This window comes from Ostrinia furnacalis, unplaced genomic scaffold (genome assembly GCF_004193835.3).
Source record: "Ostrinia furnacalis isolate ACB-3 unplaced genomic scaffold, ASM419383v2 OfSCF4318, whole genome shotgun sequence".
Lineage (NCBI taxonomy): Eukaryota > Metazoa > Arthropoda > Insecta > Lepidoptera > Crambidae > Ostrinia > Ostrinia furnacalis.
In genome coordinates, this window is record NW_021134557.1 from 416,252 (window position 1) to 629,383 (window position 213,132).

The following is a 213,132-nucleotide window of genomic DNA, read 5'->3' on the forward strand; positions in this document are numbered from 1 at the left end:
ATTTCTACAAATTATGTATCATCATCATGCAGTCATTGAAATATCAAGATTGGATAAGTTGGACAGCCCCATCAACTTTATGATACATATTTATTTATTAGGGCCGATTTTTTAATCTCTACCCAACATGAATTCAAAGATTAAAGTTGTTTTTTTAGTTAAGATCAAAAAACCGACTCGATTTTTATTGTCTAGTAGTTAAAAACCTGATTAGTAATCACAGAAAACTTGTGGACAATGTAACATCATTTTTACTGAGATTTTGTGTCAATTTCCACATAGTGAGTGTTACATTGCCTTCAGGATTGCTGAATGGAGCTTTACTGTAGGCCCAATCAGAGTGAATTCCAATTATTAACAATATTATACGTTACTTGTAATGACAATGATCGCAGTTGCAATGTCAGCTTGTCGTGGGGACTGCAGACCCGGGCGGTCCCGGCAGCCGGTCAAAGGCAGGGGCTGACCAAACGACGGACTATTCAGTTCTGTTAACCTAAATAAATATGGACCCTTCATTACTTCTGACTATTGCAAGATACAAAATTAGTACCTACTGATAAAAGCACGCTTGTGAGCATGTGTGATAAAACTTATCTGCAGCTTTTGCTTAAGCTGGTCGCGAATTGAAGGCGCTTTATTCACCATTTTGAGAGAAATGTTGACATTTACAAGATTAGACCGTAGTTTCGGAAAAATAATTCTCTTTAGTCGTAGAAGACTTCAATTTTCGTTTCGTTGTCTAAACAACTGAAATTTCGCTGGTTTCCGAATCTTTGTGCTTATTGGATGTTTCTAATACTAATTAATTCAGTCGAGCCAGCTCGGCAAATGTAGAAATTTAACAAAATTGCCCGTCGCATGTGCCAGCCCTTACATCTATGAGTACAGGTAATTTAAGGCAGAAAATGTTTTAAAACGTATCCCGATACTTATATTATATGATGTACGAGGGCGGCACTGAAAATTTCGGGAATCAAGGAAGTGAAACAAAATTACTATTTAAAAATGTATTTATTGCTTTTTAAAGTATTCTCCGCGAAATTAGACACATTTTTCCATACACGAAACCAATCATTGAAGCAACCATTCCATTCGGAAGTTTGGGTCTCCAAAATGGCCGTTTTGTAGGCGTCCACAGCTTCTTCAGGTGATGAAAATCTCTGACCACGCAATTTATTCTTTATTTTAGGGAAAGTATAGAAATCATTAGGGCTTAGGTCGGGGCTGTACGGCGGATGGTCCAATAATTCTATGGTTTCTTGCTCTAAAAACTCTTTTGTTCTGTGCGCGGTGTGAGAACTCGCATTGTCGTGATGGAGGATGATGCGGCGGTTGCAGTTCTCTTTACGGAGTTCAGAAACGACCTGTGGCAAACAAATGCTAGCATACCATTCTGCATTAACCGTTCTTTGTCCCCCAAGAGGAATAGTCGCAACATGGCCGGTTTTGGAGACAAACGTGGCCACCATTTTTTTTGCAACACTCCGTGAACGAACAATTTTTGTTGGCTTTAACTCATTTTCGAACACCCAAACTCGTGACTGGTTTTTTGTTTCGGGTTCGTACGCGTATATCCATGATTCGTCACCTGATACGATGTTGTATACAGCATTTGAGGATCCTGCATGTAATCTCCCGAGAGTTCTGACGCACCAAGTAACGCGAGCCGCTTTTTGCTCTTCACAGAGCGAATGCGGTATCCATCGGGAAAACAACTTTTTTACACCTAATTGTTCATGCAAGATTATTTGTATTTGACTCATGCCAATGTCTAAAGTTGCCTGAATTTCGCGGTATATCACATGTCGATCTTCTTCAATCAGCTTACGCACAGCATCAACGTTTTCTTAGGTGACTGCAGTTTTTGGACGACCTTGACGGGGATCATCACTGAGCTTGACACGTCCACGTTGAAATTCAGCAAACCAGCGATAAATTGTGGTTTTGGATGGGGCTTCATTACCAAATGCAGAAATCATCCGGTCAACACACTGTTTTTGTGTTAAACCACTTCAAAAGTCATAATAAATCATCGCTCTTGAATTTTCTCGAGTCAATTCCATTTTCTCAACGACTAAACAAGTTTGACAAGACCTTGTGATACGACCGAGAATCTTTTTTTAAATAAATAAATGGTATACGATTTTTAAAACCCTGGAGTTTGCAATTAAATCGATTTTAATATGACAGGAACAGTGGAAATATTCCATTCCCGATACTTTTAGTGCAGCCCTCGTATATGTATATTGTTCAAACACGCATGAAAGGCACATGACCATACATTATGTAAATAGTGATAAAAATATGCATTTATGAAATGTAGATATTTTATGATATTGCCTTCAAAGACGCACTGAGAGTATCTGATGGCTTATTGTTCTCCTGCCCACCAGTGGGACACAGTGGACCCCTCGGTGGGTCCTCCAAGACAGGATCGATTTCAAAAAACATCAAACACCAAGCAATATAAAACACGAAATATTGATAAACACACACTTAGAAGAAATATCTGAGAATATATTGACTTTTAATGCATCGACGTGAAAGTAATGTACCAATTTGCGAGCACTACTATTTCTTGAGTAACCAAGTGACCACGAGATAAACGAGAATTGATTACTTCAAAATATATATTTTCTAATATTCAAATCGAAGAATTATTGAAAAAGTTGCAAACGTTTGTAAAGGTCCTAACATCTATGCCATAGATTCTATGGAATATCTATTGTAAAAAGTTAAAATGGACATGTGGTTTAGAGTGAACTTGCCCGAGTTACTTCAGGCCCCGAAAACTAATCTCACGAAATATTCTTCTCAACATATGTATTAACTATAATATTTTATATACACAATTCACTTTATATTATCAATACAGCTTACCAGGGAACTAGTGTGAGTGGAACTAGCGAGCACAGTCTACAGGATCTAACCTAAACGTGATTAGAATGTAGTTATTGTATGTTATTATATTGCGTTTCAAAATTATGCGGAAGCGGCCTACAATCACATCAGTCTTAAATCATTAGTAGGTAGAAAGAAAGGTACACGTTGGAATAATGAACATAATAAAATAGATTGTGCATTATTATTTTCAACAACAGATGATTGTAAACATATATGCAAAGAATGCACTTCGTCACACCACCTAGTATGTCATATTACCCTACCTTAATGGATTTAATTTTCAAAAGTATTAATTTTCGGCTACGTCTTTATTCCCAAGGGTAGGTAAAATATAATAGTTCCATCTACAAATGAAATAAGGTGAGTATGTATGCCACTCCGCGTTGGTTGCACAGCCTAAAGGGGCACCTGTCATCGACAAAAACTTCACCCTAAATAAGTTAAAAATATTTTATAACGCATATGAGACAACACCAAGATATATATAGAATACAATATTATTTCAAAATATTTTATCATTTTACGCTTCAAAACTACTTAAATCAAAGGCTCGAAATAACGTCGTTTATAAAAATATATCTTCGCCAATATAATTATAAATTTCTTTTTTTATATATACTTTATTGCGATCAATTTGTATCAAGTTTGTAGTCAAAGAACATTTATTGAGAAACTTATAAATTGGACAGGCATGAAACTTTATTCAGAGTTTACTTCATATACTATACTACTATAAATATAAATAATCTACTTTATTAATGTGCTATGAGTGACATCAGTATTGGACAATATCTACGAAGAATACAAAAATCCATACTTGCACCATGAATTCGTAATGCCTTTGCATTTACAGAAGAGTCCAATGATATCGTATCTTAATGCCAACATACTGCAATATATCCAATAATAAACAATATGTACAGTCAGCGTCGTCGAAGCGCCTAAGATAACCAAAATTATCTGATATTCAATATTTCATAATAATTATAAATGTAACCAGCATTCATATTTTTGAACACCCTGACAGCTCATATAAAATTGAGAACAGTGTTGCTAACATACTCGTATATTGACTACTTTGGGTGCTTCAAACAATATGCTTACTTTGACTGTTTACATTTATATGAAACTAGCTGACCCGGCGAACTTCGTACCGCCTTAGCGTAGAGATTTTCTTAATATTTTTTTCCGTAAGAACCATCCTTGGACTTCCACAAACATTTAAAAAAAAGAATTATCGAAATCGGTTCAGCCGTTCACACGTGATGCCGTGACAACGCGAAACGGGTTTCATTTTTATATATATAGAAGATATCAGATCATTTTGGTTATCTTACGCCCGATTTCAATAATCGATCTTTCGTCAAATCCAGATTGAAATATGACAGTTAATGTCATATTTCAATCTGGATTGGTGTTACCTGCTTTCCAATAATGTATCCACGACTAGAGATTGCAATCTGCGCTGGCAATCTATCTATGGGAGGGTCAGATCAGAAAACGGATAGACCCTCTATGTGAAAATGACAGTTTTGTGGTTTCCTATATCCTATCCGCCGATTTTGACGTTTGCTTTGATAGGTGTTGTCATCCAAATTTGCAATCCTAAACATTTCTAGGATTTGTTACAAAAAATATCTATTTTCTTCCAAATATGGAAGAATATTACTGTACTATAGGACATTTTGTGAAAGATGACGTCGGCGAATTGTTCTCACGCTCCAGGAGCAGTGATAGCAGTGATTTGGAGGACCTCATGATCATCAAATGATCATGTCGAGTTCGCGCTCGGAATTTCTGTAGGTAGGTACCTACCTACCTACGTGATTGTATAATTAATAATTAGAAGATCCGCAGGCATACACACACAGCCCACAGAATTGCTAAAATCAAGTGGCAGCAGGCGAGGCACATAGCTCGCAGAGTTGATGGCCGCTGTGGCAGAAAAGTTTTCAAGCGGTGACCACAGGCCGGAAGACGTAGTGTGAGCAAGAAGCCCATTATGAGGACCGCCGATCTGGTGAAGGTCGCGGGAAGTGCCTAGATGCGGGCAACGCAGGACCGGGGTAATCATTGGGGGAGGCTTTTGTCCAGAAGTTGACGTCATTTGGCTGATACGAACCAAGTAGGTACTATGTGCTTTGATAACTAGGTAATTATAGAGTTTTTCTAATTTCAGAACATTTGGAGTTTGGGAACGAACTCTATCTGCAGAATTATGAGAATTGAAGAAGTTCCTTCAGAAAGGTGCCAGCTGGGGACTATTATTGTGGAAAGGTGGCCTGAAGACATTGCTCAAAGGACAGACCTGACAAATAATTATTTTAGAAAGGTTTTGATAAATAAAACATTTTTCCATATACTTAAAGGTTTCTTTTATTAATATTAAGTTTCTTCACCGTTATTATCACTGTTATCACCACCAAATGGTACTTCAAAGCTGCTGGCCGCGCTTCCCAGCAAACTTATGATACACTCAAAAGTTCCGTTTCGAGGCAATGTTTCGAGGTATAAATATTCACCAGCTCCGCCACCAGTCTGTAATGAAAAGTTGAGGGTAAAATAAATATATTACAGCACTAACTATGCTTCAACAGGTTATTCATAAAACTCACCAATTCCTTGTCCATTGCAATATTTTATTTAATTTAGAATTATTTTACAATATTTATCGACTTCACTTTGACGTTGACTGATGGATGAAAACAAAACTGACAATTTTAATTTTTTGAAGGAAAACGCAAAGACATTATATTCTGTGAAGCCTTCAGTTTTTATACAATTAATTTAAAATAAGTACTATCTTCGACGTATTTTCATTTTTTGCTGTTTAAATAGTTTAATATCTTTATATTTTGACCTATTTTATTTTATTTCGCCTGTCCACAGCGCATAATTTAATTAAGTTTATACGAGTAAAACGTAATTTGCGTAGAACTGAACTTCCGAGAGGGAAAAGATTGCCGGGTTATCCGAGCAGAACAAAGGATTGCGGCTCTTGAGATACATTATTGGAAAGCAGATAGGAGACCAATCTACAGATTGGTTTCTTAGATTAAGATTTGAAGATTGCTAAAATCTGTGGATTGAAGATCGAATATTGAAATCGGGCGTTAGACGCTTCGGTCAATCTGACGCTGACTGTACGTACATAATACATACAAATGCAACTGAAACTGCGTGTACGTAACACTACACCAAAGAAGAAAGTTATTTTACGATACAACCTAACTAATAATTTTCTTATAGCATTCTTAATGATATATGACAATTAATGAAGAGAAGATTTAATTAATTGAATAAACAATTAAAATGTTGACTGACTAAAATCGTACGTTAATAATATACGAGGTGTGTTCAAAAAGTAAGGTGACTTCAAATTTCGCGGGAAACGTACTTTCGATTATCGATTTTTTTGTTTTGTTATATTGGTACACTCTTCCCGAACATCTGTACCAAGTTTCAAGTGTATAGCATTTTTTGTTTGGTTGTGAGAGCCGTAAAGGTTATAAGTGTTTTGCGTGCTCGGCGATTTTTTGCTATCGAAAAATATGGATCAAAGAATTTGCATNGAACACACCTCGTACACATAAATTTTCATAGACAAAGTAAATTTAACTTCTAATCGCATTACTAATACAATAATATGAATATTACAAAAAATATATTATCTGAACTTAGGGAATATGCATTATTTCTGAAAACTGCGACCATTCTTTCTCAACTTTTTTAATCTAACTAGATATTGGAAAAATACTTAGGTATGTTTACTATTACCAAACGAATGAATGCATATTCCCCATAAGTTTATCAAATAGACGCTAACTAAGAAGCATGAGTACACAACACAAAGTGAAACTCCACAGTAAACAGACAGTAGACGACGAAAATCACAAGGACCGTTTATTTATACTGTAGTCACTAGCCAAGCGCAAAGTCTAGATGCGAACTAATCTTTATCCCTTAGCAAAATACAGTACTCGTCCGTTTAAAATACACATCGGAAACATACCAGCCGGGCTAGGATGCGATTTAAGACGACAAATGTATGAGCTTATCGTGACACGCATCCTAGGCCTACAGCGGGGTTTGCAGGCGTTCTACGGTGTCACTGCCTCCTACCCACCGACCAATGGACCACAGGTAAGGTCTTGGCAAGTATCGATGCGGAATCTACAAACAATACATTTTCGAACTATGTTTCCTTCGCAAATCAAGTATTTTGGCGTACATATTAGCAAACAAGACCAGTAGTAAAATTTTAGTGGTTCAGATTGAAATTATTGTTTTTTTTTTGTATAACATCTGTTGACACTTTAAAAGGACAGTACTGTAACGAAATATATTTAGAAAATGCGTTGAGTGTCTCACAGCCACGTTGACACTTATTATAGACGACCGGGGCGCTGACAGTAGCTTATACGAAGGCATCAGTCGCTTAGCAATATGACTACTAACTTCATAGAAATACAGATAGGAAAAAATTGCGAAAACAGACGCTTTGGATTGGTTTATTTATATATTTATTGCATCCTATTTAAGAAATCTACCTGTGATCTTAACATTAACAATTTAGAATATATATTATACTACCCGAAGTTGGGTTGATAACATATTGCCAAATACAATATAAAGGCATATCGATTGCAGTTTCACACACCATGTTATATTGTCGCAACAACAGAAGGCATGATACGGCAAAATATTGCTACAGTGAGTTTCGTAATAAATTTCAATATACACAGTTACACACAATATTAATACAATTTACACTGGTTAATATACGCTATTACGACACCTACAAACGACGCTACACGACATATGGGACAAATGGGGGATTTATACCTTACGTGTCAAATGGGGTAGATTACGCACCTATAACATTAACAATATTAGCGCGAAGTCTCAAACAAATTCTCACATTATACAAAGTTATTCGGAAAGGACAGCATTCCTTCAATACTGAAATACGAAATTACCACATCCTGGCCACAGTGAAGTTAGAGGGAGCTATATGAACCGAGATATTTCAAAACTCTTTTTACTTCTTTCATATGTCCCAAAATATTTGACATTAAAAGATTGGAATGCGTTTATCAGAATCTAATTGAGAATTTGTCTCAGATTTCGCATCTTGAGTTAAACATAAATATATTATGTATTCGTTTATATACAATTTATGATCATTATATCGCCACAATAAATTAAACTTTATGTTGGAATATCTATATATATTTACATTAATAAATCAAAGGACGAAGGGCGTGACGTCAGCCTATAAGTTTGTTTTGTTTACCGAAGGTGAATCGTTTTATTTTAGCCTTGTTTTTCACAGGACTCTCATTTAGTTTTTGTGATAGTGACCTCAGATACTGTTTCAAAACTTTATTAAATAGATAGAATAGTGAATGTTTCCTTTCAAATAAGAGCATTGTAGTACTCTATCATTAGAGGCTATCAAAATATCATTACATTAACAAGTAATATTATATTGAATTAAATCAAATATATCAAATTATACATATCTTCTTCGATTAGATATTTGATTATAAGCACAAATTACTACACAATATGCTCACGTGCGAATAATAAACAAGTCAACGCCCTATAACAGACTTATCCTATAAGTAGATACATTTAATATCAACCCTTCTCTGTCCTTATAAGCACAATCCGCGCGGTATCGTCCGGCATGAACATTTTTATTGGCTCGTGAAGTTCAAGCCAAAAATGTGCCAGCCATTTACACGTATCAGGCGTCAATCATCGACTTTATAAGATTGACACCTAAAACTCAAACATCCTGCACCGCAGTTTGAATTAAACGACTGGCGCGTTATTGACTCAATAGTATTGAAATGGAAAAATATGCGTGCCGACATCCCCTTCACCAAAATGTTGCTCGGTCCATAGTGCCAGTGTTACGTTTCCTTCTATCGAATCACAAGGATAGAAAGAGACAAGCAGAGCTTCACTATTGATCTCAACTATGAAGGGGCCAATACGTATATTAGGAGGAAAAATATGTTTACAACAGACATATAGTCTGGTCCGTGAGCACGTAGAATTTTGTCCAATGACCCCTAGCTACCCATCCTTATCGCTCGCGCGTAATTATGTTGCTATCGCGTTCGCACACTCACTGCGGGTGCCAGTCGCAAAGTCGCGACAGCAATATAATTACGCGCGAGCGATAAGGATGGGTAGCTAGGGGTCATTGGACAAAATTCTACGTGCTCACGGACCGGGCTTTAGAAGTAATGACCGTATGTATAGAACTTCAACAGCAATTGTCCTGTCAAATGAAACCGTTCGTTCACACCGAACACGCGGAGAAGTGCTAGGCGGCGCGGGCGGCGCGCGCCGGGCCTCAGTGGTGGAACGCGAGGATGAGGATGATGCAAATGATGATGGCCACCACGATCGCGATGTACACCTTTTTCTTCCTCAGCTTGTTCTGCGAATAATTATCATTCAACCATAAAACTGTCCGTCCATACTACTGTCAAAGAACCTACTAGTACCTTTTTAAATAAATAAAATAAACAAAATTTTTGATGTGCTGTTAACTGCATCTCACTTAAGAGCGTTTACGCCGTTTGGCGCAAAAACAGTACTTTTTCAACCCGTTACAATCATTAACCAGTTACATTACAAATATGTTATAGGCATAAATAATTAGCCAATTTCGTCGTCTAAATAGTTGAGAAAATATTTAAGAATTCTATCAAGATAAGTCCACAGAGGTTTTCAAATTTCCACTTTAGCGTCAGTTTACAAGCTGAATTTTTTATAAAAATACTGTAATAACGATATAACAAACATTTATATCCTATAGCATAGGTCCTTAGGCAAATAGTTAGTTGAGAAAATTCTTAGATTTAAGCATTTTACAATAAGAAATCACAAATTCAAAGAACGTGAAATACCCAAAAATCAAAGTGATTTTTACACCATTATTCTTCTTTAATTCAACATAAAAATTGCTTAAGATAATAAAATAACATCTTCTTTAAAATTTTTACTTTGAAACGATATGTAATTCATTGTTATTGTTTTGCTATAAACATTTGAAAACTATTAAAAAACGCCGCGCGCGAATCATTTCCAATGATGCCCCTTGAAACGCCGCGCTTCGCGTAAACGCTCTTAACATCAGATGAGATTGCAGTAAAATATCAATACTAAATTTTTATCCATCCATTATGTACTTTAAATTAAAACATCATTGGCCCTGTAGGGCACGGCAATTAGGAGGGAGGAGGACCACCTACAAAACTGCCTTGTTCTGCATAAAAAAATTGTAACAAACTGACCGTACTTAAACGAACTAAAGTCGCTGACATAGCCCGACGGATTAGCAAGCTGAAGTGGCAATGGACAGGGCACATATTACGCAGAACTGACGGCCGATGGGGCAGCAAGGTTCTGGAGTGGAGGCCGCGTACCGGAAAACGCAGCGTGGGACGTCCACCCACAAGGTGGACCGACGACATCATAAAGGTAGCAGGAAGGCGCTGGACGCAGGCCGCTACCAATCGATCAACATGGAAAACACTGGGGGAGGCCTATGTTCACCAGTGGACGTCCTAAGGCTGAATGAAGTGTTCGCGATTGAAAAATCCGCCAGATGGCGGGACCTGGATGCAGGGTCTGACTGCTGCGTGATTGGTGGATTTTGACAATGTCAATGTCATGTCAAAAATAACCAATCATGCAGCATTTGGAGTTTTGGACCTCGCGTCTACGTATTGCCATCTGGCGGATTTTCAACCGACTTAAAAAAAAGGAGGAGGTTCTCAATTTGACCCGTATGTTTTTTTTTTTTTCTATGTTTGTTACGCGATAACTCCGCCAATTATGAACCGATTTGAACAAATCTTTTTTCGGCGTATAGGTAATACCTCAAGGGTGGTCCCATTTAAATTTAATAATAAAAAAAACAACCCCCAAGGGTGGAAAATTGGGGATGAACTTTTTTATACGCAATATCTCCGCCGATTATGAACCAATTTGAACGATTATTTTTTTGTTGAATAGGTATTATTTGATATTTGTGTTCACGCATTTGAAGTCGGTTTTTTTTTAAGTTATAATTATTGCGCGAAAGCCCTGATTGGTGATGATGATGTTGATGAAACTGACCTTGTAAGTGGCCGCCTGGCGGAGCTCCTGCGTGGCGGCCTCGACGTCCTGCGAGGCGTACTCCACGCACGACTCGATGGAGTCCACCACAGCGCCCTGGTCGTGGATGATCTGGCCCAGCTCCTTGAAGATCTGGTTCACGTCTTTGATGTCGCTCTGGAGATAACACATGAAATTAAGCCAGAGGACCCGACGGATTTCCAGCAGTCCTGCGTAACTGCGTAATAAATGTTTCTTTCTTTCTTTCTTTCTAACTGTGCGCCGGAGTTGTCTCCTATTCTAACACGCCTGTATCGACTCTCACTTGAGACTGGACTAGTCTCTAAATCATGGAAGCTTGCAAACGTACAACCCGTACCTAAAAAGGGCAGTCGTGCTGACCCAAAAAATTACAGAACAGACCAGAATGTTTTGATGCCTCTATTCTTGTTTTTAGCAAACAGATCATGAAACGGAATGATATCAGCAGCAACTGCCCTGCTACCGGACTTGTAATCTCCTTTCTCCGCTTGCATCTCCGTAAGCAGGGGAGCGTCAAAAACGCAGAGTGGGACGTCCACTTACAAGGTGGACCGACGACCTGATAAAGATAGCAGGGAGGCGCTGGATGCAGGCTACCAACCGTGCGATGTTGCTGCTGAAATGATGATGATGATGAAATATAAACTATTCTATTCTACACTGGTCATCATAAAAAACGACCCACCCGCGACAAGCACTTTCAAACGTATGCATCCCCACTTCCCACCAATATTACTATTAGTCCAGTCATTTAAGCTTAAATTAGGTAAGAATATCGGAATTAGAGATACCCAGCTGTAAGTCTGTAAATACTTGTATATTGACACCCTAAAAGTTGTCTCAAAACCTACATATGGTAGGGTGTAAGCAACTATTAAATTTTAAGGTCAAAGGTCACAAAAATCGGTTTTTTGCGCTTTTTTTGGAAATATCTCATTTCCTATGGGTTTTTTGCTATTTGTATTTATTATCAATATTGTAGAATACTAAATTCTCTACAAATTTTGTTTTGAATTTTTTTTTATACGGTGAACCGTTTTCGAGATAGAGGGCGGAGAGCGCGCGGTCACTGCATCACTTCAGGTCAACTTAAGCGGTTTAGGTTTTTCATACAAAAGGATTTTCCCGCTAATTCCCGTGGGAATTTCGGTAATTACTTGTTGTAAATAAGCTTTAAGTTTACTAAGGTACCTACATGCCAAATTTCAAGCGTCTAACTTCCGTTAAGCGTTTAGATTTTTCATACAAAAGGATTTTCCCGCACCCCTCCACTTTGGTATAGAAGGCTCATTTTTGCAACAGTGGTTCTTTGGGTGCTCCTGAGTGGATTTCCGTCGGTAGACATCGGGAGCCCCCCCTGTGGTAGCAGGGGGAGGGGGGGCAAGTTTCCTTCCGCCGCGCTTCACTTTAAGGCCCATATCTTCAAAACTATGGGTATTAGGGCAAGTGTGGTATCATTTTCGGATAATTAAAGGATGGCGAATTCATTTCTAGAACAAACTTTTTGCCTTTTTATACAAAAAAATTGAAATATTGAGTAAACTTCACAAAAACCAAAAAGTGATTTTTTAAATAAACGTCGTTTACTTTTAAACCACTGGAGATAATCTAATAAAAAAAATATGACCTGAAAGCTACATTTATCAGGATTATAAAAATATAACATTGTATGGTACTTTTCTCGCAAAAAGTAGGTGAAAAAAAAATTTTTCTTCAGGACACAGCGGGCGAATTTTATTGCGCATCGGAAAAAAATATTTATTTTATCCATGAATTCATACTATTTGGTTCGTAAGCAAGCAAGAATTATTATTTCAGAATTTATTTAGAGTTGCTGGCACATCAATCTACAATAATTTGTATTTTTTCGTCAATTGATTTTGAACTCTATGTGTGAGACATAAGGTTGAAAATAGCTTAAATACATTTAAATATTGAAAATATCATAAGAAGAAAGCACTTTAATTTGTCTAAATGTCTTAATGATTATTATTATTTTAATTAACACTTATTTCTACATACTATTGTACCAGTGATTTAACGGAAAGATAAGTGTGAGGAAAATGAGGTTTCACAATCATAGTACGGGAGATATGTTTAGCACAAAGGTTACGGCTGTGACCGTTTTAGTTGTTTTTTTCAGATAGCACCAGCTTCTGCACTAGGTACTTCTTGCACTTACATCTCACCATTTCCAGGCAAGCCTCGGCAGCTACGGGCAAACCGGTCCATGTAGGCTCCATCTTGCTATTGGCTCTGGTCCACCCCCAACCAGTCGGGTAAAGGGAAGACTCGAGTCGGTTGCTTGCACCTGATCCTATACGCGAACCCCTTGGATTGATCTAATAAGTAAGTGGATAGATCTTGAACAAGGGACGACTAGTAGCTCAAAGATGCAGTAGCGGTCGCTACTAACCATGATGGTTTGATGATTGACTTCGAAGTTTATCAGGCCGCAACAATAAACTTTGAAGATCTCTAGGTTTTTGAACTTCTGCAATTCTTCATCTCTCTCAAGTAGATTGCAAGCAGTTAGCTCTGTAGCTTTTGACAGGTTTTTCTCATCCATACTTTTATTCGAGAAATTTAATAAAATGGGGCTTCATGAGACTGGCACAATTATGAAAACTGAATTTCTAGGACGAAAAATAAGGACATCAAGCAAGAATCCCAAATATTCATTAGTAATGACATTGTTATTGTAAAATGTATGGATATTAGATAACAAACCCGTCTTAGTAGCATCCAATTTTACATCAGGAGAGGATTTTTTCCTCATCAAGAGATGTAATAAAAATCTACTAGTGCCTACCGTATAAGCTATTTTAAAATGATTTGCAATTTAAATCAGATTTATTACTTAAAGTTCCTTCGCCTTTTAAGAGTATTAAAAATATATGTTTCTAAATATTTTATTGTTTTTTAGGTTTTTAACTTCAAAACCTGATACCGTCACTTTCGTGCAGTAAATTAATTTAAGCCTGAGCGTCACGATCGTGCTGGGTCCCCCCACGCAGAGGGGGGCGAGGGGGATTTTTAAAATTATTTTTTTGGAGTACCTTATACAATAATAAAACATGTTATGTAGTCAAAAATGTTAATTTTAAAAAATCTGAAATCCGGCCTGAAAGGGCTATAGTAGATTTATTTACTTAGAAGTGACGTCCCGCGACATTTCAACTCAAATAATACTGTAATTATTCGATTATGAAAAAAAACGTGTCGAATGCTTTTTTACTATCTGTCTGACGGACTAAATGCAATTTCGATTTCATTACCCAGTCCACATCCCTATAGAGGAGTGTTTTCATCTCCCGACCAGACAATACCACAACATTGAGCGACTTACTGCGCAATTTCTATATAACCAAGTCCACATCCCTATAGAGGAGTGTTTTCATCTCCCGAGCAGACAATACCACAACATCGAGCGACTTACTGCTTATCGCGAACGGGTCGCCGATATTGATGGATTGCGCCTTCACCTTTTTGACGTCGTCTTTCGTCTTCTGCGCCGCCGTCCGCTGCGTCGTCTGCGGAGCGGACATACAAACGCGTTTTATTATAAGTGATTGATTAGTACTGTTAATTATGAAAAATCTAAAACGTTAAAATAGCGGTATCGTTATAACCAATGATCTGCTGTCATAGTGACATTAACGTAGTGTCAATGTCACGCGAGAATCAAACGTCAGAATAGAGGGACGCGCGGAGACGACTCCGCGCGCTTTTGTGCTAAATGATGAATTGTATTTAAAATAAGGCAATATAGTGTGAAAGTTGAGTATTCAGTGTTTTATTTGTGAGAATAGATCGACCGGCCTTTAATAGTACATTGGTTCCCAAACTTATTTGAGACTCGCACCCTTTCGACCATACAAAAAATTCCGCGCTCCACGTCAAGTCAAGATTATTTATTGGTCGTATCAAGCAGTCTGGAATACATTCTTTCAGCGGTCGCCGCCCACTTTGGGAACCAATGGATTAGTACATCGCCTCTAGATGATCACACATTTACAGATAGCATAAGTGATCGCTTTAAAAACCTAAAGATAGGAGTGCGTATTTAATTTAATTTCCTTTATTCTAAAACAGAAGCATCATAGGCCTAATTACATTCAGTAACAACGCCGCCTCCTCGTACACGTCACATTCGCATCACGGGTCAGCGTGTTGATCTAATCGATAGGTTACAATAATAGATGGTAAGATAACATAACTCATAAACCAAACTGTTAATATTTTATGGCAACTATCATTGCAGCCCTGCAGCAAAAAATCTGGATATAATCAAATTAATAATAAACATGACATATACAATACATTATCCAGTTGAAGTAAGGCGATATTGTTACTAAATGTGACTTTTTTCTAAAAATACACTCAACGATTAATGCTTCATTGTTGTTTGTTGCTTCACATCTTTAATTAAAATCGTGTAATAATTTGTATTATACAAAATATACCGAGAAGTTTATCTAGCAAGCACCTAGACTTACCTCCGACTCCGAAACTACTTTTTTGAATCACTTCCCATACACTATAGAGACTAAGTTTCCTTATGGTGCTCAAGAACGCGTCTACTTGATTTAATGTACAGTTCTGTTTTAATAAAAACGTAGTAAATTATCGTAATTATCAAGCCAGCATGACATTCCGATTTCATGGAGTATTTGTATTAAATTATTTCATAAACGGACTTGCTACCCGTCAAGGAAACCAGATAGTCGATCGAATTTCCTTTAATACATAATGGGGAATTATAAAAAGATCGACAAAAAATAACTTAGCGACTGATGATGGCATACTGTTTTAATAAATTGAGCGGTATGAATTTGAGTAAGCGAAAAATTAACTTAACGAACAACGAATATTGATTATAGCCTGACCAGGAACATAAAAACCCTGGCATAGAGGCGCTTCAATTGCATTTGATAGTGCAACACTGAGTACAGTCGTACCTGTGTTAAATTAATAGGCTAAATTTATGTATCAGGATTCAGGATTAGAAAGAAAGAAAGAAAGAAAGATACATTTATTACATGAGGAAAAGAAAAAAAGAAAGATAAGATAAAGAAAATAAAGAGAGAAGAAATAAAGAAAGAAAGAAAGAAAGATACATTTATTACATTTATACAGGATTACGGGCTAATTTGATATTTTCATAAATGAACGAAAAATATTATTAAAGGTAACCTGGTTTAAACAAATTAAATGAAACCATCAATCGAGCTAGTAGGATTTATTTTATTATTCATCAATAAACAAATTCAAAATTTGAATATTCAACTGCAATGTCTGCTCATGAACGCTTCAAACTCGGTAGGGTAAGTGCGTTAGTTTTCGTCCAATTATCGGAGTTGCCAACTTTGTGATGCGAAATGAATATCTTAAAATACCCTTACTCATATGTATCATATGTCATTTTAGTCCTTATATAGTCTACTTTACGTTAATATTATATTACAATAAGTAAATACCACGGGTTTTATTATAAAAAATATTTTATGCAAAAGAGGCGATTTCACTAGTTTTCGTCCAAAAAAATCAGTTTTCGTCCTAGTGTACGCTAGTTTTCGACCACTATGTAGAAAAAAGGGTGCAGTTGAATTATTAACTTAAAATCAATTCTACAATACAGTAACTATGGATTGTGATATATCATTTGAAAGGTAATTTTGTTAGCTTTCAAATGATATCAAAAAGATTTAAATAAGTTTCTTACCTAAATTTAGGAAAATATTGCAATAGGTCGAAGGACAAATGGACGAAAACTAATCNACTTCTTTCCCAATTCCATAAAATTCAAAACTTAGAAAGTGACAAAAAACTTTAAAATAGGTAGTTGAAACAGACTACAGCTAATTTTCATAGTGGACTGTACTAGACGATAAACATGTCAGTCAATTTGACAACCTTTGTCGGAAACATTATTCAATGAAAATATTGTCCGAACCCTTAGTATTTCTCTTCGACAAATACTTTAACACATTGTGAACCACTTTTCTTTCACGACTATAAAAAGATTTTAGCAATTTAATTCACAAAATCAATTGCACACATTTAAAATAAAGTTTGTTTACACTTTGACAACAATAAACTGACATGCAAGGTGACATGTCAATGAAGTTTTCAGTTACTGTTGCCATTAAAAGAAATTAGTACCATTAGTTTTCCGCAACATGGCGAGGGTTTTTATGTTCCTGGTCAGGCTATAATAATCAAATGCAGAACGAGCTTACAAAAAGTGGGTTATGTTTAATCCATTTTAGATATTAAAATTCTGTCTCATGCCTATCAATGTTCCATACAATTAATGATATTACTTTTTGTAGTTGACTGAAGTGACTTATTTTGTTTTGTTATTTCGATTTATGTAAATGCATATTATTATTACTTGTTTCATTTCATTACCTACCCTTAAATTTTAATAATTACTTGGCTAATATAATAGTGTTTCTTCAAATATCATTTTTAATGTGAGCTCATAATACTTTGTTATGTATTATTTTTCAGTGGTATGTATTGTAGTATTTTTCAGTGGTTTTTGTATTAGAAACACTTCATTTAAGATAAAATGCCGCTCAGTATAAAAAAAAATTGCCAAATATTGAAAATAATGCAGGACGTAACGTTGGCGCTCAAACAAATATTAGGTCGCTCAAATATTAAGAAGCATCTCATTGTGTATTTTAAGTACCTCAAATTAATGTTTGTTAGTTGCTGTTCTGTTGATTTCTCATCTTTCGCAGTCAGTCGCTCACTTAGTAATACTATAACCTAAATTAATTATTTCTGACACTTAAAACTTTAATTTACAGTCACTCGTTTTAATACTACCCTTATAAGGTTGCAGGCGTTCCTGCAACACCAAATTGCATCGCCTGCCTTTTTTAACTAATCAAGCTTTTCAAAATCTCTAATAATTCTTTATTCAATGGGTGATAGTGGACTGACTGCTCACGTACATCAAGTAATAATGCAGTGCTAGTCAGCGCATTGATATAGGAAACCAGACCATATAAATACACACTTACATAGCAGGAAACAAAGATATACATATTAATTTACTTGATAAATTAGTTATAAAATTACGGATATATCTCATACTTTGGTTATTTATTCCAGTTTCCAGTGGGCACAAAAGTGATATTCCTTCTTAAAAAACGGGAAAATCTCATTTTATAAATAAAAAGGGCATATTTCCATGACTATTTTACAGTAGGATAGAACGCGCCCGCGTCACTATTTCACCGTCTAAAGAAGTGACATCTGTCATTATTATGTTGAGAGCAATGAGTTGCGGTCAATTGGCCGCAATGACAAATATTATAACGTTTAGATTCTATTTTACGAGTTAACATTAGGCTTGTTAGATTCAGGGCTGATTTTTAATCAAAGGATTTATGTGAAATTATTTCCCATACAGGAAGTGTCAATATGCCAAACTTATTGTGCAGATAAAAAATATCCGGCGATTAAAAAGTCAGTCCTAAGACCAATAATTTTAGCTTATTAAACTATACTGGTCATCACAAAAATCGGCCAACCTTACGTTTTACAGGAAAACTCGTTTCTACTGACACAATCATGGTGCCCCAATAATATTGGTGTTATTTGAAAGCCCGATAAATATCCTTAAAGAAAAACACATTTAATTTCTTAATAAACGATTAACATATACAATAAATGTGACTTGAAAAAAGACCTCACTTTGGGCTCACCTCCGGGATCAATTAGACCAATTTTTATGGTTATAAAACAAAATAATGATCTCACGTGTCTTCTTTAACAGATTGATAGCGATGAATCCCAACTTAACAGTTTTATAGCCATAAAAGGTGGCTTAAGCGTAACTACCTATTTTTTGAAGAAGTGACTCTGGATTCTTCTACAGACACATTTTTGGGGTAAAAATCTTTCCTTTAATGAAATGAAGTTTAGAACTAGGCTTTTAAATGGTGCCAATATTAGTGGGAAGTGGGGATGCATAAGTTTGAAAGTGCTTGTCGCGGGTGGGTCGATTTTTGTGATGACCAGTGTATTTCTATAGACTGGTGTTATCAACTCGCTTATTATTTTGAAGCTAGTCCCATAGGCAAATAAGAAAAGAAGCGGCGCAAAAATAACAGAATACACAGTTAGATCCTACTGACCTCACTGCTTATTGTAGGGTCCAGGTAGGTGCAATATCGATGTACTTTAGAATATTGTTAAAACTCCCCATTTATTTTATTCGAATATAGCGTGTTTTAAGTGCATACGTACTGATACCGGGCGGTGTAATGGCGCATAAAAATAAAAGTTCTTATCGGGACCGTAGCCGTTGGTTCATTATTCTGATTGCTTTATAAATTAATACTTTATGTAATAGACATTGTATATGGAAATGGAAATGAAAACTTGTTGTTATCCAATGTATAGCTTCTTTTTTATCATCAGGTCATCTCCAATTTAGCAGAGACAAAATGAAGGACTTTGCCTACACTCCCCCACACTAGGCATAAAATTTATGGAGGCCTGATGTTCGCATATTCTCCCTGTCGCTTCTTACATCATCATTATTTCTTTAGCGTTTTATTATTTCTTCTATTTCTAACCTGTGCTCAGTATGAGTGTCACTTCAGTTTAAGATGTGACTGGGAGGCGTTGTAAGACTAATCTTTACCATATCAGGCACCTGGAGGGCGTTGTAAGGCTACACCCTACAGCGTTAGGCACCCGGAAGGCGTTGTGAGACATAACCCTATCGCGTCAGGCACCTGGAAGGCGTTGTGAGACATAACCCTACCGCGTCAGGCACCTGGAAGGCGTTGTAAGACTTAACCCTATCGCGTCAGGCACCTGGAAGGCGTTGTAAGACTTAACCCTATCGCGTCAGGCACCTGGGAGGCGATGTAAGACTTAACCCTATCACGTCAGGCACCTGGAAGGCGTTGAAAGACATAACCCTATCGCGTCAGGCACCTGGAAGGCGTTGAAAGACTTAACCCTATCGCGTCAGGCACCTGGAAGGCGTTGTAAGACTTAACCCTATCGCGTCAGGCACCTGGAAGGCGTTGTAAGACTTAACCCTATCGCGTCAGGCACCTGGAAGGCGTTGTAAGACTTAACCCTATCGCGTCAGGCACTTGGAAAGGCGTTGTAAGACTTAACCCTATCGCGTCAGGCACCTGGAAGGCGTTGTAAGACATAATCCTATAGCTTCAGGGAAGGAGGCGTTGTAAGACTTAGAGTAGGCGCACACCGTTGATTTTTAGTTGGCCGATAGTTGTGCCCGATTTTAAATTGTTTGAAGAATCGGCCAAATCGAATCGGCGTAGTGTGCGCACTCCCATACATGCCCATACTGATCAACTGCCCGACTAAACTATCGGCCGACGAAAAATCAACGGTGTGCGCCTACTCTTAATCCTATCGCGTCAGGCACCTGGCAGGCGTTGTAAGATTTAACCCTATCGCGTCAGGCACCTGGCAGGCGTTGTAAGACTTAACCCTACCGCGTCAGGAACCTGGTAGGTGTTGTAAGACTTAACCCTATCGCGTCAGGCACTTGAAAGGCGTTGTAAGACAACCCTATCGCGTCAGGCACCTGGAAGGCGTTGTTAGACTTAACCCTATCGCGTCAACACCTGGTAGGTGTCGCGTTAGGCACCTGGAAGGCGTTGTAAGACTTAACCCTATCGCGTCAGGTACCTGGAAGGCGTTGTTAGACTTAACCCTATCGCGTCAACACCTGGTAGGTGTCGCGTTAGGCACCTGGAAGGCGTTGTAAGACTTAACCCTATCGCGTCAGGTACCTGGAAGGCGTTGTTAGACTTAACCCTATCGCGTCAACACCTGGTAGGTGTCGCGTCAGGCACCTGGAAGGCGTTGTAAGACTTAACCCTATCGCATCAGGCACCTGGCAGGCGTTGTAAGACTTAACCCTATCGCGTCAGGCACCTGGAAGGCGTTGAGCGTGGCCATGTACTCGTCGCTGAGGCGCTCGCGCGTGAGCCGGGACGCGGCGCCGTCCGCCGGCATCCGCATCAGCTCCATCAGCATCGCCGACGTGTCCTTCACCAGCTTCTGCGTGTAGTTCTGGATCTGGCGCCTGCAACGCGGACGGCACACGGTTAGAAGAATAAGGTACCTTTTGGCAACCTTTGCCAGTTGCTGGTGGTAAAAGAGGAAGACTGAGGCCCTAATTATGATGATGATGTCATAAAGTTGCAATTAGCTTATCCATATCCCAGCACAATTTTAACCCTAACACTGTTTTTTTAACTTACAACGAAGAAACTCTTGGTCTGCACCTCACTTGATGAAATGTAAATTTTAGGAAGGTGGAAGTGACTGTATCTATGGAAACTTGTTTGTCAGAACTTAGTTAACTATAACTTAGTCACAGGATTAGCATGGAAGCATGCGTCAAATAAATCAGATATTCATCGTTAAACTTTATCAGTAGGTATATAAAACTGGTCTCTTAACGCAACATGCTTTCAGTTGTCGTCATTTTTACCTCTTTATGCCCCGTTTAGGAATCGAACTCAGGAAAGGTTTAAATAACTAGACAAGCAAGTTTTATCTACTAGAATACACACACATCACAATAACAACAAAACATTAACTACGTATAGCTTTAAATAGAGCAGAGCCAGAAAACATTAATGGTACGAAAGTAAAAATGCCACACAGTTACAAAATAAAGAGCTTTGTTTATTACACTTAAATAAGCCATCAAACATTTACGTTCAGCAGTATTCGAACCTGGTAGCATTCAACCAAGCAATCGTCGATGAGACAACACTAATCACAACAAGTAACGAGCTATCGCAACATAAATTCAAAACATTCGCTGAGTGCTGCTAATTGCTAGTATGAACGAAATCAAGCGTAATAGAGCTGTATGCTTTCCTAACTAAATAAAATTTACAATCATTTGATAGTAACTCCTGAAGATACCGGGTTTTCCCAGTTTAAGTCGCTAAATCATCATCATCATAACATCGAGGTTATAATCATCACTATCCTGGAACTAGGCAGCCTTTAGTGTCCTAGTTTTCGAACAATACCTGCGTCAAACATCGTACCGTATTGATTTACCAATTACAACCGGGAGGTGGGGATATTTCCATGAATCACACAAAATACCGATAGATTCATTGATTTTGTATCAGGAATGCTCGCGCTTTTCAATAAATGTTTTGTCCGTTGCGGATTTGAACCGCTCTATAACAAATATTCGAACATTCTGCTACAAAATTCACTTGATTTAAGTACTTGAATTATCTGAAAAGTACGAAGAGGTGCGGCAAAAGTACCACGCAGCAATTGCGTCATAGTTTACAAACAACAAGGAATATCGCAAACATAAAAATGCAAAACAAAGAAAGATCTCGCAAGCGCCAGTTATGTTTACGCTAAACACGGGCTCCGCTTCGTCCAACAATCGCCACAAAAGCTGGTGTTTCCAAACATGCGCCACTAAACTACTTAACTAAAGAATCAAAGAAAAACTACAGTCGGAGTTCGCAAATGCAGACCAATAATTATCCGAAAACAAAGCGAATTCAATTAACAGTAAACATAATAATACCTCCAAAATAATTAAATTTACGGTAAAATCGACTGTAGTTTTTCCTTTTAAAAAGGGTAGGTAAACTGAAATTAAGTAAATAAGTTTTCTAAAAACATTAATGCTTTAACTCAACTCTAGCAGGTATTTAATACAAAGTTCGATTCCCCAACGAGGCTTGCATTATGTAGGAGCCAACTTGCACTTGCATAAATTAATAATGAATTACCATTTACATATTAGGATAAGGTCGAGAATGTATGAAAGTGACAGGATAACTTAGAATATAGAGAGATGTTAAGGATAGACACATGTGCAGATGTTAAACTTAAGTATAACTTAAGTATAATGTATACTACACTCGCGAGCAAAAGTATGGAATCACTTACATGAAGTTGTTTCCACGCGAACTTGTGTACTAACGAATTTGTTACGAACAAAAAAAGTGGCAACATTTTAAAGATTAAACTTTTATCTTTAAATTGATACCAAATTCATTTAAATCACACCAGTATTTAAAAAGATATCGCGGCTAATGTGAAGAAGTAACGAAAAAGACATCTATGAACTGTTTGATACGTCGCGAGTTGCGGCCTATTTACCCCTTATAAAAGCACGCGTTTTCGGATTTTTGCTTTCACACGTTGATTCATACACATCTCCGCTTCTTTTGACACTTTACCTGGGATTCTACATCTTCAGAAGCAGCACAAATCGTTGCACTATTGCAAGAAGGACTCAGCCAGCGAGCTGTCGCACGTCAGCGCCACATAAGCCAGTCCTGGGTTTCGAAAATTTTAAGACGCTTTCGGGAGACTGGTGGCTTTATCTCGAGACCAAGTTCTGAACAGCGCCGGCGCACATCGCAGAGGGAAGACCGTTTTTTCATGTCAACCTCTCTATGAAATCGTCATTTGACTGGAATCGACGTCCAGTAAGAGCTCAGAAATGTTCGTAGGATAGCTGTTAGCGAGTAGACAGTTTGTCTAAGACATAAGCAATAGAATTTAACTCCAAAAAGGCCTGCCACAGGCTCGAAACTGACGGCAGGTCACCGATAAGCACGCTTTCAATTTGCTCGTACACATCTCGATGTTAAGTCGAGCAAGCCACCCCCATAAGCCACTGTTTCAGCGAACCAGCACTGCACAAATCGCTCCTCAGGCCGCCTATAAACCCGACCTCTTCGACTGCTGCCCTGCAAACACAGTTTGCATTCATCGGAGAACAGAACTCGCCTCCATTACTCGCCTTCCCATCGAGATGTGTACGAGCAAATTGAAAGGGTGCTTATCGGTGACCTGCCGTCAGTTTCGAGCCTGTGGCAGGCCTTTTTGGAGTCAAATTCTATTGCTTATGTCTTAGACAAACTGTCTACTCGCTAACAGCTATCCTACGAACATTTCTGAGCTCTTACTGGACGTCGATTCCAGTCAAATGACGATTTCATAGAGAGGTTGACATGAAAAAACGGTCTTCCCTCTGCGATGTGCGCCGGCGCTGTTCAGAACTTGGTCTCGGGATAAAGCCACCAGTCTCCCGAAAGCGTCTTAAAACTTTCGAAACCCAGGACTGGCTTATGTGGCGCTGACGTGCGACAGCCCGCTGGCTGAGCCCTTCTTGCAATAGTGCAACGATTTGTGCTGCTTCTGAAGGTGTAGAATCCCAGGTAAAGTGTCAAAAGAAGCGGAGATGTGTATGAATCAACGTGTGAAAGCAAAAATCCGAAAACGCGTGCTTTTATAGGGGGTAAATAGGCCGCAACTCGCGACGTATCAAACAGTTCATACATGTCTTTTTCGTTACTTCTTCACATCAGCCGGGATATCTTTTTAAATACTGGTGTGATTTAAATGAATTTGGTATCAATTTAAAGATAAAAGTTTAATCTTTAAAATGGTGCCACTTTTTTTGTTCCTAACAAATTCGTTAGTACACAAGTTCGCGTGGAAACAACTTCATGTAAGTGATTCCATAGTTTTGCTCGCGAGTGTACATATTTTATTCATCATAATATTAAATGGGTGTCACAGCAAGTAAAATAATTACAAAGTATTTTAAGTTGTAATTATTTTTAATCTGAAATCATGTAACGCAAGGGTTGTTCCAAGCCGAACGATTGGAAAATTCCTCGCGCTCCCAACACGGCCTTCGAGTTAGTTTAATGAAACTCCCAATCCAGTCCAGTATATCGACCTAGACAGAGTTATTTTTACTTGTTTAATTTCTCCACGAGCTTTGGACACAGTAGAGAACTGTCCTCACAGACGTTGCAAATTATTAGACTTAAATTTTTTAAGCCGTATAAAGTCTCCGTGTCTCGCTGATACAGACTGACGTCAGAACTTTAGAGGCGTCTGGTAATGTTATCAGACCGAAGGCTTATCGTGCCCCCGAAGCACAGAATCATGTCGCTCATACCAGCAATACGCATCAAGTGAGACGGCGGATGATCCAAAAATACGAGCAACTTAGCAGAGAGCACTCTTGCTGTACTGCTTAACTGCTTAATTAACTCTTTCATTATGTAGAGCGTTATCAAGAAGATTACAAGCCACGACATAGGTGACTAAAACTAAAAAGACTTTCTGGATTGACCTGTCTGTATCAAAAGTAAATAAAGGGGAAAAGAAAGTTTATTATTCTACCAAAACACCGTCCGTTTTAAGTGTAACAAGGTCTTAAAAGGCGTGATATCCCAGATCCCACCAGCCTCTATGAGTTAAGTAGTCTACAATATTAATGTAGGTTACGTGTCGCCGCTTAAATCGATCCACTCCAGAGATAGCTTTTCAGTCGCAATAAATGCAAGCTTTATGGGGAGCTTCGGAAATACACATCAAACGACTGCTTGCAGCTTTCAGGAACGCAGCGACGGTCGTTGGTTGTAAATTTATGGAAATGCTTTGTATGTTAGTGAGGACTAGTCAAAGGGATTCCTCGCAGTGTGAAGCTTTGTACATTTTGTCCCAAATATTTTGAGGGTACTAGCATAGAGGAGCCAACTCCATTCTCGTTGATTCCACTGCCATTTCTTGCTACAGCGATGCAGCAAGTAGGTATCTAATCTAAATATATAAAGGGAGAAACTGACTGACTGACTGACAGATCAACGCACAGCCTAAACGGCTAAACGTAGGCACTTGAAATTGGGAAGGGACGTAGCTTAGGTACCTTAGAGGTGCACTAAGAAAGGAATTCCCGAAATTCCCACGGGAACGGGAATTAGCGGGAAAATCCTCTTGTATGAAAAATCTAAACCGCTTAAGTTAGACGCTTGAAATTTGTCACCTTTGTAAACTTAAAGCTTAGTTACAACAGGAATTGCAAAATTCCCATGGGAACGGGAGTTAGCGAGAAAAAATGTTTGTATGAAAAAATCTAAACCGCGTAAGATAGATGAAGGGGGTAAAACGGGATCCACGCGTACGAAGTCGCGGGCGGCCGCTAGTTAATTATAAACGCAGTTACGCAATAACAACACTCGTAATAACAATCGCTCTAGCTGCGATAAAGTACATATAACTCGTCTGTAGGCTAACTATGTCACAAAGTTTTCCTGGTTACACACATAAAATTTTCACAGAACCACAATGAATGTATGTGTTTATTTTAGACCTATTTGTGTGTAATAATATATTTATAACTGTTTCTTAAACGAAATTAACGATTCAGAAAAGAATTTTTTTTTTTATTCTATCTGCGATCAGCCATCAGCCTTTATCAGATTAGATGAATTAGCATTAATGACAGTTTAGGTTCTGCACATCCCATGATGTGTCACCTCGTTTCTTTACAATAACTCTTCAGATCGATGCTATTCGCTTTCTCCTGAGCCTGAATGTAGAGTTCTCAGAATTCAGAAGGGATGCAGCAAGTACATTTTCATGACGCTGAAGCCTCTGTTGGTAAGCCCTACAGGACTTATCTACAACCTCTTTGACGTTTGGTATCTCCAGGTATTCATGCACTTCAGTGGACTTTGTAAACCAAGGTGCACAACTCAAGATTTTCAGCACTTTGTTTTGGAAACGTTGGAGTATTTCCACATTTGATTGGCTGGCCGACCCCCAGAGCTCGATGCCATATGTCCACACGGGTCTTAGGATGCATTTGTAAATCAGCAGTTTGTTCTCTAGGCTTAGCAGTCACCTCCTGCCTAGTATCCATTGCATATCACGAAGTTGTCTGTTAATTTGCTCCCTTTTGTTCTTGATGTGTTCACGCCAGGTGAGTCTTCTATCTATGTGCATGCCTAGGTATTTCACGGTTTGTTTATGTGGCATAGCGTTTCCGTTGAGTTTTACCGTTGGACAATCTCCTCTTCTCAGGGCGAAGGTAATATGGATAGATTTTAGAAAAGAAAATATAAAAGAAGGCTCTTTCCTTGCACAAAGGAGGGCATCGCTGGCATCGCTATCTAGCGAGGAATGCAGCTAGCCTAGCATCCTCGCCTCTTTGCCTCGCAGACGCGCTTTTATTTATTGAAGAAACAGAAAATTTATTTCAAGTTTAATACAATGTTTGTGTTCAAATAGTTGTTTTCTGTTTAATATAAAAAGGCAACAAATAAAATTCCCAATTAGGTGAATTGAGAATTTTGTAATTATGTTTTCTATTAAGTTACGCGATTTGGACGGAAATATGGACCCAATTTTAATTAGTAGGTAGAATAAATCTGTTTAGTCTATATTAATACCTACCTAAGTAATCTACAACTCTAAATATACCTATATAACTCAAAGGTGACTCACTGACTGACTGACATAGTGATCTATCACCGCACAGCCCAAACCACTAGACAAATCGGGCTGAAATTTGGCATGCAGGTAGATGTTATGACGTAGGCATCCGCTAAGAAAGGATTTTACGAAACTCCACCCCTAAGGGTAAAACGGAATCCACGCGTACGAAGTCGCGGGCGGCCGCTAGTATAATAATACAATTAGTAGTTTGGTTGATAAACTACTGACTGGTCCGTTTTGAAAAAATATTTATGTCGATAGGCCATTTATTTAGGTAGGCAAAACCGTTACGCTACGATCAATACGAGCAGAGTATCAAGGAAAAAATTTAGGAAAATGTGAAAATTTTTTTTTCACGCGTTACGGTGTCACGGTCACAGCTAGTCAGATGTGATGTGACCAAAAGGAACGCTTCGATAAATTTCATAGTGACAGCTAATGGATGCATCAGGAGCGGTAAATGCAGTGGTGTAGCCCAGGGATGTTATGGATATCCGTAACCGAAACTATCGGACATCCGAACTAAATAGATACCCGTAACCGTAACCGAAACCGATTGAAAAGTTTCGGATAGTTTCGGATAAAGGCGGATCCTAAATCTTATATTTTTTTAATATTTTCTACTTGTCTGGCATTTCCTGGCATCGTCTGATATTCGCCCCTGTTTTACCATTCTCATAGGTGGCTTTACGGGTCGCGCAGCATCTTGCTATTTGAATTTTACATTTTTTTTAAATGTATCCGAAACTTTCGGATAATCCGAAATGATTTCGTATCCGTAACCGTAACCGAAACCGGCATAATATTATTGTAATATCCATAACCGTATCCATAACCGAAACTTCATATCCATAACATCCCTGGTGTAGTCAGCCTCCCCTCGCCCCCCTCCCCCCACTGTGGTTGACAGCCATTAGAGAAGCGCTTTCAAAGTGCATAGGCTCCCACATTTAATTATATGCCTTTTTTGTTCACCACTACAAAAACATTGTGGCTGTATTTTTTAATAGAACTTACTGTCAGCTACCAAAGTAATTTCACTATGATTACTTTGATAACAATAATGAAGCTGGTATATACCAGTATTAGCTTTCCGCCCGCGGCTTCGCCCGCGTGGAATTTTGTCTGTCACAGAAAAACTTAATCGCGCGCGTCCCTGTTTCAAAAACCGGGATAAAAACTATCCTATGTCCTTTCTCAGGACTTAAACTATCTCCCTGCCAAATTTCATCGAAATCGGTTTAGTGGTTTAGGCGTGAAAGCGAGACAGACAGAGTTACTTTCGCATTTATAATATTAGTATAGATAGTGAATCGCGTCACTAGAACGGTCTCTGATACACTCAGCATCAAAATGGTAACACCTTAGATAAGAAAAAAGTTAATTCATGCTATACATTAACGCGTAAATAACGATCTAGGAAACCCTTGGCAGTGTTTCAATGTAAGCGCAATTCGTGTCCATCGTCCAATACATTATCATGGACCATATTTAAATAAATTTAGCACTTGGACAGCATAATGACCTTTTTAGATTTAGGGTGAACAGTTGATTATACCGCCGCGCAATGCTCCGAGCGAGCTCATTACTGTTATCAGCTGATAAGTATTATTAATCCGTAATACCTTATTATGGCGTTTATCCATTATTTCGACAAATAACTACTAGCCAAAATATATCAGAAAAACGTAATATTTACGGTGGAATTAAATTGATGAATTTTATGCATCAATATATCAATGTATCGTAATAATAACCTTGCTTGACTTTTCCAAATGAAACTTTTCTATTAGTTGGTCAGTATAATTGTTCCTAAATAAATAAGAATTATAACCTTGTGGTTAGTTACAAAGGAAAGCTAACCAATTCTACATCCAAGGATGAAACAGAAATTAATTTGGCAGGAAAATAATAATTTAATCATTTTAATAGACAGTGACGTGAAAAAAATGTACTAGCAAATATAACACATACAGGCATTTAACTCCGAAAACCTAGCATTAATGTAGCTTCATTCCACATTGAATCATAAGATATTTTCATACATGCAGTGCCTTTTGATAGGTAGTGTTTTACATTTAAGAAAATTAATAATAAACATTAAGAAATTTTGGTTTGAAGTGTATAAGTTCCTAATCCTACCCTGGAATCAGTTGAATGTCCATTATACATAAAATATATAGATATTTCTCATTAAGATGGGTTTGGATTATGAAAGTATTTAATCAATAAATACTTACAGCTGGTTCCTGAGCTCATGCGAGTCCTGTGGCGTCTGAAGCTGGTTAACCATCTTCGACATTGACGAGACTGCAACAAACATTTATTATATTAATAGTTCAAACAATAAGACATAATCAGAGATGTTGAAGTAGTACTAGAAAGTGTGTATTCTTGTAAGTATAAAATAGATGGTAACAAAAAAAAACATTTGTGTAAGAAAATTTTTGGATTTAAGAATTTCTATCTTGGAGCTTGATGTCCTCAATATGTAAGTTTGTACTTAATTAGACCAGCTGACAGATGAAAACATTCAAGTTGGATGTCTCAGATAAACAGAAAATTACTCAAAACACAATGGTGTGTACACAAAGCATTTTTCTTTGAATCTATGCCAGATAGAGGTGATAAGCAAAATGATAAAATATGAAATATCTTCAAGACGCAAAATAATACATGAATGTTCCTGGTGGGTGCCATACCATTTTGAGATATCTTCTTGATATTGCTCGCGATGGTCGAAGACAGTCGCTGGAAGTTGTCGCTGGCTTCTTCCTGCACCACACCGCCCTGGTACGACGTCTCCATACTGTCTCCTGCCTTTAAATTACCTCCAATTAAAATCAGAACACTAACAACGTGACGCACTGATGCAACTACTACGTAAACACTCCGATACTAACCTGTAATCAACTTATCCCACAAAGAATTTATTAGATTTGTGACGCACGATGATTCCGTTAAAGCTGGGAAAACAATGCAATGTTTTTGTCGTATGGTTTAATTTGGCAGGGGCAGAAAGTTTAAAACACACCGTTTGAAAGAAGAACACTTTTTCACGCAATAAAATAAAAATTGTAAATATGCTTTGAATAAATCTTTCTAGCACTGCTGATTCACCTCCCAAACGAAAAGTAACAAAATTGACAATTGACAACTCAAGATGCAGTTGTTCAGTGACAGATACATTCTTTATGTTGGTATTACGGGAAACTTATGACATAACTAGTGATGCTGCTCAAGTATTTTAGAGCAGTGATTTTTATAAATTTCTTAAATTTTGTTGTATTTAACGTTAAAACGTGATCTTTATAAAACTTATTGCACTTTGCGGTATTAACTATTGAGTTTAGGATTTTCTCAATCGAACATAAATGAACTTTTGGTTCTTCTTTTCTTATTTACATTATGACTAGATAAGTTATTTGATGTGTATCCGAACGTACTTTTGACTTTGATGACGTCACCTGTCTAAAACCTATACAAATTAAATAAACATGATTTAACCCTTGATTCGTAGGCACTTCGGTGCCTTTTTGATTTAGCCATATACTTCTTTGTCTATGGTATATACCAACCGTCATAGTGCGCAATACGTCGGTGTTCACCAGGGTTGCCCAGCGTAATATGCTAAAATCCCCAAATGCATTAATTTATTTTAATGAGACATTGTCGAACTTTAAGTTTCATATTAATAAAACAATTTTTTGTTTGGTTGTTCAACGTGGTAATAATACCCACAAGCAGTAGATTTATGTAACCGGGCAGTGTGTCTAATTCAGGTATTGTATAAAATAACTAGGGAATGTTTAAAATGCCTGGAGCGTCTAGGAAATTACTATAAAATATTATGAATATTCTTTTTCACTAGCTTTTGCCCGCGGCTTCACCCGCGTGAAGTTTAGTTTGTCATAGATCGTCATAAATTGTAGCCTATGATGTTAATCTGGGTCATAATACCTAAACAATAATACTGTAAAGTTTCAACAAAATCCGTTCAGTAGTTTTTGCATGAAAGAGTAACAAACATCCAGACATCCAGACATCATGACATCCAAACTTTCGCATTTATAATATTAATAAGTAGGATTCCATTTTAAATGTATTTGGACCTGAACCTCCATTTTTAACTGACTTCAACCTGGAATCCTCAACCAGAAAGGAGCACTTATCTTAGCTAAACATAACACAATGGGTATTTCGCCGAAACAGTACATTTTCTGTGTCCAGGCAGGCGAACACATGTTTTTTTATATCTATCTTTATAAAACTATTTTTATGGGAAAGTTCATCAAAAGTTTTATTTGTTTTTGCTATTACAATAGCAGAAACTACAAATAATGCCGTAGAAAAACTTAATCAAAAGTCGTTTTTCTAATTTCCTTGTTATGTCCATTACTGTTGTTTGGCAAAATTAAGGCTTATAATAACAAATTGAAGCGTAATTTAATTCTAATAGCACTCTCTTTACATTTGAGAAACGTTTGGCTATCGGAAAATAAAAACTTTTAATGTCAAATACTTATAGGAAGAAAATAAAGTGAAGTTAAAAGTTCTTGTCCAGGTCAAAAGTATAATTTCCCTGGGTCTTCGTTTCGACCATTGTTGTAACGAAACGAAAAAACTTAGAATGTAACGCACTGCACCACTACACTCGGCCATTTCGTCCCAAGAGGCCATTGAGGCAGGACAGTACGTCGTTGATCAGTTTCGCGAAAAATCGCATAAATAAGTCCCTCCTTGGGTTTTTGTTTACTAAAAAGTCAATTTCTTTGGACGGTTTTTTGCAACTAAACAATGGATTAATTTTATTGTTTATTTACACAAATGTAGTGTCTGTAGGGGTAAACCCATGATTTAAATAGTAAATGCATAGGGTAAATAGGTTTTTGTCTGTGGTGTCTTTTAGGCATAAATCTAATTTCTTTGGTCCTAATTTCCTTGTTTTCCGTGGCATAAAATGACCTAGGAAATTATAAAAGACCATTAATAATTCGGCGTAAAGTCAAATTTTGAGTATTTCTTTATTGGAATAAGTTTAAAATTTACATTTTAAGAAATAGGTATCAGAATAGATATAGAAAAACTTGTTTTTAACTTTTAACTCAATCTACTGCATTTATCTTCCTTAGTTGTGTAAAAAGGTCGTAATGGTATAATATTCATTGGCATGTTTGCTTGCGAAAGTACACAAAAATGGACCGAACAAAAAAAAAAGCAAACCACAGAAGAAAACTTAGAGAAAAAATTATTTATAATAATTTCCTTGGCTACCAAAAATTTATGACCTCATAACTTTGTTTCTAAAACGAATTATGACACCCCTTCTAGATATATTAGCTTAGTTTTTACTACTTAATGCAATGGGAAACTAAAAATAGTTAAAAACAAAAATAAAATTCGTGCCAAGGAAATTAGGCAAAATTGACCATTTTTGGCGAAATACCCCAATGCTGTTAATATTGTTTTGACAGACTTTAATGAGTTGGTGGTTGCTAGCAAGTCGGATTTAATTAGAACAAGCCCTACTACCAACTAAGCCCAGCGGCTTTCACCTCATTGCTGCATTGGGAATCGAACACGAGACCTCTGGATGAGTTAGGTGGTCTTACCACTAGATCAGAGACGATTAACTTTACTGAATTTAAATTGTAATATAGCATCACAATCAATTAAAGTAAATTTCTCATTTTCCTGGGTTACTGCCTGGCCGATCATCTCCACTTTCCCTGTTATCATCTTTTACACACATTGCCGGCTGCGCATTCGGTATTCGGTTTACCTAGGTAATATACAATTAAAATGCTTAAAACGTTCAGGTGATGTATGAAATATTATTCATTTTATACTTTACCTAGGTATTGTATACTATACAGTACCGAATGTGTAGAATACCGGATTTGTAAATAAATGTATTATAAAATTACTTACAATTACGTATAATTACAGACTTAATAAATTCCTGTTTTGAGTAATGAATAATAATTGTAAGAAATCAATCAAGAATAGCTGAAATTATGTGATGTTAAATATCGTATTTTTGTTCATATTCCCTTATTGAACGTTGTTCACTTTCAGTTTTTTAGCTTTCTGTAATTATTTCCTGTTAAAAAAAAATACACGTGAAACAATTATTTCGATACGTCAATTAGTTTCCAACATATTGAATTTTAAAGGTGCGGGCGACGGCCGGGCCACGCTCTATGCACGTGACGTCATCATTTAGGAACTGGCTCAAAATTTGTATGTGTGGAATCTTGCATATTGAATTAGGTCCACTTCCGGACAACCGATTGAGATGAAATTTCGCATAGGTACATCATGTTATCAGATGACCATGCTATATTATGATAACATGGAGCTGATCTGGTGATGGAGCAGAGCCCCGATTACGGTAATTTTTAACGTCAACAATCCAGACACGCTTCTCGATTCTGCGATACGATTGGTCGTTCAACAGCGTACGTCAGCTGTTTTGACCAATCGTATCGCAGAATCAGAAACGCGTCTGGATTGTAGACGTTATAAAAGTTACCGTAATCGGGGCTCTGGAAGGTGGCCACAGGACCTCCAGTTTAAAATGTTCGAGTCTGGGCTCGTTCGCTTAGTATTTGAATTCCTCATACAATTTTAATTAAATACCCCACACAACACACTGTGACACAACAACAGAACACAAAACACTACGGGAGATACCTGCAACTGCTATAGCGACTGAGCGGACCAAATTAAAGTAAGTCACACGGGGTCACGTCGGCCCTTTCACGAACTGTCTGCGTCTGCGCTTCGTGAAGCCCACACTCGGCCTCTCACCAAACGGCTAGTGTACCTTTTGTACTCGCCTCTCTGCCTGGTAAAAGCTGGAAAGCTCTTAAAACTACCAGCGCGCGTCCCTTAAAAAAATGGGGTCACGTGACCGTTGGCGGGACTCGATATTATTTATAAGTATGCGAACTTTGAATGCTTATAAAATCATAACTATATATATATATATCCTTGGTATTTTTGAATGAAATAAAAACAAGTGTATTTGTATATGTAAAAGCTTAACTGTAACAAAGATTTCAAGTGATTTTGCACACATTGTAACATTCTCAATTGGAGCTCTCCCCACATGCCCTTATCAGCTTCACTCTCCCCGAAGCTTGGGGAATTCTCCAAAGATTGGCAACCCTTGTTCACTGTACACTTTGTATGTGTGATAATGTGTGTTTGTGTTTACCTGTGTGTATTTGTCTTCGTGTCCCTGTATCCTCGATTATCCTCTGAAATTTATTCAGAATTTTAATGGCCTTCGCATAGTAAGGTCGCGAATATTCATGACTGAATAAATCGGGATCCCTACAAATTATTTGGTCAATTGAAAGTGAAAATGAGTTGAATTCTGTTTAGTTGCATTTTCTTTCTGTAAGGCTGTTTATTGCAAAGTGAGGAAAAGTCTGACCCGTTATCTACTCCTAAAGTGTAGATCGATATGAGTGGCTGAAGTGGAGGATGCACTAAAGTCGTTACGAAGGTGAGTAGCGCGGACCCTCGCGGGTACATAGAGCTATTTTATCTATGTATACGTTAGACTGGGGCGATTTGATTCATTCTGTCACTTGCCTCCGTAGAAGCAGAGCACCCGTCTGCAATGGACCCATCCCTCTTCTTGCAATATTCGCCGCCCACCGGCCTCCCCCAGGAGTCCAAGCTGGCCACCTACATGGTATGTAAATTAGCCATATTTTGCTTATTTTTTTTTTAAATATTTGGATCGTTTTTTACAACTTAATTTTATTTTCTAGAATCGGTCTACGTCGACCCCGACGCGGTCCCTGAATCAGGCCCTGGGCAAGCTCAGCCTGGAATCATCTCCAACTTCTATCAAGAAGGTATTTCTTTTGAAATTATTTAATTTTGAATAGTTTGCACACAACAAATTTTATTAAATAGCTTTTTACAATTTCATATAATTTAACTAACACTAATTTGAATTACCCTCTTATAGTAAATATTAAGAATTCAAAGTAGTTTTTAAAGATAAGGATTTATTATTAATTGTGTTGTAAAAGGCACACAACAAGACACAGTGGTGTTACAAAAGGCACATAGTCCTGAAGTATACAATTTAAAACTTTTACTATTTTGTCTACCAGTTGAACAATGGAGCTCCACCACCGGTCATGCCGCAGCAAGTGCTGATTGGGGAGTTCGTTCCCATCAACTACTACAGCCCGACCAACATTCTGCCCGACTCTCCTGAGAGCTCGCCTCCGACTCCGATGGCTCCCATGGCCACCATGCCGGCAAACCCACAAGTTCACCAGGTATTCATTCAAAAACTTTTACGTAGAGTTTTATTGTCTTTGTAATTTAAAATGTACATTTAATTGTATCCGCTTGTCCTCAGGAGAACGTTGGTGGCACCACTTACTTCTACTCCACCAACGACAGCCTGAACACCACCGGCTGTCTCAGTTCTTCTGCTTCACTTGGTACGTATCATTTAGTTTCTTTTCTCTTTGAAGCAAATTAATTTTGATTACCATTGAATACCAATATGCAATGCAATTTAAATACAATACAGTTTGAAAAAATATTGGGTTATTCTGTCAAAAACTTATTAACATTTTACAATAGATAAAAATTGGGGGCAAGTTTATGAAAACTACACCCAAAAACAAAAAGCTGAAGGCGTGTTACAGTTTTTCACTGCAATACATTTTAGTGTTAAACTGCCTAGTTTATAAAGTGTTCAGACAAAAGTGTTTTACTTTTGTCAATGTATTTATTTACATACATACATGCGCATACATATCAATTTAAACCAGACAACACACCAGTAGTCATATTCTAGAAACTAGGATTTGTACACATTATTTAATAATATGGTTTTAAGAAAGGCATAATCTAAATATACAGGGTGTCCCAGAATGGGTGAATCAAACTGCTAGGGGAGGTAGCTCTACTAATGTACTATCCCTAAAAAATATGAAAAAAAATATAACGCATAAGGACACAATTTTTTTTTTTTAAAAAGTGATAATAAAGTATCTGGCTATAATTGCTGCGTTTGGAGTTTATTTGTACTATTTTCTTACTAATATAATATTAATTGTACATAATCGCTTCGTTTATCTGTAAAACAACTTTTAAAAATAATGACTGGATTTCGAGTTTAGAGCAATTTATTTAAAAAAAATATATAAAGAAATTTATATTAAGAACTTAAATATACACATTACACTTCTAAAGTCAATAAAGCCATAAACTTCTGTCTAATACAAGACCATTCATTTTATAAATTAGAAAATCATGTTACGACTAATTACATAATTAGTCCTTTTCCCGGTGGCTAAAAACTTGACAAAACTATTATCTAGCGCTCCAAATGCTCTATACCTCATCATCATCATCTTCTCAGCCATAGGACATCCACTGCAGAACATAGGCCTCCCCCAATGCTTTCCGTGTTGCCCGGTTACCAACCGGGCTCTACACCTATAGTCTGGTCCATGAGCACGTAGAATTTTGTCCAATGACCCCTAGCTACCCATCCTTATCGCTCGCGCGTAATTATGTTGCTATTGCGCTCGCACACTCACTGCGGGTGCCAGTCGCACAGTCGCGACAGCGATATAATTACGCGCGAGCGATAAGGATGGGTAGCTAGGGGTCATTGGACAAAATTCTACGTGCTCACGAACCGGGGTTTAAACGGCAACAATACAACATGTTGGTTGTCCCCAGTGGGGGCAGAGGCCTGTATGGGCCCCGTGGGCTCGGCTGCCGCGTCGCCCTACGCCTCGCAGCTGTACTGCGCCGGGACCCCCACCCACATGGGTCATATGACGCCCGCCAAGCCAGGTGAGTCCCTCACACACTCACACCTCACACACAACCTGAATCCATCACACACACACGAATTAAAACTGAAACAAGTATGGAAGAGTTCGAACTTCGAAGATCAATCGGTGTTTTTGCTACTCAAACAACATGACAAATAAGTCCGATCAACGAGGAGATTCGTTGTATGGAGACTTCCGAATAATTCCTCTGCCTATGAAACTTGGCACGTGATGAAAATAGGTAATACAGATTATAGATATACAATAATCCAATAACTTTTATAACGGGACGTTTAGTATTTTCACCTAAACATGATGCGTTATTATTGCTACCCACGTGACGTATAAAATTTTACACTATAACTTGTACTGCAAAATTGCTCTGCTGATGTCAATATTAACCTTACGGGGGTAGTAATAGGAACATATATTTTTTGGTAAAAATAACCAAATTTCCCATAATAAAAGTTGTTGGATCATTGTATATCTATATACCTATTTTCATCATGTGCCAAGTTTCAAAGTCAGAGGAATTATTCGGGTTACAAAAGCTACGTTGATCGGACTAAATGTGAATAATTCTTTGCAGCCGGCTTTCGTAAGTTCGGGAACGTAAAGTGTTATGACAATATATCTCCTGAATCCCTCGCTCGTGCAGCCGCTACCATTCCGAGCATTGTGCGCGCTAGGCGCAAGTTGCAGGAAAAAGCCGCGCAGGCCGAGCGCGAAGCAATGGCGAACAATACACCCGCTGAGTAAAATGTATTATTGTGCTTTTGTAACGGTTTCCGCATATAATCGTGTGTAATCTTAGGAAACCCAATACGGAGCAATACACTATATACCGAAAGGAACATTTTATTTACCGCCCACGATCTCTCTGCTCTGCGGAACGATTCTGATATCTGTACACTCATTCTCATCTTTCTCATTCTGAAAAGTAAAGCCTGGTCCGTGAGCACGTAGAATCCCGTCCACCCATCCTTATCGCTCGCACGTAATTATGTTGCTGTCGCGCTCGCACACTCACTGCGGGCGCGCGTCGCACAGTCGCGACAGCAATATAATTACGCGCGAGCGATAAGGATGGGTAGCTTGGGGTCATTGGACGGAATTCTACGTGCTCACGGACCAGGCTTTAGACATAATATTGAGTAGTCGAGATACAATCGTCTTGCAGAGTGGGAACTCTTGTTTTATTCTCTACGGGCTGTCCAGCAGAACTTAACATCATCGTAAGTATACACTTAATCTGATAACCTAATAACGGAATACATCTTTAACAATGTCTTTGGCTAATATTCATAATATACCTAACTAAATATCTAATGGGGCTCCTCCAGGTTATTGAAAAAGATTCATATACATTCACAGATAAAAACCTTGTTGAGTGAGAACATATTATTTATGGGACTACGGATTTGCTTCCGCTTAGTTTACACAATCTAAAAAATTGAATTACTTAAACTAAACTAAAGAATAATTCCCAATAATATATTAGACTCGTATTTTTTATTTTCTTTCATAATTAAATGATAACAGTGCTACATCGAGTTGCAATGGCGCGTTACGTCACGCCTATGTACAATTTTTACTTAGAAGTGACGTCACGCGACATTTCAACTCAATATAATACTGTAATTATTCGATTATGGAAAAAAATAAAAAATACGTGTTCAATATTTGTCTGTCTGGTGGACTAAATAGAATTTAGATTTCATTACCCAGTCATCATCCCAATTATAAATACGTCGTGGAATACATCACTCGTACTACAAAATGCATAAAACAGGTCAATTGCGATCTTTCGGTTGGGTTACCGTTACGCATTTACGGTTAGCCGAATTTGGCGTATGCGCAGATATGGTTTGCAATTTTTTTAGAACTTTTTGTGATAGAAGTGACAGAAATAAATAATACGAAACACTGAGCAGGAAAAAACTAATGATTTGAATACATTGCGCAAGTAATCGTTTAGTCCTATAAGAAAATAAGGTAAAGTTTAGTAAGTGCAAAAGTGTGACGCCACAAAAACAGCTGTCAAATACGTAGAAAGTACTAGAGACATAATTTTTGTTCTAATTTCGCTTGGATATCTTCAAAATCCAGACATCTGCCTAAATTATAAGCACCACCATTTACTTAGTGCAGTTTCTGCCTCTATTTATTTTTTTCTGCCAAACGACTAAAGTTGGTGGTTTGCGTTTTCCGTCATGAATAACAGGTTAAGTAGTAAAATGAAACGGATGATTGTGAGAAATAAAATGACTAGGTAATCGTACAGTCTATATCAGTGGTTCCCAAAGTTGTCTGGGCTCAACTCATCTAATACAAGTTCCCAAACTCGGGACCCACTTATAGGAAATTTAACCAATATACTTACCTAAATAATAAAGGAAAATAAAGGACCCACCACTGGGTCGCGATCCATAGTTTGGGAAACCCTGGTCTAGATGCAATGGACGTTTGCTAGTGGAGGCTCTAATTAGCAATAATAACTACTTAACACGCCATTAGCAGTATTTTACTAAAACAATAGAAGCTATGGCAGAATATGAAAGGGACTGACAGAAGATAGCTTCACGACTAGTTTCATCATTAACATGGTAAAATGCATTACCAACTTTCGATTGTTTTCATATTATTATGAAAAAAATTGCTGAGCGATTTTGCATTGCTTTCAAAATGATGAAATAGTTAATTGCAACCAAAGTTCTGGCCTATTATTTAACTAAAACTTTAAAAAAGTTTTTAGTAGGTTTTTGTTAGAGCGAATATATTTCAAATAAGTATATTCTATTTCTACTAAACAATAAACTTTAAATAAACTATACCATAAAACCGTGAAACACTGGCCCTACCTAATTCTAATACCGAAAGTATAAAATTGAATATGAAACGTAGACTTCCATAGAAGGCACAATATTATTACAATACAGGGTGTATTTTTATACTTGATAAAACAAAAAGATTTGTTGTACAGCCAATATCAAATTAAAAAAAATAAATGCAACAACCAATATTTTTTTGTACTTTACAAAAAATTAACCAATCGTAATATAATCACGACAGTTTAATTTTCCTCCGGGACAAACTTGGCCTTCACTGGTTGGGTTTTTATTGGCGGTCAAGCTGTAGATCCTGCCCACACAGGAGTTGCAGCGGTGGGAGCGAGAGGTGGGAATAATCCCGTAAAATAAAATCACGAATGACAAGGCAGTGGTCGTAGGTTCCCGAATTCTGTCATAGTAATGGTATTCCAAATAGTGTGTAACTACACACATATTTTATTAAAAAATAATAAGATCTGAAGCTATTTTATATAAATTTACGTAATTGAGTAAAATAAAATTGAGTCAATCTAAATTACCCACATTTTGGTCACTTAATAAAAACCCAAATGTTATTATCCCAAGAAAAATCTGCGCTGTTAGGGGTGTTTTTGAGTCAAATCATATAAAATCGTGCGCTCGCGCAAATCATGTTTTTCTACGTTTATTCTGTTTAAAACCGCAAAGGCCTGAATTCCAATTCATATTTGTCCATACCAAAGTAAACAACGCCAACGCTTCTCTTGTTTTAACTTGGAGGAGTTGTAAGTTGTAACTTTTACTTTACTGCTAATGCGACTGTCCTATGTAGCGTTGCTGTTGACGAATTAGTTATTTTATGTCTTGCCATTGCCCTAAGACTCGTAGTCACAAATCTAGTTTTTTAGAATTTCAACTGTAACTGTTATTAAAAATTACTAATATTCCCATAACCCCTCCATTTAAACTAACTAACAACTAATTAACTATTCTTGTGTTGAGTACAATTGCCTATAAAATCTGTATAAAATGGTATAATAGTCTGGTCCGTGAGCACGTAGAATTTTGTCCAATGACCCCAAGCTACCCATCCTTATTGCTCGCGCGTAATTATGTTGCTATCGCGCTCGCACACTCACTGCGGGTGCCAGTCGCACAGTCGCGACAGCAATATAATTACGCGCGAGCGATAAGGATGGGTAGCTAGGGGTCATTGGACAAAATTCTACGTGCTCACGGACCGGGCTTTAGTTTTGTTCAAATAACTTGCGAGGCCAGCGTTGCGTAAAACGGAGTACGAGACTTATAGGATTTATGATTCATAACAAAATTGTTAAACTATAATATTCTTTCATCAGTACATTGCAGACAGTCTAGAGCTGCCATCTCAAAGAGATTTCCATAACTTATTTTCCATATTTCAAAAAAAGCCTCGTCGCTCAAATTGAAAAGGTTTTTCAATTTAATAAACTGCGCATCATATCTGGAAGCTTCTGAACAGGTCACCGCTAGACGTCCTCTATGGCGAACCTGGGAAATCGATCCAGCGCGCGCAGCTAGGGTTGCCAGGCGTCCGGCTTTTTAGGGACTGGTCCGGCCAAATATTGCTTGTCCGGCCTGTCCGGCTTTTGTTAAGATTTTTATTTGGTTGCCGCGCGAGGCAAAAGTCGAGCCACAGAATCATATGAAGCGCACGCAGCAGGATGTTGGTTAGCAACCGATAGTGATAGTACTCACTCATGAGCTGACACTAATTTCACCCCCCCCCCCCTGTCACATGTCCGGCTTTTAGGGTAAAATGTCAAGCCAAATTAAGCACAAAGTCCGGCTTTTGTGATTTTGGACCTGGCAACCCTACGCGCAGCACGTATGAATAGTGCGTCTCCTTCGGTTGCATAGCGCCGTTGCACCTGCACCGAGGTTCGGAGGGGTCTGGATTTGGCGGGGGTTTGGTGGAGTTGAGGGGAGGGGCGGGGGATGCTGGCGATTGGCGTTGCTGCGCGAATACATGTGATAATAGATATCAAATCTGTTTTGGGATGTTGAATATTTTATTGAGTTGTCACTTGTAATGACTTGACTGGCCTTATCCCGGGCTAGGTGGGAAAGAATGACGCAAATAACAGGGCGTGATTAGGAAGGTAATTAACTTGGCTCGTTAGTCATTAATGACGATTATTAGTCATTAATGATTGTGTAGTCGATCTTTTATAGTTTGGAGAATCTTTTATACCTACTCTGGTCGTCAATTTTATTTGGAGACACAAAGACTGGATATAAAAGTTAGTTAGCGCTACTTAATTACCTCCGATTAACTAGATTTGCAACTTATTGCACAAGGAAAAAATATATAATTTCCTTTGATTTTTTGGTTAAATTATTATTGGTTATATTGGTGATCAGGTCAGGTGGTCTGAATAGATACCGGAGTTGCTTGATCGGAAGGGCATAATAAGTAAAAAGTTAAATAAGTAATACCTGCTTTTGATGAACAAACGAGAACTAATACCTACATAATATTGCGATAAGGAAAAAATGTTTTTCCACTGTAATCTTGTGAGTGTTGAAGTGTTGATAAAACAAAACAATAAACTCACAATAACATAACGTGAATGCACATTTAAAGAAATGCATAATACCAAAGTAGGTACCAGTAAATTATTCCGTCCAGCTGTTGATCAGTTAGTTCAACCAATGTCTTGGAAATTTTTGCTTAGGGGGGACCATGCTTGAGGATAATAAACAAAGAAAAGGGGTGGGGGGACCTCCTGCTGCCGGTTTGTAGACAAAACTCTACAGGTTGGTGTTAAGAAGGCCACGTTCACACCTAAAAGCCTGAGTGACGAAACACCTTTACGTATTTCATTTTTTATTCTAGCTAGCATGATTATTTGAATACGTTCAAAATTCAAATTCACAAAATTGATTGTTATCAAATTTTATGTTATCAAAATTAACTTTCTGTTAACAAAATTAGTAGATAAACCAGGTTTTTTTTTCAGTTATAATTTGTTTTATTTGTTTATTTTATTTATTAGGACAACCATCTAGACAAACACGCATACATGGAATTACTATAACTAAAAGTGCGTAGAGTTGTCTTGTTGTCTAATTTGTTAACTAAAATTACTTTCAAATCTTAGTATTTCCTAGTCGTCGATTTTACAAAAGAACCTTAAAAAATAATTATGCTTTGGTCCTCCGTTTGCTACTGTCTCTTACCGCTACTACTAAAGATATAGGGAGACGTGATAGCAAATAAATAAAATCGTCTGTCGCCAAGTGAAAGCATGGTATTAGTCGGCAATTTTATAGGCATAATTTACAAAAAGTATTTAATAAACAATCATAAATTGGTCCTTCGTTCGTACTGCCGCCTATCACTCTGACAAAAGATTTAAGGAAGCGAGATAGCGACCAAACTAAGTCGTTTGTTGCCAAGTGAAAACATGGCTTTATTCCAAGCCAGCAACAAGTTGGTTGCTACGCCAAAAGACAACAGCCAACCAACTACAATTACCTTCAGATTTATCCTTAACATCAAATCTAAGCGAAGCAGTTATAGTTCCCCTCCCAGACATGGTATTGATTGGCGGCCATTTTGTGTTAATATCGCTGAACAAATCAACACAGCTATCAATATAAAGCAAGTCTAGATTTCCCCTTACGGGGCGGGGCTTACCTGTACAGACTGCTCAGATAAAATCAATGCAAGTTATCAGATAAAACAAAATCGCACCTGCCTCTTGATGTTACGGTGCATAATGCAGCGAACGGCCGCCACCAACGCATCCCCCCTACTCAGTGCAAATCAAATAATTAGCGGGTCCGCGCAGTAATGGTCTTCACCGTCATGTATTGAAGACGTGTTAGATGATTTACCGACATTGTTTTAGGTGTTAATAGAAATGAAGACTTCCTTACTTAATCCCCCAACAAAATGTAGCGAATGAAGAAATAAAAGATAGCAGAACTTTTAAGGAGGCTATACTATCTAATCTAAAAATTATTGCTAAATTGTCTTGCAGACCATGTTTCCATCTTCATCATCATCAAAAAGCCACTCTGTGAACACAGGCTTGTTTCAATATTAAGAAACATGTTCCATTTCAAACTAAAGTTTTATTTTGTTCAAGTTAAGTCCAATTAAAAAATATGCTGATTAAATTTGAAAATAAATAACTTGGAAAAATCGAACTGCCTAAGGCGGAAAGTGAACCCACGACCTTTCGCTTGCCTGGCGACTGCTCTTCCGACTACTTAGACATTGTTCAATTCCCGCCTTAGGCAGTTCGATTTTTTTAAGTTATTTATTTTCAAATTAGTTTGAGATGCAACTCTTAACGCTAAAAATTAAATAACTATGTTGATTAAAGACTAGAGAAGTGATTATTACAATTAGGCAATAGTTTATCGAAAACAAAAGTGCCTACTTGGTAACAAGGCTGAAATAATATCTGTTGCTACCTCGCTGAAGCTTATTCTGAGAATTCGCCCGGGCCCGGGCCCACCTCGACTCATTCGTCTCACGATATGATCGATACAGCCAGACTGATAGAATACCCTTCAGGAAAATAAGGACAAATTAAGATAAAAATAGCCAAGGCGTAGGCGAATTGGGCATCTTTCATAGACTCTGTACAAGTTTCACATGAAATAAAAAACGATAATTTAATGATGACACCTGATTAATGATTATGGCGAATTCGGGTATATCCCCAAGCCCCAATGCCCCCAATACTGGCTGGACCTGCGCAACAAATTAGAGAAGTCCAATTAAAAAGGATTAATAGTTAAGCCCTACTTAAGTGCTATCTGAAGTTCGGAAGAAGAGAGTTGGGGTGATAATAAAAACTATACAAGTGGGTGATTCGAATTTTTGCTCGAGCTATCATAATAATATGATAACGATAAAAACTTTTTATTTGAATCCTTAATTAATTATTCAATACTAAGCTAGACGCCGCTGTCGCCATATGATAAATTAAAACAAAACATAGCTCTATAAATAGACGACCGGCGGTAATCAATACATCCATCATGGCGCTACAATTTTTTTTCTGTAATGGTAAGAAAACCAACGAGGTCCGTGTTTCCAGTTTTGCAAAATCCCTTTAGACTGGAAACTTGAAACGGCTGAGCGAAAATCTCAAATCGAAGTTGCGTCGCAGTTTGAAAGAATGGTGGCAAAATGTATTAAAAAATCCTTATATGCGTAAGAATTAACTAATGTAGCATTGTAGCCTGATGATTATATCAATACATATATATATTTTAATCTGACTCTCGGGACTTAAAAGTCAAACTCTTTGGCCACATTTTGAACTTAACTACTTGTCGTAATGTAGAAAACCATTGTTCAATAAATCAATACAGTATTAAACTGCTTCCCCACGTTTAAATTATTTAGTTGCATTGACGTTGTAAGGGAAATACGCAGGTGGTGTCCACCCACCAGCCCGTTGCACTTGCCCCCCTTCTACGCCGACTATATTATTCAGAACTGGATTGGGCTAATAGTAAATGGAAAATACTGGCTAGACCTACATAATGTACTCTACTAATCTATGTCTTGCGACCCACTGCGCTCGCCACCCCACTCATATCAAATTATGCACGTCTATTGATTGGGATAATTTTAAACAGAAACTGCTAGAATCTAGACCTATTGTAATCTATAATCCACGTCTTGCGGCCCGCTGCAAACGCCTCCGTACCCCTTTAATAAATTATGCAGATCTATTGATTGGACTGTTTCTAAATAGGAACTGTTGGAACAACTTAAATCTACAATGACGTTTTACAGCTCACTGACTCCTGTCTTCACCCACTCTTATTAAATTTTTCAGATCTATTGATTTCATTGTTTTATTAAATTAGGCAGACACATTGATTGGACTGATTCTAAATAGAAATTACTATAGCAACAACTTAATCTAGAATGACGTCATAAATTAGATAACTTGATCGTAGAAATCTCTTACCTGCCTAGTTAGGCATAAAAAATCACAGCTGAAAATTATTTCTGTATGTCCTGTTCACAGAACGGAAACCTCCTTCTATTTTTCTATGTTCTGTGGTCCTGTTCTCAGAACTAGCCCGGGAATTTACCTGTGACCTAGATGTCCTAGAATCGTTAAAATCAATACAGCGAATAGCGCTGCAGTAGTCTTTTAATATATCAAACTATAACTATACTGCTGTAGTTACAAAAGATGAAGTTACCATAAGACTAGGCGCAAACCACCAATTTTTAGTTGGCCTATAGTTGTGCCCGATTTTAATTTGTATGAAGAATCGGTGTAATGTGCGCACTTCCATACATGCCCATACTGATCAACTGCCCGACTACACTATCGGCCGACGAAAAATCGATGGTCTGCGTCTAGGCTAATTGGATTTATTTAAGAGGCCATGGCAACAAATATCAATAAGTAGTAATTAGAAGTTTAAAAGAGTGCTTTTAAATGTTGCATCTATCAAGTTAACCCGCTAAGTGCATACACGAGCCCGCGAGGCCCCTAATCGGCCTGGCCGTCCAATTACTGACAATCCTCGCTTCGGCAAATTGATAGCAGCGGAGTGCAAATTGGCGCTGCAACGTTTCGATCCCCTCCACAATCCTTAATTGAGTTGTCTAGGCTCTCAATGGGCTCGTAATTAACATCGAAGTCTACTTTACTCGATTCGGACAGTGATTCTAAAAGCTTTTAAAATTAAACGTATTGTCTGCTTTGTGCACTGCTTTTACAAGCAGGCAACAATCTATCAATTAACTGTTATGTCAACATCAATAATTCAGGAATCATAAATTTTCTTGTGATAGGTTACTATGTTAGCGCTCTATGTCGTACCTAATTCGTCATTACATTTTAATAAAATGATAAAAATTTAATAACGTCCCTTATTCAGAACAGTCGCAAATGCAAACATTTTTGAAGTCTGCGTAATGCATGCGTCCAAATAATTAATCCCGTCAAAGGACCCCAACTAAGGGAAGCTTTGCAAAATAAACAGGTAGTGTCCAATTCATTTTCGGACAGTGATTACCACCCCAGCTCTCCCTGGCTTCAGACCCTCGGTAGGGAGATATGCATTCTATCAAATTGTACATAGGTCGCCTGACTCGCCTGTTATTGATTTTCGGACATTAATTACCACCCCTAAGCCCCTCGATAGGGGATGATTTGATGCGTCTCGTTATACGTAGGTCGAATCTCTCATTTTGCAGACAGGTACAGTGGACAAACACATAATTTGCTTGTCTCTTACAAGCATTTTTAATCCTTCAGGTTCAGAATGTCCAATTCCCAAAATGTCCAACGGTTTCAAAATGGGCTAGGACTTATTTATTTAACAAACCCATCATAATACTAGATTGGACATTTTGGGAATTGGACGTTTCGGGAATTGGACATTTTGGGAATTGGACATTTTGAAACCGTTGGTAATTTTGGGAATTGGACATTCTGACCCTGAAGGTTTTTACCTATTTTCCCAAAAATAATAAAAAATTGGAATGGCAATCCCACCGTATTGAAAACCAAGATGATTTGTATATCAGATATCGTTTCATCATTTTTCATTCATCTATGTTAAAATCAAAAAAGTCCTTGGCAGCATAATAATATTTTCGGTACCATCTCTGACGTAGGTCTCATCAACTTCGCTGAAGTGTGAAAGTTTCTGTAAAAACTCTAGTCTAACTCTAAAGTTAGGTTTTTTTTTTTCAGAATTTTGATAAAATGGCTATTAGCTTTGTTTATGGCTTTGTCAAGAAAATAATGATTTCTTTATAAAACTACCTGCACAACTGTCAGGCATTGTGCAAGCCGGTGTGTCTGAGATTTTGACGTGACATTCTTTGTACACCGTACACTTAAACCTCGTTTGGTCTCCAGGAAGTGTACATTATGATTTGGTATCCAATTATTCCCTCGTACGCAACCCTCTTCCTGTCCCCGACTGGGTGGTATGGGAGGCTATACTACCTCCATAATACGCCTCCGGAAGTACGCTTATTCGTCCAAGGAAGTACGTCTATGTCTAACACAGACTACGAGACAGGAAGTTATCGAATAAACTGACAATTTTGTTACACGGTTATTGATTTGTGGAAATAAATGAATTTTCATGAAAAGTCATTGGGGGAGGCCTATGTTCGTCCTGTGGCTGAAATGATGATGATGATCAATTGTAGTTGACACTGAACCGCATAATAATATGATGAAAAGCTAAAGATTGTGGCGACAATGCCCAATGCCCATATTGGCGATCGCTGCGCCCCCTCGCGAGTGCCGCTCGCAAACAAACGGCTTGAGCACGTTCCTATAAGCTCTGAGATTCATGCCCTGATTTAAAGAATCTATACTTCTATACTAATATTATAAATGCGAAAGTAACTCTGTCTGTCTGTCTGTCACGCTTTCACACCTAAACCACTGAAGCGATTTTGATGAAATTTGGCATAGAGATAATTTGAGTCCCGAGAAAGGACATAGGATAGTTTTTATTCCGATTTTTGTAACAGGGACGCGCGCGATAAGATTTTTCTGTGATAGACAAAATTCCACGCGGGCGAAGCCGCGGGCGGAAAGCTAGTTTGATATAATTTAAAAGTGTGTGATTTTAGCTAACCAGGCGGAATTAAAACATCAACCAAATACGATAAGGCGCTGTTTTGGAAATTCTTATAGAATTCTAGACATTTGAAACAATCCTACAAAGAAAGTATGTTGTCTTTACGTCCGGCGTCAGATTTATACCTAAATCATTATTATTCAGTACATTGTCGAATTACAAAGCAATAATCAACCCTCAAAGACTAATTGGGAACGGACTGCCAATTTTTTGCAACCCCATCCTCCCGTTACGCGAGACCCGTCGCTCCCGTTGCAACCAGGACGGCTCGACTCGCGTATTGCGCACTAATCACCCTCCATTTCATTTTCATCTTTGGACGGGGTTGTGTACGCGTTTGTTCCGTACACGGCACCACGTCAAATGTTGATTTAAAAGTTATGCAGAAGCACTGTCTTATACTTAATCTAATGCGTGAGCGCACTTGGCGCTAGGATACCTCTACATTTATGCATGGATACTGAATCTTTTAATAACAATCTACGCCTCTGTGCTTTTGAATTTGATTGAGAAAGTATAGGTGAACTACCTTAATGATAAGCGAAAGAATATCAAGTCGATCCGACATGAAACAGTTCGCGCTACGGAAAGCTCGTCAAGCTATTTTCTGCCACCGAGTCGCATATGACGTAAAAAAATAAAATTAATCTGAGTGATACAATTAGTAGTTAAGCACTTACTGTATCCTGAGACCGTGCCAAAATTGTAACAGCTTGTATCCAAAACCACAAGAAACCGAAAAATAAAATGTAAACACAGTTAAATACTTTTGGGATGATCTTAGACAACAGGTCCATATCTCGGTCTGAGTAAAACTGCGATCACCTGAAAGAAAATCGTATCCGAGTTAAAATATTACAAGTAAAGGCATAGTCACATCATGACATGCCTGCGAACTGCGAACTCGACCATTTGCATGCCATGAGATACGCCTTGTGTGTGCCATACGCCTTAAAACTGCATAAATACATAGGACTGCCGCGACATTGGTAGGAGTCCAAAAAGTACCTTTCATTTATGTTTTCTGCTGAATCAATGTTAATTAATCACTTTGTCTTATAGGGAAAAAAGTCGCAGATTCTGCCACGATGAAGTAGCTAATAAGTTTTTGGAAACAAAGTCGCGAGTGTCCGCCTTTGTGTTCCAATAAATACGATTATTTATTATAATATCATGTAGGTAGGTCGCGCTGCTAGTGGGTTAGAATAACAAATTTTTATTAGCATAGGTTTGCGCGATATTGAGTCCTGGGGTGACATGACTGTGATCAATCTGTTTATATTTCATTGTCTGCCGGGGTGAAGTCAAAGTCAAGTTTATAGTACTTAGGTATATTTTTATTGTTTTCAATTCTTCCAAATACATTATCTTTCAACCTATCAGTTGTTCAGGCGTTCTACATTTTCATCCTACTAATATTATAAAAGCGAAAGTTTGGATGTCTGGATGTTTGTTACTCTTTCACGCAAAAACTACTGAACGGATTTTGATGAAACTTTACAGTATTATTGTTTGTAACCCAGATTAACATATAGGGTATAATTTATGACGATCTGTCACAAACTAAATTTCACGCGGGTGAAGCCGCGGGCAAAAGCTAGTCTGTAACATTAACCAGTTGTTGTTATTTTATTACGTGTCATCCGGTATACAGAAGTCCTTAGTTCGGTTACTGGGTCAACCTGATTGTCCAAAATATATGTCAAACTAATAGATTTCGGTCCTCCAGTTGTTCAAAATCCAGGTTTATAAACTTCTGTGTTACGTAAGGTATGTTACTAGTGAAAAGAAAGTTACTTCTTTAAAGCTTCTTGCAGACACATCCAACTCATCGCCGTGAAAATTTAATAAGCTCTCAAGCACAATAAATACCGCGGGTTAACAGCTTTGGAATGCAAACTTCTCAGATCCTTTGAAAGCTCTTGCCTGAAGGCTTTGTCTGAAAGCTTTGTCGTCAGATGACGTAATTTAATTAAATACCTCCGCAACGACTTATTACGAAGTTGTATGTGAAGCATGTTGGATCCATTCCGAGAAAGAATTTGGAAAAAATAATTTCTCTTGGTCTTTTACTGGATTGCCTTCCTAGCAGTAATTTATAATCGCTCATTGATTCCTGAAATATAAGGTATAGTTTGCTCGCATTACTTTCCTCGCTCATTGGATCGTGTTATCGATGAAATATAAATGTATGCAGGGAATTGCATATTCCATGTTTTTTTTTTTACAGCTGCATAGATGCCGCCCTGCGTATCGAAAAATTGACTTTTTCGTTTTACCCAAAAGTCATTTGCTGTATTTGGGATGTCTGCTGCTCACTGCGGCTCTCAAAGGCTTAATGCGAGTGCTTACGCATATTCATGATGTCCAATGAGAACTTTATCACTTGTCTATCAAGTTAGAAACACTAAAAATGTTTAAGAGACAAACTTCAGTGATAATTATATGCTTTCAAAATTGTGAAAACTATGATAAAAACTTGCACGTGAGCAGACGATGCTCTAAATGCAAAAATATTTAGAACTTTGTGTCTTTCCTTAACGTGCACCAACTAACAGCCTGGTGATTACATAGTCAGGTGCATATGACTGCCTCTAGTCCCATAATAGGTACAAGCACAAATCATCGTTTATAAAGTATACAGCACCTGCTTGATGACACGTTATGTAACTTATCATCTTCCTGAACCGTTTTGTATGATGACATCTCATTCGCATCGTTGACACCGGTCAATTTGTTAACAGCCTATGTGCCTGCTATTACCTACCTAAAATATAGAATTAGGCTTTGTGGAATTACGCTGTAATGATACGTTACATTGTCACGACATTATAGGAGCTGGTGGTTATAGGGGTGGACGTTTTTATGTCATGTGAAATGATTACACAACACAAACTAGTGCGAGGTTTATGCAACTGCACTGACTAGTAGTTTGGGATGAGTTGCAATTACACCCTTTGTTGCCCTACTATTACTGGAAAGTCTGGAAACTGTGTCAAAGGTTGCTGTAAAGCAAAGTGCAGCAAAAGTTTTGTATCTGGCATCACATATCTCTTTGCAACTTGATTTCTACACTTATTTATAGTTATGTTATGCCTATTCAATATCTAGGTCTGCGAACCATTTAACTATTAGGTTCAAACAGACAGTAATAGACCAGGCGTTCGCAATTGACGTCATTTAACCAATCGAGTCGTCAGGGGATTGGTGTCAAGAGCCCGCTCGCTGCAACGTGACCAGGCAATCACGCCTCATCAATGCATTAACAGCTGCAAACCTCAGTCAATTGCAGTATGAATCCACGACGCGTTTACTATTACGGCGGCTTAAAGGTCAACAGTGTTGGGCGTCTTCCACTGCGTATTTTAGGTCTTTGATGCAGTCCCAAGTTCTAACACTTTAATGGATGCACTGAACGGTTGCATCCTGTTTTTGTTCATGTAAATCTTGATGGACAAGAAAAACTGCAACATCCTGCGAACAACAAGCATACGATTGGTCCCCTTTGTCAGATGGTTATTCTCAGAAGTACTTCAAAGTGCACCGCTTATTGGCGCACAAATGAAGCGGTGTACAACAATCAAACATTGGCCTACTCCTGTGAAGGAAAAGATTGACTATAATGTTCATACTAACATACGAGTTAATCTGAACAATTTAAATTTAACTTTTGATAAACTTCATGATTTTGAGACCCATTTTATAATTGAGGTGGTGGATACCTCACTTGAACAAATATATTTTTATTTTACTGATGTTATGTGATTTTACGGTTTTCATTTCGGTTAACTTCAAATAGTTATTATTTTAATTTTAAGTATGCCTCGATTTGAGGACCATTTGATTTTGACGTCTGACTCCAACAACTTGGATAAAATATAAGCTCCGAACTCTTCCATTTGTTACAAAAAATTTCACTTGCCAGTTTCTACTGCCGCAAACTATATTCACTATTTACCTAGTGCCTAAACCAAATGCTGCTGGTCATAGTTCTTCATACCAATGTGAATGTCTTTTGTCCTGACAGGTCTGGCCGCGTCCTTCTACCAGCCGGAGACCATTCGCAACGAGATTTACGAACGCAATGAAGATGTGTTTTTGCAGACTGACCTGCGCCAATACCCAGGTATCATTACAATCTGACCGGACTTCGATATTGGAATGCCATCAATCAATTTCATATCATAATAATTTAGAATGTAGAAAACCGGTTCCGTCTATGAGTGATTACATAATGATGCTGGCTCCTGGTGCAATAATCAAGGTCGATCGCTGCAGGCACCTAACTTTACACAAACAAACAGGTGGTCGGTCCACAGTGACTTCTTCGACTCCATTCCTGATCGGCACGAGCTAAAAGAATAAGAGAGAGAAAGTTAAGGTGGTAATGAGTCGGGAAACTGCGTCCTTATCCGCATCGCTGGACTAAGTCACTGACGCTATCTGCCTCTCCAGATGGTAGGTAACCTTACACAAAAACACGTGGTCGGTCCACAGTGACTTGGACTCCATTCCTGCTCATCATCATCATCATTTCAGCCACAGGTCGTCCACTGCTGAACATAGGCGTCCCCCAATGACTTCCACATCGCACAGTTAGTAGCGGCCTGCATCCAGCGCCTTCCTGCTATTTTTATCAGGTCGTCGGTCCACCTTGTGGGTGGACGTCCCACGTTGCGTTTTCCGGTACGTGGCCTCCACTCCAGAACCTTGCTGCCCCATCGGCCATCAGTTCTGCGTACTATGTGCCCTGCCCATTGCCACTTCAGCTTGCTAATCCGTCGGGCTATGTCAGTGACTTTAGTTCGTTTACGGATCTCCTCATTCCTGCTCGGCACGAGCTAAAAGAATAAGAGAGAGAAAGTTAGGGTGGTAATGAGTCGGGAACCTGCGTCCTTATCCGCATCGCTGGACTAAGTCACTGACGCTATCTGCCTTCCCAAATGGTAACCTTACACAAAAACAGGTGGTCGGTCCACAGTGACTTCTTCGACTCCATTCCTTATCGGCACAAGCTAAAAGAGTAAGAGAGAGAGAGACTTAGGGTGGTCATGTGCCAGGAACTTGCGTCTTTACCCGCATCGCTTGGCCAAAATCACTGACGAACTGACGATATGTATTCCAAGTGACCTTACACAACAACAGGTGGTCGGTCCACAGTGACTTCTTCGAATCCATTCCAGATCAGCACGAGCTAAAAGAGTAAGAGAGAGAGAGGGTGGTAATGACACTGACGAACTGAAGATATGTATTCCCAGTGACCTTACACAACAACAGGTGGTCGGTCCACAGTGACTTCTTCGAATCCATTCCAGATCAGCACGAGCTAAAAGAGTAAGAGAGAGAGAGGGTGGTAATGAGTCGGGAACCTGCGTGTTCGCTGATCGCTGACAAAAATCACTGATGCCATCTCCCTCCCCAGATTTGCCCGAGAACGTGGAGATGTATTCTGATCTGACGCCCCTGGAGAGCGCGGCGCCTCACTCCATGGCGACCAGCTTCCGCGCGGCGCACCGCCACAGCGGCGACCACTATGCCATCCGCCGCCTCCATAACTACAACAGCGTCGGCAACAAACGCCTGGACGCCTGGAAACAAATCGACCACCCCAATGTGGTCCGTCTCCACGACTGCTTCACCACCAAGGCGTTCGGCGATCATTGTAAGTCGGACTCATTTGACACCTCTATGTCACAGTTACATTATTCCTTTCAGAAAAAAATCATTTTTGCTGCACTTCCACCAAAGCTTTGCGGAGGCGTGGCCAGAGTGTCCTCGCACCGCATAGCTTGGTCGAAGTGTAACATACTTTCACAGCATGCACGGGTCATCTCCAATGCGAATGCCGCCATCTTGTACAGCTGCCTGCAATCACCGGTCGACTTGTTTAAGGTGTAACACATTGCTCCGGGGCATGCAGGCGTGTTATATGTACGCCCCTTCGCCATGTGAAAATACCTTAAATCTACTCTTCGTGACATACAATCAAAATTTTTATTGAACCTACCAGCTGATTTTAAATTAATACATGTTTTATCCTCACATAGATGCATATCAAAATTATTTCAAAGATCATTCATTAGTTACATTTTTTAATCACGTCACATGTAGAAACCAAAGAAATTATACAATCCAATTACAACATTAAGAAGTCGTACTATGTTTGGTCAAAGTTACCGCAAATAGTAACAGTCTGTAAAGTTTTTTCGAAGTTGTGGAAAGTTAATTACACAGGCTTCTCCCAGAATAACGCGACTTGAAAGTTGACGTCAAGAAGTCAAGTCAAGCAAATATATTCAGAAACCCTCACTTCAAGGCTCTACCTTATAAAAATAGCCATGGAAGCCGTTTCAGACTTTGGTCCTTTAATCTGAAAAGTTTAGCAGCCATGTAATATGCCAAATGGAGGACTGTCGCAATTCAGCTTGTTGCTAACAAACCCCTTTTCATTTGTATGCCCATTGCAAAAACTAACCCTGTTTGTAGCTGCATAAAATATTTTGTCATTTAATTTGTATGCCCATCACAAAAACTTGAAATAATGTATCTTAGTCTTCAAACATACATATATTAGGGTGGTCCTTATTTTTCGACTTTTGAATTATCCCCGGGGCACTTTCTCATTCGATTATATACCTCTAAATATGAAATTAGCTTTCTTTATTATTTTTTTGGTTAAGATTTAGAGGTCGCTACCAGCTGTCAAAATATTTACAAAAAGCTTTGAAGATCTTAAATCATGGTTTCATAAATGTTTTATTTAAGTGTTTATATCACATTTTACGTGCAAATGAACATCGCATAGATAGAATAGACAATCGCTTCTTGTCCCCTTCTCCCCTCAACCCCTCTTCTGTACCGACCATGGTACCGACGCGTCAAGATACAAACAAGTCAACTCTTATATCTTAAAAATAATTGATTCAAATAATGTACATTGTACATATTATCTTAGTTCATAGCAACAACAATAATTTTGTAATATTTTTATTTGGCTTTGGCTAAAAATAAATAAATCTAACAAATACAGATTTTGTGTTTTTACTTAAAATTCAAACCTTGGTAGCGACCCCTAAATGTCTTTTAAAAATTAAAAAAATAATAATGAAAGACTTTCATATGGTATATATTCAAATTACGTGGTGCCCCGCAAAATATAAGAAAAAAATTTTTTTTCGTAGGAATAAGGACCACCCTAACATATATACAGTGAATTTGACGCACAGGGGCGAAAACAATCGACTTACAAATTGATATCGACTTTGTAATGTCGGTTTTAAATAAAAAATGCGTCCTTTTTTCATGTACGCTCTTATGGATGCAATATTTGTCTTTAACAACTTCATTCGGATTTGCTCGTGTGTTACTTTCTGTTTATTGTGAATGGTTCGCACGAAGCTTGTGAGATTTCTATTGATTTCTGCCTGTAAAACCTATATTGCAAGGTAATTAAATGTGTACTTACTGATTGATAAATCGTAATGGCGACAGTCTTAACGTGTTTTAATCTACATTTGGTCCGTTTCTGATAGCTTTGTGGACGCACTAGCATAAAAGTGTTGTCTTAAAACAGAGGGGAACAGACATACGCGTAATTTCTGATTATAAAACCACAGCTTCCTGCGAATTGGCCGCGGGCCCACCTTGAATATCGCGTCAAGCTCATTTGACTGTCATAAGTTGGACCCCATTTTGAGGTGCAGCTCGAGCGAATACGATTGCATATTTGAATACTGCGTCGGATGATCATTATGGAACATATTGGCAGCGGTCAAATCGGGTAATATTGACGTCTCGTTGTGATTTCATTTCATTTCATTTCATTCTATTCTGAGATCATACTCGCATAATGCATGCACCGAAGTTTTAGATTTCAACCTTACATTATTGACGAGCATGGGCCTTCCTACAAAAAGTTTAAAACTTGTTTAAACTGACATTTACTATGGAAATGTCATTTTAACCGGTATTCAACGCGATTAACTTTTTTGGGTTAGGCCTCATAAGTTTAACTAGTATTCTCCCATAGAATGTTCTTTTTTTCTTTATAATGTATTGTAAATAAAACGATTTTGTAATCTCGTCATTTAGTTGAGTCTATGAGATATACTTTTATCTTTCATAGGTATGTGTGTGTTCGTATGTTATTGTTAGTGAATGTATTGGTGTTCGTTAGTGAACTCTAGTCTATACAAAGACCTTTTGATTTTCGTTTTTATATACTAATATATACTTATATCATGATGGTTGTATTTTTATTTATATGAAAGCAGTAAATAGTAGACACTATACTCTAGCTTTTCAGCAATGTAGCTGTAGCATCTTCATAAAAATTACAGAACACACCACTGTGATCCTACCTACTTGATACTGAATTGCTATGAATAGTATGCGTGACCACGGACAATATCTTCGCTATATGTAGCTTAACGTGTATGCTGCTGACTTATGACAATATATCGCACTTTTTGTTACTCTTACGGCGATCAAAATTTTTGGCACGCCAAGCTTGTATCCACGTTCCACGTATAGTTTACGAGCCGCAAGAGTTTTATTGTCGTTTAAGTAACTAGAGGTGTTTGACTTTAACGTTATTACCCTTGTCAGTAGACACGGGTGATGCGAGCTCGTAGGGCTGTGGGCGACTGACAATACCGGTACTATTCACGTTTATAGGGGCGAGTCAAATAATGGACCCAATACTTATTTAAAGTAATTTGTGATCAAACTTTTTGATCTGACGAAGCTCAGTTATGATATTTGTATGATTTAACTCAAATAATGGCAATTTTTTTCAATAAGTTTTTATAAAACGAGCTAATGTTTTGTCCTTTCAATTAGGTCAAAAAGGGATTTTATTTCTTTGAAGGTTACAAAATTGAAGTACAAAATTTTACCGCAATATAACTCACTCATTTCAAAGGAGCTGAAATAACAACCGAGAGTTTTCGATCGACGAATCGAATCATTTAAACTAACAGTGGTGTTGGGCTCGTGATTTGGCTCGCCCTATCCGTTGTTCTAAGCTGCGTGTTTCCCATCAGCCATGATCCTGGTGTACGACTACCACCCGGGCTGCGGCAACCTGATGAGCAAGTACCTGGCCACGGGCGGCCAGGGCTCCTCGGCGGAGGCCAACGGGGCCTACCACGACCCATTCTCGTCCGACCCGGATGCACCGAGGCCGTATACCCACCAGGTATGCCCCATCACCATCATTATCATTTTACAGCAGTGATCCAGGATGTACCTAACTAGTAAAAGTTTTATTGGAAGTAGGGCACCAATGAAGGCTTAGGTGTGCCGTGTGGCGATGGAACCAGCGAATATTTTAGTGTAACTAACTGACCTGAAAAATGGTACCAGTGTAGGTTTCACTGGGGCAATGTAACCTAAGCTGTGATGTTTAGTTGGACCGATGTAACCAGCTAAGGTTTAGGTAGGGCTATGGCACCGCGAGGGTTATGTAATGTTAGAGGCTGGTAGATCTATTCTCATAAATAAAACACTGGATACTTAACTTTCATATTTACTTCGTACGCGTGGATCCCGTTTTACCCCTTTAGGGGTGGAGTTTCGTAAAATCCTTTCTTAGCGGATGCCTACGTCATTAACATCTACCTGCATGCCAAATTTCAGCCCGATCCGTCCAGTGGTTTGGGCTGTGCGTTATCAATCACATCACTATGTCAGTCAATCAGTCAGTCACCTTTGAGTTATATGTATTTAGATTGCCTCATTTTTAAATACAATTCATCACTTAGCACAAAAGCGCGGGGAGTCGTCCCCGCGCGTTCTAATCTGACGTTTCTATGTCACTAATCACTATGACAACAGCTCATTGGCTATAAATAACGATACTATCCATTCGCTTTAAGTTTGCCGCAGGCGATATGACGTCACTTGAAGAGAAGCGTCTATAACTTTATCAAACTATACTTATTTATTTATTATTTATTATTATTGATAAAAAGTTAAAAACTGTGTATTTGGGTAAAATAAGACACACTAATCGCGGTTGGAGGAGAGGACGCACATACCAGGGACCGGCAAACTTAGCGCGAACGGGTAGTACCGTTATTTGACGTTTTAGATTGTTCACGATGAGCAGTATGTATAAATGTGTTCGTGTGTTCTGAAGCCCGTTCCCCCTTGTAGAAGAACGCGATGCTCCGCGCCGTGGCGTGCGGCGCCCTGCTACCGGAGGCGGTGCTGTGGAGCCTGCTGGTGCAACTCACGGCTGCCCTCCGCGCCATCCACTCCGCTGGGCTGGCCTGCAGGTACCTAGCCCTATCCACAGAACAATATACTTGGTACAATTGGGATGATGACTGGGTAGTGAAAGCGAAATTCTATTTAGTCCGTCAGTCTGACGTGTATGGATAATTTTTGTATAATTGTTCCATAAACTTTGAATTTATGACGAATTTCAATATCTAACACTACTAAAGCCCGACCAGGAACATAAAAACCCTCGCCATGTTGCGGAAAACTAATGGTACTAATTTCTTTTAATGGCAACAGTAACTGAAAACTTCATTGACATGTCATCTTGCATGTCAGTCTATTGCTGTCAAAGTGTAAACAAACTTTATTTTAAATGTGCGCAATTGATTTTGTGAATTAAATTGCTAAAATCTTTTTATAGTCGTGAAAGAAAAGTGGTTCACAATGTGTTAAAGTATTTGTCGAAGAGAAATACTAAGGGTTCGGACAATATTTTCATTGAATAGTGTTTCCGACAAAGGTTGTCAAATTGACTGACATGTTTATCGTATAGTACAGTCCACTATGAAAATTAGCTGTGGTTTGTTTCAACTACCTATTTCAAAATTTTTTTGTCACTTTCTAAGTGTTGAATTTTATGGAATTGGGAAAGAAGTACCGAGTTTGAAGCGTTCATGAGCAGACATTGCAGTTGAATATTCAAGTTCTGAATTTGATTATTGATGAATAATAAAATAAATCCTACTAGCTCGATTGATGGTTTCATTTAATTTATTTAAACCAGGTTACCTATAATAAGGGGGGGGGGGGGGGGGGGGGTAAGGCAAAAGGGTAAAAATTAAACAATATAACTATAATTTATGTATTAAGTTACTGTCAAAAGACCAAACTTTAGCATACAAAAGCTTTCATACTGATATCATCCTTGGTTATTTTTAAATAAATTGTTAAAGTCGTAAGAGCCTTAATATACCGAAGTAGGGGGCACTTACCTTAGAGGTAAGATAACGGGACTATTCCCACCTCTCGTTCCCACCACTGCAACTCCTGTGTAGCTAGGATCTACAGCTTGACCGCCACAAAAACCCAACCAATGAAGGTCAAGTTTGTCCCGGGGGAAAGTTAAACTGTCATTGGACCCGCAACGAAATTAATCAGAAGAACATAGGAGGAGTTCGAAATTAAGGTTCGACTTCCCTCCATTGCATAGAGGTAAGATAGCCAGTTCCTCCGTGGTGGAGGATTCCGGGTGAAGCTCGCTTCCACCTTCGGCCTGATCATCACTTACCATCAGGTGAAATACAGGCCAAGAGCTTCCTCGTTGTGGATAAAAAAATAAAGTTTTTGACAAAAGTGTCATTTACATGAGGCATATGCCTCACGCATCAAGCATACGTATGCGTAATATGTCATATTATGCCGACATTATGAAGTGGTGTTCACCATAACTCCTGCCATTATTACTTTGTGACTACCCACGACAGTAGGTACATAAGTATTAACAAAACGATGAAATCTTATTCCAAATAGAAATAAGGTAAATATCCGCTGTTGTGTAAGGTCCAGCAAGAAGACCTGACGATCTTCATCATCATTAATTAATTATGAGAATTAATTAAACGTCCACTGCCGAAAATAGGTCTCCCCCAATGATTTCTAAATTGACTGGTTGCTAGCAGCCTGTATCCAACGCCTTCCTGCTTGTACCTTACTTATTCCAATAGAAATAGGGTAAAATGTCCACTGTTTTGTCAAGCCCAGCAAGAAGACCTGACGATCTTCATCACCATTATTATCTCAGCCACAGGACGTCCACCGTCGAACATAGGCCTCTCGCAATGATTTCCAAATTGACTGAATAATAGCAGCTAGTATCTAACGCATTCATGCTACCTTAGTTATTCCAATAGAAATAAAATAAGGTAAAATCTCCGCTGTTGAGTCAAGCCCAGCAAGAAGGCCTGACGATTTTCTCGCCATTATTATCTCAGCTACAGGACGTCCACCACCGATCATAGGCCTCTCCCATTGATTTCCAAATTGATATTTTGCTAGCAGCCTGTATCTATCGCCTTCCTGCTACCTTACTTATTCCAATTCAAATAGGGTAAAATGTCCGCTGTTGTGTCAACTCCATTAAGAAGACCTGGCAATAGGGATGTTTCCTGGGTCATAAAGCAAGAGTTTTAATTAGTCCGTCAGTTAACTTATCAAAAAATACTCTACACGTATTTTTCACTTTTTCACTAATGAAAATTTAAAGAGATAAAGCGCGCCAAAGTTCATAAGAAGAGGCCCGTGACGTCAATGCGTGCATAAAAGTGCCGCACGTTGTGACGTTGTGCGGAACTTCAACGCACCATAACTATGTAATTATTTGTTAGATTGACAAATAAAAATATATGTGTCCAATATTTTTTGATATTAAACATGACGGACTAAAAAAAATTTTTTAAGAAACTAGCCTATTGTCATCATCATCATTATCTCAGCACAGGACGTCCACTGCCGAAAGTAGGTCTCCCTCAATAATTTCCAAATTGACTGGTTGCTAGCAGCCTGTATCCAACGCCTTCATGCTACCTTACTTATTCCAATAGAAGCCCGGCTGACGATCTTATTCCTATAGACCTAGTTGCACGATGCGCGAAGTTGATCGAACACAAGCGCGATTACGCGCACGGAAGTATGGGCGACGTACGGCGAAACAAACTGTACTGCGTGTTGACACTGTCTGATTCGATCAAGTTCACGGATAGTGTAACAATCTCTATCGGTTTTCTACAGGATACACTTCGGAGTATGTGCGAAAGAATTATACGAACTAATTCCATCATCGGGGAACCAGACGCAGGTTAGCGTACCATCCCTATATTGTTGACATTCCACCTGCTCGCACTAAGCGTTTCGATGACTCTTTTATAATGCGAACAGCTAGGGACTGGAATTCGCTGCCTGCTGCTGTCTTTCCCGAAGACTATAATCCGGGCCTTTTAAGGCGAGAGTGAATAGGCACTTACAGGGCAGATATTTTTTTTTTTTATGCTAGCCAAGGCAGGTAAGTATTTGACCGCAATCGCACCTGGTGTTAAGTGAGATGCAGTCTAGGATGGTACATATGTACCATCCTGCATCCCACTTAACATGTGCGATTGTGGTCAAATACCGGCCTTGTTATGCATAAAAAGAACTGCGGCATAAACTGTCCTCTGCGTCAGGCCCAGCAAGAAGACCTGACGGCGCTGGGCCGGCTAGCGCTGGCGCTCGCGTGCCGGACGGTGCACTGCGACAACTTGCCGGCATCAATGGACCTCGTGTCGCGCACCTACTCCGCGGACCTCAAGAACCTGATACTGTAAGTGTGGCCCTGGCATGCCGCGCAGGGCCGGATTTAGAGTTTTAGCTGCTGTTGTTCTTAGCACTCGTTTTAGCCAAATATACAGGGTGTTAGGTAAATCGGTATATGAGCCGACACTAGCCCATGTTAACATGTGCATATAAATGGTATGGTGAAGTCAGAAAATTGATATCATAATTTTAATTATTTTAATTTTCATACAAATCGGATTTTATAAAATTTATTTAGTATGAAAATTTTATAAAATTCAAATGATGATATCAAATTTCTGACTTCACCATACCATTTATATGCCCATGTTAACATGGGTTAGTGTCGGCTCATATACCCATTTACCAAACACCCTGTATAAACACTTTACCTTTACGCTTTGCTAATTTTGTTGCCTCTTTTTTTACTAACATCGAAACTCATTAACATTTGTAAAGACAGTAATGATTAATGAATAACAATGCTATTTATACAGCTGATTTTTAATGACTGTAATATGTTCTACCTATTACATGAACAACTTTCGCTATAGGATCAGTAGTGAAATAGAAAAAAAACTGCTTTTTCATAAATTTTCATCTCATATCATTTAGACTGTAGATAGAGCACAATTTTTTTTTGAATTTAGTTTAGTGACGTAGTAAAAATGTTTATGATAAAATTGGTGAGTAAAACGTTTTAAACTTTGGTGCAGTCATTAAAAATTCAGCCCGTATAATTTAGAGTTTGCATTTTTTTGTATTGGCAAACAATATTTTTCAATTGCCCTTGTGTGGACGTGAAGTGCTGTACCTTTTGCCCCTAAATCCGGCCCTGCAAGCTGAGATGACGCCTCGATCTAGCTGCGGCGAACGATTTATGATTGGTTTTTTTCGCGATCAACAGCCAGCGGTTGCGGGTTCTATTCCCGTACGGGCCGAATGTAAGAACGCATTTTTTTACCCGTTATTGGTACAGGCTGGAGACGACTATACCACAATAAATAAAAACAATTCATGTACTCGTTCGTATGAGTATTAAAAATATCAAGCACTTTGACTTTGACTTATTGCAAGAATAATATTTTTGTACAAAAATAGTTTTTTGTTACCACCAAATACAAATTAAGGTAAAACCAACTTAAAATAATTACTTGTCATTATTGTATGTTGCGTGGCTGCCAGCCAGGGTGGCATTACATTCACCACCATTATAAAATATTGTATGGTCAAATTTAATGAAATGATACCTATGGTATGCATAATGCAATATTTTAGTTATTCAAATTAATCGCTCTGTGGTTCCTATGCTTTTAACATAAGCAATAATATGCATTTTGTTACATCACAACGTAATCGAACTCAAAAATAAAATAATGTTTTCTTTTTAACTTATCGTATTTAAACAGCATAGTGTAAATTTTCGACCTTTGATTAAAGTAGATATTTGTGTGGCTTTTATTTGTTCTAGCAAAGTAGGAGCTACCAACATCAAATAAATAATGTGAAATTTATTGTCGTATTGCCGTCTTTGGCCTGTATTTTATGTATCTCGGGTGATTCTTAAATGTGGCAAGTCAAAAGCCGATCTAGTCACGCATGTGGAAAGCTATGTAAAAATATATGTTCTTATTACATATATGTATATAAAATGGTGTTTTCTTTTAATAGGCATAAATTAAATTAAAAAAACCCGCAATATCCTGTTGTAACTAAGCTTTAAGTTTACTAAGTTACTTGCATGCCAAATTTCAAGCGTCTAACTTAAGCGGTTTAGATTTTTCATACAAAAGGATTTTCCCGCTAATTCCCGTTCCCGTGGGAATTTCGGAAATTCCATTCTTAGTGCACCTCTACGGTACCTAAGCTACGCCCGATCGATCGATGGATCCAGCTTTACCCCCTTAGGGGTGGAGTTTCGTAAAATCCTTTCTTAGCGGATGCCTACGACATAACATCTACCTGCATGCCAAATTTCAGCTCGATCCGTCCAGTGGTTTGGGCTGTGCGTTGATAGATCACTAATCTATATATATAAAAGAAAGTCGTGTTAGTTACTCCACTTATAACTCAAGAACGGCTGAACCGATTTAGCTGAAAATTGTCAGGGAGGTAGTTTAGAGCCAGGGGAAGGACATAGGATACTTTTTATCCCGTTCGACAGCATTCCCGTGTGACTCGACATGAAACGTCAGTCACTATAAAACGTGGTATAACAAAAAAGAATCAGACTTGGAATAACAAAACGCAAATGACAGCTATGTAATTGACGTATAATGACAGCTATGTAACATGACGTATGGATGACAATGCCATTAAGGCGGAACAAAGTTCGCCGGGTCAGCTAGTTCACTATGTCAGTCAGTCAGTCAGTCACCTTTGAGTTATACAGTGTGAGTCACGTTAAAGTGTACATATGAAAATAGATGAAACTAGACCTATTTTTATCGACAAAAAAGAGGTCAAAAAATTTTTGAGATTTTTTTTTTAATTTATTATAGAATTTTTTATCTTCCAATTACTTATTGTAAAGAAAACGTAATAACTTTTAAACTAAGCGGTATATCCTAATAAAATAAAAACAGAAATAATGCTCAATAACAGGCGATACTAAAAAAATACATAAAATACACAAAAAAGGCCAACAAATAATAAAAAATGACACATTTTGAAAAAAATCTGCTTTTAAATTCGTGTTTTTTTGGTTATTTGATAAATTTCTCCAAAAAATGCCCCTATAACCAGTGGTTTTTATTACTTTGTATTATTCTCTATCGTATTACCTTCGTATAACCAAAAATCGCATGTCTCTATCCCTATCACAACGTTTGCAATGATCGTTTGAACTAAGCCTCTCCGGGCGCGCCATTTAACGCTTCGTTAATAACGAAACTGAAAATGGCTCTAGATTTGTAATTTTGATAAAGACAAGTTAGATTTCAAATAAAAACAAAAGATTTCGAAGTAAAATAAGCATTTTAGTTAAAATTAAAATTGTCTCTACCTGTAGCAGAGAATAATGTTGTGGCAGGCCTTTGTTCAAACGATCATAGCAAATGTTGTGACAGGGCTAGAGACATGCGATTTTTAGTTTTACAAAGATAATACGATAGAGAATAATACAAAGTAATAAAAACCACCTATTATTGGGGCATTTTTTGGAGAAATTTATCAAATAACCAAAAAAACACGAATTTTGAAGCAGATTTTTTTCAAAAAGTGTCATTTTTTATTATTTGTTGGCCTTTTTTGTGTATTTTATGTATTTTTTTAGTATCGCCTATTATTTAGAATTATTTCTGTTTTTATTTTATCAGGATATACCGCTTAGTTTAAAAGTTATTACGTTTTCTTTACAATAAGTAATTCGAAGATAAAAAATTATATAAAAAAATAAAAAAAAATCTCAAAAAATTTTTGACCTCTTTTTTGTCGATAAAAATAGGTCTAGTTTCATCTATTTTCATATGTACACTTTAACGTGACTCACACTGTATATATTTAGATGCCCAATTAATTCTACTTTAAAAATACGTTTTTGGGAAATACATAATATCTTATGTACTATCAGTTATATGAGGTTGCATGGACAGGAAACTGGAAAAACGAAACAGAAAACACCGATATGTATTGTAGACAGCATGCAGTTGGCTTCGATGTATTCTAAGACATTGATCGGCCAGTGTGCTTCTGTCTGGGCGACTCTGCTTGCACCGCGAACTTAGAATGTTTGTTGTGTACAGGTACCTGCTTTCTACGACACCGACGCGCCGCTCCGTCACCGATCTTATGCCGATGATTGGCGCAAGGTTCTATACTCAGGTATGTTCATATCCTCGCTACTGTGTACTTGCTTCTTTCCGAATGCTTTCATCTGCCATCAACTTCTCTATTGACTCAGCAAGCCATATTAAGGTAGCATGTTGGGTCAGTCAGCTGAACTTTGGCAAAGCAAACTTGTTAGTATTGTGTTGTCATGCTTGATAATGTCTTGTGTTGTGTTGTGTCATACAAACTTTATGTTACTCATGTGATGTTTGCAACCCTCCATGATTTCAAACATACTCAAATTTTTTCTTCGCACTCAAGGAACTAATGCAGGTATCCAAAGTGTTTTAACTGTTTTATATGTTATTAAATTAAACATAGCTAAGTAAATTATGTGCCTTTCGCTGGTAATATTGTACGTAAAACGTTAAATTATTCTTGCAAGGATTATTTGCGTCGAACGTGCCACTGATCGGTGGGCTTTAGTTGTTTTGTATAAGCATGCGCGAAGTTGTAAATTTGAGCAATAGATGGCGCTGCAAGTCGTTCAGCTCGCGGTGTCTAATTGTCTTATGTCGTAAGCGCAGCTTATTTGTTTCGTAGGTGGAGGCGCTCGAACGTCGCGCGGACGCATTCGAGGAACAGCTGGCTCGCGAAATAGACAACGGTCGCCTCCTCCGCATCCTTATCAAGCTCGGCGTAATCAACGAGCGTCCAGAGTGAGTTTCGTCATCACAAATCGTTGCTGCAACGCGATAAATGCCATAATCGTGTGGCCTGCAATGATACACTAATTCGGCATTAGGTTATCGTAGATTTGACAATATTACGTATTGAGAATAAAGAAAACTTTGTTATATTTGTGTAGTCTATTTATAAAATTGTGTGCTCATGCGTACCAAAGAGTACCTACGATTGGATAATAAACATAATAACCAATAAATCCAAGGCACAGCTTCCCTAAATATACTTAGTTCTAGCCCTTAAAACTCAATTTTTAAGGGGAATATGCATGTTTTATTTATATTCTTACATTTCTCTGGTCTTGATCATCAAATCATCAAGTGCTTTTCTTTCTCAAAAAATCACTAAACCCTAAGATACAGATATTTGTAATTTCTCGTCACCGTACAGGTGCGGGCATGTCTGACGTCACGCTCAGCTGATTCCATGCAACGTTTAAACTTGTTATTAGTTCGAGTTTAGTACTTTTTGAATAGATCGAATAAGATTTAAAAAGTTTTTAACAATTAACTTGCCACACAAAACCTAACGCAATGAGGGCTATCGTTTTAGCGCTCACCAGTTAGCGCCACTGTAGAGTAAGGTCCTGTCACTTGCTAGTAGCAAAGACAGTGGCACCAACTGGTGAGCGCGAAAGTGGTAGGAGGACTATCGTATTTGCACTCATCAAGATGGCGCCACTGTAGAGTAAGGTCCTGTCAATCGCCAGGGGTGCCAACTGTTAAGTATAAAAACGATAGCCCTCATTAACGATTATATTAACCAACTGATTACACACACCATTTAACGTTATTATCTTTTCGCGCAGGCTGAACATGGACGCGTCGTGGTCCGAGACAGGCGATCGGTACATGCTCAAACTGTTCCGGGACTACCTGTTCCATGCGGTGACCGAAGATGGCCGACCCTGGATCGACCAAGCCCACCTCGCCCACTGCCTCAACCAGTTGGATGGGGGCACCAACGCGAAGGTAATGTCGCCCTTCTGCACCTGGACATAAGGTCTACTCCACGACGGCCGGCCCTGGATCGACCAAGCAATCCTTGCGCACTGCCTCAACCAGTTGGATGGGGGCACCAACGCGAAGGTAATGTCGCCCTTCCGCACCTGGACATAAGGTCTACTCCACGACGGCCGGCCCTGGATCGACCAAGCCCTCCTCGCCCACTGCCTTAACCAGTTGGATGGGACACCAACGCGAAGGTAATGTCGCCCTTCTGCACCTGGACATAAGGTCTACTCCACGACGGCCGACCCTGGATCGACCAAGCAATCCTTGCGCACTGCCTCAACCAGTTGGATGGGGGCACCAATGCGAAGGTAATGTCGCCCTTCTGCACCTGGACATAAGGTCTACTCCACGACGGCCGGCCCTGGATCGACCAAGCCCACCTCGCCCACTGCCTTAACCAGTTGGATGGGACACCAACGCGAAGGTAATGTCGCCCTTCTGCACCTGGATATAAGGTCTACTCCAGGACGGCCGGCCCTGGATCGACCAAGCAATCCTCGCGCACTGCCTTAACCAGTTGGGCTGCCCCAACCACCAGAATTGGGCTTTGCGACGTTAAAGTAACGTAAGTGGGCTGTAATGTAAATAAGATCTTTTATTTTTCTTATGCACGGAATAGACAACCAGTGAATTGTATAAACAATACGGGTAAGACCTACATATATTCATCAGTGTAGCATTTGACGTCATTTCCAGGTTTAGAATAATTTTATCCTTTTTGCGTGTAAACTACAATGTAGTCGTAGGTCAAGTCAAGCGTGACATTCAGATTGCTCCGGCAGAGGTCAACTAATGCGTCAGCGAGACAAATACTAAATATTCACGATTGCAGCACCGATGTGGTCCATAACATCAACATATGAAATGTCCATTGAAATGGCTGAATGCAGAAAATCTTTCCGTTGTAAATATTTATAAGAGTGGCTGATAGATGTTGAGCTCTCCAAACGTGATGTATTATCAAACGCATTCATTTGTTTCGCATCACGCGCTATCCATGCGCAGGAGCACGTGCTAACAAAGGAAAATTTTCTATTAAAACTAATAGACAAGAGCCCTCCTTTTCCACGTTATACAGAGATTATTGATTTTTTTAAGTTGAATGGAGGGTGTTTTTTGTTACGTCAAATGTAAGCGAGACTTTAGATTTGTATGCTTGTTCGTCACCTTAGTGTCGGTTTTCGCTTGCACTAGGTACTGTAAGAAACCTGCCAACATAACAGTGCAAGAAACAGTGCTGCTAACATTTAAATAAATATGACGTTTGCTAAATAATAAGGTTTTGCTTGTTTATTTTTCTATCCCATCAGTGCAATGCAATGATGACATTGACCAATTGACAATAGTTTTTTTTATTTAATAGAAATAATAATGGCAGGTTGAACCAACAAGAAGGTTTTAGTTTATCAATCATAATAATCTTCTTGACAAGATAAATCGTCAAACAACTTTGATCTGAATAATTTTGAACTTTACTGACCAACAGTTAAAGATTATTTTCTCTAACTCGAGATCATTCTGTAACATAGTTTCAAAAGGTAATAATATGTGCTTGCGATTCGTTGAAGGAATCAATTTGAAAACTGACGAACCTTTTCATTCCGTGACTGTACATAGCTATAAGTGTTAAAACAAAGTGTTCGGTTTGTCAGGTGGAGCTGATGTCTCGGGACGAGCAAAGTGTCCTGGTGGTGTCGTACGCGGAGCTGAAGCATTGCCTGGAGCAGGCCTTCGACGAGGTGATGTTAGCGGCGGGGGCGCCGCCCTAGGCCTGCCCTACAGCCCTTGAACGTTCTACGACCTCTTTCTAACCCAAATGATCCCGTGCACCTCGATACCGTAAGCTACTGTAGTTGCCGTTTGATTACTACCACACACTAAATGGGTTGAAATTTTGCTGTTAAAATAAATCATAATTATGAGCGGGGACTCCATTTTGGTTTCGTTAGTACGAGGCGATCTCTTTAATGGGAGATCGACAAGGTTATGAATGAGATGGAAACAATAACTAACATTTGCTGCTGGTTGTTACAGCGAACGAACAAACACCACGCTCTACTATTGGCCTAATAACAAAAGTTCATCGCTCGTTGAACACTAGTTTAAATCAACGAAGAGAGTTGAGTGTCTCGGAAAATGCCCCGAGCAGTTTGGAATGAAGTGGTCAGTCTCGTATGATGCTTGTGACGTAGGCTCGGTGGTATTTGAGTTGGATATAGGCGAGTAACGGTGCCCGAAATGAGATAAAATTCGACAGTCGACAAAATATCAATGTTGCCGTTTCAACCCATTTTTACCCAGATTTTAGGGGAACATTCACGTAATAGTTTCTTCAATGTGTGTATTAGTTAAGGTTCAATTTAATAAGATGAATGTTTGTATCGTTTGCCGCCCGCCTTCCTGTGACGTCGGTGAAAGTGACTGATCTCATCTGTGCTGTCAATTTAATCGGCGTCAGGGTAGGCAGGGTTTACTAATAATCGATTAAATGTAATTCCCCGTAGTTCCCCTTGTTGCCCCGCCAGTGTCTCGGTTACGTCAGGAATGACCAAATTTAATCATTTGTGGTTTGAAAGATGGTGTCAGTTGAGACAGTCAAGATTACACCTAGATGTACACAATATTATTCACCTTAGCATAGACAATTTGATGCAAGCCATGCGAAACATGCGTTTAATATTATATTCACTTAGCAGTTAAGGGGTGGCCACGCGAACCTGAATAAAATGAGGCAACTTGTTTGCCGGTACTCATAAACAACCAAAGACAAAATATCTGTAACAGATCTCAACGTGATTTGTTTGGATATTGTTTTCGGATCGCGCAGCTGCCCTTCAAGAATATGTTTTTTTAATAATGTACGCACACGCGTCTAAAGATTTGTTGTCTATAAGAGGACTGTGGCGATGTAACCAGCTCACCAGTCCGAAGTTACTTATCTGTAATAGTAATAACATGAGTTTTCAATAAGTATACTTTGTTCCTCAGTGTCACATTTCATTTTAATACGTGTCGATTACTGTCTCGTAGAACGATCATGGGCTAAGAAAGAGGCGTTAGAATTAACAACGTCAGTGGCGCACTGACATGTGTCATGATCACGGTCGGGAACCGCTATTTGCGCGTTTTAGGAATATATAGGATAACCGAGGATGCGTTGGATCTGGGTTGAGTCGACCCGTGAGTTGCATCTAATCGCAGCCGCCACGCTTATGGACCAGGGCTGCGGATTCGAGCCACAAGTCACACGTGTCGGCCTGCGAACGGCGTCATGCAACAGCGGACTCGGAACAATTCGGCAAGAGCCCCGAGGAGTTTTGTAATGGATAGGGTAGCAGAGTAAATACAGCGAAGAGTAGCTGGGTCCTATTCCACAAACGTTACACCATGTTATCTTCCATCTGCCACAGAGAATCATGCCAGTAAATGATTACTTGTGGCGGTTCCGATACCGCCGTGGGACGCTTGTGGCGTAGACTCGGGGACATTTGAGTTTGTTGCGCAAGCGGCAGTATCCGATCGTGGTCAAATTTGGAACACTTGTAATTGATTGTGTTAATATTGTACCTTTATACCGTCGTCGTAACTCCCAACAGTTTGAGTGTCGTTGCGACGTGATCTCCGCTAAGGTTTGATGGGCCTGATCTCTTCAAGAGTGTTGAAGAACTTTAATTTACTGCCCGTTTATCCGTCTCTGGGTTTTGAGCAAACTTGGGAGTTAGAAAGTATCCGATATAGTTATATTCCTAGCTGTAACTAGGGTGTTCTTTTGAAACAAATTATTTCATTCGATTGATTTATGTTATAATATGATTTTCATGTGTGGGATTGAGGATAGGACGGAATTTAGTGTGCTAGCCCACTTATGTTTTTGAGAGAAGTTCGTTCGAGTCTAAATAGTCATCATAAACAAGTGTTGGAATTTGTACAAACGACACGAACGAAAAGAGCCACTTACATGGATAAGCCATGGAGATCTTTAGTGGACTATTGTTCCCAGAGATTGGTTAGCACTGTGAATGCTGTCTATGGTCTGTTACAACATCAGTGTATCGTACCGCCTGTGAGCCACAAACATTCCAAACTAACACAAATAATGCGAGCGAACTGTGAACATGGCCGACGACTACGTAGTACGGTCAGGAACAAGCGACTGTTTGGGTGGCAGAAAGCGCTTGGCTCATAACTCTATTGAGGGAAAATCAGCATTTGTTGGGACTACAAGTATGCTTGTTCCTGACAGCACAATAACGCAGTTGCTATGGTTATAAATTGTTATGTCGAATCATTGCTCAAGGTGTGAAAAAAGCATGTTTTGACCGAGAAGATATTATTATCACGTCTACTTATTTTTCTGTTACGAACGATTTGACCCGAACAAAAGCCAACATCTTAATACTTTTATGTATTTCAAATATTACATAACCTGTAATCACTTCTTGTCGTCAGCGATGTTTGTATAATTTATTAGCAACGACGATGTTGACACTGGTTTGAATACTGATATTTTTAAGTACCTACAACAAATATAATACAACACGTACATAGTACGTATTAAAAACACGATTCCCTCACATAATACATTTTACATTCGTGAAAAGTTACATTTATTGAAACCAAAGATCAAAACATTCCATGTCTTATTTGATGCATTAGCTGTGTTGTGATCTTGATGCAGATAAGTCGTTACGCTATTTTATTAATTCTTCTCGGTCAAAACCAGTCTTTATCTGTGCATTCTGCAAACATGCGCCACCGGAGTGAATATCATTGGAAAGAAACTACATTATCATTGGCAGTGTCAAGATTTATCATAAAGATGTGCAAAATATGTTTGCGATTTCGCACCTTGAGCCATCGTGTTACGGCTGAATTTGCAAGCATATCTGCCCATGAATACTAGAAAAGCGTTCGGCCGGTGTGCAGATTACCATTGAGTTGATGATCAACATAACACATAACCCTCGTTAGAGCTCTCGCCTCAGCTTCTGACAAATAAGAGACCGAGTCGAGACCCAACTCACAGTCTACAGAAAGAGGAGCTGTTTGCATTGCAGCATACCGTAAAAGAAAAGTTTTCAAACTTTTATCAACTTAGCCTGGTGCTCCTTATTGTTTCGCGTAGTCTCTGGTTGAAGCGCGATGTGACGAGGGCCTTACGGTTTGGTCTCGTAGATCTGAATTATTAGACTAGGCGCAGACCACCGATTTTTAGTTGGCCGATAGTTTGCCCAATTTTAATTTGTATGAAGAATCGGCTAAATCAAATCGGTGTAATGTGTGCACTTCCATACATGGCCATACTGATCATCGGCCGACGAAAAATCGATGGTCTTCGCCTAGACTTAGTATGTATCGAGAATGTCAAAGTCAAAATTGTTAATAATAATTATGTACTGCTAACCTACCATTGTTCCGTTTAATCACATTATCTTGCCAATTACATGTTTTAATTGTTTATGTTAAACTGGGCCCTTATAGGTCAGGTCTTTAACAATATAGTTGATTTGTTTACGATATTTGTCCACGAAGCCTTTACAATTATTTGCAAATTGTAAAATCGGTATCCTTTAATTTGCTGTTAAGTAATTACGTAAGTTTCTGCAATCTTGCAATATATTAAAATAACTATAGTTACCTGTTAACATATTTTAAGTTGATCATTATGTTTATTTATAATCTTTCAAGCGTATTTTTCAATGTTTATTTACACGGGCAAGTTCATAAGAAATGTCTTGAGTTTATTTTTTTACAATAAAAGTGTCTATATTTATTTTGATAGTAGGGTAAACCAGAGAGTGATTGCCCACTGTTAGTGATTGCCCGCTTTAAGAATAATATTGTCAGGTGCTGACTTTGAATCACTCTAGTTAGATTTGAATTTACTAAGTAGATGGCTCCGAGATCAATGTACAGTAGATTTAAAATGTACAATAGGAAACACTAAAAAAAAAACAGTTATGGCAGATTTTGTCAAGACGGGTGAAAATGTTACTCAAACAGGTTAAGACTTTAACAATTTTATTAAGGAATTACTTGCTTAGAGGTAAATTCTTTTTTGTAAGTTATTTAATATTCAACTAATGGTGTATAGTCATGATGAAATTATATGTGTTTTCTCCATTATCAATGAAAATATCTGATAAAATTTGATTTCTAACGGTCATTTTAACGGTGGGTAATAACTGTACGTAAATCTGCATATTTTTAGTTATTGCCAACCATCATTTCAGTTATTGCCATATGTTAATGTATAGTTATTGCCCATGGCAATTATTATTAGAGTGTTGCCACCATGCAGTAGCAGTGTTTAAATTGCTCATTGCTAGACTTGTTTTGCAATTTACAGGCATAAGTATTGAAATGGCATTTAATGTTTCATTTCCAGTATGCCAAAGACACCAAAAGTTCAATATAGCAAAGAAAATTTCCAAAAAGCAATCGAAGCTGTACAAATGTATTCAACAATTTATTTAAAAGATAAATTGAGGAAAAATATGGTTTGGCTTGAAAAAATTGATAAAAATTCAAACGCAAATACAAAAAATGAAAATCCTACGTTAAATCTACTAGTGAAAAAGTTATTTGTAAGGAATTAGTTACAACTTTTGGGAAGAATAACCAACAGCTAATTGAACATTCTGAGCAAACACTTGAACTGTGATATCAAAGAAGATAAAAAAATAAATACATATAAAATTTTCATTTTTGTGTCATCTTTATTTTGAAGTAAATGATTCTGTCTCTACTGATTCTGACTCATCAACATCAGCTCAAGAAATATTTGATAATATAGTTAATAAAGCAAAAGGTAATTTATTTTGAAATTTTGAAGACTGTACTACTAGAATTTAAGTTTAATGTTTTGTTTTGTTTATTTAAAGCCTATTTTGTCCTTTTAAAATTGATTATTTTGTTTTAAGATAATGGGCAATTACTGTGCTTTGATGTGGGCAATTAGTGTAAGTAGTGGGCAATGACTGTACTTTTTGGAGGATTTTAAATTTATTTCAATATTTTCTAAGTTATGTAAGTTTTAACTAAAAACTGTTAATATTCTGTTTAACAGTTTATTGGGTTATAAGAAAAAAGTTATAAATGGTCGACAATTAAAATACTTTCTTTAATTTTGCATGTCAAAGTGTTTGAAATCTTTAAGTGGGCAATAGCTATACGGTTTACCCTATATCAGTTTTAGTTATGTGTAATTTCTACATGCATTCATAAACACATCATCATTGTTTTGAAGAAAAAGTCAGAAGAACTTACGAGTATAAAAATGTAAGGGCGTATTCACACCTTTCCTTTTAATTATGAAACGTGGCAGTTTTGGTGGTTCATAAGCTACAATAACCTTCGTAGATCACAAGCGATACAAGAAGTCGACTACGACCGCTCGGTGTGAACACGCGCCGATCCGCGCAGGTCTTAGTTTGGCCCAGAAGGCCAGCATTGTCTATTTGGTAATTCCATGTTACCCTATTGACTAATAACGTTTTTAGTTAAGAGTAACTTTATTTTATATTTATTTCTAATGTAATAACTGGTTTATCAAATAAAATGGCGAGCAGTGGTTGCCGCTGGTGATTCCAAATTCCGACCTATGTAGCAATGGTCACTGATGTACCACCAATATTAAGGTGGAAATATATTACTTGATAAGTATATGTAAAATTTTTGTCTAATAAAATTAAAAATTAAATTGTTCGTTTTTATTTAACCTCTTCCCCATTACTAAACTAAGCACCTATTATATTGAACAACATTTTCTTAGGAGGAGATAGGATGAGAAGCGGTATTTTAGTAAGAGTTAGGGCCATTAGCCAGTGGCGTAGCGTGCCATACGGGCCCTGTATGAAAATTTGTTGGGGGCCCCATCTAAGAAAGGTCTATAAATCATAGGAGATTGATTTTACTATTTGTGTAGGCTTTATTAATAAGTGTGTAGGTAAAAACCTAATAATTTACATATCCAAAAAATCTAAGAATTTTTGTAGGTACACAAATTTAAAGTGAGCACTAAAACGTAATGAACGCTAATTAATAATGTTAGATCATTTCTAAGTTCTATTGGTTCTAAGAAAGAGAAGAAGGCAAAAGGCATTGGGAAAAAATATCAGTAGACGTCCCGCCAGATGGCGCTCCTGGGTATTTCGCCGAAACAGTAAATTTTCTGTGTCCAGGCTGGCGAACACATGTTTTTTTATATTTATCTGTATAAAACTATTTTTATGGGAAAGTTCATTAAAAGTTTTATTTGTTTTTGCTATTACAATAGCAGAAACTACAAATAAAACCGTAGAAAAACTTAATCAAAAGTCGTTTTTCTAATTTCCTTGTTTTGTCCATTACTGTTGTTTGCCAAAATGAAGGCACATTATAACAAATTGAAGCGTAATTTAATTCTAGTAGCACTCTCTTTACATTTGAGAAACGTTTGGCTATCGAAAAATAAAAACTTTAAGTGTCAAATACTTATAGGAAGAAAATAAAGTGAAGTTAAGTTCTTGTCCAGGTCAAAAGTATAATTTCCCTGGGTCTTCTTTTCGACCATTGTAGTAACGAAATGAAAAAACTTAGAATGTAACGCACTGCACCGTTACAACTCGGCCATTTCGTCCCAAGATACCATCAAGGCAGGACAGTACATCGTTGATCAGTTTCGCGACAAATCGCGTAAGTAGGTCCCTCCTTGGGTTTTTGTTTACTAAAAAGTCAATTTCTTTGGGCAGTTTTTTGCAGCTAAACAATGGATTAATTTTAATGTTTATTTACACAAATGTAGTGTCTGTAGGGGTTAACCCATAATTTAAATAGTAAATGGATAGGGTAAATAGGTTTTTGTTTGTGGTGTCTTTTAGGCATAAATCTAATTTCTTTGGCCCTAATTTCCTTGTTTTCCGTGGCTTAAAATGGCCTAGGAAATTATAAAAGACCCTTTTTAATTAGGCGTAAAGTCAAATTTTTAGTATTTCTTTATTGGAATAAGTTTAAAATTTACATTTTAAGAAATGGGTATCAGAATAGATATAGCACAACTTGTTTTTAACTCTTAACTCAATCTACTGCATTTATCTTCCTTAGTTGTGTGAAAACGTTATAATGATATTAATATTCATTGGTATGTTTGCTTGCGAAGGTACACTAAAATGGGTCGAATTAAAAAAAAGCAAACCACATAGGAAAACTTAGAGAAAACAATATTTATAATAATTTCCTTGGCTACCAAAAATTCATGACCTCATAACTTTGTTTCTAAAACGAATTATGACACCCCTTTTAGATACATTGGCTTAGTTTTTGCTTCTTAATGCAATGGGAAAATAAAAATAGTTAAAAACAAAAAAAAATTTCGTGCCAAGGAAATTAGGCAAAATCGACCATTTTTGGCGAAATACCCTCCTATAAATTCAATTTATTCAAGACTTGTTGAATGAAGACAATGAAGTAATGAAGTCAGTTTTTACAAAAACTTCAAATAAACCGTAGACAGAGAAAACTATTCTCTTTATTTCAATTTCCATTCCTAATAAACCTACTTCAAAAAGCATAATTCCGCTTTCAGTCTTGGACGTAGGGCCGACCGTGTGGGCGAAATAAATAGTGTAATGTAATGTATGCAGTAGATATCACTGTGACAAAACAGTGACAAGGTAACAAATATCACATGATTGTAGAATGTATTTTCACTAAAACTTTTATTTGTTAGGTTGGTATCAATCTTTCCTTCATTCACCATACAAAAACAACGGATGAATGAATGGCTCAGCCGCTCAGTATCTCACTCACTCCCACTCCTATAAAAAGGCGACCTCCCTCCTCAGTCCTCAGCGCAGACCGCATTTTGTCATTTCGTTCATTTGAGTCGGAAATGTCAGACAGACAGATCCTCAGTCCGTGCAGCAACAAGTCGCGAGTCCGAATTATTTCGTTTACATAGGTTTTGCTTAGACTCTCATGCAGCTTCTTCTTGTTTTCGTGTGGCCTGCATAAAGGCATATTTTGTCACGTTGGGTTGTTCAAACGGAAGTACAATGAGGCCGAGCGGCTACAATGGAGCGAGAGATAGGCTCATAGATGAAGCAGAACAACTTATATCGTACATCGAAAGGGGGACGGCAGTGTTCAAGTTCTTCCCTCGCAAAAGACCTGAACGAGGGACTTTGCTGGTTCAACGAGAGACGCACCAGGTCATCTGGCTGCGGCCAGGAAATAACTCGAGGCACATGTACGATTTCTTTCTGGACATCAAATATGTAAAAGAAGTGCGCCAGGGGAAGAATTCCAAAGTCTTCGAGCGGTGGCCTGAGGAGACCAAGCGGCTGGAGAACTCCAAATGCTTCACGATTTATTTTGGAACGGAATTCAAACTCCACTCGGCGTCGTTCGCTGGTAAGTTCTTATATTTGGTAAACATTCCTATTTTTACACCCATGTAACTCTAAATCATACTCGGCTGTTTGTATGTTTACATAGATGAGAAATTGCAGTATACATAGGGCATTGTGTGGGCAGATGAAGTATTGATTTCTAGCAATTTGTCCTTGCTAAAAGAACACAGGTGTATTGGCTAGCCTCCCACTCTGATTTATTTTTCTCAGAATTGGTACAGACTACAGAGTACTGCTTTGTATCCTCTGACTGTGTATGACAATTTCAAACTACAATAGGTGGCTTTCTACGCTCAAAAATAAATGTACCTACTGAATTGCCTTATATGAGTGAGAAAGACTGTAACATTTATTAATTTAATTTTAAATGACTTGTGTTATTTCCCTTGTTCACATACAAACATTTAAACCATTTAAAAAAAAAGTAGTACGCAACTGATGCTACAAGGCTTGAGGCTATCACAAAAAACTAAAGGCCTCAATAATTGATGTCTTAGCAGCATCCAGAATTAATTTTATCCCTAACTACAATTATTGATGTAGTCGTATTGAAGGTTAGCCCTTAAGGGGCTCTTTACATATGGCAACTGCTGAGAAGAAATGCTGGAACAAACTCCGTCACCACTAGTGGCCATATAATGAACTGACCGTGCATCCTTGTCATTAACGTAATCCTAAACCTATTACATAAGGGTATTTTTAAACATATCTTAAAATTATTAAGATTGTGTATTTGTTAAATGTGGTAGAAAATACTTTTATTACTCATATTCACAAGTATTACGATTTGAAATAAGGTGAATTAAAATTAGCTTGGAACTTGATGGAAGCCTCATGTTATTTAGATAGAAAACTTGAACCTTGTACCTACTTCCATTCTGTTTCTGCACATGCTTACTCCATTCATGGGACGGAAGCCCTTTTTAAGTCATCCTCCTTTATGTTTGTTAAAACTCAATTGCTCAAACATTATGGTATAAAATTATGTACCTACCTACATAAAAAAAAAGTTCAATACTACAATAAGACATTTTTATCCACATTATTTATTATGGAAATAAACTGCAACATTCATAAAACATAATCAAACCAAATAAGTAACACATTTGCCTTAATTTCACTGCTAGTTAGCACAGGTTATGTTGATTTAGACTATAACTAGCTGACCCGGCGAACTTTGTTCCGCCTTAATGGCAATAAATAAGCAGACTTTTTTTTTAATTTCAAACGGGATAAAAAGTATCCTATGTCCTTCTCCTGGCTCTAAACTACCTCCCTGACAATTTTCAGCTAAATCGGTTCAGCCGTTCTTGAGTTATAAGTGGAGTAACTAACACGACTTTCTTTTATATATATAGATATAAAATACAGACGATAGCACATCAAGGTAATCACTGTCTTATTAACCAATTGTAATGTGTCTTGCAACAAAAATGTAGAGTCCGATGTGCCATCAACTGTACTTGGAAAAAAAGCCAAGGGTGTAAGTTACTCTAAAATTAATAAATAATTAACATTTCTTGATATGCGGTACGAAATGTGTCCTTGTGACGTGCACTGAGTCTACAGAATGTAATGCTTAATTTATGTAAAAAGTATTGAGTCTGTTCAATTATGTATAATAATTTTATATAGGAAGATTTGATCTATGCATTCTCAATGGACAATCAATGGTTCAATACTGTCAAGTCTTAAAGGTATATTTTAAGCTTTTTGAGAAACTTAAACTTAACTCTCCAATAAATGGATTTAGCATTTGACAACGTAGTTATAATAATGGGTTGTCTTCTTCTTCTTCTTCGTCGCTACACTCTTGCCAGAGTGTTAGTGTTGTGGTCGTCACACCCGGTCCGGTGACAAGCCTCACAACCCATCGCCATTCCTCCCGCACTGCAGCCTTTCTTGTGCACTCGTGGAGTGGACCATTGAGGAGTGTGGTTTTGACCTGGTCAGTCCAGCGCACGGCGACCTGCCGCGCGCTCTTGTGCCCTCAACCTTCCCCTGCACGACAAGTCGTTCAACAAATGGGTTATTTATACATGATAATGGGTACATATTTTACGGATGGATAGTCATTCTTATATTGCCAGTATGAAAGCTCTTTCTGAAATCAAATATCATTGCTGCAGCACCAACAGACAAAGAGTGCGACGCGTGGGTCAAAGGCGTGCGGTTCCTCGTGGAGGAAGCCAACACCGTGCCCTACCCGCTGCAAATAGAACGTTGGTTGAGGAAAGAGTTCTATATAATCGAGAACTCACACGAAAAGTAAGTAATGAATTATACATCAAGTCCACGCGAAAATATTCCGTAACCTTCAGACTAACATTCAGCTGGACACATTGATTATTGAAAGTTATGTTACATGTTTATTGGTGTCTGAGGAGGGCGGAATTTTATTTATTTACTTTCATTTAACGGTTTCTGACCAAATATAATAATAAAAACAGAAACTAAGCCTAGGCGCAGACCACCGATTTTTAGTTGGCCGATAGTTGGGTCGGGCTGTTGATTAGTATCGAGATATATTAAAGTGCGCCGATTTGGTATCGGCCGATTCTTCATACCTTACAAATTAGAATCGGGCCCAACTATCGACCTATGGAATTACGCAAATAAAGAAATTTGATTTGATTTGATTTGATTTGACCAACTAAAAGTCGGTGGTCTGCGCCTAGGCTAAACCTAGAAAAATAATGTAGGTATGCATTGAAATTTAGGTGCACTGTTATTAATTAATAAAGCTAATAATACCTTAAAAGACACTTCTTTAAAACGACTGTTTTCTTTTAGGGTTTCCCTCAAGGAAGTCAAGGCATTCCTGCCAAAAATCAATTGTAAGATATCCACCAGCAAACTCCGAGACATATTTCAAGAAGTCGACACGGCGAAGAAAGGCGAAATAGGATTCGACGATTTCGCACTTTTGTACCACAAACTAATATTCGACAAGAGCGTAAGTCTATTGGCATCTTAATACATATTACTATTACTTTATCGACGTGATATTATCAGAAATCTTTGTTTAATGGTTCTTGATACATTTCAATGTGCATGTAGTAACATGAACGTAGTAGTAAAGTACCTTAATGAAAAAGGGCTACTATAAAGTCGATGATTATTTAAAAAATAAAAATGTTTGGGATGCATTACTTGCATAAATATTTATAACTTTGTACATTTGAAAGCCTGTAAACCTTTGAAAAAGAGGCTGACAATAGTGACTGAGTTTCTTGCGCTGCTTCTTCTCAGCACTGGCCCATTTATTTATTGTCCTGAAGCAGTGGTAGGGTTAATACTGGGACGTGTAAAAGTGCTTTTTAAGCCTATTTACAGAAATAAATGAGTTTTACTGAGTTTTTTTTACTGAGTACGTAACGTTAGAATGTTCCACGAGCAGTTATAAGAGACCGTTTGTTCAGGCGAATTGGTCTGATTTTTTTTCGGATGGACTGTTGATAGGCGTGAGGGGTTTCCTCAGATTCACCGGACAATCGGTGAGCGCTCTCAACCTCAAAATGTAAGCAACGAGCCTAAGGGCGCTCCCGAATGAGGCTCCTCGGCCTAGGGCGTTGCTAGGGGACGGTAACCTAGCAGGTTTGGGGAGAGAAGCGGCCGGGCACGATAGTTCGGTTGGTGTGGGGTGGTGCTAGTTTTCGCGAGTGTTGGGCGGAACGAATTGGTCAGAATTACAATAAATTTTCTTACTAGAAGAAATATAGTGTATTTTTATTAAACCTTTTTTAATTCTTCACGTAAAATAGGCATGCCAAAGCTAGTTTATTGAAAGAAACTGTAGTAGATTCTAAGCTACAAAACTCATGCAATTTTTCTTTTCCCCCAACAGAATGTGAACGAGATATTCGATCAGCACATGGATTACTGTAGAGAGAACAAGGATATCGTCACTTTGAAAAACTTCAAAAGATTCTTGCTCGTCGAGCAGCAAGACCCGCTGGGCGACGACCACCAGGGGTCCTCGCAGTTCATTCGCAACTACCTACGGGACCCGCAGAGGGACATCTCCGAGCCCTACTTCAAGTTGGAAGAGGTAAGTGTTTTCCCCCAACTCAACTTGGATTAGGGTGAAAATGCATATTCTAACCAGTCACTCTGGATTAGCGTTGAACATGATTTTTCGACTCATTTAACATTCTGAATATTAATATTAACCCAATGGAAATTTCTCATAGACTAGATTTTCAAAGGCGCCACAATGACAGGACGCGCTAAGGGCGTCCTTTGTATTCACATTTTCAGCTTCTTGATATAAATATTTGAGCGTCTAGTGAAATGGAAAATCCTTTTCAAGTTTGTGTCGCGATATATTATTATGCTACAACACGTAGAGCTTTTGTCGTAGGCAAAATCACAAATTCCAATAGTCAAAGTAATTTCTTAAGCTCCAATGTATATTAATACTTTGGGGTATTAAGCTCTATGAGAATTTGATTTTATCATTTCAAATTCCAAACTCTAAATGCCGAAGAAGAACTGTCTAAGCCATACTCAAATCGATTATCTTACTTATTGCTATCGGGACTATTCCCACCTCTCGTTCCCACCACTGCAACTCCTGTGTAGTCAGGATCTACAGCTTGACCGCCACAAAAACCCAACCAATGAAGGTCAAGTTTGTCCCGAGGGAAAGGTAAACTGTCATCGGACCCGCAACGAAATTAATCAGAAGAACATAGGAGGAGTTCGAAAATTACTTATTGCTATCGAGAACAATACGTCATGATTGATTATATTTTGGCTGAGTCAATGTTACGTTATTTAAAGTGGTATGTTTGGTTGTGCAGTTCATCGAGATGCTGTTCTCGAAGCAGAACACCATTTTGGACAGCGCGCACGACCGCGTCACCCAGGACATGACGCAGCCTCTCTCGCACTACTGGATCTCGTCGTCGCACAACACGTAAGTCGCCCCACAAAACGTAAAGATATTTATTTACATAAACATGTGTGAAAACATATTACAAAGCAACATGATTTGGTCTTACAGTTTTAACAGGTAAAGTCACCCCACTAAACGTAAAGTCACCCCACAAAACGTAGTCACCCCACAAAACGTAAAGTCACCCCATCCATCTACATCATTATCAGCAGTCATAGGTAAAGGTATAAGCGCTCATATAGTGTCTTAATGCTTAAGAAAAGTTCTGGAAAATTTTCCTTTGTTATCTGTTGACGCGTTTATCAAAATAGATATCCTTTAAGGACACAACACCCACTCAAGATATTGTGTTTCAGCACATTTTTCCACTGTTATTTTCATATTTATAGAAAACCTAATTAGCGGGATCCTTTGTCTTTTGTCTTTGGATTTTTCCCGACAGGATGTCAGCACATTATTCCAGTATTATTTTCATATTCATAGAAAACCCAATTAGCGGGATCCTTTGTCTTTGGATTTTTCCCGACAGGATGTCTCGCCTACGCGTCTCCACAGTTCTAGGTACGTCAACGCCTATTGTTTTGTTGCGAGGACAAAGAAATGGGATCAAATGATTTTCTCGCTAATTATTTCTCGGTAGTAGGATCAATACATACGAAACGGCGCTATATGATTTTTTGTATTCAGATACCTGACCGGCGACCAGTTCTCGAGTGTGTCGTCGCTCGAAGCGTACGTCCGCTGCCTGCGAGCGGGTTGCCGCTGCATCGAGCTGGACTGCTGGGACGGGCCCGACGGCATGCCGTTCATCTACCACGGCCACACGCTCACCACCAAGATCCGCTTCATGGACGTGCTGCGCACCATCAAGGAGCACGCGTTCGTCACGTCGGACTACCCGCTCGTGCTGTCCATCGAGGACAACTGCTCGCTGCCGCAGCAGAGGAAGATGGCGCTGGCCTTCAAGGAGGTGTTCGGCAGCATGCTGCTGGTGGCGCCGCACGACCGAAACGAGACGCGTCTGCCCTCGCCGCACGACCTGCGCCGCAAGATCCTGCTCAAGCACAAGAAGCTGCCCGAGGGCGCCGAGGAGAGCGCGCTGCCGGTGCACCAGGACGACGGCAAGGACCTGGACCTGCGCAACACCATCAAGAACGGCATCCTGCTGCTGGAGGACCCGGTGGACAAGGACTGGAACCCGCACGCGTTCGTGCTGACGGAGAACAAGCTGTACTACACGCAGCACTACAGCACGCAGGCCGACACCGACCTGGACAGCGACGGCGAGGCGGAGGCCGTGCGGAGCGTGACCGTTCCGCAGGACGAGCTGCACTTCGGCGAGCGCTGGTTCCACGGGCGGCTGGCGGGCAACCGCGAGGAGGCCGAGGCTTTGCTGCGAGCGCACGCCGCGCTGGGCGACGGCACCTTCTTAGTGCGCGAAAGCGTCACCTTCGTCGGTGACTACTGCCTGTCCTTCTGGCGCCAGGGCAAGGTGAACCACTGCCGCATCAAGCTGCGCCACGACCGCGGCCTCGTCAAGTACTACCTCATCGAGTCCGTCTGCTTCGACAGCCTGTACAGTCTCATCACGCATTACCGCCAGAATCCGCTGCGGAGTCAGGTCAGATGGTTTGTTTATTAGTGGGTGAAGGCTTTGCATCTGTGCTCACTGACCTGTCTCACACCTACTAACCTTAATTTTAATCTTGGGCAACACATTAGGGACTTCATCTTTGCTGGAACTAAATTAGAAGGCAGTGTTTGTTGAATTAAAAATATCCGCTTTAATGTAATGTGATACAATCTTCATCTGGATGTCTTTCGGGATAAGCAACCTTCATTTAAGCGCAAAATCCTACTGTTGCATGCCGTGACAACCTATAATTATGACAGCACCTATATGTTAGTTGTTGTTAAAATCACATTCCCTAAACATTCTCTAATATGGTCGAGTGAAGCGATGACTAGTTCACACTAATCAATCACAAACGAATACCTATCGAATATTAAAATTTAAGACCTAATACAATTACTCTCGATTCGATTCCCAGTTAGGTAACTTTGTATGTGGACTTTTCTTAAAGGCGATTTTTCATAATACACTCCTTAACTTAAATAATCACAATTACTCTCTTTGAATCACTGTCTTTGAAACGTCACGCACTTTTGCAACGGAATGCAGTTGATTTTAAATACTTTTTCTTTCTTGATGACGATCGGTCAAAAGAGAGATGCAGCTGACCTTCCCCGCCCTTTAGTCTCGTATGTCTGAGAGGACCTGGACATGAGCTCCCCTGGCTTACCTGGAAATCTTTAAATAGACTTCGGACGCAGGTTGGCCGTAGTAAGGACAATCTGTTTTGATGGGGATTCTTGGATGGCTCAAACTTGGAGTGTAAGTGTGGTTGTGTTCCCCGGTCGATGAAGCATCTGATGTCGTGCCCTGCGTGCCCAAACAACTGCACACAGGAAGATTTAATGAATGCTGCTGACAACGCCTCCCTTGTAGCGGAGTTTTGGGCTGACACTGTATAGGTTTGTTGTCGACAAGAAGATTCTTTATGAGGTATAAAGTTAAGCAGTTTAAAATACCTATGTCAGGACTAGCCAACCTTCTTTGGTCAGGTTTATTGGCAGGAATCTTGGACAAACAGGAGATACAGTGGTGGGAGCGAAAGGTAGGTGTTAACCCTGAAAGTCAACCCAAGAAACTCAATTCTAATGTTAGTGTAATACCACAATCCTATTGAGATGTTACTTCTCATTGCCAAGGTCAACATTACCATAGATTCGAGGAAAAAGCAAGCAACAATGCATTGCTATCGACAGTTTCATTTGCATTCCACTGCACGCTTATCTGAAAATCAGGCCGGGATCAATACAAAACATGACAATAGGTGCTTAGAAAATCAAAGAATGTACGTATATTCTAGACTAGATCAACACAGTCATGTTAATTCATGAAGATCGCCGATAGCAAACAAGTATACTTTGTTGCGCATTGATGCTTACGTATTCCCATTTATTTCGTAAACATTATTCGCAACATTCGTATCCAGATAAAATAAATTGGTCCGAACTATCATTTGAACGTACGTTTAAATTACAATAGTTAATATGTGTTGACCGCACTGTTTTGAAAATTTCTGTTACAAACTAATAACTATATAAATTGTTAACTAAAAACTAAATTCTATCCTCATTTAGGGCCAGTTTCGCTACGTGCTGATATAGTCCCTAATATTTTATTAGGAACTTTCAATGTCTTTCATATAAACTACTATATCTTATTTACCCAGGAATCAATGATGACCTGCTAACGTTATTTTGATTTGAATATGTATCAAGAACGTGTGACTGGCCCTTAGGGTGCTATTCCGGAGCTACACGCTTCGTGCACGTGCTATCTGCAGGTCACTTCGGAACAGCACCTCTGTCACTGAATGATGTATTGTGAATGTGACTAACACGCAACTCGTGCTTGCGCACTAACACACTAACAGGGTATGGTGGCTTGACGCTGTGTACTGTCGTTCAGGTTCAAGACGAAGATGCCTTCCAGGAGTTCCTGATCACGCTGAAGGAGCCGGTGCCGCAGCCCAACAAGCACGAGGGCATGGACTGGTGGCACCCGACGGTGTCCCGCACACAGGCCGAGGAGCTCCTACGCCGGGCCAAAAGCGACGGCGCCTTCCTCGTGCGCCCCAGCGAGAAGGAACAGGGATCTTTCGCGATCAGCTTCAGGTCAGTTGTTTTTTTATCCACAACGAGGAAGCTCTTGGCCTGTATCTCACCTGATGGTAAGTGACGATCAGGCCGAAGGTGGAAGCGAGCTTCACCCGGAATCCTCAACCACGAAGGAACTGGCTATCTTACCTCTAGCTGCCGAAACACAATAATGCTGTTAACATTGTTGTTATGGCGACAGACTTAGGTAAGATGGTGGTAGCTATCCAGGCGGACTTAGAACAAGCCCTACCACCAACCAAACCGAACAGAAAAATCTGCCCCCACTGGGAATCGAACCCGGGACCTCTGCGTCTGAAGCAGGTGGTCTTACCACTAGACCACAGAGGCGGTTGTTGGCTGGAAAAGATCCCTTCGTAGACATAAGACCGCCTGATATGTGCTGTTACGCTGCCAGTTTTGTCTGGTGTACATTGAAGATATTTGCAAACCTTATTTAAACCTTAGAGTAAATAAACTCCTTTATTTTCATTTCATAGTGTACAAATGGCGGTTCCAATACCTGTAAGCGTTCTCTACTAGTCAACCGTTTGACAAATAAAGAATAGTCTTATGTTATACATGATGTAAGGAATAACAAATAATATGTCATATGCAAGTCAGATGAAGTTGACTCCAAAGTAGTTACAGCTCACATTATTATTACAATATTTTTTTCCTAGCACAAAAACTTGTATTATTTCCTAGTTCCTAAGCTATCTGTCCTACTGTAAGAGGTATATAACTGCGACAATGTACTGTATGTATTGTGCTTACACAACGCTATGCTAATATCTAGATAAGCGCTAGCAAAGTTAAAAGCTTCATGTTGAAACGAACTTAGTATTCGAGCTCGCGAATTAGTACTCATACTCGTACCTAGACATGCATTTGAAGCATGGCGGGTTGCAAAACACGGGGGCTTTATCGTACCAGAATACATCAATAAATTTTCACGCGAACGCAAAATATGTGTTGACAGTGACGCAAAATATGTGTGACTGTTACGCAAGTAGGTGCTACTTCATTTGACGATTTATTACTGCCTCGCTGTACGGCTATGTTTTTGCATTGCTATTTTGGACATACACGAATTAATATTGGTTCGACGAAAGGGAAATTAATTCAATTTATAATTTGAAAATACTTCAACCAATCAAAAGTAAATTAAAAATAATTTTCCATGGTTGCTGGATAAATTTATTTCTCTGAAAAGCTCTGTTCATTGATCATTTGCGTCATGCGAGTTTGTGATCCTCTTTAAGATTGTTTACTAGTAAGCTGGCGAATGCTTGGCCGTTGTGCTGTGTTCTGCTTTCTACACCAGAGTCGTTGCGGGTTCGTGAGCTTTGTTTTTATTTGGATATGTTTATTTGTTGTCGCTACCAGCTGTGCGTAGTTCAGATGCAAATGTGTTGCAAGCCAATTTATCCATTAAGAGCGTCTGTCCCAAGACGAGCGCGACAAGACGTGAGCACGCGGGGTGCAATCTTGGCAGATTATCCAGTTTGTCCCGCAATCGGCAAATTGCTGGGTTCTGGGGCCGATTTCCGGCGCTCGCTAACTACTTACTTGCTCTAGAATAATCAGCGCTGTACACTGCGACTACTGTTCAACCTACCTGGGACCTCACTTAGACGAGTTCAATGATTCACTGGCTGTGCGATCGTTTAGTGATTTGTTTAAGCAACAAAAGCGAATGAATGGTTTGCTTTGAATCTGCTGACTTGCATAATATAGAAGAGATTAATTACTGCCATGGTAGCAATACCTGGCTTTGGACAGGGTTTAAAAGTAAATTACGAGTTAATTTAATATGCTACATGACTCTACAATTTATTGTTTCGTATCAACTTACTGCTGAGTGCTGAGCAAGTATCTCACACCCAGAGATTTTTTTAAGAATATTTTTTGGTAATTATTCCCGTTAACCCCTCGCTTTGTTACGAGTGGGTTCACTCCCCCATAATAGTCGTGCGGCGGTAGAGTTTGTACCAGCGTTCCTCGGATCTCGAGGCGACTAGTCCTTTCACCGTACGCGTACGGCTATCGTCGTTTAGCTGCTGATTTCCACAATGACCAAAATTATGTTTGGCGGACGCGGCTTGGGTCCCAACAGCCGAGGCCTAGGGAAGAGTACTCGCTGAAAATCAACGTCGGGACATTTAACTTATGTCCCGAGTATCGCTGAGCGGGCGCCTTTTTGGCTCGGGATTATGCTGGCCCGGCTGGATTATTATATTTACTGTTCTTTTTTTTCTTCTTTTTACACTTGTAATTGCCATTGCTTGGCTCGCTCGTGCCAAATAAAGATTTTATTATTATTTGTACGCTTTGGAGCTCACGGGTCAAAAGTGTCCCGGTCCTTTATAAGACTTGCGTGGGGATACAAATCCAACCCATAGAGGCCGTATTATTAAAGATATTGATTAGCTCCAGGTATAACGAATGACCCACACCGTTCGGCGCCGCCCAAGTGAGACGGTCAAATGAAAGTCAAAAAGATCTGTTTAATCGAAAGCAATTAAGAATGAAAAGGTGATCTTCCAATAGAAGCTTGCCTTGTGCTGAAATAGTGATTTGGAAGATTTTATTTCATCTCTCTTCTTACACAATGACTAAAGCTTATTCGGGCAGTCAATTTAATTCCATAGCGAATTATCGCCGAAAGATGTGTGTGGCTTAATTGATGAAGCCTCCGCGTTAAGAGGGTTAGGTTACTCGGTTTCAGTAACTTTAAATTTGATATTTGATACACTTATGATTTGTAAGGCAAATTGCTATAGATACTATGTTTGTTTTATACTTGATGTGTCTAATTTTAGTATGGCCCCGCACACATATGCGGTACGGGCAAATACGCGTAAAAATTATACCCACACCGTTCGGCGCCGCCCAAGTGAGACGGTCAAATGAAAGTCAAAAAGATCTGTTTAATCGAAAGCAATTAAGAATGAAAAGGTGATCTTCCAATAGAAGCTTGCCTTGTGCTGAAATAGTGATTTGGAAGATTTTATTTCATCTCTCTTCTTACACAATGACTAAAGCTTATTCGGGCAGTCAATTTAATTCCATAGCGAATTATCGCCGAAAGATGTGTGTGGCTTAATTGATGAAGCCTCCGCGTTAAGAGGGTTAGGTTACTCGGTTTCAGTAACTTTAAATTTGATATTTGATACACTTATGATTTGTAAGGCAAATTGCTATAGATACTATGTTTGTTTTATACTTGATGTGTCTAATTTTAGTATGGCCCCGCACACATATGCGGTACGGGCAAATACGCGTAAAAATTATGCTACTTTATACTAGGCACCGTTAATATTGTTAGTAGGGAATTTAGTGCAAGAACCCCTCCACTTTGGTATAGAAGGCTCATTTTTGCAACAGTGGTTCTTTGGGTGCTCCTGAGTGGATTTCCGTCGGTAGACATCGGGAGCCCCCCCTGTGGTAGCAGGGGGAGGGGGGGCAAGTTTCCTTCCGCCGCGCTTCACTTTAAGGCCCATATCTTCAAAACTATGGGTATTAGGGCAAGTGTGGTATCATTTTCGGATAATTAAAGGATGGCGAATTCATTTCTAGAACAAACTTTTTGCCTTTTTATACAAAAAAATTGAAATATTGAGTAAACTTCACAAAAACCAAAAAGTGATTTTTTAAATAAACGTCGTTTACTTTTAAACCACTGGAGATAATCTAATAAAAAAAATATGACCTGAAAGCTACATTTATCAGGATTATAAAAATATAACATTGTATGGTACTTTTCTCGCAAAAAGTAGGTGAAAAAAAAATTTTTCTTCAGGACACAGCGGGCGAATTTTATTGCGCATCGGAAAAAAATATTTATTTTATCCATGAATTCATACTATTTGGTTCNCGGGGGAGCCTCCCCCGGGTCAGGCGGCTCGTTCATCTTGACGACTAAATAGTTTTAAAGACTTACCAATATACAGCAATTATACACTAACTACACAATATATAAATAATCAAGTAAATATAAACACTAATTACACCTCTTCTGATCACTACAACAGATAAATTTTAATTTTAAAGCTAAGAGAAACAAAAACGCGCCCGACCAGTTTAACGTTTCCCGCGCTTTTTCTGTGCGAAAATTAGTGAACAAGAAAAAAGGGGTATTATAACATTTGTTAAGTAGATGGTTGCTTACACTAAACATTAAAAACTACATTTTCGATTTTTAAACTACCAGTTGATTCCGGGAGGTAAGTAAGGTATTTATTTGTATTTCAATAGTTCGTTTAACGTTGACAAATTGAAAGCTAACTCAATTATTAGGAATATCGAAGTGTTTTAAAAGAGGTTTTAGGAATTATTGGATAATAGTGTCAACCACCCAAACATACTACGTGATACTACTTCCTTCTCGTGTATTTGTTTGCAAACTATTACTATAATAATAACGTACTAAACATAACTACATAATTATACGTGGATATCTGTTATTGTCTTACTTCTATAGTATTAAGAGTTACATTTTTCTATCATAACGAAATAAACGCGACACATGACAAGACAACCCTAGCGCGACGGCCGAGCGCTGAGAGGTACATACGTGAGTTTACCTTTTGTTATATTTTGTGGCAATGCGGAGACGCGGTTAGGGTGAGTGTAACTTAATGATTGTTTGTATTGAACATAATAATACATAATATGATGCTAATACCCAGTTTCTGGCCTGGGGGGGGGGGATAAGTCATACCCNTGCACTAAATTCCCTACTATGTGGGCTGTAACTGTTCAATTGTCAAACTTCATAAGCGTATGACGAGGCTCCAGAAATGCTTTAATGGGGCACAATCAGTAAAGCAAAACCAGACAGTAGATCTTATGAGTAATCAGTTGAGTTAAACTCTATCTGGTGATTACCGGGGGGCTGGTGGGAACTTTCGGTGAGATTATTCCCGGTTGGCCGGGAAGGCGGGTTCGAACCCCGTCTTAGTTGGACTGTTGTGTGAACCCACACGTAACAAGAGTTTTTAGCTTACGCCGAGGGGTTCAATTATAACTATTAGGGTGGATTCGACCAAATAAAAGTAAATATTAATCTCAGAATAAATTGTCAGTTTTGACATATTTCCCATACTGAAACTGTCATTGTGCCAGTTATACCAGAAGTTATTCTTGGATAGAGAATAAGTGGTCGAATGGGGCCTAGTAATGTAAAGGTGACAGAGTTTCTTCGCTAAGGGAGGGTGTTTTTGAGAAGTCCAACGACAAGTGTCACGTCATATGTCTCCTCCCGTGCCGCTGCCATAGAGAAGAACTACACTGAACTGTCCTTTATTTGACACTGACAGGTGGGCCACCGTCAATAGCGGATCGCTAGTTCCGACTTTTGCCACAGTGGAAAACATGTAGTTGAACGAAGATGGTGGCGCCCTTCTGTCAATGTCGTCGGTGGGACATTTCAGTGTAGTTCATCTTTACCTCAAGCACTGACAGTTACGCGCTAGACCTGCCCCCTTAGACAAAACGCACTTATTGATCGAATCGAAAATCGAATCCGTCAAAACTCCATACAAAAAAGGGGCTTTTCGACCACTTTTCGACTGGTTTGCGATTATAATTTGCACTTTGTCTAGACCAGGGTTGGCGAACCAATGGCACACGTGCCAATGATGGCACGCGACATAATATTTTGGGCACGCCACCAATCACAAATTCAGTAATTCAATAGTAAATAATGTGTTTTGATTATGAGCTATCGTATTTGCCGTCATCAGTTAGTGCCACTGTAGAGTAAGGTCGTGTCACTCACCAGTGGTGCCACTTGATAGCATTAGGTGTTAATTTAATGGCACGTGTCTATGACTACTTCAAATATTTTTTAAATAGTGGCACGTTCAAACTTAAAGGTTCGCCATTCCTGGTCTAGACCCACTGTAATAAAGAATTTGTAAGTAAGTGGTTCTCCAGCGATCCCCTGCCTTGTTCCAGGTCAGACAAGGAGATCAAGCACTGCCGCATCCGGCAGGAGGGCCGCCTCTACGCCATCGGCACGGTCAAGTTCGAGAGCCTCGTGGAGCTCGTCAGCTACTACGAGAATCACCCGCTCTATAAGAAGGTGAAACTGTGTCATCCCATAAGCGAGAAAGTGGTTAAGAGGATCATCAGTGTAAGCCCACTTTTTTTAACGCAGGATTCTAACCAATCAGGGACCAAATATTTGTACTTTAAAAAGCATGCGGCGATAACTGAACGATGGCCTAAGGCAGCGGTTCCCGAAAGGTGGTCCGCGGAACCCTGGGGTTCCGTGGAAAGGCCGCAAGGGTTCCGTAAAAAATATTATCCCACGTTTCGTGACCGACGTTGTTCGCTCGCACCGACTTGTTTACGCACAAGGGAGGGGCAGGGCGTGCGGGCGGAGTAGTACGGGGGTTCCGCTAGGAAAAGTATAATCAATTAGGGTTTCTTGGCAAAAAAAAATTGGGAAACCCTGGCCTAAGGTGTCGCAATGGCCGACTGAAATCCGAGGAACGCAGCAGCGTCCGTTCTGGCGGGATTCGAACCATCGAATCGCCGCGGGACTATCGTGGAGAACCCACTCGTAACACTTATTGAGCTTAGTACGAGGGGTTAACAGGACTATTAGTGAAATCACCAATATTCTGATTAACTTTTGTAAATAATTACATAAATAATATGTTGACACCTCGCATTCGCAAATATAATGTACATTGAATGATGTTCCCAGGAACCCGACGACGGCTCCGTGTACGGCACCCCCGGCTACATGGATCCCTCCTCCTTCGTGTCTAAGGTAAACTTAATTATTGCCTCCTATCACATAAAAAAAAAAAAAAAAAAAAAACGTATTTAATACTTAGATTGGAAAAAAAAATTCTTATGAAATGAACATATCCAGCCTCTCGCCCATATAGCGCCCGTGTGCAATCATTAACTGCTAGGTTCCCTTTAGTCTTTTTAGCACTACCAGTGCCCCTGGGCGAGATTTCTATGGCGCCCCCTGACAGCCCGTCGAAATCGGCATTAAAATCGCAAATAATGATGTAGTTCCTGGTTTTTTGGTGACTTCGCAAAGCGTCACCAAAACTAAAGTTATTGTCAGTCCATCTTCTGTTATCATTATACTGTTGGCAACAAAACGAATTTTTCGCACAATTTTGGGAATTCACAAGTCTACTTACTTGCCTCGGTCTATAAGCGAAAAGATATAAAAGGGCGCGGGCCGGGGCGCCTGATGCGATGTACAAGTACGCCTCGGTCCTTGAGCAGGAAAATATAAGGGGCTGCAGGTCGGGGCTCCTGATTTGCATTAACAAGTACTCCTAGGTCAATGAGAGAGAATATACAGGGTGTTAGGTAAATGGGTATATGAGCCGACACTAGCCCATGTTAACATAGTCATATAAATGGTATGGTGAAGTCAGAAAATTGATATCTTCATTTTAATTATTTTATTTTTCATACAAATCGGATTTTATAAAATTTATTTAGTATGAAAATTAAAAAAATTAAAATGATGATATCAAATTTCTGACTTCACCATACCATTTATATGCCCATGTTAACATGGGCTAGTGTCGGCTCATATACCCATTTACCTAACACCCTGTATAAAGACCCTTCAAGCATCATCAGACTCGAAGTGAGGGCCACTCGAAAGCGGCCACCACAAACCGGCAAACGTAGTGTAGGAAGCCACTACTCGATCCGACCATCTGGTGCAGGTTGTGGGAAACGCCTGAATGTAGAAATCCGTGGGAGAGCCCTTTGCCCAATAGGACTTCATTAGGTTAAAGCGATCTTTATATATCTCTTTCTTCCTTTCCTTTACTCTCCTGTATATGGTCAAAAACCGATCGAAACCCATTAAAATTACTTCTAATCTATACTAATATTATAAAGCTCAAAAGTTTGTTTGGTTGAACTCGCTAATCTCAAGAACTACTGGTCTGGCTTGATGTTTTTTTGTATTGGATAGCCTATTTATCGAGGAAGGCTTTAGGCTATATAACATCACCCTACAGCCAAAAAGGGCAGAGCAGTAAAGAAGAATGTTGCAAAAACGGGAAATATTATTCAAACAATTTTCACGCGTACAAAGTCACAGCATTTCTAGCTTTATCCTTCAACGTTATGATACACAAAATAATACAAGTGTCCCCTTTGCTAATAAATTTGTCAATTTTAAATGTGTTGTTCCAATAATTGCAACAATTATTTATTAAAAGAGAGTACCTCTCAACTGATCCCTGCTCATAGTCAAACCAATTAACTTAAATGATAAGGTAAGTACATATAATAATTATCTTTGTTACTTCACGGACATAGGTCGGAGACAAAACTATCACCTCGGGTACTGCGATTGCGAATCGTGGCAGCCGAGTCACCCTGCGGTAACTACTTAGCCGTTTATTAAAGTAGAAGATAGTTCTAGCCATTTTAATCGAGATTTTCCACATTACACAGCATTTTTAAAGATGTAATTTGTCGTAAACAAATGACTAATAGCGCTGCTACCCCTTTCAAGCAAGCTGTATATCCTTGTGTCAGCCCCTCACCGCAATACCAATAGCCCAGCGGGTCCGGAATCGAACTAGCGTTCCCCGAAAGTGGTTAGTCCGATGCCGACACCACTGGGCTATGGTCGCTTTAGTTGGATAGTTTGGGAACTTCAATTAGTTAGTTTCAAACAAATTGAAATAGTTTTGTAATATGAAAATGTTCCCGCTCCATCTGTACTGTAGTGCCATCACACATTATCATTTACAATATTCGCGTATTGTTCTAGATCATTCTTATTTGCAAGTTATTTGCATCCAAATATTTACGCGCTAAAATATTATAATTGAATAAAAACAATGTGTGTTATCCGTTACATCTAACGGTGGCCAAGTAAACAATAATTTCGGTAAACAATAGTTATGTTGACAACATGAATCAATAATGTCGTACTTTTTATGACGTCACAACAATATTTATGTCAATTTATAAATAGACTATTGTGACGTCACTCATTTTAAATAAAAATAGGCAATTTCGCTCATATATTACTGAAATGTGTGCAATGCTTCTTTTAATTAATCGTGACTGCTGTCATCGCCCATATTAGCATCCATCTGCCTTACTTAGAGTGACGAGTCCCAGAATAGACGGGGCAGCAGCAAAAAAATGTGTGCATCTCTAACATTCATCTATCCACCTCGAAGTTATCTACATTGGTAGCTGCACGTCTATGTACAGTCGACATCATTGACATTATTCACATAGTCCATTTTGATTTTACAAAATATAACCTTTCCGCTATCTCAGATTTCAAAATTGTTGCTATTTCAGTAATCTGCCCCCAAGAAACCTTGAAAGTGACACCCATATTGATTTTCCAAAAAAGTCTACTTCCGGTATCTTAGATTGGAGGAGTGATGCTATATTAAGAATCAGCGCTCCAAGAAACCTCAAAAACGAGACCAATATTCGTTTTTCTAAAGAAAACCTATTTCCGATAATAGATTTCAAAATTGGTGCCTTTTAAATAATTATCCTCCACGATACCTAGAAAATGACACCCATATTGTTTTTCCAGAAAAAAAATACGTTTTCCCAACCTTAGATTTCAAAAGTGATGCTATATTATGAATCAACATCCTAGGAAACCATGAAAATGACACCCATGTTGATTTCCCAAAAAATAACATTTCTAGTATCTAAGATTTTAAAATTGATGATATTTTGTAATCATCCCCCCATGAAACTTCGAAAATGGCACCCATTTTGTTTTTGTAATACAAAACTATTTTCTGCTATATTAGATTTCAAAATAGATGCGATATTAAGAATCAGCGCCCCAAGAAATCTCGAAAATAACACCCATATTCATTTTCCAAAATAGAACCCATTTTCGGCACAAAGGATTTCAAAACAGACATTATATTCGTGATCATCACCCTAAGATTACCCGAAAATGACACCCATGTAGTTTTTTCAAAAAACATCCCTTTGCAACCCTTAGATTTCATTATGGCTCACGTAGTAACATTGTGAACCCCATTTTTAGTCATAAAAACATTGAGATTGCTACTTGTTGATTCGTTTCAAATACTTAACAGAAGTAAACTATGTTTTCACACCGTATTTATGAATCACCCTATGTACAGTGAAAACTATATTTCCTACGCACCGGGCGCACCAGGAAGTATTCACCGGCTAATCCTTTGAGTTTCTCTTACGTGTTGACGCTTTATGCAAATTTAAAATATTTCAGAGGACATTGACTTATTGTGCAATTTCACCCAAAATATAATGATTGACATCGACTTATCACAGAGGTAAACTTAAGATTTTTCACCAAGTTATACATGCCTAGTCTACAATAAGAGCACTGAATCCAAAAACAACGACAATACTTGTTTGATTAGCTAAAATTTTCCAGAAGGTACCAAAAACTTATGCGTAATAACCCGATTTCAAATATTCGTATTTAGGGCCAGATTAAATATTTATGTTGTTGACAAGACTGAGTAGTTAAATTAATCTTATATAAAAGAAAAAACGTCTTTCGAGAGTGATCTCGTATTTATTTATAGAACCAAGGTCACATTTTGAACTGATATCGGCTTTAATGCATAAATGATAAATCGGTACTCGTTTTTCTGGAATTTTCCTATAATGTCTTCTTGCACGTAGGCCACACGAGCACACGAGGTAGGAGAACAATCGACTTGTCAACAGGCTACATGACTATACACCTATGGTTCCATCGGTGACAGATAACTTAGATCTATAGGTAGATTCATAAAATAGTTAATATCATTAGAATATTTTCTAGTCAATTTCTATTTGGCGTAGTTATTAGTTTAAACGGGATGTGGATTTTATATTTAAATATTGCATTCTATAGTTTTGTTTCATAGACCTAGAATACGTAGCAGCTTATCATTTTCATGTACATGTTTTATCCGTAGTGCCATAGCTAGGCTGGACTCCCATCTTGTAGACCAATATTTTTAAATAATTCCACAAATTAAAGCTGACGCGAGTGTGTTGAATAAATTTGCCTAAAGTTCCTGTTTGATATACGAATGGTGTTAATATTTTTTGGCTAGTATCTATTTATAGACAAACGCACTTAAGGTCTGGCTGAGCGCGGGATGCAAGGTGTAGGCCGCACCAAGGGTATGCTGATGTGATGTGCAAGGCCGCACGTGCTGTTTGTTTTTAAGCTCGTCCATTATGGGTGCGGGCAATACCTATCTACTTACATAAAGAGGGTGCTCAGACTCCCAGGCTCAGTGCCACTCGGAACGCGCACCGGAGTGCCTGCGATATATAGCCGACCATATAATATACAAAAGTGCATAAATAAATAGCATTTCAAATCCTCATATAAAGTGTCTGTCCGCCATCCATTTCCTGTACACGAAGCTAGTGCCGGATAGAGCTTTCTTTATTGTTGACAAAAATTACCTTAAATAGCCATTAAAATTAAAAAATTGTGCGTAATACTCTGATGCATTCCCTTGCATAAGAGCGGCTTAACTTTTCAAGGTGCAACTAAAGTGAAATTGCATTCATCTCAACCGCGTAATACATTGCATATAGCAAAAATGGCACCAAGAATAGCATATCGCATCAACGTGTCGGTCTGCTGGTGGCCATTCCGCGGCACCTACCAGTACACTTTCAAAGTGTTTCTACGATTCAACAACGAAGAAGTTGATACCAGTGCGACTCGAATCATTACAATCAAAATTTGTCCAATTTTGGGGGAATTTAACATCACCGTGTGGCAACATGTGCTGTGCTACAAAAAAGAGGAATAAAAGTAGGATTTGGACATTTAACATTTGTATAATAAGTATAAAAAAGTAAAATAATTCGTATATGATGCCAAAAAATCTTTCCACCCATTTTTCCGTCCATAACAAGTTGCTGTTTTAATAAATTCAGGAAAAAAGGTGAGTCATTTTAATAATATTTACTAGTCCAAAGATAAGACGTAAATTAAATTGTAACAACAATGCTATAAAAGTACAATTGAAAAGGATTCTTCTAGAACTTCGTTTATTTTTTATTAAATATTTTTTAAATCGTGTGTACAGTTTAAGATGAAAATGTGAGGGGTAGTTTTTTGCGAACACTTGACCAAAGGGAGATGACGCCCAGCGTAACTTCGCCGCGCATGGGCCACGATCTCGTGCCCGCGGCGTCACGATGGTGACCACGACAACAAGGTGACGCGTGCTTCCCACTCGCGTCGGCTTCGTATTATCTGGTCCGAGGTATTGCGGGCGCGATGGAGCGATTTAGCGTAAGCCTTCCAATCTTTGGTATGCTTCAATAGATGTTCTTATAACTAGACCTAGACTAACTCTAGGATAGATTTTTCTGAACTGGACTTTGGACTACTTCCTTACATGTATATTTTGCTCACTGCCAAAAAAGCTTAGTACTTATTTTTTCTTTTTCAGTATTTTTTATTCATTTTCAACCGACTTCAAAAAAGGAGGAGGTTCTCAATTCGACCCGTATGTTTTTTTTTTCTATGTTTGTTACGCGATAACTCCGCCAATTATGAACCGATTTGAACAAATCTTTTTTCGGCGTATAGGTAATACCTCAAGGGTGGTCCCATTTAAATTTAATAATAGAAAAAACAACCCCCAAGGGTGGAAAATTGGGGATAAACTTTTTTATACGCAATATCTCCGCCGATTATAAATCAATTTGAACGATTATTTTTTTGTTGAATAGGTATTATCAAAAGGGTGGTTTCATGCGAATTTGCAGAAAATATTTCACCCCCAAGGGTGGAAAATTGGGGATGAACTTTTATATACGCAATATTTTGAATTTTTAGTTTTTTTTTGTGTTAACGCATTTGAAGTCGGTTTTATTTTTTTTTAAAGTTATTCAGTATTTTTTTACTATTTAATTTTTTTTTTCATTTTATTTATTTTTATTTTTTTTTACTTCCTTTAGGTACAATTACTTTTGTTTTTTTTTTAATAAATAATGCTTCTGGTCCAAACCAAATGTTGGTTCTATGTTTTGTCACAAATTAGTAGTGCTTATTAGCCCCACCTTTCCCATCTTATCGCATAAGTGCATAAATGTTGTGTCTACAGTTTTCTGTGTTTATAATAAAAGAATGCGTTTGTCCCGGCTTCAGGTGACGGTGAAGGCTCTGTACGACTACCGCGCGCGGCAGGACGACGAGCTGTCGTTCGCCAAGCACGCAATCATCACCAACGTGGACAAGCCCGATGAAGGCTGGTGGCGCGGCGACTACGGCGGCAAGAAGCACCACTGGTTCCCCGCCAACTACGTCGAGGAGATCGAAGTCCCGCAAGCTACGGAGATCGCAGTTAGTATGCTTGCGTATTGGCAGCCCTACTAACACACTGTGAACGGCACATAACGTAGAAGCGAACGCAATACTCTCACGTGACGCACCCATGTTTAATTTCCACTCGACTTATCCGAATACAAAAGAGGTTCTACGTTTGTATCTTTTTGTCCATATGCCTCATGAATGTAAAACGATTAAGTTGATTAAACAACAAGAAAACTTGTTTGTTCAGATATTATTATTTAAAATATGTTTTGGCTCGTTAAATCGAATGCAAGTGACTTGTGATAACTTCGTTTAAGTGTGTAAGTGAGTTTAATCTCACATACGAAGAATCATTGTCATAGCATATTCCTTATCCTGTAAGTGTGGCAGCAGTAGTAGTTTATTATCATATTTCTCTGTGTGTACTGTACTCGGTAACTGAGCGATTACGTCATTTAATTCTAAATCTTTCCAGATGTTTCTGCAACAAACTGTCCAATAAAATGTTAGTATGGACAATTGATTCGCCCTTCGGTTGTGTACTTGTGATTCAGTATATTCTAAGGAGCTTCTATGCGTTTCGTTCACAAACCCACATATTTAAGTAACTACTAACACTCAATAGTCTACATACAGCTCTTAAGGAAGGCACCTCTAATGCTGGGCGCATTGCATTATAGGAACTTTCAGAGTTCCTTTGCCACACGAATTGTTTCAAATGTTGCGAGTTTGTGCACCGGTTGATTGGTGTGATTCACATTACTTTAGTGGAAATATACTGCTTATTATTTGCTGTGCGGCGTGAAATTTGAAGATGTTTGTGTAAATAAACTTAAACCATGGCTTTTCTTCAACAATGGCTTAAAAGTGCGATCGAAGCGCAAGTCATTGTGTTTGTGTGCGTGACGCATACATATTATATTGTTATGCAGCTTTGTGTGTGACCAAATACTTCGGAATCTGGTAGAGTTATATGGACTCATGGGTAATTTAAATTTATTCTACGCAGCCGAAGCCGAAGTTGAAATGATACTTGATGTTTACATGTGCTCATCAATGTTTGTCATGCAGTTTGCTCATAAGTTGACACATGTTCGTTGCTACCTTAGGCCGTCTACTTCTGGACAATGGCCTTCCGGATTTCCACAACGCTTGGTCCTGTCATATAAATGCGTGACACATCAATGTGTCGTTCTTTGCTTTGATAATTTGTGTGGTGATGGTGTCGGACTCTATGGGCTGTCGTAGGTATTTATCAATAATTCAATATACACAATTGTGTGTGCCGACTCCTGTTCCATCTAGGAATCGAACCACTATACAATGCTGAATGAATTCATTATTTTATATGCAGTTATGATTACGCGTTCGGTTCTGTGGCACTTTGACATCGATTTGACATCAATTGAACACAAAAGCCATTTCAAATGTAACTTATCTGCATACTGAGACTCTGTAATTGGCTAAAGTTATGTATTGAACTCTTCTGTAACATATAAATTGTTGCTGTTGAATTTCCAAATAAATTATTACTTAGAGCGAGGTCTATGGTATACCAATGAAAATCACCATGTTCATACTCACACAAAAGTGTAAAGTTAGACTAACACTTTATATGCCAAGAGTTGGGTTAGCAAAAAGCGGACTTGTGCTACTAACATTCGAATTCTTTATTAGTACTTTATTGGCACTTATGCACGTCCCGAATATCTCTGCCTCTCGCTTCGGGACAACACATTGGCTGGCGATGACAAGTGGCGGGAGAAAGAGTAACCTTAGTATACTACAAGTTTGCTCGTTTGCAGACGAGCGATACAGCTGCGTTGGGTGCCTTGCAGCAAGGCGAGCTGGACGTGATGGGCGCGGTCGTGGAGCTGGTGGTGGGAGAGGAGACGGGCAAGCCGCGCTGGGTGGTGCGCGTGCAGAGCCCCGCCATGGTCTCACCTTTCGACATGGCCGCGCCCACCAGGGAAATCGCTTTGGAGGTCAGTTACACTTCATGGCACACGCACACACACCCCTCCCTTAGGCCCTTTTCACACGTCCCGGTTGCCGACTAACCGGCGCCGGGTATCCGGTGGTGAAGTGTATGGACATGGTACGTAGCTTTCACATGTTCCGGCGTAATTAATCCGGCATGCCCATACACTTCACCACCGGGTACCCGGCGCCGGTTAGCCGGCAACCGGAACGTGTGAAGAGGGCCTTACGGCCGGTTCACACATGACTCCGTTTTACTGTTCCGTTTTATCGTGTACGTTTTTTGTTCGTCGATGGCGTATGTAGTTGTATGAGCGACTTCACACATGACACGATATTCTGTACCTATACAGTAAAAAATATCGTTCCGTAAAAAAATTACATTCCGTTTTTTCATCGAATACGACGGAACAGTAAAAATATACGGATAGAATTTTAACGGACGTCCATACTTGTAGAATAGCGGCGGTATACTGCGAGTTTTCTGTTCACACATCGGATCCAGTAATGACGGATCCGTTGAACGTTATACGGTGCCTATGTGTGAACAGAGCATAAAGGACAATGACCAAAAATGTATGGAGTGTGGTCCAAATGTCCACCACTAACGAGACCTATGTAGTAAAATAGTCTACTAAATACTGATTCATTATAACCAAACCGCAATCAAAAAATATGCTGTCAGTAAAAAGTTATGACTGAATGAAAAGTCATGTTTTTTACCTTTTCATCCGAAAAATGTTCTTGATATCATTGTATCCATTGCACATTTTGGACTAATCTACGCATGTTATGTCATGTCGTATGTGGCGCGGGGTTATAGATGAATTTTATTAAATATTATACTAGCTGTGCCTACGACTTTGTACGCGTAAAAATAGTTTGAATAATATTTCCCATTTTTACAACATTTGTCTTTACTGCTCCGCCCCTATTGGTTTTAAGGTGATGTTATTTATCCTAAAACCATCCTTGATAAATGGGCTATCCATAAAAAAAAAGAATTTTTCAAATCGAACCGGTAGTTCCTGAGATTAGCGTGTAAACTACTACAATTTTTGAAACAGTCATAACTTTTTACTGACAACTTATTTTTTTTTGGTCCCATACTGAAAGTTAATCTCTATTTAATGGACTATAAGTCAATATAGGTCTCATTAGTGGTGGACATTTGGACCACTTTTGGTCATTGTCCTTTATGACGTATCCGTTAAAAACGTACCAGTAAAACGGACTCCCATGTGTGAACGGGCCGTTATGGAACTTGATCGAATGAGATCGAAACACGCATGTTGCTGGCAGTTTGGCCAGCAATCCTTTTTTGATAATTGTTTATGGTTTTTTACTTTTTTTTTAATATTGTTTTTTGGGTTTTTGAAGTTGCCTTTTTGTACGCTCTCGTGTTCTAATGTATTGAGCAATATACCTACTGTTCTGGCCCTTTTTTGGTGTTTCCTTGCTTCTAGCACACCTATAATCACCACCGGCAGGCCTATCCATCTAATACAGTCCACTCCATCGTTTTTAACAACGCAGTTCGGTTTGTCGCCAATACTTCCGTGCGCGTTTAACTGCGCCATCACATTTGCCGCAGTTAATGGGTATTCGCTCACCTAGGGAAGGGGCAGGGGCGGCCCCCCTCTCCCGGAAATGGTACTTCCTTCATACCTACCTTATATTGCATCTAAGTGTCATATGTGCGGGACAGGGGCTCATCGCCTCATAGGGTCCCGACTGCAATAACCCACTGTCCCATAGGTTTTCGGAAAGTGGATGCTAATCATCTCACACATTTTACCTCCCCTTGGCAACCCTTCATGATAAGAACCATTTGTGGGATATTTCACAAGCATTCGCTTCGATCGCGATATGTTACCATATCATTTCATCAGTGTCATTTCTTTTGTACCAGTCTACTAACTAAAATTGCTAAAATCGAGTGGCAGTGGGCGGGGCACATATGTAGCTCGTAGAGACGATTGGGGCAGAAAAGTTTTCGAGTGGCGACCACGGGCCGGAAGACGTAGCGTGGGCAGGCCTCCCACTAGGTGGACCGACGATCTGGTGAAGGTCGCGGGAAGAGCCAGGATGCGGGCAGCGCAGGACCGGTCGTTATGGAAATCCTTGAGGGAGGCCTTTGTCCAGCAGTGGACGTCATTCGGCTGAAACGAACAAAATTATACAAAAACATTTTCCCAACCCTTTCTTTATCTTTTCTTCTTTAGGCTATTTTTTGTTATATTGATTTAATGTTAGCAGGATATCGGTAGAGAATCACATCGGCTGCAGAACCTTATGTGGAGCCTTTTTTTCTGCAGCCACCTGATCCTGACGATATAGGCAGCCATGTAGAAGGGCTTAGGCGGGCTAGTGTGGTGACCGTGGCCGACCACTCGTCGGTCTTAACCAAACTCATTCAATACACAGTTTCGGAACCACTAATCTATATGTTTCAAGTGAGTCTGTGTTCTGGAATTTTCCCTTCACGTTGGACTAACAGTCGTCGCCGGGATTCTTGCAGAAGGGGTGCACATTTGTTCCAGTAATCGGGCATACTTTTATCCTATTATTTTTTCGGAGCTAGATTCTAGTAAATGTCAAAACCCGTGAGTTACTGGCGCAATTGACAGCTGAGATGTCAAAAGTTTTGACTAAAGCTTTTGACACCGCATCTGTCCCCATTATTCTGCGTTCTCTAAAGCCGGGTTTAGACGGGTGTAAGGCGTAATGGGATGTATCGTGTAATGTTATGAAAATAGTATGGGCAACACTTTTCATGTAATGCTCGTAGTGCCATCCACATGTAGAATTCGTGTTATAGCCTGACCAGGAACATAAAAACCCTCGCCATGTTGCGGAAAACTAATGGTACTAATTTCTTTTAATGGCAACAGTAACTGAAAACTTCATTGACATGTCACCTTGCATGTCAGTCTATTGCTGTCAAAGTGTAAACAAACTTTATTTTAAATGTGCGCAATTGATTTTGTGAATGAAATTGCTAAAATCTTTTTATAGTCGTGAAAGAAAAGTGGTTCACAATGTGTTAAAGTATTTGTCGAAGAGAAATACCAAGGGTTCGGACAATATTTTCATTGAATAATGTTTCCAACAAAGGTTGTCAAATTGACTGACATGTTTATCGTATAGTACAGTCCACTATGAAAATTAGCTGTGGTTTGTTTCAACTACCTATTTTAAAGTTTTTTGTCACTTTCTAAGTGTTGAATTTTATGGAATTGGGAAAGAAGTACAGAGTTTGAAGCGTTCGTGAGCAGACATTGCAGTTGAATATTCAAGTTCTGAATTTGATTATTGATGAATAATAAAATAAATCCTACTAGCTCGATTGATGGTTTCATTTAATTTATTTAAACCAGGTTACCTATAATAATATTTTTTCGTTGATTTATGAAAATATCAAATTAGCCCGTAATCCTGAATCCTGATACAAAAAGTTAGCCTATTAATTTACACAGGTACGACTGTACTCAGTGTTGCACTATCAAATGCAATTGACGCGCCTCTATGCCAGGGTTTTTATGTTCCTGGTCAGGCTATACATTACACGTAATTACACCCATCTGAACCCGGCTTAAAAGCTAAGAATAAAGGGTGCTGTCGCGGTTCAGTTGTTCTCTCAATCTAGCGCCAGCCCGCAGAAGCTGCTCAACGGAGGAAATTGGCGTTGGAGTTCCTCAAGGGAGTATTGCTTGATCAATATAGTAGGCCATAACATGTCAGACATATTGCACTTCAGCGGCTGTAGAAGAAAGCAAAGGTAATGTAGTTTTAACAAAATTATTTTCAGCTTGTTTTTTGTTTCTCACTTAATTTTTCATCTCTCAATGCTAATCTCTTGTCGAACTAACCAGCACAGTCTCATGCTTACACTTCTTGTCTCATGGGGCGACTAGGGAAGTCTAAATGCGAGAACAGTGCCCGATCAGTATCCGGTGCTTCACATTCAAGACTGCGCAGTGTTTAAATGGTAGTAAAGTGTTCTCAAAATTAGCTTTGCTTTAACTAAATACCGACCGCTGAAGAAGACATTCCAAAGTATAATTTAAAGCTATTTATGACGGGTTTCATTTAAACTTCAGCTCTTTTTGCTTATGACAGGATTGAGGTGATATCATTTAACCACGTGACAGCATTTAACGTAGCCGTGCGGTGGCTTTCAGTGGCTGACGGCCATCAAGGAGGCGGCGCAAAACGCCAGCGCGCGCTCTATCCAGCACAAGAAGATGGAGCGCACCTGGCGTATTGCCAAGGAGGTCTCCGACCTGATCGTCTACTGCCGATCTGTCGCTTTCAACCAGCAGAGGTAAGCGTGCATCATCTTTTGTCACTGTGTATCTTACAAATGAGTATTTAACCCGCGTGTCAGTTCTCACAGAATGATCAGCACGAAAGTAAATGTCAAACTCCTATATTCTTCTGATTAAATTCTTTGACGGTTCCAAGACAGCTAACCCCAGGGTTAACTCAACCTTCACCGGTTGGGTTTCGAGGCTCAGCTGTAGATCCTGGCTATTCAGGAGTTGCAGAAGTGATACATACAGCGGTGTGTTTATTCCCGTTCCCGTTATAGATGTCAAACGTCCTGAATATTTCCCTGCAGGCTCAAGACTAAAGGCTTCGTGTTCACGGAGATGTCTTCCTTCCCCGAGACTAAAGCAGAGCGCTTGATGTGCGTGAACGAAGTCAAGTTCTTCGTGAAGTACCACACGGTGCAGCTCAGCCGGATATATCCGAAGGGGCAGCGCATCGACTCGTCCAACTATAACCCGGTGCCCTTCTGGAACGCCGGCTCTCAAATGGTGGCGCTCAACTACCAGACGCCCGACAAAGCGATGCAAATCAACGTCGGCAAGTTCAAGGAGAACGGCAACTGCGGGTTCGTGCTCAAGCCGAAGTTCATGCTGGATGAGACGTGAGTCTGGAACATTGATCAGTTCAGTGCACCCCTTTCCAAGAATCCAAATTCAAATTCTTTGTTAGTTAATGCAAGATTTTTAGACGCGTCCCAAATTTATCTGGTCACACCATCACCTTGGGATAACATACGGTGGTACCGGGAAGTAGGGACGAAAGTATGTCCGTCACCTTTGTTAACCTCTACCGGGAAATACAATTTTCAACATAACATCGAGCATTCTTTTTATACTTTGACGTGTTACAACGTGGCTAACTTTCCTGTGTACTCGTACAGATACAACCCCTTCGACTACAAGGCGATCGAGAAGTACACGAGCCCGTGGAAGATAAGGCTGCGTGTGATCGGCGCGCGGCACCTGTGCAAGACGGGCCGAGGCACCGCCAGCCCTTTTGTCGAGGTCGAGGTGCTCGGCGCCGACTACGACTCCGGCTCCAAGCTCGTCACCAAGATCGTCGGTGAGTCAGCTAGCGAGCTTTGGGGCAAACCCTCCGAGTCTCTTGCATTTGCACGGGAGCGGACGACCAGCGATGGCTTGCCTCAACTGGCTGGGAGTAGGGCAGGTTGGAACAGTACTTACTCGTTCTGCAAACTTCTGTGTGACCTTAACAGAATCAGCCATGGTAAATTTTTCTGCTACTTTTCATAAAAGGGTGCATTCACATGACCTATTGGCGCTGGTAGGGTAAAAAGATTATGAGACATGTAGAGGCTCCTGAAGAGCAAAATGACGATTTGTAAGAATTATTTATTAGTCTACAAATAAAGAAATTTTGACTTTGACTTTGACAAAATGTTACGATAAATAAATAAATAATCTTTGGACAATTTCACACAGCGCCAGCTAGCCCCAAAGTAAGCAACTTAATGTTTGTGTTATGGGTGCTAGCTTAACGGATATACTACTTATACAACGTGTCCCAAAATTCAACGATAAGCCGGCGCCACAGGGCGGACATAGTCATGGGTACTTTAGGAAAAATAAGAAAAAAAATCTATCTCAATTATTTTTTAAGTTACACAATAAATAATGAAATTCGTCGAAAATTGACACCCCTTATGATATTTTACATTACCACGGCCACAATTTTTCAAATACTTCTGTTTTTTTGTTTGTATCGGCAACCTAAGTAGTGCTGCTGTCCACCCCAATCCTTAAAATCCCCAGAATCCTTGCAATTTTTACACAAAAGTTATAATCAAAATATGATATTTCTTTAAAATTTTGAACGATTTTTAGTTTCACTCAACTTTGACTCGTCGTTTTGTAAAAAAGTATGAACACTACTGCGGCAAGTTTTTTATAAAGTTGACGCAACTATCCAAGATTCCAAAATGGTATAATACTCTATGAAAACTAGTCGCAAAAAAGATATGCGTACCATTTTTACAAGCACTTCGCTTGTTAGTTAGTATGGGATAAATCTTGCAACTGAATTTAAAACCAGTTCTCCTCAACTAATTGAGCTGAAATTTGGTATACTTATGAAAGTACGATGACAATGCAATATTATGGTATCATTGAGCTGGATGGAGACTGGAGGTGGCCATAGGAACTTCTAAACGAAACGGCGGAATTGCATCTAGTTTAGGTTCGTTGGATTTGTCTTTTCGTGCACTTTAGTGCTAGATGATGTCCAGAGTGCTGATGATGAAGTCAAGAGGTGGCCAGGAGCTGGCCATAGGAACTCCTAAACGAAACAGCGGAAGCTTATCGAATTTGGGTTCGTTGGATTTGTCTTCCCGGGCACTTGGGCCATGAGATTGAGAAACAACTAAAAAGTTTAAAATATTTTGATTAACTTTTGTGTAAAAACTGCAAGGATTCTGGAGGTTTTAAGAATTGGAGTGGACAGCAGCACTATTTAAGTTGCCGATACAAACAAAAAAACAGAAATATTTAAAAAATAGTGGTCGTGGTAATGTAAAATATCATAAGGGGTGTCAATTTTCGAAGAATTTCATAATTTATTGTGTAACTTTAAAAATAATTAAGATAGATTTTTTTTCTTATTTTTCCTAAAGTAGTCATGACTATGTCCATCCTGCGGCGCCGGCTTATCCTTGAATTTTGGGACACGTTGTATACTTTTTTTTTAAATACATAAATATTATACATAGTCACACCCAGACCCGTCACAGAAATTAAAATTCATCATTTCAATTTCTGCCCGGCCGGGAATCGAACCCGGGACCTCTCGGCATAGTAGTCCGTTCTGAACCACTACACCAAACGGCCGACGATGTTCATCTTTAACGCTCGGGGGTTTCGTTTTGAAAAAATTAAAATGATTTGTTGGTTTTCAGCGGACAACGGGCTCAACCCGATCTGGAACGAGAGGTGCGAGTTTGAGCTGCACTGTCCGGAGCTGGCTCTGATCCGGTTCTCGGTGCAGGACGAGGACATGTTCGGCGAGCCCAACTTCATCGGGCAGGCCACGCTGCCGGTGCGCTGCCTGCGCGCCGGCTTCCGCAGCGTGCCGCTGTCCAACGCTTACTCCGAGGAGCTGGAACTGTCCTCGCTGCTGGTGCGCTACTCCGTCTCCCGGGACCGCTGATGCCGGCGCCCGGGGCGCGACCCGCGTCCCCGGCGGCGACACTACGACGACCCCCGAGCAGCCGAAACGGACGACGACGGGTCCGCCTGCGCCACCCCAGACGCGACCTGCGATGAATTTGCGCCAAATACCATTTATTTGTCCTTGGCGGATCTGGTCGAAAAACATCAGGATTGGAGCCGCCCTAAAAGTCCATATTACGAAAACGAGGAATTTTTTCGCTGGGCAAGGTTAATCGAGGAAAACGATGTGAACGAGAGCCGGCCCTCGTCTGATAATGAGCCACGCGTTTGTACTCGCTCGCCTCAACTCGAGCGGTCGGTGTACCACGCGCCGCGTGAGCCGCCGGTGCGCGTGACGCCGGGCGCGGCGGTGTACCATGAGCCGCCGGTGCGCGTGACGCCGGGCGCGGCGGTGTACCATGAGCCGCCGGTGCGCGTGACGCCGGGCGAGGCGGTGTACCATGAGCCGCCGGTGCGCGTGACGCCGGGCGAGGCGGTGTACCATGAGCCGCCGGTGCGCGTGACGCCGGGCGAGGCGGTGTACCAGGTGCCGCGCGGTAGGGTGTACCTGGCGCCGCGCGAGCCGAAGCCGAGCGGAGCGGTGTACCTGTCGCCGCGCGAGCCGGCGCCGGCGTGGCGCTGGCCGTCCTTCGACCCCCCCGCGCTGCCTTCCGCCCCGCCCCCCGCCGGCCTGCCGCGCTCCAGGCGGCACGCGTGGGGTGTCCTGTGCAACTTCCTCACGTACTTTACAAGAGACAATTCACAGTAATGTTTGTAAAACATTGCCATTGGCAGCGACAATTTTGCTGTAAAGCCTGGTCGCGCTCGCACACTCACTGCGGGCGCCCGTCGCACAGTCGCGACAGCAATATAATTACGCGCGAGCGATAAGGATGGGTAGCTTGGGGTCATTGGACAAAATTCTACGTGCTCACGGACCAGGCTTTAGTAAACATGTAACCGCTGCAGCGCGGGAGGAATGGCGACGGATTGTGAGGCTTGCCACCACCTGGTGTGACGATCACACTGGCAGGTGTAGCGACGAAGAAGAAACATGTAACTATTGTTTGATATGCGGTACGTACGAGTATGCTTGTAAATGCGTACTAAATATCACTGAAGTTAACTTCAAATATGAAAATGAATTGTGTAATGAATAGTTGCATCAGGTATGTCTATAGGGGCGGCGCCATCTTTTCAATTTTATAAATGTGAAATATTTATTCTTTTATTCAATTCGCTAACGTGGTTTGTGTTATTGTTTACCTAAAAAGCAATAGGGTACAACTACAACACATGATTCTGAAATCTGATGTTACATACAACGTACAGTTTAACAGCGCGTAATTCTAACCGTTTGTTGCTTTGATGATTAAATGTATATTTGTATAGTCTGGTCGCCGAACTCGTAAATTTTCGTCCAACCCTCGCTCATATTGCTGTCACGACTGTGCGACGGGTGGCCGCAGTGAGTGTGCGAGCGCGACAGCATCATAATTACGCGCGTGTGATAAGGATGGGTAGCTTGGGGTCAATGGACGAAATTCTACGTGCTCGGCGACCGGGCTTTAGTTTATCTGATACGAACTTATAAAGAAAAGATCTGTTTGTTTTAAAATTACGTTTAGCGATACCTTTAAATTGCTCCTTATCTGTTCTTGTCCACTTTAAAATATAAATAGGTAAAATGCAGCTCGATTCATATGACAACACGGCGAAATTATTATGATGATGGAAATTAGTAAACGTTACCACAGTAGCGGCGTAAGGGGGGGGCGGTGGGGGCGGTCCGCCCCGGGTGCCAAGCATCAGGGGGTGACAAAAGTCGCGCAGATTAGTACTCACTGACGCATCTGCATGGCAGGGACGATCGTGATGTCATGACAGGGGGGTGCCATTCTGGGGTGCCTTAGGCTATAATTTATATTATGACGGGGGGGGGGGGGTGCCGCCCCGGGTGCCAACCTATGCTACGCCGCCACTGCGTTACCATGTAGTGCATTTTGATCTCCGTGTGTCCAAGAATCGAACTTTATTTTACAGAAACGGTTGGCGAGGTAGACTTGTATTCTGGAGCCATGCATAAAGCTCGTTAAACTTTTTCAACCTATGATTGATTCAACTTAAATGTTTTGTCCAGTCACAGATCAAAGCTGTTCTTGAGTGTGGCGAGGGTCGTTTGAGAGTACAAGCCGAAGTGATCCAAGTGATATTATCATCTTTGGGAGGCAAGTGCCACACGTTTGGACCTGATTTAAATAAAACTTGTAAAAATGGCAGCTAGGTCATTATTTCTACCTCGCCATCCAATGCCATGTGCATTTATATTAATATTTGTAGATTAGGTATTTAAAATAAGTTGAAATGTTAACTTTAAAAGGGTGTATATTTAGGTAATATATTATGTAATTATATGTCTCAATTATATCATAATATACGTGTTAATCGTAAGCTCACTTGACAATAAGGAATGTGTTTCTAAAGAAACTATATAGACTTTGAAAAGTAGTCAAGTGAAGGTGACTGAAGGAGTAGGACAGCAAGGTGAATACGACTGAATATGCTAAAAGACTTCAAAAGAAGTCATGTTCTGTTCGTAATTTTATTATTGTTGTTATTTTTTATCGGGACCGACTATTTGACGGAGATCGGTATGGTAAACTTGTGACTAATGGGTTTTCTTTTCAGTTGCTGCTAGTTATCCCGTCTTTATTAACCTGAGCTTATAACGTTCAAAATTATAACTAACATACATGATAGTTGACGGATCAATGAGAATTCGTACTCTTTTCGAAGTAAATAAAATTTTCCAGTTATTGTAAAAACCTGCCTAATCGGTAATCCAATTCATAAAGTTTGTTTTCGTTCAAGTTATGCACTTAAAACAGCGCGTGCTTATCTAGAATAGATTCTTTCGAAGATTTTCCAGATTTTTTCGGGAAATTCGAGAGGTAAATGCAAATATATTTCAGAGTTTACATCGGAGGAAGTAAGGAGTAAGCAAACCGCTCAACAATTAGTTTTTTGCATTACATATTTCTTTTTTCCTGAAAACTTTTAAAACTAGACAATATTGTGACAAAACTATTCATAAAAGTTGAAATTTCAAATGTAACATGGCTTCTGTCGCAGTGCTCTTCGTCAAATATCCGAGTCATAATAGAATAACCTTGCTGTTCTTCTGTTCTCATAAATCACAATGAAATTGAAATTGCACTTTTTATTTATACAAAATTACAGCTATCAACTTATACTACGTCACAATTTTGCATTGAATATTGTTTTTACGCTTTAAGGTTTTTTTGCTGTTATTCTATTTTTTATATTTTAGTTATTATCTTTAATGGCATAATATTTTTAAATGTCTACGAACTGATGAATCTTATATTAAGTATATGCAAACATTTTAAAGGGCTGCATTTACGATTATTTTAAGTGTGTCACTTTTTAAATCTTGTAATTATAGCCTCATTCTTTAATAGGCAGCCAAAAGTAGAAAGATATTTTTTGTTTTGAAAGTACAATATTTGAATCTTTATGCCTAAACGGCTCTTGGCCTACTTGCCCAGTCTAGGATTATCATAACTCAAGATTTGATATTTTATCAACGTCTACATAATCACAGTCAGTTTCAGTATAATGTTTTGGACAGCTTGTTTAATCCTAGATAGCCTGCAAGTGGGCTTCTATTAGACGTGTTAGTGATATTATATTATAATAAACAATTTTTCTGACAGTAAAAATTATATCCGGTATATCGTTAATCTCTACAATTAATTTAATTAATTATGATAAGACTTTGATGTGTGTGTATATCTCGCATATTACTGCGTGTTACATAAGTTGAATCTAGCCTTTGTCCGCGGCTGCGTCTGCGCTGGCTAGTTTAGGGCTAGTGTTCCTCGGGGATATACTGTCCCGGGATAAAACGTGTCGTTAGTTGCGGCGAGGGTGCGCCACGACAGCGCCGCCGCCGGCGAGCGGAGGAGCGGGCGAGCCGCGTATACTTTCGTTCACTCTAACACCCGGCCTGGTCGTGCCGTCGCCGCTTCCCGCCAATGGAAACACGTCACTCGGTCTTCCATCAGCGGGCACCGACGACCAAGCCGGAGGAGAAAGTGTACGGAATTATATGCGCGCGCTTCTCCGCTCGCACACCAGGGCGGCGGCGCCGGCGTCGTCACGTGCACGCCACCGCCGCTGCGTTGTCCACCAGCCGGCACCGGCGACGCCGACTTGCGACGGCACCATCGTCGGGGTCGCCGGTGGCAGCTGATGGACAACATCCATATACCATCCAAACCACAACAGTAAATCACCGCGCGCGTGTTTCTAGTGTATTGCGCGGTTTCACTTTTGAGCCATCTCAGATTTTTTTACTAGATTTAAAGTAAAATTACCATTTCACAATAGGAAAATACTACAATTACCAAATTTTACAACATATTCAGTTAGCTATTAAGCGTCTTCCTTCCACTTCATTCCATCACAAGGACTTCAGTTTTGTTGAAAAGTTTGTATGTTGGATTTTTGTCACAGTTAAATTGTTCTTACTGTAAGCTAACGAACGCGTTTCAATTGTGCTCTTTCCATTCGTTTTTCAATTTTATACATTGTTATTTATATTATTTGTTATTTTAATACTGTATTTCGTTTTTTCCCTACATAGACCATGTAAACTATTTTTCTTTCTTTTTATATTCAGCCTCAGTTAAAATGTGCGCAATAGCAAATCCTGATAACTGAAACAAGTCGTTAGCTCACTGGATGAACGCTGTGGTTATATTGCAGGTGATGTGGGAGTGATTGAGTAAGTTTGACAAATTGAGGACTGAATCATATATTTCGATAGATTTTTATAAAGCATGTTGTTAAAATATATCAAATCATTATTTCTTTTGAACCATGTTTAGTTGTATGTACGATTATTATGTATTTTATGCATTAAATAAAACACACTTTTATAAAAACACATGTTTTATTATATTAAATTATGAGTCCACTCCATAACCATTTTAATCAATGAGTCCATTCCATAAACAATAATAAAACTTACGCAATGGGATAGTTTAAATAATGTTGTATAATAATATAATATACTTAAACCAAATTACACAATATTATAAAAATCACCAAGTTAGTACACAATCATGTGATATGACGCTGCCTTTGTCAAAATAACGTAACATTATTGCAGTTAACGTAAACATTACTCGTACCCTCGTGGTATTGCTCGTTAGTCAAACCAAGTTCGACGCTTGTACATTGAATCGCACCAACCATGTGGCTTACATCTAAATATTAATCTCGTCCGACCAAGTAATCATTTAATGTGTAATATGTGTTTAAAAAACACAAGTTAACTCTAAATCTGTAGTTTCTTTCGACTCCTCATTCGCTGTTATTACTGAAGGTAGAGAAGTGTCCCCGCACATGAAGCTGTCCTTCCGCTCTCTAACACGTATCATATAAAAGATATATATAAATAGATCAAACGGTTCTGACCTCACCCATTTCAACAGAGATACTATAATGTGGCGGGAAGGATGGTAGTCATTCTTGGAAGAAAACCTTCAATGTCGTTAAGCGTGAAACATGATTGGTTAAGAATATAAAGGACAATAAATGAAGCGACCATTTACTTAGCATACACGATATAAATATTAACGTCGTTTTAGAGCATTGTTACAACCCTGCTAAAATATTGTTCAAGGTCAAATTGCCATAAACAAGTTTGTATGGATTAAAATACATAATATTTGGAATAGTGGGGACAGGGTATGGAACATTTGCTTTTGGTATGGAGCAAAACCAAGATAAAGAAATTGCGCGTTAATATTGCGAGCTACGCATAAATATCTCCACCTTCAGTAATACTTTCCCGAGTCACCAAAAGATGGCGTCTTCTATATCAAAAAGTAAGAAAGCCTACCTTAAAGATACTCAAGCTACATTTACCGTTAATTTATTACTAAACTTATCAATAGTGCGAATGAAGACTTCTGAACGGATTCAGAGCGAGTCGAAGGTGCGACAAATGAACCTGCCAACGAGAACAGACCTGCAATGAAGGGAAGCTCAATCGAAGCCCTCATTGTTAGAGTCCTGAAAAAGGTCCTACTTTATTTTAAACTTGATTTTCTCGTCAAGAACAGTATTATTACAAGTTTTTTTTATTACTCCACCAGAAAAGTTTTTGTATGTGGTGTGAAAGGAAGTGATCTAATAAAAAAGTACCTTACATTTAAAGTTTAGTTACAATAAAATTGTACATTATTCACATACCAGTCTAATAGTTTCCTCGGAAGCAGCAGGCGGTCATCGTATGTTACACTGGTAACACTTGACACCCCTTCGCAATCATAACGAGGCTCACAACGTCTGGACATTTTTATAAATAAGAAGGTAGGTAGGGTATGAATGAATCTATTGGTTACCGTGTAAATATTCAATGGCCGCGTGCTGCGTCGGCGTACGCAACTACATGAATGACAATTTGCTAAAAATGTATTGTTCATAATAATAAAAGTATGTACATTTAGTATTTTTGTACGTTATAAAGCATTGAAGAATGATAAATATTTAAGTTTGGTTTAGCGTTGCTCAAATAATGTTCATCGCAAATAGTCAGCCATGAGCATGCGTCGCGCACGCCGCGTCGCTGCTTTGACTAAACATCTAGACCTTAACTTAATCTAGACATAAATTATGTATGTTTACGTTTAACGAATAATTTACTCAAAATACATGTTTTTAACATTATTGCTTCTTCATTTGTAAAGTCGGATGTACCTTGACTCGCCACGCCATAGCTCAAACAGTTCAAAATATTTTTCAACAAGTTTCTGCGAGTGTAAACCTATCGAAAGTCTAATACTCGTCTAAAACTAATCAGTTAATTGATCATTACAAATCTTATGTCTAGCAACTTCTGAAACAGCTGTGAGATCATAAAAGTAAATACAAAAATATATTCATTTGTTCAGTCAAATTTTACAAATACGGCACTCCCGACGGCATGTAAAGTAGTATACGACTCTCGATAGATTTATCCAAATGTGTGCACAAACAAAAATAAAAGGAAACAAAATTAATTGACACGTTTGACAAAGTAGTTGTATAAATAGAATATAACTATCTAGCCATGAAACTGAATGCTATAACCATACTATTTGGTATGTTTAATAGTTTAATCTCTTTTCTATAAGTCTGTTAAGAATTGACTGTATGTAGTGCGACTAATCGCAACCCAGTTTGCACCAGACACAACGCAACAGTAAACCTCGGGACATGCGCCAGGTACATCGACAGCGAGGTGCTAGCCCGCGCGAACTATAGCCACGAACTTTACAACATATATTGGACTCTAACGGCATAAACCGAACGTATATATTGGTTTAAATCATATCCGTGTCATAGCGCCATTTTATCCGCCTGACCACCAATTAACACGATAACAATATACTTAAGTAATAATAAAAGAAAGGTACGATGCTATTGCTCTATGTTCGTAACACGGCACTTTGACAAAAACCCCCAACCCAATTACACACTATCTACGTAACGTTGTCTAGCCGATCGAGGGTCAAATGTCGAGGCATCTAAAGCCTGGTCCGTGAGCACGTAGAATCCCGTCCAATGACCCCAAGCTGCCCATCCTTGTCGCTCGCACGTAATTATGTTGCTGTCACGCTCGCACACTCAGTGCGGGCGCGCGTCGCACAGTCGCGACAGCAATATAATTACGCGCGAGCGATAAGGATGGGTAGCTTGAGGTCATTGGACTGGATTCTACGTGCTCACGGACCAGGCTTTAACAATGGTTCGTTGTCAAACGGCATACAAACAGCAGCGCCGTCATGTGACCCTCGATCGTGTACTGTACTAGCGTAATATGACGTAAAAGCACAAATAGAATAAAAAATAGTATATTTTATGTATAATTTGTATAGACATTTTATATTGTAAGACAGAACTTGTAAAAGAAGATTACGTTGTACACTCCGGTGTTTCCGTCGTTTGATTGCTAACTAAAGCCATATTCGACTTGCCCGTGAGCCAGTTTTCGCATTCGAGGTGAGGTAGAACCATGGAAGCAAATGTAAGTAGCGAGATACATTTACTACATATCTTAAATAATAATTGTACCTCGTCTAAGGCATACAGTTAAGTATAGCCAGATAAGATCACAAGTGTGACATTATCACGAAAATATTTTAGTGGCCGCCATCTTTGTCAAAGCGCCCGCCTTAACGTTCGTATAAAACAGCTTCTAATAAATTGTAATAATAAAGTATTTTTAATAAAATTTTAAATCGCCTAAACGCGAACACTCCAAAAACTTTCAAATAACAAATTTAAATACCGTAAGCGCCTAATGAGGTAATAAATTGCTTGATTGCTATCTGAACGGAGCCGCCTGCGCCGAGCCTCGCCTATATCCGACAGGATGTCTCGTGCCACATCGGACATATTGACATTCAGTTCATTCCTGAATTAAACAACTGTTGCGGCGCAGAGCCTTCTTAAAACGCAACAGCAAAATCACAAGAATGGTTCTTTTTGCCATTACAAATGGTGCGGCTGCTTAACGACACTTTCTACAAGTACGTTACAAAAGACGATAATAACAGAATCAGGATTTAAATATCCGTTGAGGAATCATAAAAATTGGAAGTATTACATGGAAGCATATTGCTTGCAGTTCAAGTGAGGCGGCGCGGCAGACTCCGCGGTTACGGTACGTCAGTCTATGAAGTCAACTGTCACTGAATGTACTTGCTAATCTAGCGTACGACTAACCGAAGTGTGTCAAAGTATCGGGTGATTCTTACGCTATACATATTTTGTTTGTTAACATAAATTTATATAATTAGACAACGCTGACGTGTCCCAGATATGACATTGACAGGAGGGCGTTACTATAATACTCTGTTATTAGCTCCGATGTCTACTGGCGAGCACTGTACTATGAGAAGATTTAAGGCAGTGACTGTAGTCTATGGGGGTTAGGCTAATCTATGTTTTAAACTCAAAATATGTATACCGCAAGAATCACTCTCACGATCTCAATATCGACTCCCAAGCGACCAAGAGCGGAGCACAGTAATGAACAAATGGTGGAAATAATGCATCTTACTCCATATTATACATTGAAAGAGGGCAGTAATATTGATGTAATTCTGTTATCGAAATTCAGATTAAATAAGGACATTAAGTCAATAATTAACTAAAGTACTTAATGACAGGAGAGATTACTTTTTAATTCAGAATAAATTCCCAAAACGCAGTCGTCATGGGAGTAGATATTAAAGCATAATGGAAACTCAGATTAGTAACATTACTATCGCGTTTGCAAGCTATTCATAAAATCTATTGTGCGCGATACACACAGCGTTTATAGCTTATACGAGATGGCGCTGATCGTAAACAAAACCGCAATAGTAACGCCACAAAGAATCGAGCGAACGTAGAGTAGAGACCGGGCGGGAACGGAGAACGTGGCTGATTTGTATATCTCTAATATTCATCACGAACCTATTGGAAGATTTATAAATTCTCACTGATCTCGATGTTCACAGGTATATTATTTGGATAACGTGGTAAACCAATTTGTTTGATCGGTTTTAATTATTTTCTCTTATAAAAATTTGATTATTTACATTTTACACTCTAATCCATTTATATTTTAACAATTACTTATCAGTAACTGCGTTGTATACAGGCTGTTAGTGTACACGAAACTAGGGACTGTTTATTTTGCTACACAAACGTTTTCAAACAGGTCCTGACTTGATCTAGCCGTTCAAATTAAAAAGAAACTTCGCTATATTTGAACAGCTGTTGAACCCTCAAGAGGTTCCACATATCTAACGATGTATATGTCACCGTAAAATTGTGAACTCTGTCAGTTTATAATATAACGCGTTAGATTGTAAACTAACAGTGGGTTAGGTTAGGTTAGATTGTAATCTAACTACGTCAAATTATAATCTAACGGAATTCACAATTTTACGGTGACATATGTCATAACATATACTAGACTGCAAAGGCTTTGTCTTCGCTCGCTGCTGAGCCAATGTGTGCTGTGTAAAGTGGCGAATGCGCATTCAATAAATATATATTTTTATAAACCACACAGTTCTTATTTGTACTGAGCACACTAGCTCCACAAATACAGTACACATTGAAACCAACAGTTCTCATATTCCGTCGCTCCGCGAAGCCGCTCACAGTAACGGACTAGCCGAGGCCGGCGCCTACCACCTTAACTATACCAATAAATAAAAAGTAAATCCTAGAAATACAAAACATTACACAAACGTACGAAATCTACTCGCTTATCAAAGACTTACTTGCAAAAATTTAAGTCGTATGTGAGGAAGGACCTCTGTATGTACAAATTTAAAAAACCTATGAAGGGTTCCGAGAGGAACAGTACGAAAATATGTGTGCTGTACACTAGATCAAATATTTATATCTTCACTAACGCTAGTGGCACGCGCGGTGGGCAGAAGGCGGATCTTTAGGGAGTGCTCCCAAAAACCTGCTGGCCTTAAGACTATAGGTATTAGATATAGGAACGCAAGTCTTTAGTGCGTACAATACCAAAACACTTATAGGACATCATGGTATTATTGCCACAAGCAACATTAAAAATATTTTATTCGTGGACTAATTTGTCTGCAATCCGTCCCTCTGACAACCGCACGTGTGTGTGATAGAATACATTAGAAAATAAACTTACAAAAGCATCTTACGTACATAATTAATTTATCATTAATTAACAATAAAATTCAATAGGTACAGGAACCCTCGTCTTACGAAGATGCGTGTGAAAACATTATAATCTAACTCCGAATTTGAACAGACTTAAAATTTTATATTTTTTTCTCTTAATAACTCACTTTCGATTCACTGCATGTTCCTAAAACGAGTACGCATAACACAGCAATAGATTTGGTGTAACACAGTGTGGACACGGACACAACTTGATGGGACAGCGGTGCGGAGTCTTGAGTAGTCCTTAGATATCAAATGGGAAGTATTACATGAGCAAACATTTTGCTCCTAGCCACTTAAGTTTACATAAGGAAGGATTTCGCTGAAGCTAAGCCTATCCTGAGAATAGTTTCATTCAATTGTTTCAGGATAGATCTTTCGATTTACCAACCAGAGACGACCGAGGCCAGCTCTAGCGAGCACAAATTGGCTAAGTACGTTATTCTTTTTACTGTCTAGTGTCAAACCTAAACCTCATTCAGCCAGTGCCGCTAATAAATTCGCATCGCTTCAGGGGACTAACACCAGAATCCGCACCAAGAACAAGCTTAAAGTATACCAGAGTAACTTAAAATAACTTGCCGAATTCGCAACCAAACAGATCGCTGCGACTTAACATATCACAGAAAAACAATAGTTTACAAAAATAAATGTGTCTCGGTCTTTATTTATATTATGCTCGACATAATCGCGACTCTAACAAAGCTACAACTACGTACTTGGTAACGTGAAAATATCACTACTGACCACATTCGTACTGTACATGAGACACTGTGCTTTTGGAGTGTCTTGCTTCAAGAACAGACGCGATCAAAATGTTATCGTGAAATGTTTAGATAATAATCTAATAGAATTCATGGTGGATAATTTAAAATTTTCAGCAAGAGAAAGAAAGAAGAAAAGAAAAGTATTTCTTCGATTTAAGTATTTAAAACATTATAAATAAATAACAACTTAAAAAGAGTAAGAGTGATATTATTTTCATTATTTTTCAAGGGTTAAAATATCTTTTTTTAAATGAAATTCGGAGACCAACCGCTGTAATATTAGCCAAGTCCAAGCAACTTGCCGTACATGGCATAATATACATTGTTGTTACACATTGTCACCATATCGCATAGTCCAATGTTCTCACGTACAGTACAAACGTCGCGCTACGACACCGCGGGCCGCGGCAAATGCTCCTTCGATATCTCGAGTTAAGCCTAAGAGGTAGGGTGGGGTTAGGACGTGCTACCAATTTGGAATCAGACTAGTCCCTGGACCCATCATCATACCACTCCACTACTTTTATAATGACTCGATCCTAGGCTAAGGGTAAGACGATGCATCGTCGATTTTATCATGAGGGAATTCGGGGTTATATGTAAAATGTGAAAATATTATACAGTACGTAAAATTTACGGTTAGAAGTTAAACGTAATATCATGATGGGCCCAGAAACTGCTTCTTTTAAGAGTAAACAAAGCTTATTTCACATCATAGCGCATCTTTCGCTATCTTGTAAAGTAATCTTTGCAAGATTGTAACTTTCGACGTTTACGCAGAATTTTGTACATCAAAGTTCGACCACTTGCGCGGTCTAAAGGAATAGTTGTAAAGTCAAAAGTTACATTAGTGACGGTATCTCCTCCAACTCGATGTATGCGGTTCATAAATTTATGTCCGGACGATATGTGTCACTATAAAATATTTTAAAGGTTCAGATATTAAAATAATCACGATTCTTTTACACATGATCTCTACTTGATTTTACAAACTCTTTTCATAAAGCCACGGTTCAGAGCTGCACACGTGTCGAGCTGGAGGAGTGACGTCACTCATCAGTAGTGTTGTACCGACCGCGTTCATGATCGAGGGTATTACACACTCGTCGACTCCAATATGGCGGTATCCCATTACAATAAAAATCAATTCAATCACTTTTAAACGTCACTTGCAAACGTCCCAACAACTAATTTCCAGAATATATTGAAAACCTTACGTATTTTAATCAAAACTATCGATTAACGAAGACAGTTGATTTACAACATTTCGTATATCAAAACAAATCACATTTAGGTGAATTTAAGAGGATTGGTTTATAATTTAAAATTTGGCGACGTCGTTATGAGGTTTCTTAACTTTAATCTACATTATTTGATGCCGGTGACAAAAGATCGGCGTTCGAGAGTGTCGAACGCCGATTTTTCATCTTCTTTCGTTTCATCTCGATTCGAGACTTACAAAGGCACATCTATGAAGCCGCAACTCGGTCGAACCCTTCCACTCGAGCATACCGTCGACAGTCGGGACAGCACTAGCGATTAAGCCGAGGTTGAGCAAAGCGGCACCGTTATATTGTCGCCGGTATAACCTAAGACGATTATCACACTGCACCGCGCTCCGCCGCGGTCCGCGTGGCTACATACAAAGAATCCCGCGCGCAGACGCGTTGTCAGTGTGTTGTGCCGCGCGTTTTCTATACAAACTGAGGTACTTGCATACAATGATTAAATCAGACTTCACGCGTACCGCGGCGGAGCGCGGTGCAGTGTGATAATCGCTTAAAAGACAACTTGTATCGTTCGCTTGTTTCTGTATAATCTCACTCGATGATTAGACGAAAAACTGTATATTTTATTAACATGTCTTATAAACTAGTGCTTAAATCTGTTTTTTTGGATTGTAGCAAGTTAAATACTTAAACCAATAGGACGGTGCCGCTGCTCGATGGGCCTTTATTATCGACATACCCTACAGCTTGATGTAGTCCGGCGTGCCGACGTTGGCGATCGTCTTCTTGATGCGCAGCGCCGTCAGCCGCGCCGCCGGGTTCTGGTACCAGCACTCCTTCATAACCTTCGAAATCGCCAGGAGGATCTGAAATGGTCGGCGAATGGTTTAATTCAAATTCAATTTTTTTATTGCATACTAGCTGACCCGGCGAACTCTGTTCCGCCTTAAAGGCAATAAATAAACAAATCTTTCCTTATTTGGTCACCGTTTAGACCTACCCTGGACTACTACAAACATTTTAACACCAAAATCAGCTCAATCGGTACAGCCGTTCTCGAGTTTTAATCAGACTAACGAACATCAATTCATATTTATTTATATAGATTAACCCCCTTACTAATAAAACTTACACACTAGTTGAACTGTGTTTTAAAGTGACGTTTAGTATGGAAATGTAATTTTATAACAGTGTTCAACAACTGTGTAACTTTTTATTAGTAAGGGGGTAAGTGTTTACATTTGGGTCTTAATCTAAACAATGAGCTTATAACTTAATGACCGTTAATGGGTATTGCAATATTAGTGGTGAGAGAGGACTAGTTTAAACTTAGGTCTAGCAACTTACATTATGAGATACTTATCTTAAAAGTGTTTGTTTACTATTAAAGAATTCATATAATGTATAAAAGCAGTTGGTAATTAAATATTTTTTAGCCATTTAACTTGGAATTCTAGTGTATTCAAACATAATCTAGTAGACATTATTTGATACGGTTGTTAATAGGAGAGACTTCTTCAAACATAAGAACAAGTCGTGTGGTTCCCGTAAAGTGTACAGGATCATTCCCACTCTCCCCGTGGATGTCGGTAGGCTAAATCCTGTATTTGCCTCTAGTCAATTCGATATCGAATCGGTGTCGAAAAAGACTGTTAAATACCTACATAACATTAATCAAAAATAACTTGGTTAAGCGATCTATCTATCGATCCACAAAAGAACGAACGTTATGTGAGAGAACCTTCAAATTGTGTCGGAGAGCGCGCACAATTGTCCCGCCAGATGTCGCAAGACTCCGTAACAGAACTTATTGTTTGTTCCCGAAATACTCTATTTCGGGAACAAACAATAAGCAAAGCTATTAGTTAAGCGACAGCAGTTTCTATAACTTTGCTGACCATTCTTGGCTTTCGATAGTACTTTGTCCATATAGCCCGAAAAAAAAACATGAAAGTTAAAAACAATGCAAAGTTGTGTATTAACTAGTAGTTGTTAAAAATTACATTTGAGACGATGATAAATTCCAAAATGAAACCTGCATATTAGAAGAAAACATGCAAACCAATACATTTAATGTAAAAATCCCATCATGAATATTGTACGATTCTCATCCCAACTAATCCCAACTAATTTATAAATGCGAAAGTAACTCTGTCTGTCTGTCTGTCTGTCTGTTACGCTTTCCCGCTTAAACCTCGCAACCGATTATGATGAAATTTGGCATAGAGATAGTTTGAGTCCCGGGAAAGAACATAGGATAGTTTTTATCCCGGGTTTTGAAACAGGGACGCGCGCGATAAAGTTTTTCTGTGACAGACAAAATTCCACGCGGGCGAAGCCGCGGGCGGAAAGCTAGTCCGATATATCGCGAAGTGATGTTTTCACAAGTTCTAGGCTAGCCTACTTGGATATTATTGTTTACCGTAAATGATATATCTGTTTATTATGAGAGTACAAAGTTGTTTTTCTCATCAGCGCGATTATGTTCATTTGATTGAATAGGCTTGAATCAACCTGATCGTCCCAAAAAATAATAAGATCCTTCCGCGTCCAAACTCAGAAGGTACTTAATGGTTTGGCAATAATAATACAGCGAGCGGCACTGCATAGTAACGTGCTGCGGTATGTCGCTCATTTACACCCCAACTTTAAGGCTAACCAGGGTTGTGACCTTAAACTAGAACAAGAATCCAAGCAGGATTATTTCACTGTTTTGTACAATAAATCAATCACTGAACCAGTCAGTCGCCACGTTTCTAAAGCACTATTTCTCGTAAACATCCACGATTTCATTAACTTAAAATCTTAAGAGCTCAATTTTTTAGCGTGCCAATAAGTGCTATCATTATCATCATTTCAGCCACAGGATGCCACTTCTGAACATAGGCCCAATGACTTCCACATCGCACGGAAATGAGGAGATCCGTTCGTTCGTTTCAGCCAAAAGACGTCCACTGCTGGACAAAGGCCTGCCCCAAGGATTTCCACAAAGACCGGTCCTCCCGCGACCTTCACCAGATCGTCGGTCGACCTAGTGGGAGGCCTGCCTACGCTACGTCTTCCGGTTCGTGGTCGCCACTAGGTATGAAAACTTTATGGTTAGCACTTACCGGATCCGAGTGCCAGCGGTTGGGCACGACGGGCCGGCGCTGCTCGGTGCACACGACGCGCCGCATGTCGTCCAGCGACGGGTCGGGCGGCACGCAGTCGTAGTACGGCGGCTGGTACTCGTCGGGCAGCCCGCCGCAGCGGCGCGCCATCTCCCACAGCACCAGCCCGAACGAGTACACGTCCGACCGCTTGTACGGGTCGAACTGCCGCGTGTCCATCGACTCGTCCAGCACCTGGGACCAGTCACGTCATCATCAGAACAAGGATAACAATGGGGCTATGTCCGACCGCTTGTACGGGTCGAACTGCCGCGTGTCCATCGACTCGTCCAGCACCTGGGACCAGTCACGTCATCAGCAGAACAAGGATAACAATGGGGCTATGTCCGACCGCTTGTACGGGTCGAACTGCCGCGTGTCCATCGACTCGTCCAGCACCTGGGACCAGCCACGTCAACATCAGAACAAGGAAAACAATGGGGCAACTTGAGCAGTTGTTGAACGGGTACACGTCCGACCGCTTGTACGGGTCGAACTGCCGCGTGTCCATCGACTCGTCCAGCACCTGAGGCCAGTCACGTCATCATCAGAACAAGGATAACAATGGGGCTACTTGAGCAGTTGTTGAACGAGTACACGTCCGACCGCTTGTACGGGTCGAACTGCCGCGTGTCCATCGACTCGTCCAGCACCTGAGGCCAGTCACGGCAACATCAGAACAAGGATAACAATGGGGCAACTTGAGCAGTTGCTGAACGAGTACACGTCCGACCGCTTGTACGGGTCGAACTGCCGCGTGTCCATCGACTCGTCCAACACCTGGGACCAGTCACGTCATCATCAGAACAAGGATAACAATGGGGCAACTTGAGCAGTTGCTCAACGAGTACACGTCCGACCGCTTGTACGGGTCGAACTGCCGCGTGTCTAATTCCGAACTAAAGAAACTTAATTTCAAATCTAAACCTGCATTCAATTGATGTCACAGATTGTTATGGTTTTAAAATGAATGGGCGAATCAAGTTTTGACTGCTCATGAAAATACCTCAATTGGTGTTGTTCACTACCCAATAAAATTGTACTATACAAGCACTTTCCGATTGACACATCCTGTATAATGCCCAAAATTGCGGCATACAAAAATCACTGTGCGAACTATTTGTGATACAATCACAGACGTATAAGATCCGGGTTCGTTTCCGGGAACAGTCCCGACCCGGGAAACGTTCAAGAGTACGGAACGAACGATCGGATCCTTTATGGTTTTGTTTGTTTTTTCCACGAAGTCACTTGAGCTAATGAAAAGTGTAAACGAACGTAAAATTGGACCTCACAGCTCACTGCACCTCTTTCCGTTCCTAATATTCTTTCATTTCGCGTGTGTGTACAAACATTCTACAAGGGAGCGTGTCAGTGTCCTATACTTCTATATAGATATTTTATCGAGCACGAATACGAGAGACATACCAGAACGCTTTTATAACAGAGAAAAGCTTGTGATTTCTTTGATTTAAATATTTAAATTTGCCTAACGATTAGCTTTTACCCCCTAGTTTTCCGTTCCAGAACAAAAAGCTACGAAAATATTTATGCGAATAGAAACACCTTGGAAACGGAATACATATTGACAGCGAGGCCGGGCGCCATCTGAAATTCAAAGGCTCATTACAATAACAAATAGCTAGTTCCGCGCTCTTGACACTAGAGTCGCTAGACGAGTCTAGACTCCGAGGGACACGGCATCGGAGCCCAGATACATGATTGAATAAGTCCCCCAGGCAGGATTCGAAAGGAAAATTATCAATGACAATTATCACGATAATTATCTTGATAATAACAGATGGATAATTATCTGTTGATAATAACAAAAAATGCGCTCGTAAAAGTGAACTGTATTCGAAGTTTTCAAACTCGTGTGACTGTGGTGGACGTTATTTAACATAGATAGTTATAAAAGCGTTTGAAAACTTCGAATACAGTTCACTTTTGCGAGCGCATTTTTTTATTGTTATCAAGTGATAATTATCCATCTGTTATTATCAAGATAATTATCACGAAGCGTAATTATCTTGATAATTTCGAACCCAGCCCCCAGTTAAGGGGGCCCTTACAACCTACCTAAGTGGGACAGGTGACATTAAATTGTCTAGAGACGCTCTCGTGTAGGCCGTTACAAGTAAGCAAAATAAAAGTGTACTTTCTGCATGTAGGCGTTTATAATAAAGCTATTCATAAATAACTTAGTCATGTTTTCCAATTAGGTGAGCCAATGCCGAGAATAGAAAACTGCCTCTGCGCCTTCATATTACATTATAATTTAATCAAAATTCAATATAGATCGTTTCATCCACGAAAACGCGCCCCACCAATTTTTGGTCAAGGGAAGCGCGGGGTGCGGAGAGTTTGATCCGAGCAATCCGAGCGTCATTATTGTAAAGTGCGTGTGCACTCATGGATGATTTAGCGTGTACCGATAACACTCAAACATGAGCGGAAGAATGGTGGGGCGCGTCTTCGTCGATGAAACGATCTATACAAGAGCTCCCTAAATAAATAATCTCTATATTCCGAGATAAATAGGTACTTTTATTACGTAAGTAGTAGGCAAGATAAGTTAAGACTTAGGCCCGGTTTAGGCAAGATAAGTTAAAAGACAGGCCCGGCTTCCACCAAGGCGGAGTGCGAAGCGGAGGAGTGATAGTTGATTAACCAATCAGATTCCATTATTTGCACATCTCCACTCCGCCCCGCTTCCACTTTATTTTCTACTAGCTTTCCGCCCGCGGCTTCGCCCGCGTGGAATTTTGCCTGTCACAGAAAAACTTTATCGCGCGCGTCCCTGTTTCAAAAACCGGGATAAAAACTATCCTATGTTCTTTCCCGGGACTCAAACTATCTCTATGCCAAATTTCATCAATATCGGTTGCGTGCGAGGTTTAAGCGGGAAAGCGTAACAGACAGACAGACAGACAGACAGACAGACAGAGTTACTTTCGCATTTATAATATTAGTTGGGATAGAATTTGACAGCGGCGCGGCGCAGTGCTGTGCGGAGAAGAGCGGAGATGTGCGGAACGGTGCGGTGTTTCATAGATAGCAATAGGGTTCTCAGTGAGAGCTACGCACCGTCCGTTCTTCTCCGTACCGCTTTGGTGGAAATAGCCAAATAAATAATAATAAATAGTGTTTGTTCAAATAAATAAATAAAATACATATTAGTCGCACCGCTTCGACTTGGTGGGAACCGGGCTTTAGTCTTGGGCTAGAGTATTTAGGGCAGATAGCCTACAATCTAAATTAGGGGTCGCCGTAAGACATCTATTGTGAGAATATCCTCATCACAATCTGCTCGATTGGTTCACCCAGCCCAGATTTCCGTTCCGTTGTTCTAATATTAGAAAGAGCTTGCAAGAAAAGCCTCATGGATACAAACAGAATTTTCTAATGGTATTTTACCGATACGGTTTATCGGAATTCATGAAAAAGCAATATAACTTTAGAGTTTTCCATAATACCTACATCCCTCGATATGGCAGAAATAAACATCGTTAAGAGATTTGGTTGCCATTTGAAAAACCGGTCAAGTGCGAGTCGGATTCACGCGATGAGGGTTCTTTACGTCAGTCATTTTCTTAAATATTTGTACTACCACTCTTCTTTACCATCATTGCTTAGATATAGTGCCTTATTTCTGAGTACAAGAGATTTTACATCAATAAACTATTTTCGGAACGTTTAGTCAACAGCAAATGCCCCATAGGCCCTTGTGAGTGTTGACAGAGAACGAAACGATCCTATAATATTGTTATAAAGGTTCAATTTCTCCATTAGAGGTGCGGAATTCTAATAACGTCTTATCTAACGTAGCGCGGAGTCCTGCTGACAGAAATTGAGCAACATTTTATCGGAGATATTTTATTTACAAGCTTCGCTCCTCCGCTGTGAGGAAAACTATCCGTTGGAAAATATAAATAACGGGTAGTAACTAAAACTAGTAAGCCGATTAGGGAAATTTCCTCTCAAATATAATGCCTCCTGTCACTTGGCAGCGGGGTCGTTACCAGGATAATGCCCTACATTCGTCCCGGCCCTCCCGGCAGCAAGCCAGTTGCCAAGCGATACCCGATATCCTTTCTCTATAGCAGTGTTTTTCAACCTGTGGGTCGCGACCCCCTTTGTGACCCGCAAAGCCTCTACAGGGGGGTCGCATAAAGTTATAAAGATAGATTTATCCGTAATCTAATTATGCAAATGCATAAAATATGTTGTATGGATATGGATTGAAGTATTCTGTCCCTACAACATCCTTGTAACATTTTAATGCTTGAAAAAAAAAAGCGAACGGTCGGGGATCGCCAAATATTTTTTCATACTAGGGGGGTCATGTCATGAAAAAGGTTGAAAAACACTGCTCTATAAGAAGCAAACCCACACGAGCGCATCGCAGACAATGGCTAAACCTTTGATAAATATTGTAGAGACGAAAATGTATTCAGTGAGAAAAAATTGATTATTTCTGATTCCAAGCACAACTTGTACTGATATTCAGAAACATGGGAATCATCTCAAGAATATTCCGCCGTCTCGTAACTTCAGAGACTGGAAACGTATTCAATCTATTGTTAATTTATGTAACAAGGTGACCCCCAGGTATTTGTTTTAGAAATCCTTCAAGTCCACCAACTTCGGTATTGTTTGGGAAGGACAAAAGAAGCAATATTAATTCGGGAGGCTCGCAGGCATATAATATTCAGAGAGGTTATACCGAACATGGTTTGCCAATGTCAAGCTTGAATAATGAGTGGGTTTATTACGGTCTAAACTTCTAAAGTGCTTCGTGGCTGTGAAAACATTACGAAATAGAAAATGTTAAAGCACTGGATATCAAACATGTCCCTTAAATTACCAGAACCGCGATAAAAGCGTTTGCACTTCGCTGAAAAGTTTACTCTTTTTGCGTTCATTCAATGTTTGGTCGAAAATGGCATTGGGTAGCCGTCGCTTTGAGTGCCAATGCTCTAATACGTCATCCCTGCACTCTTACGGTCGGAGGGCGTGATGACCCCATCGGGCCATCACCAGGTTTATATCCAGTAGCCTATTCACGTAACAAAACTTCAATGACAACAAATCGCTGAGTTGCGATCCTATCGAGTAATCGTTATATCGAAATGACCCATGTGAATACGGGTTTAGAACTGTTTTTCAATGGGACGACTTCTAAACGTCAGCGAGATCTTGACTGTCAAAATACGTGAATTAGGCTAAAGCCTGGTCCGTGAGCCTGAGCACGTATAATTACGCGCGAGCGATAAGGATGGGTAGCTTGGGGTCATTGGACAAAATTCTACGTGCTCACGGACCAGGCTTTACAGGGCGCGGGACTCACCTCGGGGGCCATGTACCGCTTGGTGCCCACGCGGTTGGTGGAGGGCACGTCCACCGAGTCGCTGGCCACGTGGTGGCGGACGGCCAGCCCCAGGTCCCCGATCACGCAGGTCAGGTTGCTCTTCACCAGGATGTTCTTGGACTTCAGGTCGCGGTGCGCGATGGCCGGCTTACCTGCAGGACGGTGGAGGTTCAGAGAGAACAAGATTCATTTGGTTCAATTTACACATCGCACATTGATAAGACCGTCATTATACGAAATTATGCATTTATGGTTAGGTTAGGCCACAGATCACAGAAACTAAAGGGAGATGTGACAAAGGGGCGGGGCCGGTGTCACAACAATATGCCCAAAAACAGAACACATTGCTCGTGACAGCAATGATGACAGCAGCGACGTCATAATGTAAACAGTTTACATTGCTTGTGTAGTACTAAAAATTATTCGAACGTTGAGTACTGATACCGCAGTGGATAATGAGCACATATTTTGATTACTTTGTGTGTGTGAATTCCTAATGCGACACTGAGTTTCGAACTCAGCGCCATTTTAAAGCGTGCGCGGAGAATTAAACTTAAAACGCTCTTTAAAAGTACAACTTTGTTTAGTCTTATCAATATGCGATTGTATTCAGGCGACAAGCAAACAACTTTGAAAGTTTTAAAGGCATTTGGAAGCGTTGCCGCATACTATATAGAAAACTATTTTCTCTATTACATAAAGCGTGCCTGAACTAATCTAGGAACTACTTTGGTGTAATATCTAAAATACGAGCCGAGCTCGCCTTCATTAGAAGAAGCTCATTGTTTCAGCGAGTTACTAGAGAACCCCTTAAAGGGCTACCTTTCTTTTTATTATTTTTGACGTTCATAAGTCCAAAATTCTGGTTAAATAAAACTGAATAAAATATTTTTGATTTTATAGATTGACTAGTGACATCGTGGCCTATATTTTTTAACTGGTGACTGAGTTTGTTGCGGCGCTTCTTCTCAGCACTTGCCAAATGTTTGTCTCGAAGCGCCGGTAGGGCAAAAAAAAATGAGACATGTATGTATAGGCTCCTTAAGATCATTTGACGATTTGTAAGTGCTAATTTAATTAGTCTACACAAATAAATATAATTTTGAATTTGATTTTGAGTGTGCGGCAACTTTATATTTAGTCAAGCTCTGTGCACTTGTATCGCTTGCGAAGGCAAACGATCATTAATGGGCCCTGGTGGTGATTTGACACATGTGAATTGTGGAAACCAGGGTGGTTTTCTTGATCTAAACTTCGAATAACGTATCATATTGTTGGACGTAGATAAAATTATGAATTAACCAAATTTTTAATTGACACACAGGAGTGACACATTGCAAGGTAGATACTGGCAGAATACTAAGTTGTTATTTTGAAAAATATGGGTTAGTAAAAACTCGCAAAGCAAAAACTAAATACTAATAAGTATGTAATAGTAATTAATACCTACCCTACCAATTTTTACGGTTCTGTACGTTTAATAGCGTGATTAACGGACAAAGAAAGTTAAAAGGCCAAAAGTCTGTGTCACGCGCTGTCACTGCTTGGTCACGGCTCATGCTGGGCGGAACGTGGGTGGAGGTCAAAGTTAGCCGTCTTATTGATTTGTTGACTACACATCATTAGCCGAAGTTCGGTTCGATCTCACATAAACTAATGAACCTAAAAAGAGCCAGTATTAGGATACCGTGCCCAACACTGAACATCGGACCTGAAGTTCAAAACTTGATTTCACTCAATACTCTAATCGAACTGAGATCAGTCAACAAAATTTGATTTTTCAATTAATTTCTTCCACTTGAGATTGAAGTTCAAACCTCTATGTTTTGGTTACCAAAATATTAGTACCAGGACAAATCTTAGGCTAAGAACTCACGGCGCGATTTTCACCCGCGCCCGCGGCGGTTGTGGAATTGCGGTTTTATTTCAAAACTCACGGGAGCGGTTATTTGCGCGGTTAGAACTCACGCGCGCATGCTAAGTCACTGGTACAAAATGGTCGCCCGCCGATCGGACGGTTTTCGCGCGGGCGAAAGCCGCGTCGTGAGTTGTGCATTAGTTTTTACATAAGTATTTCCATTCTACAGAAGCTGCGGGCCCGCAACCGCCGCGGGCGCAAGTGAAAATCGCGCCATGAGTTCTTAGCCTTACACGCCCCGCATTGACCTCCGCATAAAGCCCCGCAGTACGCTAACGAATACCACTTGCTCAGTCGACATCACGTCTAACGTATTTGTAAACAGTACTTATTACGACTACATATTTCATTGAGATGCCTTAGTTTATACCTTACTAGCGACCCGCCCGGCTTTGCACGGGTGCAATGGACTTTTTTCGGCTTTTCTCTTCTATAATATGCATGTAACCTTCCTTATGAATCCGCATCAAAAACCGTTGCGTAATTTTGAAGATTTATGCATACATACATACAGACAGACAAGAAAGCGACTATGTTTTATAATATGTAATGAGTGAAACTTCGCGCGTCTATCCATAAACACCTTTCCCACACCCCGGCATTAAACTCTTCGCCGAATTATGCACACCTTGCAGCGGATGACGTGTCAAATGTGTGCCAAGGCTGGCGAGATCACTGCACCGCCACTTAATGCGAGTGAATCTTTGACGGCGAGAAAATGAGAGAATATAAGATAGAATGCAAGCCTACACTGGCGGACAAGAAAATCGAACCGGACAATATTGAATCGAATATCAAATAGGTTTAGTGTCGTCTTCAAGGTTGGTTAAAAAACATCAATTCTGGTTTACTGCACATATTTAACAAATACACTAAAATTTTCTGGAAAATAATGGATTAAAATCTATTGGTGAATTTTATTGGTGCGTTGCCTTTATGAGCTCAGTTTATTGCTAAAACAACTCTCTATCTAGCAATAGATTATTATAGCATACGAACGTAAAACCTTAAAGTGTATAAATTGTTTATGGCCGAGACGCGACGATCGACAGATTTGTTACAAGAAATGGAGAGTATTTAAAAATGAATTAAATCGGCGGGTCGATCACTTTGACCGCCAGTGTATCGAGCAGTCATGTGAATTGATTGGCATTCAATTATTCAGCATGGTCGCTGAAGGGCTAATGACACGGACCGACTGACATACTATTTATGAAAACGCTTTTCTCCGTCGATTCTCATAAATATCAAGTTGTGGCGTCATCTCGGGTGCTCGTTACCATAGCAACCGACGGCAGAGTAGGGTTGCGAATATTAAAGACGAATAATTGTTGTAATTTGCTTAAATAAATATTTAATGAATACTTTTCGCGCACGAATATCTCTTTAGTATTGTCCCAAACAACAAGAGCACGTCCATTCCCGAAGTTGTCGAGTTCGAGCGGTCGCGGGCTGGAAATACTTCATCCTTCGACGCAACCTGTTGCCGCGTCTCGGCGCTCTTGAAATAAACATTCCCAAATCACATTACCCCACAACAAAAATAAAAACTCAAAGCATTGTTTCTTTTTCTTTCTAATCTTGTTATTTTGTTGAAAGTAAATAACCAGACTGATCGGCTTAGGGGATTAATTCTAAATAAGATATTTGGTTGTTACTTAACGACTTTTATTCGAAGCCTGGATGCTAAATTCTAAGTTTTTTGCTAAATTTTAAGCTTTATCTAATGAAGCGAAGATGTTTGTACTGCAGCTCGGTAAATAAGTGATTTTCTTTCGATGGAGGCGGATTAGCTCAGCCTGATGACACATGGAAGCGGCCAAGCGCGAAGGGGTCCGTGTCGCTCGTGCCAATTAAAAACCCATCAATTCTGTATTAGTTTAGCGCCGGGTGGGCTCCGCGCCGCCCTCGGCAATCGCTCGCAAATTCGCAATCTATTTACCCGCGACTGATACGTGGCGTGCGCGGGTGTCATCCCGTATCCCGCGATCGATGAGCAAGTCTTGTGCAACGCTCGGGGCGTCCTTCCGCCACTGGCTTCGACACTTTGAAATGTCATCAGGGCCAGGGATGTTTAATTTCCGGGGCAGAAATGTTTCTGTCGTGCCGTTTGAAAACTCTGTCTTTAGTTTACCTGTGTTAATAAGTTGTGCTACTCTAAATATATTTTCTCCTTTTAGTATCATGCAAGATTCAACCTCAGATAATGGTGATTTTCGTGTCTAAATTACGAGGTATAACATTATGGTGCATTCACACATGCCGAGCGGCACGGCAGGCGGCCAACCCGGCGGTCGTGCATCTTTAACTGGCAAGGCAGACTGAAAGCCGGCGGCATGTGTGGATGCGCTATTAGAAGAAGAAGTGTATAACGAATAAATCTTAAAAGTAAAAGCCCCAAAACATGCGAAGCAAAATAGATACACCAAAATACAGATACACATATAGATATACCATCACCGTACCATCTCCCGGGCGTATAAAGATATTAATGTTTGATACCGTAGGAGTAGTGGTGAACACCTTTAGTGCCGACGATGTCCATGTGCAGGTGGGCCAGGCCGGTGGCCACGGACAGCGCCATCTTGACGAGCGTGGCCGAGTCGATTGTGCGCGCAGTCAGGAAGTCAAACAGCGAGCCATTCTCGTGGTAGTCCGTGATGAGCCACAGCTGCGTCCACGTGCCGTTGTCTGCGCAAACCGTCAGGGTCAGCCAGGGGCATTTACACATTCAACTCTAACTTACAGTCGAATTTTTTAGAATTCAGCAGAAACTTAAACAAATATGGCTAACTGACAAAAAATATTGTTCATCTGTGCCCTAGTGTGGCGACACAACCTCTCGTTAATCGCGAATTGAAATTATTGTAGTACTTACATATCTATAGAAAGAATCTATAATGCTTTAAAAAGCAGTGCATTAAGTAATTAGTAGTACATTCAATGAAGAAAAAATCTTTTTAAATCTATTTAAATGCAATCAGGAATAGAAATGATTGAATAATTGAAATAAAATCGATTAAATTTACCGATTATTGTCTATGACATACAGGTTACAACACTGATGTGTCAGAGACAACATGGAGATAACACATAATTTTAAACGTCAAGTCAATTTGACAAGTCTCACAAAGGACAATGACCAGAAATGTATGGAGTGTGGTCCAAATGTCCACCACTAACGAGACCTATGCAGTAAAATAGTCTACTAAATACTGATTCATTATAACAAAACCGCAATCAAAAATATGTTGTCAGTAAAAAGTTATGACTGAATGAAAAGTCTGTTTTTTGCCTTTTCATCCGAAAAATGTTCTTCATCATTCTATCCAATGCACATTTTGGACTAATCTACGCATGTACTGTTATGTCGCATGTGGCGTGGGGTTATACATAGATGAATTTTATTAAATATACATATTATACTAGCTGTGCCTACAACTTTGTACGCGTGAAAATAGTTTGAATAATATTTCCCATTTTTACAACATTTGTCTTTACTGCTCCGCCCCTATTTATTGTAGGGTGATGTTATTTATCCTAAAACCATCCTTGATAAACGGGCTATCCATAACAAAAAGATTTTTTCAAATCGGACCAGTAGTTCCTGAGATTAGCGCGTAAACTACTACAATTTTTCAAACAGTCATAACTTTTTACTGACAGCTTATTTTTTTTTCGTCCCATACTGAAAGTTGATCACTATTTAATGGACTATAAGCCAATATAGGTCTCATTAGTGGTGGACATTTGGACCACTTTTGGTCATTGTCCTTTACATCGTCCACGTATTTTGCTAAAATAATTTGTTTCAAAGATTAATTTCAAACTTGTATAATCGTGAGAATAAAGTTGGTTTAATGGGCTTGTGTAATAATGTGTATGATATTATGAACACGTAAGTGATTATGGTGTAATTGTGTATGAAAGTGTTTGTTTACATCTCTGCTGGATTCTAAAAAAGCAAGGTATAAAAAAATTATGCCCTACGCTCCTGTCACTCGTTCGTTCCAGCCAAATAACGTCAGCTGCTGCCCCAAGAATTTCCACAACAAGCGGTCCTGCGCTGCCCGCATCCAGCCTACCGGCAAATCCAGCATTGGTCACCTCTGGGAGATTATCATGCCCAGCTCAAATACTACGATGCGTCATGATTGTCTTCCGAAGTGCAATATTATTCAAGTTGATTCGGGAATACTCCCTTTAGGCTCTAGGAAACTAAAACCAATTTCAAGTAAAGAATATTTGTTCTCTCTTTGACCTAGTACGCGAACGTAATTAGGTGAAGGGTAAATAATAACTTCACACTAGAGCCTCAAATTTAACCTCGTGAACGAAGGTACACGTCTACTACGCAATTCACGAATTCTAAGAGAGTAAGCAGGCATGAGTGACATAAAGCGAAATGCTGTGAACATTCGTGTTCACGCTCTACTACGCACAATCGAGGTGCTATTAATATGTTTTACTATTCCTTTTACTACGATACACATTAAATTTAATAATGATAATAAGTATTTCGTTAAGCCTATCGAGACCTGTCTCGTTTTATGATGTAGGTGTCGAAAGCCTTTAATAGGCCCATCAACCCTCGATGATACCTTTATCGGTATTTACGCCCAGTTGATTACTGGTACTCTTTTCTCGAGCAGTTTATTCACAGCTTCAAACATTGTTAGATCCTGGCAAGTTCTAAGCCCGCTTCGATTGTGCGACTTTTAGGTAAATAAAACCAAATTAACAGTAATCAGTCCTCGTGGAAAAAATATGTTTATTTAGTATTCATATGATGTGCTTGTACTGTCGATCTATTACTGTGAGGATAAACAAGCCTAAATACACATTAGACATCCGTGACTCGGGAGTTTTCGCGCTTATGACAAAGCTTTGCCTCTAATAGGAGTTCCTAGACTTTCAATTTCAGCTACGGATATTACCAGACCAATGATGAATTCAATTCAGCTAAAAGATGTCCAATAAATGGAAAAGTGTGGTATAAAAGACAATGCCGGAAATTGGCGTCTTTTTTTTTTCGCGCGGCCATCGACCAAACTTTGTTTTTTGATAACAAAATAGTGTAATAAACCAAACTTACTATGACATGTATACCTCTAAACTCAGTCTGAACTGAGTTACGAGCATTAGAAGTTTGATGATTTTCATACTAGATTTGCTTTTTGCGCGCAAAGTTTTGTAAGAAATTGCAACAAAATAGTGAGATTATATGTGTAAACAAACAATATCATCCATTAGAGGCTCCAGACATCAGTATGGAGCAGAATCAGCGCAATAAAAAAATAGCGCAATATTTTGTTGCAATTTCTTACAAAACTTTGCGCGCAAAAAGCAAATCTAGTATGAAAATCATCAAACTTCTAATGCTTAATTTAGAATGACGTAATATATGGACGGCCCCCTAAAGTTGCTGATACAAACAAAAAAACAGAAGTATTTGAAAAATTGTAGTCGTGGTAATGTAAAACATCATAAGGGGTGTCAATTTTCGACGAACTTCATAATTTATTGTGTAACTTAAAAAATAATTGAGATAGATTTTTTTTCTTATTTTTCCCAAAGTAGTCATGACTATGTTCATTCTGCGGCGCCGGCTTATCCTTGAATTTTGGGACACGTTGTATACTGTACTTATATTCTGTTCTGTGATGAATTATCCAAGTCAGGAGGTCAAATTACTAAGCCACAGAGGCATTTGTTGTCACTAATAAGCCAACGCATCGATACAGTAACTCGATACAGCTACCATCTCGCAAGCCAATTATTAGTGAGTGACCGTAACCACATGACAGCTTGCGTAGTAAACGGTTTAAACCACATACGTCGCACCGCAGCCTACTTCCATCATCATTTAACATCATCATCATCATCAAGTCATATAATCTCCACTGAAGGTGCACTACCTTCTCTAATTTGATGGCTGCTGGGGCTGAATGGCGACCACGGGCCAGAAGACGTAGTGTGGGCACTTGGGTAGACCCCCCACTAGGTGGACCGACCTGGTGAAGGGTGCGGGAGGTGCCTGGGTGAGGGCGGCCGCAGGACCGGTCGTTTTGGAAATCCTTGGGGGGGGGGGGGNGGTATACATGACATAGTAAGTTTGGTTTATTACACTATTTTGTAATCAAAAAACAAAGTTTAGTCGATGGCCGCGCGAAAAAAAAAAGACGCCACTTTCCATACAAAATCTGGCATTGCCATTTAACTGCATTTATTTGCAATCCCGATGCGGTTACAGCTCTTCGGAACAAACGACAGATTTAATTAAAGCGATCATGGACAATCGACGACCGCGCGGGGCTTTCAGCTACAACTGGCCTATTTAAATATTTAAGTGACACCTGTTCTGTGGTAAATCTAATGCACTCTACAATAGCTAATATAAGCTGGACTAGAGATAAAATAGTGCAACAAAACTTAGGAGAATAAAGTGTTTCTAACACACTTCATTAGTCTGACTTTCGGGACATGATTCCAACAACGTGTCATTGATACTAAACTCCACTCTTGACTTTGTAGACTGGTTTATCTACAGCACTTGCTTGTAGGACGCCATATTGCTGAAGACTTTAAGCAATTGGTTTAAGTACATAATTAATTGAGCACCTTTGAAGACCCCATGGGCATATAGTACGCAGAACTGACGGCCGATGGGGCAGCAAAGTTCTGGAGTGGATGCCATGTACCGGAAAGCGCAGCGTATGATATCCACCCGAAATGTGGACCGACGACCTCATAAAGGTAGCGGGAAGGCGCTGGATGCAGGCCGCCACCAACCGGCCATTGTGGAAATCATTGGGGGAGGCCTATGTTCAGCAGTAAACGTCCTGTGGCTGAAAAGATGATGATGAAGACCCCATACTGCGTTTCATCTATACAGGGTGGAAACGATAAGTGATCTCACTCGATTATTTCTAAACTATACAAGATATCCAAAAACTGCTTACTGATCCTAAAAGTACTTCATGAGCTCTATCCAACGGTACCAATAATAGGTTACATAATAAATTGGATCTATCTGAAAATTCAATGTTTCCAGCCTCCATACATTTAGTAAAACCTCATAATATTAAAAACTATACAAGATATCCAAAAACTGGTAACTGATCCTGAAAGTACTTCACGAGCTCTATCCAATGGTACCAATAAAAAGTTATAAAATAAACTGGATCTATTCGCAAATTCAATGTTTTCAGCTTCCATACATTTAATACTGCCACAATCATAGCACTCATGTCTTGATAATATTATAGCAAGTAAAGCCTAAAACCAATGTTTTCCGTGAATAATTTTAAATAAGAATGCTATTCACGAATTAATTTTAAGTGTTTATTATTTAAAATAAAAAAAATTAACACTTCTAATATTGATTGGCTGGCATAGTGGCATACATTTAGTATGGAGGCTGAAAACATTGAATTTTCGGATAGATCCAGTTAATTCTGTAACCTATTACTGATATCGTTTGAAAGATCTCGTAAAGCTCTTTCAGAATCAGTAATCAGTTTTTCGATATCTTGTATAGTTTCGAAATAATCGAGTGAGATCACTTAACGTTTCCACCCTGTAGATCGTTTCATCCACGAAGACGCGCCCCACCACTTCCCGATCGAGGGAATCGCGGGGTGCGGGGAGCCTGATCCGACTAATTCGAGAGTCATCATTGTAGTGTGCGTGCGCACGCAACTATCCAATTGCAACGCTGCCAATGCCAAGTTGCCAAAAATGTCGCTCGGATTGACCGGATCAAACTCCCCGCACCCCGCGCTACGACCAAAAAGTGGTGGTGCGCGTCCTCGTGGATGAAACTATCTATAACAGCAAGTCACCTTTGTTATCAGCAGCGATGAATCCCAATATATTCTCGTGTCGCAGCATCACCGTCTGGTAGATCTCCGCCTCGCGGAACCAGGAGCACTCCTCGCGCGAGGAGAAGATCTTGACGGCCACGTTCTCGCCGCGCCAGCGCCCGCGCCACACCTCGCCGAAGCGGCCCTTGCCGATGATGTCGGCAAGCTGGATCTGGCGGGCGATGGACCGCTGCACCAGGAGCGGGAGACCTGTGCGGCAAGGAGGGAAGCCTCGGAACTTGGGTCTGACTAGATTGGTTCTGATGCAGTCAGTACCAGCTCTCTGAACTAGCGAGAGTCAGACGAAAATCAAATGTTACTTCACCAGGATGTCCGATTCTTATTCTCAGAATATACGTCATACAGCAAATGGTCACTTGCCTAGCTTCAACATACATAACATTTCTATTGTAATATGGCTATTTAAGCTTTACCACTTGAGATGGATTCTCGTGATCCCAATCCATCAGTTTAGTTACACAGCTACAGTCAGAACAACAAGAGAGAAATAATAATATCTTAAGTTGTGTCTTTTGGAGATCGCATCTCGGTAATCCGTGCGGTTGGTTTACTTTAAGGTTATTCCAGGGAAGCCTATAATAGGGGTGTTTCCTGAGTAAAAAAGCAAGAGTTTTAATTAGTCCGTTAGATAGCTTATCAAAAAATACTCGACACCTATTTTTCACTTTTTAAAACTAATGAAAATGTAAAGAGATAAAGCGTGCCAAAGTTCTAAAGAAAAGGCCCGTGACGTCAGTGAGTGCGTAAAAGTGCTGCACTTTGTGACGTCGCGCGGAACTTCAACGCACTATAACTTTGTAATTATTTGTTTGATTGACAATTAACAATATTTTTTTTATATTAAAATGGACGGACTAAAATATTTTTTTTAGGAAACTAGCCTATTAGTCATACATACTGTTAAGTTACTTTAAGTTTTATTTAGTGTAACGCCGTTTGTTTGTTAATAAAACAATGACAAATATCAAACTTACCCGATCCCGAGCCCGAGGTGGTGAGCTCGATCATGTCGCGGATGGTGGCGGTGCCCATGAGCGGGTGGTGGCGCGTCTCGCACAGCGAGTCCTCGCCCTGGAACAGCGGCCTCGAGCCGCGCTTCATCACGTTGCGCGTGCGCTTGGCCCACCAGAAGCTGATGGCCGCGCATACGCCAAGCACCATCAGCCCCATCACCCACGGGATCACCTGCCACGCCGTGGCCGTCCCGGTCGGCTCTGCGTTGCCGAACAACACGTTATTGGGGCCACGAGAACCCGCCACGCCATCAGAACTCTCATCGTTTTGAAACGCCATTTGTTTGGATTGTGAGAATTCTGATGATGTGCCGGTACGACAACGGGCCTATTTACGGTGTTATACGATATAAAGCTGCAGAAAAATACCACAGAATTAATGACGAAAACATTCGCAGATAAGCACGTTGCGAGACAAAATAGTTAAATGTGATGCAAAATGTCAGCGGAACTTAAAAGATAATCTGCATATAATTTCCAATGAAGCTAATGATACTTTTGCTCATGTAACGTCGGGATTTGTAAACATTTATTAACAAGTGCCATTTGTTAAAATTTCATAAAAACTTACTTGGTTAAATCTATTGTTACAAGCTGCAAATATCTAATTAGATACATAACATAAAATAACAGTCATTGAGTTGTCTCTTAGGAAATTACTTATAACTAAACATTATTTCTACACCATGCTTACAAAAAATTTAAAAATAATTCCAATTTTTATGTCAGTCTAAGCTAAAACTCCAGCCCCAGACATTTTGACGTGTAAATTTTCATATTACGCGGATTACCACATGCCCATAGATAAAAAAAACCCTTCCACCTGTCAGTTAACGGCGTCAGCGCAAATAAAGCTCCTGAATAATAAAGCTCACTTTGGCGCAGTACTGTACATTCTATATTCAGTAGGTTCTCTCCTAACTGATTCACTTTTGTGAGATCGGACTGCGGGCAAAATTGATAATTTTTTCATGATTGAACCATGGTCAAAAAGAAGGTAGGTGCACGTCTTTTATTTGAACTGTAAGTGCAGTAGGCACTCGTAGTACTATTGTGATTTAAAGAGGCTCTTCAAAACATACCTATACCAATGTGCCACTGCACAAATGGGCTACATGGGCACAATTCATCACTACTGAGCTATATAAACGTCAATTATAGTTTGTGACTCAATGCGAAACCACTGACCACCATATACTGAAGCAAAAGAACTTGGCAATGTCAAGGGAAGTCCACGTTCGGGAACAAAGCGAGTGACCAAATTCGCGTTGCGTCATCGAGACCCCATCTCAAAGGACGAGGACCACAATACTGTTACGGTAATCTCCTTTGAATACGCAGATTGGTGATACACATTTTGGGGATAAGTGCCGCATCCTGTGGCCGTGACACAGTATTGATTAACTGTATTGTGTCATTGCACTTTTCATCTGGGTTATCATTCAAGGAAGACTTCTGTCGAGTCTAAATTCAAGCAGTAATGCGAGTTCTAATCTACTATTGATGTGTAGAAACTTCCAGTATACTTCAGATTTTACCACCGCGTTTAGTTCGTGAGATTTACTGTCTGTGACAAACGAATACCATTGAACGCCACAACGGGCAAAAGCCAGTGAAAATTTAAATATGCGCTAATAATACACCAATTTAAATCTCGAAAAAAAAAAAGCTGTCCAACAGTTACGAGGTGTCAGACAACGGATTTATGCAGGGGACGCCTCCCGGCATCCCAGACGAGCCCACCTAAAATGATGTTTCTATATTATGCGAAACAGAAACTTTAGGACTCAATAATACTTTCAAAGCGATTCACCTTTCCACGACGAAGTCAAATAATATTTCTTTTTCACATCTCATTAGTGAATGTAAAAAGATTACATTTGTCAGTCGTGTCGCAGCTCGCAGGGTAATGTAGGTGTGTTTGAACCCCAGAGCGCTCCTCGCGCATGAATTATTAAAGGCGCCCCTCTAATGTGGGGCTTCCAATAGTCGGGAATTCGGGATAGCAGCAAATTATGACACGGCCGAATGGGAAAGGCTTAATTCACTACAATTATAATTATCTTCTGCCACAAAATTAAATATAAATGTACTTTGATACTATCCAAAGTAAACAGACACAAAAAATAAAGTTACGAGGGGCAACATTATACAACTAGTGTTGTTAGCGACGTCAACCGGGAAAATACGCTAATTTATTAATTAGAATTGATTAGCAATGTTAACAGACAGAAAATGTTGTAAAATAATCAATTAGAGTCGATTAGAGATAAATAACATTCCATCTCTTTCTCACATTATCTGTCATCTCGCTTGCACATCAATTACTCTTCCACACACTTCTGGAATATTCGAGAGAAAAAGAAACGGGACGGCAACATCGGACCTCTCGCTTCGAACATTCCAGAACTATGGTCCAGAACATGAGAGACAGAGACAGGAATATCGGGAGAGAAAGGGATGGATATAGCCCGGGGCCCTATAAATACAGAGCGAGCCGCTCCGGGAGACAAGTTTAAGTTTATGTATTGTTTTGTTCAGTTCAGAGAACAAGTGCTCCAAGCAACAAGTGATCTGAAGAAGCAAGAACTGAGAAAAGGAAGCGAATAATAAACGCGAGAAGTCTCAGCAAGTGAAATAGTGGTTTTATTCCTGCAAGTAGCACCTACTACGCCTGACATAGTAAGGGCAAGCTCTCAACGGCAGTCATCATCGTCCGGTCAGCGCTCTCGAACACACACAAACGCATACAGTCCACTGCAGTCCACCACACTTTCCTGGTCCTTCGAGCCGGATCACCACATTTTCCTGGTCCTTCGAGTAGCCGGATTACGGGAATAGCGAAGATGCCTGTCACCAGGTCGGAGAAGCTACGAGGTGCCGCCGCCGCGGCTAGCGCCGCCGCCGCAGGGAGAATTACGTCGCCGCCGGTTCATGGAGGAAGTACTCCGACGGAAACCACGGATACTTCATCAACGCTGACCCCGTATCCCGCCGGGGGCGCGTCCTCACCGCGCATCGCCAGGGACCACGCCGCGCCGGCTGTTAGCACCCGGGTTATGGGAGAGCCCGGCGTGCATTTGGGAAGAGGGGAACCAGCACCGCGCTCCTACACAGAGGAGATAACCGCCGACGTCACGAAGCCACACGAAGCACTAAGGGCCCGTATCGCGGAAGCAGAGAAGAGACGTGCCGCCGCCGCCGCTGCCGCCGCCGCCGCCGCAGCCGCCTCCACGCCCACCGCGGCCAATGTTGCCGCCGCCTCTGCCGCCGCCGCGACTCCCGCGACTACGGTGACCACCGTGCCGACTGTTGAAGGACAGTACGCGCCACCCACGCCGCAAGTGCATGAACAAACGCCGCGACTGTCACGAGTGAATCAGGACACGCGCTCCGTCCGCTCGTCAAGAAGAAGGGCAGAAATAGAGGCCAAATTAAGAGTGGCCCGCCAGGAACTGGAAGTTGCCAAAGCGGAATTGGAGTTGGCCCAATTGGATTCCGACATGGAAGAGGATCCAGAAGAAGTGCAGTACAGGCAAATGCAGGTCGAAAATTGGTTGGACCACTCGAACACCATCGCCGAGAGGGTCCCGCCGGAACTACAACCGATACCGCCGCCGCCGCCCGCCGCGCCGCTGCCGCCGCCGCCACAAGTTCTACCGCTGCCGCCGCCACCGCCGCCGCAAGTGTTGCCGCCGCCGCCGCCACAGCCGCTACCTACGGAAGGGAGAACAGACATTCAAGAGTTAGCCATGGCCATCACCAAGCTGTCACAGAGGGCAGAGGGTGGCCTCACGAGACAACTGGTCGACCTCCCAAGTTTCAATGGCGCATGTGAAGAATGGCTCGCGTTCAGAAGGTCATATGAAGACACCGCGCGCTCCTTCACGCCGGCACAAAATTTGGCGCGACTACGAAGGTGTCTCCAGGGGCACGCGAGGGAGGCAGTCAAGAGCCTCCTGTTCACCGCCGAGGATCCAGAAGAGCTGATGAAGAGCCTGGAGGTCCGGTTCGGCAGACCTGGAGCCATAGCCCTGGCGGAGTTAAAGAAGATGGAAAGGCTGCCAAGGGTCAACGAGTCATCAGGGGAGATCTGCATGTTTGCCAGCCGAGTCCGCAATGCCGTGGCCACCATCAGGGCACTCGGCAAGACAGAATATTTGTGCGCACCAGGGGCCGTGGAGTGTCTAATAGAGAAGATGCCGCCGACCATGAAATCTCGGTGGCTGATGTACCAACGCGAGCGCCGGGCAGAGGGAAAACCAGCGCTCGAACTCATGTATGACTTCATGGAAGTTGAAGCAGATATTAACAGTGATTACGCTCCCCCGGAAGTGTCCTGGGACCAGAAGAGAAATATGTTCAAGAGGCCGGTTCACCATGTCCAACAAACAGAAGGACGCCGTGAAGAACCGAAGACTGACGCGAAGAAGTGCCCAGAGTGCCGTGAGGACCACTGGTTGTACGAATGTAAGAAATATAAGGAAGCCAGTGTTGAAGATAAGTGGGAAATGGTGAAGAAGGCAAGAATGTGCTTCAAATGCCTGCGCTTCAAGCACTCAAGGAACACGTGTCGGGCACAACCATGCAAGAAGTGCATGAGATGGCATCACATCAGTCTTCACTCAGAGAAGCCCGCAGCGGCGAAGACTCAAGAGAAGCCCGCCGAAGGAGTTGTATCGTCGGTGCACACCACGAGCTGCGGAAAGGCCTACTTGAAGATGACGCCGGTGAACCTCTACGGGCCCAAAGGGACAGCAAAAGTGCTCGCGCTCCTGGACGAAGGGTCCACCGTCACGCTGCTGGACTCATCAGTGGCGAAGAAGATTGGGGCGCAAGGGAAGCCGGAAGCCATCACCATCGAGATGGTCGGGGGGAACGGAATGGTGAAGAGCAACTCCCAGAAGATCAACATGAAGATCAAGGGGGTCCATTGTAGAAATAAACTCAACATGGAAGCGAGAACTATCGACAACTTGAAGCTGACCAAGCAAGGTGTCGAAGAAGGAATGCTTCAGAACTGGAAACACCTGAAGAAAATTAAGAAGAAGCTGGTCTACGACAAAGAAGTACCTAGACTTCTGATTGGGCAAGATAATTGGGGGCTGATAGTCACACGGAGACTACGCAGAGGGAAGGCCTCCGAACCAGTTGCCTCTTTGACCAGCCTTGGATGGGTTCTGCATGGATGCAACACTGGAAGAAGTGATCCAGTGAAGTTAGTGCACCACAGCAGATTAGTGGAAGATGGAACGGAAGCCTTGGTTCACCAACACTTCGAGAAAGAGGACATCGGAGTGGAACCACGTCGGCCATGCAACGACGCCGACAAACGGGCTCGCAGTGTCCTGAAGAAGACCAGCAGAGGGCATCAGGCACATCAGCGTCTCATCAAGAGGAAGTTGGAAAAAGATCCAGCGTTGAAGACTTTGAAGAAAGATCGCTTCGAGATGAAGGATGAATACACCGGAGAGGAGAAGAATTCTCAAGTTGTTGCCACATTGAAGGTAACACCAGAAATCACTCCGGACCCGAAGAGATTCTCCGATTGGACTCAACTGCTACCTCATCGGGAAGGCAAACTGGAGGACAACGCAGCGCTTCTGGCAAAGATGGCTAAAAGAGTACCTGCCAACTTTGATGCCAAGGAAGATAGCCGGTCGGGAGACAGAAGACCCTCAAGTCGGCGACGTCGCCCTGAGATTCGATGCAACGCCACCAAGAAACTCTTGGCCACGAGGGAAAGCACAGCGGGTATACCTTGGTCCGGACAGAAGAAAACGAGTCCTCGACGTGCGAACACCCGGAGGAGTGCTACGGCGACCGACGCGACGAGTGGTAGTCCTGGTTCCTGCCAAGACGTCGCATCCGGAAGAGGGAGTGCTTCGCACTGCGGGGGAGATTGTTAGCGACGTCAACCGGGAAAATACGCTAATTTATTAATTAGAATTGATTAGCAATGTTAACAGTCAGAAAATGTTGTAAAATAATCAATTAGAGTCGATTAGAGATAAATAACATTCCATCTCTTTCTCACATTATCTGTCATCTCGCTTGCACATCAATTACTCTTCCACACACTTCTGGAATATTCGAGAGAAAAAGAAACGGGACGGCAACATCGGACCTCTCGCTTCGAACATTCCAGAACTATGGTCCAGAACATGAGAGACAGAGACAGGAATATCGGGAGAGAAAGGGATGGATATAGCCCGGGGCCCTATAAATACAGAGCGAGCCGCTCCGGGAGACAAGTTTAAGTTTATGTATTGTTTTGTTCAGTTCAGAGAACAAGTGCTCCAAGCAACAAGTGATCTGAAGAAGCAAGAACTGAGAAAAGGAAGCGAATAATAAACGCGAGAAGTCTCAGCAAGTGAAATAGTGGTTTTATTCCTGCAAGTAGCACCTACTACGCCTGACATAGTAAGGGCAAGCTCTCAACGGCAGTCATCATCGTCCGGTCAGCGCTCTCGAACACACACAAACGCATACAGTCCACTGCAGTCCACCACATTTTCCTGGTCCTTCGAGCCGGATCACCACATTTTCCTGGTCCTTCGAGCCGGATCACCACAAGTGTTAACGAGAGCAACTTAATGTTTTAACAGTAATTTGATGGGGGAATTCCCCCAACAAAATTGAGTTTATGCAATTAAAATCCAGACGACCGAAAAGCTGTTCGCTTCCATGTTTTTTTAAATCAGCGAGGAAATCGCGATTTTACTTTTAATCCTTGCTTTCGGCGGAAACAAAATATGTTATAGCTGAAACCGTATGAAATACAATAACATTTGCGGGTTCCTGTTACTATAATAATAGAATAAGTAGATGCGAAAACCGTACGTCGTAATAGAAAATCATTTTTCAGAGGGCTGAGTATTCAAGATAATGTTACTTTCAGTCAGCCAACACTTCCCATTTATTTTGGAACTGCGTTCAATGGAAGAGTCAATCTAGATATACGAAAAGGCCATCCACATTTTAAGTAAAGCGGGTAAGTAATCCCCTGAGTAGGTTCCGAGTCATTAAAGGCATATTTACGAATTCTGAAAATGTTTTTCCATGAAGGTTTTTACAAAATTACAATAGTTCAACTGCCCATTTTCTTCAATTTACTTTTGAATCAAAAACAAACATGTGAACTGAAATGAACCTCTCTGGAAAGCCCGCTTATACAGACTAATATAATATTGATTGGATTTATGAGCGGGCATGCAATTAATCTATATATATAAAAATGAAACCCGTTTCGCGTTGTCACGGCATCACGTGTGAACGGCTGAACCGATTTCGATAATTCTTTTTTTTAAATGTTTGTGGAAGTCCAAGGATGGTTCTTACGGAAAAAAATATTAAGAAAATCTCTACGCTAAGGCGGTACGAAGTTCGCCGGGTCAGCTAGTTCTTAATAGACTGCCAGTGGGTGTCTCAAACATCGCCGGTGGAGAGCGTCTGAAAGGTTCACAGGTTTAATTGCCTGCCGATCGGTTGCCTAGGACTCGTGATATTAAGGGCACCTACTGATAAAATATCAGACAGTTAACTGACATTTACGTTCACAGACATGTGTGATGGTTTTCACCAAATATAAGTATCTGTTCGATAGTCCTTAATAGGCTATTAGGGACTTATTAATACGTGGAGAAACCGGCCTTTAATATAACCGATGTCAGTGATCTTACAAAAATAGCCAAATAGATAGCAACCGAGAGGCACGATTCTTTTCAGATACAAAGTCTGTCGTTCCCAAGTGAAATAATGACCCATTTTACCCGACTGCGCCACGCGAATAGGGAGTGTGTTTTATTAAAAGACCATATGTACTTTTTATGAAAACTGTCTGTTCAAAAGTTTACGAAAAACAGCTAGTGTAGTGAATGAGCTTTGTGAAAATGCTTTATACTCCCGCTCTTTGTGTCAGATGCTGAACAACTCTTGGGGAGTCTAATAGGGGATTTATAATAGGCATTAAAGACATAATTATTTTTATATTCACGAATCGAATCCAGAGATTAGCCAAAGAACAAATACGAGGATCAAGTTCTGCGAAGTAAGATATAATCCGCAAATACTGATAATACCAAGGGAAAGTATTTTCCAATTTTCTTTCATTACAGAGGAATTAGCCATAATTAGAAATATGTTGTTTCAATTTAAAGCAAATAGACATGGTTTCGCACAAAAGAATCGACAGCACAAAAGGGTGGGCAAAAGTAGACAGAGGCCAAATGGAACGTATTTCAGTTGGGCGGGCGTGGACAAAATACGACAAATGTGAAACACGAAAACGTCGCGCACCAGGGCTCAGACCTCACCCGGGGGTGGGAAATGGGAAAAGGCCAGGTGAGGTCTGGTGGGCAGAGGGGAGTGAGGTCAGAAGTTAATTGCCTGCTCTCTGCCTGGCCTGCCACCCGAGCGGGCTTCAGACTTCAGCAGTCGCGTCTACCTATGCAGAACTGTATGTATTTCGTGGAATCTAAACGTTAATTATTATTGTCCTTTATGGAAGGTAGGAGGTACACGTAATTAGGTGGAGCCCGTGGCTTTGCATAATGGTCTATGCTATAGGATACCAACCTAACTTTATTATTAAGTATGCCTACGCTGTCTGATTGTATCGTAACAGGTAGACAGTAGTACTTTTCTACGGAAAGTTTATTTTTATTGCTGCTTATACAAAAAATAATAAAATGATCTTATTTTCTATTTGTTGTTTACATTCTTTGATAGCAAATTACTTAATATAAAATCTGGCTACTCATACATTTTATATTATTATTCTGTTAATAATGTAAGATCCTTCGACTTATTTGTCCTCTGGATTTATAATACAATCGTTAGACGCCGAATTTACTCGCGTGGGTGTCAGTCTGCATATTTGCGCACTTAATAGTATTTATTTTTACTATTTCTATTTATTATGGATTCACGTACTTAACGTTATGTATCTCTACACCGAAAATCATCAAATTCAGCGGGGTTTAGAGTGAAAATGTAAGAGCCAGAGTTTCGCATAATGATATTAGTATTGATTCAAATAAAATCAGTAGCCCTTCTTATGTGGAGCGGCCTCGCATACAGATGAGGCGCCGGCGTCAATGCTGCATAAATAAACGCCAGCCTACGTTAGCAGGACCGACTCCGACTCCACGTGTCTTCCTAGCACCCCTGATGTGTATCAAGGAAAATGCATTTGCCTTTTAGATATAGACTAGCGGCCGCCCGCGACTTCGTCGTACGGGTAGACCTCGTTTTACCCCCTTAGGGGATGAAGTTTGGAAAATCCCGCTTTAGTGTTCGTTCGTTCTGAAAGGAACCCCCATACAAAATTTGAGACTCCTAGCACTGTTAGTTTCAGAGATTTCGTGATGAGTCAGTCAGTCAGTGACCTTTCGCTTTTATTTGCAATCGGAGTGTGTAGCCTGATGTGCTGTCGACTGTACATACCTACTCATTGTTCATTAAGTAACAGTGTTGTATTCTTCGCCTACCAGTAAGGAAATCGGTGTGTTTTTTTAAAGTGATAACTGTGTTACTTGTACTGCAACCGGAGTAGTATTGCTGTGTTATAGCAGTGCCTCTTGCCCTCCGAGTATCCACGGAAGACCAGGGTCGTGGTGTCCCTTACGACACCTCGACATGATGCTGAGTGGATACCGTTTCGGTGACACGCACATTGCTTACTCTCTTTACTTTTGTTTCATATTTTTGATGCTGTTTTGTGTCGCTGAATAAAATATTTCATTATATAGATTTTAAGACGGGATGCTAAAGACAACTTTCAGTAACAAAATTGTTAACAGTTTAGTAGCTTTTGTAATCCCTATCATAACATAGTGGTAAGTTAGAGGGAAACAATAGTGCACTGTTGATCAATGGATTTGTAACGGCGTTGGTTTTTTGTTGATAAATCGTTCCCAGTATCTGTCAGAGCTTTTGCTCTTAAAAGTTTAGAGTGTATCTTAAATATGCTAAAAAAAACTCATTTATTTCTGTAAATAGGCTTAAAAAAAGCACTTTTATGCTGATAGAGTTAGCGAGGCAACATGAACTGTCGATGGAGCTTGAATGTCCCGAGTCAATTAGTCGCAACCGCCGCCGGGGCTCCGGCTCTGGCCGGAACCACGAAAATTAAAAGTTCCAATTCGGAAATAGGCTCCGTAATTGTATAAAGTGAAACGTTTTAATTCCGGAACGTGACATGAAAAATCCATTAAAGAATAGGTATATTTTATTTAAGCTTAGCCAAATATGATACATTTTTGTGATGAAGTTAGTTTGTGGATTTTTCCGCGAATTCTTAGTATAGATGTACCAGAATCTGTGAAAATGGGGAAAATAAATTTTGTTGTGTGCAATACTGGGGAAATTGGATTAAACGATCTTGATAATGTAAAATTTTTATTTATGACATTAGATAAGTAGTCGAATTTTCCACGACCAATAATTACGCGTAACACAAACAGTAATTCCTAAATACTAAGATGTCAAAACCAGGCGATGCTACATTTCCAGCCTTTTACCAAGAAAGGCGAGATAGGCGCCGGAGCCTCACGGACAACACGGCGCTGTAAACAAGGATTTTTCGCGGAAACAGAACTAATAAACATCCGGACGATTCCAGAAACGACGAAAAACTGCCATGAATTCTTGCTTACAAAAATATTAAATTCAGTATATGTGTTCCTCTTAAAATTTCATTTCCATACACTACGATAAAATTCAATATTACACGAAATACTTGGAAACGTAATATTTATGAAATTCCACAAATTCATATCGATAGCTTTATTAAGCGAGTATATAAGTAGGTAGTCGTCGAGACGAACCACTCCAAATCGAATTCTACCAATATCATATTCATACAGGCATCCGCCCCAGCATCGAATGGCTCAAATATTTCCCGTGTAATCAATTTCACGTGAGCGATTATTGAACAGACTTAGGTTTTCCTGCGAATTGGAGTATTTTCCGTAGCTTCTGTCCCAATCGTTTTTCCAAAGGATCATTATTTACACAATAATTTCTTGGTACGAAGTCGCGTTTGTCAACAAGCCACACATGGGCACCAAAGGAAGTGTGTCCATACGTACTCCAACAAAAACTGATAACACGTTGCCAAACACTTGCAGGTAGAAAATTCCTATGGCAATGTGTAGTTCAAGGGGTGCTTCAATCAAAATTCCCTTATACAAACAAGAGCTCAGACAATAAGGTTATACAGTGTGTCCGGGCATGTAGTGATCAAACTTTAAGGGCGTAATCTATGGACAATTTTATCGATGAAAATACTTCAAATTTGGGGCCTGACCCATTTCTCGAAAAATTACATCGATTTAAGTTTTTAATTTTTAGTTTACACCTCTTCTTTAAAAAACAAGTGAAAGCGTGGGTAGCTTAACATTAATAGGCAAATATTTTATATCATACGATAGCCAATAAAATTCTCTATTAGTAGAAGAAGAAAGCAGACACAAGTTTCATACATTTTATGGGAGTAAGAATGGATTTAATTAGAAAAATACATCACTTTTTTCACTTCTTTTTCAGTTATTTTCTAACACAAGAAAAACCAGGTCGTTAAGGTATGTTTTATTTGCATTGTATTATTAGTATTTGAGCTATTCTACAAAACGAATGTAAATTTATTAGTCTACGTCTATTAGTTTCGACGTAATTAAATCCATTCTTACTCCCATAAAATGTATGAAACTTGTGTCTGCTTTCTTCTTCTACTAATAGAGAATTTTATTGGCTATCGTATGATATTAAATATTTGCCTATTAATGTTAAGCTACCCACGCTTTCACTTGTTTTTTTAAAGAAGAGGTGTAAACTAAAAATTAAAATCTTAAATCGATGTAATTTTTCGAGAAATGGGTCAGGCCCCAAATTTGAAGTATTTTCATCGATAAAATTGTCCATAGATTACGCCCTTAAAGTTTGATCACTACATGCCCGGACACACTGTATAATACGGACAAAACCTTCGGGCAATGAATAGGCTTGTTCGGGCAAGCTCGCTGTTCATTAGCAGACCACATCTGCGTTGTTGGAAGCGAATCCAAACAAGAGTATATTTAGGTTTTCTCAATGGCGTAAGTAATCCTCAATATCCTGACCTGACAGAATTAAGGGAAATCGCTTGCCAATCGTATCGTTCGTTCGTTTCAGCCAAATGACAAAGGCTTCCCCTAAGATTTTTCACAATGAACGGAAAAATTTCCTGCGCTGCCCGCATCCAGGCTCTTACCGCGACCGTCACCAGATCGTCGGTCCACCTAGTGGGAGGCCTGCCCACGCTACGTCTTCCAGCCCGTGGTCGCCACTTAAGGCGATAGGTGAGGCAAAACTGCAAAATAGACCTCTCTTTGAATCCCTACTCCTCCTAAATGGATGATCCAAACAATAAAAAAAAATATGTGTGAGATGTATAATATCTTAAACTAAAAAATTGTTGTTCGTTTTTTTTGTTACAACTATTAGTTTTGACAGGAAAAATTCTTAACTTTCTTCTAATTTCACCAAAGAAATTTCCTACTACTCCTAAACGGCTGGTGCGATTTTAATGATTCTTTCACCAAATGATAGAGAATTTAATTATCTAAAAAATTGTTGTTCATTTTTTTTCAAAAATAATGTATTACGTGTCATACATTCAAAATACCCTGTAATTTCCACACGCGGAACAATCGAAGTCATAACAAAAGAGATACTATTTGCATGCTCTGCGCTCTACACTACTCTGTAAAGGATTGACAAACACACATTTGACACTTGACAGCTACGATAAAGCAAAACGCCTGATGATTTCTTCACGGCAAAGTTTTTTTGGGAAAATCAAAAATTCTCAATATTAATGCATTAATACCAAAAACGAAAAAGGGGGCGACCTTCAAAATATTAATTTAAACATTTCCATATAAAAATTATTGCTTCATACGTTAAATTAACAAAGTTCTCGAAGAAATAAATTTTCCATATGTCTGCATTTTAAATGTTGTTTATCAATTTTTTACGTATTTATTCAAAATTTCGAAAAGGCGGCGACCTAGATCAAGGATTGGGCTACCCTACACAAGTTACTTTGATGTATTTAAGTCACTAATCGCAGAGCACTCGTGATTTAAAAATATGACAATTTTAAGGATTCTGTGCAGGACCCCCTTAAGAACTTTTCTGCCCCAACGGCCATCGTCTCTACGAGCTATGTGCCCCGCCCACTGCCACTTGATATTAGCGATTCTGCGAGCTATATCGGTCACTTTGGTTCTCCTGCGGATCTCCTCATTTCTGATTCGATCACGCAGGGAAACTCCGAGCATAGCCCGCTCCATTGCCCTTTGGGTGACCTTGAGCTTTCTTATGGCTCTACGGCAAGGGCAAGAGCAACTTTAATTTTTGAGTGTAGAGTCAACGTCGAGGTAGGTTTAAGAATGTGGGAGACCAAGAATTCAAAATGAAGAAAAAAACACTTCTTATTGTAATGAATGAATGGTGCGAAACTGTGAAGTCTAATACATTTTCCTGTTTATAGTTTAATGCGAGTGGCTCTTGTATAATTTCAAGGCTCTCAGCATAAATAAGAAATTCTACTTAAATCAGACAGAATGATGTTGTGCTTTCCACGGAATGAGTGAGATAAAATTACCTACTTTTCTAGTCATATTTGGATTAAGTTTTGGAAATTATTCCAAAAATTACCATTCAATTACTTTTTTGTCGTCAATGGCGACAAAATGGACTTTTTATAAACGCTGTGAATCCAATGCGAGTTTTTATCGAGATTGATTCAATATTTTTTTACTTTTTTGTTATGGGTTGTTGTGAAGGTCTTCTTTGTAAGTCGTATTTTATTAGAGCAAAAATTCAATGAATGTTGGTGCTGGTGCGTAGGTACATCGGGAAAGTAATAAAAGCAATATTTGAGTACAAAAACTGTTTCTATGTACGTAACTATCAGTGAATATCTCCAAATAACAATATCTGAAAATAACAGTACATATGTATATTCTTCTTAGCAATAACAAGACTCCCACATAAATATTGCAAATGTAGGTTGATTAGGCTCGTTTGTCAGGTCTGGATTTATCCAATTTGCCAGCAGGGAATAGCCAAATATCTGACAATTTAGCTCAGATTACTGATATAACAATGACGTATGATTTCAATAATATGGAGTACGTAGAGAACATAATGATGTGCCCAGCACAGTGGGCGGTAGGTATACTTAGAGTAGGCGCACACCGTTGATTTTTCGTCGGCCGATAGTCGGGCAGTTGATCAGTATGGGCATATAAGGGAGTGCGCACACTACGCCGATTCGATTTGGCCGATTCTTCATACAATTTAAAATCTGGCACAACTATCGGCCAACTAAAAATCAACGGTGTGCGCCTACTCTTATCGATAAGGATTTGGAAATGATGCCAAGTTAGCCACCAACATATCGAGACAGAATATGGAAGGGGTACTCGTGATGGTCGACCATAATGACTTCCCGCATTTCGTTCACGCGTTATTTTATCGCATCCCTTGCGCGGTAGACCGGCGGGGTGATGAAGTCTAGCCTCTGAAGGGGAAGCTCAGACGCCTGCTAGTTATTATAATTATTAATATCTTATGAGTCAAGAATTGAAGACGGCCAAATCCCGTGTTTCTAGTTATAAAGAACTAAGAGCAAGGGAAGGAGAGAGAGTTTTGAAATCAATTGGGAAGGGGGAAGGCGGGGGAAGCCGTGAAACGCCATCTATCAACATGATATCTAACAACAGATTTTACGAACTAAGGACTTTTACGAACTAACTAAAACGAGGTTCATGCGTACGAAGTCGCGGGCGGCCGCTAGTTAGTTATAAAATAAAGTTATATTCGTTACCAGCGGCCGCCCGCGACTTCGTACGCGTGGATCCTGTTTTACCCCCTTTTCCCGAATTTTCTTTGCTATAAACCTCACGGAGCCCGAGACCTTTCCAACGAATGCAAAACCGTGGAAATCGGTTCGTGCGTTCTGGAGTTATAGCGTCAGGGAGGAAAACCCGACTTATTTTTATATAGGATGACGGGCCATGAAACTGCAAGAAATATTTTTTACCTACCTACTTCGGTTGGAGAAGACGATATCATTTTGCAAATTTAATTAGAGCCTCTCAACTATATAGCATTGATTAACTATTTGCATTGAGTGACGTTTTGCGTGTCGAACAAGAACGTAAAATATTAAATCTTCGTTACGTTTGAGTTATACGAACAAGTTTCTGCTTGAATGGGAATTTATCACAAAGTTCTATTGACTATTCTAATCCTGAATTCGAACCACAATCTATCTCTATCAACTTAAGTGATCGGTGCAGGATGGTCTTAGATTCAATAAAGATGGATCAAAGGCCCAGATTGCATCTAACAAGCGGTTAGGCCTTAGGAAGTGTCAATCTTCATAGTGATGCACAAGTGGACCTTAGGGACCTAGCTACCTCTTGGGCCTCGTCCATCCATAATAATTTGTATTTTATTTTAAACTACCTTTGCACGCAGCTTCGCCCACGCCTAGGGATGCCAGGCGTCCGGCTTTCGCCGGACATGTTTGGCTTTTTAGGGACTTGTCCGGCCAAAAATTGCCTAGTCCGGCCTGTCCGGCTTTTGATTTGATTGCCGCGCCAGGCGAAAGTCGAGCCACAGAATCATATGAAGCGCACGAATTAGGATGTTGGTTAGCTAGTACTCACTCATGAGCTGACACTAATTGCTGTCCGGCTTTTAGGGTAAAATGTCCGGCCAAATGAAGCACAAAGTCCGGCTTTTGTGATTTTGGACCTGGCAACCCTACCCAAGCCTGCTCTGTCACAGAAAGACTATCAAAAGGGGAAGGGAAGTCGAACATTAACTTCGAACTCCTCCTATGTTCTTCTGATTAATTTCGTTGCGGGTCCAATGACAGTTTAACTTTCCCCCGGGACAAACTTGACCTTCACTGGTTGGATTTTTATTTATTTATTTATTTTGGCTTTTCAACAATAAGTACACTATTAAAATTTAAAATACATAACCAAAATTACATGTATAAGTGCCCCATCACTTAAAGAAAAGCACTGCATCTGCTAAATAATGTGTAACTACGCAAAAAATAAAAAATGCAAATGCTACCTACACTACAGTGCAATTTTATATTGCTACAGTATACAATAATACAGATGCATCGAACATATTCGCAAATGTTTGTTACAATAGAGATAACCAATACAGTATTTAAATAAATTCAGTTAATTTTAAATGCATGATTATTCCAAAGCAAGTATGGCCTTCTTTATACCAGGTATTGAGGTAAAGTTTAAATCTATGTCGGTTTCATGGTCCATATACAATGTATACATCCTGGACAGCGAACTGTGCTTTCTCAAATTGGTGCGGCCTTGCGGCAAGCTGAATAGTTTTTTATTTAATTGTCTGGGTAGAACACGTGGCACATGGTAATAAACTTTGCTAAGTAAATCGGGACAATTAAATATACCAGCTGTAAGTTTTTTTAGAAAAACTAAATCCAACATTTCTCTGCGCCTCTCCAGCGATGCCATTCTGAAATATTTTAGGCGATCCTTATATGATTTGAGCTTTTTCCCCAATTTGCAATTGTATGTCAGATGCCATAAAAACCTCTTCTGCAGCCGTTCAATTCGTGCGATATGCACACCATATCCAGGAGACCAGACAACACTACAGTATTCCAAGTGGCTCCTAACTAACGAGTTATACATTACTTTTTTTGTACTAGGCTTTTTGAAATCTTTACACTGTCTCAGAACAAATCCTAACATTTTTATTGGCGGTCAAGCTGTAGATCCTGGCTACACAGGAGTTGCAGTGGTGGGAAGGAGAGGTGGGAATAGTCCCGTTATCAATAGGGGAACAGCCCTTTGAAAAACCAGGATAACTATCCTAATAGTATAGTTTTTCGCTGGATCTCAAAGCATCTCTTTACTAAATTAGAGCTACACCGGTTCCCCTTCGGCCGTGTATGATACCAGAGTTTGGTAACCAGTATCATACGAAGAAAAAATGATCGTCGTAGGATACTGGTATCCAAGTGATAGGATTTATTACTTTTCTGATACCCTTCATCATGTTTGGTAACCAGTATCCAGTAAGGAATATAACATTCTGCCTATGAAACAAACTCGGCAAGGGTAGTTCCCAATTCAACACTAAGATGAGAACCCTAACTGGTTATGTCACTTCTGGTTATATTATTTTCCTTTTTCATCCGAGTAAAAGCCATCGGATCGCATTCTGGACCTACGCTTATTGTAAAACCCTTGCTTTGTTGAAAACATACAAGAAAACAAGGAAATAGTTCAACTGTGAATCGTTTATTACCTACAACCTATTGGAATAAAATGGCGAAATGATTTCGATACAATGTCCAACACTAATTTCGTTTTCATTTAGCTGGGATATGGCGTCATTTATTTCTTCATCAATTTCTTTGAACTCTCGGCTTAGTTTCGATTTTGTCTTGTATATTATAATATCCATTACGGTGGTTTCTTTTCTTAAAATATCTAAGAGTTGTGCCAATGTCGGTCTTTTACGTCCAATATATCTGTTAAGGCGACTGTGCCAACCTTCTATACATATTATTGGTAGTAGATACGTATTTTAGATGATGAATAACAGCAAATTTTTTCGAAGTCAGTCTTTGCCATTGGTTATTGAAATATTTGTTAAACCTATGAGGACTTATTTAACAAACCCATCATAATAGTAGATTGGACATATTGGGAATTGGACGTTTCGGGAACTGGACATTGCAGGAATTGGACATTTCGGGAATTGGACATTTCGGGAATTGGACATTTTGGGAATTGGACATTCCGGGAATTGGACATTTTGAAACCGTTGGACATTTTGGGAATTGGACATTCTGAACCTGAAGGGTAGTAAAACCAAGTACCGTCTGATAAAATATGCTTGTACTTTACCATTGATGCAACACGTTGATTGCAAAATAGTAGAATCTTCTTGTCGTCATCACTAAATTCTGCCAACAAGAACTTTTTGAATTTATCGAGTACTACGGCTTCAATCGAAGATTTGCTTCTCAATCTTGGTGCTCCTAATACTTTTATTTATTTCGTTGTACAATCCCGTTTTGATGTTTTGGAATTTAGGGATTTCCCGTACAAAGTCAAGTCCTGCCTCTTCCAGGCTAAACACCATGTTGTCATATTGTTTTTGAATACTATCAAAATAATGACTACATTTTTCTTTCAAATTCTCTCTTTCAATATTTTATTATTTGCAAAATCTTGTTTGCAGGTTTCCTTGTGAGTTTTGATCAGTTACATACGAGGAAATATTAAGTACTCACTTGTAATTATTTGATATTTTCCTGAGCTGATACTCGGTTACATAAAATGAAAAATCCCTATCACTTGGATACCAGTATCCTACGACGATCATTTTTTCTTCGTATGATACTGGTTACTAAACTTTGGTATCATACACGGCCGAAGGGACCGGTTCAGTAGTTAAACGTTTAAAGAAAACAAACAGAGGTTGCAGTTACTTTCACATTTATAGGGATTGTAATGTGATATACGCGCACATTAAACAAATTTATCTAATTATTGTCCTTTAATTGGATATCATCACAAAGCAAATTTAATTTAGAAAGGAGATCTAATCAGGTTTCACTCTAATACCAATTAATTTAAAATGAAAATATGTGTACAAGACAAACATCTGAGACGATTGAGAAAAACAATACTCCCATCTTCAAACAACTAATCGCTTTATGTATTCTATATCTCCAGGGTTCTTTATTAAATTTCTCGAGAGCTATTTTTAGTTCGTTTAGAAAACGTAAAAAATTGTCGATTAGAATTTTCCAATAAAATATTGATATCTTTTAACGGACCAAGATTGTTGTTTTGATAAAATGGTACCGGCGGCGCAGGTAATTGAAAACTCCCACTGAGGTATTACGGCGATCGTTCGCCGAAACGCGAAACCAGTAGCCAATTAAGAACATTCAACGTAGGGCTTAAGCACTTTTGACTCAAAAACAGATCTAATTACACGGTCGTCTGTAGAGAAAAGACATTTCCAATATTTTAATCCGGTTCTTTAAGCATTTAAAATTAATTTAACAAATTAAATCAGTCAATTTTCGAACATTAAGGCCATGATTTCCCAAATTGTCGATTTTTGAGCGATTTTGTTTGCAAATAGCTACTAAATGAAAATATATTTTAGCAAATAAAAAATTGTACGAGTAAGTTAATGTCTTTAACTAGGGCGACAACTTTTCCAAGACACGATACAGCATAGTTCGTTCGATAAAAAAAAATCCCAAAGAGGTACGTCGACGGCTTTTTTGTTTTACTCTCATATATTCATTTTTAACATTTAACAGTTAAAATATATACTAATAGATAGAACTTTGTATTTTCTAGGTCGACAACTTTTCAAAGTTTTGTTATTGCGTCTTATTTAGTTACCATGTCGAAAAAATGTGAAAAAATCGGCCATGACGGCTTGGACAATCTCAATCAGTCGCGCGGTGGCGCTCACGGAGGACGGACGCGTGTCAGTTTTTTTCCTGTGACAGCTCGCGATTTGTCAATATTTTTGACAAAATCGCCTCTGCTTGGTGGGTGGCGAGTCATAGTATAATAATATCAGTATTACTGGAGAAAGCTAAGAATTTTCAATCATGATACATAGTACATTTTCTAAATATCAGATAAAACCAATGAGTTAAAAAGTTAAAATTTATTTANTAATGGAGAATGTTACTAGGTGTGCAAAATCATTAAAACCTTTGTTACAGTTAAGCTTTTATATAATATACAAATACATTTGTTTTTATTTCATTTAAAAATACCAAGTAGTTTAGTTATGATTTTATAGGCATCCAAGTTCGCATAAATATGGAGTCCCGCCAATAGTCACGTGACCTCGTGTGACTTGGTCCGCTCAGTCCCTATAGCAGTTGTAGGTATTTCGCGCAGTGTTTTGTATTCTGTTGTTGTGTGTTGTATGTGATATTTAATTAAAAATGGATAAAAGATAATACTATAAAAAATCGATTTTTTAACGACTTCGTTTAATTCCGGAGTTTCTATGGCCACTTTCCAACTCCATCATCAGATCAGCTCTATGTTATAATATTGCATGGTCATCCGAATTACATAATATGTATGCGAAATTTCAGCTCAATCGGTTGTTCGGAAGTGGATCTAATTCAGTTTGCAAGATTCTACCTAATTCTCTAATTATTTCACGTGTATTTTTAATTTTTAAACAGAGAATACAGAAAGCTTAAAAACACAATTAGTGAACATTCTCCATTATTTGTATTGCAATGTATTTTTTCCATCCACAGACCGGCGCAGCTCCCGAGGCGGCGTCGCCGCCCGGCGGGGCGGAGCACTCGGGCTCGTCGTCGTCGTCGGGCGGGAGCGCGCGCGGCACGCTGCACTGCATGATGCACGAGATGGCGCGCACGCTTGCACGCCGCCGCGCGCACCTCGACCGCGCTGAGGTGGGTGAATGGATTGTTTTAACGCGCTAGTCGATCGGTACCAGCTAACAGCACTTTGAATTACAAATGTTACTTATCTATTATCGTCAAGATCACTCTTAAGGCCATGATTTCCCAAATTGTCGATTTTTGACCGATTTTGTTTGCAGATAGCTACTAAATGAGAAGATATTTTAGCAAATAAAAAATTGTACGAGTAAGTTTATGTCTTTAACTAGGGCGACAACTTTTCCAAAACACGATACAGCATAGTTTGTTCGATAAAAAAAAATCCCAAAGAAGTACGTCGACGGCTTTTTTGTTTTACTCTCATATATTCATTTTTAACAGTTAACACTTAAAATATATACTAATAGATAGGACTTTGTATTTTCTAGGTCGACAACTTTTCAAAGTTTTGTTATTGCGTCTTATTTAGTTACTATGTTGAAAAAATGTGAAATAATCGGCCATGACGGCTTGGACAATCTCAATCAGTCGCGCGGTGGCGCTTACGGAGGACGGACGCGTGTCAGTTTTTTTCCTGTGACAGCTCGCGATTTGTCAATATTTTTGACAAAATCGCCTCTACTTGGCGGGTGGCGAGTCATAGTATAATAATATCAGTATTACTGGAGAAAGCTAAGAATTTTCAATCATGATACATAGTACATTTTCTAAATATCAGATAAAACTAATGAGTTAAAATTAATTTATTTATGGGAAATTATGAGTCAAGCCGCAGATATATTTTAGGCTGTTTTGATACAGAAATAAAATTGTTTATTATTATTATTTTTCCACGGTATCTAACCTTTGATTTTAAAACTAAGCCACGGGAATATTAAAAGGCTTCTTAAGTTCTTATATACTAATTCGCCTTCTTTTAAATGCCACCTAACTATTCTAAAGAAAGCGTCAAATAAAGAACAATATTTAATATGACTTGTCCTCCTGATTTATAATGTTACGGTAAATGTGATAAAAATTATGACTATATGTATACCGGTTATTATGAAATAATTATGATTGATATGAGGTCATCTTTGTATGTATAGAGTTGCCAGGTGTCCGTTTTTAGCCGGACATGTTTGGCTTTTTACGGTCTTGTCTGGCCAAATATTGTCTTGTCCGGCCTGTCCGGCTTTTGTTAGGCTTTTTATGCGAAAGAAAGCCGAGCTACGGAATAATATCAAGCGCACGCATCAGAATGTTGGGCAACCGATGATGATAGTACTTCGTGAGCTATGACACTAATTTTAAAGTAAAATGTCCGGCCAAATGAAGCACAGAGTCCGGCTTTTGTGTTTTTGGACCTGGCAACCCTATGTATGTACATAGTCTGTTCAAAAATAACGGGAATTTTCGTTTTCTCAGAAAAGTATTTATTTATTGATCTACATTAGTATTTAAACTTTTAAAATAGTCCCTATTATACACGTGTGTTAGCGCTTCTTCCAATTCTCAAAATACTTCTCAAAGTTGATTTTTGAGATAGCCTTTACATCGATCGGCGACGCGTGTTTAATGTCACCTATGTCTGTAAAACGATGACCCTTTAAAGTTATTTTTATTCACGGAAATAGAAACTAGTCATGCACAGCCATTTCCGGTAAATTTGGAGACTGGAACATCATTACAGTATTGTTTTAGCAAAAATTCGCCGCCACTTTTGCTCAAAATTCAGCAATTTTAGAACAAATTTTGTTGCCATGTGTTTCATACCGACAAAAATCCAAAAAATATTCATAGCATGAGTCAAACGATATTATGCTAACATCATCAGCATCTTCCCTAATTGTGATTCGACGGTGTTTCATAACCACTTCTTTCTGTTTTTCACATTTTCATCGGTTGTTGATATGCTGGTGCGTCCAGAGCGCTCGTCATCTTCTATGCCTTCATGGTATTCTTAGATACGATTTTACCACTCGTAAACCCTTGATTCACTCACAGCAGACTCACCAAAGACCATTTTTAACATTGCAAACACACTCAAAATTAAATGAAAACATTTAATTTTCATTTCATAAGCAAATCTTGATTCAAATTCTTTGATCCATTTTTCCTAACAAACAAAAATCACCGAACTCATAAAACACGTGTAACTTAAGTGAATGACAAAAGTTCTCGATCGCAGCCTTTGAAGGTCCCATTTTTGGGTTTTTCGCTTATATCTCAGAAACTATCTAAATAAATAACTATGCGTCCTAGCGATATGACTACTGCAACAAAATGAAAACTCATTTAATTTACTACTTTTTTCAGTCAAGTTTTTCGATAAAATATCTTGTATGGTTTTCGAGATAACTGCTCTTCATAGTTTTGTAAGTGTATGCGCACACCGTTGATTTTTCGTCGGCCGATAGTTTAGTCGGGCAGTTGATCAGTATGGGCATGAATGGGAGTGCGCACACTACGCCGATTCGATTTGGCCGATTCTTCATACAAATTAAAATCGGGCACAACTATCGGCCAACTAAAAATCAACGGTGTGCGCCTAGTCTAAAACTTAAACATTTTTGCCTTATATTTTCAAATAATTAAGTGGAAATAGTTGCCATAATTTACAATTAGATGATAATTTTAGGTACTTTTTGATGACGAAAGAATATAGGGCGAGTCATCAATTCTGCTTAAATAGAATAGCAAAATGTAAGAACATTAGTATTTCATATTGAAATGGAGTTTAAATTTTTGTGATCATTTACTATTTTTGTCGGTAAAAAGTATTTGTTTAACTTAATATTATTATTATCATCTTTCATTTGACATTATTGATTGACAAACATTTGTGTGCATGAACATTATAATAATGTTTGTTTCGGGCTGGGTGTTTTCTAACCATAATATGTATTTATTTACAAAAAAAGTATTTAAGTATTTTTATATCCCATAGTACAAGCTTTGCTTAGTTTGAGACTAGAGGCGCAGTGTTAAAATATTATGTCGAAGGATATTTATTATTTATTTATTCACTATTATATTTATTTATTATTGAAGATTACGGTTTAATCCAACTTAATTACGGCTTGTTTGTACACTGTGGCGTCAACGCGTCGCGCAAGTGTCAGCGCGAGTGTCATCGTGAGGTGTGCGGGGGCTGAGGAAAACGATTGCATGGCATCGAGGCGGTAAATCCTAGCCTTAAGCCCCATTATTTCTAACGACACTCGTGAGCGGCACTGAGCGGGATCGATTGAAGTCAATCGTCTAGTCTTATACAAATCTACAGCATGCCACAAGGCAATTAGCCCCTTAAATCTAACCATAGCATTAGGTGTTTGCCAAACCACCTCAAAGGTGCCCGAAACAGATGGAGAATAAACGCGATTACACGTCCAATGATTACCTGTCACGGGCACAGTACAAATTAAACAGTAGCCCCAGATCAATATACCAATTTAAATCATCGAGTTGCCATCAGCAGCACCAGTTACCAACCCGACCGATTCCTACCGCACTGTTAGTTCCGTGTGCCCGCTACCAACTTTTTAACTAGATCTCGCGTTCTTCTAGGTAACTTGATTTTCATTGACGGTCGATTTTTCATTTGATAAGTTACTTTCTTGTTGACGAGTGACTATCATAATTAAAAAAAATTAAAACCGCCAAATATGTTTTTCTATGAATTAAAAAATCAGCCTTTGATTACGTACTCATAAGAGTTTGAGGTACATTGCCATTTTAGTAACTTAGGTTAGGTGCACTTAACGCAAAAATATCAATTTCCATGCATTTTTCACGATGGGGATGGATAGTTTTGCTTTACTGTTCTAATTTGAAACATTTCAACCAGAATTCAAAAGTACTATCAAATCGGATGCGTTGTTTGTGCGATTGAGTTGATGCTTCTGGCACCTTCTGGGACACTTCGCTTCAATGCAAACGTAGGCACGATACGATGGAGTCATCAGTTCAGTATAAGTTCGTTTAACATTTTGTTGAAAAAGAAATGCGAATCATCTTACTTTACTTACTTTTAATAATCTTATGCAACATTTTTATGAGAAGCAACAACGCATCCGACTTTAAACTAATATAATATACACAGCTGCAAAAAATCACATAAATAATTAAAAACATAAAAACAAAAACACGATAAGGTAAAATTCAAATGCAAATAAAAAAAACACAAAACATGCACAAACAAAAACATACAAGATCATGTAGTAAATATTGGTGTTACCTTAATACGTGAGGTGCTCGGGTTAGTCAGGCTTACCATGCTTTTGTCAACCATTGCTATCGAAAAACACTACAATGGCGATTCGAACCGAAATTTTGTAAGAATCAAATGTTCTTTAATTTTTCCCATAACCAACGGTTTTAGATAATGATGTTAATTGTTAGCTAACTTTAAAAGATAGTATAAAAAGAATGCAATAAAAATGTGTGAAAAAACCATGCAAAAGAAAATAAAGTGGCCGGCATGATCACTTACATGGAGTCGATGGGAAAGTCGTCGCTATGTGAAAAGTCTCCACCTTGAACATAGCAAGACGACCGCTAAACCTATCGATCCCATGGACTAATGTCCCTTGAAATTATCTCCTATAATATAAATCCCAAGTGCAACATTACATTAAACCTATTTTGCATTCATTTGCCCACGAACAGGCATAAGTAACCCTCTGTGATATTGATAACACTGGTCAACAGTGTTTTTGTTGCCCTTGATATTTAAATGATTTTGTGTCAATTGAGACCCACAATTTACGAAACTATTATTACTTTTAGCAGATTGGCTCTAGTTTTTTTTTAAATCGTCTTTTTCTGATTACACTATAAATAGCAGAAAATTAAGCAATTACATTTTATAAAATCAAATTTACCTAATAAGAACCTCAAATTTTGTTTTGAATGGTTTTAATTAATTTTCAGAGAAGTAAAAAGATTGAAAAAATGCATAAATAATGTTAGATTTCAGAGAAACACCTTTTATAGATTTTTTTTACTTAAATGTTGTGGGTCAATTTCGCTATGTGACCAACATTACTTAATCAGTTAGGAAACTATCCTATCTACCTTGATATCTTTATTCCATCACTCTTACGTCTTGATAGAATCATTATACCTTCTCGTCACTGCAATTTAATAAAAATAAATAAACATCTACCCACGTGACTGCGAAGAAAGTGCAGCTTATTATGCTTATACTTGCTTCGACATATTTTGCCCAATAAACTGTGTAATTTAGTGCTTTCTAGTTACCTAAAAAAGATTACAATCAACACTAAACCTCTCCAAGCTTCACATACAGAATAAGTAATAGCTTTTTATAAGTTTGTGCATGTATATTCGAATTTGCCCACACATCTTGTTCCCAGTGAATTTTCTTTGCCCTATAGTTCCATATACATACAAAATGGGTATTAGACGTATAAGTGTAAGGCGAAGTAAAAATCTAAGGCGTCCAGACAATCTGACAAGTAATGACATCAATATTACCTTCATTGCTTCCTTCGGTAATGACATTCTAAATCTCCCCACATACTAATAGCCTTGTCGCACTATAACCGCCATTCCTTGATTCCAGCTACCACATTGTCAGTGGTAATGACATTATTTTATCGTTATATCATTTTTACTGATAGTATCTGGTCCCATTACGTTTAAAATTGTGCAGAAAAACTAATTTAGTCCAGGTTCCTGGTCACTTATTAACAACGCATGTTTCAAAGAGCCCATATAAATTGTTTATCACTTAAACATTAATATCATAAAAACTAGAGCCAATTCAGTACTTTCGTTAATACATTCGTAAATTGTATGCTTCAAAGTATATAAATCCGAAGAAATAACCAGGGCAACAAAAAAAAAATTTTTTTTGTTGAGCTGTGTAATACATCGATTTTTATTCCATTTCATCGTAGACCTCTTGCACAGTAGAGAGAAGAGAAGTGTTACACACTCATCACGGACTAAATTATAACTGAATTGATAGATTTGATATCGGACCGTAGATTCTGGAACCTCATCCTATCTTACGGCGAAAGTTACGCAATCAAAAAAGGGGATACTATGTGTAAGAGGTCCGTCACATGCAACACCAGTGTGTTTAATTGTCCTCATTGCAATGGCATTGACCGAGCTCGAGGTTAGAACACCGTGATTGCGAGATGGGACTCGACAAGACAATGGACAGGACAGCACAAGCATACTCCCGTACCTGCTGGCGCCATCAAGTATCGGTTACAGAAGTCCGAGCCACAGCACGAGATATCGGGGTGTTCGTCCTTGCGGCACCAAATGGGCATGTCCCCGGGGGGGAACCAACTGGGGTTCCGGTCCCAACATCTACGTTCAAACCGACACATTAGTGATCTGCTACACACCGCTGCTAACCCCGAGTTCAACTGCGGGTGATGAGCGGTGGTGAACAAGTCGAACAGTCAACCACCCACCACCGCCATTGAAAACACAAAACTGAATCTGTCCTGAGCTACTGTTGATATCTTTGATTTATTTTTACATTTTCTACATTTCTATTATGCTAGCATAGAGTTCTTAGTGACTAAAGTTGCTGTTTACTAGCCTCTGCAGGTGATCAGTGCCGGTCTAAGGAAGAACTTAGTCGGATTAGAACAAAAGGAAAAAAAACTAGCCATGCATTTGTGAGCTAACACCAAGCGGTCGCGCAGAACTTGGTGCGGAGAGGAGTCGTCCACGCCTACCTGGCGGCAGAGGCTGAAGCTCCAGACGCAGCCCCTTGTTGCACATGTCGCTTTTGCAACATTCGATCGCAACCGACTCATTTCTCGTCTTCGGCGTCGAGCAACGGAAGGGGTGCTCGGGCGGTATCAATAATACGCGGTCGATACAGCTGCGCCACGATTGGAACCACCATGTATATGTTTAGTAGGTTAAAGCGAAACCAACGCACACTCGAAACTTATGTTATCGCACATCATTCAAACATACTAAATATCTCGACGTAACTTGCCGCTTAGTAGTACATATTCAAAACTAACTCAGAAGCGATATTGTTATTGGCATCTCAAAACAAAACTTGTAGGAAATGATGCAATTATGAGTCTAATAGGACATCAAACAAACTCAAATCTGCAGTCAAGGAGGCACGCCTTACCGGTGGTCGCGGCGCGCGGCGCCTTGGCCAGCTTGTCTCGGTAAATGTCGTCGGAATTGCACCGATCGTTTTGACAGCAATATGCTGGACTTTGGCATAGTAACACTCTATCGGGAGGGAAGGCCTCTTTGGCATTCAAACAGCTAAAGACCACAATCCCATGAAAATTGGTTAAGATATGCTCTGGAGTTAGTTCATTCAATTGAGTTGAAATGAGTTTGCCAATCGTTTTTACTAAACCAAATATGTACCACTAGTTTGGAACAAGCTTACAAAATTTTTGCAAAAAATTTGGAAAAATTGAATATTATATTCTTGATTTTAAGAAATTACTCAATAAATAAATTTCAATAGAGTTGTATGTGATAAGCTGTGTACTCACTGGAAGGTGAACTTCTGGACACCATTCTCGAGGCTGGTGGAAGCATAGCAGTAGCCGTCTGTCTCGCATGTATTGTTCGGGCATGTCTCGCTGTTGCAGTAGCATTTTAGTGCTGTCACAAACCAAACAAACAGTGTCAATAATCATAATACTTAGACTTACTATCAAGTCATTTTTTTTTAATCCTGATGCACAGCCTAGTCTTAATATTATAATAAATTCATACAAATTAATAATTAAAAATTCATTGATGATAATAATCACACAAATTATTATCATCAATGAATTTGAAACCCTATATGATTTGGTGGCCAGGAAGTGTAATCATGCCCTAAGTGGTAATTACATTGAGTTTATCAGGAAAGAGATAAAGCAAAAGATAGTTCTACAAAAGAATGCAACAACTTAGCATAATAATGAGTTACTATTCGGCTGCAAGCTAAAGGCTAGATAAGAGAATTGCATATTTTAAGACAATAGCAAATAATGTTCTTTAACATAATTATTATGACATAATTATGTTATTCTTATTCAAATCAGATCATTGTTATTCTATATTTTCTTAGAAGATTCAATGCTTTATTGAGTTTGTATATTAATTTTTGTCATTTTAGGGACAATGAGATTGTTTTGTTTGTGTCGTAAGATTCATTAACACAAATTATCTTCAGTGATATGCATAAAACCAATTTTCTGCAATTTTCAATTGCATGAAGTAAACAAAGTAAAAAGCAATTAAAAGTAATATTGCATTTTTTTTCAACTTATGATTGTATAACATTTGTAGAAATAGAATTTTAACAATAATGAAAAGTTCAATTTTAATAAAATAATTACTGACATTTATTTACCACATTCAATATTAACTTATATGTAAACAATTAAATGAGTCATTACTTGTTTTGAACTTCCAACAATACTTTTAGTGCCTACATACCTACTTGTTGTATGTGTTGTTTATCTAACCAAGAAACTTTTTATATTATCAAAATTTAACTTATCAAATGTTTTAATCATAGATCTACCAATATTTATAAAATACTCTAATTGCGTATCAACTAAGAATGTATTCCAATATATTAAAATCAGCATAAATAAAGTTGAAAAGTTGGGAGAGTAGAAGTTTGAAAGACAACCAAAGTTTTAGATAAGAATACAAATTCTACCAATACAGCATGAACTGATCATGAAACACGATGGCCTCTATTCTGATAGCCTCCGGCTAGGTCTAGCTTTATTTCACAATAACTGTAAACAGCCAAAATAATAGATTAGCGTGTTCGCGGGTGACGAAAAACACTCACCATTGATTGAATCCAGCGTTCGACACAGAGTGATTATAAACAAAAGAAACCATTTTCTCCATTGGATCGTGTCCATCATCGCATTCTTTCGCAGCAACATCGTAGTTCAATGTAATAGAACGGCAAAACACTTTTTATTGACATACGAAAAACACGGCCATTCACAAATTACGGGAACATTTGACATTTTCGATAGCGCATAAATTACTGTAATTATCACTAATCTACATGAGTAATACGAATGTAAACTTTACGAATCGTTAAATATTAATAATCGGTATAAAATTAATATATTTGTCAAAAAAATAATATTATTTTCCCCCGGTTCTCGGAGATAAATAGACCAGCGAAGTGAGTGAACTTGATGGAGTTGAGTGGAATCTCAGTGCACAGATAATAAAAAAATAATCTAGAGTTGCCATAATAAAACATATCCTTGCCAGTTTAAAAAACAGAATCGAATACAAGTTGATTAGTTGATTTTTTTAGAAAAATTAAACGAGTTTTAGTGATTCTTTGATTGAATATTTTATCCAGGTAGCAGAATAAAGCAAGTTGATGCGAACACATACACTGATGTGACAATTATTGAATTCAGAATATGAGACCCCTCCCAATCCGAGAAGTATACAGTATATAGATAGATTGTAGTAGTGGTTCTGTAGATCTACAGTTCTACACAAGTGGCACTTTATGATTGAATCAAACATTGGATCCGTTCACGGAGCGATGTAACTCCATACAAAAAACGCCGGAGCTAAGGCCTTTTCGACAATACATACAACCTGTCACGTTTTGCCAGTAGCGGCGTAAGGGGAGGGCGGTGGGGGCGGTCCGCCCCGGGTGCCAAGCATCAGGGGGTGACACAAGGCCCGCAGGTTAGTACTCACTGGCGCATCTGCATGGCAAGTCTGCGGTCTATATCATGATACTCCACGTAGTGGCCCCACCGCCGGCGAGGAAACGACTATCGGCTATTTTCTCGCTCAAGAAACGTACGAAAGATACCATTCCGTGTGAACAAAAGAGATGCATTTACAAATAGTTAATCTCTGATTGTTCTCACTGCCGGCGACGACTCGTTTTACTAGTTGTGTCGCTGAGCGACGAGCTTTCATAACTAAACTCAGGTTTCTTCACTTGATCATTGAGGTTTGCAGAGGACTGAGCGACCGCGGCGAGTGGCGCGAGTAATCGCTCGTCGCACTCGCACACTCGCTTATAGCCCGACGATAAAACTATCGAAACTATACACTCGCTTCCCGCTGATCGCCAACTCGTTTATAGTTTCTAGTTCTACTCGTTTCTCGTTCATCGTCGGCGATCGGACCACTCCCCCAAATCGTACTAATTAATCGAGACATTGAGTTTAATTTAATCGACTATCTAGCTGACATCTAGACAGAGTCGATTCAGATAAAATAATATAGATTTCTCTTTTACTCTTTTAGTGACTGTAGGGCGAGTGAGGGAGCTAAATATAAAAAAATAGTGTCTCCTAATATTGTATGGTTTCAAATAGTGGTACAGACCCTAGTCTAGGTCTAGTGTAGTCACATTTGAATTTGGCGGCAAACTAGGGTACTTACGGGAGTTACGGGAGCGGTGAATTAAAAAAACAAGTTTGAGTTCCGGAAAGGTTTGCTTATACGGCAAGTGATAAAATAATAAAATAGCAATAATTTTATTTTAATTATTCTTCTAAAGCCCTTCTAGGTCTCTGACCTCACAACTCTTCTCTTCTAACAAATGGTGCGGAACCTGTCCATAATAAGTCCACTTGCTAATGATTTGTATTATATTCGTTATATTTTTATCTTGGCATATCGATGTAGGCCTACTGACGTTTAAACTCGTAAAAATCGAACAGAACCAGCAACAGACCGAACAACCAGACCCCAGTAATAGAAGTAGAACGTTTCAGCCAAAGTCCACTGCTTGACAAAGGCCTCTCCCAAGGATTTCCCTAACATCCAGGTCCAGGCTCATCCCGCGACCTTCACCAGATCGTCGGTCCATTAGTGGGGGGCCTGCCCGCTACGTCTTCCTGCCCGTGGTCGCCACTTGAAACTTTTCTGCCCCAACGTCCGTCATCTCGTGCTTAGCACGATGACGAATATTGTATTTACGTAACATCGTCATTTTGGATTGTTTTGAGTGGAATTACATAACAAAAGGACTTTGAAGTGAATAAAAACAGTCAATTTTTCAATTTCATTTATTGTTATCTTACATGACAAAAAGATAAGTATAAATGCATGGCAAAAGAAATGTAATACACTTGAGAATTTTCGCAAATAAATATTCTTACTGAAATAAATTAGTCATCTCGTAAGAATACATTTACAAGCGAGCATTGATAATGGGAATAACTTTGCGTTTTATTTAAACTCGCCAGTTGCACAAGTTACGCGAGGGTTTAATTACGAGTATACAGGTCATTTTCTTAAATTCGAGAAGTCCCTATTAGCTAGTTACTCATAAACCGCATCAAAATCGTAACAGTAGTTTCCAACAAACGGCGAAAGGGACTTCTAAATGGATCCCTATTTTTTGTAATTGCACTTTTAATATTTTTGTTTTCCACACATTTATATTGTGCTGGTTTATTTTGGTGTGCGCGCATTCTTATATTAGTATAAATGCACATTAATACATACAACAGATATTCACTATCTACAGGGTGGAAACGATAAGTGATCTCACTCGATTATTTCTAAACTACACACGATATCGAAAAACTGGTTACTGATCCTGAAAGAGCTTCACGAGCTCTTTTTAACGGTATCAGTAACAGGGTTCGAGGATATATATCAAGGGATATATATCAAGATATATATCCGATATATATCCGATATATATCAAGCCGGTNATGAAAGAAGTGCTAAATGATAGAAATTTTGTTTAGATACTGTAATCAATCGAGTTTAAAAACAAAATCTTGTCTTATCTCCTATTGAAAGTGAAGCAACAAGAGTTTGCCAGTGTGTTATTTCTAGGTGTTCAGTTTGCGGTAAGTTAAGTTTTATTTTAATAATTACTATCGTAAAGACGTAAAAGTTATTAAGGTAGAGAGCTGGAAATGTAAGGAATAACGAACCTGTATGAAAGAGCATTATTGTCATCTGTTTACAGTACCTACTTTTGAATGATAAGTAGGTACAAGCTTATCACACACATAAAAGCATGGTTTAATTTAAAAAAAAATGTAGCTTCTGTAAAAAATTTTATTTTGCGGAAGGAAGCAAATTCGTGTAAAAGGTTTTTTTATTAAAGACCTACTTAATTAATTAGTTTTTAAAACAAAAAATAAACTCGTAACGTGATAAGGTGTAAGTAACTAATTTACTCATTACATTTTTAGGGTAGATTTGGATTAAGCTCCGTCCAGTAGTCGTCGTTGAACTCACAGCTGATTGTGGCTAAAGTTGACTGACTCATGGGCGAGCGCGGGTAGTGGGGCGCGGGACGGGGGGCGCAGCGCTTGCCCGGGTCACCGGGGTGAGCGCCGCGCGCCGTTTGCGTTGGGGGACTATTCTGCACTGTAGTGGTCGATTATGGAAATCGTAGATATTTAAAATATAATTTAAAAAAATTTGAAGTCAGTTTTTTTGCTGATTCGTGATCAGAATAAGCTACTTAATCAACTCCCTAAATATGGCGGGTATTGAAATCAACACCCTGTATATCGGATATCTATATATATAAAAATGAAACCCGTTTCGCGTTGTCACGGCATCACGTGTGAACGGCTGAACCGATTTCGATAATTCTTTTTTTTAAATGTTTGTGGAAGTCCAAGGATGGTTCTTACGGAAAAAAATATTAAGAAAATCTCTACGCTAAGGCGGTACGAAGTTCGCCGGGTCAGCTAGTATATCATAAATATCCGATATTTTGATATTTATAATAAATATCGGATATTTTCGAACCCTGATCAGTAATAGGTTACAGAATTAACTTAATCTATCCGAAAATTCAATGTTTTCAGCCTCCATACTAAATGTATGCCAGCCACACAATATGAAAAGTGTAATTTTTTTTAATTAAATAATAAACACTTAAAATGAACTCGTAAATTGCATTCTTATTTAAAATTATTCATGGAAATCATTGGTTCTTGGCTTTACTTGCTATAATATTATCAAGACATGAGTGCCATGACTGTGGCAGTACTAAATGTATGGAAGTTGGAAACATTGAATTTTCGGATAGATCCAGTTTATTTTGTAACTTAATGTTGGTACCGTTGGATAGAGCTCGTAAAGCAATTTCAGGATCAGTAACCAGTTTTTGGATAGCTTGTATAGTTTTTAATATTAAGTGGTTTTACTAAATGTATGGAAGCTGGAAACATTGAATTTTCGGATAGATCCATTTTATTTTGTAACCTATTATTGGTACCGTTAGATAGAGCTCGTGAAGCACTTTCAGGATCAGTAACCAGTTTTTCGATATCTTGCATAGTTTAGAAATAATCTAGTGAGATCACTTATCGTTTCCACCCTGTATATCTAAAATACATTACATGAAAATAATTAATAGATTTTCTTAAAATTTATGAATCATTTTATCTTGTCATTCTCATTAAAATCTTATTTGTATAGTATAAATCTGTCATTTAACATCTTAACACTAGTCAGACCTAACTTGGACGGAATAATTAAAAGAATAAGTAAAACAAGAGAGAGATAAGAGTATAACACCTTGTGTAAAACTTTAAAAAATTAATAAACAAAACTTGCCTTCATACATGTTACATAGGTACATGAAACATTTTAAAATATTTATAGGGTGCAATGGAAAATATGGCAAAAACCAATACCAAATATTGTTAAGATCTCTTTACACCTTTATAAATAATGAAAATTTACTGTGCTCCAAGAAAGAGCCATTACATACTTAATTATGCTATGTTATGTACTCAAACAACACAACAATGTGTGTTGTGGACTGGTACTAGTTATGGACTTAGCATTGCAGAAAAGGAAGGAACACAATATCATAGGAATTCGCTTTAGCAGTAATTAGTAATGTACATAGTATATAGCATACAACACAGCAAGTCCTAAAAGACATTTAAGTATCTATTACAGAAATATTTTTAAGGTGTCAAGTTTTGTTTATCAATTTGATTACGATAAAGAGCACAATAAACGTGACTGATCAAGCGTATGACACTTTCTGTTCATACGCCTCATCATCGTTCCAGTACTCTTGATCAGAGAAGGTGGTGTGGCGGAGCTTGCACCAGCGCGCCCCGAAGCGCAGTATCAAGATGATCACCATCAGAACAAATAACGAAAGGACTGCTACAGCGGGGTACATCATAAGGAACGCCATTTTCAGACTTTTTAAATGTCACTCTCTCTCTTGTGCAGTTCTAAATATGACAACTGAGATGTCAAGGGTTGTTGGGACACGGATGGTACAAACTCTGATTCGTGTTTGTGTAAGTCGTGGTACTCTTCCCCGTGGAATTGATGGACGTATTGCACTTGATTATGTTGACCCTCGAGCTCTGTGAAGTCGAGAGGTGGCTGCTTGTGAGGGGTTGCTGACCAGATGGACACAATCCAACGGTTTCCTGAAAAGTGTTATAATTTATAAAAAAAACAAGATAAGAAGTGAAATTTACGCAATTTCTAATTAGATTGAATTGTAAAAGTTTTATTATTAGAGAGGTAGAAGAACCAAGAGAAAATTTTAACAAAAAAGGCTAGTGATTGAAATAAACAAACCTGTGTGTCTGTCCAACCAATATTCCGAGTACCTCGAGCAGCAGCAAACAATGTTCAGGATGAGAATCAACCCCAATATAACTGAACAAATAGCTATGGCGATGTAAAACGGAGTGAAATCGCCCACTTTTGACACAATCGGGTTTATAGCTTTGTATGTACCATTCCCTGTAAAGTAAGTTTGAGGTTCATATGCCGACATTCTCAAATTCAACCTGCAGAAGAAAAAAATCAAGTCAAAGCACTGGCTTCGGCGATGGCCGCGCCTATCAACAGCCGAGTAGGGCGTGGTGGCTTTACAACGGCCAATTTTCTCAAAACAATGAAAGAAACTGTACCTGTTACTTCATACAGTAAGGTAGATCACAACTTCCAATAACAATTAGGGAAGAAGTGCAACGAAATCTAATTTAAATTAATCTTTCACACAATTTTATTTGTGTACAAAAATTAGGACACCATGAACGAAAAAGCAAAGCAAGCCGAAAACTGAACGAACCACAGATCTGTGTGTGGAACTGTGGAACGAACGAACGTTTTGATTTTGACAGCTTTGACAAGTAGGAACGAATGACATGCCAACGCCACTTGTAACTGTGTTACCAGTATCATATTGAAATTTTGCATTTTTTTATAGACAGCTACAAAATGGTGGTCGTGGACTCGTAGTGGTGAACGATTGTGAAGTAGTTACAAAAACGCCGCGGCGCCGGAGGGAAGCGATTTCGTAATTAAGCTCATTAGATGGGAAACGAGTAGGTAGGTAAATTATTTTTTTAAAAAATATAGATTTTTTTTTTTTCAATTACTTATTGTAAAGAAAACGTAATAACTTTTAAACTAAGAAGTAAAAAATAATAATGCTAAATAAATACAAAAATCCCATGTCTCTATCCCTACACAACATTTGCAATGATTGTTTGAACTAAGCCGCTCCGGGCGCGTCATTCAGGGTATTTCGCCAAAACAGTAAATTTTCTGTGTCCAGGCAGGCGAACACATGTTTTTTTATATCTATATGTATAAAACTATTTTTATGGGAAAGTTCATCAAAAGTTTTATTTGTTTTTGCTATTACAATAGCAGAAACTACCAATAATACCGTAGAAAAACTTAATCAAAAGTCGTTTTTCTAATTTCCTTGCTATGTCCATTACTGTTGTTTGCCAAAATGAAGGCACATTATAACAGATTGAAGCGTTATTTCATTCTAACAACACTCTCTTCATATTTGAGAAACGTTTGGCTATCGGAAAATAAAAACTTTAAATGTTAAATACTTAAAGGAAGGAAATAAAGTGAAGTTAAGTTCTTGTCCGAGTCAAAAGTATAATTTCCCTGGGTCTTCATTTCGACCATTGTAGTAACGAAACGGAAGAACTTAGAATGTAATGCACTGCACCGTTACACTCGCCCATTTCGTCCCAAGAGGCCATCGAGGCAGGACAGTACTTCGTTGATCAGTTTCGCGACAAATCGCATAAGTAGGTCCCTCCTTGGGTTTTTGTTTACTAAAAAGTCAATTTCTTTGGACGGTTTTTTGCAGCTAAACAATGGATTAGAGAAAAAAATATTTATAATAATTTCCTTGGCTACCAAAAATTCATGACCTTATAACTTTGTTTCTAAAACGAATTATGTTATGACACCCCTTTTAGATATATTAGCTTAGTTTTTGCTACTTAATGCAATGGGAAACTAAAAATAGTTAAAAACAAAAAAAAATTAATACCAAGGAAATTAGGCAAAATTGACCATTTTTGGCGAAATACCCTTCAACACTTCGTTAACAACGAAGTGAAGTGGCTGAGAAGCTGAAAGTGGCTCTAGATTTGTAATTTTGATAGAGACAAGTTAAATTTCAAATAAAAACAAAAGATTTCGAAGAAAAATAAGCATTTTAATTAAAATTTAAATTGTCTCTACCTGAGGTGGAAAATAATATTATGGTGGCAGGCCTATGTTCAAACGATCATAGCAAATGTTGTGATTAGAGATGGGTTTCCACCCGGGTAAATACCCACATGAGGGTAAAAACCCACATGAGGGTAAAAACCCAATAAAAACCCGTTTCATTCCACCCGTGGGTGTTTACACCGGGTGAAAACAAATAATTTTATAATTATTTCAATTGGTATCTTTTCTTTATTTTTATTGAATTTTTCTCATTTAAGTTTATTGATTAATAAGTAATAAGTCAAATTTAACAGTAATATGCATTTATATTGTGGCCAAATCGTAAAATTGATCACGTTATGATGATGTGACCAATTATTTTATAAAATGGTGTTATTTCAAGAATCGTTGAACCGATTTAGAAGAAATTTAGTAGGAACACAATAATTTGTGATCATGTCAAGGACATGGAGGGGGAGGGGGGGGGAGGGGGGGGGGATGCCAAAGATGCCAAACTCTCTCTTTGATGACATTACGGTATAAAGTTACAAATAACAACACCAACTACAAAGTACTTCTGCTTAAAAACTTGTAATCGAACCGCCCTTCCGCCACTGTAACGCATTGTAACTTTTTTCAAGACCTCCTCTCCCCCAGATTGCATTACGTAACGCTAGAACGCCCCCTTAGCAACAAATACCACTTTTCACTTTAAAAAAACGCTATTTTTGTTTTCACCCACCAGAATGGGTGATAATGGGTAAAAACCGGGTTTTTACCCAAATCACCCAGTTTTAACCCAATCGGGTGAAATGGGTTTTTACCCACTACCCATCTCTAGTTGTGATAGAGAAAGAGACATGCGATTTTTGGTTTTACAAAAGTAATACGATAGAGAATAATACAAAGTAATAAAAACTACCTATTAACCTGTTAAAGGGGCAATTTTTTGAGAAATTTATCAAATAACCAAAAATAAATTGGTGTTTTTAAAAAAATTTTTTTTTAGCAGATTTTTTACTTGTTTATTATTATTTGTTGGCATCTTCTGGGTTTTATATGTATTTTTTTAGTATTGCCCGTTATTTAGCATTATAACTGTTTTTATTATATCAGGATATACCTCTTAGTTTAAAAGTAATTACATTTTCTTTACAAACAATAAGTAATTGAAAGAAACAAAATTCTATAAAAAATAAAAAAATAACTTTGATATTTTTTGACCTTTTTTTGTCAACAAAAATAGGTCTAGTTTCACCTATTTTCATAATTATGTATTGTGCACTTTATCAAGCAAGACTCACACTGTATAAAATTTTCGGACACGATTTTATGTTATAAAAAATGTTTTAACTTACAAAAGGGACATCACTAAAATAACCAAATGACATTGACATGTTGGTTTTTTACAAATGGCAGCATTGTCGGTCGTGCTGCAGCAGTGCAATCTGTGCAATCCGCGGAGAGCGAGCAAAATTTTGTAGTATCATCTGGATAAAAGTGCTTACTTTTTTTGTTAATCTGAATATTGCAAATACTTTTGTGATTCAATAAACTCGTTAATTTTTTGTGTAAATATGGAGTGGGTAATATCTGTCAACGATATGTTAAAGGACAGTAACAATATCACGAAGTTAAACTACACCCTGATTCCTCCCGGTTTTCAAGGCGATGTGAGGAGCGTGAGGTGCGTATTATAATTAGATATTTAAATTACCTAATTGGTAGCTAAGAAGGATCCTTTGTCTACGCAAGACGCAGGATAGCGAAGTTCTGGAAAGACTGCAAGTAGGTATTCTATGGCGTCATAATGACACACCTACTCAAGGTTTTATCCATTCACGATCATCTCGAGCAGTAAATGGCAATGAATTCTTATTAGTCTTGAAGTGTGTGGACTTAAGAGGAAATTAAAGCAATTGGGATGTTGTTGGGAATGGGACAGTAATATAATGGCTCATTTAATTAAAAATCACTGCACCATTTGAACATTTAACTACTCTTTGACCAAATAGGTAGGTATTGGAGTGAAATATTATTTCAAAATATTATTCATAAATATCAATGGTAAAACATGCAACAAATTGTACAGTTGTCTATTTAATGAAATGTCTGAAGGTTGTGAAGGTGTACAATGAAAACTTGCTACTCCAGTGTTGCCTGCCTTCTATTGTACCATTATTTGATTGGAAATGAAATTAACATGTTACAATACAAATTGTGTTACCTTATTTATGTACTTCTATTTTATAAAACATTTATTGTGTGAATAAAACCATATAAAGTGAGTAGGTAATCAAAAACAGTCACCATTACCATTACCTTTTTATTTAAGTAGATTTTATTATAATAGTACATTATTTAAAATAATTTTTTTGACAGTGTTTATCTGTCTTATAGCTTTAGAGTTAATTAAGTTCCTATGTAGGTATGCTTGTTCCAACAAAACTAATAATTATGTAGGCTGGGTTGCACTATCTTATTTTAACTATAACAAACATCAGAAATCTGTCGAAGTATACCAAAAACACTGGTTATTGCTATAGTTACGTTCAAAGTTAGGTGTTGCAACTCAGAATTATAAAGATGCACCAATGAGGTCAATCAACTCATCAGAACCGTTGTTGGTAATTACTATTCACCAGCTGCCTATTAAAATAGAATATGATAATCTTCTCTTGTTATTAAAATAATAATGATGAGTAAGTCTCCATGCTAGGTCAAAGTAAGTAGGCATAAGCCTACTTGCATCAGTTGGGGTTATTTAGTTGCAAACCTGGGGATAAATTAGCATTTTGTCTTGAATTATCAAGGGTTTGAGGCAAGTTTAGTTATTAAAATTTCTGAGCATTTAGAGTCGCTTCTCCAACTAAATAACTTGAAAAAATTGAACTGCCTAAGGTGGTTACTGAACCTACGACCTTTCGTTTGCTGGGCGAATGCTCTTCCAGCTAAACTTAGTTTGGGTTCCTCAGGTTATTTTATTAAATTCTCAACTCACCAATTTTGATGAGTTAAAGTACCATCGGCAACAGTGTTAACTATCCATTGCCTGTCATGTCGTCTCGTACTATCGCAAAGAATCACCATTTGACGCACGTATTGGGGCCTAAAGTATGCAACCGATTGCCTAAAATAGTGAAAGAAGCGGTATCACTCCATTCTTTCAAATTTCAATTAAAAAGGTGGTTGATCGAGCAGGCGTTCTATAAAATTGACGAACTGTTTGGAATTTAATTATTATTGACACTATTTATTTTGACAATTAATTGACATTAATTCTATTTGTATTATTAATTTATTTGGACATGATGTGTATTTCTTTCTTATTAATACTGCAATTGTTTATGATTAATAAGATAATATATTGAAAATTTGACATGTAATGAACATTATGAATAAATTTTCTTATTCTTATTCTTTGTTTAGAGCGAGAGCAAAAACGGTAATGGATAGTTAACAGTGTGGCCGTGTGTACTAACTTTTAATTATTGTTTATTGAATTGCAGTTAACAGCGTCATGATGAATTAAATAGTTCATTATTGTATACAGGGTGATGCAGGAGAGCCTGTCGAAGCTGATCGACTCGCTGGGCGAGCAGTCGGCAGCGGCGCAGTCGCTCAGCAAGGTCATAACCACCGCTGAGAAGCTGCGCAACTCGCCCACGCACATCCTGTATCTTCTGCGCGACCCTAACGGGAAGGGGTAAGTTCCACAATCACTCAGTCTGCACATATTTGATGTACTTAAATTTGGCTATTCTTACAGTTAGATAATTCCTGGCAATAAGTGGTGACTGAGTTTGTTCCGACGTTTCTTCTCAGTACTTGCCATATGTTTGTCTCGAAGCGCTGGTAGGGTCCAAAAGATAAGGAGACATGTAAAGTGCCCCACAAGGGCTACCTTTTCTTTTTTTATATTTACTATATTTTGACGTTCATAAGTGCCACTTGTGGTCTAAACTGAATAAATATTTTTGATTTTGATTTTGAATTACTTATTTCAGCGACAGCTCCTGAATTATCTGTCAATAATCCATAGAGCAAGTTTCACAATATTTGTTCAAAGTTCTATCATACTGAATTTATTTATTTAAACTTTTGCAGCGGACTTAATGCCGAATGGCATTCTCTGCCAGTCAACCATGGGTCATGCAGAGAGAGTAAGGCAGTGCAAACAATTTACATTTTGGAAAATATACCTACTTACAAAAGATTGAATAACAGATAAAAATTAGGTACAATGTGAAATTAATGAAATAGTGGGAATAGTGTTTTATTTTTGTACCTAATTGGTTTAAAGTAAGTTTGTGACATCCAAAGTGACCAAATAGTTGACAGCACCACAACCTTATTCCAAGACGTGTTTGGGTGCCACGAACTATCGTCTATTGTAATTGCAGTCTCAGCTTGTATTGGTAGGATAGCACTGTATAAATGGCTATTCTCGCCCCTAATTCCAAAGCTCTATAACGATAATGCTATACAAAGCAGACATTGTCTGCTGCGATGCAAATGAGCATTCGCTAACGAGCGCCCGATGAAGGAACGCGGGACTTCCCCTGGACGCTGCCGGGGGTTGCGGTAGGGCACGCAAGCTGCGATAAAGTCATTATGACGTGCACTTCCGCCTCCCTTCCAAGGGAACAATCGCGATTTACTTAGGTGCGCTAACACGCTAACGGTAAACTAGGCAACCAGGTACATATTGTACAACGCATCCATACCTGAAACATGTATTAGTAGCGCAGAATAATAAAGATTAGGCTTCAACGTCCAACCGAGCCGTTTCAGAAAATATTTAATAGTGAAATAAGTACACTTATATTTCTTCTCAATGTCTTCCATTCCAGTAAGGACCAAATGGAAGATTTCGTTATGATATGATCGCTCGATCGCCTGATCGCCTAGTATGCTGTGGGGGACAAATGGTGGACAAACAATTTTTTGAACGAATCAAATCGGTCCAGTAGTTTCGAAGCCTATTCAATACAAACAATAAGATCTTTCCTCTTTATAATATTGGTGAAAATAAGGTGCTATATTGTTTCTTTAATTATTATAAAAATATCTGATGAACTTAACTTTACCCAAGACTAATTCACGAAGCGGATAGCACTATAGCATGCGTTAAAGGTGTCGTTTATCGGTAATTTACAATTCCGTGCGGCGTCTCGACATTGATTAAATTAAATATTAATCGCAATATTTGTATCGAGTGCTCCACTTTCGGTCGGATCGATATGAGATGATGAATAATTCAGGTGCTTTCTCACTTGCAGTGGTGTTCGTCCGTCTGAGGCATCAATTTATGGATTGTATAAGGTGTAATGTATGGGTAGATTACACATATTAAAATTATTGTTCTAGTGGGAGGTAGTCCTAAGTTTAGTTTTATAACTGTGCCGTGTACCTACTTTTGTATGGTCGTTCATTCTCGAATACAAGCCGCAATAGTAAGACGTGTGTTTCATTGCTCTCCATTAGGCTCATCCAGTGCATAGTTAGGTTACCTATATTACCTACATACTCTTCATAAGGTTTTGATTTATCGTGACTTCAAAAACAAAGATTGATAAAGGATTCATTAATCGTTAAAAATAATAAATAATATTATTGTATGGATATGGGATTAATTTAACTAACAGTGATGCGAATCATACGAGTACACTAATAAATTCTTCTCAGCATCTCAAGTATTCATTCCTAGATTCTACCAATATTAGGTTAAGTTTTAATATTTGTTTATCGTTTATTCTTACTTTTCGCGTTCATTTGGATTGTTTGTATCTAAAGCAATCTCAAGCTTTGGGGGTTTTTAATCATCATTATAACCGAAATCATAATTTGAAAATTAGAGTTCATGGGACAAAGTTATTAGTGTCTGGTGCCAAGCTGTACCAAAGCAAAATATTCTCGTAGACAGTATTATCGTTCAGAAGATAATTTTACAAAGTTAATTACAATAGGGTGATTATTGTTAGTTTATAATAACGTCGGAACGGAACTCAATGAGTCAACAAAGCCCCCGCTAGGCGAGGGTTCTCCAAAGCGTGGCATGCATTTAATCAGAGCCTTTACTCTGGCTTTCTTTACCTTTACAATTGAAAAGAAAACTCCGGACGCAAAAAGTTCTTACATGCGAACATGCACAAAAGAACTCCCAAGGAAAACGAAAACTTGTGTACGCTCGCTGTTTTGTTCGAGTGGACTCAAAAAATGAAATTTCTCGAAAAACCGTCCTCTGCTTTCTGCCAATATTAAGATGACAGTTGCAAAGTTTTACCAAAATTAGTTTTGCACCATTTTGCACAACCAAAACAGCTGTGTTGCGTGACGTAATGAAGAAAGCCTAAGCTCGGAAAATCCACGGTGAATGAATGCTTTGTCTATAATTTTCTCGATGATTCTAAACGACTTCTACCGTAAACTGGGTCAATAGCAAAATCGTGTCAAGTGGAGAGCAACAAAAATGTGTTGTTTATTGTGTTTTGTTGTTTGAAAACCAAGGGTCTGTCGGCATAAAGTGGGCACATTAAGAGCGCCGCTGATGTTTAATCTCGCGGTGGTGTGCAGCACGGTAGCTCCCATTTGCATGTCCCGTGCCAGGCACGAACTGCTTGTGCGCTCGCTTCTCCGAAGGAAAGTGCTAGAAAACTACGGACACTACGGTAACGACTTATTAATATGTTGATGGATCGTTTCACGCTCAATTTCCTAATGGCTTTCTGGGTATAATTTGAAAATATCAGCAGTGGAAAGAAATTACTCTTCCCTCAGAATTGCCTTTTAAAAGTCACTGTGGTTCAGATATTATCACACTAGTTTCGCTCGCGTGTAGATTTTGGTTTAATTTTATCATACTAACTGACAAGAAAAAGTATCGTAACTTTTTAATTTTCTTATTAATTAAGGTTACCCTTGTGTTTGTGACCTCATTTAGTATAGTGGAGTCTAACTAGACTGACAAAGTTAGTGGGACTAAAGATGTACAAGCGTGCGCTGAAATAGAGGTATTTAAGGAAAGGTGAAACCTTGGGAAATGTAGGACATATTATGAGATGAGCGCTTATAGTTTTAAAGAATACAAAATTATGTCGCATTAATTGCCAAAATAGGTCGCATCTAAAGCACAAAGTGCACGCAGACTGAAGATGGACATGTGACTCTTGACGTGTTAACGTTACTTTTAATTGACGTGTAGTCAAAACTTAAGGAAACGCTAGTTATTGTCGAAGCGGACTTTCTAATGACATTGGCCCTTCGAAAACTTTCCAAGTTATGTATTCCTCCACTAGGAAACTCGATTCTATAGGCCGTAATAAATGGAAATCTCTTTTTAAATATTGCGTGTAACGCTACGCCGACAGGCCATGCCCTTCTAATTGCTGTAATTCACTTCTGTGATGCTGTCATTAAGTGTTACATACGTAAGTAAGGCTTTCGTGTGAGTCACTGCATCGAGTGAACTCGCACATAACTCGGCTGCGTTAAGTGTGTTTTTGAGTAATATTTTAGTAGCGCTTTTCAAGATTGAGTTATAAAAGTCCCGTAAGGACCAGACTCCGTGAAGAACCTGCACCGTTTTGTTTATACTTACGAGTACAATTTACATTTTAACTTTATTTGTTGTTTTGTTTATAGTTTTCATGCCTTAAACGCTGAATCTGTTGGTCTAAGAACTATAGTAGATTGATGGAGAAGGATATTATGGGGCTACCTTTTTGACGCACAATAATATACTTTATATGAAAGTGTGGTGATCCAATTACTATACATTCTAAATAAGATATAAAATACTTCAGTGTTGCGAACATCAAGTAGTCTACTCGAACTAATTGTTCAAATGTGAAGTCGCCCGGCAAGTACAGCGTAAACATTATCCATCCATGACTCAGGTGCAAACAAATGCGCGAGCATATTTTTCAGCGGTAGACCGCGCTGATAAAATCTTATAAAGTCGGCAATTTCTACAATGGAGGTCTCGATCTGGTCTGATAGGCCATGTTTGTCGCGCTATTGTCGGCGCTTTCCATCGGCCTTGTGCGCCCGCGCAAGTGACGCGCGCTGTCAAGCGGAAACTGCTCTTTTTGTACAAAAACATCAGCGATCGACTTTGGTGTTGTCCGATAGGATAATGTGGAAAAATTCGATAAAGTTTATTAGATGCATCGGCGATTTCCAGGAAAATTGCTCCTATTTTTCTAAGTTAAAAATAAGACAGACCCACCCACATAGTTATGTTTTGTATTCATATAAGCGGGCATGCAGCCTTATAATTTTCAGCGAACAAGTCACGGTAGAGCGCGTGTTTACTTGCACTTAAATTAGAACGATCATTTGCTATTTAAATGTTGTTGCTACAGGCTCTTAGAGGCAGTGTGCAATTTATAACCCGATTGCAAAAATCGGGGTTATTGTGTGTGTGTAATATGATGTATGAATATTCACGCATGTATCTGTTGTCAAGTTATTTCTATCGATACGGCGCGCGCGCAGCCCTACCATACGTCTGCTTCGCCGCGCGGTCGTTGCCCATCCCGTATTAGTTTTCAAGTATCCCCCACTTTTTACGGTCGAAATCCTATTGCTTTGATGTGGTCTTTTATACTTTTAAAGCGTGACTAAAGTCTAAAGTTTCCGACCGCGGCTGCGCTGTTCTTTTGCTCAGCTCGGTCTGAATGATAAAATTAAATATTGCAAGTGCGTAACTACCGGAGCTATAACTTTGCCTGATAGTGAACTATTCACGGTTTCTTAACTATTTTTTCTATTCAATAATTGAGAAATATTAATTTATGGTACGCTTCTTGCGTTCCCACACGAAAAATATAGATAAAGATATACCTAACTTGAACAAAATACTATAACATAAGTAAAGGAAATATCCCACCGCAACCCTTATGAATATCGTATCAATTTTGACTTTAAAATTACTTGGCCATGTTTAACTGTTTTAATCAAGCCTGACGTATCGGAAATAGTGAAACGAACCTCGCTAAAAATGGAACTAAATATTTATGGCAACAGCTAATATTTCTTCCGATTAGTTTTGTGGCTTTATCAAACTTTGTTCTATTGATCGAAAATAGTTGGACGCATTTCTTTGTTGCTACTAAACCCCCAACCTTCAGGGTTGGCATGTACTCTGTTACGTAATATTGATCCTATTTTAACGAACTTGTAAACTTTCTTACAGCTCATGTATCGGAAAACAGTGATAATCAATTTTTTAGTCATTTTCTCCGCCGACGAGAAGCAATGCCGCAAAAACTTCATGTGAACAGGTGTTTGTATACGTACGTCAAACTATCTCCGATTAATAAAACATGTTTTGTTCTCAGTCGTTACGGACAAGAAATAGGACACATTTGTTAAGAGACTAGCATCTGCCCGTGGTTTCTCGCGCTCGCGTGCATTGGCGCCGTAACAAAAACTATCGCAAACTCGGGAACTAAGCTTTCTTACACGCATTAGTTCACACCACCTGCTCCGCCTCTCGATGGGTAATCAAATGTTACGTAATTATCATCGGCCATTACACACCTAAATGACATGCAAATTTTGAAATTGCTTTGGATTAAAAATATTAAAAACTCTAACTACACTCGACAGAAAATAAATCGCACCACCCGCGACAAGCACTTTCAAACGTATACATCCCCACTTCACACCAATATTGGTACCATTCAAAAGCCTAGTTCTAAACTTAATTTCATTATAGGAAAGGTTTTTGCCCCAAAAATGTTTCTTTAGAAGGATCCAGAGTCACTTCTTCAAAAAATAGATAGTTACGCTTGAGCCAACTTTTATGGCTATAAAACTGTTAAGTTGGGATTAATCGCTATCCATCTGTTAAAGAGGACACGTGTGATCATTATTTGGTTTTATAACCATAAAATTTGGTCTAATTGATCCCAGAGGTGAGCCCAAAGTGAAGTCACATTTATGGTGTTAATCATTTATTAAGAAATTAAGTGTGTTTTTCTTTAAGGATATTTATTGGGCTTTCAAAAAACACCAATATTGTTGGGGCACCATTATTGTGTCAAAGAAAATCTTTAAAGTTCGCGTCGCGGGTGGTGCGATTTATTTGCTGTCGAGTGTAGTATAAGTATACTACACTCGACAGCATAGCGGAATAGGGTAAGTACCCTATTCCATATCAATTTATGTATCACCTTGAGATATCGATCGATCGATCGAGGATCGCGATCCTGTTGGACCGGACTCCAGCTGCTCTGTACTTAACATCACTTCCACTTGTGAAAGAATATTAACCCCGTTAACCCCTCGTGGTAAGCTCAATATGCTTGTGTTACAAGTGGATTCACCACAATAGTCCAGCGGCGCAGCGGGGATCGAACCAGCGTTCCTCGGATCCGTCCGACACCGACCCATTGGCTAATTTGGCTATTGTTGCTTCATATGAGTACACAGGGCTACTATGAAACGCTGTTTACGTAGTTTCGGGTCTATCTATCACCGTCGCTCATACTGGCATCTCGCATTGCGTGAGAGGGATGGTTCACATTAAACATTAACATTCGAAACTTCGGATAACGTTTTTTGGAGTAACCACGCAGTACGGCCATGAGCGTATATAGCGGGGTAATGGTCTGGTTACTGCTTTGAAGACGAATAGTTCTCACACATGAGCTATGATACTAAATCGCAAACCCCCCGTTACATGGCTTATCACTCCCCCCTGAAGAAGAACCCCTAGATACGGCAATAAGTACGACGAGCAGACGAAGGCCGCCCGATGGCAGCCGCCGGTCTACGGCTGATCCAAAATGGCTCCTGGTCTTAATCGGGGCAGTCGAGCGCGGCGCTTTCTATTTGCGCACACTTTTCACAATACAATCAGTCGCACATGCCATTACTGCTGATATTTTTCGCAAAAAAACAGATTTTAGTTAATAAATATTATAAATTAAAATTGCGCTAAATGTGAAAGAAATAATAATAATATATCAAGTAAGGTTGTAATTATTATTTTTTAGTTTATTGGAAGAAAACACCTATGTATTCGTAGATTAAGTAACAATTCAATGCGCACGCTAACGCTTTAAAGGGTCTGCCACACAGCGGGCGCGTGCACGGCGCGCTATAAGTGCGTTTTCGCTTCGCTCTGCTTCGGGCTGTTACAAACGCGCGTATGAAAATGTGTGCCAGCTGTTTGGCTAGACTCTTGTTTCGTAAAAATATATTTATTTTTGCACTTCTCTTGTTATTAATAATCATTATCCTAATTACTATTTGTAATCACGATTTTGTTGTAATTATCTATTCTTCACTCGCGCTGCGGCACTGCACTGCTCATTATACTTTGAGCACCTGCGAACTTGTTATTATTTCACATGTTATTTGATCACAACAAGCTTTCTCTCAAGATTTCGTTAGACATGATTGATCTCAAGAAACCGCATTAATATTTATGGGTAAATTTGTAATCTATCAATTGATTCTGCCGATACAGGCTTTACTTAGTTTAGAACTTTAGATTGAAACTTCATCACACAACATATACATTTTTCGTATCATACGTTTATTTATTATACAGGCCGAGCAAAAAAGATACTTAACCACTTTTTCTAGTCCCATAGAGACTGCTCGATAAAAAAGTCATATTAATAATTTCACATAAAGTTTGTCTATAAACTCATTTGCCGCCAATAGTGTAGCGGTCGCGCCTTAATTTGGCAACATCGTGCTAGAATGCGCAACTCAAGTAGGTAGCCTGAACTACTTTTAGATAGTTCTGCCCATTTCAGTCGAAAGATCATGTCGCTTGATAAGCATTCTAGAACGGGACAATACTACCAGAAGCATACAATGCACATTTCTCGCAGCTATTCATGTCGCGCTGTGAAGTGGAAACCTTGGAGATAAACTGACGGACGACTTTACGTCTGTCCTCCGAAGTTGTCTATTTCTTATCTAAGGTTGATGCAGACGTGTCGTCGCATTATCAAAACTTTTGACTACTAAATCCTGAAAATAGAAGTAAACGCGTTATGAAAATGTTGGTGGTGGCCGTAAAAAATTTATGGAACCACCGTTAGGTTGTTAGTTTGTCAGTTTAACGGTGTTCTTTGCTCAGCACAGCTTATCATTTATTTGCGCAGCGAATTGTAATGTACGTGCTTTCTTTTTATAATGTTTTAGGGTAATCTCTGGAACAATTGGTCCCATTACAGGTGCACCGACTGAACCGACTTTCATTTGTAGATATCTCAAAAGCTGCCAAGTGACATTGGGTTCTTTTAATATAGAACTTTCAGCAGTTCCCAATGTATAAACCATCTTCTTTCTGTTTAGTTTCAATGCGCCTTTTCTCCAACTGACCTTTTGATGACAGAGTTAATTAATTTAGTGGACAAAATGCGCACGCGTTGTAGCGGAGAGTGCCGTTGGTTATTTAGGCGTCGATTGGAACTTAATACCCGTGGGTTTGATTCCACAGTCGCTTATGAAAACATTAGCTATCAGTTATTTATTTAACAAACATGTCTTGATTTTTGCACTCACTTTGTTAGAAGATTTCTGGTTAAAAGTAACTTGTTTGAATCTAATCCAAGATTAAGACATTATGTAACTCCTAAAATCGTTTAAAATTAATTGATTCAACATTTTGAATTACATGTGTGGCATTATTATGTTATCAAAGTGGAATGTAAATAAAATCCTTTACTGACGAATTTATCACAGAATCAGCTTATCCTAGTGAAATTATGGAACGATAAAAAAGTCAATCAAACGTTATCTATGCATAAACACGAGGCAGATATGAAAGGTGTGACGTCACCCGGAGATGCTTGCAATGCTGTTTCAAAACGATACTTATGAGGTCACTTAATTATCGAGGTTGTTTTCTGCCACGCAACAGTGCCAACAAACCACCATATAAAGAAACAAAGTAGAGTCGTCGTCTCGCTTTACTGAAATCAAGATTAGAAAGCAGCCAAATATTTCATTTAAAAGTAGTTAAGATAGCCTGAGAGAATTTTAAACAGCTTGGTTTTTTACTGTTGCATGTACTTGTTTATTTAATTAAACCAATTATTACGTGCCAATGCATTTATATAAATAGAGATAATGTCTGTTATATTGGACGTTACCTATTAAACTGATAATAACAAGAAAAATAGTTGTTGAACTTTGCCTCAAGCGGAGAAACGTCTAGCATCTCCTTTTCAAGAAAGTTGTTGATTGCTGGACAAGGATCTCGATCTAGTTAAGATTGTAGAAATTAGCAACGCAAGTTTATTGAATGGCGGTGCATTGATTTCCCACCTGCCTGTTCCAGAGGACGGGGCGAGGTGATCGGCATGCTGAAGGTGGGCCGCAAGCACCTGTTCCTCTTCGACGAGCACGACAAGGTGTGCGAGGTGGAGCCGCTATGCGTGCTGGACTTCTTCGTGCTGCGCGACCGCCAGCGCCACGGCTACGGCCAGCTGCTGTTCGACCACATGCTGGAGGTAGGCCGGGGACAGACCTGAGGGTGACCGCGAGCACCTGTCCTGTCGACGAGCACGACAGGTGTGCGAGGTGGAGCCGCTGTGCGTGCTGGACTTCTTCGTGCTGCGCGACCGCCAACGCCACGGCTACGGCCAGCTGCTCTTCGACCACATGCTGGAGGTAGGCCCGGGGACAGAGACTCGCTGAAGGTCATCATCATCATCATCTTCACCATCTCAGCCATAGGACGTCCACTGCTGTACATAGGCCTCCCCCAATGCTTTCCATGTTACCCGGTTGGTAACGGCCTGCGTTCAGCGCTTTCCTGCTACCTTTATGATGTCGTCGGTCCAAAGGTTGAAGGTAGCCGTGAAGATATTGGAACTAGGATACGCTCTAGTCTTAAAAGATCCTAGCAGGTCAACTGGGTTAGAAAGATGTGACCTGGGATCCTGGCTCCTTAGTCACTGTGCAACCGCCAGTGCACAGTTTGCCGTTGGTATTCGACCACACGGATACGCTGTAGCTATAGGCTACTGACAAGTCCACTGGGTTGGAAAGAAAAAATGTACACTGATGGGACTTCCAGTTCATGGTCCTTGCTTTGGTATTTTGGTGGAAGGAAAACCAGAATACGCGAGTTCATTGACGAATGTAAAGAGGACGAGACATGACGATGGTGCCATAATAGACGTGGTCGCGATTTTTACACCAGAAATATGTTTAAAAGATGACATCTGCTGTTAAAGATTTACAAATCTTCCCTTTTTCCTTTGGTAAATTAAAGAGTGGCGTCCTCATACAGTAGAAACCAAATGATCGGATGATGAACCCGTCTTCGTTCCCAGGACCTGGGTATGACGACGGCGGAGCTGGCCATCGACGGGCCCTCGGCCAAGATGGAGCAGTTCTTGGCGCGGCACTACGGCGTGCAGCGCCTCATGAAGCAGAACAATAACTTCGCCGTCGCGCCGCAGTTCTTCGCCAAGGCCACGGATATCAGGTACGGACACCCTAAGTTACATCTGCAGGTCTACCTGCATACATTCTGTTTCCAAAGATGTCCTTGTAAAATAGATTTTGAAATTGAATTTATGATGTAGAAACTGAAGAGCTCCACGTCAAAGAAATGGAACACTCGTGCAGTTTTAGAGCGCTTTCGCATTAGGGCATCAGAAACGCGACCGCAGCGTAGCAACGGCGTTTTTATAATGTGAAGGCAGGCATCCGCTGTCACATAGTATGAAATTATCGGCAGCGCGTCTGTCGCGCGTTTGTCGCGCTGCTAAGTCGCCTAAATGTGAAAACGCTCTTAGTGGTTTCCAAAGGAATTTAATCACTGGGAGTCTAATTCTAGTTTGCAAATTAGGATTGCAAGCATTTGTTACGTAAAAGTCTGTTCATATAATAAGAAGAGTGTGACGCATATTAAGATCCCAAATGGGACATCCACATTAGTACGTAACAAATGATTGCGAATCGAATTCGCAAAGCTAAATAAGGTGCTCTTGAATATTGAGTACTTTTGGATTAGCTAAAGGCTGCTGCAATGGTTCCAAAAGTAGTATTGGGGCGTGTTTTAGAGTAACTTTGAAGAACCAATATTAAAATTGTAATGCTTTGTTGAAATACAGGACGAATAAAGTTAGAAATACCCCAAATACAATGCCTAATGAATATTATTTTGTTACTGAACCAGTAAATGTCCACGACAGATCTTGGACAAGAACAAGAGACATTTTGAGTTAAGCACGCTCGGCAGGTCAGTGCGCAAGCGGCGCGCGGCAGCGGGAGTGCACGCCGAAACGACTCTTATGTGGTCGGCATACGGCCTATTTCGCTATTCACTGATGAACACTAAAGTCTGGTCGCTTTGCACATAGAATTTTGTCCAATGAACCCAAGCTACCCATCCTTATCGCTCGCGCGTAATTATATTGCTGTCGCGTTCGCACACTCACTGCTGCCGCCCGTCACACAGTCACGACAGCAATATAATTACACGTGAGCGATAAGGATAGGTAGCTTGGGGTCATTGGTCAAAATTCTACGTGCTCAGCGACCAGACTATAGTAGCGTAGCAACTAGCCTATCAGATACACTACTACAACTTTTCACACGTTAACATAAAACATTTATCTTAAATAAAATTAGTCCTTTTGGTGGCCTTAAAATTTTCATTGAATGCTGTATAAAACATGTTCAGTTTCTTTATAACGTGGTCCAGTAGCCATAACTGTTAGGGACCTGATTATTACTAACCATCGTGTCAAGTGATTAATTTTAATCATTATTTATGTAATATGTTACACTTAGTAGTCAAATTCGGTTAACCCCTTATCACGGAGTCTAACTAACTATGACATCAGCTCATTGGCTATAACAATACCGTTATTTTAACGTTTTACATTCTTCACAATAATATTAACAATATTATAGATAGAAAACACCCAGACCATTAAAATGGTAGGAACGTTTCGGCTTGTGCTCCCTCAGCCGCGCAATATGTGTCGCACTCACGAGCACGTGTTTGTAGACGTGTGTGTCCCACTCGCACATTGCTAGATTGTGTATGTCCATCTCTGTTCAATGTAGGTATACAGGGTGTCCCAGAATGGGTGAATCAAACTGCTAGGGGAGGTAGCTCTACTAATGTACTATCCCTAAAAATATTTTTGAGTTCGCATTTTTTTTAAAGTGCTCTAAACTCGAAATCTAGTCATTATTTTCAAAAGTTTGTTTACAGATAAATGAAGCGATCATGTACAATTAATATTAGTAAGAAAAAAGTACAAATAAACTCCAAACGCAGCAATTACTATAGCCAGATACTTAGGCAAAGCTGATTTATATAAATGTATTAAAAAACAATATTTTTGTTTCCTTATAATGCGCTTTATTTTTTTTTTCATATTTTTTAGGGATAGTACATTAGTAGAGCTATCTCCCTTAGCAGTTTGATTCACCCATTCTGGGACACGCTGTATACTACAAACGATGGTAAGATGTTCGTGAGTTGCCAGTATTATTTGGAATTATTTAGGTAGTTAACAAAATATAGTTATGTCAGTTGTCTCGAAGAGTAATGCTAGTAATAAATCATACTCATTTAATACTGTGCTATATTCATTTATACTAAGGGTAATTTTTCTTATCATACATGATCATTTTCATAGATATGTGTAACTGTAAAATGATAGGGGAATAATAGATGACATATTGTTTGTAAATGTTTGTGGTGTACTTTATAATGTGTTGCTATATTTAATTGATTGTTACTATTGTTCCAAAGAGTTTAAATTAATATTAAATAGTCTACCTAAGAGTAAATTTTTGATATAATCATTTTTGCAAACGATTCCAAAATATATTTTTTTTTTCTCCAAATCAACCCATTCATACAATATTAATACCTGCTTTTGGTATAATAACGAATTTAACTGTAAAATAAGCATTGCAACCGACGAAATCTACTGTACCATACATGATCTTATGTTCAGTCAACTGCATGACTTGGGATAGACTGGTAGGGCCCAAAAGATAAGGAAACATGTCGTCGCTTGCCTCTCTAACTGACGTATCTGACTTTTTTTCGAAACTGAGTTATCTACACCATCTTAATCAATTTCGCAAGACGAATCGATATGTTTAATCGCCTGAAAATTTTGCTAAATGTCAGTTACATCAGAGAGGCAAGCAACGATGTAAAGTGCCTCTTAACACCTTCGCTGCCAGCCTAAAAATGGCACTGTTCCGTTCGGGCCATGGGGGACAATGATGGGCGACACTTTAACTTTCCGTTCGGGCCGCGTCGGACAATGATGACCGCGAGTCAGACCTATGTTTAAACCTCTGTATTGAGCCGATGGACAGCATTTCTTCAATAATTCTCATATTAGCTGACCCGCGCGGCTCCCAAGATTAGTGTACGTCACTTGGTTCTCAGGTAAAGCTCGGACTTAGAAAAAAAAATGTGGATAACGGTAGCGCAATGAAACATGGTAATTATACAATGCATTTTTGCAAATTTATCAACTTTTTAGCAAGATAATAACGGTTTATTAATTAAAACATATCGTTTACTTATTTTATATAATTTATAATATGCAGGACAATAAAAAAAATCACTTTCATTGTTGAACAACCACTTTGTATGAAGGGTTGGTACAGGTACTAAGTTCTTTGTACAGCTACAAAACTTATGCCATTTAAAACCTTATTAGTGGCATAAATTATTGTACTTATTAGATGCTTACACCTAGCAGGATTGTCGAGAAAAATAGATTTGTTTAATGTATGAAAAAAACATTTTTTCTCTTATCGATACTCTATTCTAGAACTTTTTTTATTATTCATGTAGGTCAAATTATTGGCATGTTAAATCAGCTATGTCATTATAATTATTTTTAATTTTAAGTATATTTTTAAATATTATTTGTAGATATACTGACAATTCAATATTGTTTTGAAAAAAGAACCGATCGAAAGTGACACTACAGTGATGGATGAAAAATTCAAAATACAGTCAAACAATTTCTAAAACGTCAAGTCGCAAAAATTGGATTAATAACCCAGTTGTTAGTAGCACCTTCCTGTAAATTTCATAATTATATGGCTGTCCAACGAGGCAAAAATGGGAACTAATAGTTCAGTATTGATAGTAGCGCCTTCCTGACAATGCCATAGCTGGGACGGCTCAGTTTTGGACAACTTTTATACGAATTATTGATAAATTCAATTTTTTAAATAAAATTTAAACCTTTTTTAATTAAAACAATTTGAAAAAAATCACTTTTAGCGTTCCTTTTACGGTATCATCGATTTATTTATTATTATTTTTAATCACTATTTAAGACTTATCCTGCTAGTTTCGTTTCTCATTTTATACCTTATAATATTCCTATTTATGCGTAATATAATATATCAAAAACCTACCAATGTACAACTCTTTATTTTTTTGGTTGTTCTCCTTTTTTTTTTTGGATGCGAGCGGGGATGGTCGACAACATGACCGCGCGGCCCTACGGAACGGATTTTCGAATTTTCGCTCGCTGGGGCCATGGGGGTCAATGATGTCCGACGCTTAATAATTCGATGTAAAGACTCAAAAACAACTATATGTTAATAAAATCCTTTATTTATGTTTATAATGTAACGATTTAACAAAAAAAAACAATCGACGAAAATTGAAAAAAATTGAAATTTTTACTTGGCCTGGTAGGAAAGTGCAGTGTCGGACAACATTGACCGCGTTGGCGTTCAATGTGTTAAAGGCTACTTTTTGTTACTTTTGACGTTCACAAGTGCCAAAATACTGGTCAAAATTTGGTTTGGTTTGATGTGAAACACTTGTATGAGACAGCAGAGTTCTCGGCATCCCTCTCACTCTAACCGGGCACTAACCTCTCCGCAGCAAGTCGGGGCGCAGCACCCCGGTGGTTTCGGCCGCCGTGGGGCGCTTCGCCGCGCCCAAGCCGCCGTCCGCCATCGCCACGGTAACCCATTACTTACACACCTCACTATTTCACCACGAAACTGTGAACTCCGTCTATAGTCTGGTCTGTGAGCACGTAGAATTTTGTCCAATGACCCCAAGCTACCCATTCTTATCGCTCGCGCGTAATTATGTTGCTATCGCGCTCGCACACTCACTGCGGGTGCCAGTCGCACAGTCGCGACAGCAATATAATTACGCGCGAGCGATAAGGATGGGTAGCTAGGGGTCATTGGACAAAATTCTACGTGTTCACAGACCGGGCTTTAGCTTAGATTAGACCCTTTTTTTGTCGGGAAATGCTTCGCGCATACTCACTGGCCGATGGGCACGACCACGGGACTATTCCCACCTCTCGTTTTCTCCGCTGCAACTCATGTGTAGCCAGGATCTACAGATTGACCGCCAATAAAAACCCAACCAGTGAAGGTCAAGTTTGTCCCGGGGGAAAGTTAAACTGTCATTGGACCCGCAAAGAATTAATCATAAGAACATAGGAGGAGTTCGACGAAGTTAAGGTTCGACTTCTGGAGGGAAGCGGATGACAGGAGACAAAACAAAGGTTCAAGTAAAGTAGCCTTTAGGAATAGATTTTGACGACTAGTGAGTTATGTGGGAGCCTGTCCACTAAAGCCCTAAGGTGTTCGCCGGAGCCCAATAAAACGGAGCTGCGAGTTATTGTCTTAAAATTGGACATTCGCTCGCGGCTCAATCTAACCTACTGTTAGTACATTTCACCGCGTTATGTTCTTGTAATCTGACAGAGTTCACAATTTCACGGTGACAGACAATACATACAGTGCAAAGACTACATCAAAATACTGTTCTACGCGACCATTTTATAGCAAGGGACCACGCTGATTCGGCGCTAATCCATGGACCATGACCCACACGCCACGACCGAAGACCGCGGGGTCATCCATCCAAGATACATTGTCCGGAATGACCCGGCTGATTAGCATACTACTATTTTGATGTAGTTTTTGTATGTGATATTTTTAAGAATACATATCACTCTACGATTTTTACATTTTATCACTTATTCACATTAATAATTTCTGACTAGTAAACGCATTTCATTCCCTGCAGTCTATCTAGTATTTGAAAATAATCTAAACCTTCTCAGATATTACAGTGGCAGTAATTAAATGGAATAATCTTTGGAAATATTGCCAAGTGGGATAAGATTTGCAAGATTTGTGACGTGGTAAATGATGAAATATTTGTTTAAGTATTAGACTTTAGAGTAGTTGCGTGATCGGAAATTAGTAAAAATAGACTTATGGGCCATTNGCGCCACGGCTACGGCCAGCTGCTGTTCGACCACATGCTGGAGGTAGGCCGGGGACAGACCTGAGGGTGACCGCGAGCACCTGTCCTGTCGACGAGCACGACAGGTGTGCGAGGTGGAGCCGCTGTGCGTGCTGCAATATCAAAGATAGTTTTTTACCGAGTTACGCATATTTAAAGTGGCGCACGTGGTTGTGACACAAAAACTGCTCACACAATGTTCGGTGTTCAATATCAAAAATGGTAATTATTATTGATATAAATTTTTAACAGTCTTATATAACATGTAATAATCTTGCATAATTACTGTAATATTTATCAAAATAACATAACATCTCGTCAGAAAAAAATATTGTATGTCCAAATCCGGGAATCTCACACTACACGGTCCGTGACATTTTGGACTTGTAACTTTTTTTTAATATTCTTCTAATAGTTTTATGATGAAAATGATATTGGGCCTAGTTAATAGAGGTATTTTACTAAGTAAATTAATATACAGTGCACTTATTTTCTTTAAAAACATATGCTATTCTTACATCTCACACAAAAATGCGTAAGAATAAGAATGGCCCTTATACATACTATTACTTTAGTTAGAAAAAAGTATAATAAATCTTACTACTTTTCTATACATTTAATATAGTTGGTAAAATAGTTTAATAATAACATTTTTGTTGCAAAACGAATCCTATTATAGCCTGACCAGGAACATAAAAACCCTCGCATAGAGGCGCTTCAATTGCATTTGATAGTGCAACACTGAGTACAGTCGTACATGTGTTAAATTAATAGGCTAAATTTATGTATCAGGATTCAGGATTACGGGCTAATTTGATATTTTCATAAATGAACGAAAAATATTATTAAAGGTAACCTGGTTTAAGTAAATTAAATGAAACCATCAATCGAGCTAGTACGATTTATTTTATTATTCATTAATAATCAAATTCAGAACTTGAATATTCAACTGCAATGTCTGCTCATGAACGCTTCAAACTCGGTACTTCTTTCCCAATTCCATAAAATTCAAAACTTAGAAAGTGACAAAAAACTTTAAAATAGGTAGTTGAAACAGACTACAGCTAATTTTCATAGTGGACTGTACTATACGATAAACATGTCAGTCAATTTGACAACCTTTGTCGGAAACATTATTCAATGAAAATATTGTCCGAACCCTTAGTATTTCTCTTCGACAAATACATTAACACATCGTGAACCACTTTTCTTTCACGACTATAAAAATATTTTAGCAATTTAATTCACAAAATCAATTGCACACATTTAAAATAAAGTTTGTTTACACTTTAACAACAATAGACTGACATGCAAGGTGACATGTCAATGAAGTTTTCAGTTACTTTGCCATTAAAAGAAATTAGTACCATTAGTTTTCCGCAACATGGCGAGGGTTTTTATGTTCCTGGTCAGGCTATACAACAAGTTATGACACCTACCCAATTTTGAATGTGCCATCGTATGTACTCAATCCACGTACAAATTCCAGGTAATTCATGGAGGCACGTCGTATTATCAGGAAAGTAATGGGTACGTACTGTGAAATTAATATATGTACCATGATGCTTAGTTTTATTTTGCTTGATTTTCACTTTGTTTTAGTTATTTTGGTTTATTCACGATTAATTTTGGTTGCTTCCAGCTACTCGCGCTTAGGCCGCGCGGCGAACAGCCACTGACAGGCCCCACTGCAAAACTAGCGCCTCTATCGGCTAAATTCGGAAACAGAATTAATAACGAATGACAATATTCATTATATTTAAATAATTTATTAAGATAGCCCGAATATTTTACAAGTTGAAGACTTCAATTTGAAACTCGAATGAAATTTGCAATCCGTCCAAATTATGTCCAGGAAATGTAGAATCTTGTTAGTATTTTACAGAACGCGAACGCTTGTCTCGTCGGCGTTCTAATTATTAAGTACGTAACGATGGCACAACGACAGAAAACTTTGGTAAAGTAGCTTTTAGTCGGTACTATTTTCAAGCCCGTATATAATTCGTGAATATTGTTATACTTGCGTATGAATTGATTCTTGATTCTGTTTGTCTTTGTGTTATAATTTGTCCTTGTATACTTATTGTATTCGAATATTTTTATTTTCACCCGTAAATTATTATTAATTATTTTGAAGTTTATACTATAAAAAGTAGCTTGTTTTGTTTACTTATGAATATTTTGATTGGCTCGTGTAGAGGTGAGCGCAATGGACGTGCACAAAGGATCAACAAACAAACACTTTGTCTACGTCCATTGCAAATATACATTTTAACGAAGAAGACACGATAAATGTTGTTTAAATTAATGATGCACTGTGATAATATTAATTTTGTTTTAGCTTTTATTTTTTAATTTATGATATTATTTACACTTTTTATAGATGTAGTTAGCACGATAAGGCAGCTCTTGTACTCGAGAGGTTTTGAAGCAGTTTTCGCGCATCCACTCTACACAAAGTTTATCAGATTTATAGATAAAAAAGAAATTACAACTGTCAGGTAAAATAAATAAAATGTTTTCTTCCCGACCAGCATGGTTTGCAGGTTTCGTTTTGGCAGGATGTGACTCTTTTCCGAGGTTCACAGTTTGCCTCTTAGTTTTAGCGGCTGAATCAAGTCCTGTGTGTGTAGTAAGACGTCGGGGCGTGCGACGCCAGACGAGCCGATGCCGGAGCCGGCGGCCGCGCCGGAGCCCGAGCCGTCTCCGGTGGCGGAGCCCCCGGCGAGCGAGCGGCGGGCCGCGCCCGAGCTGAAGCCCGCGAGCGAGCGGCCGTCGTCTTTGCGCGTGGAGCCCGCGGCGGGCGCGGCGAGCCCGGGCCCGGCGGCTCCCTCGCCGGCCGGCGCGGCTCCCTCGCCGGCCGGCTCCACGATGTCGCGCCGCGACTCGCAGCTCACCGACCGCGGCTTCTTCGACGTCAAGTTCTACCACAACAAGCTCTGGTAAGCCGCGCGTCGTCGCTCGAGAGCTATTGCGTCGTTTGGAAAGAAGCAGGGCGGGTTTTCTAAATTAAAACCATCAATTGATACGATTAATAACTAATGCACTAATTAAATTACTTAAAATAAAACTCAAGTACAACGATCGGGAGTTCACGTTGGAAATTTTGTCATATATACGCACTTCAAACTTCGTGTTGTACCCCTGGCGGCAGGTTTTGATATTGAACTTTATGTGCGTGGCTACACGAGATCTGATAGATTACATGCAGTTTTCTCCTCATTGTACATTTGGTATTCCAAGTCAAAACACTATCAGCCGCTGCTTCCTTTTAAACTTTACCCCTTGCAATATTCATCTGTGGAAGCTAAGATAGCTTAAAATATTTTAAAAGTTTGTATGTAATTACTTATATCAGCTATGTCTGCTGTATAAGTTACGCCAACAATGCATTTAAATAAATACTGTTTTGATGTCTTTAGCAAGAAATCCGTAGATCTTGAATAAAGTTCTGTATAGCTTCCCCTAACTTTGAAGAGCGTGCACAAATGTCAATGCAAAAAACATCATTCTATTGTAAAATTTCTTGTTTTATCACAATGGTGGAGGTCGTAACATCACTCATGTTGTTAGTTTATTTATATTAATTTGTATATGACCCACGAATGCAATTACAGTCGGAATAGATTTCAAACATTCCTTTTGGGCGAAGAGTGTGTGGAGTGTTGAAGTTTTGGTATAACGTCGTAAGTCAGTCGTCCATTATCAAATAAATATAATAGTAATTAATGTTTGTGTGGCTAATTTGTTAAATTTAAGACGAACGAACAAATCAAAAGGCTTCCTTTTTGTCGCGTAGTTGATGAATGTGGAGAGGCGACCGACAAAACTAACGAAATACGAATAATATGACACCAGACAAATACTAAATTCGTTTGGTGGTTAAAACAGTTATTTAAGCATTTATTTGACTGTAACTTAAATTTTAACGTATGGTTTTACAGAATCATCCGACTATTTCGTAACTTTGTTGAGATTCATGGCAACTAATCGAGGCTTACAATTAAACGGTAACTTTTTGGAATTCGTACTTATTTTTAAATAGCTTGTTTTATTATTTTATTATGTAAAATATATCTGGCCTAAACTGTAAGCAAAATAATCCAGCCTTGATTGTAATTTAGAACTTATTCAGTTTCCTACTTAACCCAAAGTAACTTTCTGTTAACTACTCATTAATATAGTATTATTTACTTTGTAATTATTTTTAAACAAATGAAATGTATATTGGAGAACTTATTTACTTGCGAACAAAATAAAATGACGAACCAAATGTACTTGCTAATGATTTTAATATAATGTTAACTAATTATTATTAATTTTATTTTTAAAAGTTGTAAATGTAGGATTAACGGCCGTCTTTTGATTGTTTTGCACTTTTATCGCATTACTCTTTATATTGAAATTATTATACTTACTTTGTTAGGAAATAGTTGCATTTGGGTTGTGTTGATGTTAGTCGGGTGGCGAGTGTCACACTACCGAACTGGATGTGGGATTGACAGCCTTTCGTGGCTGCACACAGTGAGATTATGTGAACTTGTGGCGTTCTTAGGCTAAACTTAGATTTTAATGGTTCTTAAACGGGGCAGCAGATTTTAGAGCGTTTGAATAGGAATAGTACCTATGAACTTAGGTATGTACGGTCTTCATCCAGTCTCCCATGTATTCCATTGATAATAAAGTTGCAATCGGTGTGGCGGCCAGTTTTGGCAATAGCTTGAGATAGTTGTGTGTAAGTTGAGACTCGCGACTGCTCTGTAATTAATTTAGGTTATCTTCTCTCACACATGTCACCACTTTAGTGAGAGTGAAAGAGAATGATTTCCCTGAATGTCTGCGGAGTAGGGTCTCCGGTGCCCCTTGCATATCAAGATTTACTCAAGTTCTTTCACACTATTTTGAAAACGTTCCCGAAACTGACCGACATTGTGTTTAGTTTGCGCTGCCTTCTGAGGGCACAGCGACCTAGTGTAAGCCTGTGGCCTGTGCTAGGACAGCGTACTTATGTTACTGTTGATCAGAAAATGTTCGTGTGTTTCGTTTGCATTATGTATGTTGAATATGAATAAACGCTATGTAATCTGATTCGTTGGTTTTATTTCATAAGCAACCATTATATGTACGCTTCTTAAAAACTTGAATATTAGAGAAAAATAATTTATATTTGATGCGAATTATTTCACGTAATGTGCAAAGGTATCTTGCGACTAGTGCTATGCAGTTTGGTATTCTAAAGTCTATGCGAATTATTTTCCATCACTTGCAAAGCTATGCGAATGGTATTTTTTAAGTTATTGCATCATAGCGAATGATATCAGGTATTGAAGGAAGTAAATAAAAATAATTTTTATTCATAAAGAAACATTTTATTTCCATTACAATTTGACATGTGTGTATCTTTGGATTCTATTATTACTATAGAGGAGTGGGCGGGCATGGCCCGTGGGTCAAGCGAGGGACGGTTCTATATTGGCTCACATAAAATTCTAAATCCTATTCTTTGTCTTACTACCGATTTGTGTTCATAATAATCTCTCTTCATAATTTTATTTTTCATACTTTTTTTATTCATACATTTTTATTACTACCATCGGAGCTCATAACAGTTAGTAATCATAATTTTTTTATCAATAATGTTACTACCAAGAACCATTTAAATACATAATTTTTATTTTCAGATCTTTTTTCTTCATAACATTCATTGATCATATTGTTTTAATTAATAATGTTGTTACTAAGAACATAATTCAACTCATAATGTTGTTGTTCAGAATAATTTACTTTATAACAGACATACTCGTATCTTTAAAAAATCATATATAATTTAATAGAGTAGATAACCATGCAGAGCAGGCAGCATGAAAGCAAGCATGCAGCATGCATTGGTATCTCCTCGTCTCCGGCGCTGCGGGATGTGCAGCCCTTCCGCCCTTGCGTAACGAGGCTCAGGCGCCCACGCTTGCTTCCGCAGCTTCGGCTTTTTGGATCGCCATCGGCGCCTTCGGCGCCTCGGCGACCAGCCTCAGCCGCTCCAGCTCACCCGGGCGCCTGAGCCTCGTTACAGCGGGCGAGGGCTGCCCTCCCTCCGCGCCTCCGGCTTTTAAATTACACTCTAGGGGTAGGGCAGACAAGACTACGTGGAGTCGGTTTTGCAGCGATTCGTTTCTGTCACGTTAGTTTTGTGGCACAAAATATTGCCTGTTTGGACCATTTCAAATTAATTTCATGTTAAAATACGATTTAATACTAATATAGACATCATGATTTTCAATAATATGGATAAATACACTTATGAGTAATAAATTTATGAAAACAAATATTAGGATACATCACATTTATGAATATTATAGTTATTTATTCGAATGATTATGAGTTTCGATCATTAGTATAGAAAAATATATGAAAACAAATATTAGTAAAAACGAAGTGTATGATTAGTGATATTATGAATATCAATGATTATGTTTTTAAATATGTAGGTTTTAAATTTTTTATGAAGAATGATCATTATGGTATCAAATTGTATGAGAAATATTTTCGGAACTCCAATGATAGGAATTGAAAAGTTATGTAAGAAAATGCGCTACCGCGAGGGACAGGTGTATGCGGGGGCCACTTGGGCCGAACTGTTTCTCCAGATGAGCCTTTGAACTGTTACACATTTCTTTCTATTTAACCCAAACATCAGTATATTTAAATCCAAGATTGTTTGTTATCATTCGGTATCCGCTGAGCGTATTTAGGCTTAATTGTTCTTAGACAAAGGCTCACCTGACGATTTCATCTTTGGATGGAGGGTCTTAAAGGTCTATTATATTAGTATAATAAAGAAGCCAGAACCATCTCTCCACTGCGAGTAGTACTAAATACTGAGTAGTAAACAGTCTATGATTTATGCTTTTCGCTCCACATACATTCAATTCCAATACTCTAGTTGTTAGTGAGTTAGTAATAGTAACTCCACGATTGTTAGTAACGTCTTAAACTTGGCAGTCCTTCATAAATGCATCTCTACGGCACTTCCTAACTTAATGACTAAGATTAATTTCAATCAAAATTAACGTAGTATAAAATTAAATTAGTAAAATCATAATTTCAATTGAATTTGATTTCAAATATTAATACAGGTCAATAAAACAGTTGCCATAAATATCATCATCCTGGTGAACTAATAACTAATACTTCCCACAATACAGGAAACATAATAGAACAAAAAATGCTCGAAATAATAGCTAATACCGTCTTCAAACCAACCCAGGGTGGAGAGATAGCTTGCTTGTACAAATAGTGGTCTACCATGTTCATAATATACATGCTATACAGATTACATAGACATACAATATTATATTATGATTGTAGACACTCTGAACGCAGCTCTCGACAATCCCACACAACTCGCTCAAGAACCATGGAGTCGACAAAATGACAATCTAAGATGTGTATTTAAACAAAATATTGGAGACTTTCTAAAAATAACGTAAATACTGATAAGCAGGGAAGATAACAATGTAAATGTAGCAGTAAATTGGAAAATTGATGTTATATTGAAAGCTTATGAGACTTATTTAGTTTTAGTTTCGACTTATATAGTCTTACAATAAGTACTTTTATAAAACAGTAACAGCTATGAAATAAAACGAAATTAGGGACCGCTTTTTACCCGTACCAGCCAACGCGACTATGCAAACGCTCCGGTCGATATTGCTGTATTAGAGTATTATGTACGCAGTCCCTGTCATTGGACGACTTCTATTCCGCAAAACTGTTTCTGTATACCGACTCTTCTATTCTCTGTCGCTCGATCCAGCGTCAAGGCGAGGTTATTGAGTCCATTTTGCTGAAATAGTTTGGCGGAATGAGAGGTACGCTGTATGTCACGTGCCGACTCCCGGTCCCGCCCTTTCTGATAAATTCGATCCTTCCAGCGCAAGCGCGCCGCAACTGTATCCAGAGTGCGAGGCCCTCGGGGGCGCTCTCGTCAGCTAATACAAAATATTACCTTAACGATACAATGATTACTAAAATATTTTTAGAAGAACTTACGTATATTTTTTTATTTCAATCTTACAACGAAATACATTTATCCATAATAATAGAGACTAGCATAATGCAGATACTTAAATAATTTTTATATGAATGGTTCAATCACCTAAACGAACGTCGTCGATAGTAATATAATAATAGCATTTTCATTAAAATACCCGAAACATTTTATCGAAAGAAATAATATAAAGAAAAAAACTTGAGCATAATAATTATATTAAATTTTAAAAGCCGTATCACAGTAACTCTAACTTAAAACAATCAAGTGAAAAAAAAAACGTTTGTTCGTACGATACAAGATAATGCGGCGAATAAACGAATAATATCGTTAATTTTGAATAAAGAAACAGGCGCGCGAGTGAACGATAATATAAATTCATAGTAATAATAGGCCAGCGCAAACGAACGTGAACAAGTAATAAGCGCCTATTGGTCCGAAAGTTTAGTAAAGTTAAGTAGAGCGAATGTGCGGTGGAAGTAGGATCGCGATCGGGAAGACTAGTCGCCCTAGAGCCGACTACCCTGCGCAAGCGTGCCGACTACGGCTACTCTACGACTACGCTCTCGAGCCGCGGCGAGCGCCGGACCGCAATGACTTGAGCCACGATACTTTGCGAACCAACGCACGAGTCAACGCTCCTGTGTCAATCGGCTCAAAGTATCCCTATTACCTAAAATCCTCGCTCCTCCGAGCCTTCTCTGAGCAATACTCCGTGGTAAGGGTAGTCAAGCGGAAAACACCTTACTAATATTATTTGGCACTGAAAATTAACGATACTTCTACTCGTGAGTTCAGAAGCAAGTTGCGATTAATCGAAGCATCTAGGCGCGAGCGCCCGGCGTGCCGTGGAGTATGCTCGTGCGAGCGTGAGCCCTTAATCTCAAGTAGTTTCTGAACATCAGTCTTCATACATATAGAGGAATACGATTGCAGTGACGTCCTAACTACGTAATACATACATAATACTTGTACACAAGGAGTGGGGTTGTACTGGCGAGCAGGCCCGCGCACGGCCAGCGACGCGCGTGCACACTGTATGTGCCATTAAAAATGGAATAGTTAAACTGCGTGAAATAAGCGAAACATCCTTTTACATGACTGCATGGAGACGTATAAACGCAATTGGTAATTCCTTATTTACTCTGCAGACAAACAGCGACTTGATTAGCTCGCACACGCGTGTCATTGGCCGTGAATGCAGAAGGTTTGTACTAATGACGCAAGCCTACGGCTGCACGGGACGCAGCCTCGCGGAAGACGTCTACACCTTAGGGAATGTACTGATCAGTGGAAACAATCGGGGGTACTAGTACTATGGCTGCGCCCGCTACGTGATCGGAACTCACTAACTTATTCTAAACACGTATAACTATGTTAAGAAAATGTGAACGGTTAATTATGACGAATGCGAGATATTAATGTGGAAAATAATAATACTTTTGAATATCTAAAGCTCGTGAATGAAGTAAAATGGTGTAATACACGAAATGAGTTTATAAGATAAATCAAACATCGAAATTAAATACTGTTTTCTAGGAATAAAATATCAATAAAATAATCTCGCGTTCTCAGTCTATAGCTAACCGTTGCTTAGCGGCCTTCTTTGGTGGCCAAGAGTGGTAACAAGCGAATAGCTCTTCATACAATCCTCCGATAAAGCTGTCCTTGCAAGTCCTTACTACGAATAAAACCTTTCTATAATCCATCCTTTACATGCATTTCGTATTACATTCATGCGATTCTCACACAAACTAAAATACCATTGATACTTTACAATGGAATTTAAAACGCGTTGCAGAAGTACATATCAGGCCCAATATTATAGTATTATATACCGTTACATCAATAGTACATTACTACATCATAAATCTATGTCGATCAGAAAAATCATTTTAAGTAAGTATATTGTTTCCATATAGACACCACATATTAGTAAAACTATTTATGTACACAAGACACTAAATTAATTTGGTTTTCACGGCCAGCCGGGCCAGGATGCGTGCCTTGGATACAGTGGCGTGACAACCGCTTATCGCGGCGCGCACCCTCAGCCTACAGAGCGGCCGGCGTACGATAAGTCAAGTGCAAGCGAATGTCAGTAACCCTTTACCTGCAGATGTATAGAAATATCAAGATTATCCAATATAGTGCTATATAATATAGATGACAATAAAAGTACATAAATACATCGATCACAAGTTGGTGTCGTGTCGATCGAAGCGAGTAATATAACAGTAACCTAGACATTTAGATTAAAACATTAAGTTACATTAGCGTTGCCTTGCACAGCTGTGCATCCGAGAGTTGTCAGTCGTGGGTATACAGGATATTAATTATCAGAAGTGAACCCTCGGTTTATAAATAGAAGGGTAATTTCTAACAATAGCAACATCCTAATCTCCATATGATTATAAAATACATCTTCGGAATTAATACCCTGTATAGGAATTAGACGTGCGATCGCAATATTGTCTTTAGACAAGTGTCTGTTCGCTCGATTCCATTTTATTTTAATTTTATCATTTTCAAATCCAAAGTTTCGTCAATAAGTAGCACTCGTCGTAACCTGCGTCAATGCTTACATACAAATTATATTTAAGATCAATTCATAGATATCAGATATAGTTCATTATCTTCAACTTATATATACAGCACCTACATGCATGTAGGTACAAATCGTTTTATAATTAATTTGAATATATCTTTACGTTTATAATAAAGTTTATTTCTATGGTTGATTATTATATATCAATCGAATTAACGATTATTTTTATCTGTACAGTAAATATTTTATTTAAATTGATCAAAACTGGAATATAACATCTAAGATTAATTTTAAAATGGATCCAACTGTTTTTATGAAGTTCAATGGCGATGTAAAGATATCGGAATGTGTGATCGTTGTGAGAATAGTCATATTTGATTAATTACATTTAGTACCTAAGAAATCGTATTCATTATTTACATTATTATTATAATAAATAGACAATTATGTCTTAAAAAGCTGAATAAGAATTGTATAAATCATTAATCGTATAATATAAGAAATATCATTAAATAATTGTTAGAAAGGAATTCAACAAATAATAATGTCAAATAAAATAGTAAAAAATTCCTGTAAATAATTCCAAATTCGTAAATAATTGAAAGTAATACTCAATATTCGAATAAAATTAAGAGGGATAAAATACATTTTTAGTTTTAGATAGAGAATAATCTAAGTAGTACATACGTCGATAACATTAGGTATGGCTACGATAGTTGACGCTGGTTACGACGCGGCGAGCCGAGCCAGTCGCGAGGCGCCCCGACTGCGCGCCGCGATCTGCTCCTGGGATGAGTTGGTGGTAGCTGTTTACCTGTAAATGGATAATAGAATCAGAATTTTATTTGCGTAAAAACATGGTATACAGGGTGGAAACGATAAGTAATCTCATTCGATTATTTCTAAACTATACAAGATATCGAAAAACTGGTTACTGATCCTGAAAGTGCTTCACGAGCTCTATCCAACGGTACCAATAATAGGTTACAGAATTAACTGGATCTATCCGAAAATTAATTGTTTTCAGCTTCCATACATTTAGTAAAACCACATAATATTAAAAACTATACAAGATATTCAAAAACTGGTTACTGATCCTGAAAGTGCTTCACGAGCTCTATCCAACGATACCAATAATAGGTTACAAAATTAACTGGATCCATCCTAAAATTCAATGTTTCCAGCTTCCATACATTTAGTACAGCCACAGTCATGGCACTCATGTCTTGATAACACTGGTCAACAAAAAAAATAAAATTGTTTGTTTCCTGTGGTTTTTTTTCTGTTTCTATCTCAAATTGACGCATATTTTTTAAATATGGCAACAGTTTTTCTCTAACAGCTTTTGTTTTTAAGTTATAGCTATCTACCCTCATTTAATATTTTTACTCAGATTTTTGATTTAATTGGACAAAAAAATATATTTTGTTGGTGTTTTCGATATTGCTTCGTTATGAAGATGTTGTGTGCTTAATCCAGATGGCTTCTGCTATGTTTGTGGTAAATACAATATTTGAAAAACATCGAAAACCTCTATCGGACTTGATGAAAACTGCGTAACATCGACGCTTTAAAATAAATATTTGAAATTAAGTAATCAAGACCACAAATGGGTCATTTGTGTTCTGAGAATAGGTAACATCTTTTAGGCCAACAAGGGGGCTATACAAAATTCCCGTTCCATGTGTCTCTGGAATAGTCGTAACAAACAATAGCATTGGTTACAAAAAATTTGACCAGTGCGGCTTCCCGCACACACAACTTTTAGCTCCTCAGCTAAAGTTGATACAAACAATTTTATAAACATGCCTTTAGTTACTCAAGACCGTATCACCGTACTTCCACCACTTTATATTAAGCTCGGCATCTTGAAACAGTTTGTGAAGGCGCTTGACAAAAGTGACGAATGTTTTAATTTTCTTTCACGCTATTTTTCAGGATTAAGCACAGAAAACTTAAAAGCTGGTAATTATTGATGGGACTCACATTAGGCAACTGTTGAATGATCGTAATTTTAAGAAATCAATGAGTGAAGTCCAGTACTAAGCTTAAAATGATTTTTTTTGGTTATAAGTAATTTCCTAAGCAAAAAGAGATTGTTGAGAGCATGCTATCCAACTTGCAAGAGCTAGGGTGCAACATGGGCATAAAAATACACTTCATGTACTCGCATTAACATCGATTTCAACAATATGTGGGTGATTTAAGTGAGGAGCAGGATAAAAGTTTTCATTGGAATTTTCTGACAATGGAAGAAGGTTATCAGGGGCGTGGTGCTCATATATGAATGGCAGACCATTGCTGGAGTTTGCAACGAGATCTACTCAAACTTGCCTAATCAAGGAAATCATATAAAAGATCATTTGCTAGTGTTCAATAGAAATTTTATTAGCACAATGTATAATTTTTCGTATTTGTTTGTCAAAATAATAAAATTCTATATTTTAAAGCATACATTTAGTATGGAGGCTGAAAACATTTAATTTTCGGATAGATCCAGTTTATTATGTAACCTATTACCGTTTGAAAGAGCTTGTGAAGCACTTTCAGAATCAGTAATCAGTTTTTCGATACCTTGTATAGTTTAGAAATAATCGAGTGAGATCACTTAACGTTTCCACCCTGTATAAAGATGTTACAGAATTCAGTAGTGCATATGTAATATTTAGGTTTCGGTTGCAGTTTTTATATAAAATACTAGCGGCCGCCCGCGATTTCGTACGCGTGGATACCGTTTTACCTCCTTAGGGCCTGAATTTTGCAAAATCCCGTCGTAGTGAGCACCTAAGTTCTAAAAGAAACCCCCATGCAAAATTTGAGACTCCTAACATTTGTAGTTTCTGGGATTTCGTGATCAGTGAGTGTAGCAATTAGTATAGCCACAGAATAATAATAAGTATTACGTACAGAAGTTTTATTTCGCGAAGGTATTTAAAAAATGTATGCTCAATNTGCGGCTTCCCGCACACACAACTTTTAGCTCCTCAGCTAAAGTTGATACAAACAATTTTATAAACATGCCTTTAGTTACTCAAGACCGTATCACCGTACTTCCACCACTTTATATTAAGCTCGGCATCTTGAAACAGTTTGTGAAGGCGCTTGACAAAAGTGACGAATGTTTTAATTTTCTTTCACGCTATTTTTCAGGATTAAGCACAGAAAACTTAAAAGCTGGTAATTATTGATGGGACTCACATTAGGCAACTGTTGAATGATCGTAATTTTAAGAAATCAATGAGTGAAGTCCAGTACTAAGCTTAAAATGATTTTTTTTGGTTATAAGTAATTTCCTAAGCAAAAAGAGATTGTTGAGAGCATGCTATCCAACTTGCAAGAGCTAGGGTGCAACATGGGCATAAAAATACACTTCATGTACTCGCATTAACATCGATTTCAACAATATGTGGGTGATTTAAGTGAGGAGCAGGATAAAAGTTTTCATTGGAATTTTCTGACAATGGAAGAAGGTTATCAGGGGCGTGGTGCTCATATATGAATGGCAGACCATTGCTGGAGTTTGCAACGAGATCTACTCAAACTTGCCTAATCAAGGAAATCATATAAAAGATCATTTGCTAGTGTTCAATAGAAATTTTATTAGCACAATGTATAATTTTTCGTATTTGTTTGTCAAAATAATAAAATTCTATATTTTAAAA

At 39.0% G+C, this 213,132-nt stretch overlaps 8 protein-coding genes across 12 annotated transcripts; 4 read left to right on the forward strand and 4 right to left on the reverse strand.

Annotated features, from left to right (window-relative positions):
* Nucleotides 1-9,091: 9,091 nt before the first annotated feature.
* Nucleotides 9,092-30,543, reverse strand: Syx7 (syntaxin 7). The gene is made up of 7 exons (XM_028313682.1): nt 30,285-30,543; nt 30,084-30,201; nt 29,622-29,691; nt 21,019-21,169; nt 14,513-14,606; nt 11,053-11,306; nt 9,092-9,364 (listed from the first exon to the last, which is right to left on the reverse strand). Exons 2-7 carry the CDS (start codon nt 30,187-30,189, stop codon nt 9,278-9,280), a joined length of 762 nt encoding a protein of 253 aa, XP_028169483.1. The 5' UTR covers nt 30,190-30,201; nt 30,285-30,543; the 3' UTR covers nt 9,092-9,277.
* A 4,033-nt stretch (nt 30,544-34,576) lies between these two features.
* Nucleotides 34,577-73,097, forward strand: PAN3 (Poly(A) specific ribonuclease subunit PAN3). The gene is made up of 15 exons (XM_028313683.1): nt 34,577-34,897; nt 34,995-35,089; nt 35,169-35,255; nt 35,520-35,690; nt 35,774-35,858; nt 37,114-37,230; nt 52,689-52,787; nt 54,084-54,323; nt 57,706-57,860; nt 58,820-58,996; nt 62,050-62,243; nt 65,959-66,037; nt 66,587-66,702; nt 67,536-67,698; nt 69,393-73,097. Exons 2-15 carry the CDS (start codon nt 35,015-35,017, stop codon nt 69,507-69,509), a joined length of 1,875 nt encoding a protein of 624 aa, XP_028169484.1. The 5' UTR covers nt 34,577-34,897; nt 34,995-35,014; the 3' UTR covers nt 69,510-73,097.
* A 4,448-nt stretch (nt 73,098-77,545) lies between these two features.
* sl (small wing phospholipase C gamma 1) lies at nt 77,546-109,765 on the forward strand. The gene is made up of 15 exons (XM_028313675.1): nt 77,546-78,132; nt 80,261-80,399; nt 80,925-81,087; nt 81,979-82,182; nt 82,937-83,052; nt 83,719-84,652; nt 86,594-86,775; nt 92,722-92,899; nt 93,479-93,544; nt 99,917-100,111; nt 101,887-102,066; nt 106,246-106,388; nt 106,686-106,997; nt 107,277-107,458; nt 109,308-109,765. Exons 1-15 carry the CDS (start codon nt 77,775-77,777, stop codon nt 109,556-109,558), a joined length of 3,603 nt encoding a protein of 1,200 aa, XP_028169476.1. The 5' UTR covers nt 77,546-77,774; the 3' UTR covers nt 109,559-109,765.
* Nucleotides 109,766-122,813: 13,048 nt separating this feature from the next.
* babo (TGF-beta receptor type-1 babo) lies at nt 122,814-171,351 on the reverse strand. 4 transcript variants are annotated; one of them, XM_028313680.1, is made up of 9 exons: nt 170,973-171,351; nt 169,669-169,780; nt 168,874-169,022; nt 141,637-141,876; nt 140,621-140,851; nt 135,300-135,467; nt 130,838-131,010; nt 125,449-125,682; nt 122,814-123,204 (listed from the first exon to the last, which is right to left on the reverse strand). In XM_028313680.1, the coding sequence occupies exons 1-9, from the start codon at nt 171,070-171,072 to the stop codon at nt 123,079-123,081; spliced, it is 1,533 nt and encodes a 510-aa protein (XP_028169481.1). In that variant the 5' UTR covers nt 171,073-171,351; the 3' UTR covers nt 122,814-123,078. The 4 variants fall into 4 exon arrangements, with proteins under 4 accessions (XP_028169481.1, XP_028169479.1, XP_028169480.1 ...); XM_028313678.1 differs by lacking the exons at nt 122,814-123,204; nt 125,449-125,682; nt 168,874-169,022 and adding exons at nt 126,003-126,140; nt 168,369-168,496 and having other exon boundaries at nt 135,279-135,467; XM_028313679.1 differs by lacking the exons at nt 122,814-123,204; nt 125,449-125,682 and adding an exon at nt 126,003-126,140.
* On the forward strand, nt 144,359-147,896 carry LOC114359336 (uncharacterized). Its single transcript, XM_028313676.1, has 2 exons — nt 144,359-144,433; nt 144,475-147,896. The coding sequence occupies exon 2, from the start codon at nt 144,522-144,524 to the stop codon at nt 147,582-147,584; it is 3,063 nt and encodes a 1,020-aa protein (XP_028169477.1). The 5' UTR covers nt 144,359-144,433; nt 144,475-144,521; the 3' UTR covers nt 147,585-147,896.
* A 4,185-nt stretch (nt 171,352-175,536) lies between the features above and the next one.
* Nucleotides 175,537-176,393, reverse strand: LOC114359341 (wurmchen 2 transmembrane micropeptide). Its single transcript, XM_028313685.1, has one exon. It carries the CDS (start codon nt 176,313-176,315, stop codon nt 176,139-176,141), a length of 177 nt encoding a protein of 58 aa, XP_028169486.1. The 5' UTR covers nt 176,316-176,393; the 3' UTR covers nt 175,537-176,138.
* Nucleotides 175,537-177,222, reverse strand: wrm1 (wurmchen 1 transmembrane protein). Its single transcript, XM_028313684.1, has 3 exons — nt 177,052-177,222; nt 176,714-176,928; nt 175,537-176,559 (listed from the first exon to the last, which is right to left on the reverse strand). The coding sequence occupies exons 2-3, from the start codon at nt 176,913-176,915 to the stop codon at nt 176,327-176,329; spliced, it is 435 nt and encodes a 144-aa protein (XP_028169485.1). The 5' UTR covers nt 176,916-176,928; nt 177,052-177,222; the 3' UTR covers nt 175,537-176,326.
* A 2,815-nt stretch (nt 177,223-180,037) lies between these two features.
* LOC114359327 (alpha-tubulin N-acetyltransferase 1) lies at nt 180,038-203,966 on the forward strand. Of its 2 annotated transcripts, XM_028313666.1 has the most exons (7): nt 180,038-180,296; nt 182,163-182,315; nt 191,922-192,093; nt 192,922-193,076; nt 197,487-197,568; nt 200,368-200,408; nt 200,521-203,966. In XM_028313666.1, exons 1-7 carry the CDS (start codon nt 180,187-180,189, stop codon nt 200,555-200,557), a joined length of 750 nt encoding a protein of 249 aa, XP_028169467.1. In that variant the 5' UTR covers nt 180,038-180,186; the 3' UTR covers nt 200,558-203,966. The 2 variants fall into 2 exon arrangements, with proteins under 2 accessions (XP_028169467.1, XP_028169465.1); XM_028313664.1 differs by lacking the exons at nt 197,487-197,568; nt 200,368-200,408 and having other exon boundaries at nt 201,512-203,966.
* The last annotated feature ends 9,166 nt before the right edge of the window (nt 203,967-213,132 follow it).

Coding starts and splice junctions, on each gene's coding strand:
- Syx7 (XM_028313682.1), bottom strand. CDS start 30,189: ATGGAGACGTCGTACCAGGGCGGTGTGGTGCAGGAAGAAGCCAGCGAC. Junction 11,307..14,512: donor CGACCCGTTCGCGATAAGCA/GTAAGTCGCTCG, acceptor TCCGGCGCACAG/TTAGAAAGAAAGAAAGAAAG. Junction 9,365..11,052: donor GCCAGGCGGCCACTTACAAG/GTCAGTTTCATC, acceptor AATTATTCGCAG/AACAAGCTGAGGAAGAAAAA.
- PAN3 (XM_028313683.1), top strand. CDS start 35,015: ATGGACCCATCCCTCTTCTTGCAATATTCGCCGCCCACCGGCCTCCCC. Junction 35,859..37,113: donor CAGTTCTTCTGCTTCACTTG/GTACGTATCATT, acceptor GGTTGTCCCCAG/TGGGGGCAGAGGCCTGTATG. Junction 37,231..52,688: donor TATGACGCCCGCCAAGCCAG/GTGAGTCCCTCA, acceptor TTGTCCTGACAG/GTCTGGCCGCGTCCTTCTAC.
- sl (XM_028313675.1), top strand. CDS start 77,775: ATGAGGCCGAGCGGCTACAATGGAGCGAGAGATAGGCTCATAGATGAA. Junction 86,776..92,721: donor TCTTTCGCGATCAGCTTCAG/GTCAGTTGTTTT, acceptor GCCTTGTTCCAG/GTCAGACAAGGAGATCAAGC. Junction 107,459..109,307: donor GCTCGTCACCAAGATCGTCG/GTGAGTCAGCTA, acceptor GTTGGTTTTCAG/CGGACAACGGGCTCAACCCG.
- LOC114359336 (XM_028313676.1), top strand. CDS start 144,522: ATGCCTGTCACCAGGTCGGAGAAGCTACGAGGTGCCGCCGCCGCGGCT.
- babo (XM_028313680.1), bottom strand. CDS start 171,072: ATGTTGCTGCGAAAGAATGCGATGATGGACACGATCCAATGGAGAAAA. Junction 140,852..141,636: donor CACCTCGGGCTCGGGATCGG/GTAAGTTTGATA, acceptor CTTGCCGCACAG/GTCTCCCGCTCCTGGTGCAG. Junction 131,011..135,299: donor GGACATCGTCGGCACTAAAG/GTGTTCACCACT, acceptor ACCGTCCTGCAG/GTAAGCCGGCCATCGCGCAC.
- LOC114359341 (XM_028313685.1), bottom strand. CDS start 176,315: ATGGCGTTCCTTATGATGTACCCCGCTGTAGCAGTCCTTTCGTTATTT.
- wrm1 (XM_028313684.1), bottom strand. CDS start 176,915: ATGTCGGCATATGAACCTCAAACTTACTTTACAGGGAATGGTACATAC. Junction 176,560..176,713: donor TTGGTTGGACAGACACACAG/GTTTGTTTATTT, acceptor AACACTTTTCAG/GAAACCGTTGGATTGTGTCC.
- LOC114359327 (XM_028313664.1), top strand. CDS start 180,187: ATGGAGTGGGTAATATCTGTCAACGATATGTTAAAGGACAGTAACAAT. Junction 180,297..182,162: donor GGCGATGTGAGGAGCGTGAG/GTGCGTATTATA, acceptor TATTGTATACAG/GGTGATGCAGGAGAGCCTGT. Junction 193,077..201,511: donor GCCAAGGCCACGGATATCAG/GTACGGACACCC, acceptor CTGTGTGTGTAG/TAAGACGTCGGGGCGTGCGA.